This window comes from Hemitrygon akajei, chromosome 10, assembly GCF_048418815.1.
Source record: "Hemitrygon akajei chromosome 10, sHemAka1.3, whole genome shotgun sequence".
NCBI classification, from domain to species: Eukaryota; Metazoa; Chordata; class Chondrichthyes; order Myliobatiformes; family Dasyatidae; genus Hemitrygon; species Hemitrygon akajei.
This window is the reverse complement of record NC_133133.1, coordinates 19,458,758-19,671,088: the sequence shown is the minus strand read 5'-3', so window position 1 is coordinate 19,671,088 and position 212,331 is coordinate 19,458,758. Positions and strand designations below refer to the sequence as shown.

The 212,331-nt window shown below is 43.4% G+C and overlaps 2 protein-coding genes across 6 annotated transcripts; one reads left to right on the top strand and one right to left on the bottom strand.

The window, feature by feature from the left end:
* Window positions 1-9,547: 9,547 nt before the first annotated feature.
* Window positions 9,548-64,883, bottom strand: LOC140734205 (protein ATP1B4-like). Its single transcript, XM_073057875.1, has 9 exons — window positions 64,594-64,883; window positions 64,321-64,387; window positions 37,858-38,032; window positions 26,247-26,375; window positions 24,541-24,645; window positions 19,825-20,021; window positions 12,894-12,950; window positions 10,931-11,020; window positions 9,548-10,106 (listed from the first exon to the last, which is right to left on the bottom strand). The coding sequence occupies exons 2-9, from the start codon at window positions 64,381-64,383 to the stop codon at window positions 9,945-9,947; spliced, it is 978 nt and encodes a 325-aa protein (XP_072913976.1). The 5' UTR covers window positions 64,384-64,387; window positions 64,594-64,883; the 3' UTR covers window positions 9,548-9,944.
* A 12,226-nt stretch (window positions 64,884-77,109) lies between these two features.
* Window positions 77,110-181,959, top strand: tmem255a (transmembrane protein 255A). Of its 5 annotated transcripts, none has more exons than XM_073057869.1 (9): window positions 77,117-77,373; window positions 77,533-77,675; window positions 86,052-86,114; window positions 126,905-126,994; window positions 140,601-140,681; window positions 150,992-151,080; window positions 161,015-161,174; window positions 172,862-173,008; window positions 179,541-181,959. In XM_073057869.1, the coding sequence occupies exons 1-9, from the start codon at window positions 77,319-77,321 to the stop codon at window positions 179,691-179,693; spliced, it is 981 nt and encodes a 326-aa protein (XP_072913970.1). In that variant the 5' UTR covers window positions 77,117-77,318; the 3' UTR covers window positions 179,694-181,959. The 5 variants fall into 5 exon arrangements, with proteins under 5 accessions (XP_072913972.1, XP_072913971.1, XP_072913970.1 ...); XM_073057874.1 differs by lacking the exon at window positions 77,117-77,373 and adding an exon at window positions 77,380-77,396; XM_073057871.1 differs by lacking the exons at window positions 172,862-173,008; window positions 179,541-181,959 and adding an exon at window positions 172,534-172,835 and having other exon boundaries at window positions 77,110-77,373.
* Window positions 181,960-212,331: the final 30,372 nt, after the last annotated feature.

Sequence of the window (212,331 nt, the reverse complement as noted above, 5' to 3'; positions counted from 1 at the left end):
TTGGAGTGAGGCCAATTTTAGTGTTATAAAACAGAGAAGCTGGTGAAGTTAGACAGGGAGCATCTACCTGCGGGCGGGACTCCATTTGACACATGGGAGACATTCTGAAGCAAAGCAATGAGATTCCAGGGCCAAAGTGTCCCATTAAGGTGAAAGGTGAGGATGGCAAGTGTCGAGGGAATTTAAGAACTGGATAAAGAAAGGAAGCATACTGTGATGGTCTGGGGACGTGGTTGACAGCTTGCCCCAGCATTCCTAGTGGCCGGTGCTATTTATTGCTCTTGTTTTAAATGCGTTCGTGGACTTGTGATAAGATGTTCAAATTCATTTACTGTTATATTTTAGTTTATTAACTTCAAACTGTCTGCAGAATCACTCAAAGAGTTGAACTGCATGTGCATGTAACGAGAGCTGTATAACTCATCTCCTTCAGGCCACAAACATATCAATCACCCCTTGCTGTGGACACTTTCTGGAGGTTCAAGATCCGTATGCTCTATGACCGCTGGACTAAGTGTGTAAATGTAGGAGGGGACTATGTTGAAAAATAAATGTGCCAGGTTTTCTAAAATTGACTCCTCCTACCTTAGGCCACGAACTTATCAATCACCCCTTGTAGAGTTGTTCGCTTGTGTGTCTGTGGGTCACCCTGACTGTAATAATCACCTCCCCAGTCTGTATGTGACTGGGTTGGTTCTCACATAATGATGGTGCTCTGTCTGTTATTGTGTTTGTCGCAATAAAGCCCTCAGTTGAGGTAAACGAGCTGTTCTTGTCTATCATCACGGACCGAATGCTTGCCACATTGGTGTCAGGAGTGCGATTAGAAATTGACGACGAGATTGGAGAACTACAATGTCAGATCGAGTGCCTTAAGACCCAGGGAATAAACCGAGGAGCAAAATGTTTTGCCTCCCCCACACCCCCAGGCTGGGCTCCCGAAGACAGGGTGCCGACCTGGAGGGGGAAGCTGGGAGCTGAGGGTCGTGCCTTCCCAGGCAACTCTGATAGGGTGAGCGTACTCAGTGTGCACAGTGGAGTGTGTCACCCTCCTCCATCATGCCCGCACTGGGAACCCAAGGTGCCATAGCCATGGGAGGATGGGCAACTACTAATGCCACTGGAGAAGGGGTAGGACCAACAGTTCATGCCACCCTGAAGCTCCCCAGAGGCAATGGTACCAGCCATCTGGAGTCGTACCTGGTGCGAGTCAAACTTGCTGCATGGCGCGACGGGTGGAGTCGCACCGAGATGACGGTGCCCTTTGTCCCGGCCCTGGAAGGGGATGCCCAGCTGACCTTCCTCACCCTTGTGCCCGCTGAGCAGTGTGACTACAGGGCTCTCGAAGCGGTGCTGTGTGGGATTTCAGGCAGAGGCAACTGGAGGAAGAAATGAGGAAAGAACTGTGAGGCAGGCAGCGCCTTGTGGGAGAACGCCTGGGGGTGTTCACAGCAGATCTCCGGCACCGTGCTCGGCAAGGCTACGGCCAGTTCTCTCCCACGGCCCAGGAACAGCTTGCCCTCCACGTCTTAATACAGTGCTGATGCCGGAGGCATGTTCCCCTGACATCACCACCTTCACCGGTGGAGGCGGAGAGGGTACAGCAACTTTAGCCCCCCCAAGGCGTTCCAGCATCACCCCACGTGCCATGAGCCCGGGCTTGTGTCACCCAGGAGGAGCCCGTGATACAGGTCTGACCAGGGATGTGCAGCCTCGCCACGTGTCATGAAGCAAGCTCTGCTATCGACGTGACAAGGCCGACCATGTGGCCTGGGACTGTCCTGCACAGCCATTGGGAAAACCCCACACGGGCGTGCACTGCCCGAGACCTCCAGCAGAATCCCTCCATTGTCGCCTCTCCGGGTGGGCTGTTTGGGTGAAGATCAAGGCCTATATGTGGGCTGCATGGTGGAGGGCATCAGATGCCGTGCGTTGGTGGGCACAGATCACCCATAACCATCGTCCATCCAGGTGTCCTCCCCAGTACGGACCAGCCATCCCCACCTGGGTGGACAGCGACAATGACCCAGCTGGCTGCTGTCACCAGCGATTGTGCCGTGATGAGAGGGAGGAGGTGTCTGCACATCGCAGTGGGGCAAAACACAGAGGAGCACAAGCTGTGGCTCGCCGTCATCCGGGACTTCTGCATCACTGGGCTGGACTTGCTGTCCCGTTGGGGGCCCCGTGTGGATGTGCCGGGGGCAACACTACCTCAGGGCTGAAGCCATGGATAGCTGCAGAAAGCGGACCAGGCGGGCACAGCAACTGCGACCACTGGACTCGCAGACTGCCCCAGTGCAGCACACCCGCAGCGAGCGGCCCAGCTCAACACAGCAGAGTCAGGGGCAAGCGGTGGTGGGGGCTCTTCGGACAGGTCGACCTCCCTACCGCTGACCAGCAGCCGGGCAGTGAGCAGGAGGGCGATCCCGTGCCGACCGGGGTGAGGGGCAGGCTGAGCTCGGACCGGGCTCTCTGCCCTGGATCCGGAGTCCGAAGCCCTGTACTCTGTGGGGAATACTGGAGGTGTGCGGTGAGTTGCTGTCCCGATGGACTTCTGGCGGCAGCAGACATCTGGAGCTGGGTCTCCGCCCCATAATGCTGCAGTCAGGCCCTGGGCTTGCACATCCCAGAAGGGGCCGGGCCACCAGGCTAGGGCCCCAATGCAGCCATACCTGGTGAGGGCCCCAAGTATGGATCCACTGCTCCTCCCGGAAGAAAGGATTATCTTCCAAGCTTAGAAGCCACTGGAAGGGGCCGGGAGAGGTGCTCGACCGCATCTCCAATGTGGTAAACTGATGTGTTTGCCTGAGTGGCGGAGGGCAGTCGAACTGCACTGGGATCAGCTGGCACCATATTGGCCCTTGGCCACCACCATCTCAGCAGAGCTGAACGAATGAACTGACACTCAGGATGCCCTGCCTCTTGCCTCCCCTGGGGGGTGTTACAGGCAACCACCTGGTGCCCCAGGCAGTGGCGTCGACCACCATTGGGACTTTGCTGGGATGGCTCACCCTTCAGGTGGGGGCAGTGCGGCACCCTGGGGGTACGGCTGACCGCTCGTCCCAGCATTCCTAGCGGCCAGTACTACTTATTGTTCTTGTTTTAAAGTGCATCGTCGACACGATAAGATGTTCAAGTTAATTTATTGTTATATTTTAGCTGGGGACGTACAGTTGTTCACTTGCATGTTTGTGGGTCACCCTGATCTGTAACTGGGGTGTGTAATAATCACCTCCCCCCCCCCTCTGTACGTGACTAGGTTGGTTCCACCGAGCCATGGCAAGCTGTCTGTTGTTGTGCGTGTCGTAATAAAACCGACAGTTGAAATAAACGAGCTCTTCTCATCTGTAATCGTGGACCGAATGTTTGCCATAATATGACAGGCCAGAGGCGAGTCTTTTACAGAGTGGTGGTTGTGAGCAATGAGCTGTCAGAGGTCATGGTAGAGGCAGGTACATTAATGACGTTTTAAGAAACTCTTAAATAGGCATATGGATGAAAGATAAATGGAGAGCTACAGAACAGAAGGGTGAAATTGACCTTAGAGGAGGTTAAAAGGTCGGCACAACATTGTGGGCTGAAGGGCCGCACTGTGCTCTTATGTTCTGTACGTGCAGAAGTGATTACAGGGGCTGCCTTTCAGAAAACAGACAGAGTAAGGGCCGTCCTTTAAAGAAACCAGGAGGGAAAATAGGGGTGCAATATATCACTGATCAAGTTTAAGGGAAACCTCAAGCATTTTATGTGTATAATAAGGGGTGAGAGGGCAACTAGGGAAAAGTGGTCCCCATTAGGATTACGATGTCAGTTTGTGCATGGAGTCAGCGGTAAGCTCTTTCTTGAATGCTGTCTGTATTCACTAAAGAGAAGGCATTGTAATTTGGTGAATTTGGGAGAGGAGGCAGCAAGACTCTGAAATATTCTGCCATTACAAAGGTGGGGCTGGATGTTGCCCCACGGCCCCACGGCCCAGCAGGATGAATCCCAGGCTGTGTGCAGAGGAAACAGGAGATTGCTCTCTCCCTGGTAAATCTTTAGACCTTCCACAGTCACAGGCGACTGGAGGAGAGCCGAATGAGAACTTCTTACTCAAGAAGGGCGGAAGGAATAATTCAGGTGCTTACTGACTTTGAGTCTGATGTCAGCATGTGGTAGAAAAGATCTGAGGGACACAATGAATCGACACTTGGAAGGGTAGAGACTGATCAAAAATAATGGAAATTAGACCACTGTCTGACCACTTTTTTAGACGCTATAGCACAATATATACAATGCAGTTGAAGTCCACATGGACGTCATTAAGGTCCCATGTGGAAAAAGATACAAAATGAGCGAGCCCAATGAACCGGTAGAACGTGGTGAGGGGTTGGTTTTGTGAGCGGGAGCCTGTGACCAGAGGTGTACCACCGACTTATCCAAATCGTCCTTGTACTTGATAAATTCCATGACTGTAGGAGCTATGATTAGTAAATTTGCCACTGGTGTTTCTTGTGTATTTAATATTTCAGTAACACTTGAGTATCTTGTACATATATTGTTTGATTAAGCATTCTAGTTTGTTTCAATAATTCATTACAGGTTATATGTATAAATAGGTGAATTGAATACATCATTACGCTACCATGTGATATGAGCTTAAAGTAAACACAAAGTTAGACCTACTTTTTGGACTCCCATGTTGTCTTTTGAATTAATTTAATATTTTGAAGTCACAAGACATATACCGGTTTTGTCAGTGGTTACACTATGATATTTGGTTAAATGTGCAGAACCATATTGAATGAAGTTTAATCTTGATAAATGTGAGGTGATGCACTTTGGAGTCACTAACAGCAATAGACATATCCAGTAAGTATATCTGTATATGATAGAGTGCTAGAAAGTTTTAGGGACAGAGGAAACTTAATGAACAAGTCCAGAGATCCCTGAAGATAGCAGCTCAAATACATGAAAAGCACAAGGATGGAGAGGTTATGGTACAACTTCATAAAATACTGGTTATGTCACAGCTGTGAAGCATTGGTTACATGGAACAGTACAGCACAGGAATAAGCTCTTTGGCCCACAATGTTGTGCAGAACCAGCTAAAAAGTACATCAAACCCTCCCCCCCCAAAAAAAAAACTAATCCCTCCTACCTATAGCATGTTCCTTTATCCTCAATCGTCCTTACATCCACGTGCCTATCCACGACTCTTAAAAGCTTCTAGTGTATTTGTGTCTACCACCATACCAGGCAGGACATTCCAGGCATCCACCACTTACCCCTTTCAGCCACCTTGAACCTACCCCCCTCTCACCTTCAACACACACCCTCTGGTATTAGACATCTCAACCCTGAGGAAATGATACTCCCTGTCTACTCTATCTATGCCTCTCTATCACATCTCCCTTCAGCCTGGACCACTCCAGAGAAAACAACCCAAGTTTGTCCAGCCTCTCGTGACAGCTCATGCCCTCTAAACCAGGCAACATGCTGATAAACCTCTTCTGCACCCTCTCCAAAGCCCCAACACCCTTCCTACAGTGGGGTAACCAGAACTGTATGCAATACTAACCAGAGTTAGTGGTGGCCTAACGACTAACTTTTATAAAGTTTTATAAAGTTGCAACATAACCTCCTGACTTTTGAACTCAATGAAAGCAGGCATTCCATAAGCCTTCTTAACCACCCTATTGACCTGTGTAACTATTTCCTTTCTTTATCAATCCTTTTATTGAGTTTCAAATACATAAACATAACAATGATAGTGATACAAAGAGATTGGGATTACATTAATAACGGTTAACGTATACAGAAACAGACTCTGAGTAACATGTGTAACCTAAGCCTCCCAATCTCTTAGTAACTAAACATGAAAAAGATTCAAAGAAAAAAGATTTTTACCAAGAAAAAAAAATCCCTCTAAACTAACAAAAAGAAACAGAATAAAAACAAAACAGGAAGCTGGGCTGCCGTGTTTCATCAGTTAAAGTCATTATTTGTCATTAACTCCGCTCTCCTATACACAAGCAAAAAGTTATTGAGAAGGATTCGGAAAAGTTCAGCTTACATCATGTGAAAATGTTGAATAAATGGCCTCCGTTTCTTCAAATTTAACAGAAGGGTAGATAGTGCTACTCCTAATTTTTTCCAAGTTTAAGCATGTTATAGTTTGGGAAAACCATTGAAATGTAGTAGGGGGATTAGAATCTTTCCATTTAAATAAAATGGATCTTCTAGCTATTAATGTAACAAATGCAATCAAACGGCAAGCTGAAGGGGATAATTGACTAGAGTCCATCATTGGTAATCCAAAAATTGCAGAAATAGGATGAGCATGTAAATCAATATGCAAAACTTCTGAAATAATATCAAAAATACCTTTCCAATATTTTTCCAAAAGAGGGCAAGACCAGAACATATGTGTCAAAGACGCTACCTCAGACTTGCATCTGTCACAGACAGGATTTATATGGCAATAAAAATGAGCTAACTTATCCTTGGACATATGGGCCCTATGAACCACCTTAAATTGTATCAAGGCGTGTCAAGCAAATATTGAAGAAGTGTTGGCTAGTTGGAGAATTTTCTCCCACTTCTCTATAGGTAAAGATACCTGAAGTTCTCTTCCCCATTCATTCTTAATTTTATCAGATGTACCTAGACGTTTTTTCATAATCAGATCATAAACAATTGCTATTAAACTCTTCCGATAGGGGTGTAAACCTAAATTTTTTTCTGTAATTTCAGTTTGATGTGATACCGGAAAAGTAGGTAACATAATATTCAAAAAGTTTCTAATCCTTAAATATCTGAAAAAATGTGATCTAGGCAAACTATATTTATTACACAACTGTTCAAAAGACATGAGACAGTTATCCATGAATAAGTCACAACAACATGTTCTCCATAATAGAAAAACTTGATCAATTCTGGAAGGTTGGAAGAAAAAATTAGATATAATAGGACTTGATAGGATAAATTTATTCAATCCAAAAAATTGAGGAAATTGAAACTATATTCATATTGTATGTTTAATTATTGGATTAGTCATTTGTTTATTCAGTTTAGTAAGTGCAAAGGGAAGCGGGGCCACTAAAGTAGAAGCCAATGAGAACCCCTGTACAGACTCGTGCTCGAGGTTCACCCATCGTGGACAATGAATTTCATCCAGATCTTGTGTCCAAAACATTAAAAATCGAATATTAATTGTCCAATAATAGAATCTAAAATTCTGCATTGCCAAACTGCCCTCCTTCTTTGATTTCTGTAAATATTTCTTACTTAATCTAGGATTTTTATTCTGCCATACACATGAAGAAATTTTAGAGTCAATAATATTAAGAAAGGATTTAGAAATGAAAATTGGTGCCACCTGAAATAGATACAGAAGTTTAGATTAAAAAATCATCTTAATAGTATTAATTCTACCAATCAACAATAAAGACAATGGGGACCACTTAGTAAGCAGCTGTTTAACATGATCAATTAAGGGTAAAAAGTTAATTTTAAATAGATCCTTATGCTTCTTAGTAATTTTAACACCCAAATAAGTACCGTAATCAGTAACCAATCTGAATGGTGATTGTCCATAGATTGGAACTTGCATATTTAATGGAAAAAGTTCACTCTTATTAAGATTCAATTTATAACCAGAAAAAATACTAAACTGAGCAAGTAGTGATATTATTGCAGGGATAGATTTCTCTGGGTTAGAGATATCTAGTAACAGGTCATCTGCATATAGTGGTACCTTATGTATCCCATTCCCATGAATAATGCCAAATATATTGGATGAATCACGAACAGTGATTGCCAAGGGCTCCAAGGCTATATCAAATAGTAAGGGACTTAAAGGACAACCCTGTCTAGTACCTCGAAAAAGCCTGAAAAAGGGGGATCTCTGATTATTGGTAAGTACGGAAGCCAAAGGTGTATGATATATCAATTTAACCCAAGATATAAACTTTGGGCTAAAATTAAATTTCTCAAGCATATTAAATAAATATTCCCATTCAACTCGATCAAACGCCTTCTCGGCATCAAGCGAAATAACACATTCTGGGGTTTTAGATGGAGTATATACAAAATTCATTAACCTCCTAACATTAAAATACAAATAAAAATTTTTAATAAATCCTGCCTGGTCATCAGACAATTTGTGGCAAGTGTAACCACTTCCATGAGCTATGAACATCAACCCCAAGATCTCTCTGCTCAGCAACACTTGCCCTTGACAGTGTACGGTCTCCTTGCATTTGTCCTCACGAGGTTGCAACGCCTCACACTCATCTGAGTTAAACTCCATCTGCCATTTCTCTGCCCCTATCTGCAACTGATCTATATCTCGTTCCATTCTTTGCCTGTCTTCAATGCTATCCACGACACCAACAATCTTCATATCTTCTGCAAACTTACTAACCCACCCATCTACATTTCCATCCAGGCCAATTATTTCCATCACAAAACAGCAGAGGTCCCAGCGCAGATCCCCGCGCGTTTGTTGGTTTTGGTATGTACGGCTTTTCTGTGAATGCCTGCAAGGAAATGAATCTCAAGGTATCATATGGTGACTTTGATAATAAATTTACTGAGAACTTTGAAATATTTTAAAGGGGATGTGGGGGGGGGGGGGGGTTCTGCACCCAGGGGATGGTTGAGGTCTGGAACGCAGGCAGAGTCTTCCGCAACATTTAAGTATCTAGATGATATCTTGAATCACCAAGATGCGTAAGGTCACAGGTCAAGTGCCTGACAACCATGGTGCTAGTATAGATTAGGACCTGATGGGTAGCATGAAGGAGATGGGCTGAAGGTCATGCTTCAGTGCTGTGTGACTCTAATTTGATTTCACTTTAGAGTTACAGAAAATTCATCCACCTTTAAAAAGCCAGACGGCCCCTGAATGGTTTAACATCACGGACTGTGGAGAACCACTTGAACATTTTTTTGAAGTGCCGGAGGAATTTAACCAGATATTTCACACATTGTATTTGGCGTACAGGGTGTACCGGTGTCCAAGTCGGGGCAGGATCTCTGGTGCAGGAGTTTGTATCTGTCCTGGGTCAGCTCATTTGCCTCTGGTCCTCACCAAGCAGCTGTTTGCACGTGCCAGTGGCCACACTCCAGCACGCCGCTTCGACGGGCAGGCTAAACCAGGTGAGGGCAGCCAGTAGGCTGCATGCCTGAGTGAAAGAGTGACGAGCCTGGCCCAGCATGCGAAGTCAGCTCTAGCAGACTGGCCGATGAGATCCAGCAGCCGTGAAGGCAGCTCTACAATGCTCTGTGGAGAGCGAAGGGTGTGACAGAACACTGCGACCAAGGAAGATCCCAGACCTCATACCACCGCACTCAAGACTTCTGGGGTCGAGAGAGTGGAACTGCCCCAGTGCAACGGTTTCTCCACTTTAAAAACTCTCCCGCACAGGTTTCCTCATGCAGTTCACTGAAGAACGACCCAAACCCAAGTCATCGTCGGTCACTTGGAGTATGGGGTCTAACATGAGGCTGAAATCATTGGCAGTTCTCTGTGCCCAGTGTAGTACACAAGCACTTGTAAAATGACTAATTTCAATATAAAACATTTATTTCTGTCAGAAAATTGTGAGCCACTCTGTAGAAATTCCAACCAAATTCAAAACAAGTAATTATTGAATGAGAAATAGAGTAATTATCTCAGCCATAGTTTATGTAGTTTGACTGAAAGTAAACAATTATAATTTTAATATAGTGGAGACTGTACAGAGATATGTTTACCATTGGCATACCAAAACTAACACAGATTCAAATAAACCTTCTACCAATAAATTCAGGGGGGTTGGGATCAGTCTATTAAGTTTCTGTACCTTAGCAATAGAATAGTTATGCTATCAACACAAGTCTTCCAGATACTCGGCTAAGAAACCAAGTCATCGGCACAGAACCATTCTCTGTATCTTTCATACAGAAGCCCACATCTCATGTTATTCTTTGATGTTGAGAGTGAAGAAAATTCTGCCCGAATATCTGTCTTGAACGATGTCATTTTTGATGCCACGCCCATTTATTTTGCATTGAAGCCAGACTTCAGAGTTTTTCTCCTTCAGTTCGTATTGCATTGCCACCAGTGGGCTTGAGTAATTTACCTAAAAATTCAAATAGAATTAATGTTTCATTTCCTTTAAACAGGTAACGCATGTCCTTGCCACGACCATTGACACATTGAATGCAGATCCTCCCCATGTTACGAACACCCTAGTTGTGTACAACCCTTTATAGAACCAACGTTTGAGACACCAGCCAGATTCTCTGCCACATGTGAGTTCTGTTCATAGCTTTCATAGCTGCATTTCCACCTTGCAGGCTGTCCGGATTTACAAGCCATTCGCAAGAACGGAGCCCTGTTGTAACGTGGAGGGGGCTGGCATATTGGAAAATGTTATAACCAAAGCTAATAAACATGCAAAGTAACACACACACACACACACACACACACACACACACACACACACACACACACACACACACACACACACACACACACACACACACACACACACACACACACACACACACACACACACACACACACACACACACACACACACACAATGCTGGAGGAACTCAGCAGGCCAGGATGCATCTACGGAGAGGAACAAAGAGTCAACATTTCTGGCCAATCCTCCAAGAGGACCACACATGGGAAGGAGGCTTGCGTGCCTCAGTGACCCTGAGAGCTATGCTGGCAGGAGCTTTATTCTCGGGCACCTGGTAGGGTCACCATGGCTAACAGGTCAAAGGGTAGAGGCCAGACTAAGAGTGGTCCACCAGCCCTTCAGGTTCGAGGGTTCACTTCAGGGCTAACAACCCTGACTGGTTAAACTAAATTGTTACGGAAGCAGCAATGAAGAGTCCCCCTACATGAGGGCAATGGTATTTGAGTGAAATAGAAAAGAAATTAGCCACTTACATGTGTCAGTTTGCCGTAATAAGGAAAGTACAGAAGATCAAAGGCTCCCTCACGTGGATAGAAGTGAATTGTAACATTGTTGTTTCCTTTCTGAAAAGAGCAAGTGTATGTTTATATTGTATTAATGACGTTGTCAGAACTAACAAATTAACATAAGTTACAGTAAAATATATATAAATAAGTGTAAAAGACAATAGCGAGGAAGTGATCATGAAGTCATGGTCCGTTCAGAAATCTGGTCGCAATGGGGATGAAACTGTCCCTAAATCGTTGTCTCTCTCTCTTCCGGCTCCTCCCTGACTGCGATGAGATGAGAGCATGTCCCAGGAGGCGAGGGTCTTTAATGATGGATGCTGCCACCTCGTGGCATTGCCTTTTGAAGATCTTCTCACTGGTGGGGAGGTTAGTGTCCATGATGAGCTTACAACCCGCTACAGCTTCTCCTGACCCTGTGCATATGTGCCTCCAAAGCAGACAGTGATGCAACCAGTCAGAACACTTGCAGACATTTACTAGAGGCCTTAATGACATGCCTAATCAGCTCAACCTCTTAACATTGCCGCTGCCCTGCCTTCTTCGTAATTGCATCAATATGTTGCTCCCAGGATAAACCTTTGGAGATGTTGGCACCTAGGAACTTGGATCTACTCAACCTTTCCACTGTTGATCCCTCAGCCCAGAGCCAGCTCCTCTGGCATCTAAGCCAGTTTCCATTTGTGAACCAATTACTTTAAGTGTCAGGTTTTTCCATGAATGGACAATGTTGTACAAGTTCCAGAGTCAGAGAGAAATAAATTCTGTAAGCTCTGGTTGAATTAGTTGTACAACAACAATAATGTGCACTTCAATACACCTAAGATGAACCAGCCTTTATAAGTTGCCCATTGTATTAATTAAGTGACACCAGCATACATAGGTTAGTGCAACTCTTTACAGTGGCAGTGACCCAGGTACAATTCCCGCCGCTGTCTATAGGGAGTTTGTATGTTTTCCTCGTGACCACGTGGGTTTTCTCTGGGTACAGTTTAGGGTAAAAACACAAGAAATTCTGCAGATGCTGGAAATCCAAGCAACTCTCACAAAGTGCTGGAGGAATTCAGCAGGCCAGGCAGCATCTATGGAGGGGAATAAACGATCAACGTTTCGGGCTGAGTCCCTTCTTCAGGACTGAAATTGGAAGGGGGAAGATGCCAGAATAAAAAGATGGTGAGGGGGGCAAGAAGGAGAGCTGGAAGGTGATAGGTGAAGCCAAGTGGATGGGAAAGGAGGAATCTGATAGGAGAGGAGAGTGGACAAAAGGAGAAAGTAGAGGAGGAGGTGACCCAGGAGGAAGTTATAAGCAGGTGAGAAGAGATAAAAGGCCAGAGTGGAGAATAGAAGAAGAGGGGAGGGGGAGGGGGAAAAGTTTCCAGAAGGAGAGATTGATATTCATGCCATTGGGTTGGAAGCTACACGGATGGAGTATAAAGTGTTGCTCCTCCATCCTGAGGGTGGCCTCATCGGGGCACAAGAGGAGGCCGTGGACCGACATGTTGGAATGGGAATGGCGATCGGAATTAAAATGGCCACTGGGAAGTTGGGCTTTGGTGAATGGAGCAGAGGTATTCAGCAAAGCCACCAGGGAGTTCCACTTCTGGCGGATGGAGCAGTGGTGCTTGAGGGTTAGTACGTTGTGGGCACGCTATGCTGGCACTGGAATCATGGTAACACTTGCAGGCTGCCCCAGCACATCCTCGAACTGTGTTGGTCATTGACACAAGTGATGCATTTCGCTCTATGTTCCAATGTACATGTGACAAATAAAGCTAATCTTTAATATTTTTTTTAATACTCATGCATTCTGCTTAAACTCCACTGGGATACAACCACACTTTGGCATGTACTTGATTGGCCAATGGCCACCAGCGTTACTGCAATGACTCAATGCAAGCTTTAACATGGGCGTTTATGATATGTCACTCACCATCATTTCACAGCTCACATAGGGTTTGGCTCCTTTGCCAGGCAAGTACCCAATGATCTGAAAAAGAATTGAATTTCAACAAAACTGGAATTGGAATTGGTTTATCATTGTCAGATATACTGATTTACAGTGAAAAGCTTGTCTCGTATTCTGTTTTGATAGGGTCTGTGGATACGATAGGGTCTTTTAAGAGACTCCTGGAGAAGTACATGGAGCTCAGAAAAATAGAGGCTATGGGTAACCCTAATTTCTCAGGTAAGGACATGTTCAGTACAGATTTGTGGACCGAAGGGCCTGTATTGTGCTGTAGGTTTTCTGCCTTTCTAGATCAAATCATTGCACAATGTTACTGAGGCAGAACAAGCTAAAACAATAACAATGCGGAATAGATCACAGTGAGGTAGATGTGAGGTCAACAGTCCAACTTATTATAGTATGGATGACTGTGGAGGCCAAGTCTTTGGACATATTTAAAGCAGAAGTTGATAGGTTCTTAATTAGCAAGGGTGTGAAAGATTATAGGGAGAAGGTGGGAGAATGGGGTTGAGGGCGATCATAGATTAGCCATGATGAAATGGTGGAGCAGACTTGATGGGCCAAATGGCCTAATTCTTATGGAACTATTTTAACCAATCCAAACAACGAATTGAACCAATATAAATGCAAGCACTCATCAGGAACAACACTCAACTGCGCACAGATGGCGTCACTGCGACTGGTGATGAAACGTTTGTGACCTAACTGCCAGGCTCAGTGAACAACCCTACAAACTATTTTAATAGTTTTATAACAGCAGGGTTGAAGCTGTCCTTGATCCAGGGTGGTACATGCTCACAGGATTTTGTATCTTCTACCCAGTGGAAGGGCAGGAGAGGCGGGCAACAGTGGGATTTGTAGAGCACAATCAAGTCTCAAGCAGACAAAATTATGAGGGCATCTGAGAAGAAAATTTTCACACCGAGAGCAGTGGGACTCCTGTGTACAACCTGAGGAAGTGGGCAAGACAAATATTCTCATAATATCTGAGAAGCATCCAGACAAACACGAAACACAAGAGGTTCTGCAGATGCTGGAAACCGAGAGGTACACACACAGAATAACGGAGGCAGCTCGGGTAGCGTCTGTGGAGAGGAATGAACTGGTGAAGGGTCTTGGCCTGAAATGTCAACTGCTTATTCCCCTCCACAGATGCTGACGGACCTGCTCTTGAATTGTTATGGTATAGAAAACTATGAATCTAACGTGGGTGAACGGAATTAGCACAGGTAGGTAAAATAGTTGACGTGGGTGTTGTGATCAAAGGCCTCCATATATGTGGTACAACTCTATGAAAAGTAGGGTTATTTGGATAATACCCATCACCATGGCAGGGCAGGACTGAGAGATCTGGTGACGTACTCCTGCTCCTTGTGTTCTTATGACAGACCAAAATAGTAGTGAATAATCCAAAAATAATAACACAAAGTAAATAAAAGTGATGAATATTTTTAAAGATATCAAGTTTATAATGCAGTGGAATGCAAAACCTACAGAGAGTGTTTGATACAACCCAGTCCATCACGGGCAGAGCCCTTCCCATCATTCAGCACGTCCACAAAGAATGCTGACACAAGGAGGCAGCATCCATCATCGAGGACCCCACCATCCAGGCCGTGCTCTCATCTCGCTACTACCGTTAGGCAGGTGATATGGGAGCCTTAGGTCCCACACCACCGGGTTCATGAACATTTATGACCTGGCAACCATTAGGCTCTTGAACTGGCATGGATAACTTCACTCAACACAACCATGAACTAATTCTATGATCTACAGACTCACTTTCAAGGAATTTTTACAACTTAAGTTGCCAGTGTTATTTTTTAATTAGACAGTTTGTCTTTTTTTGAACATTGGTTGTTCACAGTCATTGTTTATGTATAGTCTTTTTGTAAATTCTATTGTATTTCTTTATTTTTCCTGTAAATGCCTGTAAGAAAATGGATCTTAAGGAAATATACAATAACTTATTCAGTACGTACTTTGATAATAAATTTGCTTTGAAGACCATTAGATATAGGAGCTGAATAGGCCATTTGGCCCATTGAGTCCACTCTGCTATTTCATCATGGCTGATCCATTTTTCCTCTGAGCTCCAATCTCTTGCCTTCGACCCGTATCCCTTCATGCCCTGACCAATCAAGAATCTATCACTCTCTGCCTTAAATATACACAAAGACTTGGCCTCCACAGCTGCCTGTGGCAAAGAATTCCACAGATTCACCACTCTCTGGCTAGAGACATTGCTCCTCATCGCCCCTCTATTCTGAGGCTCTGTCCTCAGGTCTTAGACTCTCCCACCATAGGAAACATCCACTCCACATCCACTCTATCAAGGCCTTTCAACATTTGATAGGTTTCAATGAGGTCACCCCTCATTCTTGTGAATTCTAGTGAACACAGGCCCAGAGCCATCATACGCTCTTCATATGACAAACCTCTCAATGCTGGAATCATTTTCGTGCACCTCCTTTGAACCGTCGCCAGTTTCAGCACATCCTTTCTACAATAAGGGGCCCAAAACTGCTCGCAATACTCCAAGTGAGGCCTCACGTGTGCTTTATAAAATCTCAATGTTACATGAAGTACACTTAGTAAATTCCAGGAATAGCTTGCTAATTGTTAAAGGATCTTTTAGCACACTGGAGCACTGATTGACAAGAAAGTTACCGGTTCCTCCCTCACCTCAGAACTCACTCTAGGCAGCTGCTTCAGTGTATTACAGAGGGAAATGTAACAAACACACATTGATCACTTAGGTGCCCTGTTGAATATATTTATCATCTTTGTCACAACCCAGCAACCCAAAGTATGATAGAACACCATCCATGTTCCCTTCAAGGTCTCACTACATACTAATTTGTATATACTAGTGATTATTCTTTGGTATAAGATCAAAAGCCAGGAATCCCTCAGCTAACCACGTGATGAGGACATCCTCCTGATGTGGACTATCATACTTCAAACAGGGAGCTCAACACCACCTACAGGAATACTTAGCCATGAATATTGACTTTGCCCATGATGCTCATATCTTGGAAAAGATTTGCTTTCAGACTAATATATCTAGAAACAATTAACTGATAACTTGTTCCTCTTTGCATCTGTAGGAACTTGATGTGAATAATTTGGTGGCACTTCGACTTGTATTGAAGGGCCCATATGGTCAGAATAACATTTCTGTCTGTAAGGCATTTTAGGAAATCCGAAGGACTTCATTCACTGGAGTGCAGGAGAATGAGAGGAGATTTGATAGAGGTATACAAAATTATGAGGGGTAAAGATAGGGTAAATGCAAAGCAGGCTTTTCCTACTGAGGATGGATGAGAGTACAACTAGTGGATATACCTTAAGTGTGAATGGAGAAATATTTAAGGGGAAGCAAAGGGGGAACTTCTTCACCTGGAGGGGCTGTCCGTGCGGAACAAGATGCCAATGGAAGTGGTGGATATGGGTTTGATTGCAACATTTAAGTTTGGATAGTTACATGGATGGGAGGATTATGGAGGGCTATGCTCCAACTCAATGGGGCTAGGCAGAATAACAGTTGGGCACAGACTAGATGGGCTGAAAGGCCTGTTTCTGTGCTGTAGTCCACTATGACTAAGGATATGAAAAGTCATACTTGTGCAATGTCTCGACTTAATCAATAAGTTCTGTATGTTGCAGGCATAAGACATCACCTTTTGCGACTTCATTCACAGATCCCAGCATTCACTAATGCTCCCAGACTAATTGGCACGTAAAGATAACAAAACCAGCCACGAAAACCCTGACCACAGAAGAAACACTTGAAAATTTCCATTGTGATGCACCTTCAAATATTACGCTGCTTTGTGGCAGTTAAGGGAAAACAACTTCCAAGCTGGAGTGATGCAAGGAATTTAGTGAGAGAATATAAATATGGGCCTGGGTTGTTGAAAGTATTTCTACCAATGGGCATGGAGACTTCAGAAAAGACGGAGGGGTTTAGAACAGAGATGAGGGGGGAGCTCAGTGAACCTGTGGAACTCATTGCCAGAGAGAACTGTAGGAGACAAGTCACTGGGTATACTTAAAGTAGAGTTTGATAGGTTATTGATTAGTAAGGTTATTGAAGATTATGGGGAGAAGGCTGGAGAATGTGGTTGAGAAGGAAAATAAATCAGCCATTTTGAATGGCAAAGCAGACTCGATGGGCCGAATGGCCTAATTCAGTGAGTATGTACGGAGATCAGAAATGTTGGTAAACAATATAACTCTAAAAGGACGGGCTGATGACTCAGCAGGACTTGCTTCAGAGTACAGATTGGTCCTTGGAGTGTAGGAGTAGATCCATATAGGTGCAGGTGGAATGAAGTTGGGCAAAAATGAGAGTAGGTAACCTCGAAGGATGGCGTGGCAGCATAGCGGCCAGCGAACACTTTACAGTGCCAGTGATCTCCGATGAGGGTTCAATTCCTCCTTCTGTCTGTAAGGATTTGGTATATTCTCCCCGTGTGACCGTGTGGGTTATATCCGGGTGCTCCGGTTTCCATCCCACATTCCAAAGGTGTACAGGTTAGGGGTGAAGCTAGCAAGTCGTGGGCATGCTACTTTGGCACTGAAAGCATGGCGATGCTTGCGAGCTGCCCCAGCACCTTCTCGGACTGTGTAGGTTGTTGATGCAAAATTACGCATTTCACTGTATGTTCCAATGTTTCGTGATACATGTGACAAATAAAGCTAATCTTTCTTTCTTCCTGCGTGCTACAGAACAAAGGGTCAGAAGCACAGTTTAAAATTAAACAGAATGCCGAAGGTCTTCTAGAGTGGCACTGAACTTTCGTGGTTCCACTAACATTAAGGTTCCCTGGAGCTCCCAGAGGATGCAGTACCACAGAGATAAAATTGGAGGTCGGGTAGTATTGTCATCTCTTGATTTCAGTTTCCTGCCCTGAAAATGCTACTTGGTTAACACTCATTGAGGTAAGGAGACTTCTCTGACAACCTGGAATATAGATGCGTAAAACTACAACACAGAACACTACAGTGCAGAAGCAGGCCTTTTGGTCCGTCTAGTCTATGACAAACTATTAATCTGCCTAGTCCCATCAACCTTCACTTAGATCATAGCCCCTCATACCCCTCCCATCTATGTACTTAACCAAATTCCTCTTAAATGTTGCAATCAAACCCACATCCACCACTTCTGTAGGCAGCTCGTTCCATACTCTCATCAGCCTCTGAGTGAAGAAGTTCCCCCTCATGTTCCCCTTAAACATTTCACCTTTCACCCTTAACCCATGACCTCTAGTTTTAGTCTCACCCATCATCAGTGGGAAGAGCTTGCTTGCATTTACCCTGTCTATCACTGTCGTAATTTTGTATACCTCTATCAAATTTCCCCTCATTCTCCAACACTCCAGGGTATAGTCCTAACCTATTCAACCTTTCACTATAACTCAGGTCCTCCAGTCATAGAACATTGAAATCTACAGCACATTCCAGGCCCTTCAGCCCACAATGTTGTGCCAACCATGTAACCTACTCTAGAAACTGCCTAGAATTTCCCTCGTGCATAGCCCTCTATTTTTCTAAACTCCATGTACCAATCTAAGAGTGTCTTAAAGACCCTGTTGTATCTGCTTCCACCACCACCGGCAGTGCATTCCACGCACCCACCACTCCCCGTGTGAAAAGCTTTACCCCTGACATCCCCTCTGTACCTCTTTCCAAGCACCTTAAACCATGCCCCCTTTTGCTAGCCATTTCAGACCTGGGAAAAAGCTTCTGGCTATCAATACAATCCATGCCTCTCATCATCTTATATACCTCTATCAGGTCATTTCTCATCCTCCGTCACTCCAAGGAGAAAAGGCCAAGTTCACTCAACCTATTCTCATATGGTACACCCTCCAATCCAGGCAACATCCTTGTAAATCTCCTCTGCACTCTGTCTGTAGTATCCACATCCTTCCTGCAGTGAGGTGACCAGATCTGAACACAGTACTCCAGTCCTGGAAGTATAAGTTTTCCGTATACTCTTTCAATTTATTGATACCTTTCCTGTGACTAGAACTGCACACAAGACTCCAAATCCGGCCTCACTACATCTTGTATAACTTCGACATCCCAACACCTGTACTCAGTACTCTTATTTACCAACGCCAAAGTGCCAAAAGCTCTCTTTATGATCCTATCTACGTACAATGCCCCTTCCAAGGAATTAATGATCTGTATTCCTGACATCGAGTCCTTACTTCCATAACTGGAACTTACTCTAGCAAGGTTAATTTGGTTTCAGAATCGTGTACCTCACAATCTCATCTTTGGTTGCCAGCATGAAATACGTACAAGAATATGGCCATGAGCTGAACTCCACCGAAGTAGAGACAAACTTCTCTGTAATATCTGCCACAGTGAACATCAGTCACACAAAACGGTGACTCAGATATTCTGTAAGATAAAGCTTGGATTAAATGGGGCGATTTTAACATCAGGCACAAAATGGGCAAACGGTTTGCAGAGAATCCCAAACACAAAGTACACTGCAGATGCTGTGGTCAAATTGAGTCGCACAAAAAAGCTGGATGAACTCAGCAGGTCGGGCAGCATCTGTTGAAAGAAGAGGTCAACGTTTCGGGTCGAAACTCTTCGTCAGGACTAAAGAAGGATCTTTCCTCTGATTGGTTTTCCACCCTCTCCCCACCTTCTTTATAAGGCCCCTGCCCCCTCCTTCTTTAGTCCTGACGAAGGGTTTTGACCCGAAACGTTGACTGCTCATTTCAATGGATGCTGTCCAACCTGTTGAGTTCATCCAGCTTTTTTGTACGTCTTCCAGAGAATCCCGTTTTGCATTGATACTGTTATCACTTGTTACCAGTTGGTAAGCAAGAATGGTAGCTCCCTGTATCTCTGAACAGCACCAACATACTTTGTTCATCTTTAGAAGAATGCAGGGCTTTCCACTGGAGTATCCAAAAGTTGCATCTTCAATTCCAGAACAGTTTTCCAGCATAGTTCGATTAAATTGACAAGCCCGTCTTTCTTCACTTTCATTACCGGTTTGCATGAAGTATCCCCCAGGGGCACATGGAATGTTGTTAATTGCCTGGATACTGTCATTATAAGCTGTGAAGAAAGAAAGTGAAGTCATGGAAACTGTAAACACACTATATAACAGATTAATTTCACTTGACATCCACACTTTAATTGTAAAAAAAATCATTTAGGGAGCACATGAAAGATACAAAGGTGATTAGAATTCTCTGCCAACAGAAGTCCATGAATGTGGATATAAAAGGAGGAACTGAAAATTGAAGTCTTAAATGTGAACTATTATTTCTAGTTCTCCTTCCACAGATGCTGCCTGACCATTCCCAGCACTTTCTGTTTATATTACAGTCAATGGTCACTATATTAGACTCAGGAGTGGAACCTAGCATGTTCTTCTGTTGCTTGTAGCCCATCCACTTCAAGGTTTGACGTGTCATGCATTCAGAGATGCTGTTCGGCACACCGCTGTCGCATGTTTACTTCAGTTACTGTCACCTTCCTGATGGCTTGAACCAGGCTGACCATTCTCTTCCGACCTCTCTCATTAACAAGACATTTTCGCCCACAGAACTGCCACTCACTGGATCTTTCTCTTTGTTGTTTTTCAAATCATTCTCTGTAAACTCTAGAGACTGTTGTGCGAGAAAATCCCAGGAGATCAGCAGTTTCTGAGATACTCAAACCACCCTGTTTGGCACCAACAGTCATTCACAGTTCAAAGTTCCAAGTACAAAGTAAATTTGCTATCAAAGTACATATACGTCACCATATACAACTGTGAGATTCATTCATTTTCTTGTGGGCATACTCAATATATTCATAATAGAATAATACAGATATTACATGCTGTAGTACATTTCATGGTCAAAGTCACTTAGGTCACATTTCTTCCCCATTCTAATGTTTGGTCTCAAGAACAACTGAATCTCTTGACCATGTCTGCATGCTTTTATGCATTGAGTTGCTGCCCCATGATTGGCTGAATAGACATTTGCATTAATGAGCAAACGTACCCAATAAAGTGGCCACTGAATGTAAATGGTAAAATGTTTCAGAAAGATAAAGGGCTGGTGAAAGAAATTATGCAAAAATAGGATACTTTGAACAGATGAGACAGCTTACTTACAGTGTATTAACCCAATAACCCATTTCTATTTTCTGATATTCTATGAATGTATTATTTTAATAATTGTTTTCCAGTTCCCATGAAGAATACAAGTCATATTTGCAAACAGACTGAGAAGTATTTTGACAGCCCTCACTGATTACTGATTGTGGTGGCATCTTGAGTTACTGGAATAGTGCACACCAATGTAATTTAAATTGGTGCCAAATATTGCTACAACATCATGCCAAAGTCAGGAAAACTGAAGAGCTGATTGCTGGCTTCAGAAAGAGGAAGGAGGGCCAACATGCACCAGGAAAGAGTTAGATAGAGCTCTTCAAGATAGTGGAGTCTAGGGATATGGGGAGAAGGCAGGAGCGGGGTACTGATTGTGGATGATCAGCCATGATCATATTGAATGGCGGTGCTGGCTTGAAGGGCCGAATGGCCTACTGCGGAACCTATTGTCTATTGTCTACATTGAGGGATTGAGGGTCAACAACTTTGAATTCATGGGCAGTAACGATTCAGATGACCCGTCCTGCGACCAGCATGGAGATGTAATTACAAGAAAAGTACACCTACCTTAGGTGGTTAAGGAAATTTAGCATGTTACCAAACCTTCTAACAATTGCCTAAGGAGGTACTGTTGAGAGTATCCTGATGGGTCACATCATGGTTTGGCACGGTAATACAAATGTGTAGGAACATAAAAAGCTGTGGAGAGTAGCGAACTCAGCCCAATACATCATTGGCGTATCCATCAGGAGCTCCCAATGTTTTTATGACATGGACCGATGCTATTGAGCAAGGGGTCAGTGGACCCCAGGTTGGGACCCCCTGATCCATAAGACAACATCTATCATGAAAGATACCCCACCATCTGGGCCATTCTGTCTTCTTGCAGCTACCATTAGATAAGAGGTATACAAGTCTGAAGTCCAACACTCAGAACGGCTATTTCCCTTCAACCATTCAGTGCTTGAAACAACCAGCTCAACCCTAATCACTACCAGAGTGTAGCAAAGCTATGAACATTTTGAACTGCTCTTCTCTTTTTTGTTGTTCTAATATTTTTTTCTCTTGTATAAGTTACGATTTTCTTGCGACCTGTGTGTCTGTGATGCTTCTGCAAGCGAGTTTTGCATTTACACCTGTGTGTGTGGCAATGAACTTGGCCGAGTTTAGACAGAATCAGAACCAGAATCCGGTTTCATTTCTCAGGCATTTGGCATGAAATGTGTTGTTTTGCAGTGGCAGTACATTGCAATACATAGAAATAAAACTTTCAATTATAATAAGTATATACAAAATTAAATTAAATAAATAGTGCACAAAGAGAGGAAAAAATACTAAGGTAGTTTTCATGGATTCATTGTCCATTCAGAAATCTGACGGCAGAGGAGAAGCTGCTGTTTCTGAATCATTGAGTGTGTGTCTTCAGGCTCCTATACCTCCTCCTTGATGGTAGCGATGAGAAGAGGGGAGGTCCTGGGTGATGGAGATCCTTAGTGATGGATGCTGCCTTTTGAGGCATCGCCTTCTGAAGGTGTCCTTGATGCTGGGACACTAGTGCCCACGATGGAGCTGGGCGAGTTTACAACTTTCTGCAGCTTTTTCTGATCCCGTGCAGTGGCCCCTCCGTACCAGGTGGGAGATGCGACAGTTAAAATGCTCCCCCATGGTACAGCTATAGAAATTTGCAAGTGTCTTTGGTGACATATCAATCTTCTCAAGGTACAGAAGCCCAGGTTTTGGAACTTTTTGATTAGAACTGAGGGTATGATTGTGTTTGGACACTGAGCTGTGGCAAATAAACAGGCATTGCCGTTGTCCAGGAGATGCAAAGCTGAGTGAAGAACCAATAGAAACATAGAAAATAGGTGCAGGAGTAGGCCATTCGGCCCTTCGAGCTCACCCTACTCTTCTTGGGCCCTGATGTGACTGTTGCCCTTTGAAGCAGGTGGGAACGTATGATTGTAGTAGTGAGAGATTGAAGATGTCCATGAACACTCGTGCCAGTTGGCAGGCACAGGCTTTTAAAGTCCCACCAGTGCACCATCAGGGCCTGATGCCTTGCAAAGGTCCACCCTCTTGAAAGGTGTTCTGACATTGGCCTCCGAGACAGAAGTCACAGGGTTACCAGATGATGCAGAGATTCGCGCAGGTGTAGTTTTATTTTTCCTTTCAAAGCATGCGTAAATGAAGTTGAGCTCATCTGGGAGTGACGCATCACAGCTATTCATGACATTAGGTTTCATTTTGTTGGAAGTAATGACCTGGAAACCTTGCCAGAGCTGCTGTTCATCCAATTCCATCTCTAAGTTCAATCAAAATTGATCCTTCACCCTCAAAATAGACTTCTGTAGGTTGTACCTGGACTTTTTGTATATTTCTGGGGTACAGTCTTGAATGCCACAGATCTAGCTCTCAGCAGACTACAAGTCTCCTGGTTCATCCATGACTTTTGCTTTAGGTATGTCTGGAATATTTTCAAAGGCACACACTCATCTACACAGACCTTAATAAAGTTGGTGACATATTCATTCAGACTCGAAGATGAATCCCTGAATATTGTCCAGTCCACTGACTCAGAACAATCCTGTAGGTGCTCCTTCACATCCCTTGACCATACCTTCTTAGTGCTGCAGGCTCTGCCTATACATAGAAGTACAGCCAGATGATCGGACTTTCCTAAGTGAGGGCGTGAGCCCACTTGATGGTGATAGAACAGCGTTCAAGTGTGTTGGCTCCTCTGGTTCCACAGGTGACATGTTGGTGGTAGTTGCTCAGAGACTCCTTCGAGCTGGCCTGGTTGAAATCCCCCTCAATGATAGGGAAAGCATTAGAGTGCACAGTTTCGTACCCGCTGATGACGGTGCTCAGCTCCCCCAGTGCCTGACTTGACGTTGTTCTGAGGTGGAACGTACATCACCACCAGGATGATGGCAGTAAACTAGTTAGGCAGATAAACTATGTATGGTGAGCAAAAAGTTTTGGATACAATGTGCTGTTCATTTAGAGAGCAGGTGGAATATAGGTAATAGACACAAGGGATTCTGCAGATGCTGCAAATTCAAAGCAACACACACAAGATGTTGGAGGAACTCAGCAGGTCAGGCAACATCTCTGGAGAGTAATGAACAGTTGACATTTTGGGCTGAGACCCTTCATCAGGACTGGAACTTCAGTGTGGAATGTGGTGTTTTATTGGTAGTTGAGAGAAAAGAGGGAAGCTCTAGGGAAAGACAAATATTAGGTGACAAAGGGGAAAGTATTGAAACAGAGGTTAGATAGTTACAGAGAATTTACCAAGATAATGACAGTGTAAGCAAAAGGATTACTATTCGGGATTAGAATTCTACAAACTTAGCATTATCTCCTGTTTTAAAATGATCCATTGACCACACCCATCATTATTATTGGCATTCTTAATTTCGAATGATAACCTACAACATTCCCTCCCAGAGAAGTAACAAAACAACTTACGTGCAAGGAACTGGTGCAAGTTCTGCACGTACTGCAACCACGTGCTCTCATCTGCTGGGTTGAACGCGATTGAAAATTCACCAACATCCGGTCGTATCATCACCCCTGTGGAAAATGGAAAGCTTATTGACAGCTCTAACCTTCAACAGCAGCGGTCACCCCATGCAGAGCAACACATACGAGATGCTGGAGGAGCTCAGCAGGTCAGGCAGCGTCGATGGAGAGGAATAAACAGTCCATGTTTCTGACAAAGACCCACATCAGGAAAGGAAAGGAAAGGGGTAAAAGCCAGAATAAGAAGCTTGGGGGTGGGGGGGTGGGGGGGAAGGAGTACAAGCTAGATGGTGATAGGTGAAACCATGTGAGGGGGAGGGGGATGCAATGAGAAACTGGGAGCTGATTGGTGGAAGTGGTAAAGGGCTGAAGAAGAAGGAATCTGATAGGATAAGAGAGTGGACCATGGGAGAAAGGAGGGAAGCAGGAGGGGCACCAGAGGGAGGTGATGAGCGGGTGAGGAGAGGAGAAGGAATAAGAGAGGAGCCAGAATGGGGAATGGAAAAAGAGAGAAGGGAGAGGGGGGAGAAACTACCGGAAGTTGGAGAAATCAATATTCATGCCATCAGTTTGGAGACTACCTAGACGGAATATGAGGCGTTTCTCCTCCAAACTGGGAGTAGCCTCACCGCAGCTGTAGAGCAACAGCCCATCTATCTCCTTTTCTGACATCACGTAATTGCAAACCAGCTGCACGCCCTACTCCTTCAGTGTCACCAAGAGAACGTGGCTACAATCATCATGGGGAAAACGTTAGAGATGGACTGGGCACATGGTGAGAAGAGAAGCTGATGGCATCATCAATACAGCACTTCGTTGGACCCCTGAAGGGTGGAGGAAACTCGGGAGACCAAAACAATTTGTTGCGTACTGTAGAGGCAGAAAGAAGGACCGTGAACCACAGCTGGGACCCAATAGAGAAGATGGCCAAGGGCGGAGTGGAGGACCTTCACTGCTGCCCTACACCAGTGGTGTAATGAGCTATAAGTTAGAAGTTGCTCTTAATTACTTATGGATTCCATTAAGATTCAGTCTGTACATGTAATTAAGGTTGTCTCAATACAGAGAAGGAAATAATTGCTTTTGAATAGTGAACTTGATCTGCCAATAATTGGATAATGAAGATAATGCTGTTTGCAATCTCCATCTTCTAAATTTAATCTCTTAGGCTCGGTGATTTAAGTGACAGGCCGAATCGGATAGTTTGGGTACAGTCCAAATCAAGGCAGCGGGGCCCAGGCCCCAAAGTGTATTGAAGCAACTGAAGTTGATGGTTGGATGACAAATGAAGCGCCAGCCCAGATTGAAAAGGTCAAGGAGTTGGGGCCCGCGGCGATGGTCAGGATGGTTCAGCTCGCTGCCCCGTTCTGCACTAAACTGAGAGTCAGTCAGTCTCTCTCTCCCTCTCTCTCCCCCTCACTCTTCCTCTCCCTCTCCCCCTCTCTCTCTCTCTGGACCAATTCAGAACATGATTTGCTTGTGTTTATTGTTTGTACCATTTGGTTTTTTTAATTGCACATTGGGTGTTTGACAGTTTTTTTTCTGTATTTCTTTGTTTTGTGGCTGCCTGTTAAGAGACAAATCTCAAGGTTGTATAACGTATACATAGTCTGATAATAAATGTACATTGAACTTAGAACATGTCTAAATACCTGGATTGTTGATAAGGTCACGATATTTTGGCGTATATGGACTCAATGTTGATAGCATCCCATAAAAGCAGAGAACAAACATCCCAGCCAGGAAGGAATATAAACAGACATAAAACAGTAGAATAAGAGCTGCAAAATAAGCATTAATAACTTTGTTAGAAACATATACACAGTTCCACAAAAACTCTATTGTTTGAAGATACAATGTCTTATTCCCCGATATTTCTCACTATATTTCTCTCTTTCCTCCTAGAATTTACCCTCTTGCTTTGCCCAACACACCCCATTACTTTTCCTGTGTTTTCCTATGTCTGTCATTTTATTGAATTAAATACTTAGTGTTCATTCTCTCTCAGGGTCTAGCATATTGCTGTGATCCTTTCCGCCAGGGTACCTAAGCTCCCCACGTGGGAACTAACCGGAAAAGAGGCGAGGGTTAATGGGGACGCCATTTTTAAATAGCAGAAACCGGTTTTAAGGGATTTCGACAAAGCCTGTGAATAATAAAAGACAACCCCCATGGAAGCCTACTTGTTGAGTTTGAAAGCAACATAAAGATTAGTATTTGCATGAACTGTTGTAGTATACCTGTAAGCTAAGATCACAACTCTTTAGTTTTGTTGGCTAAAGAAAAATATGAAAAATAAAAACAGGAGGTTATTGAGTTGGAGTCTGATGCTGCAAGAGTTCGCTATTAAGATACAGCATATTAAAAGAAGTGATAATGTGCTCGCGGACTGTTTATCTAGATGCTGAATTGAATGTATAACTGTATTACTCTGTAGTGAAAATAAAAGCTTTTGTATTGTGTTAGATCCTAAAATCCTGTAAGACTGTACAACTTCGTTTTCACCACTGGTGAAAACGCTTTGAAGAAAGGGTGTGTTACGAATGTGCCACAGCTCTGAGGGGCCGAAGGGTGCGGGGTAGCCCCCTCCTTTGTGAGAATCACAAGATCACTATTAAGTCAGTTCAGGGGACACAGGAAATGAGAGAAAGACATGCAGAATCCACAAAAGGGTTGGAATGTGTCCTGGCCTCCGAAAGGCGGACCCATTGATACCGGCTATTGTCTCTTGGAGACGGACTTGTGTATTGCATCCTGCACGATGCATCGAAGCCCCCCCCAGGCAATGAACTGAGGGGGAGATTGGTGGAGGGATTGCATCATCCCAACCTGATCGACATCTGCGACCCTGTGAGTCAGGATAAAAAGAGGGTCTGGGGAACAGCCCCTCAGACGCACCAGAAGAAACACTAGCGATCCTGTAATAGCGAAAGCCGGTGGAAGGCCACGTGCGTCCGCTTCCATTTGCCCGGAATCGGTGGCCTTTGCCACGGAAAAAACGGTTTTTAGCTAACAACGGGGAACTCAACTCCCAACGACTCTCGAAGGATTGACATCATAAAAGGAATGGGCAAGTTAAACCTCCGTCTTTCTCTCCAACCAAAGGCTGCAGCCTACAGCTTGACTGAACTAAAGTGACTTTTATATTTCCATCGGACAATACATTATCCCCTAGACAACGATAGAGCTACTTCTTATTGATTATTATTATACCCGCGCTTTTAGATTTAGTATTGATGACGTATATTATCTGTGTGTTTGCATTGATATTATTTTTGTGTATTTCTATCAATAAATACTGTTAAAAATAGTACCATCAGACTTCAACGACCTCTCTATCTTTGCTGGTAAGTGACCCAGTTACGGGGTACGTAACACTTAAAGTCTGGATTTTTAATTTTTTTCCAGAACATTTTGACGAAGATAAGTCACATTTTATAGCCGATTGGTGGTGTAGTGGCATCAGCACTGGACTTCGAGGCCAGTGGCCCTGGGTTCAAATCCAGCCGGCTCCTTGCAGACTTTCCATCCGTGCTGGGTTGAGCATCGAGCTAGCAACTCAGCCTCGTAAAAAGAGAAACAAGACAAAAATGCTAAAGAAACAGCAACGAACGCCACCTGACATGCCAGAAGGCAGAGAAAGGAACAACGAATCGCATCTTTTAAAAGCTCAGCATGTGAGCATCCTTACTAATGTTGACCATTCATTGCCCATCCTCGAACCACTATAATAGAGTGCTTTATATAACAGAGCGGTTTGCTGGGGCTACTAAGGGTCAACCAAACTGGCATGAGAGCAGCAGCACGGCAGTGCAATGCTTTACAGCGCCAGTGATCGGGGTTCAATTCCCACCTCTGTCTGTAAGGACTCTGTACGTTCACCTCGTGACCATGTGCATCTCCTCCCACATTCCAAAGACTAACGGGTTAGGGTTAGTGAGTTGTGGGCACGCTTTGTAGGCACCAGAAATCCAGCGACACTTGCAGGCTACCCAATGACTGTGTTGGTCATTGAGGCTAATGACACGTTCCACTGTATGTTTTGATGTACATGGGACAACTAACACTAATCTTAATCATCTTCACACTGCCTTCATATAAGGTGGCAAGGATGGAAGTTCCCTTTGCCCAGGTATATCAGTGTATCGATGTTTGCATTTATTACGTAAGAGTATTTATGGTGCCAGGCAAGGATTTTGGAGCAGTGTGAAATGTATGACCCATAGTGGTGTATGAACAACAAATATAGTTTATTTTCTTGACTGTCTATTTAATGGGCAAAGATAAAGAATTCACAGCATCTTCTTCCAATAAGTGCAGTTAGTGGAGGATAGTTAACCATAAACAATGCACAACAGCACTTTCTATTTTTGCTTCAACTTCGAGCATCTACAGCATTTTGCTTTTGCACAAAATCAATTTCTAGTCACACAGCAATGTGGTCATAAGGCTTAATTAACACCATAATTACTTAATCGTATCCACTCTGTCCGGCTTCGGTGTGATCAATAATTCACTGCCGTTTGGCAATCTGCTGGCTTTCACAGAGGCCATTCGTTCCTTTAGGTGGCCCTGCCAACATTCCTTCATCCGATGCCACCTTACACACTAGAACAGGGCTTCCAAACCTTTTTTTATGCCATAGACCAATACCATTAAGCAAGGAGCCATTAACCATGGGCCCCAGGTTGGGAACCCCTGCACTAGAAATACAGAAACACAAAATACAGGAGGAACTCAGCAAGTCAGGCAGTATCCATGGAGAGGAATAAATAGCTGATGTTTCAGACTGGGACCCTTCATCAACAACTTACCTTAATTTTGTTTTTCTCCTTGAGACTGATTGACATCTTAAATTTGCTAGAACCCCCCCCCCCAAAGGTATAAATGCCTGTCTAACCATCAAAAATTGACAATAAGGGGAAACAGATGATTATTAAACAAGTTAAATTAAATATAGTGCTCCTTGATCACATTTCAGTTAAAGACTTAAGAAAATAATGAAGGTAAATATTACTGATGCTGAAAATCAGAAATAATCTCCCATTCCTGCCCTTCTTATACCCTTTCCACACCCTATGTTATCTAAAACTTTTACATCGTTTCAGAGGCACCACAGACTGGAGATGCTGGAACCTTGATCAACTTAATAGAGGGCAGCATGGCACCGTAGTGTTAACGCATCGCTTTGCAGCACCAAGAATCAGCCATTGGGAATCAATTCTCCCCGTGACCACATGGGTTTCCTCTGGATGTCTCCTGTTTCCTCCCACATTCCAGAGATGTACAGTTGTGTGTAGTGAGTTGTGGACATGCTCTGTTAGTGTCGGAAGCGTGGTGACACACGCAAGCTACCCCCAGCACATCCTCGGACTGTCCTGCCCACCACGATCCTCGCTGATTTGATTTGACACAAATGACGTACTTCACTGTACGTTTCAATGTATATGTAACAAATAAAAGATAATCTAATCTTTTAATAGCTGGAGGAACTCGACAGGTCAGGTGGCATCTGTGAAAGGAAATGGACAGTTGGCATTTCGGGTCAAGATCTGGTCTGGTTCCTACTTTAGTCCAGTTCTGTGAGTGTGGGATTGATTCTGCTCATTAAATCAAATTCTCTCTCAAAAGCTCCCTCATAAGTGGTCTGACCAGTTGAGATTATCCATCCCTTCAGTTTTTATTTCAAAAATTGACACAGCGTTACAAATTCAAAACAATTCTTGAAAGTGCAAATAAAAAAAAACAATTGTTGTCTTTATTCTAGTGGGGTTTCTAATCATGGTGAAGAGTCAATGTTTTAAAAATAGCTGCAATCTACAGACAAAGCTTTTCTTTCTAATTGACATCAGCGTGTGCCAGCTACCATAATTGGACTTGATTGGGTTAAAGGACATGGAAGCCACAGTAGCAGAGCTGTTAGCGCAATGCCACGGCAGCTCGGGGTGTCGGAGTTCAGAGTCGAATTCTGACGTCATCTGTAAGCAGTTTATACATCCTCCCCATAGAATGCGTGGGTTTCCTCCGGGTGCTCGGGTTTCCTCCCACAGTCCAAAGACATACTGTTAGTACGTTAATTGCAAATTGTCCCGTGATCAGGCTAGTGTTAAATCAGGGGTAGCTTGAAAGCCAGGACAGCCTATTCAATGCTGTATCTCCAAGCAAATAAATAAACACAGATCACCTTCATCAAGGGAAACATTACGTTTTACATTAATTGATATCATTATAAACTACATTTCTTTCAATTCCACTAAGAAAATCTCAGGAGACCTATAATCCCAAATCTTTCTTAACTCTCCATAAAGCTCATATATCTGTATTCACACAGATACAAATCATTATATAGCTTCCTCTCATGTAGAATAATAGCCACCATTCTTCAAAACTTTAAAAAAAATCAAAGCTGCAGGCACTGGAAAGGAGACATTAATCCTATTTCACTTTGCAGAGATGCTGCCCAGCTTTCTGCGTAACTCCCATCAGGGAGGGGGCTACTTAGTGTCAATGCTGGGAGCAGCAGACTCAAAAATGGTTACTCGCCCCCAGCAGTAAGACTGATCAACAAACCCATCCACACACCCCCCCACCACCACTTTATCATTGTGCATTTGCCTTTCCTCTCTCCAGCTGATGAATTTAGAACTAGAGGGCGTAATTCCAGACTTGGGTATCAATCCTGTAAGAGTTGAGAAAAGTATGTTGGGTGTTAATGCAAACAATGCATTTCGCTGTATGCTTCGACAGACACAGGATAAATAAATCTGAGTCTTGAATCTTGCCAAGGGGATTCCTAAAAGTTATCAAGATAAAAACAGTTCCATAATAAAAATTAACTGAAAACAATGTGTTGTCTGGCTATTAAGATCTTGAAACAAAACTGGTCAAAGATTAATGGCTAAGAGTTAACATGAGTGTAGAAAAGATTTGGGTCTGTTATTTTTATGGTGACATTACCTTAATTTAATGTTCTCAGAGCAGAAGTCAAACCCCAAGACATTTCTGTAACTGACATGGCAACATTGTTTCTCAATAACGTTCTTGAAGCCCTTTGGAAATGTTAAAGTAAGAAGCTTAACCTCAGGTATTTGGCCCATGGATTTAGGAGGGTTAATTTCCACCCAGTTAATGAGATGCTCTTCCGCACACCACTGTTGTAACACGTGGTTATTTGAGTTACTGTCACCTTCCTGTCAGCTCAAAACAGGCTGGCCATTTTCCAGTAACCTCTCTCATTAAGAAGGCATTTTCACCAACAGAACTGCCTCTCACAACATGTTTTTTGCTTATTGCAACATTCTCTAAGCTCTAGAGACGTTTGTGCATGAAAATCCCAGAGAGATGAGCAGTTTCTAAGATTCTCGAGCCACCCCCTCTAACACCAACAGTCATTCCACAGTCAAAGTCACTAAGATCACATTTCCCCCCCATTCTAATTCAATTGAACCTCTTGACCACATCGGCATGCTTTTATATATCGAATTACTGCCACGATTGGCTGATTAGATGTTTGCATTAACGAGATGTACCTAATAAAGTAGCCACTGAGTGTGTCAACATTGTTAAAATAGAGCTAGAAGTTTAATATCCTCTGTTTAACTTTCCTCGGGAATATCCTTCTGTAAGGAACTCCTTAGAGCTGCTGCTCTCTCAGTGAGGTTTCTTCACTGGGAGTCAGTGACGATCCCATTGTCCTATCCAAAATGGAATTCCTGCTACACTGCAAAGACTTTAGTACAACAGGAACAGTTTCATGGGATTTTGTGAATGGAATGAATTAGATCCCAAGTTCTTTAGCCAGAGGGTGGTGACTCTGTGGAATTCATTGCTGTGGAGGCCAAGTCATTGGTCATACAGTGGATTCTGGTTAATTGAGCCTTTGGCTAGTCATGGCAGCCACTTATTTGAGATAACACTTAAAGAACAAAAACTAATGAAGAGAATAGCCGGGATTCCCTTTGTTTATTTGGGAGACCATGCCGTTTAACTGGGGCAGAAGATGGTCAGTCACATGCAGTTGTGTGGCCATTAGACTACACCATGCTTAGAGCGAACAGTTGTGTGCGCTTATGTTATGCCGATGGATCTGCATTGATAGACGCAGAGTCAAAAAGCAGACATATGTGAAAATGTTGTTTTTTTTAAATTTTCACTTTAAATTTTCTTGAGACCCTCAAGATATGAAGCGATATGAGTCAGCTGCACCTTTCCTCATTCCCTGTCACGCCCACTGTTGAACTTGAACGCGCGTGAGGTCATCAGTTGTCTAAACACAGTGATACCCTCGTGCCAGGGATCACTGGTTGGCCTCAGGTAATCGGCCACCTCGTGCGGCCAGCGAGAAGAACTGTTGCTATTGGCTTGGACTGCAGACAGATGGGCGCCGCCTCTAAACCTGTTTAGCACACCAAATGTTCATGGGGAACCCGGTGCTAAAATATTCGCAGACGACTTAATTCGGGCTCAGGGTTTCATAAGTAGCAGAGCAGCTACCTCGCTGCGATCTACTGAAAGTCATCCCTCGAGCCAAACTTTTGTCAGCCGATAGATTCTACCTACCTACAAGGGGGGCGGACACGCACCCTGTCGCACTCCTTGCTCAGTCGGTCGCTCTCTATGGACTGTGATTGCTGCGGCACCGGAACAGGGACCTCTGGCCCTTACCCTGTCCTCTCACTGGTGTGTTGCAATGATTTTATATGTTCATACGAGGAAAATACGCGCTGTGTGCTTAATACCAAACGTTACTTAAAATGTTATGATGCTATTGATTTCTAAGTCAGTTATAATTGACTTACCACTATGTTCATGCGAGGAAAATATGTGCTGTGTGTTTAATATTAAATCCGTTAGATAAACCCTTTTAGAAACGAAATTGAGTGTATTAGCCATTTATAAGTGACCTATAGTTGACTTATCACCCATATTCCAGTCATGATTAACACCCCCCACCATCGGCTGGTCCGCAAGAATATTGTCAATATTAGACCGGTCCGCGGTGTAAAAAAGGTTGGTGACCCCTGGTCTAACGCCCCTCATCATATGCTGACAGATAACTGGAGTGGCAAAATCTCCAATTGCACACATGACACATCAACAAGATAAACAGTGAGAAGAATGGGCATTATGCGAGGGACAACAGGGAACATCGCAAAAATGAAAGTGTGAAGTTATGGATCCAGATGAGATGCAGAAGAGGTCCTCAGTCAATGGTTTTCCATTGTAACTGGGCCAGGTGTACATATCAGTGGAACAATGTTAGAAAAAATACATCACAGGAGCTTTCTATGAAGCTGGGTCACGAAGGTTTTAAAGCAACAGATGGTTGATTGTCTCAATGGAAATGTCAGTACCACATTAAATTCAAGAAAGCAAGAAGGGCTTCAAGAAGTTGCTTAAGGCTAGAATTAACTCTTGCCTGCACAAGAACTTGGATCCACTGCAATTTGCCTAAGACCACCAGATGTCTACAGCAGATGCAATCTCATTGGCTCTCCACTCTACTTTGGAGCACCTAACAGCTGATAGTGTGAGTCCTGAGGCTCCTGTACCTTCTTCCTGAGAAGAGAGCATGACCTGGATAATGGATGCTGCTTTCCTGTGATAACGCTTCAGGTAGACGTGCTCCATGGTGCAGACAGCTTTACCCCTGAAGAACTTTTTTGTAGGATTTTCCATTCAAGGGCATAGAAACATAGAAAATAGGTGCAGGAGTAGGCCATTCGGCCCTTCGAGCCTGCACCGCCATTCAGTATGATCATGGCTGATCATCCAACTCAGAACCCTGTACCTGCTTTCTCTCCATACCCACTGATCCCTTTAGCCACAAGGGCCATATCTAACTTCCTCTTAAATATAGCCAATGAACCGGCCTCAACTGTTTCCTGTGGCAGAGAATTCCACAGATTCACCACTCTCTGTGTGGAGAAGTTTTCCCTCATCTCGGTCCTAAAAGGCTTCCCCTTTATCCTTAAACTGTGACCCCTCATTCTGGACTTCCCCAACATCGGAAACAATCTTCCTGCATCTAGTCTGTCCAATCCCTTTAGGATTTTATACGTTTCAATAAGATCCCCCCTCAATCTTCTAAATTCCAGTGAGTATAAGCCTAGTCGATCCAGTCTTTCTTCATATGAAAGTTCTGCCATCCCAGGAATCAATCTGGTGAACCTTCTCTGTACTCCCTCTATGGCAAGAATGTCTTTCCTCAGATTAGGGGACCAAAACTGCACACAATATTCTAGGTGCTAGGCATTGGTGTTTTCATTATAGCAGATGTGGATGCTACTAGTTGATAATTGTTGAGGCATTTCACCCTGCTCTTCTTGGGCACCAAGACGATTGCTATCCCTTTGAAGCAGCAATTGAAGATATTGAAGGTTTTCCTTGAACACTCCAGCCAATTGCTTGGCACAGGTTTTCAGTACAATGCCAAGTACACCATCAGGGCCTGACACCTTGTGAAGGTTCATCCTCCTGAAGGATGTTCTAACATCGGCCTCCAAGACAGGAGTCACAGGGTCACTAGAGTGCATCAAAAGCATTGAACTCACGAAGGAGTGAAGCTTCACTGCCATTTATGCTGTTAGATTTTGCCTTATAGGAAGTAATGGCATGCAAACTCTGCCACAGATGTTGTGCATCTGATAGTGTCTCAAATTTCACACAGAATTGCCTCTTTGTTCTTACTATGGCTTTCCATACGTTGTACCTGGACCTCTTGTAGGATTCTGGATCACCAATCTTGAACGCCACACATCTAGTCCTCAGCAGACTTCAAATCTCCTGGTTCATCCAGGGCCCCTGGTTTCTGGAAAACTCAGTATGTTCTCAGAGATGACACTCGCCCATGCAGGTTTTGATGAAGTTGGTGATGGCCATGGCATATTCAATCAGATCCAAAGATAAATCCCTGAATATGGTTCAATTCGAGAACAACTATGGAACAAGGGAACGTGAAGAAACATGTTTAGCTCACTTTGCTTAAATTGTTGGTAATACCAAAGGACATCAACACCCAGGTTTTGAGAGTCAGCACACAAATTCTTCACCACTCATTCTTCCAAATCCATTGGTGGACTGGAAATAGAACTGCTTCTTACAAATGACGACATTTCATGTTTGGCTTATTGATTCATTTCCCACCAACAGTTTGAATATGTATGATATTGATGGCAGACAATAACATTATTAAAGCCTCTGTTAGACTTTTTAAATAAATTTAAACTTTGCCAATCAAGTTGAAGTTCATAGTTATCTGACCGTACACATATATAAGCAAACAGTGCTCCTCTAACCCGCAGTGCACCACAAAACATCTATCACACACAGCACGTAAAACAAGATATCACCACAAATAAGTTAATAAAATGCAATCCTGGTTCTTTTTTAATACAAATATTGCAATTCTATGTTATTGGTAGGTCGATCCAAAACCTTACCACTATAAATGTCATCCTTGCTTCTGCCTAAGCTTTCTGCTAGTTCAAATATCAGTGAGATTATTCTATCATTTCAATGAATGCTGCTTGATACATTTTAAAATGTAAGTTCTGCTTTGGAATTTTGAAACAAACAACCCCTTTCTTACCAAGGGGATTTACATGGTGGAATGCATACAAATTTTCCAAACTAATTCCTCAACCACACACAAAAAGGACATTTATATAATGAAAATGCAGATTACTCTAAGCCTAATAACTGAAATGTTTATCAAATGTTATGAATTCAGCAAATGCTGAAGTTTTACAAGGTCACTGGTCAGACAATACTTGGGAGTATTGTGAGCAGTTCTGGGCCTCATCTAAGAAAGGATGTGTGGGGATTGGAGAGGGCCTGGGGCAAGTTCACAAGAATGATCCCAGGAATGAAAAGGTTAATGTATGAGGAGTGTTTGATGGTTCTGAACCTGTACTGGGGATTAGAAGAATGAGTGGGGATTTCATTGAAACTCATCGAATGTTCAAAAGTTGAGATAGAATGAATGTGGAGAGGATATTTCCTGTAGTGGGTGGATCTAGGACCAGAAGGCAGTGCCTCAGAATAGATGCATGTGCATTTAGAACAGAGATTAGGAGGAATTTCTCTAGCCAGAGGATGGTGAATCTGTGGAATTTATTACCACAGACAGCAATGGAGGCCATGTCATTGGGTATATTTAAAACAGACTTAATAGATTCTTGGTTAGTAAGGTGTCAAAGGTTACGCAGAGAAGGAAGAATAGGATTGAGAATGGTAATAAATCAACTATGATAGAATGATGGAGCAGACTCAATGGGCCAAATGGCCTAACTCTGCTCCTATGTCTTATGGTATTATAGTCTTAGACACAGTAAGAAAAGTACAAATTTCATTAAAGTTACAATCATTTCCTATACAAGCTTCTACCTGATATTTTTACCTGACGTTAGGGTTTAGAATTAATATTCTTGCTTTGTGATGATTACACAGAATTAGGAAAACAATTCTTTACACTAGTGCACGCACATGAAGACCCTTGACTGCACAGTCTTCATATTTTGGTGATCTGATCTGTATTATGTGCAGTCTTGTTAACAAAATGTTATTTTAAGCAGTGATTGCTCAAAAGGTCTTTCCTGCTCTCCTTGTTCTGTTGAAATTATTGAGACTGTTCATATTTACTTAAGTTTCATTATTGACATTTGTACATGTGACCATTCTGCTAATTATTAATTGTCATCATCTTACAAATTGTTGGATGCTATTGCATGTCTTTTACAGTACTGCCCTGTGTTTTATGCTTGTCACCAAACCACAATCAATTCTGGTACGTTTCACAGTAAAGTGACTCTGTTTCCGATTCTGACTGGTTTTGATTGTCCTGTTTTGTTGAGTTCTGTGTTGTTCTGCCAAGCATTGCGGGCATGCTAAGTTGGCACGACAAAGCGTGGATCCTTAGGTTGGGTTGGTTGTCAACACAAACGATGCATTTCACTACATGTTCCAACGTACGCATGATAAATAAAATCAATCCGAATCTGAAGAGAGCGGCAAGTCATTGAATGCTGGCACTTTTCTCGTAACTAATAATATCCTTTGCTATCTGCCCCTCATTTTACCTTTTCTTAACCAAATCAGTGTTGTCACCTTCGGAATCAAAATTCATGTGTTGTGAAGAGTGATCTAAAAATGCTAAGAATACATGACACAGAGTACAAGTTATGATTCAGTTCAACATTACATTGGCCACACCTTCTGTGAAACTCTCCAAATGAAAACCAGCACCAAACATGCATTACTCACTCCAACTCTTGGGTGTTCTTCCCATGAATTCTTTCCTGGCTGGGTTCCATAGAAATTCTTTAAACTCAAGCATTCTTTCATTCCAGTGTTTGCCCAGTGTGACACGTTTGCTAGCCACCAGGTTGGTTCCTGCCTTCTCTTCATTACTTTCCCCTTTACCTCCAGATGTGTTTATCTGAATCAGTGAGAGATGCAACACCAGTGGTTTAGTTTGAGTATACAATGGTAGAAAATTGTTATATTAATGCAGGAAGACTAAAGATGTGCTCAAACATAAGATCTTATCAAATAGGAGACACAGCCCTGGCTGATCTTGTCTTTGGCTTCAACCCAACTTCCCTATATTATCCCCATGATCTTCAACTCCCCAAAAACTTAAAAATTCAAGATTCAAGTACATTTATTATCAATGTATAAATTACACAACCTTGAGATTTCTTTGCTCACAGACAGCCATAAAGCAAGAAACCCGAATGAACCCAATTAAAAAAAATTAGAATACCAACATTTGATGCACCAGAAAAAGGAAAACAAACATAACAAACAATTGAATCGAACAACAGCATTCTGAACCAAAATTGAGTCCTTAGATCCAAAGCCCAGAGGAGGCCCAAAGCCTTGATTATCAGTACATCATATTAGCAGGCACACAGCCGCTGGGCAAAGCAAATGTACATTGCCTTGAAATTACTAACCACTCTTTCCATTGACCTCAATTCACATCTCTTGGGAAGATTGCTGGAAGCTCTGTTGTTTGTAATATACAATTATTTGGATGAAAATGTAGATGGTGTGCCATTTCTCCACCCAAATTTCCAACTGGTTCATGTCCTGCCTTCCTCAACAGCAGCAATTTCCCACTCTTCTGTTACCTTGCTAATAAGAACCACCCATATTTTCAACCAAATCATAGATGTAGAGTTTATCACAAACAACACAGCTCCCAGCAAATGGCGGAGTTATGGATAGGGAGGAAGGCAGGATGTGAATCAGATGGAAATTGGGCAGAGAGATGGCAGATGGAGTTTAATCTGGAGAAATGTGAGGCAATGTATTTCGGAAGGTCTAATGCAAGAGTATACAGTAAATGATAAGGTCCTTAGGAGTGTTGACTTACAGAATACAGATGGTCAGGGTGAAAACCCATGGCTCCCTGAGAGGATGGGGTGATAAAGAAAGCATATGGCATGTTTGCCTTCATCAGGCAGGGCATTAACTTTAAAAGTAGGGAAGTAGGGCAGCACAAATACATAACACTTAGGGTAACACAGAATAGCATCAAAGATTGGAGTTCAATTCCGGCACTTTTAATAACAAGCACTACATTAGAAAGTTGCAATAGTTGGGGACCTATAAAGTTTTAAAAAAATGATACAGAATGCACTTTTAATGCCAATAAATGAAAGATATGAAGTTTTTAGTCTTGGAATTCATGGCACTATGACCTGACTGTACCTCTTCAAGAAGAAAGCTTACCACCATTTTCTCAAGGACAATTAAGGACAAGTAATATGTGATACTCTTGCCAGCAACCCCCACATGTGGTGAAAGAAAAATACAATACAAAGTCTTGCTGCAAAAAAAAAAATGGAGAAACCACATCTTTCATCGTGCACAGTTTTAGGATCCTTCCCTCATGAAATATATACTGAGGGTGGCATTGTAGTGTTGCAGTTAGCGTAATCCCAGTTCAATTCTACTGCTGTCTAAGGAGTTTGTGCATTCTCCCAATGAACATATGGGTTTCCTGCAGATGCTCCAGTTTCTTCCCGTATTCCAGACGTACAGGTTAGGGTTAGGAAGTTCAATCTGTGTTGCTCATTGACGCAAATAATGTGTTTCACTGTATGCTTGGATGTACATGTGACACATAAAGCTAATCTTTAATCTTGAAGTCATTTGGCAGCTGTATAAACTTCAGTTAGACCACAGCTGGAGCAGTGTGTGTAATTGTGGTTGCCACCCTCTAGGTCGGATGTGGAGGCTTTGGACAGTGTGCAGAAAAAGGGTCACCAGGATGTCGCCTGGACTGGACAGTATCACCTATAAAGGAGAGATTGGACAGAGGTGGATTATTTTTGCCGGAGCAGAGGCTGAGGGGGTGACCTGATATAGAGTGTATAAAATTATGAAAGACATGAATAGGGTAGATCGTCAGAGTCTTCTTCCCAGGGTGGAAATGTGAGATACCAGAGAGCACAGGTGAGAACGGGAGGGATTAAAGGAAAACTGAAAAGGTAATTTTTATTTATTTATTTGTTTTCTCTCTCTCACACACACACAATTGTGTGGTTGTATTGGGAACAAATTCAATTGCAACACTCAAGAAGCATTTGGACAGACTCATAAAAAAGCAGGGAATCGAGGGATATGGACCATGTGTACACAAAAGGTGAAATTGGTGAAATTCAGTGAAATTGGTAAATTTAATAACATACACTCTGTGGCCACTTTATTAGGTACACAAGTACACCTGCTCATTAATGCAAATATCTAATCAGCCAATCATTGGCAGCAACTCAATGCATAAAAGCATGAAGACATGGTCTAGAGGTTCAGGGTTCTTGTTCAGACCAAACATCAGAATGGGGAAGAAATGTGATCTCAATGACTTTGACGTGGAATGGTTGTTGGTGCCAGAGCGGGTGGTTTGAGTATCTCAGAAACTGCTGTTCGCCTGGGATTTTTACATACAACAGTCTCTAGTGTTTACAAAGTGTCTGTAAACAAAAAAAAATCCAATGAGTGGCAGTTCTGTGAGCGACAAAGGCTTGTTAACGAGAGAGGTCAGGGGAGAATGGTCAGACTGGTTCGGGCTGACAGAAGGCGACAGTAGCTCAAATAACCAAGTGTTACAACAGCAGTGTGCAAAAGAGCATCTCCAAATGCACAACACATCAAACCCTGAAGCAGAACACCACACCAGGTTCCACTCCTGTACCTAATAAAGTGGCCACCAAGTGGATGCGCCAAAAATAGACCATTTTGGACATACTAAAATGCCGCAAAAACATTTTCTGTAACCTTCAGTGTTGAATAAAACCACAGTCGAGCAGTCTATAACAGCGGCAAGAATGAGGAATGGCCAAATCTTCTGCTGTGGCAGCAAAGTACATAATGGAGATTAAAAGTGTTGCACTGAGTAAGATTATCAGTTGGCTGTTTTAATTTTTCTCCAAATTGATTCTCTCAAAACTAATAGCTTTATATTCCAGACGAATTTTACTAAAAAAAAATTTGGAAAGTCATCATTATTATTATTATTTTGTAGTTTAAGGGACATTTTCCATCAGGTATCAGAACTGCAAATCTATTAAAGAATCCACTTAGAATGACAGATGATTGCTGTCATTTTGGAAGTCTATTGAACCAGAGAGTAGCCAGGAGATGCAGCAAGTAATCAGTCTAAGTTGATGCATTATGCTGATGTTATCCATATTAATCAAAACTCCCTATGAATAAATGTGCAAAAATAAGCTAATTTGTGTTTTTTGGCAAATGACAAAACTCTGGAGTTGTTATTTCATCCACAGATTAGGCAAATTGATGGGTTGAATGGTCTAATTCTACTCATAATATAAAACCATTTGCTCTGCCTCTCTACGACGCTAACATTTTCCCTCTTGACTCCATTCTCCCCCCTTCTCCCCGAACCCTTTGATGCCCTTGCTTATAAAGAATCTATTCTTTATAATAAATTGATCATTTATCATTTATTGATCACTTATCAATAAAGTGATCATTAATGGAGAATGTGTGGAGCAGGTTAAGACCTACAAGTATCTGGGAGTACAGTTAGATGAGAAGCTAGACTGGACTGCCAACACAGATGCCTTGTGCAGGAAGGCACAGAGTCGACTGTACTTCCTTAGAAGGTTGGCGTCATTCAATGTCTGTAGTGAGATGCTGAAGATGTTCTATAGGTCAGTTGTGGAGAGCGCCCTCTTCTTTGTGGTGGCGTGTTGGGGAGGAAGCATTAAGAAGAGGGACGCCTCACGTCTTAATAAGCTGGTAAGGAAGGCGGGCTCTGTCGTGGGCAAAGTACTGGAGAGTATAACATCGGTAGCAGAGCGAAGGGCGCTGAGTAGGCTACGGTCAATTATGGAAAACCCTGAACATCCTCTACATAGCACCATCCAGAGACAGAGAAGCAGTTTCAGCGACAGGTTGCTATCGATGCAATGCTCCTCAGACAGGATGAAGAGATCAATACTCCCCAATGCCATTCGGCTTTACAATTCAACCGCCAGGAGTAAGATATGTTAAAGTGCCGGGGTTAGGACTCAATGTATTTAAGTAAACTACTTAAGAACTTTTTAAAAGCTATTATTAATGCTTTTTGAGAGGGTGATTTTAGATGCATATCATATTTTTACTGAGTTAAGTATTGGTTGTAATTAGTTTTGCTACAATAAGTGTATGGGACATTGGAAAAAAAAATGTTGAATTTCCCCATGGGGATGAATAAAGTATCTATCAATCTCTATATTAAAAATATCCATATTGGACTTGGCCTCCAAAGCTGTCTGTGGTAACGAATTCCACAGATTCACCCTCCGCTGCCTAGAGAAATTCCTCTTCAGCTCTGTTCAAAGACTAGCTTTACTTGTTCCGTGAGGCGTGCAGTCTCGAGGCCAAGAAGCCTGGAGGTGGGGCGCCAGCACAAGATTGACTCCATTTCTTGCTGCCTAAAGCACCAAGGAATACCAAAATCACTGAGGCAAGTGCAGAAGAGTGGCATCGACCCTGTTGATGTTGGAGGAAGGTGTTGGCGTGCGATAGTCTCTCGTTCACTGCTCTTGGAGGAAGGTCCCTGCGTTCGAATGGTCTCTCTCCACCACACCCCCCCCCCCTCCATAATGCTGACGGAGTCCTGGGTCATGGGTAAGGTGCAACTGACGCAGTCTGTAGTTCACGTTACAATCTGTTACTGGTTGCTCCTTTTCTTTTGTTGATCTTTTGGGTGACTTTGAATCAGAGTGGCATGCCGATAACAAACAATGAACTGAAATTAATATTCGATTCTGTATTTTATACTCTGTGTTTTCACGCTCGTTTTATTGTTACTGTTTGCGCAATTTGTTTGTTTTTTTTGTGCGTGGGGTGGCGCCTGATGTTTTTTTATTTTGAATTGGGTTCCATGGTTTTCTTTGTTCCGTGGCTCTCTGTGGGGAAGACAAATCTCAGGGTTGTATACTGCATACATGCTTTGATAATAAATACACTTTGAATCTTGAATCTTTGAAATATACATTGAAACATAAAGCAAGATGCATCGTTTGCGTCAAATCAAAATCAGCGAGGGCCATGTTGGGAGCAGCCCACAGGCGTTGCCACTCCTCCGGCACCAACACAGCATGCCCACGACTCACCAACCCCAATCTAACATCTTTGTACGCACTGCGAAGGACAGTAATGATGATCACTTTACACTAGTAATAATGCGCAAATTCAACATTGTGAGTTGTGCAGATTTCAGAACACAACACTGTTTTTGTTATTAAATGTGCTTCGATTAACTTAATTATGCCAGCATGCAGTGTCAGCTGTAAACTCCACAAACTGCAACTTCAATTACTGAAATTAAGCCATGTATTGATTTTAATGCTTAACATCAATAATTAGTACTTGACACAACGGAAAAATCAATTATTCCTCTGGTCTACATACACCGGATGCTCAGTGGGGAATGTCCAATGAGGCCAATTGAAAATTAACATACTTTACTATAGATATTTACATTTCATGCATGAAAAATGAGTGAACAGGTTTAGGGAAATTAATTTTCCCGATCCCAAGACAAAGGAATTTCATGGCACTACTTAAATTTGTATGTACTTCCATGGAATAATTTTGATAGGTTCCTCTCCAATAAGACTCCCCAAAATACATACAATTCTTCCAGTTGAAGGAATACACAATTGGATTTGGTTGAACAGAAATACCTTCTACATTAAATTGGCAAAAATTGTATCTATTACAACAGCACTATAACCTATAAAACATCACCCAATAATCTATTATAACAAATTTCAAATCTGTTAAATTTGAAAAAAATACTAAAAGATTAGCTTTATTTAACACATATACATCGTAACAGTGGAACACGAGGTGAAATATATCATTTATGTCAACAGCCCATATAGTCCGAGGATGTGCTGGGGGCAGCCTACAAGTGTTGCCGTGCTTCCAGCATCAACGCAAATGCCCATATGTCTTTTTGGACTGTGGGAGGAAACTGGAGCGACTGGCAGAAACCCATGTGGTCACAAGAAGGAAGCATAAACTCCTTACAGACAGCAACGGGAATAGAACCCCTATCTTCCATTTGCTGGTGTTATGTTATCCAATGACCTGACCTCCACAGCCCTCTGTGTCAATAAATCCATAGATTCACCAACCTTTGGCTAAAGAAATTCCCCCTCATCTCTGTTCTAAATGGGCATCCTTCTATTCTGAGGCTGTGCCCTCTGGTCCTAGACAATTGGAAACATCTTCTCCACATCCATTCGATCCAGGCCTTTCAATATTCAATTGGTTTCAATGCAATTCCACGCCCCTCCCCCCCGCCATTCTTCTAAACTCCAGAAAATATTGGTCCAAAGTCTATAAACACCCCTCAAGCGTTAACCCTTTCATTCCTGGGATCATTTTCATGAATAAATTAGGTGTATAAAATGATGAGAGGCATTGATCATGTGGATAGTCAGAGGCTTTTTCCCAGGGCTGAAATGGCTGCCTCAAGAGGACACAGGTTTAAGGTCCTTGGGAGTAGGTACAGAGGAGATATCAGGGGTAAGTTGTTGTTGTTGTTTAGTTTTTGTTTTTTTAATTAAACGCAGAGAGTGATGAGTGCGTGGATTGGGCTGCCGGCAATGGTGGTGGAGGCGGATACGATAGGGTCATTTAAGAGACTTTTGGACAGGTACATGGAGCTTAGAAAAATAGAGGGCTATGGGTAACCCTAGAAATTTCTGAGGTAAGGACATGTTCGGCACAACTTTGAGGACCGAAGGACCTGTACTGTGCCGTAGGTTTTCTATGTTTCTATCAACCTACTTCGGACTCACTGCAAGGCCAGCACAAGCCCCTCAACTCTGGAATTCCCTCCCTCTTCCATCCTCACCTCTCATTTACCCCACTGAGCAGTCATATTGCCCCATTCTGGTGTCACTCTAAGTGGGTCGCCAATGTATTTTGACTTGAACTGCTTATAAAGATGTGAAGGTCATAGATTGGGTAAATAGTCACAATTTCTTTCCCATGGTAGGGGAGTTTAAAACTAGAGGGCATAGGTTTAGGGGAAAGCTCAAAGTGAAAGTATTATCAAAGTAAGGTTATGTTACCATGTACTACCCTGAGATTCATTCTCTTGCAGTCATTTACTGAAAAGGAAATACAACAGAATCTCACAAAAAGATTTACACAAAGACTGACAAACAACCAAACAGAAGACATACTTGGCAAATGAAAAAAATAACAGAACAAGAGTTGCAAAGTCTTGTAGGTTGTGGAACCAATCCAGAGTTGAGATGAGTGATGGTTCAGGAGGCTGGTGGTTGTTGTCAATCTCTGCACCTTGTGGCGCTGATGGCAACCTTGCCGTTTCTTCAGCATTTGCCGGTTTTGTTTTTATACGGGGCTGAGTTGCTGGCTCTGGACCACTCACCTCAAAGTCTGGTGCAGATGCCACCACACCAGCTAATCCTGGTGTTCATGGGCTAATAACTGCCCCTGAACCTGACTTAACAGAGATTTGCCCCTCCAAAGAGTACACGCTGTTGTGAAATCAGGGCAAGGGCTTTTTATAGCCACATACAAAGAACCCTTTTGTGGCTTCTCAGAAAAACAGGCCACTGGGATTAATCTTGGAGTATAATCATTGAGGTATCTCATGTCTTTAAAAAGAAACTGAGTTATTGTTGAGTTATACAAAGAGCAGAAGGACCTGACAAATGGAGAGCAATGGTGTGACCAATGGCAGAGACAGCTTTCTACAGTATTCTCACTTTGTACTGCAGCTCCAAATCACTGACACTATCAACACTTTTTCTACTTAGTTAACAGCCTCCAACTCTCTTTTCAAGTTTGCTTCAATGAATTCTTTTGTCTAACAGTATGGCTATTAGGCAGTAGCAAATAGGAGATTTGATCAATTCTTGGTAATCCTTGGATGGCATCTGATCAGATTAGGTGCTTAATGGTCAAAAATATTTTGTTAAGGGAACTGTGATATAGTTAAAGCTGAAGTAACTAAAAGAGCTTATAGCCGCTTAGTTAAAAATTGGGGAAGATTATTTTCTGTAGGATGTCTGCAATGAAACATTGCTTCACACCACGTGATCTTTGTGCAGCAGTTTCAGGATCCAAAAGGAAAATGCCTTCTATTTTCTCCGGAATGATAACAGAATTGAGGAAATTCAGAAGGTTGAGTTTATAAGCCACTTCTTTTTTTGTTCTCCTGCGTTGTAAGTCAGTTCGTCCATATATCAGGCCACTCCTGGCAAGCGGTTCCCACCACCTGAGGGGAGTGCTTTTTCAATTCAGATGCACGACACCCATTCACGCTTAACAAAACCGGAGAGTCAACAGCACAGTACGCAACAGCTACTATGTAGACAGCAAAAGCCAACCTAAACACGTTGTAAGAAGAGGGCTCCAGCATTCAGGCAAAGGTGGTGAGAGATGATACTGAGTTCTCCAGTGGGGCCCATGATTCACTTTGGAGTTCTTCCCCATTTCTCAAGGATGGGGGCACTTAAATTTTTTTAAGTCTCGATCCAAATATAGGGGCACAACGACAGAGCTTCCTAGTTAAACTTTAAAGTAAATTTATTCTCAAAGTATGTACATGACACCATACACTACCCCGAGGTTCATTTTCTTGCAGGCATTCACAGTAGAACAAAGAAATTCAATAGAATCTGTGAAAACTACACACAGAAACTGATAAACAACCAATGTGCAACAGAAGACAAACTGCAAATATGAAAATAAATAAATAGTACTGAGAACATGAGTTGTCGAGCCTATGTGTTGGCGCGTGGCCAAGTGGCTAAGGCATTGGTCTAGTAATCTGAAGGTCACTAGTTCGAGCCTCAGCTAAGGCAGCATGTTGTGTCCTTGAGCAGGGAACTTAACCACACATAGCTCTGCGACAACTCCGCCTCCAAGCTGTATCAGCCCTTGCCCTTCCCTTAGACAACATCGGTGGCGTGGAGAGGGGAGACTTGCAGCTTGGGCAACTGCCGGCCTCCCATACAACCCTGCCCAGGCCTGCACCCTGGAAGCTTTCCAAGGTGCAAATCCATGGTCTCTCGAGACTAACAGATGACCATATAACAATTACAGCACGGAAACAGGCCATCTCGACCCTTCTAGTCCTTGCCGAACGCTTACTCTAACTTAGTCCCACTGACCTGCACTCAGCCCATAACCCTCCATTCCTTTCCTGTCCATATACCTATCCAATTTTACTTTAAATGACAATACCAAACCTGCCTCTACCACTTCTACTGGAAGCTTGTTCCACACAGCTACCACTCTCTGAGTAAAGAAGTTCCCCCTCATGTTACCCCTAAACTTTTGCCCCTTAACTCTCAACTTGTGTCCTCTTGTTTGAATCTTCCCTACTCTCAATGGAAAAAGCCTATCCACGTCAACTCGATCTATTCCCCTCATAATTTGAAATACCTCTATCAAGTCCCCCCTCAACCTTCTACGCTCCAAAGAATAAAGACCTAACTTGTTCAACCTTTCTCTGTAACTTAGGTGCTGAAACCCAGGTAACATCCTAGTAAATCTTCTCTGTACTCTCTCTAATTTGTTGACATCTTTCCTATAATTCAGTGACCAGAACTGTACACAATACTCCAAATTTGGCTTCACCAATGCCTTGTACAATTTTAACATTACATCCCAACTCCTATACTCAATGCTCTGATTTATAAAGGCCAGCATACCAAAAGCTTTCTTCACCACCCTATCCACATGAGATTCCACCTTCAGGGAACTATGCACCATTATTCCTAGATCACTCTGTTCTACTGCATTCTTCAATGCCCTACTATTTACATAGAACATAGAATAGTACAGAACATTACAGGCCCTTCAGCTCACAATGTTGTGCCAACCCTCAAACCCTGCCTCCCATATAACTCCCCACCTTAAATTCCTCCATATACCTGTCTAGTAGTCTCTTAAATTTACTAGTGTATCTGCCTCCACCACTGACTCAGGCAGTGCATTCCATGCACCAACCACTTTCTGAGTGAAAAACCTTCCTCTAATATCCCCCTTGAACTTCCCTCCCCTTACCTTAAAGCCATTTGTATTGAGCAGTGGTGCCCTGGGGAAGAGGCAATGGCTGTCCACTCTGTATATTCCTCTTAATATCTTGTACACCTCTATCATGTCTCTTCTCATCCTCCTTCTCTCCAAAGAGTAAAGCCCTGGCTCCCTAAATTTACCATGTATGTCCTATTTTGATCAGTCCTACCAAAATATAGCACCTTACATTTATCAGCATTAAACTCCATCTGCCATCTTTCAGTCCACACTTCTAACTGGCCTAAATCTCTCTGCAAGCTTTGAAAACCTACTTCATTATCCACAGCACCACCTATCTTAGTATCATCTGCATATTTACTAATCCAATTTACCACCCCATCACCCAGATCATTAATGTATATGACAAACAACTCTGGACCCAGTACAGATCCCTGAGGCACACTATTATTGTTAGAGCCATTGAAAGTGAGTTTGTAGGTTGAGGAATCAGTGCAGTGTTGAGGTGAGTGAAGTTATCCGCACTGGACAAGTTCAAAATAAATTAATTATCCAAGTATATACAAGTCAGCATTTACAAGGACAGGTGTATAAAAAAGGTCCGTAGGATCACTGGGGACCAAAACCACCCCAACCACAACCTTTTCCAGCTGCTACCACCCGAGAAACAGTACCGCAGGGTAAAAGCCAGGACCACCAGGCTCCGGAACAGCTTCTTCCACCAGGCCATCAGACCGATAAACTCACGCTGACTTGAGTGTACTCTATATTACATTGACTATTCTATTCATTATAAATTACTATGATTGCACATTTAGGTAGAGACGTAACATAAAGATTTCTACTCCTCATGTATATTAAGGATGTAAGAAATAAAGTCAATTCAATACTACCCTGAGATTCATTTTCTTGCAGGAATTCACAGTAGAACAAAAAAATCCTGACTCTGAACTACACACCAAGACTGACAAACAACCAATGTGCAATATAAGAGATAGATAGATAGATAGATAAACTGAGAACATGATTGTATCATCCTTGAAAGTGAGTCCATAGATTGCGGAATCAGTTCACTGTTGAGGTGAGTGAAGTTACCCACACTGGTTCAGGAGCCTGATAGTTGAAAGATAATAACTGTTCCAAAGCCTAGCGGTGTGGGACCTAAGGCTCCAGTACCCCCCCCCCATCCCAATAGCAGCAGTGAGAAGAGAGCATGGCCTGGATGGTGGAGGGGTGGGGGTGGGGGGTTCCTTGATGCTGTATGTTGCTTTCTTGTAGATGTGCTCAATGGTGGGGAGGACGTTACCTGTGATGGACTGGGCTGTATCCACTACTTTTTGTAGGCTTTTCTGTTCTTAGACATTAGTGTTTCCCCACCAGGCTGCGACGTAACCAGTCTGGAAAGTCTCTATGTGCATTTTGAGGAGTTCGTCAAAATGTTATATGGCAAGACAAACCTGTGCAAACTTCTAAGGGCTAAGTAGCAGCAGCTGCAGAACGATTGCTGCCCCCTCTCCGTCAAAACCCGTAACTCACCCGAAGGAAGGTCACATCTTGGAAGAAGGTTATGCAATACAGAGGGCTCCAATTGGTTGGGACACATCGCAACCAGTAATTAAGTGGATGCCCCAATTGGCCGAATTTTCATGAAAATGGGTAAAAAAGTATAGAAAGGACAAACTATCATTTAACTGAGTAACAAATTATTGTGTGTATATGAAACACAGAACAAATTAGAACACCACCAGTAATCCGATAGTCCTATAAAACTGTATATTAGTTCTGATAGTTAGCAACAGAAGAACTCACTCAGTGCACACTGTCATGTTCTTTTGATTTGCTGTAAATGAACCAAGTCAACGTAGATGTCTTCTGTAGACAATGAATTGCCTTCATACAATTTTCAAGTATTGCATCCTTCAAACCTTCATTTTCATTGTGATATTCAAGGTGATGGTTGATACTTTCAAATTCTTTGTATTTCTGAACTTGTTGAAGTAATGAAATCATTTAATTTTCACTCCCAGCTGTTTCTGGCATCTCCGAGCCTGAATGCTCAAAACCGCAGTGAGAAAAACAGTTCTGAATTGTCATGCTGCTTATTTCTTGCCAATTATTGGTGACAAAAATCACTGCTCTTTGAACACAAGCACACACAACTGAAGCTATTTTAAAACTGTTCACTGTAACAGCCACACAAGTGCACACGTCTGACGCAAGTTAGAAACGGTTCGACGACAGTCTCCTACCCCAATTAGGCAGCAAAGTGCCCCAAATCAATGAAGGAAATAACAACTATTTTCTCAATTAACAGTTGCTCGTTAAGTGTTGTCCCAAATAAACAGCGGCCCTGATTAGCCAATGGCCCAATTAAATGGAATCCACTGTATTCCTACACAGTCTTGGGTCAGGGTATCCACTAAAATTCAATGATTATTTAGAACTTGCAGATGAATTCTCTCCACCTCTTCCGTGCAAAGTACAAATCAATGTTTTCTAAATGTTTTAATAAAACAAATGTGTCCCATAGATATTGTTCTCATTTCTCTGCTGCCAGGAGCTGTAAAAGGGACCTTGTGTTCTTTCAATGTCACACTTGGCCACAGGTAATGCAAATGACTCGATAAAACGCCTGTGGAAACAGTAAATCTGCGCTGAGGCCCAGGCCCCCAGGGCTGTTTAAACATTATGCCAATGAGGATTAATTGGGACCTTATGCATAAAAAAAACCTATTAGCATTCTTAACTTCATATTTTGTGTTTTCACTTTACATGTGTGTGTTCTCGTTATTTTATGTAATATCGAATACCAAAAAATTGAAGATTTGTTCATATGAATCTACATTAATTCCAGAACCAAACATTGTTTTGATTTCAAAAGAGTCTGAAATTGTTACACGAGCGAGGCAGTGGATGAACCCAAGTGCAGAACACAGGCGCGGAGGCAGAGTCGGGAGACGCTCTTGACGTAGCGAGTGTGGAATCGGTATCCAGGAGTGATGCTAGACTTAGAACTGTCAGTCCTAAGAACCATGAAACGAGATTACTCACACCGGAGTCAACCAACAAACTGGCAGCTCCTTGTTGTGATCACAGGGTTTTTGTACTGCATTTGCTGATGGAAAGCAGGTGTGTATAGTTAGTGGAACCTGGGAATGATTGGGAACTAAACGAGGGGATTGAGGCCCAATTCCTGAGGTAAATAGCCAGGTGGGGGGGATTGCCAGAAGGGACCATGACAGTACCCCTCCCTCAATGGGAGCCTCCCACCGATCCTCCAGGCCTGTCTAGATGGTCCCGATGAAAATCCTGGATGGGGGAAGCATCTAAGATGAATGAGTGGGGGACCCAGGAACACTCTTCTGGACCGTACCCTTCCCAATCTACCAGGTATTGGAAACCCCTGCCCCTACAGCGCACATCCAGTAGTCTTTGGATGGTGTATGCTGGATGGTTGTTGATGATACGGGCAGGTGGGGGAGTCTCAGCCGGGGGACACAAGGGGCTGACGGAAACTGGCTTTAACTGAGAAACATGAAAACTCGGGTGGATGTGCACAGATCTTGACAGTTTTAGGAGGACCACTGCGGGATTCATAACACTTTCGACTTTGAATGGTCCCAGGAAGCGAGGGATGAGTTTCCTATGCTCGTTCCTGAGCGGGATGTCCTTGGAGGAAAGCCACACCATCTGCCCCGGTTGGTACTCAGGCACCGGAGTCTGGTGTCGGTTGGCCGTCTTCTTATTGCCTTTTGCTGATCTGAGTAGGGCCGTGTGTGTCTCCTCCCAAACCTTAAGGCACTGATTGATATGGTCCTGAACCGATGGTACCGCAATCTCCTCTTCTTGCGCGGGGAACAGCGGGGGTTGGTACCCCAGTGAACACTCAAATGGAGACTTCCCAAAGCAGTTGGTCGTGGGCGCCTAGTAGGTAGCCCTGACTGGCGAGGGCCTGTTGTAGGGATCCGTGTCCGCTGGGTTCATTATGGCCAGTTTGTTCTGTTACACGAGCGAGGCAGTGGACGAACCCAAGAAAACCATGGAAAGTCATTCAAAGAGAAATAGCAACCCCAACCCTCCTCCCCCTCACAAAAAATAAACAGCAACACATCAACCCCAACCCTCCTCCCCCACACAAAAAATAAACAGCAACACATCAACCCCAACCCTCCTCCCCTCACAAAAAATAAACAGCAACACATCAACCCCAACCCTCCTCCCCCACACAAAAAACAGCAACACATCAACCCCAACCCTCCTCCCCCTCAAAAATAAACAGCAACACATCAACCCCAACCCTCCTCCCCCACAAAAATAAACAGCAACACATCAACCCCAACCCTCCTTCCCCTCACAAAAAATAAACAGCAACACATCAACCCCAACCCTCCTCCCCACACAAAAAACAGCAACACATCAACCCCAACCCTCCTCCCCCTCACAAAAAAATAAACAGCAACACATCAACCCCAACCCTCCTCCCCACACAAAAAACAGCAACACATCAACCCCAACCCTCCTCCCCCACACAAAAAACAGCAACACATCAACCCCAACCCTCCTCCCCCACACAAAAAACAGCAACACATCAACCCCAACCCTCCTCCCCCACACAAAAAACAGCAACACATCAACCCCAACCCTCCTCCCCTCACAAAAAATAAACAGCAGCACATCAACCCCAAATCTCCTCCCCTCAAAAATAAACAGCAACACATCAACCCCAACCCTCCTCCCCCACACAAAAAACAGCAACACATCAACCCCAACCCTCCTCCCCCTCACAAAAAATAAACAGCAACACATCAACCCCAACCCTCCTCCCCCACACAAAAAACAGCAACACATCAACCCCAACCCTCCTCCCCCACACAAAAAACAGCAACACATCAACCCCAACCCTCCTCCCCCTCAAAAATAAACAGCAACACATCAACCCCAACCCTCCTCCCCCACACAAAAAACAGCAACACATCAACCCCAACCCTCCTCCCCCACACAAAAAATAAACAGCAACACATCAACCCCAACCCTCCTCCCCCACACAAAAAACCTAACAAAACGCAACAAGAACATTGACCTACAAATCCCCCTCCTCCCACACAAAAGGACAAGAACAGGTGAAAACACAGAATATAAAAACCACAAGACTGAAAAAAGTCCATAGTTCAATCCTCCGACATCATCGAAAGAGAGAGACAACACTCAAATGCAAAGGTGTACCCTACGAGTACAGTGAGCACCCCATGTGATGGCTTCTAGTCAAGATGGCCCCCCCTCGGTTGATATTTTCTAGACAGTCCATGAAACAGCTCATTTCACTTCTTTTACATCTGAATGACACTTGCCCTGATATTAAGAAGAAAGCCGTTGCCCCCAGCTTCACTCAGTGCGTCTTTACAAACCTATCACATCCAAACCCATTAATAATGTGTAATCATTCAACTAAACCGATCAGAATAACCCAAACCTTTGATATTAAATTTACTTTGAACTTTATTGACACTGCCGAACGTCACTTGCTCTGATAGATATTCAGAAGGAAGCCACTGTTTTCAAACCAATTTCATCCAAACCCCTGCAGGATGGGAGACGTGCCAGTGCCACAGCTGAAATCAGGTAAGCCATGTTGGAAACGGTTCAGTGTTGCTTCTTCCAGTTCCTAGACTTGGATACATACTGAACAAAGATGTGACTACCCATTCATGCTGATGAAAAATAAAACCAACCCATAGTTGGTGTCAAGAGTAGAATTTGCGAAAGATCATCTTCTCCAATCTCTTTCGCAGTAAGTGACATCATCCCAGGCTCCTAAAGCTAAGTTGCTAACTCTATCATAGGGCACTACGGCAGTGTAGTGGTTAGCGCAAAGCTATTACAGATTGGAGTGTCAGAGTTCAATTCCCGAAGTGCCTGTAAGGAGTTCGTAGGTTTCTCCCCATGAATGTGTGGGTTCCCTCCCACAGTCCAAAGACTTACTGGTTAGTAGGTTAATTGGTTGTCAATTGTCCTGTGATTAGGTGAGGGTTAAGTAGGTGGGTTGCTGGGAAGTGCAGCGTGTTGGGCCGGAAGAGTCTGTTCTGTGCTGTACGTAGGAATCCAAATAAATAAAACAAATAAATAAAAATAAATCATAAAAAGGTTCACACTACAATGGACTTTTATTCTCCTCTCCTATCAGATTCCTCCTTCTTCAGCTTTTTACCTCTTCCATCTATCACCCCTCCCTCACCTGGTTTCACCAATCACCAGCCAGCCTTTACACCTTCTCCTACCCCCACCTTCTTATTCCTGCTCTTGCCCCCTTTCTCTCCAGTCCTGATGAAGGGTCTTCACCTGAAACATCAACTGTTCATTCCTCTCCATAGATGTTGCCTAACCTGCTGAGTTCCTCCAGCATTTTGTGTGTGTTACTCTGGATTTCCAGCATCTGCAGAATCTCTTGTGTTTGTGAATAATTTGGAGTATTGTGTTCAGCTCCAGTCACCTCATTATAGGAATGATGAGGAACGTTAGAGAGGGGGCAGAGGAGATTTGCCTGGATTGAAGAGCATATCTCATGAGGACAGGCTGAGTGAGTTAGGGCTTTTCCCTTTGGGGCGAAGGAAGATGAGAGGTGACATGATAGATTTGTACAAGATGATAAAAGGCATATTGTAGATTATATGGATAACCAAAGACTATTTCCCCCCAGGATAGAAATAGCTAATACAAGTGGGTATAATTTTAAGATGATTAGAAGGAAGTATACTGTACAGGAAATGTCAGAGGTAAGTTGTTTTATATATAGAGAATGGTGGGTGTGTAGAATGCCCTATGGTGGTAGAGGCAGATACGTCAGGGACATTTAAGTTCAAGTTTATTGTCATTCATCTGTACACAGCAAAACGAAACAATGTTCCTTAGGGACCAAGGTGCAAAACACATTACGTCACATACAACACATGAAATATTACCTCAATAATATTAACAGATAAAAAAAGTATTCTGCAGATGTACAAGTTGACAAAGTGTATATAGGACATATAGTTAAATATATAGTAGTTTGGTGCTGTCTTTAATAATGTGTACTGGGCGGTAGCAGGGAGTTCAGAACTTTTAAGTAGGCAAATGAATGACAGAAAAATGGAGGCTGTGTGGGAGAGAAGGGGTAGATTCATCTTAGAGTGGGTTAAAAGGTCGGCACAACAAGGGCTGAAGGGTCTGTGCTGTGCTGTGCTGTAATGTTCTGTAAATTCTGAATCTTTATGCCTTTAGATCAGGGGTTCCCAACCTTTTTATGCCATGGACCCCTAACATTAACCGAGGGGTCTGCGGACCCCTGCTTTAGACTCGCCTGCCTAATTTGTGCACGAGGGAAGGTTCACACTCAATAATGCTCTCTGCATCATAGAAAGCTCACTGTAGCTTTAATTAATTTTCTCTCCACTCTGTAGGATGCTGTGATTTTGAAGTACTATAGATAAGAAATCTGCCTACATGTCCCCAAATGCATCTGGATATCTAACGATAAAACTTACACTTGTGGTTTTTGTGACACCATGAATGTTCTATTCCTCAGTTGTGCTGTCTTCACAGTCCAGAAACCATTTGTCAGTTTAAGTTTACAAATATATTTTCCACTACTTCTACTTAGCCTGACAAAAGTGCACAGCAACCTGATTTCACAGCCAAACATCTGACTAAAGACCCATTCTGTCTGCACATGTGAAAAGGCGATGCCATAACTTGAAATGTGTATTTGCATTTGTTCTAAGTATTTAGCTATGCAACAAGAGCATGAAAACCTTCCCCTGACACATCAAACTGAAACTTCACCCCTTCACCACCAACTCCACCTCCGCCACCAATCCTAAATGTTCCTGTCCCGTTTTACAATCCCCAAACTTGACTGTTGTGAAATTTGTTTTCGTCACTGGTGCTGCTGCTATTTATTTTGTTGATTTACATGTAGTGAGAGTTCTTGCCTTCATAAGCCTTCAGGGCAGCGAGTTCCAGACATCCCACGCACTGCGCAAAATAATTTAGTTTGACTCCCCTCTGAACCTTGTACATGTAAATGATTGCACTTGGAGTCTCGACTCTATGGAACACAATGATCCTGAGTTATTGTTATTATTATTATTATTGAGATATAGCAGAGTAGCATCTTCTGGCTCTTCAAACCACGCCACATAGCAACCCAGCAGTTCAACCCCAGCCTCATCACAGCACAATTTACAATGACCAACTAAGCTACCAACTGGTAGGTCTTTGGACTTTGGGAAGAAACCAGAGCACCCAGAGGAAACACATGTGGTCATGGGGAGAACATACAAACTCCTTACAGGCAGTGGTGGGAATTGAACCCCAGTTGCCTGAACTGTAATGCATTCTGCTAACCACTGCACTAGCATGCCAACCATAAAGCCCAAGACGCATCGAGTAAAAAGTAGATAAGTTCTGATACAACAGTACAGGGTCCTGGTGTAACCTTGGTCTCAATATTTAAGGATGGAAGTGTTTACATTGGAGACAATACAAGGAAGGTTCCTGGGATGAAACAACACACACAAAATGCTGGAGGAACTCTGCGGGTCAGGTAGCATCCATGGAGAGGAATAAACAGTCAATTTTTCAGGCAGAGACCGTTTATCAGGATTCCCCTCCCTAGATGCTGCCTGACCTGCTGAGTTCCTCCTGTGTGTGTTGTTCAAGGTTTCCAGTATCTGCAGAATCTCATATCCCTGGGATGCAAGTGTTGATGTCTAAAGGAAAAGCTGAGCAGGACGAGCCTAATAGCGTATAGAAGATGTGGGGGGGGACTTTATTAAACCACAAGCTTCTGAGGGGGCCTGACAGAGTGGGTGTTGAGGAGATGTTTTCTCTAGGTGGAAGGGCCAACAATTAGGTGCACATGATAGCTGTTGTTCAGCCCATGTATTTTCTTCTCTCAGAAAGGCTGTGAAGTCTCTGCCACCGAGATGTGAAAGTTGAGTAACTTACACAGATTTATAAGATGTACCATGAAGAGCATTCTGACTGGTTGCATCACTGGTTGGTATGGAAGGGCCATTGCATAGGGTTGGGAAAAGCTACAGAGGGTTGTAAACACACCCAGTTCCGTCATGGGCAGTTGTCTCCCCACTGTCTTCATTAGGTGATGCCTCAAAATGGCAGCATCCATCATTAAGGACCTCACTATCTAAGACATACCCTCTTCTTATTGCTACCATCAGGGAGGAGGTACAAGAGCCCAATTTAATCCTAGCCTAATCACAGAACAATTTACATTGACCAATTAACTTACCAACCGGTACGTCTTTGGACTGTGGGAGGAAAATGAAGCTCCCTGAGGAACCTCACACAGTCACGGGGGGGAACGTACAAACTCCTTACAGGCAGCGGTGAGAATCGAATCTGGGTCATCTGTATTATAAAGTGTTGTGCTAACCACTACACTACCGTGCTGTCCCACCATCAAGGACAACTTCGAGAGGTGATGCCTCAAGAAGGTGGCATCCACCATTAAAGACCCTCACCATCCAGGATATACCCTCATCTCATTGCTACCATCAGGGAGGAGGTACAAGAGCCTGAACACCCACACTCAATGTTTTAGTAACAGCTTCTTCTCTGTCATCAAATTTCTGAACCGACCATGACCCCATGAACACATCCTCACTTTTTGCTCTCTTTTTAAAAATATATTTCTCATTGAACTTACAATAATTTTTTATGTATTGTACTGTACTGCTGCCATGAAATAGCAAATTTCACAATAATGTCACTGATAATAAACCCAACTCTGATTCTGATTCTGAATTAATTTGAGGCAGAGATTGACAGACATTTGAATTATAAGTGTGAAAGAGGGGAAAATTTATACAGAGGCCAAGAGTGGATTAGCATTGATCCTTACTGAATGATGAAACAGTACTGAGGACCAACTGGCCGACTCATGTTTCTATTTTGATGTTACTCATGCTGTTAATCCATAGTCCTCAAGAGCTCATCCAAGTCTTTTTTTAAAAGTGGAGAGGATTTCATTGCCCATACAGATAACATTTGCTACTCACAGCACCCAGCAAATGAAATAAATTGTCCTTGTCTCTCCCCGAATCCTTCAATAATTACATCTATACCCCTAGTTACTGATCCTTTTGCTAAGAAAGTATGTCTAGACCTCTCATAACTTTAGGCACCTTAATTAATCCAGAGAAAATCAACTCAGCTCGCAATTGTAAAAGTGTTTTTGTTAATCACTCTGTATTTACTCTCTTCCTTTCAACAGCCATTGATTACCAATATCAAGAATCAAAATGTTCTTTTTTAAAATATCTTATTGAAGGTTTGTTATCTCTAACAAACCTTTATTTCCACATTTCAGCCCTTTAATACGATAACAATAAAATATGAAAATGATGCCACAAAGCAATAAAAATCTATTTCTGAGAAGCTATTAAACAGCCTCTGGATATTTGACTGTGTTCTTACTGTCACTGGTTCCCACGTTTTTGCTTAAAGTTTGTCCCTACTATTACAGGCACTAGCCTCCCCAACCATCAAGGACACCACCAAAAGGTGGCCCCTCAAGGTGACATCAACCTTTAAGGACCCCCAGCATCCGGGACATGTCCTCTTCTCATTACTACCATCAGGGAAAAGTACGGGAGCCTGAACACCGACACATAATGTTTTAGGAACAGCTTCTTCCCCTCCGCCATCAAATTTCAGAATGACCCATGAACACTAACTTATTTCTCTTTTGCACTATTTATTATTGTAACTTATGGTATTTTTTTAAAATGTGTTGCACTGTACTGCTGCTGAAAAATAACAAATATAACAAAATCTGTCAGAGATAGTAAACCGGAATCAGATACTAAACTGGAATACTTCCCTCCTACTCTTTGACCCCAAATCCTGATCAGCTCAGAAAATTAACTTCCCAGTCCTGCAGTCTTTCTGTCCATGGTAGCATTTGATGGACATTTTTTAAACCCAGCTGATTCAAAGCGGGGTGCCTCACATTGTTCGAGCCATATTTGACCATGCAGTTTCACCTTTGACATGCCATTCCTACTATAAGACTGTGCACTGAAATTTGTAGAGGCGAGTTGTGTGAATATGGAGAGAAGAGGTTTTACTGGCCATATGCTCTAAGCATTTAATTCCAATCCTCCGGCTCCTTTTTGGAATCCAGATGAACAGGGAGTCTTTGGGAAAGGCCACAACAATGGGAGTGGGTAAGGAAACAGCTGCTTTAGCGTTCAAAGCTAATTTAGTATCAAAGTCACCATATACCTAAAACCCTGAGATTCATTTTCTTGCAGGCATACTCAATAAATCCAATAACCATAATTGAGTCAATGAAAGACTGCACCAACAGGACAGACAACCAGTGAGCAAAAGACAACACACTGTGCAAATATAAAAATAAATAAATAAGCAACAACTATCCAGAACTTGAGATGAAGAGCCCTTGAAAGTGAGTCCATAGGCTGTGGGAACAGTTCAGAGAAGTTCAGTTCAGGCTGTGGGGTGAGTGAAGTTGAATGAAGTTAACCTCCTCTGGTTCAACAGCCATTTGACGGATAATCAAGTGGGAACATGGAATTAGATCATGTGATTCTATAAGAGAGTTCAAACTCATGGAATCTGTTTCCCAATTTATTGAGATCACTTCCATAAACTGGGGGTTTAAGATTCCTGACATCTGGCATTGATTCCTAGACAGGATTAAATTGCAAGGTATTCTTGGAATGGGCAGGGACCTGATGTTGTGGAAGAAGGTACCAAGTAGATTGAAAGGAAGCACCTCTAATTCCTCCAAGTCATAAACAGTGGTGTAAGAAGTGTTTTGTCTTTGCCTGAGGTTTCCATTGCCTTCAGTGTGCTGCTGTGCCCAGTAAACCTCCAAGGTCAGGTCAAACAAGATTTAAATAACCAACCACCTTTGTGGAGAAAGTTACCTTTGGATCTTTTACTACTCTGACTTTGTTTCCTCTGATTCTTGACCCTTCAGCCAAAGAGTAAAGTTTATTACTAGCTAACCTGTTTGGACTCCTCATTATTATGAGCACCTTCATCTCATGTCCTTGCACAGAGTTGGTCCAACAGCCCATCATGTCCATACCAAACTTCACAGATCTACCTATCCTAATCCTATCTACCAGATCAGTACCAGATGCCAGAACTTACAATGGTTTAAAGACATCTGGATGGGTCCATGGATAGGAAAGGTTTAGAGCAGGGGTTTCCAATCTGGAGTCCACGGATTCCTTGGTTAATGGTAGGAGTCCATGGCATAAAAAAGGTTGGGAACCCCTGGTTTAAGGTATATGGGCAAATGAGACTAGATCAAGAAGGCACTTGGTTGGCATGGATGAGTTGGGATGAAGGGCTGTTTCCTTGCTATACAATGCTCTGACCCTGTGACTATACCACTTGGTCCATTATCTTATCTGTTTTTGTGCACTTTATGCAGTCCTGTGTAGGTCTGTAGTCTAGTGTAGCTTTCTCTGTGTTTTTTTATTACGTAGTTCAGTCTAGTTTTTGTACTGTGTCATGTAACAACATGGTCCTGAAAAACGTTGTCTCATTTTTACTATGCACTGTACCAGCCGTTATGGTCAAAATGACAATAAAAGTTGACTTGACTTATACGCATTCACCAATTAAGATGTTCTCCATGTTACATCAGCAGATTTCTACAGATGTATTGTGGAGAACATTCTAACTAGTTACATCTGCAAATGCACAGGGCCAGAAAAAGCTGTAGAGAGTGTACACTCAACCAGCTCCATCACGGGCATTTGCCTCCTCTCTGTCAAGGAAATCTTCAAAAGGTGATGCCTCAGAAAGGCAGCATCCATCAATAAGGACTTCCACCTCTCAGGACATACCCTCTTCTCATTGCTACCAGACAGGAGGAACAGGAACCCGCAGACACACACTCAATGATTGAGGAACAGCTCCTCTCCCTCGGCCATCAGATTTCAGAATGGGGTCCATGGATGCTACCTCACTACTTTGCCTTTTTGAACTAAGTATTTATTTTTATATATTTCTTATTGAAATGTATAGTAATGTATTATATATTGCACTCTACTGCTCCTGAGAAACAACAGATTTCACAACACACGTCAGTGATAACAAACCCAATTCTTATCCTGGGCTCATTTATTTTTACTGTGCCCATGGTCTGTTTTTTATCAATTATGCTATTGCTTGCACTGTTGTAACTACATGTTGTAATTATGTGGTTTTGTGCAGGTCTTGTTTGTCTGGTGGATTTGGAGCTCCTTTCCGGGTAACGCGCTAAGACGGTAGCACGATATTAATACGCAGCAGCCTCTCCGGACTCTGGATTGGGGATTGCCAAACATTATGTGGATTTTCTGGCATAGTCTGTTTTGTCATATGCTTTTGTGATATCATTCTGGAGGAACGTTGTCTCATTTTTTAACTGCATTGCATTTGTGGTTTCTAAATGACAATAAACTGAATCTGAATCTAGATACATGTTAAATACGAGTCTCTAACGCCAACAGTCCATTGAATTCTATATTCCAAACACCCTCCAGGTGAAAAAAATACTTCTTCCAAACCCTCTAGTCTCCTTTCTTTACCTTACATATATGCCCTCATTTTAAATACTCCTGCTTTGGAGAAAAAACTGATCCCTACCTTTTCAATTCTGTATACATCAGGTCACCACCAACCTCCTCCACTCCAAGAAGAGAAAATGCAGCCTATCCAGTCACTGCTCATTACGGGACCATTAAATCCTGCAACATCTGAATGTATCCTCTCCAGTGCAACGCATACCCCTCAGCATGTAGTGACCAGACCTACACGCTGGTCTCTGACTGGCCTAACCAATACTTTATAAAATTGTAGCATAACCTGCCTTTATATTCTATATCCTTACCAATGAAGGCAAGCGTTGTTCCCTTTAAACTGCACGGTAACTGAAATGTCCCCGCGCACATAGCTTTTGTTGCCGTGTGGTTATAATTTTCTTTTATAAAATGTTTTATTAAAGCGTTGTGCAATTTTCAGGCCATGTAAAAATTTCCTGCTTAGAGCAATGGTTGGTCCATGTAGCTGTAAAAAAATTTAGAGGGAAGGTTGAAGGCAAGTATCCCATATGTTTTCTTCACCACTGCATTCTCCCGTGTTGCAAACCTTCAGGGGTCATTGGACTTGTAAACCTACTACTACTAATAGTAGTAGTATTAGTATCTACTAATACTAATTATTACCCTTATTAATCTGCCCAAGATGCATTACCTCAGAATCAGGTTTATGATCACTGAGACATCCTGTGAAATTTGTTGTTCTGCAGCGGCAGTGATGCAATACTCTAAGGTTCAATAAGAATTATATTAAAAGAAAGCATAAGTGAGTTTGTGTTCATGGGCTATGGTCTGTTCTGATGACAGAGAGGAAGAGACTGCTCCTAAAGTGTTGAGTGTGGGTCTTCAAGCTCCTCTACCTCCTCCCTGATGGTAATAATGAAAAGAGAGTATGTCTGGGATGGTAAGGGTCCTTTGAAATGGACAAATAGCTTGCACTTATTAGGATTAAATTCCATCTGCCATTGGTCTGCTCAACCCATCACTGTCCATCTGTAGCCAGTGACTACATTATCCTCACAATCAACAGTAATTTTTGAGTCATCTGTAACCTTACTAGTCACTACTAACCATTAACTTCCAGTCACCAAAACAACCTCTTAACCAAACATTTTATGGATCACAGCACCTCTTCAATCTTCATTTATCCCCATAAAGAAGATCAGGTTATTTAAACATTTTCCCCATCAGTGCTGGTTTCCAGTTATTAATCCATTCTTATCCAATGACTTTGACCTAGATCATCACTTTCAAATACTTCCCAGCATTAAGGTTAAACTGACTGGCCATTTTCATTTGTTATTGTTTTATTTCTCTCTTAAATTTCTCTGCAGATTTACCGGTGAAGACCATGAAATTTAGGAGCAGATTTAGGCCATTTGGCCCATTGAGTCTGCTTTGCCATTTAATCATGGCTGATTTATTACCCCCTCAACCCCAGTCTCCTGCCTGCTCCCCATAACCTTTGGCTCTGTGACTTTTACATCCATCTTACTGACTGAAGTCCCTTAAACTGCACAGAGCAGTATAGTATTATCTCCAAGCTATCAGATCCTGTCCCTAAAACCTGCAGGACATCCACTTTCCAGTAGAGCCATCCTGGCCATAGTCAATATGATGACCACTCAGCTAATGCCTCCCCACCAAGTACCATGCACAACCAATGCCACTTCCCCTCTTTAGCTGAGGCGCAAGAGACTGCAGATGCTGAGAGTCCAGAGCAACAGGCAAAATGCCAGGGGAACTCAGCAGATCAGGCAGAACCCATGAAGGGAAATGAACAGTCATCGCTGACCACCTACTTCCCTGCATAGATGCTCCTGACCTACTGATTACCCCGAGCTCTTTGTGTGCTGCTCCCATCCCTCTCTTTCTCAATTGCTTTGGATCTGGGAATATTTTATGTCGACTCTGTCCTAGTTTAAGACAGACTCTTATCACCCTGATATCAAGATCCTAGATGACTATTTGGGTTTGTGCATCACTAATCTTATTTTTCATATGCCATGCCTTTAGACGCAGGCACTGTTAAGCTCTCATGAATCCTCTCAAATTTCCTTTTAATTCTTCTCCCATGTATCGCTGCAGTATTTCTCAATCTAGTGATGTCTATCTCTCCCAGTCCTCCAGCAAAGTAGGTTTCAGCCTTCGCCAACCTCTTCCTGGAAACCTCGCCCCCTTTCAGGATGGGATACAGAAGCGTTGTAAGAGAAGATGGAGGGTGGTGTGTAAATTAACCGAAAAGACTGATGGATGAAAGGAGTCTCTTTAATCCTAGTACCCGCTTCCTCAAACTTTCTTCAAAATATGTTAGTACAAACTAATCAATGTTTTCATTTTAAAAGCAACTGGTGTTTAAAATATTATTTATTTATAAAATAGTACGTGTTCTGAGGAAACTTGTATTTGTGTTTACAAGATCACTGAACCGTATCTTTCTTCATGATTTCTACTTCAAGCACGTTTAGTTATATGAAAATCAATCTTTCCCAAGCATAATGATGACAAAAAGATTGTACTGAAACGATTGTACTAAACACAACAGGTCACTTACCGGCGTTTTAACATCGTTCCTCAGGTGTTCCTCTCCGCCTCCAGTCACTGAATTCGTCGCCATGGCTCTTTAATAAGAATGTTTTTAAAAAATGACCAAAAGCAAACATATTGGCATTTTCTCAACCAAGTGTTCGGAAACATTGGCTGGGCAGAAAGAACTGAAAATGACTAAAACTCCACCCGCTCTCTCCAGAAAAATTGATTTTTTTTCTCTCCCTGGGCGAGAGGTGGGGTTCTGGAAGTAAATCTCGTTGAAAATCAAACCAAATACCTTAGTTTTCCTTGCGGCGGTGAAACGACAGTTCCGCGTCGTGGAGATGACCTTGTGAAGAGGGATTGAATTTAAGGGTCAGAAAATAACCAGCTCCCATCAGAAAGCTGACGTCGGAACAGGAACCCCTCTGGATCAAGATGGAGTCCCTTTACCCTTTAATTTTCTCCTGGTGTCTGGATTTATATAAACTTTCTCAAACTTTTTGACATTCGCTTTTTTTTTTCTGTGTGGGAAACGCTCTTCAATGTATTACTTAAAACACACACACACTCCTTTCTGAGTCCTGTGTAAGACCATTCTTTTTTAGTCAATGTGTCGCTGTCAATCAGTTCCTAAGAGCACTGGTAAATTCTAACTGGCTTGAGGATCTATATTTAACACACAGCTCCGGAGTTCTGTAAGATGGGGTCAGTTTCCTTGAAGTAGAATTCAGCAAAACTTATCCACAAAGATTAAGGGCCAAATGCATACAACGTAAACAATGACAGATGCCCCTAAATCGCCCATTTTCATGTTAAAAATTCAAATCAATGAACTGTTTTCAGAGAGGGAATGAAGCCAAGCAAAACGATTCTATTGATCAAGAAATCACGACCAAGTGTTGGAACAATAGAGAAAAAAGAACTGTTTCTCCAGTTTATTTGAAATCTATTGTCAACCACAGTGCTGGTGATATGTGCTATACGCATACAGCTGTTGTCGCCTGCTGTAATCTAACCTCTCTTGTTTGTGTGTTACTGTTCTTCAGCAAACCTGGAGTGTGCCCTACAGTTAATTGCTGAGTACTTGGAAAATCTCCGTATTGAAATCCTCACACACGTCCAGAAAAAAAACTCATCGTTCGGTTCGGTTACCATGTTTTTTTTTCCAGTAATCGATGTTTTAAAAAGTCAATTCGCGTCTGATTGTACAATTTAAGATTTTCCCCCCATATAAATGTAATATTAATGAAGACGGGTGCATTAATATCAATAAAGAGTACAGAGATAACTGTTCAGCGACGTGGCCCGGATTTGAGGACGTGAGTTATAGGGAAAGGTTGAATAGATTAGGACTTTAATCCCTGGAATGTAGAAGAATGAGGGGATTTTATAGAGGTAAACCAAAATAATGAGGGTGTATAGATAGGGTAAATGTACGCAGTCTTTTCCCACTGAGATTGGGTGAGAATAGAACTGGAGGTCATGCATGGGTTAATGGTGATAGGTGAAATGTTTAACGGGGAACTTCTTCACTCAGAGGGCGGTGAGCGTGTGGAACGAGTGATGTGTGTGGGTTCAATTTCATCGCTTAAGAAAAATTTGGTTAAGTACATGGATGGGGGGTGGGGGGTGTATGTTGGGCTATGGTCCAGATGCAGATCTATGGGACTGGGCAGATTAATAGATCAGCAGGAAGGATCTGCGTTTGCGCTGTAGTGCTCTATGAGTCCAAGGGCCTCTCTAATAAGAATGGAAGCATTTTAGTTAAGGCCATATTGTTCTGTTTAAATGAAGACCCGCACTCCCCATGCCCCAGGAGTGCGTCGGGAGAACAGAGATTCCATTGCTCCCGCTATTATTCATCACTTTTAGTGTTAATTAGTGATTAATTGTTTGAACTCTGAAAACGTGTGAAGTTACTGAGAAGGGAACCAGAGTACAACCTGAAGTACTTCAAATGCTGAAAGGCATGCCTTTAAGACGAAGAAGGAAAGTTTGAAGATGGTGCTGGACAGCTTTTTTTACACAGAGAGTGGTAGGTGTTTGGAACAGGCTGCCAGGAGTCCTGGTGGAAACAGATACAATATTTGAACGGAATCGAAGGATAGAGAAAAGAGATTAAGTTTAATTTGGTATTGTGTTCAGCACACAGACATCATTGCCCAAAGAGCTTGTCTGGGCTGACTCCTTCCGATAAACAAATCTCTATTCCCCACTTCCCCACCTTCCTCTGTTCCCCACTCTGACCTTTTACTTTTCATCTGCCTAATACTTCTCTCCGGGTCCTCCCTTTTCTCCTATGGTCCACTCTCCTTCCCTTCCCATCACATTCCTTCTTCTCCAGCCCTTGACCTTTCCCACACACCTGGCTTCACCTGTCACCTTCCAGCTGGCCTCCGACTCCTCGCCCCGCCTTTTTATTCTGGCACCTTCCCCCTTCCTTCTCGGTCTTGAAGAAGGTCTTGGCACAGAATGTTGACCATCAGTTCATTTCCGTCGATGCTGCCTGAGGCATTTTGTGTGTGTTGCTTTGGATTTCCAGCCTCTGCAGACCTTCTCGTGTTTGGGCTTACTTACTGCCTGTTTCACCGCTGGTGTTTGGGACAGCAGTGAAGGTCCTCCATCTCTGTCTGTCCTTGGCCAGTTTTGGTCTTGGTCTTGGCGGTGTTCAGGGCTTCCTTCGTCATGCCAATAGCTTCATCTCGGGTTTTTTTTGCACTGCTGTCAGCCTTGCAAGTCTGGAGTGGAGACTCAGGAATACCATCGCACCCAGGTGTAGAAGCCTTCTTTGTTGCTGTTTCTGTAACAGTGTTGTTTGACCAGTCAAGGTAGTTAGCCCTGTGCTGACCCCACGAACCTGGAGGACCGGTGGACCACTCTCAGTCTGGCCTCTACCCTTTGACCTGTTTGGCATGGGTGACCCTACCAAAAGCCAAAGCATAAAGCCCTGAATCCAGCCAACATAGCTCTCCGGGTCACTGAGGCACACAAGCCTCTAAACCACAACAAGGCTGTGGTTCCCTTGGAGGGTTCCTGTGCTGCACTGAATCAGAATTAGGTTTAATATCTCTGGCATATGTCATGAAATATGTTTGTTTTGTGGCAGCAGTGCATTGCAATATATTATAAAAGCTATAAATTACAATAAGAAATATATATGCCAAATATAAATTAAATTAGTAGTGCAGAAAGAGAGCAAAAAATAGTGAAGTGGTATGCATGGATTCATTTTCATTCAGAAATTTGATGGTAGTGGGGATGAAGCTGCTCCGGAAACATTGAGTGTGTGGCCTCAGTGCCTCATTTTGATTATAGTAATGAGAAGAGGGCTTATCCTGGGTGATGGGAGTCCTTAACGATGGTGGCTGCCTTTTTGAGGCATCGCCTTGTGTAGCTGCCCTCGATGCTGGGGAGGCTATATTCTATGTTGAGGAGGGAACAGATGATGGAGTGGAGATCAGTTCCAAAGGGATAGTGAGTGATGGTTTAGTGGGGCACAAGGCAGTGGTGCTCTCACACTGAATGGGATGAGTTTCCAAAAGTGGCATTGAAAGGATGCAGGTACACTTTGCACGATTTATATGATGGTGCAATTTTTCGGTATTTTTGAATAAGTTTGAAAAAGGCAAATTTGATATGCACAAACTGGGAGAATTGAAGGTTTAGGAGAACTTTGATCGTAGACTAAGTAACTGATACTTTGCAAATGGGACAGAGCTATATACCAAACTGAAGACTGAAACTTCTTGCCACTTATCATAGCATGATGATTATGTTGTGTCAAGCAGAGATAAATCAGGATAGTTGGTAGTTGGACAGCATAAAACACACATGAAGAACAATGAATGACGGAGAGCAAATGACATGAAGAGAATTCGAACCACATCATTATTTGGGATATGGCAGATGTGATTATGTAAACAAGAATATCTTTTCAATTCAAAGTGGCCGATCAATTAAACTTTGTCCAGCTATTAATGAATAATAATAAAATCCATACCTCCAAGAGAACCACAACCCTGTCATAGAGTTTGAAGGCTTGCATCCCTCAGTGACCCAGAGAACGTCATGCTTTGGGTAGGGTCAGCCTTGGCAAACAGGTCAAAGGGTAGAGGCCAGACTAAGAGTGGTCCACCGATCCTCCAGGTTCTGGGGTTCAGCTCAGGGCTAACAACCATGACTGGTAAAACAAAATTGTTACGGAAACAGCAATGAAGAATCCTTCTATATTTGAGTGTGATGGTATTCCTGAGTCTCCACCCGGGATGTTCATGACTGACAGTAGTGAAAACCTTGAGGAAGCTGCAGACATGATGAAGGAAGTCCTGAACACTGCCAGAGGCGGAGGACCTTCATCGCTGCCCTGAACACTGCCAGAGGCGGAGGACCTTCATCGCTGCCCTGAACACTGCCAGAGGCGGAGGACCTTCATCGCTGCCCTGAACACTGCCAGAGGCGGAGGACCTTCATCGCTGCCCTGAACACTGCCAGAGGCGGAGGACCTTCATCGCTGCCCTGAACACTGCCAGAGACGGAGGACCTTCATCGCTGCCCTGAACACTGCCAGAGGCGGAGGACCTTCATCGCTGCCCTGAACACTGCCAGAGGCGGAGGACCTTCATCGCTGCCCTGAACACTGCCAGAGGCGGAGGACCTTCATCGCTGTCCTGAACACTGCCAGAGGTGGAGGACCTTCATCGCTGCCCTGAACACTGCCAGAGGTGGAGGACCTTCATCGCTGCCCTGAACACTGCCAGAGGCGGAGGACCTTCATCGCTGCCCTGAACACTGCCAGAGGCGGAGGACCTTCATCGCTGCCCTGAACACTGCCAGAGGCGGAGGACCTTCATCGCTGCCCTGAACACTGCCAGAGGCGGAGGACCTTCATAGCTACCCTGAATGCCAGTGGTGTAACAGGCAGTAAACAAGTAAGTAAAAGAAACAAAAAGACTTATTTCATTCATCGTTTCCCCTGCTGTGGATAAGATGAAGCAGGGATTGCAGTGTACTTACAGTAGACTTCCAGAAAACAGTTGATAAAGTGCCATATGAAAGATCATACAAAAAATATGAGCTCACTTGTGTAGGAGTTAACATTAGTAGGGATTGGATACAGAGGAAATGCATCTGCCAAGGTAGCCTCCAACCTGATGGCATGAAAATCGAGTTCTCCAACTTGGCTCCTATCCCTTTTCTTCAGTTTCTCATCCTGGCCCACTAATAACTCTTCTTCACTGGCTTATCACCTCCCCTTGGTGTCCCTCCTCCTTCTCTTTCTCCCATGATCCACTCTCCCCTCCAATCAGATTCCCTCTTCTCCAGACCTTTGCTTTTTCCACCTATCAACTTCTTCTTATTTCATCCCGCACCCCTCCCCCTCTCCTGGCTTCACCAATCACCTTCTAACTTGTACTCCTTTGCCTTCGCCACCACCTTATTCTGGCATCTCCCCCTTCCTTTCCAGTCCTGTGAAGGGTCTCAGCCTGAAACTTTGACTCTAGTCATTTCCATAGAGGCTGCCTGACCTGCTGAGTTCCTTCAGCATTGTTTTTGTTGAGATACAGTGAGCAATAGCCCTTCCAGCCCTTCAAACCTTGTCACCCAACAATCTCCAATTTAATCCTAGCCTAATTACGAGATAATTTACAATGACCAATTAACCTACTACACTATGCTACTGTGTATGTATTGCTCTGGATTTCCAGCATCTGCAGAAACTCTTGTATAAAAGGATCTTTTACTGGTTGCCAAGGTGAGATGAGTGGTGTGCCACAAGGACTAGCTCTGAGGCCTCAATTATAATTAACATGAATGAAAGCAACAAAGGTGTGGCTGAGGAAGACACAAAGGTAGGTAAGAAGGCACATTGTGAAGAGCAATAAAAAAAACTACAAAAGAAGACCTCACTTGAATGGACAGAAAGATATAGTTTTTTTTAAAAAGAAAAGGTACTTTGGAAGGTGTTGGTATTCAAAGCGGCCTGAGAACCCAAGTTATCAGGGAAGTTTAGCGAGCAATTAGGAAAGAAAACAGGTTATTGATCTTAAGCAGTACACACAAAATGCTGGAGGAACTTGGCAGGTCAGGCAATATCTCTGTGAATGAATAAACAGTCGACGTTTTGGGCCTAGGCCCTTCTTCAGGACTGGAAAGGAAAAGGAAAGATGACGGAATAAAAAGGTGGGTGGGTGGGGGAAGGAGGATAGCTAGAAGGTGATAGGTGAAGCCTGTTGGGTGGGAAAGGTAAAGGGCTGGAGAAGAAGGAATCTGATAAGAGAGAAGAGTGGACCATAGGAGAAAGGGAAGGAGGAGGGGAACTAGGGTAGGTGATAGGCAGGTTAGAAGAGGTAAGGGGCCAGTGTGGGAATAGAAGAGGGGAAGGGGAGGGAATTTTTTTACCGAAAGGAAAAATCGATATTCATGCCATCAGGTTGGGGGCTACCCAGATGGAATATGCTCCTCCACCCCAAGGATAGCCTCATTGTGGCTCAAGAGGAGGCCATGGACTGACATATCAAAACAGGAATGGGAATTAAAATGTTTGGCCACCTGAAAGTTCTGCATTTGGCAGATGGAACAGAGGTGCTTGACGAAGCTGTCCCCCAATTTACAAGGAGTCTCACCAATATAGATGAGTTCACATTGAGATCACCGGACATAATAGACAACCCATCAGCTTTGCTGGTGAAGTGTTGCCCCATCTAGAGGGACAGCTTGGGGCCCTGAACGGAGGTGAATGGGCAGGTGTAACACTTTGACCACTTGCAGGTACAAGTGCCGGAGGGAGATTAGTGGGGAAGGACGAATGAACAAGGGAATCACGGAGGAAGCGTCTCTGCAGAAGGCAAAGTGTGGGGAAGAGGTAAAGATATGTGTTTGGTGGTAGGATCCTTTCAGAGTTGGTGGAGAATGTTGTACTGGATGTGGAGGCTCACGGGGTGGTAGGTAAGGATAAGAGGAACTCTATCGCTGTTGAGGCAGCAGGAAGATGGGGTGAGCACGGATGTTCAGGAAATGGAGGAGATGCAGTTGAGGCCAGCATCGGTGGTGGGGAAAGGGAAACCCTGTTCTTTGAAGTTTATTGATCTTTATTGCAAGGGGATTTGATTAAAAGTGTAGAGGTGTATTGCTCCAATTATATACAGTTCTGATGAAACTGCATCTGTATCTTCTATTGTGTGTAGGTCGGTACACCCATCCACAGAAAGATCAAGAACATCGAACAGTACATCACAGTACAGAGACTTTGGCCCATGATGTTGCACCAACCTTTAAACCTACTCCAAGATCAATCTAAACCTTCCCTCCCACACAGCCTCCATTTCTCTTTCATCCTTGGGCCAACCTAAGAGTCTCCTGAATGTCCCTAATGTTTCTGCCTCTACCACCACCCCTGGCTAACCGTGCTTCTTTTGTCTGTATTCACGTACGGTTGAATGACAATTAAACTTGAACTTGGCTGCCCGATCTACCTGTGCAAGAGAGAGTGCAGTGGAAGTTCACCAGCCTGATTCCTAGTGCAGAGGTTTTGTTGCATGAGGAAAGATTAAGCAGACTGGACCTATGCTCTCCAAGGTTTAGAAGAATGATATGATCTCTTTGAAACATTATTTTTATTGGTTTGGCAGCTTAGACACAGGAATGTGCTGTCCCTGGCTAGGATGTTTAAAACTAGTAGTCAGAGTCTCAAACTGAGAGGTTGAAAAATTGCGACATTGAGAAGAAAATTTTCTCTGGAGTTTCCCATCAGAACAGAAGAAACAATCAATCCGTTAAGCCTACTCTGTTATTGTTTTACCTTGCTCTACCTCAATGAACTCTGCAATGATCTGAATGAACAGTATGCAAAACAAGCATACTCTCTCTCTCTCACACACACACACACACACTCTCTCTCCTCCCCCTCCCTCCCTCCATGTGGCAATAATAAACCATAATTCATTAAGATCATGGCTGATCCAATCTTGGCCTCAAAGCTGCATTCTCACACTCTTCGGACCACTTGACTCCTTCTTGGTGCAACACCACGTTCTGCTCAGCATGCTCAGTAACTGCCTCCACACCCCCACAGGCTGCAGAATTCTAAATGTTCATGAGCACTGAAGAGAGGAAACTTCCTCAGTTCTGTCTGAAATGAGTAACGTCGTTATGGAGCCATGCAGCAAAGGAGCAGGGCCTAGGGCCCATATACAGCTCTCCATTTACACAAATCCTAACCTGACCCATTTTATTTTCTCCATTCCTCATCAACAATCCTCAGCCCTGCCCACCACCACCACCAAGGTTCTATCACATATCTACTGGCTGATTAACTTATCAACTTGAATCAGGTTTAATTAATATCGCTGAAATAAGTTTTGATATATGTTGTTTTGTGGCAGCACTATATTGCACTACTGTGCGTAATTTGTTTAAAAAAAACCTATACAGTACTTACTGTCCATTATGCCGCTGGCATTTAGGGCAACAACGAAGGCCCTCCATCTTTGGCGGTGTTCAAGGCTTCCTTCATCACGTCAATAACTCCCTTTCGGTTTTCACTAGTCAGTCATGCAAATCCCAGACGGAGACTCAGGAATACCATCACACTCAGACATAAAAGGATTCTTCATTGATGTTTCTGTAACAATATTGTTTTACCAGACAGGGTTGTGAGCCCAGATCTAAATCCCTGAACCTGGAGGACTGGTTGGCCACTCTAAGTCTGGCCTATATCCTTTCAGCTATTTGGCGTGGGTGACCTTACCAAGAGCCAAAGCACAAAGCCCTGACTCTGGTCAACATAGCTCTCTGGGTTACTGAGGCATGCAAGCCTCCAAACCACAAGTTTGGGGTCCTCTTGGAGGATAAATTACAATAAGAAATATATATAAATTAAATAAGTAGTGCAAAAAGTGAGCAAAAGAGAAAAAAAAATAAGGTAGTTAGTGTATATACATGGGTTTATTGTCCATTTAGAAATCTGATGGCAGAGGGGATGAAGCTATTCCTAAAACATTGAGTGTGTGTCCTCAGGCTCCTGTACCTCCTCTTTGATGGTAGCCATGAGAAGAGGGCAAGTCCTAGGTGATGGGATGCCGCCTTTGGAAGCTGGGGAGACTGGTGCCCATGATAAAGCTGGCTGAGTTTGCATCTTTTGTAGCTTCCCAGACCCTGTGTGGTGGCCCCTCCATACCAGATGGTGACGCAGCCAGTTCAAACGCTGTCCGCGGCACATTTGATCTGCACTGTTTTTTGGGATTCATTTCAAGAGGACTAGAATATAAAAGCAAGGATGTAACATTGAGATTTAATGAAACACTGGTGAGGCCTCACTTGGAGTATTGTGAGCAGGTTTGGGTTCCTTACCTTAAAAAGGATGAGCTGAAACTGGTGAGCATTCAAAGGAGATTCACGAAAATGATTCCGGGATTGAACAGCTCATCATATGAAGAGTGTTTGATGGCTCTGGGCCTGTATTCACTGGAATTCAGAAGAATGAGGAGTGACCTCATTGAAACCTATCGAATGGTGAAAGGCCTTGATAGAATGGTTGTGGAGCGGATATTTCCTGTGGTGGAAGAGTCTAAGACCAGAGGACACAGCCTCAGAATAGAGAGGTGTCCTTTTAGAATGGAGATGAGGAGTTTCTTTAGCCAGAGCAGTGAATCTGTGGAATTCTTTGCCAGATGCAGATATGGAGGCCAAGTCTTTACATATATTTAAGGCAGAAGTTGATAGAGTCTTGACTGGTCAGGGCATGAAGGGATACGGGGAGAAGGCAGGAGATTGGGGCTGAGAGGGAAAATGGATCAGCCATGATGAAATGGTGGAGTAGACTTGATGGGCCAAATGGCCTAATTCTGCTCCTATTTCTTATGGGATGTGGGAGGAAGCTCGAGCACCTGGAGGAAACCCATGTGATGAGGGAGAATGTACAAATTCCACACTGACAGAAGCAGAGATGAGGATTGAACCTGGTTCGCCAGAGGTGTGGGCTGCGCTGCTGTGCGTCCCTTGCAGTAGATACTAACTCAGTACTGGGCAACTGGTCCTAATGCTAATTTGTCGCACCCACAATAGTTCCACTGCAATGCCTGACGGAAGGTGCCCTCATTGTGGAGAATGTTTCGGCTTCTAAGAGTTAATTTTATTTTATTTTGAGATACAGCACGGAACAGGCTCTTTCAGTCCAAACCGCACTGCCCAGCAACACACCTGCTCTAACCCAGGCCTAATCACGGGACAATTTACAACGACCAATTAGCCTACTAAACGGTGCACCTTCGGACTGCGGGAGGAGCTGAAGCACATGGAGGAAACCCTCGCGTTCAGAGGAGGGTTGTACCTGCTCCTTACAAACTCTGAACTCGGAATCTCGAGCCGTATCAGCGTTGCGCTGACTCTGAATCATCGTCATTATCGTTATGTGCCGTGTCGGCTATGATTGTTCTTGGTAAGTTTTTCTGCAGAACTGGTTTGCCATTACCTTCTTCTGGGCAGTGTCTTTACAAGACGGGTGACCCCAGTCATCATCAAAACGGTTCAGAGATCGTCAGATATCAATGGTCGCATAACCAGCACTTGCGATACGTATCGGCCATCACCGTCTGCTCCCATGGCTTTACTTGACCCTGACCCGGGGAGGGGGTTGCTAAGCAGGAGCAACACCTTGCTCAAGGGTAACCTGCAGACTAGCAGGGGGAAGGAAACCTTACACCTCCTTTGGTAGAGACGTATCTCCACCCCGCCACTCGTAGGGCACAAATAATCAACAGCACATTAAAGTTTTATTTAAACGAAAAATCAATGTGGATTATAAATATAAGCTCAATTGTCATTGAACCATATACATGCATATAGCGAAACGGAACACATCCCTCCAGGGTTGAGGAGCAGAACACAGCGCATACAGTCACACACAGCACACAAGAGTTACGACAACATGTACGGCCACAGAATAATATTAGCATAAGTCCCTCAGTGGCAGAGCCTGAAGATGCGATGTTGTCCCGGAGCCACGTTTCTGTAAGAACAAGTTGGGAGCCACTGCATTGATGCATTGAGGTGTTAACGGGAAAAGGGCTGGTTAGGACGTGAGGGGTAGAGTGCGATTGGTTCAAAGTAAATTTATTATCGAAGTACGTATATGTCTCCATGCACTACCCTCAGATTTATGTTCTTGCAGTAGGTCAAAGAAATAGAATAGAATGAATGGAAAACTACAAACAAAGACCGACAAGCAACCAAAAGAAGACAAGTTGCGTAATATACAAAAAGCAAGAAATATATAAACAGATAAATAAATAAATAAACACTGAGAACATGAGTTGTAGATTCCTTGATAGCAGTCCATCGGTTGTGGAATCAGTTCGGTGTTGGTGTGTCTGAGGTTATCAGAACTGTTCCTGAACTTGGTGGCGTCGGAGCCCTGTAACACACGCAGAACGCCGGGGGAACTCGGCAGGTCAGGCAGCATCTGCGGAAAAGAGTGCACAGTCGACGTTTCGGACCGAGACTCCTCTTCAGGACTCTCTCCCTGTTTCGCGATGACAGCGGCGAGAAGAGGACATGGCCTGGATGGATGGTGGGTGCTACTTTCTTGTGGGACCGCTCCTTGTAATGTGTTCGGTGGAGGGGAGAGTTTTTCCTGTGACTGACTGGGCTGTATCCACCACTTTTTTTTTTAGGTCTTTCCGTTCTTGAGCTCTTCAGAACTTTTTGATTTTTATTTGAAATGTGACCATCGCTGTCACATGAGCCAGAGGGATCAAGAGGAAGTCTGCATCATTTGCTGACCCGTGACGGCACAGCCGAGCTCTTCGCGGTCAAACGTCCTGAAGGTTACCACGCCATCGGGCTTCGCAGCGAAGAGGCAAGAGGAGATTGGTTAACCTGCGAAAATTTGCTCAGCTCCTGAACAGCATCAACGTAGTTGGCCGAGAATACGGTGGAACACTCAACCCTGGTCCCGGGCGTGTGCAGTTGCGAATGACACTCGCAAAAGGACACAGTTAGACTGATGGACAATCGATTCACGCTCAGCATCACTCAGGTATTGGCATAGGGTTCAAGTGCATCGCATCAATCTCTAGTGGACTGACACGAGTAGTCATTGCAAGGTGATGTATCCCGAACACTGTTGCATCTAAAATGCTTTACTGCAGTGATGGGACACGCTGCAGCAACTCACCAAGGTTACGTCCAAAACACATCGCTGCGCCGTGACCGCTTCCACAGACAAGGTCCGGAGCAGCGATGCTGGTGGGGACACTGTAACCTCCAAGTTCCCCTCTAAGACTCGGACTTGGACGGAGGTCACGTTCCCTCAGCTCAGTTGGAATTCCCTTTGCTAGCACGTGGTGCGAGCATCATCAAGATGAAAGGATCAGGATGCGCCGGAAAAACAACGCCACGAGCTAAGAACAATATTTAAACCCCTTGGATGGCTGGATTCATTCCCTGCACTAAAAATACTTGGAATAAAGTTGCTTGAAGTAAACGCATTGTGGAATATTTGTACCATTCCTTTAATGAGTAGCAACCATTCTGCCAATCATTGCAATTCTCATTTAAGATTTTAATTTATAGAACATTCGGCAGCCCATTAGTTTGCTGAGTACTGTGTGCTAGAATGAACATATTTACAATTGCGAATATAGCATTTTGAAGCGGCCTGTCAAAGCGATAGGAAATTTCAATGAGCAAAGGCAATTGGGAGAAGGTTATTCTTGCCACTACAGGGACTCGGGAATGAGGAAGGGAAGGTGATGATGTCTCTTTGCATTCGCATTTTGCCTTAAAGTGGTCCCAAAGCGCTTCAGCCCCGGGAGCTGGCTGTGCCCCGGCGCATGCGCGCACGCCAGCGGCCAGCACGGCAGTGCGGGCGCGATAAACAGTAACCGGGGTGGAATCGGACCGTGCGGTGTGCCACCGCCATCGCCCGATGTGCTGACCCATCTGGGGCAACGTGCATGCCCGCTGCGCGCTCCCGGCGGCCTGAGGCACTGGGTGAGCCCTCAGGCTTCAGCGGGCTTCAGTATGCAGCACTCTCTGACTCAGCAAGCGAGTGGATTAACACTGCACGACTCAGTAGGTAGGTGAACGGCAGCCTGCAAGGTGAGATCTGCCCCGGCCACTGTGCACCCCTTCCACGGGAACAGACAAATGCCCCCCAGTGTAATCTGCATTCCACGCATATAACCACTGTCACTGCCGGCTGGCTTCTGCTCTAAAGAGTGCCGTCTCTTTGCAGGGCTGTTCAATAAAAGGAAGAGAGCCTCTCTGCTGGTGAGCGGCGCCCTTCTCATCGCCTCGGTGTTAATTCTGACCGTGGGCTTGGCAGCCACCACTCGGACCCTGAATGTTTCGGTCGGGGGATACTACCCAGGGGTTATTGTAAGTATCGGATCTGAGCGAAGGTGCGACTGGTATGGGGGGGCGGGGGGGGGGGAATTATCGGCGGCATTCGGCGTTCACTGTTATTATTGCGCGGGTTGTTTTCTCTCAGTCTGATGACCTGCGCAGCCACGACAGGTACAATCTTGCCGTTTTCCTTTAGAATCAGGTTTATTATCACTGACATGTGTGAAACTTGCTTCTACATAGAACGCAGCACAGTGCCGACCTCCTTCAGCCCATCTCTTTGTGGCGGCAGACATAATAACATAATTATAAGCCACAAACATAAATAGTGGAGAAGAGGGATGTTCACGGACCGTTCAGAAACCTGATGGCGGAGCGGAAGACGCGGTTACTAAAATGATGAGTGTGGGTTAACCATTAGAACGCCTTGAAAGTGCGGGGAAGTTTTACGACGTGCCTTGAACTCTTTATGTCCGCTGCAAGCGCACTAGGGTTGAATGAGGAATGAAGCTGGAAGGAGCGCGAAGAAGACACCCGAAAGTTGCCAGAACTCCAGGACCTGAGAGAAGTTGGGCAGGCTGCGACTTTACTGTGTGGAGCCCAGGAGGCCGAGGGGCCACCCCACGGAGATGATGAGGGATAGGTACGGTGAATGTGCAGATTTTTTAATCTGGGAAATAATTTTTTATTTTTTTTTTAGAAAAACTGCAGGACATCAGTTTAAGGTGTGAGAGGAAAGATTTATTCGGGGCTTGAGAGACAACGTCTTCACACAGGGTGGTGGTATATGGTATGAACTGCTAAAGGAAGTGGTTGAGGCAGGTAGAATTATGGCTTTTAAAAGACATTTGGACAGGCACACGGATTGGTGTTGGTTTATTACTGTCACATGTACCCAGTCTTTTGTGGTGCGTGCTATTGAGACCAGTCATGCTGTACGTAATTACATTTGAGGCAGTGATAAGCAAACAATGCAGAATATAAAGTAACACACGCACAAAATGCTGGAGGAGTTCAGCAGCTCTGGCAGCGTCTGTGGAAATGAACAAACAGCGGCGTTTCCGGCCGAGACCCTTCTTCAGAACTTCTCCCTCTCTGTGCAGAATGCAGGGCTGCAGTCACAGAGATCGTGCATTGCAGATAAGTAAAGTGGAAGGGTCACCACAAGGTGGACTGGGAGATCAAGAGGTCGTCTATTAGTGCATGAGAGTTATTTTCACAGCAGAATCGAGCTCTTGTATGTTCCACTTGATGGGAGAGGGGATATGAGAGAGTGGCAGGGGTAGGAGGGGGTTCGCAGGGCAGCAGAAACCAATATTTATTTGCCCAGTGTGGACAAATGCCCAGCTGAGATGGGTATCAGCACTTCAGGCAGTATCGGTGGAGTGGAATAAGCAGCCAGCATGAGTCCTGATGAAGGGTCTTGGCCCAAAATGTCGACTGTTTATTCCTCTCCATAGATGTTGCCTGACCTGCTGGGTTTGTCCAGCAGTTTTGTGTGTGTTGCTCTGGATTTCCAGCATCTGCAGGATCTCTTGTGTTTAGTTGGACTTCATGGTGGGCTGAAGGGCCTGTTTCTGTGCTACATTACTCTAAGTTTATGACATTCTAGGTGCTCCAGAAGAGGAGACGCACTCTCACTATCCATCCTACCAATCCAATCAGGACATTCTGTTTTAATAAGATCACCTTGATCAAGGGAATGAAAGGGTTAACATATGAGGAGTGGGCCTATATTCTCTGAAGTTTAGAAGAAGGAAGGGGATCTTATTGAAACCTATCGAATATTGAAAGGTCTAGATAGAGTGGATGTGGAGAGGATGTTTCCTAGAGTGAGAGTGTCTAGGGCTAATCTGCACAGCCTCAGAATAGAAGGCCATCCCTTTAGAATAGAGATGAAATTTCTTTAGCTAGAGGGTGGTGAATCTGTGGAATTCATTGCCACTGAAGGCTGTAGAGGCCGAGTCATTGAGTATATTTAAAGCAGAGACTGATAGATTAATAAATCAGCCATGATGGAATGGCAGAGCAGACTCAATGGACTGAATGGCTTAATTCTGCTGCTATGCCAAATGGTCTTATGATTTAAGTAATCTTATCTTAACAATTGGGTAAATGTCTAACTAATAAATAGTGTACTATTAATCCTTTAAGGAATTTAGGAGAAACTTGCTTTTCTGTGGTTAGAACATGGGATCTCCTACCACTGATGTTCAAAGGGAACCAGACCATGAGGAGAAGGAATGGAAGGGTTATTGGAAGATTTCATGATGCCTAGGCATCCTGTGGGCTGAATGAAATCAGTGATGTCCGCCAGAACACCATGTAATCAATTACAGTGCACTTGAGTTTACAGAAAGTGGGACAGGCTTGTACTGGTGGATGGGTAGACAACCAGCTCCTCTTAGCCAGCATTTTAATGGTGAAGAGACAATGGTTGAAGGTTGCTGTGGTGGATCTGATGCATGCAGAAGTAAGGTGCCTTTTTTCACCAAGCCTAACAAGGACACGGTTTGTGATCATCTAAGGAAGCAGCATTTGGAAAGGGGTGGAAGAAGGAGTTACAATAGGTGAGTAATTGGGAAGGTAAGCCAGCAATGATGTCAAAGATTGGAGGTGGCAGGCTAGGCTGCTCAGAATCCATAGGTATTGCACATTTCACGTTAATGTGATGAGGGAGGGCGGATGGAGGTGGCACAGCAGTCAGTTTACGAGAGGCAGGATTAGTTGGCAACTGTGACATTGAAAAGCAAAACAGCAGTGTGAAAAAAAAAGGAAGTGCTGGAAACTCAGCAGGGGAGGCAGCAACTGAGGAGAGCGAAAAGCAACACACACAAAATGCTGGTGGAACACAGCAGGCCAGGCAGCATCCATAGGGAGAAGCACTGTCGACGTTTCGGGCCGAGACCCTTCGTCAGGATCCTTCATCTCTCTTTCTTTGAGAGAGAAAAGCAGGTCAATTACTTTGCTCAAAACTAGGAAATCAAAACAGGACTTAGGTTGTGGAGGGGAGCAAATTAGAGAAACCAAGTGACGTAGGCCGAAACCCTTCACTGAAACGTCGTCACTACCTCCTCCCATAGATGCTGTCTGGCCTGCTGAGTTCTGCCAGCATTTTGTGTTATTTATTTCCAGCATCTGCAGATTCACTCGTGTAGTTTAGTTACACATTTAATCACTTATTTAGCATGTCACCAAAAACTTTGATAAACCTCTATAGGTGTACAGGGGAGAGTATCCTGACTGGTTGCATTGCAGCCTGGTATGGAATCACCAATGCCCAGGAACAGAAAATCCTACAGAAAATGGTGGATACAGCCCAGTCCATCACAGGCAAAGCACTCCCCACCACTGAGTACATTTACATGCAGTGCATCCACTGTTAAGGACCATCGGTATCCAGGCCATGCTCTGTTCTTGCTACTACCATCGAGCGGGAGATACAGAAGCCTTGGGTCCCACACCACCAGGTTCAGGAACAGTTATTGCTCCTCAACCATCAGGCTCCTGATAAGGCGTGATTTACTTAATTGACCACAACTCTGAACTAATTCTTCGACCCACAGACTCACTTTCATGGAGTCCTTACTGTGCAACTCAAGTATCCAGCATTATTTTTTATTTGCACAGTTTGTCTTCTTTTGCACATTGGTTGTTTGCCAGTCTCTTTTGTGTATTAACGTAAATTCCATTGTATTTCTGTATTTTTCCTGTAAGTGCTTGCAAGAAAATGAATCTCAAGGTTGTATATGGTAACATATATACACAGTGGATTCTGATTAATTGGGACACACTGGGATCAGTACAGTTCGGCCCAATTAAGCAGCTGCCCCAATTAACCAAAGTTTCATGGAAATAGTTAAAAAGAGATGAAGAAAGACAAACTACTGTTTAACTGAGCAACAAATTATGCATTTAAATAAAGTACAAAACAAATTAGAACACTACCAATACCTCTACAGTACTATAAAACTGTATATTATTTCCTAACAGTTATCACTGGAGGAATTAATTCAGTGTATGTCGCTGCATTCTTTTGATTGACTGTAAATGAACAATATCAGCCCAGACGCCTAGTGCAGAGAATGGACTACCTTCAAATAATCAATGATGCATCCTCCAAATCTTCATTTTCATTGTAACATTCCAGATGATTGTGGATACCTTCAAATCTTAGTAATTTCTAACTGATGAAGTAATGAATTTTTTTTTCATTTTCACTCCTGGCCATTTCTAATATCTCTAATCCTGAATACTGGAAACCACAGTGAGCAAAACAGTTCCAAATTGTTTTAATGCATATTTCTTGCCGCCTATCTGCTGGCAGCTCATTCCACACTCACCACATCCACTGTATCTAGACCTTTCAATATTCAATGGATTGGCAAAGAGACCCCACCCCCTCCCCATATTCTTCTAAAAAGGTCTAGAGCCATTAAAGTGCCTCATGTGTTAACCCATTCATTCCTGGGGTCAATCTTACTAACCTCTTGTGGATCGTCTCCAATTCCAGCACATCCTTCTGTTCAGATAAGAATAATCTAAAACTGTTTTTGTAGTCTTGTAGGGAAGCAAGACTTGCTCTGGAGGTTTGCCCTGGGGTCGGAAGCCTGTCTGTGTGTATGAGTGGGGTAGGGGAAAGAGTCTTGTTTTACTGTTGTTGTTTTCTTGCTGTTGTTCTCTTGCTGTTATTGTTGCTGTGGGTTGTGTTGTTCTGCTGAACACAGTGGGCACGCTATGTTGGTGCTGGAATGTGCGGCAGCCCCCCAGCACATCCTTGGTTGTGTTCGTTGTTAACACAAATGACGCATTTCACTGTATGTTAGGATGTTCATGTGACAAATAACTGAATTAGAATCTGAATCTAATAAGGGTTAAGATCCAGGACTTTCCTTCCATTATCTTTTTCCTTGTCAGGAAGCTGCTGGAAACATCCACTGATATGACAGATGTGGACTGAGACTGAAAAGTAAGGGGGGGGGGAGGTGTAGGATATTTTCTGACCCCATGCTGTTCCTGTTTGGCAGTACGTTGCGAAGGCTGGTGACAACTAGTAACATCTGATGTCCTGTGGGGAGGCAGAAATTGCACCCTTTGCTGCTTATGTGATATGTGATCTGAGCAAGGAAGTGGAGCACGCTGTGTCCATTCACTCCTATAATATCTCTCTTAATCTGTGATTAAAATTAGACAGTAAAGGCCTGGATAAAGTGTGTGTGGAGAAGAGGATGATTCCTATAGTTGGGGGTGGGGTGGTCTATGACCAGAGGGCACAACCTCAGAATAGAAGGATGCCCCTTTAGAACTGAGACGAGGAAGAATTCCTTTAGCCAGAAGGCAGTGAATTTGTGGAATTCAGTGCCACAGCTGGCTTTGGAGGCCAAGTAGTTGGGTATATTTAAAGTGGAGGTTGATAGATCCTTGATTAGAAAGGGTGTCAAAGGTTACTGGTAGAAGACAGGTGAATGGAATTGAGATGGGCAATAAATTGACTATGATGGAATAACAGTGGGCCGAATGGCCTAATTCTGCTCCTATGTCTGATGGTCCTTATGGTGTAAAGGTCAGTGATACCAATTATTGGCACAGATTTTAACCAATCTTTAAAAATTGCTGTCAACCTTTTTGAAAATGTATAAGTAGAGAACATCTAATCAGAAGTAGTTACACGTTTTATTATCATTAACGCTCACCTTTAGATGGAAGATAGGCGTATGTCATTGAAATGTATGACGTGATGTTGTGGAAGACATCGTTGCATTGTAAACATTTTTCTGAAGTGTAGCCCCTCTTTAGTTCTAGGTGACTGAGTGGAAGGTATTAACGTTAAACTGCCTTTGAGTCTCATTCAGGCCACAACGGAGACTGATTGGGGGTTAATTCTTTCCCTGGAGTAGCAGGTGGGAACGATATCTGAGGCACAGGAATTTTAAATGAAAAATTATGAAAATCTGTAATGTGAAGCAATCATGGAGTATAAGTAAAACCAGATATGAGGACGTCTCTTTTCATTTGCTTTAGAGAGCTGCAGGACATCAGAGTGCATTTAAGAGGAAAACATAATTTGCAGAAGGTTGTTAGACTATTCCATGTAGTTATTTAAAAAGATCCTTCATCTAATTAGTGGAGGTATTTTTCCGTTACCAGACGGGCTGACTGATTCAAAATAAAAATAGTTGGAAGAATTGCAGGGAGATGGGGTCATAAACAGAGCTTTTGGCACTGGTCTTCGTTAATCAGAGTACAGAAGTTGAGATGTTATGTTGAAGTTGTATAAAATGTTAGCAAAGCATCATTTGGAGTATTGTGTGCAGTTCTACAGGAGAGATAGCAATAAGATTGAAAGTGCGCAGAGAACATTTATAAGGATGTTGCCAGGGCTTGAGGACTTGAGTCGTAGGGAATGGTTGAATAGGTTAGGACTTAACTCCCTGGACCACAGGCAAATGAGAGGCGACCTTATGGAGGTATATAAAATTATGAGGGGTATAGATAGGGTTAATGCATGCAAGCTTTTTCACCTCAGGTTGCAGTGAGACGAGAAATAAAGGTCATACTTTTAGGGCGAAAGTTAAAATATCGAAGGAAAATCTGAGAGGGAACTTTGCTCAGAGAACGGACTCTGCTGCCAGAGGAAGTGATGGATACAAGTTCAATTGTAACATTTAAGGATGTTTGGACGGGTACTGTACATGGAAGAGAGGGGTATGGAGGACTGTGGTCTGAGTGTAGGTAGATGGGACAAGGCAAAGACAATTCCAGCACTGACTAGATGGGCAGAAAGGCCTATTTTTATGCTGTACTGCTCTATGGTTCTATGGTAGGAAGAGAGCTGATGATAAAAAAAATACCCAAGGCCTTGACAGGCTGGAACTTGGGCTGAAATGGCAATTGAAGCAGAAACCTTCATCACATTGAACAAGTACCAGGATGTCCTATGGTAGCCTGCGTGCCCACTGAGCAAGAACTGGGAAGAGGAACTGGTTTCAGTAGTTCTATTGTTGGCCAGCATGGATATGATGGGCCATGTAGTCTCCTCTTAGAACATAGAACAGTACAACACAGGATCAGACGCTTCAGCCAACAATGTCCAGCCCATCTTAAGCCAATCCCTTTGATCCATCTCCCTTGCCTCACAAGTCTGATTAAACTTTCCGTCTCTCAGCTTAAACCTAATCTGACGTAAGCAGAGAGATTCTGCAGATGCTGGAAATCTTGAGCCAGCACACACAAAATGCTGGGGGAGCTCAGGAGATTGGATAGCATCTAAGGATGGGAATAAACAGTCGACGTTTCAGGCTGAGGTGCCTCCGTCAGGACTGGAAAAGAAAATGGGTAGAAGCCAGAATGAGAAGGGTGTGGGAGAGAGGGGAAGGAGAACAAGCTGGCAGATGATAGGTGAAGTCAGGTGAGGGTGAAGGTGGGTGAGAGGGGGAGAGAGGAGGTGAAGTGAGAACTGGAAACTGATAGGTGGGAAAGAGAAAGGGCTGAAGAAGAAAGAATCTGATAGGACGGGAGAGTGACGTCCACCCTGAGAGAAAAACTATCTACTCTGTCTCCTATAACTGTACATGGGTTCACTGTCTCTTCAGAAATCTGATGGTGGAGAGGAAGAAGCTTTTCCTAAGCCATTGAACGTGTGTCTTCATGCTTCTGTACCTCCTCTCTAACGGTAGTAATAAAAATAGAACATTCCTTAAATGACGATGCTGTCTTTTGAAGATGTCCTCAGTGGTGCAGAGGCTAGTGGCCATAGTGAAGCTGGCTGAGTTTACAACCCTCTACAGTTTTTTCTGACCCTGTGCAGTGGCCAGGCAGTGATGCAATCAGTTAGAATGCTCTCCACGATTTATCTGTACAAGTTTGCTGGAATCTTTGGTAGCGTACCAAATCTCCTCAAACCCCTAATGAAATAGAGCTGTTGGTTGTGTTGGGCCCAGGATACAGAAGGTCTCCAGAGATGTTGACACACTAGAACTTGAAGCTGCTCACCCTTTCCAGTACTGACTCCTCACTGAGGACTCCTTCAGCTTCCCCTTCCTAAAGTCCACAATCAGTCCCCTGGTCTCCCTGATGCTGAGTGCAAGGTTGTTGTTGCGACACCACTCAACCAGCCGATCCGTCTCACTTCTGTATGCCACTTTGTCACCGTCTGCGGCTCTGCCGAAAGAGATGTATCACGTCACACTTGTTCAGATTGTCTTTGCACCATGAATGTCTCTAATCTTTCCACTAGGAATTGTGCTGAATCAGATTTTTATCTACTTGCTATTAGTTTTGTCATTGATTTGGAATGCAAACATGCATAGCAACAGGGCTTCTAGCCTGAAAGAATTATTGAAGCTGTAGTTTTGACTAATTTTTTCATATAGCATTCTTCTCATGGATTTTCTGTTAAATCACTTACAGCTTGGTTTTGGATCATTTCTGGGACTGATCGGGTCAAATCTACTTGAAAATAAACGACAGATGGTGAGTTTACAGTCTCCTGTTGAAATAGTGTTAGACACATTTGCTCCAGTACGTGTGTTTCTGACAACCACATTAAAGCACGGTAAAGTAAACGTGAGTGAATATTTATCAGGGGATTTGGCCCTTTAATGCACATTTCTTCAATTGCTGCCCCATGAGAATTGGTTACACATCTAAAAGGGGCAGAATTGAAAGGAGAGGAGCATAGTTCTGTTAAGATATCAATAAGATTGAAAGAGTACAGAGTAAAGACTGAAAGACACTCTCAGAGAGTCATGAGAGTATGGAACGAGCTGCCAGCACAAGTGGTTCACGTGAGCTTGATTTCAACATTTAAGCAAAGTTTGGATAGGAACATGGATGGTAGGGATATGGAGGGCTGTGGTCCCGGTCCAGGTCAATGGGAGTAGGCAGTTTAAATAGTTTCTGCATGGAATAGATGGGACGAAGGGCCTGTTTCTGTGCTGTTTGATCTAGTATTTCAATAGTTCCATTTAATATCGGGGAATGAAAACACTATAGAAGCTGAAATTCTTGTTCTTCACAGACATCCACAAAAACAGGAGAGTGTCCCAAAGAATGAGTGACAGTAAAAACATTAGAACCCCAAAGCCCCCCCAATCCTCCCTCCCAGCCACAAGTAGCAGCAAAGCAATGACCCCCTACTCCCTCCATTACTTCAGCAAAAAAAGCATAAGCACCCTTCACACACCAAGCAAGCAATATCAAAGCCCCAATAAAGACCATGATCTGTGGTACAACGAAAGTTAATCGTTCACCCAACAATTCGACATACCACAGGCTCTCTCTCTCTCCCCAATAAAGGGACAGGGAGGTGTCCCCTTTCGCAGCGAGAGGGGAGATCAACTCAGACAAACAACTCACTGATTATGGTGTCTGCCGCTTTGCTTTTTTCCCCTGAGTTCTTCAACTCGAGAGTTGGCAACAAACTGACCCCCACCAGTAAGAGAAAGAGAGAGAGTGCAGTTCGCCGAGGACAGAGACTCAGAGCTGACCTGCTGCTTGCGATGTTTTGTTCTCTCCCGCAACGCTTCAGTCAGTGGCACCAGCTTAGAATCCGCTCGTTCCCAGGACCCTGAAGCCTAGGAACTCCGAAAGCCCGCTCGTCTTCTACTCCGCTTCATTGCTTCATTGGGATATCAAAAAATGGCTGGCTGTGAGCCACGGGGTGGGGGGGGGGGGGCCGGCGGGTCCTAACGCCCTGAAGAACCAAAGTTTGCATGCAGCTCTAGGTCAGGGTCTTCGCCAGAACCCCATCCACCCGGAAAAGGAAAAAGAGAGACAGTAAAGGTAGAAATTAAGCTGTTTTCTGAAGGAGAAAAACTGAAGGAGTCATTGTCACTGAAGGAACTGGAAGGAGTCATTGTCAAGCGCCATTGTAGCCCTGCCCGTCTAGTACAGAGAAGATCGCCAAGGATGTTGCTGGGACTTGAGAAATGGAGTTACATGGATAGGTTAGGACTTTGTTCCCTGGAGAGTAGGATGATGAGTGGAGAATTGATAGTATACAAAATTGTAAGGGGTATACTTGGTTACTTAGGCCCTTAGCTCCCAGTGGAGCACAGCCGATCAATGAGCCCCCATCTCCGTCGTCCTCTGAAGTCAGTGGTATGGTTGGAGTTCATCAATGCTTCTGCAATCTGCTGTACAGGGGATTGGCGCTCTGTTGGCTGGCCTGACCCATTTCCATCTCTCACAACAGGGACATGGGGCTGGGCTTTGAGAGGCATAGGTGATATAGATAATGTAAAGTCAAACGGACTTTTTCCACTTGGGTGAGACTAGTACCAGAGGTCAAAGGTTAAATGTGAAATATTTAAAGGGAATCTGGGAGGACTTCACTCAAGAAGATGGTGAGCTGCAGGTGGTTTTGGTGGATATGGATTCGATTTCAACATTTAAGAGAAATTTGGATAAGTGTATGGCTGGCTATGATCAGGATGAGGGACAATAGGAACAGGCAGAATAACGGTTTGGCATGGACTAGATGGGCTGAAGGGCCTGTTTCTGTGTTGTGGTATTCTATGACTCTACCTAAGCTTTAAACTCAGCATAGATTGAGAAACTTTTAGCAATTCTTCTTTATTCCTCACCTGTATTTTTAAATCTTCACCTAGTTCACTAGAGCTGTAGTCACATATCTTCTAACCTGTGTTGCTGTTGAGTGAGAGAGCAGTTTGAGGGCTTCCTGTGTATGACTTTTTATTTCCTCCTGAGACAAACTGGCAATGTCACAAAGAAGGGGAGAACAACATTTGTCTCAGCAGTGTGCGAGGGTGCCAACAGCTGGTGTACTAATTACTGCAAATCTGGTCAGTGGAGGTGAATGTCAGGGAGCACAAAAGGTAGCTGATGCTCACACAAGTTTCAGTACAAGCGGTGGAGGACAAATTAGTTCCTCCAAAGGCTTTATGCTGCTGTAAGGGACAAAGCGCTGACGGTGGGTAAAACCTCTTCTTCAATAGGCTTTGGTATTCATTTTAGACCATAACACATAGGAGCAGAATTAGGCCATTCAGCCCATCGAGTCTGCTCAGCCATTCAATCATGCCTGATTTATTATCCTGCTCAACCCCATTCTCCTCTCTTTTTCCCATAATATTTGATGCTCTTACTAATGAAGAACCTTTCAATCTCCGTTTTAAATGTACCCAATGACTTGCCTCCACAGCTGCCTGTAGCAGTGAATCTTCATCCTCTATCTAAAGGAATTTCTCCTCATCTCTGGTCTATAGGTACATCCTTCTATTCTAAGGCTAGACTCACCCACGATTGGAAACATCCTCTCCATGCCCATTCTATAGAGGTTTTTCAATATTCGGTAGCTTTCAATGAGATTACCCACCTCATTCTTCTGAATTCCACTAAGTACAGGCCTAGAACCATTAACACGCCTCATAATTAACCCTTTCATTCCCAGAATCGTTTTTGTAAACCTCTTGTGGACCCTCTCCAAAGCCAGCACATCCGCTCCTAGATATGGGGCCCAAAACTGCTCACAGTACACCAAATGTGGTCTGACCAATGCCTCATAAAGTCTCAGCATTACATCCTTTTATATTCTACTCCTCTGGTAATGAATGCTAACATTCCATTTGCCTTCCTTACTACTGAATTGACCTACAAGTCCCTTTGCACCTCTGACTTCTGAATTTGCTCCTCATTTAGAAAATAGTCTGTGCCTTTACTCCTTTTGCTAAAGTGCATGACCAAATACTTCTTGACACAATATTCCATTTGCCACTCCTTTGCTCAATCACCTGATCTGTCCAATTTCTTCTGAAAGCTCCCTGCTTCCTCAACCCTACCTGACCCTCCACCCATCTTTGTATCATCTGCAAGCTTGTCTACAAAGTCTTCAGTTCAGTCATCTAGTCATTAACATATAGCGTGAAAAGTAGTGTATATTTATAGCATTAGGTGGGTAAATTGGAGCCAATTTCTCAATTCAGTATGAGTGTTTCTAGATCTAAGAACATAGAAGTGTAAGACACAGAAGCTATTTTGTCTGTAGCGCCTGCTCTGATATTCATCAAGGTCATTGCTAATCTTCCTCCTTGCACTACCTTCCTGCATTGTCCTCTACCACACAGCCCCAATCCCTTGATCTATTAATATCAAAAAACATCAACCTCTGTTTTGGATTGACCCAGTGACTAAGCCTCCAATTCCACCCAGGTTCAGAATTGTCATTCCAGATGACTTACCCCTTGTTATAAATCAGCCATGATGGAATGGCAGAGCAGACTCGATGGGCCAAATGGCCTAATTCTGCTCCTATGTCTTAAGGTCTTATTCTGATACTGTGACCCATGTTTCTTCACTCCTCACCCAGAAGAAACGTCCTCCTTGCAATGAGATCTCCTCTCATTCTTCTAAACCCATTTCCGGAGCCTTTAGTGGGGAGTACATCCTTTTTTAGGTAAGGAAGTGAACACCGTACATGCAGCTCCTGAATTCAGTTTCTCATGGACAATCTGACTTCACATTCTCTTTTGTATTTGGAAACGTGTTTAAAATCCATTCACGTAATCGTCACAAAGCAGAAAATGCTCACAAGTCAGTCAGAGGGAATAAAAGCGTTAACACTTTAGATCAGGGGTTCCCAACTTTTTTTATGCCCTGGACCCCTACCACTAACTGAGGACCCAAGACTGGGAATCCCTACTTTAGACAAATAACTTCCTGTATCACCACAGAATCACATAGCTTAGAAACAGGCTGTTTGGCCCAACTGGTCCAGGTCAGTCAAGGTTCCTATCTAAGATAATTCCCATTTGCCCCATACTCCTCTGTGCCCTTCCTATCTATGTCCCTGTCCAAGTACCTTTTAAATGTTTTTAATATACCTGGTTCAGCTAATTCCCCTAGCAGCTCGTTCCATACGCTGACCAATGTGGGGAATTTACACAATCGCTCCGTGACTGAATAGTTTTTGTCCAGATGTTGTTCCGCCATTGCTGGTGGGTTAATTGGTGACTATAAATTTCCTTCTTAACTCTAAAGCAAAAAGAATTAAAGTGGAGTTCATGGGCATGTCTGAGATACCATGGTTTCAGATGTTCAAGGGAATGGGACTGATGGGATTGCTCTTCTAGAAACCAACACGAATATGATGGGCCAAATGGCCTCCTTGTATCTCATCACAGTAGATGCGTGAGTTTACTGAAGTAATATCCTTTAATTTCCCACTCACAAGCTTTTAAAACTCTTAACAAATGTATGATGGAACAGTAAGCGTTAGCAATCGTTCTCTTAATACTTTCACCTCTCCCTTTAGAAATTCATTTAGTTTATTAATGGGGGTTAAATGTTATTTTACAAATTCCTTTTGGCACTAGTGCAGATATGAGTCCATAAGGTGGATTGATGGCGGATGAATTTTTAAACGAGGCTATTATGAAAGAAGATATAAGGGTAAGTTACTGTTATAGTGGAATACAATGATTATTCTGGTAAATGGCTGTTATTGAAGGGTTGGTATAAATTTTGTAAATGTCCTAGGAATGGTAAAATATCAGTCAGCTATGGTCCAGAAAGAGTTATTTTATTTTAATTTATCTTTTGTAACAATATTCCCATTTTGGAGTTGGAACACTGAGCCTCCATTTTGATTCAAACTTAGGCCTGCTGTCTGGACTTTGTATTCTAATGGGGGTAATCCTTTGAAGGAGGCAGTGAACACTCATCGTATTCTCTAGATCCTCCTGTGCAGTCTGTGCAACGTGTTGATCATTGTTCTGGAGAATGTCTAAGGCTCGCGGACGGACCTTGAGGTGCTGGGCGTTCATAACATAAAAAAGAAGAATCTTGGGCTCAATGTTCTCAAGGAGGCTGCTGGACAAGCAACGAGCCCATGTACTACAAGAAGGATTCTGGCATGGATAAAGCATTGGCTGATTGGTAGGAGGCAAAGAGTGGGAATAAAGAGGGCTTTTTCTGGTTGACTCCTGGTGACTAGTGGGGTTCCACAGGGGTCTGTGTTGGGACCAATTCTTTTTACGTTATTTGTTAACGACTTGGATGATAGAATTGAGCCCTTTGTGGCCAAGTTGTGGACAATACGAAGGTAGGCGGAACAGCAGGTAGTTTTGAGGAAGAAGAGAGACTATGGAAGTTCTTAGACAGTCTAGGAGAATGGGCAAAGAAGTGGCAGATGGAATAGACTGTTGGGAAGTGTGAGGTCATACACTTTGGTAGAAGAAATAAAATGGTTAACTATTTTCTGAATGGAGAGAAAATTTAAAAATCTGAGGTGCAAGGGGTCTTGGGAGTCCTCATACAGGAATCCCTACAGGTTAAAATGCAAGTTAAGTCAGTGGTGAGGAAGGCAAATGCAATGTTAGCATTAATTTCGAGAGGACTAGAATATAAACACAAGGATGTAATGTTGAGGCTTTATAAAGCACTGGTGATGCCTCATTTGAAGTATTGTGAGCAGTTTTGGGCCCCTTATGTTAGAAAGGATGTGCTGACACTGGGGAGGATTCAAAGGAGGTTCACTTGTCATACGAGGAGCGTTTGATGGCTCCAGACCTCTTACTCACTGAAATTCAGAAGAATGAGAGGTGACCTCATTGAAACCTATGAATGTTGAAAGGCCTCGACAGAGTAGATGTGGATAGGATGTTTCCTATAGTGGGGGAGTCTAAGACTAAAGAACACAGCCTGAGAATAGAGGGGTTTCCTTTTAGAACAGAGCTGAGGAGGAATTTCTTTAGCCAGAGAGTGGTGAATCAATGGAATTTGTTGCCACAGGCAGCTGTGGAGGCCAAGTCTTTGGGTATATTTAAGGCAGAACTTGATAGATTCTTAATTAGTCTGGGCATGAAGGGATATGGGGAGAAGGCAGGTCATTGGGGCTGAGAGGGAAAATAAAACAGACATGATTGAATGGCAGAGCAGACTAGATGGGTCAAGTGGCCTAATTCTGTGCCTATATCTTGATGGTTTTAATATAAAGATTAAGATTAGCTTTATCACATGTACACCGAAATCTCCAGTGAAATGTGTTGCTTGGGTCAACGGCCAACACAGAACAAGATGTGCTGGGGTCAGCGCATAAACTGTCACCTTGCTTCTGGTACCAACAAAGTATGCCCATAACTTACTATCCCTAATTCCTACGTCTTTGGAATGTGGGAGGAAGCCAGAGCGCCCAGAGGAAACCCACGCAGTCATGGGGAGAACATACTGTGATGGGAATATACTGCTGGCACCTTAAAGCATTACGCTAACCACTACGCTACGGTGCCACCCTAGGTAGTTATAATCTAGTGTATTGAAGAAGAATGTTACAGGACGAAGTGAATATGATTAAAATCTAGTCTGAAAATAATTAATTAAAAACACAGTAGGTGCTGGTAACATGAAATAAAAACAGGCTGGAAGCACTTGGCAGATGAGATGGCATTTATGGAAAGAGAAACAATGTCAACATTTGGGATCAAACTTCCACGCGATCTAAAGCAACACACGCAAAATGCTGGAGGAACTCAGTAAGGCAGGCAGCGTCACTGGAGTGGGAATGAACCGTTTCTGTCTGGCTGAGGAGTTTCTCCGGCACTTGCTCAAGATTTCCAGCATCTGCAGAATCTTGTGACTTCACGTGATCTAACGCTTGCTTCCTACCTGATCCTGTTTGCTTCATACAAAGACGGGCAAGGTTAAAACATCCCGGAAACATCAGTAGAAAAGTGGAGATGAGGTTAACAATGCTTTAATCGATGTCTTTGCAAGTTCGTTAACTTTGGAAGGAATTTCTTAGAATTCCAGGGACCCCAAGCATTTCCATCGTAAATATGTTCACTTGGGGAAGGTGGTGAGGATCAAAGTTGAGGGATTTATTTCAAGAGCTCTGAGTAATCTTGCAGCTCCATAAAACTATAGTTAGACCACTCTAGGAGTATTGTGTTCAGTTCTGGTCCCCTCATTATAGGAATGATGAAGAAGCTTTAGAGAGGTTGCAGATATTTACCTGGACACTGCCTGGTTTAGAGGATATCTTAGGTTGAGCGAGCTCAGGCTTTACTCTTTGGAGTGAAGGAGGAAGAGAGGTGACTTGATAAAGGTGTATAAAATGATAAGGGACATAGATAGAGTAGACAGGCAGACTTTTCCCCAGGGTGGAAATGACTAATACAAGAGGACATAATTTTAAGCTGATTGGAAGAAAATATGTGTCAGAGGTGAGTTTTTACACAGAGGATGGTCAGTGCATGGAACACACTGCCAGTGGTAGTGGTAGAGGCAGATACATTAGGGACATTTAAGAAACTCTTAGATAAACACATGGATGGTAGAAAAATGGAGGGTTGTGTGGGAGGAAGGGGGTAGAATGATCCTGGATTCGTTTAAAGGTCAGCTGAAGGGCCTGTTCTGTGCTGTGTTATTCTTTATTCAATGTTCTATCATACACACAGTTCTTTAGAAGAAAAAAACTCATTATTTTGAAACCTGATGAATTTTTGAAAGAAGGATGAATTACTAAAGAATGATCTGCAAAAGTTCCTGAAAGAATCATTGAGTGGTAAAGTATGGCAATAGATTCTTTTGCCCAACTTGCCCATGGCAACCAAACTGTAATCCATGTACCTGTCTAAATATCATTCCTACTTTGGTATTGTTCCCACCTCTACCACCTCGTCTGGCAGCTTATTCTATATACCAACTACACTCTATGTGGAAAAGTTTAACCCCTCAAGTTCCCTTTAAATTTTTCCCCTCTCATCTTAAACCCTCGCTCTTTGGTCTCATACTCCCCAACCTTTCGGGAAAAAGATAAAGATTAGCTTTATTTGTTGTGTGTACATCAAAACATGCAGTGAAATAAGGTGTTTGTGTCAAATCAGATCAATGAGGATTGTGCTAGGGGCAGCCCACAAGTGTCGCCACGTTTCCCACAACTTACTAACCCTAACCATACACTGTGGAATGTGGGAGGAAAGCAGAGAGGAAGCCCATGCAGTCACTGGGAGAATGTACAGACTCCTTATGGACAACAGTGGGAACCAAGCCCTAATCAGTGATTGCTGCCGCCTAAAATCGATTGCACTAACTACTTAGGCTATCGGTTTGCCTGTTTTATCTATGAACATGGGCTCTGACCATCCACTTATCAATGTCCCTCATGATTTTATAAGCCTCTATAAGTATAGTCATCCTTAGCTCCTATATTCCAGGAAAACAGTTCCAGCCTATCCAATCACTCCTTATAACTCAAACTCCTGGTCTTGGTAACAACTGAGCAAATTTTTTTTTTTGCGCCCTTTCTAGCTTAATGACAAGCTTCTTATAGAAGAGGGAGAGAGAGGTCATAAATAAACAATTTGGTGGAGTTCCTCATTCGACATTACTGATGTTAAAGGTGAGGAACTGCAGTTAATGCCCAAAATGGTTTCTGTGGGGGGGGGGGGGGGGGGTGAGAGGCAAAAGAGCAAACTATAGGAAATGGCTTTGGAAATAAGAAATGGAGCCATTACTGTCTGGTTCAGTGCAGCATCCTCTCACAATGTACAAAAACAACATCAAACTGTCAGGACAGCAGAAAAGGTTATTGACCGCAGTCGACTATTATGCATCCAGGACAAAAAAGCAGATAGGAAACATCATTCTGGACACGACCCATCCAGCAGACTGCCTTTTCCAAAATCTCCCTTCTGGAAAGCGTTATAGGGTATTAAAACAAAAACTTAACAACACCTTAAAAGTTTCTTCACCTAGGCAGTTAATCGTACCAACCATTCTAGATACCCTCTCCCTTGTACTGTATATGGTGAAAAAGTTGTTTCTTGATCCTTGGAAGCAAGCTATATGGAAAAATATTTATACATGGGATCTATAAGTAATTATTTTGATGTTTTAAAGTTTCTAACTCATGATGAACTGTCTCCACATTTGCCTTGGATACCAAAATGATAAAGTAGATTAAATAATCAAAAATATTATGCACACATTTTAAAACATTTGCATCTTTTAGAAAACTAGACAACAGAAGGTTGATGCAACTTATTATGTAAGATAATTGGTTTTGGAACAAAGAAGGAAAATGGGAATATGATATATTAAATGGAGCAATTTCCTGTGCTGATGAATAAGAAGACATATGGGATGAAATTGATTCCACTGAAAATAGAATTGTGCTAAAGTTTAAATTGATTTTTTCACTAAAATTATTATTAAAAGTTATTCCCATCCCACAGGGGTTTTGATGGATGAATGCATGAAGCTTCAGTATTATGTGTGACTGTTTCAAAAACTGGTACATCAAGTAATGGGTTACATTAGCAGAGGAATGGAGTGCACATCTAGAGAGACTGCTGCACTATTTATATTGTGTGCATTTCGGGAAACCTAATCTCTGGAAGGACACGGAGCTGATTAATTAGCCAACTCCTGGGAATACTGAGAACATAGTTCAGTGATCATCTTGCTGAACAAAAGTCACAATCACTGACCTAAAATTTCAAAATCTGCAGATTCTGTAATCCTGAAATAAAAATGGAAAGTGCTGGGGATCATTCAACACATGTAGAGAAAGAAGCAGAGTTAATATTTCAAGTCAGCGACCTTCGATTAGAACACAGAGCACCTTCCTGTAACTGTCCTCTGTTCAATGGAACATTGCAATTATGAGGGAAGATTGGATAGGCAGAGTTTCATTTCTCTGAGTAGAGGAAGATGTTGAGTGTGCGTCCTCAGGCTGCTGTCCCTCCTCCCTGATGGTAGTGATGAGAAGAGGGCATTTCCCAGGTGGTGAGGGTCATTTAATGTTCAGTGCCGCTTTCCTGAGGGCATTGCCTTTTGAAAATAAGTTTGATGGTAGGGTGGGAGGTGGCTCGTGCCCATGACAGGTTGGCTGAGTCTGCAAATCTCTGCAGGTTTTTCCGATCCTGTGCTTTGGAGCCTCCACGGCAGTTAGTGATGCTGCCAGTCAGAATCTGAAGGACCTGAGATGCCACTGCAGACTCTGTGTATGACTCAATGAATTATGTGCATCGTGCGTTTGAGATAAATCCAATAAAGTCACACCACTTTGGAGAGATGGGCTATTTCTGCAGGATGCTCCATAACTCTTTAGACAGATCCAACCCGTTTAGCGAATTTTACAATGTCCTGTACTGTGACAGTGAGGCTAACACCTTCACCAATTTTCATATCAACATGAGACACTGAATTCTGGTGACTGACACCACACACTGATTTTCATATCAACGTGAGACTCTGAATTCCGGTGAACATCACACACTGATATTCATATCAACGTGAGACTCTGAATTCTGGTGAACATCACACACCGATTTTCATATCAATGTGAGACTCTGAATTCCGGTGAACATCACACACTGATTTTCATATCAATGTGAGACTCTGAATTCCAGTGAACATCACACACCAATTTTCATATCAACGTGAGACTCTGAATTCCGGTGAACATCACACACTGATATTCCTATCAACATGAGACACTGAGTTCCGGTGAACATCACACACCGATTTTCATATCAACATGAGACACTGAATTCCGGTGAACATCACACACTGATATTCATATCAATGTGAGACTCTGAATTCCAGTGAACATCACACACTGATATTCATATCAACGTGAGACTCTGAATTCTGGTGAACATCACACACTGATATTCCTATCAACATGAGACACTGAATTCCGGTGAACATCACACACCGATTTTCATATCAACATGAGACACTGAATTCCGGTGACTAACACCACACACCGATAAGCAAGTTGAAAGTCTTAAGCAATAATTACAAAATAAAGGAATGAAACAATGTTTCCCTTCCCCTTTTTAAATTCCCCACTTTGCCCTCTTACATATTCTCCTCATCTGCCTACCACCTCCCTCTGGTGCCCCTTCTCCTTCCCTCTTTTCTATGGTCCACTCTCCTCTCAATTCAGAACCTTTCTTCTCCAGCCCTTTACTTTTACCACCTCTCACCTCCCAACTTCTTACCACATACCCCCTCCTTCACCCATCACCTTCATAGCTTGTCTTTCTACCCCTCCTCCCATCTTCTTATTCTGGTATCTACCCCCTTCCTTTCCAGTCCTGAAGAAGGGTCTTGGCCCAAAACGTTTATTCATTTCCATAGGTGCTGCCCGGCCTTCCACATTTCTTCAGCATTTGTGTGTATTGCTTAGTAATTAATTGCGGTCTGACTCACTATTCCAGTCTTGGAACAGCATCCTGTAATGTCATTACAGATGCCAAATAAACTCAGTAGAGAAAGTTTGAGCATATATAAACTTGACCTGTCTTAATTAGTGCCAAATAACCTCTCTGATAACAAAAAATGAATATTTTATAAATGTTAAACACAAGAGATTCTGCAGACATAAAATGCTGGAGAAACTCAGCATCTCAGGCAACATCTGTGGAAATGTGTAAACAGTTGATGTTTTGGGCCAAGACCCTTCTCCAGGACTGGATAGAAAGGGGGTAGATACCAGAATAAGAAGATGGGGGCAGGGGTAGAAAGACATGCTATAAACGTGACGGATGAAGTTTAGTGGGTGAAAGAGGGGGGGATGTGGTAAGAAGCTGGGAGGTGATAGGTGGTAAAAGTAAAGGGCTGGAGGAGAAGGGATCTGAATTGAGAGAGAGGGAAGGAGGAGGGGCACCAGTGGGAGGTGATATGCAGGTGAAGAGAATATGTAAGAGATCAAAGTGGGGAATTTAAGAAGGGGAAGGGATATGTCTCATTCCTTCATCTTGTAATTATTACTGAATCTCTGCATTTTTTTTAATGAACACTTCTTCAGTCCTGTTGGTTGAAAGGACAAACGGTGTGGCTTGTTCTACGTCTGATGTTCTGCAAAGCTGCTATGCTTTCTGAATGTTTGGCTGTCAATAAGCTGCCAGAGAGGCCATAAAAGACACAGGAGCTTAATTAGGCCATTCAGCCCATCGAGTTTGCTCCACCATTCCATCACGGCTGACTTATTTTCCCTCCCAACCCCATTCTCATGGCTTCTCCCTGAAACCATTGTTATCCTTACTAATCAAGAACCTATGAACCTCCGCTTTAAATACTCAATAACTTGGCCTCCATAGCATACGTGGCAATAAATTCCACAGATTCACTGTCCTCTGGCTAAAGAAATTATTCCTCATCTCTGTTCTAAAGGGGCATCCTTCTATTCTGAATCTGTGCTCTTTGATCCTAGACTCTTGCACTAATGGAAACATCCTTTCTCTATCTAACCTATCTCAGCCTTTCAGTATTTGGTAGGATTCCTGCAATTCACACACCCCCCCCCCCCCGCCCTTCTGAAATGTATCATTAAAAATATGCTGTCAAATAGAAGTCTGATGAGTGGACGTCACAGTTTGTTCTCTGCTTTGGAAAAGCCAGAGTAAAATGCCACAGTATTGTGTGGTTGAAGAATGCTGGTGCACGTGCCTCAGTTACAGTAGGAAGGCCAATCACAACTTGGATTGAAGTTCCTAATCAGGGAGTTTGATACACAGAGATGAATCATTCTTGTCATTTTTCCCTTTCTGAGTTCAGGAACCCTTTGGATCTAGTACCCAGTAGCAGTGCAAGGGGAACACAATAATTTGCTGTTCTTCTGATACTCCTTGATAATGTCTACATTGCCAACACAGGCTTGCTTCTCTGAGTGGAGGCCTGTGACTAGTGGTGTGCCACAGGGATCAGTGCTGGGTCCATTGTTATTTGCCGTCTATATCAATGAGCTGAATGATAATGCGGTAAATTGGATCAGCAAATTTGCTGATGATACAAAGATTGGAGGTGTACTGGACAGTGAGGAAGGTTTTCAAAGCTTGCAGAGGGATTTGGACCAACTGAAAAAATGGGCTGAAAAAAGGCAGATACAGACAAGTGTGAGGTATCGCACTTTGGAAGGAAAAACCAAGGTAGAACATACAAGGTAAATGGTAGGGCACTGAGGAGTACAGTAGAACAGAGGGATCTAGGAATATAGATACATAATTTCCTAGAAGTGGCATCACAGGTAGATAGGGTAGTAAAGAGAGCTTTTGGTACATTGGCCTTTATAATACTGTACAGGTTTCCCCCGCAATCCGAAGGTAGAGCATTCCTATGAAACCGTTTGTAAACTGAAATGTCATAAAGCGAAGAAGCAATTACCATTAATTTATATGGGGAAAAGTTTTTGAGTGTTCCCAGACCCAAAAAAATTACCTAACAAATCATACCAAATAAAACATAAAACCTAAAATAACACTAACGTATAGTAAAAGCAGGAATGATATGATAAATATAACCCTATATAAAGTAGAAATATTGTATGTACGGTGTAGCTTCACTTATCAAAATCGGGAAGACAGCGAATCAAAGTCAATTTGGAGAAAAAAATTCGGCACGTACAGGCATGCGCAAACAACTACCCGCACAAGGTTTCATGGTCATGGTAGTCTTTCTCGGGGTAAACACACATATAAAGCGGGCGTCTTTTTTTTGTAAAAGCGAAAATCCTCTTTGGTTAGCGAAAATAGGTACTAATGTAGGTCTTTCATAACAGCGAGTTGTCGTAAAGCAAACGTTCGAAAAACGGGGGACACCTGTAGTGGCCTTTATAAATCAAAGTATTGAGTGTAAGAGTTGGAATGTTATGGTGAGGTTGTATAAGGCATTGGTGAGGCAGAATTTGGAGTATTGTGTTCAGTTTTGGTCAACGAATTACAGGAAGGATATTAATAAGGTTGAAAGAGCGCACAGAAGGTGTACAAGGATGTTGCCGGGACTTGAGAAACTGAGTTACAGAGAAAGGTTGAATAGGTTAGGACTTTATTCCCTGGAGCGTAGAAGAATGAGAGGAGATTTGATAAAGGTATATAAAATTATGATGGATGTAGATAGAGTGAATGCAAGCAGGCTTTTTCCAGTGAGGCTAGGGGAGAAAAAAACCAGAGGACATGGGTTAAGGCTGAAGGGAGAAAAGTTTAGAGGGAACATTAGGGGGGGCTTCTTCACACAGAGTGTGGTGGGAATGTGGAATGAGCTGCCAGATGAAGTGGTAAATGCGGGCTCACTTTTAACATTTAAGAAAAACTTGGACAGCTAGATGGATGAGAGGTGTATGGAGGGATATGGTCCAGGTGCAGGTCAGTGGGACAAGGCAGAAAAATGGTTCGGCACAGACAAGAAGGGCCAAAAGGCCTGTTTCTGTGCTGTAATGTTCTATGGTTCTATGGAAACATCTTTGCCTTCCACGTACCATCATTAATATCGCTTGATCAGATTCTCATCAGTGGCTGTAGGAGGGGTTGTAGGGCTGTCTCTCTGTGTATGTGAGAGTGTGGTTGGAGGCCTGTCTGTCTGTGTATGTGAGAGTGTGGTTGGAGGCCTGTCTCTCTGTGTATGTGAGAGTGTGATTGGAGGCCTGTCTCTCTGTGTATGTGAGAGTGTGGTTGGAGGCCTGTCTCTCTGTGTATGTGAGAGTGTGATTGGAGGCCTGTCTCTCTGTGTATGTGAGAGTGTGGTTGGAGGCCTGTCTCTCTGTGTATGTGAGAGTGTGATTGGAGGCCTGTCTCTCTGTGTATGTGAGAGTGTGGTTGTAGGGCTGTCTGTCTGTGTATGTGAGAGTGTGGTTGTAGGGCTGTCTCTCTGTGTATGTGAGAGTGTGATTGGAGGCCTGTCTGTCTGTGTATGTGAGAGTGTGGTTGTAGGGCTGTCTCTCTGTGTATGTGAGAGTGTGATTGGAGGCCTGTCTGTCTGTGTATGTGAGAGTGTGGTTGTAGGCCTGTCTCTCTGTGTATGTGAGAGTGTGGTTGGAGGCCTGTCTCTCTGTGTATGTGAGAGTGTGGTTGTAGGCCTGTCTCTCTGTGTATGTGAGAGTGTGGTTGGAGGCCTGTCTCTCTGTGTATGTGAGAGTGTGGTTGGAGGCCTGTCTCTCTGTGTATGTGAGAGTGTGATTGGAGGCCTGTCTCTCTGTGTATGTGAGAGTGTGGTTGGAGGCCTGTCTCTCTGTGTATGTGAGAGTGTGATTGGAGGCCTGTCTCTCTGTGTATGTGAGAGTGTGGTTGGAGGCCTGTCTCTCTGTGTATGTGAGAGTGTGATTGGAGGCCTGTCTGTCTGTGTATGTGAGAGTGTGGTTGTAGGCCTGTCTGTCTGTGTATGTGAGAGTGTGGTTGTAGGGCTGTCTCTCTGTGTATGTGAGAGTGTGATTGGAGGCCTGTCTGTCTGTGTATGTGAGAGTGTGGTTGTAGGGCTGTCTCTCTGTGTATGTGAGAGTGTGATTGGAGGCCTGTCTGTCTGTGTATGTGAGAGTGTGGTTGTAGGCCTGTCTCTCTGTGTATGTGAGAGTGTGGTTGGAGGCCTGTCTCTCTGTGTATGTGAGAGTGTGGTTGTAGGCCTGTCTCTCTGTGTATGTGAGAGTGTGGTTGTAGGGCTGTCTCTCTGTGTATGTGAGAGTGTGATTGGAGGCCTGTCTCTCTGTGTATGTGAGAGTGTGGTTGTAGGGCTGTCTGTCTGTGTATGTGAGAGTGTGGTTGTAGGGCTGTCTCTCTGTGTATGTGAGAGTGTGATTGGAGGCCTGTCTGTCTGTGTATGTGAGAGTGTGGTTGTAGGGCTGTCTCTCTGTGTATGTGAGAGTGTGATTGGAGGCCTGTCTGTCTGTGTATGTGAGAGTGTGGTTGTAGGGCTGTCTGTCTGTGTATGTGAGAGTGTGATTGGAGGCCTGTCTCTCTGTGTATGTGAGAGTGTGATTGGAGGCCTGTCTCTCTGTGTATGTGAGAGTGTGATTGGAGGCCTGTCTGTCTGTGTATGTGAGAGTGTGGTTGTAGGCCTGTCTGTCTGTGTATGTGAGAGTGTGGTTGTAGGGCTGTCTCTCTGTGTATGTGAGAGTGTGATTGGAGGCCTGTCTGTCTGTGTATGTGAGAGTGTGGTTGTAGGGCTGTCTCTCTGTGTATGTGAGAGTGTGATTGGAGGCCTGTCTGTCTGTGTATGTGAGAGTGTGGTTGTAGGCCTGTCTCTCTGTGTATGTGAGAGTGTGGTTGGAGGCCTGTCTCTCTGTGTATGTGAGAGTGTGGTTGTAGGCTTGTCTCTCTGTGTATGTGAGAGTGTGGTTGTAGGGCTGTCTCTCTGTGTATGTGAGAGTGTGATTGGAGGCCTGTCTCTCTGTGTATGTGAGAGTGTGGTTGTAGGGCTGTCTGTCTGTGTATGTGAGAGTGTGGTTGTAGGGCTGTCTCTCTGTGTATGTGAGAGTGTGATTGGAGGCCTGTCTGTCTGTGTATGTGAGAGTGTGGTTGTAGGGCTGTCTCTCTGTGTATGTGAGAGTGTGATTGGAGGCCTGTCTGTCTGTGTATGTGAGAGTGTGGTTGTAGGGCTGTCTGTCTGTGTATGTGAGAGTGTGATTGGAGGCCTGTCTCTCTGTGTATGTGAGAGTGTGATTGGAGGCCTGTCTCTCTGTGTATGTGAGAGTGTGATTGGAGGCCTGTCTCTCTGTGTATGTGAGAGTGTGGTTGTAGGCCTGTCTCTCTGTGTATGTGAGAGTGTGGTTGGAGGCCTGTCTCTCTGTGTATGTGAGAGTGTGATTGGAGGCCTGTCTGTCTGTGTATGTGAGAGTGTGGTTGTAGGGCTGTCTGTCTGTGTATGTGAGAGTGTGGTTGTAGGCCTGTCTCTCTGTGTATGTGAGAGTGTGGTTGGAGGCCTGTCTCTCTGTGTATGTGAGAGTGTGGTGAACAGGAAGAAGGAAAGGGACTTGTTTTGCTGTCTTAGTTTTGTTGCTGTTGCTTGTGTTGTTCTGCCAAACATTGTGGGCATGCTGTGTTGGAGCCAGAGTATGTGGCAACACTTGTGACGCTGCCCCCAGTAAATCCTTGGGTAGTCATAGAGACTTAGAAAAGTACAGCACAGAATCAACCCCCTCAGACCATCTAGTCCATGCCCAACAGCCTACTACACCTGGGACCATAACCCTCCATACCCCTAAAATCCATGTACCAATGCACACTTCTCTTAAACACGGAAACTGAGCTTGCATGCACCATTTGCATTGGCAGCTCATTTCATACTCTCATAACCTTTTGAGTAAAGAAGTTTCTCACGTTCCCCTTTAACTTTTCACCTTTCAACCTTAAACCATGACCTCTGGTTGTAGTCCCACCCAACTACAGTGGAAAAAAGCCGGCTTGCAGTTACCCTGTCTATAACCCTCATAATTTTGTATACCTCTATCAAATCTCCCCTCAATTTTCTGCACTCCAAGGAATTAAGTCCTAACCTATTCAATCTTTCCTTATAACTCGTGTCCTCCAGTCCCAACAATATCCTTGTAAATTTTCTCTGCAAACTTTCAAAGTTATTTACTTCTTTCCTGTAGGTAGGTGACCAAAACTGCACACAACACTCCAAATTAAGCCTCACCAATGTCTCGTACAACTTCAACATAACATCCCATCTTCAGTACTTAATGCATTGATTTATGAAGGCCAATGTGCCAAAAGCTTTCTTTACGACCCTATCTCCCTGTGCTGCCACTTCCAAGGAATTATGGACCTGTAATCCCTTTGTTCTATTACTCTTCTCAGTGCCCTACCGTTCACTGTGTAAGTCCTACCCTGGTTGGTCCTACCTAAATGGAACACCTTGCCCTTCTCTACATTCAATTCCCATTTCAGCCCATTTTTCCAGCTGGTCTAGAGCCCACTGCAAGCTCTGATAGACTTCCTCGCTGTCCACTACACCCCCAATCTTGGTGTCATCTGTAAATCTGATGATCTAGTTAACCACATTATCATCCAGATCATTGATATAGATGACAAACAACAATGGACCCAGCACCAATCCCTGCGGCACTCCACTAGTCACTGGCCTCCAGTCAGAGAGGCAACCATCTTACACCACTCTCTGGCTTCTCCCACAAATCCAATTTACTACCTCATCTTGAATGCCGAGCGACTGAACCTTCTTGACCAGCCTCCCATGTGGAACCTTGTCAAATGCCTTGCTAAAGTCCATATAGACAAGATTCACTGTCTTGCCTTCATCAACTTTCCTGGTAACTTCCTTGAAAAACTCTTTAAGGTTGGTTAGATGCAACATACCACGGACAAAGCTATGCTGACTAATTAGTCCATGTCTATCCAACTACACATATATCCAGTCCCTTAGAGTACTTTCCCACTATTGATGTCAGGCTCACCAGCTTATAATTTTCTGGTTTATTTTTAGATCCTCTCTTAAACAGAGGAACAATATTAGCTATCCTCTAATCCTTCAGTACCTCACCTGTCGCTAAGGATGATTTAAATTTCTCTGCTTGGGCCCCTGCAAATCCTGCACTTGCCTCCCGCAGAGTCTGAGGGAAGACCTTGTCAGACCCTGGGGATGTATCCACCCTAATTTGCCTCAAGACAGCAAAGACATTCTCCTCTGTAATTTGTATCGGGTCCACATCTATAGACTCCGTGTCTGTCTCGTAAGTAAATACAGATGTAAAAAATCCATTTAAGATCTCCCCCATCTCTTTTGGCTCCATGCATAGATCACCATTCTGATCTTCCGGAGGGCCAGTTTTGTCCCTTGCAATCCTTTTGCTCTCCACATATCTGTAGAATCCATATAACCATGTAGCAATTACAGCACGGAAACAGGCCATCTCGGCCCTTCTAGTCCGTGCCGAACGCTTACTCTCACCTACTCCCACTGACCCGCACTCAGCCCATAACCCTCCATTCCTTTCCTGTCCATATACCTATCAGATTTTTTTAAAATGATAAAATCGAACCTGCCTCTACCACTTCTACTGGAAGCTCGTTCCACACAGCTACCACTCTCTGAGTAAAGAAGTTCCTAAACTTTTGCCCCCTAACTCTCAACTCATGTCCTCTTGTTTGAATCTCCCCTACTCTCAATGGAAAAAGCCTATCCACATCAACTCTATCTATCCCCCTCATAATTTTAAATACCTCTATCAAGTCCCCCCTCAACCTTCTACGCTCCAAAGAATAAAGTCCTAACTTGTTCAACCTTTCTCTGTAACTTAGGTGCTGAAACCCAGGTAACATTCTAGTAAATCTCCTCTGTACTCTCTCTAATTTGTTGACATCTTTCCTATAATTCAGTGACCAGAACTGTACACAATACTCCAAATTCGGCCTTACCAATGCCTTGTACAATTTATCATTACATCCCAACTCCTATACTCAATGCTCTGATTTATAAAGGCCAGCATACCAAAAGCTTTCTTCACCATCCTATCCACATGAGATTCTACCTTCAGGGAACTATGCACCATTATTCCTAGATCACTCTGTTCTACTGCATTCTTCAATGCTTTACCATTTACCATGTATGTCCTATTTGGATTATTCCTACCAAAATGTAGCACCTCACACTTCTCAGCATTAAACTCCATCTGCCATCTTTCAGCCCACTCTTCTAACTGGCCTAAATCTCTCTGAAAGCTTTGAAAACCTACTTCATTATCCACAACGCCACCTATCTTAGTATCATCTGCATACTTACTAATCCAATTTACCACCCCATCACCCAGATCATTAATGTATATGACAAACAACTCTGGACCCAGTACAGATCCCTGAGGCACACTATTATTGTTAGAGCCATTGAAAGTGAGTTTGTAGGTTTGTAGGTTGAGGTGAGTGAAGTTATCCGCACTAACGTCAAACTTATAATTGCTAGGTTTACTCTTAGAACCTTTTTAAAACAATGGAACCACATGAGCAATACGCCAATCCTCCGGCACCATCCCTGTTTCTAATCCCTTAGGATTCTCCTTCACCTTGTTCTGTTTTTATTTATTTATTGATGGAACAGACCTCTCTGGCCTTTCAAGCCGTGTTGCCAATGCCCCAATTTAATCACTGGACATTGTACAGTGAACAATTAATACAGAAGCTGGTATTTCTTTGGACCGTTGGGTGAAACCCATGTAGTCGCAGGGAGAATGTACAAACTCCTTACAGGCAGGAGGGGGAATTGAACCTGGGTCACTTTGCTGTAAAGTGTTTTGCTAACCACTATGCTACTGTGCCATCTTTGTCAATCTAATGCCTTCCTTTAGCCCTTCTGATTTCCTTCTTAAGTGTTCTCGTGCATTTCTCATACTCCATTGGCACCTCATTTGTTCCCACTTGCCTATACCTCCTATACACCTCTTTTTTTTCTTAACCAGGGTCTCAATATCTCTTGAAAACCAAGGTTCCTGTTATCTTTACCTTTTATTTTGACAGGCACATACAAGCTTTGAGCTCTCAAAATTTCACTTTTGGAAGGCTTCCAATTCCTTTGCCAGAAAGCAGCCTGTTCCGATCCACACTTGCCTTATCCTTTCTGATACCATCAAAATTGGGCTTTCTCCAATTTAGAATCTCAACCCGTGTGCCAGACCTTTCTTTTTGCATATTCGCTTTGAAACCAATGGCATTATGATAACCAGATGAAAGTGTTCCCCTACACATACTTCTGTCTCCTGCCCTGTCTTGTTCCCTAATAGCAGATCAAGTATCGGACTCGCTCTTGTTGGGACTTCTGTGTAGTGATTAAGGAGACATATTTGAACATATTTGACAAACTCTACCCCATCTATGTGAGTCCCAGTCAATATGTGGAAATCACCTACTATAACAGCCTTGTGTTTCTTGGAACAGTCTGCGATTTCTCTGCATTTTTGTTCCCCTAAATCTGACAGACTTTTGTGTGGTCCGTTATCTAGCCACACTAACGTGGTCACACCTTTCCTATTCCTCAGTTCCACCCATAAAGCCTCTCTGGATGAGTTCTCCTGTCTGTCCTGACTGAGCACTGCCATGACATTTTCCCTGACTAGTAATGCCGTCCACACACATTTAATCCCTAACGAGAGAACAATCTGCAGATGCTGGAAATCCAAGCAACACACACAAAATGTTGGAGGAACTCAGCAGGCCAGGTAGCATCTACAGAAAAGAGTACCGTCGACGTTTCTAGCTAACACAGTACTACAGTAGTGAACTGCAATAATGCCAGGCCTGGAAATAACACGATTTCCTCAGTCCAGATTTCTCATGATATGCCAAACACTGAAATGTCCTGTTGCTTTTCAACGTCTAAAGCGTGCTTCGAGCAAAGTCTAAGCGAACGATGAGATAACAAGAGATGAGTTGATTATGTGATCACTGAGGATCAAAAGCATTTCAGACGTAATTCATTTCTGAAATTAAACCTGTAATCCCTCAGCTGCACCCTTTGGTACCGAGCCCCTCCTGCCCTCTTTATCTTTATCACCCCTTAGAAACTCTCACCGCCCCCAGGAGGGTGATATCGCCCATTTTGGGAATCACTGGCCTGGACAGAGTGGATGTGGAGAGGATGTTTCCTGTAGTGAGACAGTCTAGGACCAGAGGGCACGGCCTCAGAATAGAAGGATGTGCCTTGAGAACAGAGATGAGGAGGAATTTCTTTAGCCATGGGGTGGTGAGTCTGTGGAATTCATTGCCACAGCCAGCTGTGGCGGCCAAGACATTGAGTATATTTAAAGTGGAGGTTGATAGATTCTTGATTAGTAAGGGCTTCAAAGGTTATGGGTGGAAGGTAGGGTTGAGAGGGAAAATAAATCAGCCATGATTGAATGGTGGAGCAGACATGATTGGCTGAATAGCCTGATTCTGCTGCTATGTCTTATGGCCCTATACATAATTCTATAAATAATTGGTTAATTTTATACAGGTTTAAAGTTGATTAGTTTACAAATTAATTTTTTTTCTCTTCCACCAGACGTTACTACTCAGCACGTCTGAAATGCCTACTTCAGACAATAATCATTTCCATAAATTGCTTCTTCATGTTGTTATGGTGTTTGTGTTAAGGGGTAGGTACTCTGTTCTATAATTGTTGCAGTAACACAATTATCTCCCTTGTTATCCCATTATACTACATGTTCTGGATCATCAAGTTTGTAGTGAGATCTTTACACAGTACACAGAGCACATACACCTGAATACAAACATCTTATAACTCTGGAAAGATAGAAGTCTACAGTTACTGGAATCCGGAGCAAAAAGCAAACTGCTGGGAGAACTTAGTAGCATCTCTAGAGGCAACGGGATGGTTGACATTCCAGGTTGAGATCCCGCATCAAAACTGTAACTCTAATTAGTAACTACAACAAATACTGTTTTACAATGTCACAAACAAGAGAGAATCTGCAGTTGCTGTGTATGTTTCAGTTATACAATGTGTTTGGTGCTGCGGAATATTATGAGCATGACGTCAAGAAATGGATGAAAGTTCTTGGATCAGACATTTTTCCAGCTGTAGTACTGAAACCTTGCACTCCTGAGTTAGCTACTGCTTTAGGCAACTGCAGCAATACAGTTACAACCCAACGATGTGGAAATTTGTCCAGGTATGTCATAGGCGTTGTGTTATTACAACGCCAGTGACTGCCGAATGGGGTTCAATTCCCACCGCTGACTGTAACGAGTTGGTATGCTTTCCCTGTGACCGTGTGGATTTCCTCCTGATGTTCTGATTTCCTCGCAGATTCCAAAGACGCACAGTTGGGATTAGTGACTTGTGGGCACACTTTGTTGGTGCTGGAAAGTGGTGTCACTTGTGACCTGCACCCAGCAGACTCTTCATTGATTTGATTTAAGCAAAATTACGCATTTCACTGTACGCTTCAATGTTCTGGTGTATGTTTGACAAATAAAGCTCTAGCCAATAATATTAAAGAAGGTACCAAGAGTTTTTTCAATGCATAAAGCATAAAAGAGAGGCGAGAGTAGATATCGGACTGCTGGAAAACAATGCTGGAGAAGTATTAATGGGGGACAATGAAATGGCGGATGAACTGAATAAATATTTTGCATCAGTCAACACAGTGGAAGACACTAACAGTTTGGTGGAAGTTCCAGGTGTTGGGTCATGAGGTGTGTGAAGTTACCATAGCTAGAGAGAAGGTTCTTGGGAAACTGAAAGGTCTGATGGTAGATAAGTCACCTGGACCAGATGGTTTACACTCCAGAGTTCTGAAAGAGGTGGATGAATAGATTATGGAGGCATTAGTAATGATCTTTCAAGAATCACTAGATTCTGGAATGGTTCTAGAAGACTGGAAATTTTCAAATGTCACTCCAGTCTTCAAGAAGGGAGAGAGGTGGAAGAAGGGAAACTATAGGCCAGTTAGTCTGACCTCAGTGGTTTGGAAGATGTTGGAGTTGATTATTATGGATGATTGCTCAGGGTACTTGGAGGCACACGGTAAAATAGGCTGTAGTTAGCATAGTTTCCTCAGGGGAAAATCTTGCCTGACAAATCTGTTGAAATTCTTTGAAGAAATAACAAGCAAGAAATAACAAACAATGGAGAATCAGTTGATGTGTATTTGGATTTTCAGAAGGCCTTTGACAAGGTGCCACATATGAGGATGCTTAACAAGCTATGAGCCCATGGTATTACAATGAAGATTCTAGCATGGATAAAGCAGTGGCTGATTGGCAGGAGGGAAAGAACGGAATAAAGGGAGCCTTTTCTGGCTAGCTGCCGGTGACAAGTGATGTTCCACAGAGGTCTGTGTTGGGACCGATTCTTTTTACATTATATGTCAATGATTTGGATGGTCGAATTGATGGCTTTGTTGCAAATTTTGCAAATGATATGAAGATAGCTGGAGGGGCAGGTAGTTCTGAGGAAGCAGAGAGGCTACAGAATGACTTAGACAGATTAGGAGAGTGGGCAAAGAAGTGGCAGATGGAATACAGTGTCAAGAAGCGTATGGTCATGTACTTTGGTAAAAGAAATGAAAGGGTTGACTATTTTCTCAATGGATAGAAAATACAAAAATCAGAGGTGCAGAGGGACTTGGGAGCACTTGTGCAGGATTCCCTACAGGTTAATTTACAGGTTCTGGCTGTGGTGAGGCAATCATTTCAAGAGGACTAGAATATAAAAACAAGCATGTAATGTAGAGACTTTATAATGCACTGGTGAGGCCTCACTTGGAGTATTATGAACAGTTTTGGGCTCATCTTAGAAAGGATGTGCTGAAACTAGAGAGGCTTCAAAGCAGGTTCACAAAATGGCCTTTCATATGAAGATTGTTTGGTGGCTCTGGGCCTGTGTTCACTGGAATTCACAAGAATGAGGGGTGACCTCATTGAAACCTATCAACTGTTGAAGGGCCTTGATAGAGTGGATATGGAAAGGATGTTTCCTCTAGTGAGAGAGTCTAAGACCAGAGGACACAGCCTCAGAATAAAGGGGCATCCTTTTAGAACGGAAATAAGGAGGAATTTCTTTAGCCAGGGAGTGGTGAATCTGTGGAATTATTTACTGCAGGCAGCTGTAGAGGCCAAGTCTTTATGTATATTTAAGGTAGAGATTGATAGATTCTGATTGGTCAGGGCATGAAGGGATATGGAGAGAAGGCAGGAGATTGGGGCTGAGGAAAATTGGATCAACCATGATGAAATGGTGGAGCAGACTTGATGGCCCTATGGCCTAATTCTGCTCCTATATTTTATGGTTTTTATTGGTTTTGGTTTATTATTGTCACACGTACCAAGATACAGTGAAAATCGCCTTGCATTCTGTTTATGCAGATCAAAGCATTACTAAGTGCATTGACCTGAATAAGGTAAAACAGTAACAATTTTGAATAAAGTGTAATCACTACAGAAAGAGTGCAGTGCAGATAAACAATAAAGTGCAAAATCATAATATGTTAGATTGTGAGGCCAAGAGTCCATTTTATCATATAAGAGGTCCGACAAGAGTCTGATAACGGTGGGAAAGAAGCTGCCCGTGATCCTGATGGCACACACTTTCAGGTGTTTGTATCTTCTGCCTGGTGGCAGAGGGTCTAATATAGTCCACCTTCCACTGGATCGGATATTGCCATCTTGGGTATACACTCAGAGGCTGCTTTATTAGATACCTCCTGTACCTAATCAAGTGGCCACTGAGTGTATGTTCGTAGTCTTTTGCTGCTGTAGCCCATCCACTTCAAGGTTCGACATGTTGTGTGTCCAGGATGCCATTCTGCACACCGCTGCTGTAACCTGTGGTTATTTGAGTTACTGTCACCTTCCTGTCAGCTTGAACCAGTCTGGCCGTTCTCCTCTGACTGCTCCCATTAACAAGGCGTTTTTGCCCACAGAATTGATTTGATTTTTTTTTCCCGCACCATTCTCAGTGAAACCTAGAGCCTGGTGTGCATGGAAATCCCTGGGGATCACCGATTTCTGAGATTCTCAGACCACCCCGTCAGGCACTAACAATCATTCCATAGTCAAAGTCATTTAGATCACATTTCTTCCCCATTCTGATGTTTGGTCTGAACGACAACTGAACATTTTGACCATGTCTGCACGCTTTTATGCATTGAGTTGCTGACACATGATTGGCTGATTAGATATTTGTGTTAGTGAGCCAGGTGTATAGGTGTACCTAATAAAGTGGCCACTGGTGCATTTGAATCTTTGTGTCATTCATGTTGAGTACTCCTCACAATAAAGTACTCTTTACTTCTGAACTTTGGCTCCATTCCAATACTGACACTGCTGCTGGCTATTATGAACATTAAGTACTGCAGGTCTACCCCATCAGCAAGTTGCTCGATAGCGGTGGAACTGGACTTGTTGCGTACCGTGTTAACTGCAGAGTGTGTTTTGCCTCTTGGCCCAGGAGGAACACTGTTTCGTTTGGCTGTCTTCATGTGTATGGCTGAATCACTGGCACATAGGGTCATAAAGAATGTTTTTGGCACATTGACCTCCATAAATCAATGTGTTGAGCACAGGAGAAGGGGCGTTATGTTGAGTTTGTAGAAGACTGTTGGTGAGCCCTAATTTGGAGTAGTGTGTGCGTTTTTGGTCACCTACCTACAGGAAAGATGTAAATAAGGTTGAAAGAGTATAGAGAAATTTTACAAGGATGTTGTCTGGAGGACCTGAGTTATAAGAAGAGATTGAATAGGTTAGGACTTTATCCCTTAGAGCATAGAAGATTGAGAGGAGATTTGATAGAGGTACCTGTATACAAAATTAGAAGGGGTATAAATAGGGGATATGCAAGCAGGCTTTTCCCACTGAGGTTAGGTGAGACTACAACTGGAGGTCATGGGTTAAGGGTGAAAGATGAGAAACTTAAGGATGGCATGATGGGAAATACAAACTCGGTTTCAATGTTTATGAGAACGTTAGGATAGGTACATGGACAGTAAGGGTATGGAGGGCAGTGGTCCCAGTGCAGGTCGATGGAATAGGCCTTTAAAATATTTTTTCATGGACTAGATGGGCTGAAAGGCCATCTATGAATATGACTCTATGACAATTAAACTTGAACTTGAACTATCTAATGCTCAAACAGGAAGATGCAGATGCTGGAAATATGAAATAAATGGTGGAAACAGCATTGGCGGCCGGAAAAACAGAGTTAACATTTCAGGTTGATGACCTGGAAGCCTAAATCCTGAGGAAAGGTCATTGACCTGAGACATTAACTCCGTTTCTGTCTCCACAGATGCTGCCTGGTCTTTAGAGTATTTCCAGCGTCTAGTGTTTTCACTTCCTTCACGAGTTCACTAAATGGACCATTCAAAGGCTCCAGACCAGATTGAGGTGGGAACTCTAATAACGATGACACCTTTGAAGATTTCCTTGAGGTGAGCAGCATCCTTTGTGTAGAAGATTGTTCACAACTAATGCTTTACAACCACACATAGAACGTAGAACGGTACCGCGCAGGAGAGATGGCACAACCCTCCCCACCATTGTTATTATCTATAAAAGGCACTGCCTTGGGAAGACAACATCCATCATCAAAGATCCATGCCGTCTCCTCACAGCTACCGTTGGATAGGAGGCACAGAAACCTGAAGTCCCACACCACCAGGCTCAAGAACAGCTACTTCCCTTAAATCATTTGGTTTTTGAACCTACCTGCAAAACTCTAATCACCACAGTTTAGCAACACCATGAACATTTTCCAGTAAAACTGATAGTATTTTGTTCTAATTGTGATTTTTTTTTGTAGAATTTGTGTATAATTTATGCTTTTCTGTGCATGTTGCTTAGAAGATGCTTTGTGCCGGAGAAGCTGCTGCAAGTAAGTTTTTCTTTGCAACAGTGCCTACTTGTACTTGTGCATATGACTATAAACTTGACTTAATCTTTGGCCCATAATGTCTCTGCTGACCTTGAGGTCAAATTAAACTGCCCCTTTCTGCCTGTACATGATCCATGCCCCACCAACCCTGCATATTCATGTGCCTAACTAAAAGCCTCTTAAACAATGCAATTGTCTCTGCTTCCAGCGCCAACCCGGGCAGCACGTCCCAAGCACCTAACACTCCCTTTTTAAAAATAAACCTGGCTTACACATCTTTAAACTTCCCCCCTCCCACTTTAAAGCTATGCCCTCTAGTATTTGACCCTGGGAGAAAAACTATCTACACTACCACACACAGAATGTTGGAGAAACTCAGCATGTCAGGCAGCATCTATGGAAAGGAGTAAACAGTCAATGTTTCAGGCCAAGACCCTTCATCAGGATCTTCTTCATACAGTCCACCTCCCAGCCTCTGATGACGCTCATGATAAAACAACCCAAGTTTGTCCAACCTCCACTTATTGCTAATATCCTCAAACCAAAAGCATAGGCGTGTGTCAAAGGAATTAAAGGAATGTTGAGCACGGGAGAGAATTAACTACTGGGTAAATAAACTGACATGGAAGGGAGAAATGGAGTCGTTCTGCTGGAAGTCAGCAGATCATTCCCTCCTCAAGACTCCTGAAGATGGGTCTCGGCCCAAAACGTCGACCGGTTATTCCTCTCCCTAGATGCAGCCTGACCTGCTGAGTTCGCCCAGCATTTTCTGTGTGTTACTCTGGATCTCCAGCATCTGCAGAATCCCTTGTGTTTAAAACAAGTAGAACTTCTCTCATCACACTTAGAGTTCTAGAGTCATAGAGCATTACAGTGCAGAAACAAGGCCTTCAGCCCATCTAGTCCATGCCAAGCTATTATTCTGCATAGTCCCATCGACCTGCACCTGAACCATTGCCTTCCATACCCCTCCCATCCCCCTCCCATCCATGTACTTATCCAAACTTCTCATAAATGTTGAAATTGAACCCGCTTCTACCTCTTCCACTGGTAGCTCATTCCACACTCCACCACCCTCTGAGTGAAGATCCCCCTCATGTTCCCCTTTAACATTTCACCTTTTACCCTTAACCCATGACCTCTTTCCAGTCTCACCCAACCTCAGTAGAAAAAGCTATCTTGCATTTACCCTATCTATACCCCTAATAACTTTGTAATACCTCTGTCAGATCTCCCCTCATTCTCCCACACTCCAGGGAATAAAATCTAAATCTGTTCAGTGTTTCCCTATAACTCAAGTCCTGCCAACATCCTTGTTTAATAACAGACTAATAGCGTTTGGAATGGATTAACAGAAGGTGCCAAATGAGATTAATTTATTTTTGCATTTATTTGATATTCATAGTGGTTGAAGCATTATAAATTTGGCTCACGAAGTGAACTGAATCACCCTGATAACCTCTAAATTCTCAACAATTTGTGTTCAAAGGTTTTCTTCCCTTTACGCCTTGATTAGTTTAGCTCTTGCCAAGTTGTGCTTCCCAGTCATAGGCGCATTGCAAGCACACTGTGAAACTCAACAACAGAAACCATTAATAATTTGGTGTCATCAACGCAGCAAAACATTCCGCACACACGTGACAAGTTTCTGCTGAACTAACACGCTAATTTGTGCAGAGCAGGTCATGTAATCAAGAACTGGAGTATGTCCAAGAGTACATTATAGCTTAATGGATAAAATAAAGTGAGCAAGGTATGGATTTGACTCAGTGTCTAGTAACCGAGGCAGTAGTTAAACCATTAAACTTCAGTTCGAGGTCAATTAATAATAGTATAGATTATGTAACATAATCTCAGTCTCTTTTTTGTACTAGGCTCATTTGACCCTTTGCATCTAGAAGTTCAGTGATCAGATTAGCATTACTTAAAGTGGCCACTTTATTCGATACACCTGTACCCCTGCTCTTTAATACAAATATCTAATCAGCCAATCATGGGGCAGCAACTCAGTGCATAAAAGCATGCAGACATGGTCACAATGTCCCCATGATCAATGGGAAAGAAATGTGAACTAAGTGACTTTGACCCGTGAATGATTGTTGGTGCCAGATGGGGTGGTTTGAGAAACTGCTGATCTCTTGGGATTTTCATGCACAACAGTCTCTAGAATTTGCAGACAGTGGTGTGGAAAATAAAAAAGAAACATCCAATGAGTGGCAGTTCTGTGGGTAAAAAAACACCTTGTTAATGAGAGAGATCAGAAGAGAATGGTTAGACTGGTTCGAGCTGACAAGAAGGCAACAGTAACTCAAATAACCACGCATTACAACAGTGGTGTGCAGAAGAGCATCTCTGAATGCACAACATGTCGAAGCTTGAAGAGGATGGGCTACAGCAGCAGAAGATCACGAACATAGACTTTATTAGGTACCTCTTGTTCCTAATAAAGTGGCCATTGATTGTACGTATTAATTGCTGAAAAACTGTGTTTTCACAACTGGTTTCTTGTTGCACATCATAACATCCCCAGATGTGGTAGTTAGGGAACTGATTTGACTCAGAACCCAGTAATTGCCTGGATTATTCAGGAATCCAGCAGTTTCCCTTGTGGGAAGCCATGAAGGATTGATTAGAAATTATTGTTCAATTCATATTGCGATTGTCCTTTTAAATGCAGATGGGAAAGTGCCCACAGGAGAACAAGGGACTGCAGAGGTTGAAGTCTGAACCAAAGAAATAATCTGCTGGAGGAACCCAGCAAGTCAGGCAGCATCTGGAGTGAAATGGATAGCTGATCTTATCCTGAAACCTTGTCTGTCTTATGGCTCCACAGATCCTGCTTGAACTCCTGAGTTCCTCCTGCATTTAATTTTAATTTCTTGTTACTTTATATAGAGATACAGCATGGTAACAGATCCTTCTTTCCCAACAAGACCCGCAGCCACCCAGTTATACCCACGTGATCAATTAACCTATTAACCCGTACGTCTTTGGAATTTGTGAAGAAACTGGAGCACCTAGAGGAAAACCACACAGTCATGGGAAGAACGTACAAACTCCTTACAGACAGTGGCAGAATTAAACCTGGGTCACTGGCACTGTAATATCATTATGCTAAACACCACACCACCATGCTGGCCCAGATAAACGTAATATAAATCATATTATATTTATAGTATAATAATATAAATTTGGGTGTTTTTGTTAGGAAAACACCCAAATTCATAACCATGGCTGTTAAATTTCAAAGTAAAATTATTATCAAAGTACATATATATCACCATATACAAAGCTGAGATTCATTTTATTGAGACCATATTCAATACATCCATAACAGAACAATGACCATAATAGAATCAGTGCAAGACCACACCAACTTGGGCTTTCCTCCAGTGTGCAATACAAAAATTGATGGTATCAGAAAGGGTCTGGCAAGTGTGGATTGGGATAGGCTGGTTTCTGGCAAAAGTACACTTGGTAAGTGGGAGGCTTTGAAAAGTGAAATTTTGAGAGTACAAAGCTTGTATGTGCCTGTCAGAATAAAGGGTAACGATAACAGGTGTAGGGACCCTTGGTTTTCAAGAAATCTCGAGGTCCTGGCTGAGGGGAAAAAAAGAGGTGCATTGCAAGTATAGGCAGTAGGAACAACTAGGGAGCTTATGGAGTATAAGAAATGCAAGAGAACACTTAAGAAAGAAATCAGGAGGGCTAAAAGAAGGCATGATGTTGCCCTAGCAGACAAGGTGAAGAAGAATCCTGAGGGATTCTACAGATATGTTAAGTGCAAAAGGATTGCAAGGAACAAAACTGGTCCTCTGGAAGATTAAAGTGGTAATCCATGTGTGAAGCCAAGAGAAATGGGAGAGACCTTAAATGGATTTTTTTGCATCTATGTTTACTCAGGACATGGATACAGAGACCATAGAAGTGGCAGAGTGGCATCAACTTCATGGATTTTATCCTGATGACAGAGTAGGAGGTGTTTGCTGTCCTGAGGCAAATTAGGGTGGATAAATCCCCAGGGCCTGACAAAGTGTTCCCTTGGACCCTGCGGAAGGAAAGCGCAGAAATTGCCGGGGCCCTAGCAGTGATATTTAAATCATCCTTAGTGACAGGAGAGGTATCAGAGGATTGGAGGATGGCCAATGTTATTCAGCAGTTCAAGAAAGGCTCTAAAAATAAACCAGGAAATAAGAGGCTGGTGAGCCTGACATCAGTAATGGGAGCGTTATTGGAAGGTACTCTGAAGGACCAGATGTATAAGCATTTGGGTAGACATGGACTGGATAGTCAACATGGTTGGTAAGGTTGGTTGGTGTTTAACCAAACTTTTTTCCCTTTCTTGAAGGGTTTTAATGAACAAAATGGGGTTTTACAACAATAGTTTCGCATTTTAAATTCAAGATTTAATTACTGGAAAGTTTTACCAACAGTAACAAGATTCAAACCCATCTTTGGATCAATTATCCAGAAATTTGGTTCTTGTCCATAATTTAACCAGATGACTACATGACATTAGTTTGTCCATCACAGTCATTCAGTGATTGCGTCAGACCGTCCTTGCTTCAGGATGACCATCACAGACAACATCTGGGTCGATTTCAAACCCAATCATGCAGCTTTTGTGTTTAACCAAACTTACAGAGTTTTTCAAGGAAGTCAAGGTTGGTGGTGTTGTAGATAGTGTAGAGGATTGTCGAAGATTGCAGAGAGACATTGATAGGATGCAGAAGTGGGCTGAGAAGTGGCAGATGGAGTTCAACCCGGAGAAGTGTGAGGTGGTACACTTTGGAAGGACAAACTCCAAGGCAGAGTACAAAGTAAATGGCAGGATACTTGGTAGTATGGAGGAGCAGAGGGATCTGGGGGTACATGTCCACAGATCCCTGAAAGTTGCCTCACAGCTAGATAGGGTAGTTAAGAAAGTTTATGGAGTGTTAGCTTTCATAAGTCGAGGGATAGAGTTTAAGAGACGCAATGTAATGATGCAGCTCTATAAAACTCTAGTTAGGCCACATTTGGAGTACTGTGTCCAGTTCTGGTCGCTTCACTATAGGAAGGATGTGGAAGCATTGGAAAGGGTACAGAGGAGATTTACCAGGATGCTGCCTGGTTTAGATAGTATGGATTATGATCAGAGATTAAGGGAGCTAGGGCTTTACTCTTTGGAGAGAAGGAGGATGAGAGGAGACATGATAGAGGTGTACAAGATATTAAGAGGAATAGACAGAGTGGACAGCCAGCGCCTCTTCCCCAGGGCACCACCGCTCAGTACAAGAGGACATGGCTTTAAGGTAAGGGGAGGGATGTTCAAGGGGGATATTAGAGGAAGGTTTCTCACTCAGAGAAGTGGTTGGTGCGTGGAATGCACTGCGTGAGTCAGTGGTGGAGGCAGATACACTAGTGAAATTTAAGAGACTACTAGACAGGTATTTGGAGGAATTTAAGGTGGGGGGGATATATGGGAGGCAGGGTTTGAGGGTCGGCACAACATTGTGGGCCGAAGGGCCTGTAATGTGCTGTACTGTTTTATGTTCTATGTTCAACCGGAAAGTTGACGTTGTCCACATGGACTTTAGCAAGGTATTTGACAAGGTCCCACATGGGAGATTGGTCAAGATGGTTCATTTGCTTGGCATTCAAGATGAGGTAGTAAATTGGATTAGACATTGGCTTGTGAAAGGAGCTGGAGAATGGTAGTAGATGGTTGTCTTTCTGAGTGGGGACCTGTGACTAGTGGAGTGCTGCAGAGATGAATGTTGGGTGCATTGTTGTTAGTCATCTGCATCAATGCTCTGGAAGATAATGTGGTTAACTGGATCAGCAAATTTGTGGAAGACACCCAGATTGAGGATGTCGTGGACAGAGGAAGGCTATCATGACTTGCAGTGGGATCTGGACCAGCTGGGAAAATGGGCTGAAAAATGGCAGATTGAATTTAATACAGACAACTGCAAGGTGGTAGAGGTATGCAAAATTGTGAGGGGTATCGATAGGGTAAATGCAAGCAGGCCTTTTCCACTGAGGTTGAGTGAGACTAGAACCAGAGGTCATGGGTTAAGGGTGAAAGGTAAAATGTTGAAGGGGAACAGGAGAGGGAACACCTTGACTCGGATGGTGGTGAGAGTGTGAAATGAGCTGCCAGCAGAAGTGATAGGTGTAATTTTGATTTTAATATTTAAGAAAAGTTTGGATAGGTATTTGGATAGGAGGGCTATGGAGGGCAATGATCCAGGTTCAGGTCGATGGGACTAAGCAGAATAACAGATCAGCATAGACTAGATGGGCTGAAAGATCTGTTTCTGTCTGTGCTATAGTTGTCTATGTCTCTTTGACTCTATTATGAATAAAGTTTATTTTGTTAATTAACAAAAAGAAGGAAATGGCATCTTAGAGCAGTTACCACAATCACTAGGGGTCCAGGTTTAATCCTGACCTTAGATACTGCCTGTGTGGAGTTTGCATGCTCCCACTGTGACTACGTGAGTTATTGCTGGGTGCTCTGCTTTCTTCCCACACCTCAAACATGCATATTAACATATTAACATACAAACATATTAACAGTGTGTTAATAAACTACTTAACTATTTAGTATTAAGTTTAAGTATTAAGTGTAAGTATTCAGGTATGTGGGAAAGCAACTAAGTTCCAGGCTCGAGGGAAATAAGGAGAGAGGGAATGTGACCAATGGGATCACTCAGCTGGGAGTCCACAAGAGCTGGATGACTTCCAATCCTGTCACAGTATGGAAGCATTTGACCAGGTAACTTGGGAAAGAACCAAAAATCTGATGAAGGTTGTTGTATTGGGCAGTGGATGATGATCCAGATTGCACAGCATGAAAGGGCATTGCAAGAAAATTCACCTTTGAAAGTGCAATTGGTCATGTGCTTTGTATCAGAACAGTAAATAACAGGGTATGTGATGATTTGAGTATCATCATAACAGCCAGCTGAGACGGAATTGGCAGAATAGCCACCTTCTGTACTACACAGCTCCTCTACATTGGTGAGACCCGATGTCAATTGAGGGGATTGCTTTGTCGAGCACCTTTATCCGCCACAACAGGTGGGATTTCCCATTGATCACAATTTTAGTTCTGCTTCCCATTCCCATTTCAACTTGTCGGTCCATGCCTATCTCAGGTTGGAGATCTCCTCGTTTTCAGTCTGGGTAGCCTCCAACCTGATGACATGAACATCAATTTCTCTAACTTCTGGTAATTTTTCCTCCCTCCTTCTTCTCTCTTTTTCCATCCTCCATTCTGGTTACCTTCTGTCCCCTTCTCTTCTCACCTTTTCAGCGGCTCCTGTGGTGCCCCTGCTCCTCCTCTTTCTCCTATGATCCATAAGAGCATAAGATATTGGAGCAGAAGTAGGCCATTTGGCCCATTGAGTCTGCTCCACCATTCCATCATTGGCTGATCCAATTCTTCCTGTCATCCCCACTCCCCTGCCTTCTCCCCATACCCTTTGATGCCCTGGCTAATCAAGAATCACCTATCTATTGCTACTTTAAATACACCCAATGACTTGGCCTCCAGAACTGTTCATGGCAACAAATTCCACAGATTTACCACCCTCTGACTAAAGAAATTTCTCCGCATCTCTGTTCTAAATGGACATCCTTCAATCCTGAAGTAGTGCCCTCTTGTCCTAAACTCCCCTACCATGGGAAATAACTTTTCCATATCTAATCTGTTCAGGCCTTTTAACATTTGGAATGTTTCTATGAGATCCCCCCTCATTCTCCTGAACTCCAGGGAATACAGCCCAAGAGCTGCCAGACGTTCCTCATACAGTAATACTTTCATTCCTGGAATCATTCTCGTGAATCTTCTCTGAGCCCTCTCTGAGCCAATGTCAGTATATCCTTTCTAAAATAAAGAGCCCAAAACTGCACACAATACTCCAAGAGTGGACTCACGAGTTCCTTATAGAGCCTCAACATCACATCCCTGCTCTTATATTCTATATCTCTAGAAATGAACGTCTGCATTGCATTCACTTTCTTCACAACCGACTCAACCTGGAGGTTAACCTTTAGGTATCTTGCACAAGGATTCTCAAGTCCCTTTGCATCTCTGCATTTTGAATTCTCTCCCCATCTAAATAATAGTCTTTCCGTTTATTTCTTCCACCAAAGTGCATGACCCTACACTTTCCTACATTGTATTTCATTTGCCATTTCTTTGCCCATTCCCCTAAACTATCTAAGTCTCTCTGCAGGCTCTCTGTTTCCTCAACACTACCCACTCCTCCACCTATCTTTGTATCATCAACAAATTTAGCCACAAATTCATTAATACCGTAGTCCAAATCATTGACATACATCGTAAAAAACCAGCAGTCCCAACAGTGAACTCCACTGGTAACCAGCAGCCAACCAGAATAAGATCCCTTTATTCGCACTCTCTGTTTTCTACTGACCAACCAATGCTCCTCCCTCGCTAGTAACTTCCCTGTAATTCCATGGGCTCTTATTTTGCTAAGCAGCCTCATGTGCGGCACCTTGTCAAAGGCCTTCTGAAAATCGAAGTACACCACGTCTACTGCATCTCTTTTGGCTACCCTGCTTGTAATTTCCTTAAAGAATTGCAGTAGGTTTGTCAGGCAGGATTTTCCTTTCAGGAAGCCATGCTGACTTTGGCCTATCTTGTCATGTGCTTCCAGGTACTCCATAATCTCATCCCTAATAATCAATTCCAACAACTTCCCAACCACTGATGTCAGGCCAACAGGTCTATAGTTTCTTATTTGGAATATATCTGTTTTGTACTTCCCTCATTTTTCGCAGAAACTCCAGCCATTGCTGCACTGCTGTCCTTCCTGCAAATGTCCCTTTCCAGTCAACTTCGGCCATTTCCCCTCTCATGCCATTGTAATTTCCTTTATTCCACTGAAATACTGACATATTGGATTTTATTTTTCCCTCTCAAATTTCAGTGTGAACTTGATCTATTGTGATCACTGTACCCGAAGGGTTCCTTAACTTTAAGCTCTCTTATCACCTCCAGATCATTGCACAACTCCCAATCCAGTACAGCCGATCCCCTAGTGGGCTCAACAACAAGCTGTTCTAAAAAGCCATCCTTTAGATATTCTACAAATTCTCTTTCTTGAGGTCCAGTACTGACCTGGTTTTCCCAATCCATTTTCATGTTAAAATCTCCATGACATTGCCTTTCTGACATGCCTTTACTATCTTCTGCTGTAATTTGTAATCCACATCTGGGCTGCTGTTTGGAGGCCTGTATACAACTGCCATTAGGGTCCTTTTACCCTTGTCATTTCTTAACTCAACCCATAGAGACTCTACACCTTGTCCTATGTCATCTCTTTCCAATGATTTAATATTTTTTATATACAGAGCCACACCACCCCCTCTGCCTACTAACCTATCTTTCCAATATACTGTATATCCTTGGACGTTCAGCTCCCAATGGCAGCCATCCTTTGGCCAAGTTTCAGAGATGGCCACAACATCATATTTGCCAATCTGTAACTGAATTTCAAGATCGTCCATTTTATTCCTTATGCTGTGTGCATTCAAATATAACACTTCCAGTCCAGTATTTGTTGCTTTCTGTTTTAACTGTACCACGCCTCTACTGCCTTGTAACTCATGGCACTGGCTTTGATAAAGCCTCATCTCCTGCCTGTTCTTTCTATAATCTCTGTTGTATGCTATCTTTGATTTATTTCTGTTTTCCCCTTCCTCAGCCCTATCACTCCGGTTCCCATCCCCCCTGCCAAATTAGTTTAAACCCTCCCTAACAGCTCTATTAAATGTGTCCACTATGATATTGGACCCCTTTGGGTTCAGGTGTAACCTGTCCTTTTTGTACAGGTCATACCTCCCCCAGAAGAGGCCCCAATGATCCAGGAATCTGAAGCCCTGCCCCATACACCAGTCTCTCAGCCACACATTAATATGCCTGATCATGCTATTCTTGTGCTTGTTAGCACGTGGCACAGGCAGCAATCCTGAGATTACTACCCTGAAGGTCCTGCTTTTCAGCTTCCTACCCATCTCCTGAATTCTCTCTTCAGGACCTCTCCCTTTTTCCAGAGGGTGACTTCTGACTGTTCACCCTCTCCCTTCAGAATACTCTGCACCTGATCTGAGACATCCCGTACCCTGGCACCTGGGAGGCAACACACAGTGTGGGTATCTCTATTAGGCTGACAGAACCTTCTGTCTGTTCCCCTCACTATGGAATCCCCTATGACTACTGCATTCCTCATCTTCTGTCCCTTCTACACCAAGGAACCAGGCTCGGTCCCAGAGACCAGATCACTGTGATCGTCCTCTGTCAGGTCATCCCCCTCAATGGCATCCAAAACGAGATAACAGTTACTGAGGGGGATGGCCACAGGAGTGCTCTCTACTATCTGAGCTCTTCCCAACCCTTCCCTGACCGTCAGCCACTTGTCTAACTCCTGCAGCCTCAGGGTGACTAACTCCCTGTAGCTCCTATCTATCTCTTGTTCACTCTCTCTAATAAGCTGTAGGTCGTCGAGCCTCAGCTGTCTCCTATCAGATTGCTTCTTCTTCAGCCCTTTACCTTTTCCACCAATCACCTTGCAGCTTCTCATTTCATCCACCCTGCCTTCACCAATCACCTGCCACCTTGTTATTCTGGCTTCTTCCTCCTTCCTTTCCATCCGAATGAAGGGTCTCGATCCAAAATATCTACTGTTTATTCCCCTCTATAAATGCCACCTGACTTGCTGAGTCTCTCCAGCATGTTGTGTGTGTTGCTCTGTAATTTATATTATGTTTACACCTATAATTATGTGTGCATGATTGATGTTTTACCATCTTAGAAAAACAGAAGCTGTCATCCGTTAGATGGGGGCATAGGAACACTGGGAAACCTGGATATTTTGAACGTTGAAGATACTCCCTTCGACTATTGCAAATGCACCGGTAAATCTGTTACCACCAGCACCAAATAGGCCAAGGTCAGCAGACAAACTGGAACCTGCACAGGACCCCTGCAAGTCCCACTCCCCGTCCTGATCTTTTAGAAAGAAGAAGATAAAGATTTCCTTTGATTGCCACATACATTAACATTCCAAAGTTAAAAGTAAATTTATTATCAAAGTACACAATCATTATCACTGTGTGCCGTGTCGTATGACGTGGGCGATCGTGGTCTCTCCGTGACCGTGATTGTTCTTGGCAAATTTTTCTTCTGGACAGTGTCTTTACAGGACAGGCGACTCCCAGCCATTATCAATACATTTCAGATTGTCTGCCTGGCGTCAGTGGCCGCATAACTAGGAGTTGTGATATGCACCGGCTGCTCATACGACCATCCACCACCTGTTCCCATAGCTTCATGTGACCCTAATAGGGGGGCTAATCAGGTGCTACATCTTGCCTAAGGGTGCCCTGCAGGCTAGCAGATGGAAGGAGTGCCTTACACCATCTTTGGTAGAGGCGTATTTCCACCCTACCACCCAAATCAAAGAACATACATGTCACTATATACAATGCTGAGATTCATTTTCTTGCGGGCAGTCACAATATATACAAGAAACTCAGTAGAATCAGTGAAAGACCACACATAACAGGACGGACAACAACCAATGTGCAAAAAAAAACCCCACGAATACAAGAAGTCGAAAGTACATTGCTTAAAGGGAAATCACAGGTTGCAGATTGCAGTGAGAGTAATTCTGAAGATGTATACTTAGAGGTTTTGTAGACAGCCTGCTACACATTGCTGTGGTTCACCAGCGCCATCTTTAACTTTGAGTCAGATCAAGTCAGCAAGGATTGCGCTGGGCAGCCTGCGAGTGTCAGCACGCTTCCGGCACCAATATGGCATGGCCACAACTCAGTATCCCTAATCCGTAGGTCTTCGGAATGTGTGAGGAAACCAGAGCGCTGGGTGGAAACCCACGTGGTCGTGGGGAGAAGGTACAAACACCTTACCGACAGTGGCAGGAATCGAACCCCGACCTTAAAGCTGGTGCTGTAAAGTGGTGCGGTGACATAAATAATCGAATCTTCGTTGCTGTTTACTCTACTGCCTAGAAATCCCCACCCAACATCACAGTGAAAGTACCTTCGAAAGACCAATTGCAACAGGTCAAGGAAGCTGCTCTCTTCCACCTTCTCAAGGGCAAGTAGGGGAGCAAATGATGGCTTTGCCAGTGATGTCCACAGCCTGTAATGTTAATAAGAAATTCCCATCCACTGAATGGATGGGAGATTGTTTGGGGCACTCGGGCCATTTTCCTGGTTTATACAATTCTAGTGTAACACCTTGGGAAAGGTTTCACTGCTAATATAATGGTCTTTCCATAGAAGCAGTGTTTGGGTTATGGTTAGAGATAATGGGTGCTTTGGAATGTGAGCTGGGTCCTTTGTTCAGCGGGAGATGAAGAGGACAGATGCTGGAGAGAACCAGTCATAGGATTTGACCCAGTGGGGCACTTTCGTTGCAGAAAGTGCCACGGTCGACTTAGGATTGGTGAATATTACTTTTGGAAAAGCTGAGCGCCACCTTGTGCACATTTGGCTTTAAATATACTGGACTCTTTATGTTTTTTTCTTTACTAACCCTTCAGTTAAGATTCATAAGTATAATTCCTTTAGTCATATGCAGTCTGCTGTTTGTTATTTCTTGGCACTGAGTGTAATGGTAGCAAATCACACAGCATCCACACAAAGTGGGGTTTGGGTGGGAGAGTCATCTCAATTCCCTAGACTTCCACAGCCCAGGGAACCAGCGGGCTTTCACTCGTCTGATGGCTCCACATGAAATAAAAATCTCACCTATGTTTTGTCCTTCTGTGCCCATAAACGTGCTTACAGTGAAATGCATTTTCCATCTTGAGCAGTCTGCCAGTCGTATCTTTGTCCTTAGCAACACACACAAACTGTTGAAGGAATTCAGCAGGTCAAGCAGCAACTTTGGAGAGAAATGAACAGTCGACGTTTTGGGCCAAGACCCTTCATTGGGACTGCCTTGCTTATTATGTCCTTGTACTGGCATACTATGTACTCCTCTGGATTAACTAACACCTGGTTAACATTGGTCTTTTCAAGCATCATTTGAATTATATCGTCAACCCATTTCATCATGTGTCTCTCAAGATAAAGGTAAAAATCGGAAGTTAATTTTGGTGACTGTATTCTCTGCTCTGCCTGTATTTTAGCATTGAATGTGTGTTCTGTTTCTTTAGCTGGTGGCATCGATCGTGTTCATCAGTTTTGGTGTAGTGGCGTCTTTCTGTTGTGCCATTGTTGATGGTGTATTTGCTGCCAGACATATTGTGAGTATAATTTTTTCTATTGATTGCTCTTTTGCCAAAGAGATTCAATGTTAATTAGCTTTGTCTGTTCTCATACAACCCAATGCATTAAGTGATTTCATAATTTGGTGACTTTTAAACACTTGGCTCTTAAGAATACTAACACACAGTGACAGAACAACTTGGAAAAATCAGTTTCTCATATACTTTATGATTTGCATGTTTTATGAAGCAGCCTGACTCCAAGAGCCTGTGGCCCATGTGGCAATATTCCTGCCAAGTGACTTGATGAAAAAGTTCTCAGTTTTGTGCATTGGTAACTCTAGTGTCTCTCTTTCCCTCTCTCTCTCCCCCCCCCCCTTCCCTTCCCCCTCTCTCGCTCTCCCCCTCTCTCCACCCCTCCCCCTCCCTCTCTCCCTCTCCATCTCTTTTTCACCCTCTCCTGCTATCACTCTCTCATTCTCTCTCCTGCTCTCCCCCTCTCTCCACCCCTCCCCATCCCTCTCTCCCTCCATCCCTCTGTCCCTCCCTCACTGTCGCGCTCTTTCTCCTTCCCTCCCTCTCTTCCTATCACCCTCTCATTCTGTCCCCTCTCTCTGTTTCTCTCATAATATTTTGTCCTTGTATACTGCATAGAGCCCTTTCTCGAGGCAAAACACTGTTTTCGTACATCTATTATGTGGACTTGTGATTTTTGTTATTTTACTTAAACTAATCTCAGTCGAAGGAATCATCTGATCTGTACTTGTTTACCTCTTTGACTTCCTATATGGTATGTCTTTTCATACACATCGCCCAATGATTGTTGATCTGCTTAAATGTGTTGATGTTATACAAGATATTTACGATTAAACAACAGTTGCAGGACGATCAGTTATTAAAATGTAGATTGGAGGGGTAGATGAGTTTATTAATCAACAACAGTTCAGCTGGCCTTAGATACACCAGCCTAAACTCATATTCCACCACAAGATCACGATAGCAGGTGATCTAGTTATGATTTTTCGTTAGTTATCTGGAAACTGGCTTTTCATCTCCCTACATTAAAACCATCTATACCTCAGAAGTTCGTTATTGGCTGTTAAATGCATTAAGGCATGCTGATATTGGAAAAGGGATTCTGAAATTCTAAAATCTTCTGCCACCTCCTACGGGATCCAACGTATAATCCTCCGTAACTTCTGCCACCTCCTACGGGATCCCACCACCAGCCACATCTTCCCCTCCCCCCACTCTCGGCTTTCCGCAGAGATCGCTCCCTACGCGACTCCCTTGACAATTCATCCCCCCCATCCCTCCCCACCGACCTCCCTCCGAATCCCTGCAAACGGAAGAAGTGCTACACCTGCCCCCACACATCTTCCCTCACCACCATCCCAGGCCCCAGACAGTCCTTTCAGGTGAGGCACCACTTCACCTGCGAGTCAACTGGGGTGATATACTGAATCCGGTGCTCCCGATGTGGCCATTTATACATTGGGAAGACCCGCCGCAGACTGGGAGACCGTTTCGCTGAACACCGGCGCTCGGTCCTCCAGCAGTGGCGGGATCTCCCTGTGACCACACACTTCAATTCCACAGACCACTCCCACTCCGACATGTCTGTCCGTGGCCTCCTCCACCGTCAAGATGAGGCCACACGCAGGTCGATGGAGCAATACCTTATCTCCCGCCTAGGTAGCCTCCTACCTGCCAGCATGAACATCCAACTCACTGACCTCCGTTGATACCCCTGCCCCCCCTTACCCCATCCCTATCTATAATTTTAGTCTGGTTCTCTTTCTCTCTCTTTTTCCCCCCTCATTATAATCTCCCCCCCCCCCCCCAGCCCTACCTTTCTTTCTCTTTTATTTCCCATAATTCTCCACCTTCCCCCGGCCCATTTCCCTCCAGCCTATCACTTCCCAGCTCTCTACTTCATCCCTCCCCACACTTCTTATCCCCCCTCGACCATCCCATGTTACTTCACTCCTGATGAAAGGTTTCAGCCCGAAACGTCGTCACTACCTCCTCCCATAGATGCTGTCTGGCCTGCTGAGTTCTGCCAGCATTTTGTGTTTTTATTTATTTCCAGCATCTGCAGATTCACTCGTGTTGCCTTTGGATTCTAAAATAGGTTTTGTTACCCAGAACCAGGTCAATCACTACTTTTTCCCCAGAGATGTTCGGATATATTGCTTGAAGAAAGCAAGTTACAAACTGATCCATTTTATTTTATCGAGATACAACATGGAATAGGCCCCCCTGGCCTGTCAAGCCCCAGCACCCAGCAACCCCCAATTTAACCCTAGCCTAATCACAGGACAATTTACAATTAACCCCTACTAACCATTACGTGTAGGAGGAAACCTTTGTGGTCATGGGGAAAATGAACAAACCCCTTATAGACATTGAACCCGAATCACTGAAACTCTAAAGCATTGTGCTAACCATTACACCACTGAGCCTCCCCTAGGATTAGGATTATGATTTTCATTTCTCTGTTTCCTCTATTCACATCCCAGTCAATGAGTGCATGATCCAAATCCCCTCAAACAATAGTTACTCATTCATATTTTACTCATTTTGCTTTCCTTTTCTCTCCCCATCTTTTCTAGCAATCCTTGCTAGCAACAGACTGTACTTGAGAATAATGCTGAAATACAAACTGAAAATGCTATCAATACTCAACATGTCAGGCAGCATCTATGGAGAGAGACAGAGTTACATTTCAGGCCGATTGCTCTTCATCATTACTGGGAGTGGTTCTGATGAAAGTTGAAGTATAGTATTACTGGAGTGACCTGCAGACTCTTGCTTCAGAGGCCTGGTTCAACTGTGTTGATGTTGCAGGATTTTGGTGCATTGAACTGTAGCCCCCTGGTAAGCCTCAGGCTCGCTCAGCTCGCTTCTGTCTAGGGCAGGGGTCGGCAACCTTTACCACTGAAAGAGCCATTTGGACCCGTTTCCCACAGAAAAGAAAACACTGGGAGCCACAAAACCCGTTTGACATTTAAAATGAAATAACACTGCGTACAACGTTTTTTTTTGCCTTTATGCTATGTATAAACAAACTATAATGTGTTGCATTTATGAAATCGATGAACTCCTGCAGAGAAAACGAAATTACATTTCTGCATGCAACAAAAACATTTTGAACTCTGAAAAAAAGACGTTGGGTTGAAGGTTACTTTTAAGTAAAATAACCAATGTCTATTTGACTCCTTCTTGTATTTATGAAAAACGCCGAACTTAAATTGTCCGCCAGCAGCAAACCAAAAATAACGTCAGCCAGCTGTCAACCTGAAAAATAAAAGGACTATTTCACTGAACAATGAAGAAATATGAATATACGTAAAATAATAGGCAACTAAAATATTTATCATACTTGGTTAATGGGATTTCTGCTCCTGGACCTCAGCGCACAGCGTCTGCACATCAGGGCTGTATGACGTCACCTTCATCTTTACACAGGATCGCAAGCTGTCATCTGTGAGGCGTGCGCGATGTTTGTTTTTAATAAAGTTCATGTTGGAGAACACCTGCTCACATACATATGTGGATCCAAAGATCGACAGGACTCCAAGCGCATACTTTTTAATGTTTACATAAATGTCGGGGATAGCATTCCATGTTTCGAACACAAGTTTGTCCGGTTTGGGGAGGTTTTCAATATCACTCCATTTGTGATTCTGAGCGAGAACGGCTTTCTGACGGGCAACATCTTCAAGGTCTGCTGTCAAGCGTCTAAACTTGGACACCCATAAGTCTTTGTCGGCTATGTCGGCCAGTTCCATCTCAAGATCAGGTTGACTCACACCTGCCAATGCAGTTGTATTCAGTAGGGATGGATCGATGCTTAGGGGAGTGACCGGGAAGGATAATGTGTTTTTATTCCTCTCTGAACTCACAGAAGCGTTTCCCAAACGATGTTTACATTGCGATGATTGCAGAATGCAAATACTCCGAATTTGTCATGTCGTGAGCTTGTTTGAAGTCTCTCAAATTGGGGAAGTGAGACAATGTGCCTTTCTGTAAATCTCTGGCAAGCACTGTCAACTTGCGCTCGAATGCCAAAACATCCTCCAACATGTGCAGGGTTGTGCGTCCTTTCCCCTGAAGAGCTGTGTTCAGCGTGTTCAGGTGCGCTGTCACGTCTACCATGAAGTGTAGCTTTTCCAGCCACTCTGGCTGTTCCAGCTCAGGAAAGGTGAGCACTTTGCTGCCCAGGAAAGTTTTCACTTCTTCCAGACACGCGACAAAGCGTTTCAGCACCTCCCCTCTGGACAGCCACCGGACTTTGTTGTGCAGCAGGAGATCAGAATATGCGGTTTCCAGCTCGTCCAGTAACAAACAGAATTGACGGTGATTTAAACTTTTTGCCATTATTTTATTGACAATCTGAATGACAACATCCATTACTTCTGTGCATTCCGGAGGAAATGTTTGAGCACACAGTGCCTCTTGGTGCAAGATGCAGTGAAAAGTCAGCAGCTTTCTGTCCAGCGACTTCTGCAGTAAAGCCACAAAGCCCTTGTGTGCTCCTGTCATACTTGGTGCCCCATCAGTAGCTACTGACACCAGGTGGGTGGTCTTTATTCCTTTGGCTCTTAAACAATTCAAGACAGCCTCACAGATGTCCTGCCCCCGTGTTTGGCCTTTTAGAGGTATCAACTCAATCATTTCTTCCTGTGGCCCGGCAGAGTTTACATACTGGCAGAACAGCGCTATTTGTTCAATATCACCTTTGTCTTTAGACTCGTCACAGGCAATCGAGTAGGCCACAGCTGAATTGATGTCTTTAATTTGCTGTCTTGTGATGTCTTCTGCCATTTTTATGGTTCTGTCTTTGACAGTCTTTGCAGAAAGGGGCATATCTCTGATTTTCTGCACAATTTCACACTTGTTTTTAAAGTCCGTGAATAGATGTTCTGAAATCTTAATGAAAGATACTTTTATATATTCATCATCTGTAAACTGCTTCCCGTGCCTGACTATTTCCTGAGCGGCAACAAAACTAGCATATGTAGTTGATTTTCCAGACTTCATCCACTTCTTGAAATGATTTTTGCTCAGATCAACCTTCCGCATCAGTTCCGAAACGGCTTTTTCTCTCTCATCTCCATCCGGATATTTTTGAGCAAAGGCTGCGTGTTTATTCTGGAAATGTCTTGCGACATTTGACTTTTTGTTGTTTGCTAGTTTCTCATTGCATATTAAGCATACCGGTAAACCAGTCTCGTTAGCAGTGAAAGCAAACGAATCTGCCCACGTATCATTAAATGTTCTGTTTTCTTCAGTCACTTTTCTTTTTTTAGAATTCTCCACAGTTAGCCTACCTTGGATCGAAAAATTAAAGAAATCGCGCACTGGCGGGTGTCAGGCATTGGCAGTGGTGACGTATATTAATAGCAACAAAAAACACGTTTTATTTAGATTGTACAAGATCACCATAATCTTCAAATTTAGAATTACATTTCAAAAACTAACAAACTAACATAAAATACATTTTAATTAAATACTCATCATTTATTTTCCAAAGCCACAGGGAGCCACATGCGGCTCCGGAGCCGCGGGTTGCCGACCTATGGTCTAGGGGGAGCAGCCTTCGGCCCCGCCAAACTGGGCAATCAGCTTGTGTGGATGCTGTGTGATGTCCCCACCACGCCCAATAACAGACAGTACACCATATGCGATTAAATGATTACACTTTATAGATCTTACTGGAGCTATGTACTTAATAGAGATACAATATAAAAGGAAAAGTAAAAGGCGCCAACTTATCAAAGTCCAACCACTTCGTGCACAACCATTGGAGCTCAGTTAACCAAGTCTTCTTGCCGCCATTCGATCCCCTCCAACCTCCTCGACCCGCCGCCTGGGTCCAACAACGGTGGTCGACCAGATGCTCCACACAAATCTGTCCCCGTCTCCTCTCCTCACCGAAAACCCTGGGCCTGGGACCCCCGCTTGGGGTCCGTTCCGTCACTCAGCTTGCAACATCGCGTCTTCTCCCCCTAACCCCCTCGCGTCGTCTCCCCCTAAGTCCACCCAGCACTAGCTTACAGACCCACAAGAAAGAATAACCTCTATCCCAATTTGTTAACAAACGAATACAATTCCCGCTATCAGTAATTATAACCCAAACAAACTGCGAGAGAAAGCACTCCCTCATCAGTTAGCATAACAAAGAAGCATTTTTACTTCTAACAAACAAAGAAGCCATTTTGATTAACACACGCAGTAACATAAAGGAAGAAGAAATCCCCTTACAGAACTATGAGAAGCCAATGTGTTAATGGTTAGTTGGGTATAATTGGGTGGTTCAGACTCAGTGGGCTGGAAGTGCTTGTTACCATGCTGAGTCTGCAAATAAAATTAAATATCACTATCAGTACTGCTGAATCAAGACTGGCCCCGAAACCTGAAAACATTTGGGGGACCGTTTATAGACGTGAATGCCGTTTTCTTTTGTTCATCAGAAGATCAGCCATTGCTGAGAAATTTGAGGACTCACCTGGACAGAGCTTGTTAAAAACTGATAAATTAATAAAGGAATTTCTGGAGAAGTCTTGGGTAGTGATGTCTCTTATCTAAAGAGGGAAAAAGTATAGAAAATTGTTGGTAAAGTTACTCCAGAATTGGATTAATGTTTGATAAAACTACAAAATTAAGTTTGGATGTATAACATTAAGTTCACTAGCTGAAGTTTTAAACATTTCCATTAGCATGTAATATATGTTCGGTTTAATGTTGTAAGCATTATTATTTTGGGATAAATGAAAGCAAAGTGGGAGAAGGTATAAATACCAGTCGGGCAGATTGGTGTGTTATGCTACAATTCTCTGACGTTCTGTACATCTGTTTCATAACCCTGTGATGAGGCAGCTGGCAAATTTATGCACTAATAACACGATTGTTTGCCTCTGCTCTGACTGGGGCAATCATTTATCCGTGCACTGTACTGAAACCGTTTCAAATAACAAGCCATATATTTATTATCATGCAGAATGTACATTGCTTCCAGCTTTCATATTTTCACATTTTCTGTTTGATTCAAAGTTCAAAGTCAGTTATTTTCAAAGTAACATAAACTGTATGTCACCGTTTCCTTGCGGGCATACTCAATAAATCCATAATAGAATAATAACTAAAATGGAATCAATGAAAGACCACTCCAACCTGGGCTTTCATCCAGTCTGCAAAAGACAATGAACTATGCAAGTACAAAAAGAAGGAAATAATAATAATAATAATAATAATAATAATAATAATAATAATAATAATAATAATAATAATAAATAATAAGCAATAAATATAGAGAGCATGAAATGAAGAGTCCTTGAAAGTGAGTCCATAGGTTGTGGGAAATTTCAATGATGGAGCAGGTGAAGTTGAGTGAAGTTCAATAGTTCCTTTAATATATGCAATATACAATCTGAAATTCGTGTTCTTTGCAGACATACACAAAAACAGTGCCCCAAAGAATGAGTGACAGTAAACACTTTAAAACCCCAAAGCCCCCCCTACTCCCCTCTCCAACGCACAAGCAGCAGCAATGACCCCCTCCTCCCCCGATTACTTCAGCAAAAGAATCAGCACCCTCCACCCACCAAACAATGGCAAAGTCCCCAAGAAAGAACATGGTCTGCAGAACAACATAAAATAATCATACACCCAACAATTCGACATGCCACAGGCTCTCTCTCTCCCTAATAAAGGGGCAGAGAGGTATCCCCTTTTACAGCGAGAGGGGAGACAAACAAAGACAAACAATTCGCTGATTCTGGTGTTAAAAATCTGCCATGTTGCTTTTTCTCTGAGTTCTCCGACTTGAGAATCGGCAACAAACTCTTCACCACCAACGAGAGAAAGAGAGAGCGCGATTCACTGAGTACAGAGCCCCCGACTGCTGATCCAATGTTCCCGATGTTTCGTTTTCTCCCGTGATGCTTCATTCGATGGCACCGGCGTAGAATCAACTCGACCCCAGGGCCACAAACCCCAAACGTGTTCTTGCCTTCTAGGCCGCGTCCTTGGGATATTGATAAACGGCCAGTCGATGAGCCCCGGGAAAAGGTCACACTGCCACAAAGAACCAAAGATTGAGTGTAACTCTAGGTCAGGGTCTTCGACAGAACCACTTCCACGTTGAAAAGGAAAAGAGACATAGAAAAGTTACCCCCTTTGGTTCAAGAGTCTGATGGTTGAGGGGTAATAACTGTTTCTGAACCTGGTGTTGTGAGTCCTAAAGCTCCTGTACCTTCCTCCTGATAGCAACAGTGAGAAGAGAGCATGACCAGGGTGGTGGGGGTCCCTAATGATGGATGCTGCTTTCACATAGAAACATAGAAAACCTACGGCACAATACAGGCCCTTTGGCCCACAGAGTTGTGCCGAACATGACCTTCCCTACCTTAGAAATTACTAGGCTTACCCGTAGCCCTCTATTTTTCTAAGCTCCATGTACCTATCCAAAAGTCTCTTAAAAGATCCTGTCGTATCCGCCTCCACCGCCTTTACCAACCTGCAGCTGCATTTCATTCTGAGCGACACGTGTTTGAAAATACATTGCTAGTTGATTTACTGGCACTTTTCTCATCCATACCTCGAATGCGTTCAGCTATGACACAACTCACAGTTGTTCTATTTTAAGATTAAGATTGAAGATTAGCTTTATTTGTCACATGTACAATGAAACATAACGTAGAGTAAAATGCATCCTTTGTGCAAAGACCAACACAGTCTGAGGATGTGCTGGGGACAGCACGGAAGTGCTGTCAATGTGTCATCCCCACATCTTACTAACACTAACCCAATCACAAACGAGAAAATCTGCAGGTGCTGGAAATCCAAGCAACACGCGCAAAATGCTGGAGAAACTCAGCAGGTCAGGCAGCATCTGTGGAAATGAGTACGGTCGACGCTTCGGGCCGACGTCCTTCAGCAGGACTGGAGAAAAAAAGATGAGTAGAGTTAAAAGGTGGGGGGAGGGGAGAGAGAAACACAAGGTGATAGGTGAAACTGGGAGGGGGAGGGGTGAAATAGGGAGCTGGGAAGTTGATGGGTGAAAGAGATACAGGGCTGGAGAATGGGGTCTGATAGAAGACGACAGAGGGCCACGGAAGAAAGGAAAGGGGGAGGAGCACCAGAGGAAGGAAATAAGGTGAGAGAGAGAAAGGGGATGGGGAATGGTGAGGTGGGGCAATACCAGAAGTTTGAGAAATCAATGTTCATGCCATCAGGTTGGAGGCTACCCAGATGGAATATAAGGTGTTGTTCCTCCAACCGGAGTGTGGCCTCATCACAACAGGAGAGGAGGCCATGGATCGACATTTTGGAATGGGAATACTACTCGTCATCTTTTTTTCTCCAGTCCTTCCGAAGAGATTCGGCCTAAAACGTTGACTGTACTTTTTTCCATAGACGCTGCCTGGCCTGCTGAGTTCCTCCAGCATTTTGTGAGTGTAGCACTAACCCATATGTCTTTGGAATGCAGAAGGAAACCAGACTACCCGGATGAAACCCACGAGGTCATGGGGGGAAGCGTTCAAACTCCCGACAGACAGGAGCAGGAATTGAACTCCAATCGGTGATCATTGCCATTGTCAAGCGTTACATTAACCGTTACAATGCCCAAAGTCTTGCATTATCTGAAAAGGTAGTGGGATGATCAGTGATTGGTTCAGTGGGTTTAAGAACAGCTGTCTACCTGCCAGACCCTTGAATCAGAACTGTCATTCAATTAGACTGTAGCTGATGTTTGTATAATTTATCTGCCGAGGTTCTATAATCCTTAACACCTCTTTCTCACAAATAATTTTCAATTAACACTCCGGCATCTCAGTTTGAGAGAGAGTGAGACTTGCAAAGAAATGCTTCCTGACTCCACTGAACAGCCTTCCTTCAATTTTAAGTTCATGACCCTAAATTGAATTGAACTGAGGAATCAATGTTAAACTACTCAATTTTAATACAGCACTGTGCAAAAGTCTTAGGCATATATATATATTTAGTTAGGATGCCGAAGACTTTTGCACAGTACGTTATGGTGGTTAAAATAGGAAGGTGGTTGGGAAACAGAAATAAGAGTACTTAACTTTGCATTAGCTCAGTAGTATTAAGTATTATTTGGTAACTGAGAAGACACAATATGCAGTACTGTGTAAAAGTCTTAGGAACTGGAACTATGTATATGTAACTATGACTTCTGTACAGTATTGTAGAGTCCTAAATCATACTAAATTAACATTCTGTCTGGAATAGATGTACTGATGCTGTTGGAAGGTTTGTCTGTGAAAGTGGTTTTGTAGAATAATAGACCATAAAATGCAGAACAGTACAGCACAGAGCAGGCCCTTCTGCCCATCATGTCTGTGTTGATCATGATGCCAAATTAAATTTAACCCATCTGCCTACGCATGATCCATATCCCTCCATCCCCGGCATATGTCCGAATTTCTGCCTACACGCTTCGTCATTTGTAAAATTTTATTTTCAAAGGTACAGCCCAGTAACAGGTCCTGTCAGCCCAACAAGCCCGTGACACCCAGATACAGCCATCCAATCGATTAACCTCCTAACTCATTGGACTGTGGGAGGAAACAGCAGCACCCAGAGGAAACCCACATGGTCACAGGGAGAACGTACAAACTCCTTACAGACACTGGTGGGAACTGAACCTGGGTTGCTGGTGGTGTAAGAACATTACGCTAACTGCCGCGCTACACTACCGTAAATATTTCTACCCGGCGTGTAATACAATGATAGCTGTACATAACGGCATGCTAACAAGGGATTGCTAGGTAGGAAAAATAGGAATTATAAATACCAACCTATAATTAACAAACCCAGCTGTGAAAGGAGGAGGATTGGTCATGGGGCTAGCAAACCCATGCCGTAAAAACCCAGAGCTACAGACTCACCAACAGAAGCTCCAAAGACCTCATCCCTGGGAGTGGAAGGAACTTCGGAGATGGGCTATATCCAGGGTCAACTTGAAAGACTGACCCAGGTCAGAGGACTCTGGTGAGCTGCTATCTGCAGCCTTTGCCCCAGTATGGGTAATGGGGTTAACTAGATAACAGCTATAAATAGCAAGCAGATGGTGTCAGCAAATTCAAGGTGACGGCTCGCTCAAAAACTGGTGCAAACATGAGAAAACTACTGATGAAAATAGTAAATAAGAGGAAATCTGCACTGCTGGAAATTCAAACAACAACACACACAAAATGCTGGTGGAACACAGCAGGCCAGGCAGCATCTATAGGGAGAAGCGCTGTTGATGTTTCGGGCCGAGACCCTTCGTCAGGACTCGGTTAGTCCTGATGAAAGGTTTCGGCCCGAAAGGTCAACAGCGCTTCTCCCTATAGATGCTGCCTGGCCTGCTGTGTTCCACCAGCATTTTGTGGATGAAAATAGTAGTTTTTCTATCAGCCCCTAAACCTGTAAAATAAATAACTCTGAAAACCCAAAGGAGATCCGAGCTTTCGAGCAGCTGGTTTATTTTCTAAGGAATTTTGAGGCATATTTCATTCTGAACTTCTCATTTTTTTTGTTTCGGCAGTCTGCTGTGCGTCTTAGTGTTCGAGTAGAATTTATAGTTTCAAGAATCAAAAATCTGCATCATTCAACATATATATTTACAGGTGTGAGGAATTTCCTGAGCTATGTTGGCGCGACTAGCAGGCAAAAACAATATTCAACAATTATAAAGAATTATATAAAATTAAAGTAAGAAGTTACAGTACAGAATAAAACGTGAATAAATACACAAATACCTTGCATGTATTTGCTAATATATATTAATATAGGTATTAGTAAAAGGGGATCATTGATTGATTGATCAATTAATTACTTTCGGTAACTATATTATAAACTCCTGTCACTCATTAAAAAAAAAGTTTGATTACAAATATTTTTGCACTTGGGGGTGGTTTGATGTTCTTGTTGCCATTTGGCCGATTTGAATTTTTTTGTATGTGAGAGGTTGATGTTTTTCTTTGAATGGCTTCCTTGGTTTTCTTTGTTTCGTGGCTGTCTGGAGAAGGTGAATCTCAGAGTTGTATACTGCATACATACTTTGTTAATAATCATACCTTGAAATAAAGCCAACGTTCCCTCTAATTTTTCTTTAGAGCTGTGCAAACCAACCGTTGCCCTGAGCAGGAAATTTTTACACAGCTTGAACACTGTGCAGCTCTTTAAAAATCTTTTTTTAAATAAGCATCCTATGAATATTTAGAATGAAAATTGAAGAATCACACACTTGTAATATTATATATTAATTGAAGGGTATAATGAAAGAGTGTAACAAAGAAAATCTTTCAAGTTTCAGAAACTCTTTTTAGTTGCGTCCATTTTCAGCTGCGTGGCAACAAAGGCTATGTGTGTAGCAACATTTCAGCTACTGCACGGTCGCACACCCATGCACCTTAGAGGGAACAGTGAATACAGCAGATGATTTGTAGCCTCTTGACACTGGACTGATAGCTAAATAGTGTTCCTACAATTCAGTTGTGACCATAGGTATAAGTTATAGAATGGTACTTGGTGTGCTCACACACGTGCCAAACCTTAGCCACTTTGAATGTTTATCATCAGTATGTGCTATGTCGTATGACGTAGGCGATCATGGTCTTTTGACTATGACTGTTCTTGGCAAATATTTCTATAGAAGTGGTTTGCCATTGCCTTCCTCTGGGTAGTGCCTTTACACGATGTGTGACCCCAGCCATTACCAATACTCTTCAGAGATTGTCTGCCTGGCATCTGTGGTCGCATAACCGGGACTTGTGATCTGCACCATCTGCTCATACGACCATCGACCACCTGCTCCCGTGGCTTCACGTGACCCTGATCAGTGGCGGGGGGGGGAGGGCTAAGCAGGTGCTAAACTTTGCCCAAGGGTAACCTGCAGATTAGCAGAGGGAAGGAGTGCCTTACACCTCCTTTGGTAGAGACGTATCTCCCCCCACCACCCAAAATGTTTATATGCTGCATAATTGCAGTCTTAATGAAAAGGGAAAGTAAAACAATTTTTATGCTTCCAACAGATGCATCACATGCATCCATCTAAAAGAGTAGTCTCAGTATTGATCTATTTCTCCTCCCTGTCTGTCAATGCGCAGAGGAAATCTCAGGTCTGACCATAAGACATAGGAGCAGAATTAGACCATTTGGCCCATCGAGTCTGCTATACCATTCCAACTTGGCTGCTTTATAGTTCCTCTCAACCCCTTTTTCCTGCCTTTTCTCCATAACCATTGACGCCCTTACTAATCAAACACCTATCAACCTCTGCTTTAACTATATCCAGTGACTTGGTCTCCACAGCCTTTTGTGGTAATGAATTCCACCAATTCACCACCCTCTGGTTAAAGAAATTCTGTACTGATCTGTATGTGCACAAACCACAAGTGCTCCAAAGTTCTGGGCACTTCTCCCAACTGCAAATGGTTGGCTTGAAGAGAGAAATCTCTTGTGGCCCAGTATAGACATGACACACCACAAAGTTCAGTGGAATATTTAAATTTAAGTATATTTGTTTTAAGAAATGGACTCAAATGTTATTGGGTACAAACTTGTCTGTTTTAAGTGCAGAGATGTGCTTCGAAGTTTGACATGGTAATGCTGTCTTCCACTGCAGGACATCAGACCTTTCCATGCCGGGAGATGCCAGTATTATTCCAGTGGAACTCCATACCCTTCCGACGATTATAATGCAGAGGTATGTCTTCCAGCACTGGCTCGGCAATATTACTGAGGGTTGTGATCATTTTGCATAGCTATGCTTGTCTCTTCCTGCAGTTCCCACACAGCAAACCCGGGCATTCACCATCATGCACCCGGACTGCTTTCATTTCGTTTTGTTTCCTCATATGTTTTTCAGCACACAGAGCGGTGGAGATGATTGTCCTCCATGAGGACTCTGCTGTCGGTGAAAAGAATTGTGTTGAGGCAGATAGTGAGGAAGGGAGACTCCAGGCTGATCATTGCATGCAGCTCTGGTCATCGCTTTGTCCTCCTGCTACCACTTTTGCTTCCACAGCGACTGACACACTGATGCAGTAACCATCACCTCCCCGATACTGAAAATGCTGGCATGGATAGAAGTCTGAAACCTTATCCAGACCAGTCCAGATGTGAGTACAGTCCCCTGAATGTAGGCAACTCTCAGCTACCTGCTGAGTTAGCAAGCAGTTCACCTCAGGAGCACAAAGGAATGGAGGAGGCACAAGAGACTGCAGATGCAATCTGGATCAGCACACAAAAAGCTGAAGGCACATGTCAAGTCAGGCAACATCTAATGAGGGAAATGGACAGTCAATGTTTCGGGTCGAGACCTGGGCGGTCTAAATCAGGGGTTTCCAACCTTTTTTATGCCATGGATCAATACCAATAAGCAAGAGGTCCCGTGGACCCCAGGTTAGGAACCCCTGGTCTTGAATGAAGAGCCTCAACCAAAATATTTTCTGTCCATTTCCCTCCATAGATGCTGATTGACCCACTGAGTTCCTCCAGGTACTTTTTGTGTTGCAGTAGATAATGTCCTTGAATTTATCTTTGACCTCTCCCTCTCCCTGACCTTTCCCTCCACATTCAACTTTCTATTTGTAGGTGCTTCATTGTTACTGTCATCTCCCCTCTACATTACTCTCTTGACAGAAAAACAATTCCATGATTTGATGATCTCACTATCCACATCTTCAGAACCCACCTTCCAACCCCATTTCCTGCTCCGTACTTACCAGGAAATTATTATTTTAATGATTCAGAGATACAGCACAATAACAAGTCCTTTTGGTCCAACAGGCTTGCCCTACACAATTACACCCATGTGACCAACAAGCCTACTAACACGTACGTTTATGGAATGTGGAAGGAACTCACATGGTCACAAAGAGAACATACAGACTCCTCACAGGACTGTGGCGGAATTGAACCCAGGTTACTGGCACTGTAATAGCGTTAATTAACTGCTGTGCTATCACATACCCGCAAAATATTTCAAGACACATCCCGTTCCCTAGAAGCTCCTCTGTTCACCACAATCCGAAGTCAAAGTAAATTTATTATCAACTTGCATATGTGTCACCATATACTACCCTGAGATTCATTTTCTTCTAGACGTTCACAGTAGAACAATCAAAGAGAAACAAAGGTCTGACATACAACCAATGTGTAAATGATGATCTGTGCAGAAACAATAATAATGATAAATAAATAAGGAAATAATTAATTTCTGAGAGTATGAGTTGCAGTGTCCTTGAAATTGAGCCTGTAGGTTGTGCAGTCAGTTTAGAGTTGAGGTGAGTGAAGTTATCCACGCTGGTTCAGGAGTCTGATGGCTGAAGGGTAATAGCTGTTCCTGATCCTGGTGGTGTGGGATGTAAATGCTCCTGTATCTCCTTCTCGATGGCAACAGCATGAAGAGAGCATGACCTGGATGGTGGAGTCCTTGATGATGAATGCTGCTCTTTGTAGATGTGTCCAGTGGTGTCCACCTGACTCTTTGATCCACACACACTTATGTCACGTTGTGATCCTGTTGGCATGTGGACAGACATTGTAGAAAGAGGTATGAAGAGTGGCAGTGATAGTCCTGTCAATCCAGCGAGGTAATCGGAAGTGGAAGGTGGTACTCGACCACCTCTTCATACTCGACTTGAGAAGAGTGTCATGTTCTCCTCAGGAGAGGTCTGTTGGTAGGTTCTGAAGAGGTTGTAGAGGCTGATCCGGGATCTACATATTCCAGTGCAGTGCAGGCAAGAGTAAGTGGTGACTGTGGCTGGTGGTTGAGTTTTTTGGCGGCTCAGTCCCTCCTTTCGCGGCTCCACATTCAGTGTGGCGCAATGGAGGTAGGCACTGGTATAGGCAGTGGTTTCTGAATGGGAAAAATGATGGCAGGAACCAGTGAGGCAGCTACGTTGCTGCTCACAGGGAGTGAAGGGTAACATGAATAGCTCTTCCGCAGAAGCTGAGAGATGCAGAAATGGAGTGGGAAGCATTACACACAAAATGCTGCAGGCCAGGCAGCATCTAAGTACAGTTGACATTTCAGACCGAGACCCTTTGGAAGGACTCAGTGGAGTGGGGAAAATGGATTTATCCAAAGCCAGACTTGTGACTGGACGATTGAAAAGGGGAGTAAAGTAGCTACGAGGAAGAGTTAAGAAGGGACACGATTCTTGATGGGAAAAGATGGGATAGGATAGACTGAACATGAAGATTTGAGAGAAAGAAAACAAACCACCAGTAATGTATTTGGATGCAGAGTAGCTTAAAAATTCGCATAGATTCAGCATGCTATGTAAAACTTTGGCAAAATTCTGTAGATGCACAGTGGGACTGGTTGCATCACAGCATGGCATGGGAACACCAACGCCCAGAAACAGAAGAGTCTACAGAAAATGGTGGATACAGCCCAGTCCATCACGAGCAAAGCTCTCCACCCAATGAGCACATCTACAAGGAGAGCTACTACAAGAAAGCAGCACCCATCATCAAGGACTCACACCATCCATGGCCATGCTCTCTTCTCACTGCTGTTATCGGGCAGGAGGTACAGGAGCCTCGGGACCCATACCACCAGGTCCAGGAACCTACAACCATCTGGCTCCTGATCCAGCGTGGATAACTTCACTCACCTCAGCTCTGAACTAATTCCACAATCTGTGGACCCACTTTCAAGGACTCTACAGCTCGTGTTCTCAGTATTTTTTTTATTTGCACAATTTGTCTTATTTGCTCATTGGCTGTTTGTCAGTCTTTGTTATTTATAGATTTTCATAAATTCTATTTTTCAGTTTATGCCTCAAGAAGTTGAATCACAAGGTACTATGTGCTAACATACTTTGATGTACTTTGGTAATAAATTTACTTTGACTTTTGACTTTGATTTTTGTAAATATCCACGTATTGCAAAAGGACTCGACACCCTCAGATGAACAGCGTGAAAGTGAAAGAACTTGCAGGATTTGAAATATAATATTTCAAATCCCCAAGTTTAGCACTCAGAGTCATAATGAATGTGCTGCTAAAGCTTTTTTGGTTTTGAAGAGGCATTGTTTCAATGTATTGATGTTTTCAGCCATCATAGGAAAAACTTAGCACATCACAGTACATCATAGGCAGGACAGCAGCGTAGCGATTAGCCCAAAGCTTTACCCCAAATGTCTGCTGTAAGGTCAGGGTTCGACTCACAACACCGTCTGTAAGGAGTTTGTACCTTCTCCCCGTGACTCCATGGATTTCCTTCAGGTGTTCCGGGTTCCTCCCACATTACCGTGAGGTTAACGAGTTGTGGACATGCTAGGGCTAGTTGTGGGCTGCCCAGCACAAGCCTCACTGATTTGATTTGAGGCAAATGACATATTTCACTCTACTGTGTCCAGTGCTCCCAGTGCGGCCTCCTCTACACTGGTGTGACCCATCGTAACTTGGGGGACAGCTCTGTCAAGCACCTCCACTCCATCTGCCAAAAGCAGAACTTTCCGGTGGCCAAATATTTTAATTCTGATTCCCATTCCCATTCCAACATGTCGGTCCACGGCCTCCTCTTGTGCTATGATGAGGCCACCCTCAGGGTGGAGGAGCAACACCTTATATTTTGTCTGGGTATCCTCAGACCTGATAGCATGAATATTGATTTCTCATCCAGTAAAAGAAATTCTCTCCCCCTTCCCCACTTCTTCTATTCCCCACCCTGGCCTCTTCCCTCTTCTCACTTGCCTATCACCTCCCCCGGTACATCTCCTCTTTCCCTTTCTCCTATGGCCCACCTTCCTCTCCTACTTGAATTAGGGGACATTGCCTCAAGATTCGGGGGAGTAGATTTAGGACGGAGATGAGAAGGAACTGCTTTTCCCAGGGGGTGGTGAATCTGGAATTCTCTGCCCAATGAAGCAGTGAAGGCTACCTCAGTAACTATATTGAAGACAAGGTTAGATAGATTTTTGCATAATTGGGGAATTAAGGGTTATGGGGAAAAGGCAGGTAGGTAGAGATGAGCCCATGGCCAGATCAGCCTTGATCTTATTGAATGGCAGAGCAGGCTCGACGAGCCAGATGGCCGATTCCTGCTCCTATTTCTTATGCTCTTATGTTCTATCAGATCCCGTCCTCTCCAGCCCTTTACCTTTCCCACCTGCCTGGCCTCACCGATCAGCGTCTAGCTGTCCTCTTTCCCTCTCCCCTCACCTTTTTATTCTGGTGTTTTCCCCCTGCCTTTCCAGTCCTAAACAAAGGCGTTGGCCTGAAATGTTAATTTATCTCCATTGATGCTGCCAGTCCTGCTGAGTTCCTGCTGTGTTGCTTTGCATTTCCAGCATCTGCAGCATTTCTTGTGTTTATGATTGAGAAGGTTCTTCTTGCAGAAAGAAGTCTGAGTAAATGTCTTTTACCAAACGTAGAAAGTTGCTTTTTTAAGAGATTGTCAGTTTGTTTCAGCCTCAGGCGAATCTCTCATCATCTGGATTATCGCCAGGGAAACAGAGTTTGAAATAGTGTGCCCTGCAAGTCATTGGAAAGGAATGATTTACCACAAGGGTCTGAGATGTTAGCTCAGCTGTGGCAGAAAAGGAAATCTGTTACACTTCAGATATTGTAGAGTGTATTATGAGATTTTAATATCACTTCAATGTGCACATGGTATGATAAGAGGTCATATCTCAGCAGTGGATGTGTTTCACCCAAGGGAAGAACAAAATTACAAGAGACATACATACGGTAGACAGTCAGAATCTTTTTCCCAGGGTAGGAATGTCAACTACCGTACTAGAGGACACGTATTTAAGGTGAGAGGGGTGGGGGGAGATTTAGAAGAGGAGTGCAGGGCTGTATAAAGAGTGGTAGATGTCTGAAACAGATTGCCAAGTGGTGGGACCAGATACAATAGTGGCATTTAAGAGTCTGTTAGACACATGAATATGCAGGAATGGATAACGAGGTTCATGGACTGCCAGAAGAATTTAATTTGGCATTGTGTTTGGCACAGACACTGTGAGCCGAAAGTCTTGCTCTTGTGCTGAGCTACAGGGAAAGGTTGAATAGGTTAGGACTTTATTCCCTGGATTTTAGGAGAATGAGGGAGGATTTTATAGAAGTACAGATAGGGTGAATGCATGCAGGCCTCTCCCCTGAAGCTGGGTGAGACTCGGCCTAATGGGTGAAAGGCGAATCGGGAGTGAGAGAGGAGGTGACTCACTGGTTCGTGAGTGACATTTAAAAAGGAATGTTTGCAGGCTTTTCCAGCAGCCCAATTAAATCATGATTCATTAACAAGGGCAAATAAAAATAGGTAGGGACGAGTGGAGGATCCATTGTTGGGGTGGGGAGGCTTTGGCTCAACAGCTTTAGTGAGGCATGTACCTGGTAAAGTTTCTTCTTCATTCGTTGTCCATTGCTACGTAGGTAGAGCAGTGAGAATGGCCCCAGGGGCTGTGTTGCGACCTTTGCGAGATGTGGGAATTCTGGGAGACCTGCAGCCTCCCGGAAAACCACATCTGGACCAGGTGCTCCGAGCTGCATCTCCTCAGTGTTACGGAGCTGTTGCTGCAGCTCAATGACCTTCGGCTCGTATGGGAAACTGTGGAGGTAGTCAGGAGCTGCAGGGAGGTACCTGGGTGACTGTCAGGAGGGGGAAAGGAAATGGGTAGGCAGTACAGAGTACTCTTTGGCCATTCCCTCAATAAAGTATACTCTTCTGGATACTGTTGGGGGGTGGGGGTATGACCCAGCGGGGGTGTGGGGGGGGGGAGCTACAGTGACCAGGTCTCTGGCACTGAGTCTGGTCATGTGGCTCAGAAGGGAAGGGAGGAGAAGTAGAGATGGGATTCTGTGGAAGTGATAGAGACACCCGGTTGCTATGTGGCCTCCTAGGTCCCAGGGTCAGGGACATCTCGGATTGGGTCCAGAACATTCGAAAGGGGGATGTGTGAGCTGCCAGAAGTCCTGACACATATTGGCACCAGTGACATCAGTAAGAAAAGGGAGGGGGTCCTGGAGAGATAATTTAGGGAGTTAGGTAGAAAACTGAAAAGCAGGACCTCCAGGGTAGTAACCTCAGGATTGCTGCCTGTGCCTTGTGCCAGTGAGGGTAAGAATAGGATGATTTGGCGGATGAATGAGTGGCTGAGGAAGTGGCACAAGGGGCAGAGTTGCAGATTCCTGGACAATTGGGATCTCTTCTGGGGAAGGTATGACCTGTGCAAAAGGGATGAGATACTCCTGAACCCAAAGGTGATCAATATCCTTGTGGGCAGGTTTGCTAGAACTGTTAGGGACAGTTTAAACTAACTTGGCAGGGGAATAGGAACTGGAGTGATAGAGCTGAGAATGGGGCAGTTGGTAAACAAGCGAAGGCAGTGTGTAATGAGACTGTCAGGAAGGACAGGGCTTCGAAGGATATGCCGAGAAGGCAAGTATATGGGGTTGAGTGAGATCTGGGATCAGCCATAATGGAATAGCAGAGCAGACTCGGGCTGAATGGCCTAATTCTGCTCCTATGTCTTATGGTCTTATGGACAGGCAAATAATAAGGCAAAATTTGAGTTAGTGGGATGAGTTGCAGTGTAACGGGACAAAATCAAAAAGGGTGTTGAATACAAAATCAAAAAGGACTGAATGTGTCATAATTCAATGCATGCTGTATGTGGAATAAGTAGATGATCTTGTAACGCAGTTAGAGATTGGCAGGTATGGTGTTGTGGATATCACTGATTCGTTGCTGAAAGAAGATCATAGTTGGGAGTTCACACATTGTATTGAAAGGACTGGTAAATAGGCAGAAGGGGGATGGAGTTGCTCTGTTCGTAAAAAATGAAATCAATTTCTTAGAAAGAGGTGATATAAGATTGGAAGATGTAGAATCATTGTGGGTAGAGTTAAGGAATTGCAAGCGTAAAAGATCTTGATGGTCCAGCTATTCTGGATTGAGTGTTGTGTAATGAACCGATTTGATTAGGGAACTTAAGGTAAAGGAACTCTTAGGAGGAGGCAGTGATATTAATATGATAGAGTTCGTCCTGCAATTTGAGAGGGAGAAGCTAAAGTCAAGTGTATCAGTATTACAGTGGAGCAAATGGAGTTACAGAGGCAAGAGAGAGGAGCTGGCCAAAATTGATTAGAAGGGGACACTAGCAGAGATGACTGTAGAGTAGCAGTGGCTGGAGCTTCTGGGAGCAATTCGGAAGGCGCAGGATAGATACACCCCAAAGAAGAATTCTAAACACAGGATGATGAAACCGTGGCTGACAAAAGAAACCAAAGCCAACGTAAAAGCAAAAGAGAGCAAAAATTAGCGGGAAGTTAGAGGATTGGGAAGCTTTTAAAAACCAACAGAAGGCAACTTAAAAAGTCATAAGGAGAGATAGGATGAAATATGAAGGTAAATTAGCCAATAGTATTAAAGAAGATTCCAAAAATTTTCATCAGATATATAAAGAGTAAAAGAGAAGCGAGAATACATATTGGACTGCTGGAAAATGACGCTGGGGAGGTATTAATGTGGGACAAGGAAATGGTGGATGAACTGAATAAATATTTTGCATCAGTCTTCTCTGTTGAAGACGCTGACAGTATGCCGGAGGTTCGAGAGTGTCAGGGAGCAGAAGTATGTGCAGTTGCTGTTATCAGGTAGAAGGTGCTTGGGAAGCTGAAAGATCTGAAGGTAGGTAAGGCACCTGCACCAGATGGACTACATCCTAGGCTTCTGAAAGAAGTGGTTGAAGAGACTGTGGAGGCATTAGTAATGATCTTTCAAGAATCAGTAGATTCTGGCATGGTTCTAGAAGACTGGAAAAATTCTTCACTCATTCTTCACAAAGGGAGGGATACAAAAGAAAGGAAATGATGGGCTGGTTAGCGTGACCTCAGTGGTTGGAAAAATGTTGGATGAGGTTTCAAGGTACTTGGAGGCACATGATAAAGGCCAAAGACAGCATGGTTTCCTCAAAGGAAAATCTTGCCTGACACATCTTTTGGAATTCTTAGAAGAAACTTTCTACAGGAGCACAATTGAGAGCATCCTGACTGGCTGCATCACTGCCTGGTATGGGAACTGTTCTTCCCTCAATCGCAGGACTCTGCAAAGAGTGGTGCGGACAGCCCAGCACATCTGTAGATGTGAACTTCCCACTATTCAGGACAATTACAAAGACAGGTGTGTAAAAAGATATTGAAGGATCATTGGGGACCTGAGTCATCCCAACCACAAACTGTTCCAGCTGCTATCATCCGGGAAACGGTACCGCAGCATAAAAGCCAGGACAAACAGGCTCCAGGACAGCTTCTTCCACCAGGCCATCAGACTGATTAATTCATACTGGCACGTTGTATTTCTATGTTATATAGACTGTCCTGTTGTACATTCTATTTATTATAAATTGCACATTGCACATTTAGACAGACGTAACGTAAAGATTTTTTCTTCTCATGTATATGAAAGTTGTAAGTAATAAAGTCAATTCAATTCAAAATAAAAACTGGATAGACAAAGAAGGATCAGTTGATGTGTATTTGGATTTTCGGAAAGCCTTTAACAAGGTGCCACACATGAGGCTGCTTAACAAGAGCCTATGGCATTACCAGCATGGTTAGAGCATTGGCTGATTGGCAGGAGGCAAAGAGTGGGAATAAAGGAAGGCTTTTCTGATTGTCTGCCAGTGACTAGTGGTGCTCCACCGGGGTCTGTGTTGGAACTGCTTTTTTTTATGTTGTATGTCAGTGATTTGGGTGATGGAATTGACGGCTTTGTTGTCGAGTTTGTGGACGATATGAAGATAGGTGGAGGGGCATGTAGTGTTGAGGAAACAGGGAGCCTGCAGAAGGACTTGGACTGATTAGGAGAATTGGTAAAAAAGTGACAGATGGAATACAATGTAAGCATATGCTCATGCATTTTGGTAGAAGGAATAAAAGCATTCTAAATGGGCAGAAAATTCAAAAATCTGAGGTGCAAAGAGAGTTGGCAGCCCCCATGCAGGATTCCCTAAAAGTTAACTAGCAGCTTGAGTCGGTGGTGAGGAAGGCAGATGCAATGTTACCATTCATTTTGAAAGGACTAGTATATAAAAACAAGTCTTTATCAGACATTGGTCAGACCACATGGAGTATTGTGAGCAGTTTTTGGCCCTTATCTAAGAAAAGATGCGCTGGTATTGGAGTGGGTCCAGAGGAGGTTCACTAGAATGATTCCAGGAATTAAATGGTTAATGTATGAAGAGCGTTTGGTGGCTCTGGGCCTGTGCTCACTGGAGTTTAGAAGAATAAGAGGAGATCTCATTGAAACCTATTGAATATTGAAAGAGCTAGACAGAGTGGATGTGGAGAGGATGTTTCCTGTAGTGGGAGAATCTATGATTGGAGGGCACAGCCTCAGAATAGAGGGAGGTCCACTTAGAATGAATTTCTTGAGTCAGACCGTGCTGAATTTGTTGCTGCAGGTGACTGTGGGGGGCCATGTCATTGGGTGTACTTAAGTTGGAATTCGACAATTTCTTGATTATTCAGGGCATGAAAGGTTATGGGGAGAAGGCAGGAGATTGGAGTTGAGAGGGAAATGGATCAGCCATGATGAAATAGCGGAGAGGTCTCGATGTGCCAAATACCATAATTCTGCTCGTTTATCCTATGGTTTAAGAGGAATCTGAGGGGAAACTTCTTCACTCAGAGGGTAGTGTGAGTCAAGTGTGCTGCCAGCAGAAGTGGTGGATGTGGGTTCGATTGTAACATTTCTGGGAAGTTTGGATAGGTACATAGATGTGAGGGGTTTGGAGGGATATGGTTTGGGTGCAGGCAGATGGGACTAGGCAGAAGACCAGTTTGGCATGCACTAAATGGGCCAAAGGGCCTGTTTCTGTGGTTTAGTACTCTGACTCTATATTCTAATTCTGTTCTGTCTTCTATATTCTAAATAATACTCACTTGTCATTTAATGCCTGATGTAAAAAGAAACCCAGAATAAGTAACAGAACCTTTCGGATTAAATATGGAACTGAAGAGCTATTGCCTAGTGACTGGATTTATTTTTTCCATTAGGTGACATGCCCGAATCAGTCACGCGCTCCCTGCATACTGAAAATAAAGAGCAATACCTGTTATTGTTGCGATCTTTATAAGTGTGGCAGGTGAGTTTCCCTTGAATTTCTACGTGTCTACATCTTGAAATAAAGTTTGTTTTAACGTAAGTTACCTGTTCACTGTTGAGCATGTTTTGTTTCCATTCTAAAATTATTATCAGTAAATTGTATTATGGTTATCTCAAATCCTGTTTGCCCACCAGTCCTATGCTCGTTGGCACCCAGCCTCCATTTTAACACTATCATCCTTATCGTCAGATCCTTCCGAGACCTCAGAATCAGGTCTATTATTACTGACATGAAATTTGATGTTTTGCAGCAGTACTGCGAAATACATAAAAATACTATAAAGTACAGTAAGAAATACAGTGGATTCCGGTTAATTGGGACACATTGGGACCAGTACATCTTGGCCCAGTTACGCGGCTGTCCCAATTTGCTGAAGTTTCATGGAACTGATTAAAAAGGTATAAATAAGACAAATTAGCATTTAACTGAATAACAAATTATGTATTTAAATGAAATACAAAACAAACTAGAATACTACCAATATTACTACAGTATGATAAAACTGTGCATTAGTTCGTAATAGTTATCGACAGAGAAATTCATCCAGTGTACACTGCCGTGTTCTTTTGATTGACTGTAAATAAACAAAATCAGTGCAGACATCTAGGGCAGATAATGGTTTGTCTTCATACCATGCTTTGGACAACTGCATCCTCCAAATCTTCATTTTCATTGTAACATTCAAGATGATTGTTGATGCCTTCAAATTCTTTGTAGTTCTGAACGTTGAATAGTACAGTGGTTTCATTTTCACTCCCTGCTGTTTCTGGCATCTCCAAGCCTGAATGCGTGAAACCACAGTGAGCAAAACCATTCTGAATTCTCATACTGATTATTTCTTGCCAACTATCTGTGACAAAAATGACTTTTCTGAACTCAAACACACGTAACTGATGCTATTTAAAAACTGTTTGCTCTAAGCACGTTGTAGTGTCTAATGGCCACACAAGTGCACGTGCCTGATGCTTTTTAGAAACGGTTTAGCAATAGTCTCCTGTCCCAAATAAATGAAAGAAATCCCAGCTATTTTCTCGGTAAGCTTTTGTTTTTAAGAGTTGTCCCAAATAAGCAGCCGCCCCAACTAACTGGAATCCACTGTAAGTATTTCAAAATTAACTGATTAAGTAGTGCAAAAAGAGAGCAAAATAGTGTGGTAGTGTCCATGAGTTGGTTCATTGTTCATTCAGAAATCTGATGGCAGAGGGGAAGAAGCTGTTCCTGAAGTGAGTACATTGTTTCAGTCTCCCTGCTGGTAGTAATAAGATGAAAAGAGCATATCCTGCCCCCAGGCACTGCTCTGCTATCTGTCCCACACCCCTCCCAGGGCACTCTACCCTCACCATTCCCAACATCCTTTGCTCCTGCCAGATTTACAAACTCGATTTCCGCTCCACATTGACAAGTACCGTACTGTGCAAAAGTCTTCGGCACCTTGGGTGTATATATATGTGCCTAAGACGTTTGCACAGTCCTGTACCTGCGTCCCTCTGTTCTACAACTCTCCCCACAGCCCTTCTGTGTAAGTCCTGCTCTGGTTTGTCTTACCGGAATGCAACGCCTTACATTTTTGGCAAATTAACCTCCATCTGCCATTCCTTAGCAGTTGATGAAGATTCCATCATAATCTTAGATGACCTTCCTCACTGTCCACTATACCATTTTTTTTTATTGAAAATGACCCTCACCCCACTCTCCTGTCCTATCCCTAAAGTCACAGTGCTATGGAGTTCCAGTGGGAGGCTCATGCCCCCACAGGATGAATCGACTCCTCCATCAGCTGAGATGTTCCGTCCTAGGATCTGAACGCTCTGCCTGCTGACATTGAGCATTCCTGGATAGGCTTGCATGAGAAGCCCGGGCTGCCAGTCTAGTGCAACGCACACGGAACGCTGGGGGGACTCAGCAGGTTTCAGGCAGCATCTGTGGAAATGAATAAACAGTCGATGCCTCGGGCCAAGACCCCACATCGGGACTGGTGAGGAAGGGGAGGGGAAACAGAATGAGCTGGCAGGTGAAGTCAGGTGATGGAGGAAAGTAAGTGGGTGGGGAGATGATGTGAGAAGCTGGGAGATGATAGATGGAAAAGGTAAAGGGCTCCAGAAGAAGGAATCTGTCAGTAAAGGAGAGTGATGTATAGTACACCGTGGAGGGAAAAGATTCTGACCATCTACCCTGTCTCTCAGAAATGTACTTACGCTTGCTGGTCGTCTCTCAACCTCCGACAGAGTAAACAATTCACGCTTACCTAATCTCTCCTTTTAGCCGATACACTCCAAAGCCCTCCCCCCCCCCATCATTTCCAGTCCCGATGGGGGGTCTCAGCCCAAAACGTCGGCTTTACCCCCCTCAATAAGTGCTGCCTAACCTGCTGAATTCCTCCTGCATTCCGTGGGTATGTTTCTGGAGTTCCAACATCTGCAGAATCTCTTGTGTTTATCAGTCTGGTGCAAACAGCTGGGAGGTGTTTCTTAGACAGGGACAAGCCCCAAAAAGCCCCCAAGGAGCTAAGATGCTGGATTGGGGCTGAGTGGGAACTTGGGAACAAACGGGCTCACTAGGGGAAAGGCAATTCTGGATTGAGCGTTATGTAATGAACCAGATTTGAATAGGGAGCTTAAGGTAAAGGAACCTTTAGGACAGGCATGGGCAAACTACGGCCCGCGGGCCATATGCGGCCCGTTAAGCTTTTTAATCCGGCCCGCAGAACTTGATGAAATTATATTAATAAACCTTGTTAACACCTCAGATCCATCCTGAGAATCGCCACAACAAAACTAAATCCAGACTTTGATGCGCTGGCTAAAAAGGGAGACCAACAACACTGTTCCCACTGAAGTTAAAAATAAGTTTCTTCATTGTGTTATGTAAAAAATGCATTTGAAAATATTTTTTTCAATAAGCCTTACATGTTACATGTCATTTCTGTTAAGTAATGGACATGAGTAGTGCGCAGGTGCACGTACGTTCTCAAAATAAAAAATGCGCTCCAGATCAAATAACGCGCTCCGCATACTGGCGCGCTGTCACTGTTCTGTCCTTCTGCTGGTCGTTGTTGAGTTTTGGCACAGGGGACAATTGAATAAGAAGGAGCAGGACAAGTAGACCTGCATCTCCTACCGTTTTTGAAATAAAGACAGTCAGGAGGAGAGTGATGATGATAATATCTTGAAGGATAACAGAATTTTCAGTGCTTTAAAATAATAACTGTTACTATTAAAAAAAGCTGTATTTTATTCATTTAATTTTCAGTGTTTTAAAAGTCATTTCAATAAATGGCTAAATACCATGGGACTTCAAAGACAGATATTTTGTTGTAATGCATTTGTTCATTTTCAATTGAAATTAAAGCACATGTTTTCTACATATCCCATGATATTTTATTTTCTCTTATGAGGTGTATTACCAAAACACTCCGTCCATCTGCTCCTGGTCCGGCCCCCCTGTCAAATTTTAGAACCCTTTGTGGCCCACAAGTCAAAAAGTTTGCCCACCCCTGCTTTAGGAGGCAGTGATCATGATAGAATTCACCCTGCAGTTTGAGAGGGAGAAGATAAAGTAAGATGAATCAGTATTACATTGGAGTAAAGGAGATTACAGAGGAATGCGAGAGGAGCTTGGAAGGTTGATTGGAAGGTGACACTATCAGCGATGACGGCGGAATAGCAGACACAGGAGTTTCTGGGGGCCAAATTGGAAAATGCAGGACAGATACATCCCAAAAAAGAAGCATTCTAAAAGGAGGATGATGCAACTGTGACTGACAAGGGAAGTCAAAGACAGCATAAAATCAAGAGTGTGCGGGTAATATAACAAAAATTACTGGGAAATTAGTGGATTTGGAGGCTTTTAAAAACCAACGGAAGACATCCAAAAGGAGAGAAAAGATGAAAAATGAAGGTAAACTAGGCAATAATATAAAAGAAGACACCGAAAAGTTTTTGTTGAATATATAAGAGTAAAAGAGTGGTTACAGTGGATATCGGACTGCTGGAAAATGTAGCTGGAGAGGTAGGAATGGGAGACAATGAAATGGCAGGTGAACTTAATAAATATTTTGCATAAGTCTTCACTGTGGAAGACACTAACAGTATGCCAGAAATTGGAGAGTGTCAGGGGCAAGTGTGAGTGTGGTTGTTATTATTAAGTAGAAGTTCTTGTGAAGACGAAAGGACTGAAGAAAAGTAGCATACATCATCAGGAAGAAGGTACAGGAGTCTCAGGACCCACACCACCAGGTTCAGGAATAGTTATTACCCCTCAACCATCAGACTCTTAAATCAGTGGGGATAACTTCACTCAGCCTATCACTGAAATGTTTCCACAATCTATGGACTCACTTTCAATGACTCTTCATCTCATGTTGTCAGTATTTATTGGTTATTTATTATTATTAATATTACTATTTCTTTTTCTTTCTTTTAATATTTGCACAGTTTTTTGTCTTTTGCACACTGGTTGTCTGCTCTGTTGGTGTGGTCTTTCACTGACTCTATTATAGTTATTAGATTTATTGAGTATGCCTGCAAGAAAATGTATCTGAGGTTTGTATGTGGTGACGTATATATACTTTGATAATAAATTTACTTTGAATTTTGGAACTGTGAAGTCACCTGGGCTAGATGGAATACATCTCAGAGTTCTGAAAGAGGTGGCTGAAGAGATTGTGGAGGCATTTCTAATGATCTTTCAAGAATCATTAATTTCCGGAATGTTTCTAGATGTCTGAAAAATTGCAAATGTCACTCCACTCTTTAAAAAGGGAGGGAGAAAGAAGAAAGGGAATTATAGGCTAGTCAGCCAGACATTAGTAGTTGGGAAGATGTTGGAGTTTGTTATTAAGGATAAGATTTCTGGGTCCTTGGAGGCACATGATGAAGTAGGCCAAAGTCAGTTTGTTTCCTTAAGGGGAAATCTTGCCTGACAATTCTGTTGCAATTTTTTGAGGAAAATAGAGAAAGGAGAGACAGTGGATGTTGTTTACATGGATTTTCAGAAGGCCTTTGACAAGGTGCTGCACATGAAGCTGCTTAACAAGATAAGAGCCCGTTGTATCACAGGAAATATACTAGCATTGGTAGAAGCTTGGCTGAATGGCGGGAGGTAGAGTGGGAATAAAGGGGCTCATTCTGTTAGATTGCCGGTGACTAGCGGTGTTCCACAGGGTCAGTATTGGGACCACTTCGGTTTGTACCATTTGCCAACAATATGAATGACGGAATTGATGGCTTTTTTTTGCCAGGTTTGCAGACAAAATGAAGGTAGGTGGAGGGGCTGATAGTGTTGAGGAAGCAGAGGGTCTGCAGAAGGATGGTCAAAGACATGATAAATGAAATGTAGTGTAGGGAAGTGTATGGTCATGCACTTTGGTAGAAGGAATAAAGGCATAGAATATTTTCTAAATGGGGAGAAAATTCAAAAATTGGAAGTGCAAAGGACTTAGGAGTTGAATTGAATTGAATTGAATGATCTTTGTTGTCATTATACATAGGTACAATGAAACTCTGTTCGGCTTCCTCTCAGGCAATCAAACAAAGCGGTAGATAAAAACAAGACAGTAATAGAAAAACAGTATTAAATAGATAAGTAGCAGAAAATAAGTTACAGCAGCACCAGAATATCACAGTAATGCACAAAGTGCCGTTAGTACAAGTATTCGAGTCCTTGTGTGTGCTCACAGTTTCAGTCATTGTTCTGTGGGAGTGGTGTGATGGAGGCCACAGCTCTGGGGTAGAAGCTGTTCCTCAGTCTATTTGTTCTGGCTTTTAGTGTCCTGAACCTTTTGCTGGACGGCAGCGGGTCAAACAGGGAGTGGCCGGGGTGTGTGGTGTCTCTGGTTATGCTGATTGCTTTCCTCCTGAGTCTGCTGGAATAGATGGTGTCCAGTCCTGGGAGCTCCATCCTGACAATTCGTTGGGCCGCCTTCACCACGCGATGCAGGTCTTGCCGCTCAGCAGCTGTGCAGCTGGCTTAGCACACTGTGGCGTTGTTCATCAGGATGGTTTCAATTGTGCTTCTGTAGAAGTTAAGCAACAGCTTTTGTGGGAGTTTGGCCTGTTTCAGCTTTCTGAGGAAGAGTCTTTGTTGTGCCTTTTTTACAAGCAGCGAGTTGTTGGTGGTCCATGTCAGCTGTTTTAACAACATAACTCCAAGGAACTTTAGGTTTTCCACACTTTCCACTACCTCTCCATGTATATGGAGGGGGGGGGGTTGTACTCTGTCCTTTGATCTCCTGAAGTCAAAGATCATCTCTTTTGTTTTAGAGGTGTTAAGGACCAGGTCGTTGTCTTTACACCACTCCATCAGATGATCCACCTCGAGCCTGTAGGCTGCTTCATCCTCGTCTGAGATCAGGCCAACCACTGTGGTATCGTCCACAAATTTAGTTATGGAGTTGGAGGTGTAGATGGGGGTGCAGTCATGTGCAGGAATCCCCAAAGGTAACTTGCAAGTTGAATCAGTGGTAAAGAAGGCAAATGTAATGTTACCACTCATTTTGAGAGGATTAGAATATAAGAGTAAGGATGTAATGGTGAGATTTTATAAGGCAATGGTCAGACAGCAGTTAGGGTGTGGTGAGCAGTTTCGAGCCCCTTAGCTAAGAAAAGATGTGCTGGCATTTGAGAGGTTCCATAGGAAGTTCACAAGAATGATTCTGGGAATGAAAGGGTTAACATGAGGTGCTCTGAGCTTGTACTTGCTGGAGTTAATGAGAATGATGGGGGAACTCATTAAAACCTATTGAATCTTGAAAGGCCTAGATAGAGTGGATGTTTCCTATAGTGGGTGAGTTTACAACCAGAGGGCACAGCCTAAGAATAGAAGGAATTCCCTTTTAGAACAGAGATGAGAAGGAATTTCTTTAGCCAGAGGGTGGTGAATCTGTGGAATTCATTGTCAAGGACAGCTCTGGAGGCCAAGTCATTGGATATATTTAAAGCATAGGTGGACAGGTTCTTGATTAGCCAGGGTGTCAAAGGTTACAGGGAGAAGGCAGAAGAATGAGGTTGAGAGGGAATGGTGAAGCAGATGCGGTCGGCCAAATGGCCCAATTCTGCTCCTATGTCTTTTGGTTTTATAGTCTTATCCCACCTGTACTGATTGTGATATTGGAAACTCTCATCTTCTTACATAGAGTTAAATTTTAAAAATAACACTTCCAAAGGACCTTGTGTTGATTGAACTGGACAATGGATAGTTTTAAAAGAAATTAAAATCTATGCTACAAGTTATGGTGAAGTAAACAGTAACAATTCCTACCACCAGAGAGTTTTTAAATCATATTTTATGTTGAGGCATCGGACACATGGGCTCCCCTGGATTTTTGCTAATTCCACTTGAACTTTGCAGCTTCTCATTGTAATTCCTCCCTCTGCTTTGCCCTTCCCAGGCAGTACAGTTTTTCCAGCCACCTTATCTCCTAGCAATCGTTTGTAGAATATGTGTTGTGTGTTCATGTCAAGTGGCTTGGTTGTTGTAATTCACTGGATTACACTTTTTATTGTGCTGATTTTTCATGATTTGAAATACAGAAAATGAGAACTTTCCATTTCCTTGAATAGTTTGGCAAAAGAATACTGATGCACGCAATTTCCTTGGAGAAAGAGCCAAATAGGAGGCAGACTGGAATGCTCAAACAAAAGGCCAACACACTTCAAAGTTCAAAATAAATTTATTATCAAAGTACGTATATGTCACCATCTACTACCCTGAGATTCATTTTCTTGTGGGCATTCACAGTAGAACAAAGAAATACAATAGAGTCGATAAAATACTGGCTGACAAACAACCAACATGCAAAGAAGACAAACTGCAAATAAAAATTAAAGGATGGATGGAAAGATAATAATTTTAATAATAATGACACTGAGAACATGATTTTTGGAGTTCTTGAAAGTTAGCCCGTAGATTGTGGAATTAGTTCAGTACTGTGGTGAGTGAAGTTATCCACACTGGTTCAGGAGCCTGATGGTTGTATGATAATAAATATTCCTGAACCTGGTGACGTGGGACCTCAGGCTCCTGTACCTCCTTCCCGAATGAGGGCAGCAAGAAGGGAATATGGCCTGGATGGTGGGGGGTCCCTGGATGATGGATACTGCTTTGTTGTGGCAGTGTTCTTGCTAGATGTGCTCAGGAAAGACAAATCATGCATAATACAAAACAAATAGTGACGATAATAATTAATAAATAAATAATATTGAGATCATGAGTTGTAGAGTCTTTGAAAGTGAGTCTGTGGGTTGTTGAATCAGCTCAGCGTTGAGGTGAGTGAAGTTATCCTCGCTGGTTCAGCAGCTTGATGGTTGAAGGTAATGACTGTTCCTGCGCCTGGTTCGGTTGGGGTTTGAGGGATAATGATTCTGTGATTTATAAATCTCTGTGGAAAATGAAAGTAGGAATTCAATTAATGTGAAATTGTTCTAATCCCCAGAAACGCTATAAATAAATGCAGTAGTATGTATGTCAAGGAATACCAAGTGGTTTAATTATGTTAACGACAAACAGCAGCCAGAACTGCAAATGTAAGATTGTTCACATTTTATATTGGTTAACCATTTGATCAATGAAATTCATGCATTTTATTCTAACACAAGTAGATTATTGAACATTCAGCTACTGCGCTATCAAATTTGCTTCATCTGCTTATTTTCCTGAATACATTTTCTTAAAAATTCCAGTTCTAATCAATGTTTCAGTGCAATGGCTCATTCAGAGCAAATAATCAAAACCAATGTCAGCTCCATCATGGGTACTGTCCTCTATAGTATCCAGGCCATCTTCTGGGACTAGTGCCTCAAAAAGGCAGCATCCATCATTAAGAACCCCCATCACCCAGGACATACCCTCTCCTCATTGCTACCATCAAGAAGGAGGTACAGAAGCCTGAAGACACACACTCAGTGATTCAGGAACTGCTTATTTCCCTCTGTCATGCCAAGCCAGCTGCCTGCGGTTAATGGGGAGGTAGAACATCATGCAGTGCTGTAGGGCGGAACGTTATCCCTGGGATTGTCCCTCATTTGGAACAGAGGTCTATCTGTGGCTTGAGGGCTGAAAGTAAAAATCCACAAGACCGTCAGATAAAGGAGCAGAATTAGGCCTATTGAGTCTGCTCTGCCATTTCAACATGGCTGATCCATTTTCCCTCTCAGCCCCAATATCTTGCTTTCTCTCCGTAACCCTTCATTTCCTGACTAATCAAAAACCTATAAACCTCTGCCTTAAGTATTCCCAATGACTTGGGCTCCACGGCTGCCTATGGCAATTAATTCTACAGATTTACCACTACCTGGCTAAAGCAATTCCTCCTCATCTTCATTCTAAATGGACATCCCTCTATTCTGAGGCTGTGTCCTCTGGTCTTAGACCCTCCCACCACAGGAAACATCCTCTTCACATCCACTCTATAAGCATTCAATAGGCTTCAATGAGATCCCCCCATAGTCTTATGAATTCCAGTAAGTAGAGACCTAGAACCATTAAACACCCCTCAGATGATAAGCCTTTCAATCCCAGAATCATTTTCACATCCTTTCTTAGATTAAGGAGCCCAAAGCTGCTCACAGTATTCTAAGTGAGGCCTCACCAGTGCCTTATAACATTACATCCTTGCTTTTATATTCCAGTCCCCTCAAAATGAATGCTAACACTGCATTTGCCTTCCTCACCACCAGCTCAACCTGCAAATTAACCTTCAGGGAATCCTGCACAAGGATTTCCAAGTCCTTTTGCACCTCAATTTTTTGGAGTTTTTCTCCATTTAGAAAATAGCCTCCTGTTTTGTTTCTCATACCAACATACTTGACCATATACACCCTGACGCCATATTCCATCTGCCACTTCTTTGCCCATTCCCCTGATGTACAAAACTCCAAAGTCTTTCTAATTTTTTTTCCCTATTCCTTCGTTGCAGTCGAGACACTCTGGGTGGCTATTATGAATACAATGATGTGGGAAGTTGCCAAGAAGTTATTCACCTGTATCACCTGCTGTGGTCATCGACAATCCTCAATATCGTGGGGTTGTTCCTTGGAATCATCACCGCAGCTGTCCTTGGTTCCTTCAAAGACATGGTATTAAACTTTCTCTGTTTTACTAAAGCAAATCTGAGGTGGTTGTCTGTTGTATCTGATGATGGCAGGAAACCTGTGCGGGAGAGTTTTTGAAGTGGAAGAGCCATTGCATTGGGGCAGTTCCACTCTCTCGCCCTCAGAGGTCCGCGTCCAGTCGTACGAGTAGTCGTCACATCTGGGGTCTTCTTTGGTTGCAGTGGATGACCATGCGGTGCCTTGTCATGGCCTTCGCTCTCCATTGGAGAGTGTTGCAGGCCATTGGATCTCATCCTCCCAGTCTGCTGGAGCTGACTTCACGTGCTGGGGCAGGCAGGTCCCTATCTCACTGGTGTATGAGGCCTGCCAGCTACACTCACCTGGTTTAGCCCGCCTTTGTACTGGGCTGTGGACGCTGTCGCACGCAAACAGCTAGTTGGAGCCACAGGTGAGAGCTGAGTGTCCGCTGGGGACCAAAGGTGAGTGAGCTGCCCCAGAATGGACTTGACAGGCCCCTTCACCAGAGGTGCTGTCCCTTCCTGGACACAGAGGCGAATTGTATTTGGATAATCTCAGGTGCCTCTTCTTCATGTGATGTAGGGATAAGAGAAGCTTTGCCTTCTTCCTTTTTGCTGAAGAGGTAAGAGAAATACAAGTTTCAATCTATGCGAGACACTGAGGGAATGGTGGAGCCCAAGTTCCTGTACAATGCTGACAGAGCACTACACTCTCAGAGGAGTTACCTTTCAGACGATATGTTATAGCAATACCTTAAGATCCCATAACAGTATTTCAAAATAAAAAGGACCAGGGAATTCTCCCAAGTGTTCTGACAAATGTGTATTCCTCAACCAGCGTCATTTACAGAGAATATCTGAGTGCTATCAAGTCCCACTTTACGGGAACTTGCTATTGCACAACTGGTTGCCCAGTTCCTTTTTAACTCATTGGTTGCTGGTTGCTTTGGTGTGTCCTTAGGTTGTGAAAGGCATTGTTTGAATGCAGCATTGTTCTATTAAGCAGAAGAGATTCTGCCGATGCTGGAAATCTTGAGCAAAACACACAAAATGCTGGAGGAACTCAGCAAGTCGGGCAGCATCTATTGAAGAGAACCCTATGGAGGGATTCCTGCACAAGGAGACCTGAGTACCTTTACACCTCCTATTTTTGACTTTGCTCCCCATTTAGAAAACAGTTTACATGTTTATTCCTTCTAACAAAGTGCATGACCGTACGCTGCCCTACATTGTAATCTATCTGTCATTTATTAACCCATTCCACAAATCTGTCCTTCTGCAGATTCCCAGCTTCCTCAATACTACCTGCCCCTCCACCTATGTTTGTATCTTCCACAGTCTTGGCCACAAAGCCATCAATTCCATCATCCAGATCATGGACATATAATGTGAATGTTCACAACACCGACTCCTTCATTACACTGCTAGTCACCAGAAAAGGATCCCTTTATTCCCACTCTCTACCTCCTGCCAATCAGCCAATCTTCTATCCATGCTCATATCTTTCCTGTAATACCATGGGCTTGTATCTTGTTTAGCAGCCTCATGTGTGACACTTTGTCAAAGGTCTTTTGAAAATTTTAAGTAAACAATATCCATTAATATCACCCTCACCCACATTCCCATGAGTTCACTCCAGATTCTATCACTCACAACAATCTGGATTATTTATTCTGGACAATTTGGTACATGGAGCTTAGAAAAATAGAGGGCTATGGGTAACCTGAGGTAATTTCTAAAGTAAGAACATGTTCAGCACAGCGTTGTGGGCCGAAGGGCCTGTATTGTGCTGTAGGTTTTCTATTTACTGACCAACCCAGATATTTTTCGGATGTGGGAGGGAAATGGCGCACCTGAAGGAAATCCACCCAGTGACTTGGAGAACGTGCGAGCTTCACGGACTGTGCCGGAGGTGAGGATTGGGCAATTGGACATGGGCGGCTGTAGCTATGAAGCCCCAGCTGTAAGTCTCTTGAGAAAACTCCTATGGGTGACTGAGAGGAGACCTACTGACGCTTAAACCAGCATTTACTCTGTGAGGAAACAAAACCCACATTGAATTTGCATTGTGTATATTCCAGAGCTGCCCAAATCAACCATTCTCCCCTCCCTGTCAATACTAGAGGAGCCCTTCAATCTGTGATCAAGCGAGTTTTGTTAGTTAGGGGTACTGCTGAAGTACAGATAGCCCATGATCTTATTGAAGGAGCAGCAACTGAAGGGAGAGAATGGCCTGTCCTTTTCTCCTATGCACTGAGTTACTGCAAAGCTGTTGTCACTGGTATTGCCACATCAGTGCCTCCCTGACACACCATGGACTTGATCCCTCATCGAGCCTTAACAGTCAGAGAATCTCTTACCTCCACAGATGCAACAAAAAGAACCTATTCCTTCATTCTCACCTCTGTATGGGTTAGTTTGATGGCAGCAATGAATAGGCGTGTTTAGGAATTACCTTCGGCCAGGGGTTCCTAACCTTTTTTATGCCAAGGACCGATACCGTTAAGCAAGGGATCCATGGACCTGGGGTTGGAAACTCCTGCTGGGAGCACAATTTAAAATAATTTAGTCATGGATAGAAGTCTGACCTGCCATTCAATCACGACCGATTTATTACCCCTTTCAACCCCGTTCTCCCGCCATCTCCCCATAACCTTTGACGCTTTGACTAATCAAGAAAATACAAACCTGTGAAGCCACCTGTGGCAATCAATTCCATAGATTCACTACACTCTGGCTAAAGAAAATCTTCCTCATCTGTGTTCTAAATGGACTTGTCTCCATTATGAGGCTGTGCCCACTGGCCCTGGACTCCCCACTATAGGAAACATCCTCTCTATCTCAGTAGGTTTTCCTGAGGTCCCTTCATTCTTCTAAACTCCAGTGAGTACAGGCCCAGAGCCATCAAATGTTCCTCGTGTGCTAACCTTTTCATACCTGGAATTATTCTTATGAACCTCCTCTGTGCCCTGCCCAAAGGCAGCACATCTTTTCTCAGATACAGGGCCCAAAACTGCTCACAATACCGGTACTCCAAGGGTGGTCTGACCAATGCCTTATAAAGCCTCAGCATTACGTCCTTGCTCTTGCTCGTGGTGGAGGGAGTACATTTGGATTGGAGGGTTGTGACTAGTGGTGTCCCACAAGGATCGGTTCTGGGACCTCTACTTTTCGTGATTTTTATTAACGACCTGGAAGTGGGGGCGGAAGGGTGGGTTGGCAAGTTTGCAGATGACACAAAGGTTGGTGGTGTTGTGGATAGTGTAGAGGATTGTCTAAGATTGCAGAGAGACATTGATAGGATGCAGAAGTGGGCTGAGAAGTGGCTGATGGAGTTCAACCCGGAGAAGTGTGAGATGGTACACTTTGGAAGGACAAACTCCAAGGCAGAGTACAAAGTAAATGGCAGGATACTTGGAAGTGTGGAGGAGCAGAGGGATCTGGGGGTACATGTCCACAGATCCCTGAAAGTTGCCTCACAGGTAGATAGGGTAGTTAAGAAAGCTTATGAAGTGTTAGCTTTTATAAGTCGAGGGATAGAGTTTAAGAGTCGCGGGGTAATGATGCAGCTCTATAAAACTCTGGTTAGGCCACACTTGGAGTACTGTGTCCAGTTCTGGTCGCCTCATTATAGGAAGGATGTGGAAGCATTGGAAAGGGTACAAAGGAGATTTACCAGGATGCTGCCTGGTTTGGAGAGTATGCATTTTGATCAGAGATTAAGGGAGCTAGCGCTTTACTCTCTGGAGAGAAGGAGGATGAGAGGAGACATGATAGAGGTATACAAGATATTAAGAGGAATAGATAGAGTGGACAGCCAGTGCCTCTTCCCCAGGGCACCACTGCTCAATACAAGAGGACATGGTTTTAAGGTAAGGGGAGGGAAGTTCAAGGGGGATATTAGAGGAAGGTTTTTTACTCAGAGAGTGGTTGGTGTGTGGAACGCACTGCCTGAGTCAGTGGTGGAGGCAGATACACTAGTGAAATTTAAGAGACTACCAGACAGGTATATGGAGAAATTTAAGGTGGAGGGTTATATGGGAGGCAGGGTTTAAGGGTCGGCACAATATTGTGGGCCGAAGGGCCTGTACTGTGCTGTATTGTTCTATGTTCTATATTCTAGTCCTCCCAAAATGAATGCTAACATTGCATTTGCCTTCCTGACCACCAACTCAACCTACAGAGTAACCTTTCAAGAATCCTGCAGAATAACTCCCAAGTCCCTTTGCACATCAGATTTTTAAATTTTCTACCCATTTCGAACATAGTCTACGCTTTATTCCTTCTACCAAAGTGGATGACCATACACTTCCCGACACTGTATTCCATCTGTAACTTCTTTGCCCATTCTCCCAATCTGCCTCAATCCTCTGCAGAATCTCTGCTTCCTCACCAATACCTGCCCCTCCATTAACTTCATATTGTTGGCAAACTTGGCCACAAGGCCATCAATTCCATCATCCAAAAGAAGCAATTCCTGCCACTTGATGCTGGCAGCCAACCAGAAAAGGCTGCCTTTATTCCCACTCTTTGCCTTCAATCAATCAACCAATTGATCTATGCTAAAATCTTTCCTGTAATCCCATGGGCTCTTAACTTGTTAAACAGCCTCATGTGTGGCACCTTGTCAAAGGCCTTCTGAAAATCCAAGGAAACAACATCCACTGACAATCCTTTGTCTATCCTGCTTATTATGGCCTCAAAGAATTCCAACAGATTTGTCTAACATGCTTTTCGCTTAAGGAAATCATTCTGACTTGGCCTATTTTATCATGTACCTCCAAGTATCCCAAAACCTCATCCTTACTCATCAACTCCAACATCTTCCCAACTTCTGAGGTCATGCTTACTAGCCTAAAATTTCCTTTCTTTTGCCTCCTTCCCTTCTTGAAGAGTGGAGTGAGATTTGCAATTTTTTGAATCTTGAAAGATCATTATTAATGCTCCCACAATCTCTTCAGCTTCTTCTTTCAGAACCTTGGGGTATACTCCATCTGTTGCAGGTGCCTTACCTACCTTCAGATATTTTAGCTTACCTTCAAAGGTTTCAAAGGTACAGTTTAATGTCAGAGAAATGTATACAATATACTTTTTTCTCACAACCATCCACGATAACAGAGGAGTGCCCCCAAAGAATGAATGAGTTAAATGTTAGAACCCGAAAGCCCCCCCCCCAGTTCACCCCTCCCATGCGTAAGCGGCAGCAAGCAACAATTCCCCTCCCCCCACCGGCTGAAGAAAGCAACAGCACCCACCACCGAGCACTCAAGCGTGCAGCAAATCATCAGCAAAGACACAGACTTGCAGTATCCCAATGACTACTTGTTCACCCGGTATTTGACACACCACAGGCTCTCCCTCTCTCTCTAATAAGGGAGAAAGAGGTGTCTCTGTTTCACAGCGAGAAGGGAGACATAACAAACAACTCGCTGATTTACGATGTTAAAAGTCTGTTGTGTCACTTTTTCCGAGCTCTGTGCCCAAAGAACTCAGGTCTCTGGGCACACAGCCAGCAGCCAGCTTGCTGCTTTCGATCTTCCATCTCCCATGACACACCGGATTCCTGCAGAGACACCGACCTTCGGTCCGCCTGTCTCCAGAGCCATGAGATCCTGGACCGGTGAAGACAAGCATAGCTCTTAGGCCACACACTTGGCATATTGAACAACGGCCGGTCGTGAAACCCCGAGAGCGGGTCCCATTCCCGCAAAGAACCCAAGTCAACGTGTAACTCCGGGTCAGGGTCTTCAAAAAAACCCTGAAAGGGAAAAACAGGAATATTTAAGATGGAAATAGAGTTGTTTCCGAAGATGCAAGCAAAGGAGTCACCATTAGGTGCCATGGTCTCCTCCTAAGCTCCTTCCCTTCTTGAAGAGTGGAGTGACATTTGCATTTTCATGATTTTTGAAAGATCATTGCTAAAGCTCCCACAATCTCTTCAGCTTCTTCTTTCAGAACCCTGGGGTATACTCCATCTGTTCCAGGTGCCTTACCTACCTTCAGACATTTTAGCTTCCCAATACCGTCTATCTAGTTTTAGCAACTGGACTTACTTCTGCCCTCGACCCTTGAATTTCTGACTTACTGCCAGAGTCTTCAACAGTGAAGAATGACGTAAAATTCTTAAGTTTGCCCACCGTTTATTTGTTCCCCATTACTCCCTCTCCAGCATCATTTTCCAGAGGTCCAATATCCACTCTCACCTCTCTTTTACTCTTTATATATCTGAAAAAAATGATATCTTCTGATATTATTGGCTAACTTACCTTCATATTTTATCTTTTCTTTCCTTATGGCTTTTTAGTTGCCTTCTGTTGGTTTTTAAAAGCTTCCCAATTCTCTAACTTCCCACTAATTTTCTGCTCTATTTACATAGAACATAGAAACATAGAAAACCTACAGCACAATACAGGCCCTTCAGCCCACAAAGCTGTGCCAAACATGTATTTACTTTAAAAATTACCTAGGGTTACCCATAGCCCTCCATTTTTCTAAGTTTCATGTACCTATCCAAGAATCTCTTAAAAGACCCTATTGTATCCACCTCCACCACTGTCGCTGGCAGCCCATTCCACACACTCACCACTCTCTGAGTAAAAAAACTTACCCCGACATCTCCTCTGTGCCTGCTTCCAAGCACCTTAAAACTGTGCCCTCTCATGTTAGTCATTTCAGCCCTGAGAAGAAAGCCTCTGACTATCCACACGATCAATGCCTCTCATCATCTTATATACCTCTATCAGGTCACTTCTCATCCTCCGTCGCTCCAAGGAGAAAAGGCCAAGTTCTCTCAGCCTACTCTCATGGCATGCTCCCCCAAATCCAGGCAACATCCTTGTAAATCTCCTCTGCACCCTTTCTATAGTTTCCACTTCCTTCCTGTAGTGAGGTGACCAGAACTGAGCACAGTACTCCAAGTGGGGTCTGACTGGGGGTCCTATAGAGCTGTAATATTACCTCTCAGCTCTTAAATTCAATCCCACGATTGATGAAGGTCAATACACCATACGTATGCCTTCTTAACCACAGAGTCAACCTGCACAGCAGCTTTGAGTGTCCTATGGACTCAGACCCCAAGATCCCTCTGATCCTCCACACTGCCAAGAGTCTTACCATTAATACTATATTCTGCCATCATATTTGACCTGCCAAAATGAACCACTTCACACTTATCTGGGTTGAACTCCATCTGTCACCTCTCAGCCCAGTTTTGCATTCTATGGATGTCCCGCTGTAACCCCTGACAGCACTCCATACTATCCACAACACCCCCAACCTTTGTGTCATCAAAGTGTCAGTTATCACCACTTGGGGTTCCATTCCTGACACTGTCTGTAAGGAGTTCATATGTTCTCCCCATGACCGTGTTGGTTTCCTCTGGGTGCTCTGGTTTAATCCAGACACAGGACTAGGGTTAGTGCATTGTGGGCGTGCTACATTTCTACCAGAATTGGGTTGTCCCCTGCATGATCCTCGCTGATTTGATTTGACACACAATGATGCATTTCATTGTGTATACATCTGACAAGAACAGCTAATCTCTTTATCTTTTATTTTGTTTCTTTCAAGATGCACAGCTTTTATAAAGCCATTTCCTTATTTGGCTGAGATGTTAATGGAAAGAAGAAGATAAAATCTAATGAAGGAATATACTTGACATGTGCCACTTAAAATTCTGAAATACATATGGCCTGATTGAAGAATCTGTAACAAAATGGCTCCATACATGCTCGTCATTACATGGAGAAAGTCATTACCACATTTTTGATGCTTTGAGTACTACGCAGAATTAAAGTTTTGAACATGAATAATTTGTGCAAAAATTGTCCCTGTTACTAGTGCTTCAAGTTTCTTGACCTGGGGGTGGGGAGGAATGAGGACCTTCCAGGGGTTTAGTCAGTAATAGTATTGACAAGTTTGAAAATGTGTCGGGTTTGCAGTCTGAAGATTTGTTTTTCTGGTCACTTTGATTTTATTCAAAATGAAGAACTTAAAATGCAATTTCACATGGCTGCATCTTCCAAGGGTTGGTTTTGCCAAAACCATTAGCCCCTTTCCAATTTACTTTTATTTTTGCTGTGTTTCTGCTTGAATATTAAAATTCCTTAGGAACAGAGAGAACTCTTTGCTGTGGAGCAAGTGATTTCAATGTGAAATGGGTTGTAACATGTAGAAAGCAGCCACAGTCCTGATCTTCAGTAACTAAATAACCATGGCAAAAATAATGCATCATTTATATTACCATCATTTACATAATTAAGTTTTATCAAAGCTGTGTCAAACAAATTTCCTTTTCATTACTCATTTGCGGCATCTGGACAAGAGTAGCATTTATTGCTCCTTTCTTTTTATTCATAGTTATAGAGGGTGACAGCACAGAACGAGGCCCTTCAGCCCATCTAGTCCACACTATTATTCTGGCTAGTTCCATCGACTAGCAATGTTTGTGGTGTAGACCGAAGAGGAGCTGGAATTACCTTGTGCTCCATCTTGGGGCTAGAGGTTGCAGGTTTGGAGGTGTTGTCAGAGAACTGTTGGTGAGCAGTGATTTTTTGTAGATGGGTCCATATGGCAGTGGTGGTGCACTGGTGGTGAAGGGAGTGACTGTTTACAGCGGAGGATTAAACTCCAATCAAGCAGGCTATACTTTTTTTGAGATACAGCACAGTAACAGGTCCTTCTGGCCCAACAAGCCATTGCGTCCATGTGACCAATGAACCTCCTAACCCGTACATCTTTGGAATGAGGGAGGAAACTGGAGCACCTGGAGGAAACCCAGGCCATCATGGGGGAGAACATAGAAACTCCTTATAGAAAGCAGCAGAACGGAACCCGGGTCACTGGCTCTGTAATAGTGTTCCGCTAACCGCCACACTACCAAACACCCCTGTTTACTGCTGAACAATGGTAACAGACAACCAAAGGTCAATCGAGGAGGGTTTAAGAAATGTTATAATGAAGGAAACAGTAGACTGGAGAGGAGGCGTTTGACACAATCGGTAGTGGTAGAATATCATATTTCGCAGATGTAAAGGTAGAGGAATCCAGATAAATTGGAAAGCTATGGAGACTGGAGAGTGTTACAGAAATAGTGGAGGGGTGAGACCATGAGGAATTTGAAAAGAAAATAGGCTACTCTTAAAGTGAGCTGTTACTGAACTGAGAATGAGTGGGTGAGCACACGCAGAATAATGAGATGGTTTATTATTGAATTGAACTGAATTGACTTTATTTCTTACATCCTTCACATACATGAGGAGTAAAAATCTTTACGTTATGTCTCTGTCTAAATGTGCAACCATAGTAATTTGTAATAAATAGAACAGTCAATGTAACATAGAAATACACTCTAATCATCAGTGAGTTAATCAGTCTGATGGCCTGGTGGAAGAAGCTGTCCTGGAGCCTGTTGGTCCTGGCTTTTATGCTGTGGTACCATTTCCCGGACGGTAGCAGCTGGAATAGATTGTGGTTGGGGTGACTCGGGTCCCCGATGATCCTACGGGCCCTTTTTACACACCTGTCTTTGTAAATGTCCTGAATCATGGGAAGTTCACAACTACAAAATGCACTGGGCTGTCCGCACCACTCTCTGTAGAATCTTGCGATTAAGGGAGGTACAATTTCCATATCAGGCAGTGATGCAGCCAGTCAGGATGCTCTTAATTATGCTTCTGTAGAAAGTTCTTAGGATTTGGGGGCCCATACCAAACTTCCTCAACCATCTGAGGTGAAAGAGGCGCTGTTGTGCCTTTTTCACCACACAGATGGTGTGTGCAGATCACGTGAGGTCCTCGGTGATGTAGATGCCCAGGAACTTAAAGCTGTTTACCCTCTCAACCCCAGATCCATTGATGTCAATAGGGGTTAGCCCATCTCCATTCTTCCTGTAACCCACAATCAGCTCCTTTGTTTTTGTGACATTGAGGGAGAGGTTGTTTTCTTGACACCGCCGTGTCAGAGAGATGATTTCTTCCTTGTAGGCCACCTCGTTATCATTTGAGATTCGGCCAATCAATGTAGTGTCGTGGGCAAATTTAATTAGCAGATTGGAGCTGTGGGTGGCGACACAGTCATAGGTATACAGGGAGTAAAGGAGGGGACTTAGTACAGAGCCCTGAGAGGCTCCTGTATTGAGAGTCAGAGGGGTGGAGGTGAGGGAGCCCACACTTACCACCTGCCGGTGATCTGACAGGAAGTCCAGAATCCAGCTGCACAAAGCAGGGTCCAGGCCGAGGTCTCTGAGCTTCCTGTTGAGCCTGGATGGAATAATGGTGTTGAATGCTGAACAGTCGTCCAAGAACAGCACTCTCAGATAAGCACGTACCAAGATACAATGAGAAGCTTGTCTTGCATACTGTTCATACAAATCAGATCATTACACAGTGCATTGAGCTAGAATAAAGTAAAACAATAACAGTGCAGAATGAAATGTAAAAATACACAAAAGTTGCAGAGCAGGTAAACGATAAAGTGGAAGATCATAATGAGGTAGATTTTGAGGTCAAGAGTCCATCTCATCGTACAGCAGGTCCGTTAAAGATAACAGTGGGATTGCAGCTTTCCTTGAGCCTGGTGGTACGTGCTTTCAGGCGTTTGTATCTTCTCACTGATGGGGTGGGGATGTCTGGGGTGGGTGGGGTTTTTGAATATGCTGGGTGCTTTATCGAGGCAGTGAGAAGTATAGACAGAGTCTCTAGGGGGGAGACTAGTTCCTGCAATGTGCTGAGCTGTGTCCACAACTCTCTGCAGTTTCTTGTGGTCATGGGCAGAGCAGTTGTCACACCAAGCAAAGGTTGAGCTAGTATTCCTGGTAGGAATTGGTCGGTTGAGTGAATTAGAGTTCTGGGAAGCTAGTCAGCTGAACTCATATTTCCTGGAATGCCAAAGGCCGGTTTAATTGAGAGTTTTGAAAGATAGAAAGGTCCTGTGTTTGGTGAATTAAGGATAAGGAGTCAAGATATTCAGAAGTTCAATAACACTGAAAAAATGATCCAGATGCCAGTTTTTAATCAGTAGATGTAGATCTCACTGAACTTCATGGTCTGTGGATGAAACATTTGCAGAAGAGCTCAACAGGCATTGCCTCAGAGAAGCTATGTGATAAGCAGAAGGGGATTTATTTTTGTATAAGTAGTTTGAAACTACAAGCACAAATGCAAATCTGTACTTCTTATTACCAAGTAAAGTGATTTCTGTCACTACCATGCCCCAAATTTAGTGGATGCTTCCAGCATTCTGTCCATCTCTGGTGAACAGTTAATTAGGCTCCCAGATGTAGCAACAGAAAATGCTGAAAATGCACAGCTGATCTGAACTGAACAAAGGTTTAATTTTTACTTAAAATGTTAATTCTCTCTCCACAGATGCTGCCTGACCTACTACGTCTCTCCAGCAATTTCCATTTCTTTTGTTTTGAGATCTCCAGCGGCTCCACTTTTCTTTGGATTTTCTGGTTCCAGATGCAATGCCTTTCTTTCAGCCAAGTTTCAAAACTGAAGTATTCAGGATGTTTTTAATTTTTTCTAATGCTTTTAATTTTGTTTTCAAATGCACTAGACTGTTGCCTCAACGTCAGTTTGGGGATTTTTTTAACTGAGGTTGTTTGCAGTCATTGAGAGGGATTAAAAGTGTGAGCTTGACCAAGTGTTGGCTCAAGTGTTTATGCCCCTTCTCCTTCTACTGTTACTCCAGCAGACACCGACTGCTTCTCGTATTACCTACGCTCCCGAACCTCCGCCTCCACCCATAATGTGCGATCCTGGACAACAGATGCTGGCCTACACAAACTTCTACCCTGGGCCACCGCATCTACCACCTTACAGCCCATACGATATACAGGTACTTAGATAATAAGACTGTTTTATCAACATCACCGGTGAACGCTACACTCAGCGGCCACTTTATTAGGTACCAGAGCGGAACCCAGTGTGATCTACTGCTGCAGTAGCCCATCCACTTCAAGGTTCGACGTGTTGTGCATTCAGAGATGCTCTTCTGTACACCACTGTTGTAACACGTGGTTATCTGAGTTACTGTCACCTTCCTGTCAGTTTGAACCAGTCTGGCCTTTCTCCTCTGACCTCTCTTGTTAACAAGGCGATTTCGCCCACGGAACTGCTGCTCACTGGGTGTTTCTTTTGTTTCTCGCGTCATTCACTGTAAACTCTAGAGACTGCTGTGCTTGAAAATCCCAGATCAGCAGTTTCTGAGATACTCAAGCCACCCCATCTGGCACCAACAATTATTCCACGGTCAAAATCAATTAGATCGCACTTCTTCCTCATTCCGATGTTTAGTCCAGACAATAACTGAACCTCTTGACCATGCCTGCATGCCTTTATGCATTGATTATTGCCACATAATTGGCTGATTAGATATTTGCATTAACAAGCAAGTGTACCTAATAAAGTGGCCACTGAGTGCGTTTGTTACTGTGGTGGCAGCTCTGTGTATTCTTTGCTACTCTGCTGATTTCTGCTGCCCGATAGCAGTAAGACCAGAGCAGTACAGACTGCTACAACAGGGCAAATAAGATCCTGGGCTACGCTGGATGTTGGCCGAACCAGGGTTTTGACCCAAAACTTCGACTCTACCCTTTTCCTAGACGGTGCCTGGCCTGCTGAGTTCCTCCAGCACATTGTGTGTGTTGCTCGGATTTCCAGCGTCTGCAGATTGTTTGTAAGTGGATGCTGACCCTGGCCCTGAGCAATAAACGTGCTAGAGCACCAGTGTACCACTAGAGGTGCATGGTCAGTGAAAATGAGGTCTTACCTGCACTCCAAGTGGACATAAAAGATCACTATGCAACTTCAACCTGCAGCAGGGAATATTCCCAGTGTCCTGACCTCCTTTATTATCAACATAACACAACCTTACTGAAAGGGACAGTTTGTGCTGGATGTGACGAATGGATGACTAGAAGGATGTAGAGAAAGAGTTCTAAAGAAAAGTGGGTGCTGAACCCCTCTCTAAATTGCGGACAAGACCGACCGAATTCTGAAAAAGTAATATATACGGTGAATTCTGGTTAATTAGGACACATCGGGACCAGTACATTTTGGCACAATGAAGCAGCTGTCCCAATTAGCTGAAGTTTTATGGAAATAGTTAAAAAGGTACAAAAAGACAAACTCCCATTAAATGCGTACAAGTTATGTATTTAAATGAAATACAGAACAAATTAGAACAACACCAGTGTTACTACAGTGCTATTAAACTGTGTATTAGTTCCTAAAAGTTATCAATTCAGCTCTCACCTGTGGCTCCAAGTTTGCATGCAAACAACTGCACACCACGGGACTCTGCTTCCACAGATGGACTAAACCAGGTGAGGGCGGGCCTTATACCCCGGTGAATTCGGGTCATGCCTGTCATAGCATGTGAAGCCAGTTCTGGAGGACTGTGTGGGGAAGACCAACAGTGAGATCCAACAACCAGGAAGGTGGTTCTGCAACGCTTCATGGAGGGTGAAGTACATGGCAAGGCACAGAAGAACTCAAGGTCGTCTATCACAACCAAGGAAGACCCCAGAATTCGATGACTGCTTGTAACACTGGACCTAGACTTCCAAGGTCAAGGGAATAGTATGACCTCAATGCAACATCTTTCCCCTTTAAAAACTCTCCTGCATAGGCTTTACCGGTACTGTTGGATACGATGGAGAACCAACCTCCAATTGACATTGGAATTCATCCAGTATGCGCTACCGTGCTCTTCTGATTGACTCTAAATGAACAAAATCTGCGCAGACACCTGGTGTATAATAATGGATACTGGACTGCCTTCAAAGTTTAAAGTAAAATTATTATCAAAGTACATTTACATCACCATATACAACCCTGAGATTTGTTTTCTTGCAGGCATACTCTGTAGGTCCAAGAATCATAAGAGAATTAATGAAAGGCCACACCCGACAGGACAAACAACCAATGTGCAAAAGACAACAAACTGTGCAAATACAAAAGGAAAAAAGAAATAATAACAACAAAAAAATAAGCAATAAATATCAAAAACATGAGATGAAGAGCCAGTGGGGATAATTCCACTCAAAAGGAATTTGAGTGACTTTATCGCCACTGGTCAAGAGCCTGATGGTTGAGGGGTAATAACTGTTCCTGAACCTGGTGGTGTGAGTTCTGAGGTTCCTATACCTTCTTCCAGATGGCAGCAGCGAGAAGAGAGCATGACCTGTATGGTGGGGGTTCCTGATGATGGATGCTGCTTCCCTGCGATAGCAAGCCGTCTAGATATGCTCAGTGGTGGGAAGGGCTTTACCCATAATAGACTGAGTCATATCCTCTGCTTTTTGTAGGATTTTGCATTCAAGGGGCATTGGTGTTTTCATACCAGACTGTGATGCAACCAGTCAGTATACTCTCCGCCACTCATCTATCAAAGTTTGTCTAAGTTTTAGAAGTCATGCTGAAGCTTCGCAAACTCCTAAGAAAGTAGAGGAGCTGCCATGCTTTCTTCGTAATTGCGGTTACGCACTAGGCCAGGCGCAGATCTTCTGAAAGTACAATACTGAGGAATTTAAAGTTGCTGTCCCTCTCCACTTCTGATCCCCTGATGAGTACAGGCTCATGGACCTCAGGTTTCCACCTCCTGAAGTTAATAATCAGCTCCTTGATCTTGCTGACATTGAGTAAGAGGTTGTTGTTGTGACACCACCCGGCCAGATTTTCAGTCTCCCTCCTATATGCTGATTCATCACCACATGTGATTTGGCCAACGACAATGGTGTCGTCAGCAAAATTAAATATAGCTTTGGAGCTGTGGTTAGCCACGCAGTTGTAAGTGAGTGGAGCAGGGACCGAAGCACCACAGCCTTATGCTGCACCTGTGTTGATGGAGATTGTTGCCAATCCAAATTGATTGGGGTCTGCAAGTGATGAAATTGAGGATCCAGGTGCACAAGGAAGTATAGAGGCTTAGGACTTGAAGCTTATGATAAGTTTTGAGGGGATGATGGTACTGAATGCAGAGCTGTAGTTGATAAAGAGCATCCTGATGTACGCATCTTTGCTGTCCAGATGTTCCAAGGTTGAGTGAAGAGCCACTGAAGTGGTATCTGCTGTGGACCTGCTGTACTGGTAGGCAAATTGGAGTGGATCCAAGTTATTTCTCAGGCAGGAGGTGATGTGTTTCATCACCAGCCTCTCAAAACACTTCATCACAGAGGATGTAAGTGCTACAGTACAATGACCTTTGAGGCATTCATACAATGCTTTCAACAATTGCATCCTCCAAGTCTTCATTTTCATTGTAACATTTAAGCTGGTTGTCGACACCTTCAAATTCTTCATAGGTCCTAACTTGTTGAAGTAGTGAAATAGTTTCATTTTCACTCCTGGCTGTCTCTGGTATCTCCAGCCTGAATGCTTGAAACCACAGTGAGCAAAACAGTTCCGAATTGTCTTACTGCTTATTTCTTGTCAGCTATCAGTGACCAAAATCACAGCATTTTGAACACAAACGCACGCAACTAACGCTATTTAAAAACTGTTCGCTCTAAGCTTGGTGTAGTGTCCGAAGGTCACACAGGTGCAAGCACAGACCCTATTTAGAAGCTGTTCAGCAACAGTCTTCTGTCTCAGTTAAGTCGAATAGTGTCCCAAATAAATGAAGGGAGTCCCGGCTTTTCTCAATGAGTTATTGTTTTTTAAGAGTTGTTCAAAATAAGTGACTGCCCTGATTAACCAATGACCCAATTAACTGGAATCCACTGTACTTGCTATTCTAATTGTGGTAATTTGCAAAGTGAGTAGAGGGATGTCTGAGCCACAAGAACAGCTAAAAGTGCAGCTGAATTAGAATCAAAATCAGGCTTACTATCACTGACATTAGTTGTGAAATGTGTTGTTTTGTGGGAGCTGTGCATTGCCAGCATAAAAAATAACTATTATAAGTTACATTAAAAATTAATTAACAGTGCAAACGAGGAATCGTGAGGTAGTAGAACATAGGAGAGTACAGTACAGGAATGGGCCATTCAGCTACAAAGCAAGCTGAATACACCCAAACACTAATCCCTCCTACCTGTACCATTCCATATCCCTCAGAATCAGAATCAGGTTTATTATCACCGGCATGTGACGTGAAATCTGTTAACTTAGCAGCACCTTCCTTACATCCATGTGCCTATCCAAACACCTCTTAAAAGCCTCTAATGTATTTGCCTCTACCACCAAACCAGACAGTGCATTCTAGGCATCCACCACTCTCTGAGTAAAAAACTTAACCCTCATACCCCCCTTGAACCCACCCACTCTCACCTTCAATGCGTGCCCTCTGGTATTAAGCATTTCCACCCTGGGAAACAGATACTCTCTGTCCACTCTATCTATGCCTCCTATAATCTTGTAAACCGCTATCAGATCTCCCCTCAGTTTCCGACGCTCCAGAGAAAACAACCCAAGTTTGTCCAGCCTCTCGTGAAAGATCATGCCCTCTAAACCAGGCAGCATGCTGGAAAACCTCTTCTGCATCCTCTCCAAAGCCTCAACGTCCTTCCTATAGTGGGGTAACCAGAACTGTATGCAATACTGTAAACGTGGTCTAACCAGAGTTTTATAAAGTTGCAACATAACCTCCTGACTTTTGAACTCAGTGCCTTGACTAACATAAGCAAGCATTCCATAAGCCTTCTTAACCACCTTGTCAACCTGTGTAGCCACCTTCAAGGAGCTAATAATTTTGATCATGGGATCTCTCTGCTCAGCAACACTGCCCTTAACACTGCACTGTGTTTTGCATTTGCCCTACCGAGGTGCAACACCTCACATTCATCTGGGTTCATAGACTGTTCAGAAGTCTGATGGCAGAGGGGGTGAAGCTGTTCCTGAAACTGTATTGCTACGTGTGGGTATGAATTTCAAAGGCTGCAACATACATTCAATAGGAGACCATGAGGGGAAGTTGTGAGGTCACTAGATAATCGCGTATGGGTGATGAACTGAGACCCTCTGTTGGCTGGGGTTGACCATGGATATTGCATCCTCGCTGATTACATGATACGCATACCAGGGCAGTATGATATGGAGAGCAAGTTACTGCCCACGCAGCAGGCTCCCCCTCTCCACGTAGCTGATAAATCCAAAGGAACGGCAGAGACCAACACAGTTTGGCACCAGCGGCACTGCAGGAGTTGTCAGCCTGTGTTGAACTCAACGTAGGATTGCCTTAGGGACACCAGATCCAGATTTTATCCTCGAGGTTTAATCCCGAAGCCTTCCCCATGAGTGGGTATAGCCGCAAAGCAGCGGAGGCTTGAGATCAGAGTTTTCCTTCGAGATGAGCTGCCAACCATGGCCGATGAGCCCCATATACCCAAAGCAACTGGTTTTCAGGCCCTTGCCCCTTCTCCTGTCCAGAGAAACAGTTCCACTAAGTGAAGGCCTATCGACTTGGTAGTCATAGGCTATTTAAGACATATGGCACTGGGAGCATCAGATAGATCATGTTTGGTGTTTAATGTCAACTAGGATGTATTTATAGGAGTTTTAAAATAATTTTTTAGAGCTGATAAGCTAGACTTCCGTGAGACATTCATGGCAGAAGAGATTCTGCAAATGCTGGTATTTGAGAGTAAGACATACAAAATGCTGGAGGAATTCAGCAGGTCAGGCACCCACGGAGAGGAATAAACACTCGATGTTTTGGGCTGAGACCTCTCATTGGGGCTGGGAAGGAAGGGAGAAGAAGCCAGAATAAGGTGGGTCGGTGGGGGTGGGGGGGGGTGCTGGGAAGTAATACAAGCTGGCTAGTGATAGGTGGAGCTAGATGCAGGGAAGGTAGGTGAAATAAAAAAGCTGGGCGGTGATAGGTGGAAAAGGTAAAGGGCTGAAGAAGGGATTTGACAGGAGAGGAGAGTGGACCATAAGAGAAAGGGAAGGAGCAGAACATGAGAGGGAGGTGAGGATAAGAGAATAGATGAGAGGAATGGGAAAAGAGAGAAAGGGGAGGGGGAGAAATTACTGGAAGTTAGAGAAATCGATGTTCATGCCTTTAGGTTAGAAGTTAACCAGCCAGAATATGAGGTGTTGCCTTTCTAAGTTGAGAGCAGTTCCATTAGAAATTGCTTTTGGTAGCAACAAATAGCTCCATTCTAGATTTCTCTTCATAAGATTTGCTATTGGGTTTTTTGTTAGGGTGACTGTTGTTATATGGCTTTAAGTATTTTTCAATTAATATGTCTCTATTCCTGTATAAACGAAAGGCACCATAATAACAGATGTTCATGTTTTGGCAACTGAAAAATCCCATCCATGATTTCTATATATTTGATGTTATTTATCATGTAAACAACAAATCATCATCCAGTAAGTGGGCTGCATTGAGTAATATTGATTGATTCCTTTCTCTGTAACAGCACCCCAGTATATTCTCGGCCTCGACACCGTCTGATGATTCACAGTCCATTTCACAGTCTGCTTCAAGTTACATGTGGCCACCAAACACTCCTCCTCGCTACTCCCCAGCATACTTCCCACCCGACGAAAAGCCGCCGCCTTACACGCCGTAGATCTGTGACCTTCCTCCCATGACCAGCACAGGCTTGGTCGAGCTGAAGACCTCTACGACAAGAGCAGCGGCCGCACGGATCACCACATGACTCTGTGCGATCCCTCTCACCACCCGCTCTCGCTGCAGTGAATTTTATGAGAGGAACTTACCTGTACAAAACAAAAACAAAACCATCAGCGTATCATCCTGCTACCTATTGTTAAGGGTATGTTAATCTTTATTTGTTGGAAAATAATTCACTTATTACTCAAGGTTACAGTGAATAAAAAGCAAAGAAACAATTTTGGAAATTCAAGGTCCATTGGCGGTGTCATTTAACCCTTGATCCAAAGAAGAAACGAGCTTAAGGAGTTAACTGCTCCATCCTATTTTCCTAGGTTGCTAATTTATTGATAAAGGCAGACATACTATATGTACTTTATAACTGATAGTCTATTTTTAGCTTTATGGTATTAACTTCCCCTGTGACTTTTTTTAACCCATTGAAATCCCTACTTTTTACTAATCTGCATTGCTGTTTACAAAGATATTGTGTATATTCTTGGTGTCTAGATAAATGATACAATGCTGCTGTTATCAAGTAGATGTGTACTAACAGAGGCTTATTTTCGTACTATGTACTGGTGGTACACCAGGTTGGTGTGCTGGAATATTAGTCCATTATCTTTCCTTCTTACCACAGCACAAGCCACGCAGACCGAGTTTGGTTGTTCTGTTGAGCTGATTTCCATGTTTCTCTCTCTCTCTCTCTCTCTCTCTCTCTCTCTCTCTCTCTCTCTCTCTCTCTCTCTCTCTCTCTCTCTCTCTCTCTCCCTCTCTCCCTCTCTCCCTCTCTCCCTCTCTCCCTCTCTCCCTCTCCCTCTTCCTCTTCCTCTCCTCTCCCCCCTCCCCCCTTGCACTAAGTGGAGAAAATCATCTGGGTTTCCAACTCTAACTCCTTGTGCGAAGGTAGCATTAGAAAACAGAGGATAAGGCTCAGATCTTCCATGGGTCAGTATTCACAGGAGGAATGCTCCTAATGTTCTTAGAAGAAAACAAAATGTCTGTGGTTAGGAGAGGAATTAAGAAAATTTAATTTCCTTTTCACAACTGAAACACCTTCCTTGAAACAAGGAGGTAAAGTCATAAAAAATAAAGTTATGTTATTAGTAGCTGAACTCTAGCAGTAACTCTTTTGTGGCATTATTAACATGGTAAACAACTACAGGACTATTATCAGACAAAATCTAATACCAAGCCACAGTAGGGTCGGTTGCTAAAAACTTGGTGAAAGAGGCAGGTTTTAGGTAGCTTGTTAAAGAAATAGAGGGAGATGGAGTAGGGGAGAGACCTTGCTTACATCCTTGGCAGCTGAAGACAGTGACAGAATTGAGCAAGTAGCCAAGATTAGTGGAAATCAGATTAACTGAGGCTGGAGAATTGGAATTGGAAATGGTTTATTATTGTCACATGCAGTGAAAAGTGTTTTGTGCATACTGTCATACAGATCAGATCATCACATGGTGCATTAAAGCAGAACAAGGTGAAACAATAACAATACCGAATAAAGCATAACGGCTACAGAGAAAGCGCAGTGCAGGTAAACAACAAGGTACATCATCATAACGAGGTAGATTGTGAGATCAAGAGTCCAATTTACCTTACTAGGGAACTACTTCATAGTTTTCTAACAGCGGGATAGAAGCTATCCTTGACCCTGGGGGTATGTGCTTTCAGGCTTTTGTATCTTCTACCCAGTGGAACAGGGGAGGAGAGATATGTTTGGGTTGAACGGGGTCTTTGATTACGCTGGCTGTGTTACTGAGGCAGCGAGAAGCATAGGCTGAGACATGAGATGCCGAGTCTGCAACTTCTTGTGATTTAAGGGACAGGAAGGCTTTAATAATACGTTCCTCAACCGAGAGAAGGCACGCCTGCAAGAGCAGAGGTGAGGAGCAAATGGGACTTGGTGGGAGTTTGGCCAGCTGTTTACTGAATACCACCTCCACAGAGATCCGATGACTCAATACTGTGCAAACCTTTTGTGGCAAAATCAGGGAACAGAAAATATTTTCTTTGATGACTGCTTAAGAGGTGACAACCGAAAAAAAATGTGTTTGTGCTGTAGAAGAAGACAAATACCTCTAATTGTGGTAGTTTTGAAAAATCACTCGGCATACTCCTTTCTCTGAGGACATTGATGGGAGTGGTAAAGCTACATAAACACTGATTATACTATTTAAAAGCATTCAAATCATGCCATTAAAACATGTCTGTGCAATGTTCTACTTCAGTAACTATCATTTTTTTACACTACACATCGTCTGTTACACTGCAGTTTATTGCCTCAATCCAAGGACACGATTGGTTTGGTTCACGGGGTCTGCCACAGAAACTGGTAAGTCTGGGGTCTGAGATTGGGTGGACACTCTCCAAGCCTGGGGAGTGGCTGAGAAGGAGACCGGAGAACCCCAAACTGGAAGAGAGTGAGGTAAATGGGCCATTCTGGTAAGGTCTGGACTCCAGGGAGTCATAAAGAACTACAGCCCAAAGGCAGGCTGAGGTCACCTACCTGCGCTCGGACCCTTCTTATCCATGTGCCTATCCAAACTTCTCTTAAGTGTTACAATTGTAGCCACATCCACCCCTTCTGCTGGCTGTTTGTTCCACACTCTCACTCCCCTCCGAGTGAAGATGTCCCACTTCAGCTTCCTCTGTAGCATTTTACCTTTCACCCTAAACCTATGCCCTCCTCTTCTGACCTCACACAACATGAGGGGAAAAAGCCTGTATACATTCACTCTCTCTATACCCCTCATAATTTTATATACTTCTATAAGAGTCCCCATCGTTCTTCAGAGAACAAAGTCCTAACCTATTCAACCTTTCCCTCTAACTCAGGTCAAATTCTTGCAATGTCTTTATAAGCTTTACCTGCATTATTTCAAGCTTCCAAAATAGGTAATTCCTCAGGCGTAGAATTGTTGCACCCTAGAGAGCAGGACAATACACTGATCTGAGTCTGAAGGGTATGGGCCGAGTGAGTTAGTGTGGGTGTGATGGGCTGAATGGCCCTTCTGTAACACCCCCGGTGACTCTGAAATGACAGCAACATCAGGGTCTCACAGTTGCCCAATTTAACTTGGACATCCTGGTTTCTAGTGGTCTTCCAATCCTTGTCCATGGGATGCCCTGTTTTGAAGCTTTCTCCTCTACACACAAGGAAAATCAATAAATTGAATCAGAATCAGGTTCGTTATCAGCTTAAGTTTATTATCTTAAGACCGTAAGGCATACAGTCAGAATTTGGCCATTTGGCCCCTCGAGTCTAAATCTGCCATTTCTTCATGGCTGATTTATTATCCTGCTCAACCCCATTCTCCTGCTTTCTCCTCGTTGCCTTTGATGCCTTTACTAATCAAGAATCTATCAACCTCCGCTTTAAATACACCCAATGACTTGACCTTCACAGCCGTCTGAATCAATGAATTCCACAGGCTTACCACCCTCTGGCTAAAGAAATTCCTCCTCATCTCTGTTCTAAATGGACGTCCCTCTGCTCTGATGCTGCGCCCTCTGGTCTGAGATTCGCACACCATAGGAAACATCCTCTCCACATCCGCTCTACCCAGGCATTTCTATATTCGATAGGTTTCAATGAGATCCCCCTCATTCTTCTAAACTCCAGCCAGTACCGACCCAGAGCCATCAAACACTGACATATATTGTGAAGTGTGTCATTTAGTGGCAGCAGTACATAAATTACAATAAGAAATGTAAAAAAATATCGTGCAAAAAGAGAGCAAAATAGTGAGGTGGAGTTTATGGGCCAATCAGAAATCTGTGTGTCTTCAGGCTTCTGTACCTCCTCCCTGATGAAAAATGGACATTTTTACGACATTTTCATATATTTATGTATTAGTCTTCTCATAAAATATTCTGAAAATGTTTGTGTAGTTAGTCATTCCGGATTGGTAACTCCTATTTAAGAAGCAGCAAGGCGGTGCAGCTATTAATGTAGTCTGCTCTCACAACTGGAGATGACTATCTAAGTAGTCATCTCCAGTAACGAGGCTTTGTTGCCCAAGATCTGGAAATCAGTATTTGGATGCCAACCATAATTACAGTGAAATGGACTGTCTGCTTTTAAAACAAATCAGATTTACTGTGGAGTATAATTGGCATCACAATAATATTTCACCATATAAAGAAATGTAGTTTCTCGAAGAGAAGATAAAGATTAACGTTCAAAGTAAATTTATTATCAGTGTGCATACATGTCACCATATAGAACCCTGAGATTCTTTTTCTTGCAGGCATACTCAGTAAGTCTATAGGACAATAACCACAACAGAATCAGTGAAAGAAAGCCCAGTGTGGGCGACCAGCCAGAGTGCAGACGACAACAAACTGTGCAAATACAAACTGTAGAAATAATAACAATAAACAAATACAGAATAAGTATCAAGAACACAAGATGAAGAGTCCTTGAAAGTGAGTCCATTGTTTGTGGGAACATTTCAGTGATGGGTCAAGTGAAGTTATCCCCTTTGGTTCAAGAGCCTGAGGGTTGAGGGGTATAACTTCCTGAACCTGGTGGTGTGAGTCCTGAGGCTCCTGTACCTTCTTCTACCTGCGAGGCAGCGGTGAGAAGAGAGCATGGCCTGGGTGGTGGGGGTCCCAGGACATTAGCTTTATTTGTCATATGTGCCGGCCCTTTGACCCAGTATATCAGTGCCTGACATAATGCAGAATTAAATCAATTTTCTTCAGCATATACACAATCCATATCCCTCCATTCCCTGCATTTTCATACTGCTTATTCCACAAATCTGAACAGCACCACCATCACCATGCTCTCCGGCTCCCTCCAATGCCACTAATGTGAGCACATTAGCCACAGAATATGGAGGGGTCAAGTCATAAGGGGCGAGTGCTTCAGTATGTGCTGGTGGGGAGGTCAACGTGGGCAACTCCAGGGGCTGATGCACGGCAGACTATTGGGGAACACTAACATCAGTATGGGATTCTGCAGGACAGTGGCACGTTTTGAATTCGAGCTGTGAGGTAATATTGCAGCTCGACAAAACTGGTTAAACCGCACTTGGAGTACTGTGTTCAGTTCTGGTCGCCCCATGTGGAAGCTTTAGGAAGGATGTGGAAGCATTAGTGAGAGTTCAGAGGAGATTTACGAGGATGCTGCCAGGATTAAAGAGCATGTCTTGTGAAGGAAGGTTGAGTGAGCTAAGGCTTTTCTCTTTCAAGTGAAGGATAGTGAAAGACAACTTGATAAAGGTCTACTAAAAGACATGGGAGCAGAATTCGGCTATTCAGTTCATCGAGCCTGCTCCATCATTCCATCATATCAGATTTATTATCCCTCACGACCCCATTCTCTTGCCTTCTCCCCATACATTTGACGTGCTGACCAATCAAACATCTGTCAACTCCACTTTAAATACACTCAATCAGTTGGCCTCCACAGCTGTCTGAGACAATGAATTCCACAGATTCGCCATCCTCCTCATCTCTGCTCTAAGCATTCATCCCTCTATTCCTAGGCTGTACTCTCTGGTTCTAGACTCACCTACTATGGGAAACACCCTCCTCACATCCACTTATCTGGGCCTTTCAATATTTGATAGGTTTTAATAAGATCCCCCGTCATTCTTCTAAACTTCAGCAAGTACAGGCCCAGAGCCATCAAACACTCCTCGTGTTAACCCTTTCATTCCTGGACTCATTCTCATGGACCTCCTCTGGACCCTCGCCAATGCCAGCACGTCTTTTCTTAGATAAGGGGCCCAAAACTGCTCACAATACTCTGTGTGGCCTGACCAATGCCTCAGCATTACATCCTTGCTGTTATGTTCTCATGCATTTGAAATGAATGCTAGCATTGCATTTGCCTTCCTTACTGACTCAACCTGCAAGTTAACCTTCAGGGAATTCTGCACAAGGACTCCCAGATCCCTTTGCACCTCTGATTTTTGATTTTTTTCCCCCATTTAGAAAATAGTCTATGCCTTTATTCCTTCTACCAAAGTGCATTTCCCTATTCATTACTCCATCAGCCATTTCTTTGCCCATTCTCCCAATCTGTCTAAAGCCTTCTGCAGACTCCCTGCTTCCTCAACACTACCTGCCCCTTCACCCATCTTCATTCCATCCGCAAACATGGCCACAAAGCCATGTCACCCAAATCATTGACATACAAAGTGATAAGGAGCAGCCCTAACACTGACCCCTGTGGAATATCAACCAGTAATGGTGCCCTTTACTCCCACGCCCACTCTTTGCCTCTTGTCAGTCAGCCAATCTTCTTTCCATGCTAGTATCTCTCCTGTAATACCATGGGCTCTTGTTACGCAGCTTGATGTGTGGCACCTTGTCAAAGGCCTTCTTGCCAGCCATGGTTGCCTCATCCTCCCTTTAGAATACTTCTTCATCTTTAGGATGTTTCTATTTCTGTGCCTCCCAAAATGCCCCAGAAACCCCAGCCATTGCTGTTCTGCCATCATCCCTGCCAGTGTCCCCTTCAATCAACTTTGGCCAGCTCTTCTCTCATTCCTCTGTAATTCCATTCACTCCACTGTAATACTGATACATCTGACTTTATCTCTTTTCTCTCAAACCACAGGGTAAATTGTGTCATATTATGATCACTGTCTCCTAAGGGCTCCTTTACCTTAAGCTCCCTAATTAAATCTGGTTCATTACACAATATCCAATCAAGAATTGCCTTTCCCCTAGTGGGCTCAATCACAAGCTGCTCTAAAAAGCCATCATAGGCATTCTACAAATGTCATCTCTTGGGATCCAGCACCAACCTGATTTTTCGAGTCTAACTGCATATTGAAATCCTCCATGACTATCATAACATTGCCTTTATAAGAGGGAGAGATAGAATTGACAACCAGGGACTTTTTTTTTCCCAGAGCAGAAATGGTTATCATGAGGGTGTAAACTTTAGTGTTTCAAACAAAGTATAGTGAGAACTTCAGAGGTAGGTTGTGTACACAGAGAGTGGAAGGTGTTACCTGGGGTGGTAGTAGAGGCTGATACATTAGGGACATTTAAGAGACTCTTATTCAGGCAAATGGATTAAAGAAAAATAATGAGCTATATTGGAGGGAGGCATTAGATTGATCTTGGAGTAGGCTAAAGAGTTGGCACAGCACAGTGGGCTGAAGGGCCTGTACTGTGCTGTAATGTTCTATGTATGTTCATAAATCAATCAGGAACAGCAGTGTGTCAGAGGGTCACAGAAACAGCCGTGACAGTTTGCTGCTAGTTAACACCGACGATGCATTTCACTGTATATTTCAATGGACTTGTGATAAATTAATCTGAATCTGAATTTGAGCTGGACACTTTTGGTGAGGAGAGGGAATAGAGCTGTATTAGAGGGTCTATACAGAGACATAGCTTGGTAGGTTGTCCATGCAGGCATTTGGCACTAATTAGGAAATCTTAAATGCAACTTACTGGAGCGTAGAAAGTCAAACACCTAATCCTGGAGGAGCCAGAAACGTACATATACTTGAACAGGTGAGACCGCCGCCTCTTCTGTTTTGTTTGAGGGGGTCAGAGGCCAATAAAAAGAGCAATGGATTTATCAAATTTTGGGGAATAATCATCCCAATAAGGAATTCAAGACCAGCACTAAGAGGTAGGTGTTACAGGTAAGACGGATCGGAAGTTAAAGATCTAATATCCATAATAACAATGTCCATTTATATATTCAAGAGATCTGCAGATGCTGGAAATCATGAACAACAAGACAGAAAATGCTGGAGGAACCCACCAAGTCAGACTGCATTTATAGAGGGGAATAACAGCTGATGTTTCAGGCTGTGACCCTTCATCGACTGGAAAGGAAGGGGACAGAAGCCAGAATAAGAAGGTAGGGACAGAGGGGAAGGGGTACCAGTTGGCAGGTGGTAGGTGAGATCAGATGAGAGGGAAGGTAGGTGGGTGGGGAGAGGGGATGAAGTAAGCAGGGAGGGGATAGGTGGAAGAGGTAGAGGGCTGAAGAAGGAGAGAACAGTGGACCATGGCAGGAAGGGAAGGAGGAAGAGAACTAGAGAGAGGTCATGGTTAGTGAAGTGGTGAGAGGGTATCAAGAATGGGGAATGGAAAAAGAGTGAAGGGGGCAGGAAATTACTGGCAGAGAAATCAATATTTATGCCATCAGGTTGGAAGTTATTTACTGTATATGGTGCTTTTAATGTTGTAAAATGGCTCTATGGCATTATGGCACACAGCTGCAGAAGGAGACATTAGGACTGATAACCGAAGGCTTGGTCAGAGAGCAAAGCTTTAAGGAACTTTAAAAGGAGGAAAGAGAAGCCTCAGAGCTGGGGACTGAGGTTACTAAAGAGATAGCTTCCCAGAGCTGGAGACTGAGGATCCCGAAGAGGCAGCCATGACTAAACCCAGGGCTTCACAAGCCAAGGCTCAGGATTGTATAACAGCACTTCCACAGGACAAAATGTATGAAATGTATTGAATGCATTCTGGTGAACTGTATTGGGGGTAGAAATACTGAAATAATAAAGCACTATAACGAGTTATTTTCATCTCTTGACAAATCTTTTAAGCTGATGCGATAATACATCAAGAACCCAAAGTTGGTATTTTTATGAGAAAAGACTGCTAATAAACTCATTTTTCTTTGGTCTTGATTTTAAAAATTTCAGTATGTTCCACATTCCTCATGTATAAAACCACATTTTTAAGAAACCTCAAAAGAAAAATCTAAAAATGTGTGGTTTATTGTCAAGAATCAAGTTTCAAATTTTGCAAACCTACAACATGATAAATTTCCACAGACGCAAGACCTTAAGACATAGAAACAGAATTAAACCATTTGGCCCATCGAGTCTGGTCTGCCATTTCATATTGGCTGATCCAATTTTCCTCAGCCCTATTCTCCTGCCTTCCTTCCCATGTCCCCTCATGCCCTGACCAATCACCAATCTATTAATCTCTGCCTTAAATATATAATAAAGACTTGGCCTTCACAGCTGCCTGTGGCACTGAATTCCACAGATGCACCACTCTGGCGAAAGAAATTCCTCCTCATTTCCATTGTAAAAGTACTCTTCTCTATCCTGAGACTGTGTCCTCTGGTCTTAGCCTCTCCCACCATGGGAATCATCCTCTCTACATCCACTCTATCAAGGCCTTTCACCATTCGATGAAAGGGCTTCAATGAGGTCACCCCTCATTCTTCTGAATTCTAGTGAATACAGGCCCAGAGCTATCAAACGCTCTTCATATGACAATTTTCATGAACCTCCTTTGAACCCTCTCCAATTTCAGCACGTCCTTACCAAGATAAGGGGCCCAACGCTGCTCACAATATCCCAAATGAGGCCTCACCAGTGCTTTATAAAGTTTCAACATTTTATATGTTTTATATTCTAGTCCTCTTGAAATGAATGCTAACATTGCATTTGCCTTCCTCACCACAGACTCAACCTGCAAATTAACCTCTAGGGAACCCCTTCACTCCACTGTAATACTGATACATCTGACTTTAGCTTCTCCTTCTCAAATTTCAGGTTGAATTTAATCATATTATGATCACTTACCCTTAAAGGGTCCTTTACCTTAAGGTCTCTAATCAATTCTCATACGTTGCACAACACCCAATCCAGAATAGTTAATCCTCCAGTGGGCTCAACCATGAGCTGCTCTAAAAAGCCATCTCATAGATAGATAGATAGATAGATACTTTATTCATCCCCATGGGGAAATTCAACTTTTTTTCCAATGTCCCATACACTTGTTGTAGCAAAACTAATTACATACAATACTTAACTCAGTAAAAAATATGATATGCATCTAAATCACTATCTCAAAAAGCATTAATAATAGCTTTTAAAAAGTTCTTAAGTCCTGGCGGTAGAATTGTAAAGCCTAATGGCATTGGGGAGTATTGACCTCTTCATCCTGTCTGAGGAGCATTGTATCGATAGTAACCTGTCGCTGAAACTGCTTCTCTGTCTCTGGATGGTGGTATGTAGAGGATGTTCAGAGTTATCCATAATTGACCGTAGCCTACTCAGCGCCCTTCGCTCAGCTACCAATGTTAAACTCTCCAGTACTTTGCCCACGACAGAGCCCGCCTTCCTTACCAGCTTATTAAGACGTGAGGCGTCCCTCTTCTTAATGCTTCCTCCCCAACACACCACCACAAAGAAGAGGGCGCTCTCCACAACTGACCTATAGAACATCTTCAGCATCTCACTACAGACATTGAATGATGCCAACCTTCTTAGGAAGTACAGTCGACTCTGTGCCTTCCTGCACAAGGCATCTGTGTTGGCAGTCCAGTCTAGCTTCTCGTCTAACTGTACTCCCAGATACTTGTAGGTCTTAACCTGCTCCACACATTCTCCATTAATGATCACTGGCTCCATATGAGGCCTAGATCTCCTAAAGTCCACCACCATCTCCTTGGTCTTGGTGATATTGAGACGCAGGTAGTTTGAGTTGCACCATATCACAAAGTCCTGTATCAGTTTCCTATACTCCTCCTCCTGTCCATTCCTGACACACCCCACTATGGCCGTGTCATCAGCGAACTTCTGCACATGGCAGGACTCCGAGTTATATTGGAAGTCTGATGTGTACAGGGTGAACAGGACCGGAGAGAGTACGGTTCCCTGCGGCGCTCCTGTGCTGCTGACCACCGTGTCAGACCTACAGTCTCCCAACCGCACATACTGAGGTCTATCTGTCAAGTAGTCCACTATCCAATCATAGGCATTCTAGAAACTCCCCCTCCTGGAATCCTGCACCAACCTGATTTCCCAATCTATTTGCATATTTAAATTCCCCATGAGTATTGTAACATTGACCTTCTGGTTTGCATTTTATATCTTTCGTTGCAACTTGTAGATCATATACTTACTGCTGTTTGGGGATCTCAATACAACTCGTTTCAGGGTTGTTTTTTCCCCTTGCATTTCCTTAGCTCTACCTGCAATGATCCAACACCTTCCGACCCTCTGTCACTTAGTTCCAATAATTGATTTCATTTTTTACCAACAGACCACCTACCTTCCTGCCTGTCCTTTGAATACAATCTGTATTCTTGTACATTAAGCTCCCAGCTGTAATCTTTCAGCCATGATTCAGTGATGCCTACAACATCATACCTGCCAATCTGCAACTGTGTTGCAAGTTCATCTACCTTATTCCATATACTGATATATATATATATATATATATATATATATATATATATATGTATATAGATATACATATACATATATCCTCTTCTTTGTGGTGGCGTGTTGGGGAGGAAGCATTAAGAAGAAGGACGCCTCACGTCTTAATAAGCTGATAAGGAAGGCGGGCTCTGTCGTGGGCAAAGTACTGGAGAGTTTAACATCAGTAGCTGAGCGAAGGGCGCTGAGTAGGCTACGGTTAATTATGGAAAACCCTGAACATCCTCTACATAGCACCATCCAGAGACAGAGAAGCAGTTTCAGCGACAGGTTACTGTCGATGCAATGCTCCTCAGACAGGATGAAGAGGTCAATACTCCCCAGTGCCATTAGGCTTTACAATTCAACTGCCAGGACCTAAGAACTTTTTTTTTTTTTTTTAAAGCTATTATTAATGCTTTTTGAGTTAGTGATTTAGATGCATATCATATTATTACTGAGTTAAGTATTGTATGTAATGAGTTTTTGCTACAACAAGTGTATGGGACATTGGAAAAAATGTTGAATTTCCCCATGGGGATGAATAAAGTATCTATCTATCTATCTATCTATCTATCTACTGTGCGTATTCAAATACAACTCCTTCAGTCCTGTATTTACCCTTTTTGATTTTGTCCTCTTTTTATGTTGCAATTCATCCTGTTGACTACAATTTTGCCCTATCAACAGCCCTTCCTCATTACAGATTGCCTCTGTTTGTAAACCAGCTACCTCATCTTCAGCACTATCATCCGCCTTTCCTACGATATTTCTTGCATTGAAATATAAGCAGCTCAGGACACTACTCGCATTATGCATAACCTTTTGATTAATAACTTTGAATGAGGTCTTTCCAACATCTGCCTCCACAACCTCACCACTAACTGTTCTGGCACTCTGGCTCCCATCCCCCTGCAACTCGAGTTTAAACCCCACCGTGCAGCATTAACAAACCTTCCCGCTAGGATATTAGTCCCCTCTGGTTCAGGTACAAACCATCCCTTCTGTACAGGTCCCATCTTCCTTGGAAGAGAACGGAATGATCCAAATATATCATCCCCTCCCTCCTACATCAACTGCTTAGCCATGTATTAAACTGTATAATCTTCCTAATTCTAGCCTCACTAGCATGTGGCACAGATAGCAATCCTGAGATCACAACCCTAGAGGTCATGTCCTTTAATTTAGCATCTAACTCCCTATGCAGAATTTCATCACTCGTCCTACCCATGTCATTGGTACCTACATGGTACCAATGTTCACCCATGTTCACCCTTCCATGTAAGAATGGTGGGGATTTGATCTGAGATATCCCGGACCCTGGCACCCAGGAGGCAACATACCATCTGGAAATCTCATAGTTGACCACATACCCCTTACCCTAATGAATCCCCTATCACCACAGCATGTCTCTTCTTCCCCCTTCCTTTCTGAGTCACAGAGGCAGACTCAGTACCAGAGACCTGACAACTGTGACTTTCCTCCGTTAGGTCAAACCCCCGACAGTATTGAAAATGATATACCCGTTGTTGAGGGGGATGGCCACAGGGGTACTCTGCACTGGCTCCTTAACCCCTTTCCCCTTCCTGACTACCACCCAGTTTCCAGTGTCTTGCACCTTGGATGTAACTATCTCTCTGTATGTCCTGTCTATTACCCCCTCAGCTTTCCAAAAGATCTGGAGTTCATCCAGTTCCAGCTCCAACTCCTTAATGTGGTTTGTTAGAAGCTGCCGCTGGATACACTTCTCACATCACCAGAGAAATTTAGTACCAGAAATAGATTGGAGTTACGGGAAAGGTTAAATAAGAAAATGAATCTCAGGGTTGTATATGATGTCATATAAGTACTTTGACAATAAATTTACTTTGAACTTTGAGGTTAGGGGTTTAATCTCTAAAGCATAGCAGAATAAGGGCAGATATGTTAGATTTACTGTATATAAAATTATGAGGGGTAAATGCAAGCAGGCTTTTTCCACTGAGGTTGGGTGAGACTGCAACTGGAGGTCATGGGTTAAGGGTGAAAGGTGAAATATTCAAGGGGAAACTGAAGGGGAACTTCTTCACTCAGAGGGTGGTGAGAGTGTGGAACGAGCTGCCAGTGGAAGTAGTGGATGTGGGTTTGTTGCACAGTTAAGTTTGGATAAGGACAGGATGGGAGGGGAATGGAGAGCTGTAGCCCTGGTGCAGTCACTGGTACTAGGCAGAATAACAGTTTGGCAGCTCTAGATGGGCCAAAGGGCCTGTTTCAGTGCTCTATGACCCCAACCATAATGACAACTTCAGGAAAGGGTGAGTGAGAACTGGTTTATTAAGAACGCTGCATTTATTAAGCATTTCCATCTTATGTGTTGCTGAAAATAAGATGATGCCACATAAGTTATACATTACCTCTGATTAATTCTGTTAGTTTCACATGGTAACCATCTTATTCAGCCTTTCCAATAATTCAGGTTTTATTAACAGTTATTCGTGATTTTATTAATATGAAGCAGCAACTCTCATGGTTCTCACCCACATGGCCGTTCTTCATCATTAGTCACAGAGAGATATTGCTATCCCACTGTACTTAACATCATACTCAGATCCAGGCCTGCACTCTCCTGATATCGAAATAAGGTCCATTACATGCACAAATGCAATGAAAAAATTTACTTGCAGCAGTATCACAGGCATTTATAACACCAGATACACAATATTCACAAGACAAACATCAAGTTACACAATCACACAAGTTACATAAAGTTACGATTCAAAAGGAGCTGAAAAAGGCATGTAATAAGTGTAATACACAATTGTAATGGGGGACTTCAATATCCAAGGGGGTTGGGAAAATCAGGATAGAGTTGGATCGCAAGAGAGGGAATTTGTTGAATGCCTACGAGTTGGCTTTTTAGAGCAGCTTGTGCTTGGGCCTATTCAGGGAAAGGTTATCTTAGATTGGGTGTTGTGTAATAAACTAGATTTTATTAGGGAGCTTATGTAAAGGAACCCTTAGGAGGCAGTGATCATAATATGACTGAATTCATAATGTAATTTGAGAGGAAGAAGCAGAACTCACACATTTATCAATATCACAGTGGAATAAAGAGAATTACAGAGGCATGAGAGACGAGCTTGCCCAGGTGGATTGGAGGAGGATACTGGCGGGGTTGACGCCAAAGCAGAGATGGCTGAAGTTTCTGGGAGTAGTTCACAAGGTGCAGGATAGATATGTTTCATAAAGGAAGAAAATTTCAAGTGGCAGGGGTAGGCAACCTTGGCTAACAAGGAAAGTTAAGGACTGCACTAAAGCCTGGGAAAGGGGCATATAAGGTAGCAAAAGTGAGTGGGAAGTTAGATAGCAAACACGAGGAAATCTGCAGATGCTGGAAATTCAAACAACAACACACAAACTGCTGGTGGAACACGAGACCCTTCGTCAGGAAACGTCGACAGCGCTTCTCCCTCTAGATGCTGCCTGGCCTGCTGTGTTCCACCAGCATTTTGTGTGTGTGTTGTTGTGGGAAGTTAGATGATTGGGAAGCTTTTAAAATCCAATAAAAGGCAACTAAAAAAGCGATAAGAAAGGAAAAGATGAAATATGAGGGCAAACTAGCCAATAATATAAAGTAGGATACTAAAAGTTTTTTTCAGTTATATAAAGAGTAAAAGGGAGGTGAGAGTTGATATTGGACCACTGGAAAATGATGCTGGTGAGGTAGTAATGGAGGACAAAGAAATGGCAGATGAATTTAATGAGTACTTTACATCTGTATTCACTGTGGAAGACACTAGCAGTGTGCCAGGGGTCTGTGAGTGACAGGGAGCAGGAGTGAGTGTCATTGCTATTACAAAGGAAGTGCTACGCAGACTCAAAGGTCTTAAGGTGGATAAGTCACCTGGACCAGATGGACTACATCCCAGAGTCCTGAGAGAGGTTGCTGAAGAGATAACGGATGCATTGTTCATGATCTTTCAAGAATCACTTGATTCTGGCATAGACCCAGAGGACTGGAAGATTCCAAATGTCACTCCACTCTTTAAGAAGGAAGGAAGGCAAAAGAAAGGAAATTAGCCTAACCTCAGTGGTTGGGAAAACGTTGTAGTCTATTATTAAAGATGAGGTTTTGGGGTACTTGGAGACAAATAATAAAAGAAGTCAAAGACAGCATGGTTTCTGTAATGGGAAATCTTGTCTGACAAACCTGTTACAGTTCTTCGAGGAAGTAACAAGCTGGTTGGGCAAAGGAGAGGCAGTGGATGTCATTTACTTAGATTTTCAGAAGGCATTTGATAAGGTGCTACACATGAGGCTGGTGTACAAAATTAAATCCTTTGGCGCTACAGGAAAGTTACTGGCATGGATGACAAAATTCATGACAGGCAGGAGGCAGTGAGTGGGAGTAAAAGGGGCCTTTTCTGTTTGGCTGCCGGTGACTAGTGGTGTTCCTCAGGGGTCAGTATTGGGACGGCTACTTTTCATATCGTTTGTCAATGATTTGGATAATGGAATTGATGGCTTTGTGGCAAAGTTTGCAGATAGGTGAAGGGCTAGGTAGTGCTGAAGAAGCAACACCATTAAAGCAGGGCTTAGGCAAATTGGAAGAATGGGCAAAAAAGTGGCAGATGGAATACAGTGTTTGGAAATGTATAATACATTTTGGTAAAAGGAACAATAGTGCAGACTATTACCTAAATGAGCAGAAGGTTCAAACATCAGAGGTGCAGAGGGACATAGGAGTCCTCCTGCAAGACTCCTAGAAGGTTTGTTCACATGTTGAGTATGTGGTAAAGAAGGCAAATGCAATATTGGCATTTATTTCAGGAGAAATAGAATATAAAAACGAGATAATGCTGAGCCTTTATAAGACACTAGTTAGGCTGAACTTGGAGTATTGTGAACAGTTTTGCATGTCGCAGAAAGGATATCACAAACAAGAGAAAATTGTTCCTTAGAAAGGATGTGTTGTCGTTGGAGAGAGTCCAGAGGAAGTTCACGAGGATGATTCTGGGAATGAAGGGGTTAACATATGAGGAGTGTTTGGCAGCTTTGGGCCTGTACTCATTGGACTTCAGAAGAATGTGGGGGGTATCTCATTGAAACTTACCGAATGTTTAAGGGACTAGATAAGGTGGATGTGGAGAGGATGTTTCCTATAGTGAAGGTATCCAGAACTAGAGGCACAGCCTCAAAATTTAGGGTGACCTTTTAGAACAGTGGTAAGGAAGAATTTTTTTAGCCAGAGTGTAGTGAATCTGTGGAATGCTCTGCCACAGACTGAGGTGAAGGCCAAGTACATGGCAGAAGGTGATTGTTACCTGATTGGTCAGGGCATCAAAAGATATGGCGAGAAGGCAGGTGTATAGGGTTGAGTGGGATATAGGATCAGCCATGATGGAATGAATGGTGGAGCAGACTCGATGGGCTGAATGGCCTAATTCTGTTCCTATGTCTTATAAGACCATAAGACATTTCAAGTTGAACACAATCATATTGTGATCACTGGTTCCTAAGGGTTCTTTTTACCTTAAGCTCCCTAATCGCTTCCAGTTCATTACATAACACCCAATCCAGTATAGCTGATCCCCTAGTGGGCTCAACGACAAACTGCTCTAAAAAGCCATCTTGTAGGCATTCAACAAACTCACTTTCTTGAGATCCATTACCAACCTGATTTTCCCAATCGACCTGCATGTTGAAATCTCCCATGACTACCTTAATATTGCCCTTTTGACTCACCTTTTTTATTTCCTGTTATAACCTGTGGTCCACCTCCCAGCCACTGTTGGGAGGCCTATCTATAACTGCCATCAATGTCCTTTTACCCTTACAGTTTCTTAACTCAACCCACAAGGATTCAACATCTTCTGATCCTATGTCACATCTTTCTACTGATTTGATGCCATTCTTTACCAGCAGAGCCACACTACCCCCTCTGCCTACCTTCCTATCCCTCCAATACAATGTGTAACCTTGGACATTCAGCTCCCAACTACAATCATCCTAAAGCCACGATTCAGTGATGGCCACACTATCATACTGGGCAATCTGTAATATTGCACGAAGATCATCCACCTTATTTCTTATACTACATGCATTTAGATACAACACCTTGAGTACCGCATTTGCTATTCCTTCTGATTCTACATCCCTAATGATTTGATACTCAGCCTGTTGGCTGCAACTCAGTCCCATCACCTGCCTGCCCTTCCTGACAGTCTGACTGCACGCTATCTTTACTTTTTTACCATCTGTCCTATCCTGATTCCCTTCACTCCAGTTCCCACCCCCCTGCCAAGTTAGTTTAAACCCTCCCCAACAGCTCTAACAAACCTGCCCGAGAGAATATCGGTCCCCCTTGGGTTCAGGTGCAACCCGTCACTTTTGAACAGGTCATACCTCCCCCAGAGAGATCCCAATTATCCAAGAACCTGAAGCCCTGCCCCCCCCCCCGCACCAGCTTCTCAGTCACGCATTTATCTGCCAAATCATCCTGTTCTAAAGTACATTTATTATCAAAGTACATACGCAGTATACAACCCTGAGATTCGTCTTCCTGCAGGCAGCCACAAGAAAGAACACAGAACAAAAATAAGGTTCAGCTGTAGTGCAAATGGTCATGGTGATGCTATATTGAAGTGGTGATTAGGGTTGTGCAGATTGGTTCAAGAACCAAATGATTAAAGGGAAGTAGCTGTTCTTGAACTTAGTGGTGTCTCAAGTCAAGTTTACAGTCATTTAAATATATACATGTATATAACGTGTATAACCAGACAATGTTTATAGAAATGACGAACCGTTTCTCAAACCAGGGTGTAAAGCACTGTAGTACACATAACACACATTACACATTATATCTTAAGAAGGTAAGGATAAAATTTACAAATGAATCACACATAAATAACAAACTGAAGTGTATTGATATTAAATGTTGTAAGGTACGAGACAGGTTAACCAGTGAAGCTTCAAATACAATGAGGCAAGGAGTTCAGAAGCTTAATGGCCTGTTGAAATAACTGTTTCCCATCCTGACCACTCTTGTTTTTATGCATTGATAATGTGTATAAGATGATGAGAGGCATTGATCGTGTGGATAGTCAGAGGCTTTTTCCCAGGGCTGAAATGGCTACCATGAGAGGGACAGTTTTAATGTGCTTAGAAGTAGGTACAGAGGAGATGCCAGGGATAAGTTTTTTACACAGAGAGTGGTGAGAGCGTGTAATGGGCTGCTGGCGACAGTGGTGGAGGCGGATATAATAGGGTCTTTTAAGAGACTCCTGGATAGGTACATGGAGCTTAGAAAAATAGAGGGCTGTGGGTAACCCTAGGTAATTTCTAAGGTAGGGACATGTTCAGCTCAACTTTGTGTGCCAAAGGGCCTCTATTGTGATGTAGGCTTTCTATGTTTCTATCTTTCTATTGGAGTCTCCTGCCTGATGGTAGAAAGTCAAAGAGGATGCTGGATGAATGGGTGGGATCCTTAATAATATTAAGGGCCCTATGGGGTCTCAGGTTTCTGTACCTCCTGCCCAGTGATAGTTGCGAGGAGGTGGCATGGCATGGATGGTGTGGATCTTTGACAATAGACGATACCTTCTAGAAGCAGTGCATCATGTACATACTACCAATGGTAGAGAGCACTTTATAATTGAAGATCACTGGATTTGATTTAAGCTGATGAAGTTATTGAGTTATGAGCTGTTGGGAAAGAGTTGTGAACCTAAAGGGACTGCTGGCAAATGACAGTTACATCAGAGGCAAAGCAATGATGGTTGGGCTATGATCAGTTTGTAATGTCCAGTGAGCAGCGCGTATGTAAGATAAAATAAACATCTTAGCCAGAACACATCGCTTCCTCATGGTAAAAGATAAATGAATGTAACATTATGTTAATAAATGTTATTAATAAATGTCATTCAGCAAATAAACCTGAAATAACCACAGAATATGGAGATTATTCAATGGAATGTGAATGATGATCTCTGTAACATTACAGGATGTATTAATGGTACCAGCATAGCGAAGCAGGTCACAGCATGGCCAACCTTCAGTGGTTAGTACGCTGGCTGGAATAAACTGCCATCGATGAAAAGAACATACAGCAAGAATACCCAGAGCAGAGATGGGATGGGTTGTGCATAGGGAAGTGCACTATCATCCAGAGTGCACTCAGTCTGCCTACTTATCCAAACTGGTGTACGAGTCTCCAATGGGTCTTTCATACTGCATTTGTCTTGTCTTGTCCATACTGCACCAGCCGCCGCCACTGGGCTATAAACGTGCAGGAGCAGTGTGTGGTTAAGTGCCTTGCTCAAGGACATGCGCTGCCTCAGCTGAGGCTCGAACTAACGACCTTCAGAACCCCAGCCCAAAGCCTTAACCACCTGGCCACGCGCCAACACCTGCCAATTTCGGACTCAGCATACACTGGGTAATTTGATTCTTTAACAATTCCTTATAAGAATTTTTAATTATCATATGTATGACCTGTAATTTTGGCCTCCCCTTTACATTGACACATTTTTATCTATTTGGAGATACAACAAAGTAATAGGCCCTTCCAGCCCAATAAGCCTGTCCCGTCCAATTAACCTAGTAACCTGTACGTCCTTGGACTGTGGGAGGAAACCGGAGCACTCAGAGGAAACACAAACAGTCTCAGGGAGAACATACAAAATCCTTACAGACAGCAGTGGAAATTGAATCTGGGTGTCTGGTGCTGTAGTAACGTTACATTTATCTCTATGCTACTGTGCCATCCACTGTGTCTGACTTACCAAAATCACATTGAAGGTGTTCTGAAGAAGTTGCTTCAACCTGGAACTTAACTGGTTTCTCTTTCAATAAATGCAGCTTGAGTAGTCGAGTTCCTCTGGCACTTCAAGGCTAAGTATTTGCAGCTTTGTTTGCATTACATTGGAAAACGTGACAGATGTTTAGAACATGGAGAGCAGGCACTGAGAGACATGTTTGATTGCACAATTTATCTGCAAAGCAGATGGACAATTTTATTGCACCAGGACCCAACAGCAAGCTGATGGCTCTTGGACTTAATGCTATGAAATAAAAACTTATATTTAGCATTTTATTTTAAAATCTTAACTTAAAAGGTGCATTAAATTTTGTCTTCTAAGTTATCCTTTCTGCTGGCCAAAGGTTCACGGGCGCAGCAACCACGGCAGTTTACTCTGGTCAACATCATCCCTTTCTTCATTGATCTGACACAGGGAGAGCTTTGTGCTATTGCACAGTGACAAACATCATACCCCAGCTCATTGATTCCTTCCCCAAGATCCAAACATTGTTTACTGGTGACCAGTATACGTAGGTTCACAAGAGAAATGCAACCCGTTGAAAACTTGTGATAGAATATAGAACATCCAGCATAGTGCAGGCCCTTTGGCCAATGATGTTGTGCTGACCCTTCCCTCACACAGCCCTGCATTTATCTTTCATCCAAGGGATGTCCATAATGAATCTGCCTCTACCACCACCCCAAGCAGCACATCCAACGCATCCACTGTAAGACGCAGGAGTAGAATTAGGCCATTCAGCCCATTAAGTACAGTATTCCATCATGACTGATTTATTATCTCCCTCAATCTAATTCTCCTGCCTTCACCCTGTAACCTTTAAGGCCCTTACTAATCCAAAACCTGTCAATCTCTGCTTTAAATATACCTATTAATTTGGCCTCTACAGCCAGTTGTGGCAATGAATTCCACAGATTCAATACCCCATGGCTAAAGAAATTCCTTCTCATCTTTGTTCTAAAGAGGCACCCTTGTATTCTAAGACTGTGCCCTCTGGTCCTGGACTCCCCCACTATAGAAAACGTCCCCTCTACATCCACTCTATATAGACCTTCCAGTAGTCAAAAGGTTTCAACAAGATTCCCTCCACCCCATTCTTCTAAACTCCAGCAAGCACAGGCCCAGAGCCATCAAATGTTCCTCACCACTCTCCATGTAAAAACCTACCTCTGACATCCCTCGATATACTTTCCTCCAATTACCTTAAAATGATGCCCTCTTGTTTAGCCATTTCTGCCGAGGAAAAATGTGTGAGGAGATTTTATTTGTCACCAAAGACTCTTGCAAATTTCTATAGGTGTATGGTGATCAACATTCTGACTGGTAAGTTAACAAGAGGAATACAACCTGGTGTAAGTTTGTGATCTGAAAAGCTCACTGACAATTACCATAACAAAACAGCAGAGTAGCAAATGAGTTGAATAGACTGTGGTGGATCCCTACCGTCTGGTACTGGACCAATTCCAGCAGATGGGCTGAATAGACTGTGGTAGATCCCTGTGGTATTGGACCGATTCCAGCAGATGGGCTGAATAGACTGTGGTAGATCCCTGTGGTATTGGACCGATTCCAGCAGATGGGCTGAATAGACTGTGGTAGATCCCTGTGGTATTGGACAGATTCCAGCAGATGGGCTGAATAGACTGTGGTAGATCCCTGTGGTATTGGACCGATTCCAGCAGATGGGCTGAATAGACTGTGGTAGATCCCTGTGGTATTGGACCGATTCCAGCAGATGGGCTGAATAGACTGTGGTAGATCCCTGTGGTATTGGACCGATTCCAGCAGATGGGCTGAATAGACTGTGGTAGATCCCTGTGGTATTGGACCGATTCCAGCAGATGAAGCGTGGCTAAACGGCTTGTGAGGCTATGACAGTTTGGCCCAAGGTGTTTGTCCTTTGACAACAAAATCAACATGACAACCGGCTACTGACTTTCCCACCTGAAACTAGGTTGCCCAAAATACGTGAAAAGAAAAAGATTGGTCAAGACAAATGTAGGTCCTTTACAGTCAGAAACAGGTGAATTGATCATAGGGAACAAAGACATGGCAGACCAATTGAATAACTACTTTGGTTCTGTCTTCACTAAGGAGGACATAAATAATCTTCCGGAAATAGTAAGGGACCGAGGGTCTAGTGAGATGGAGGAACTGAGGGAAATACATGTTAGTAGGGAAGTGGTGTTAGGTAAATTGAAGGGATTAAAAGCAGATAAATCCCCAGGGCCAGATGGTCTGCATCCCAGAGTGCTTAAGGAAGTAGCCCAAGAAATAGTGGATGCATTAGTGATAATTTTTCAAAACTCCTTAGATTCTGGACTAGTTCCTGAGGATTGGAGGGTGGCTAATGTAACCCCACTTTTTAAAAAAGGAGGGAGAGAGAAACTGGGGAATTATAGACCGGTTAGTCTGACATCGGTGGTGGGGAAAATGCTAGAGTCGGTTATCAAAGATGTGAAAACAGCACATTTGGAAAGAGGTGAAATCATTGGGCAAAGTCAGCATGGATTTGTGAAAGGAAAATCATGTCTGACGAATCTTATAGAATTTTTTGAAGATGTAACTAGTAGAGTGGATGGGGAGAGCCAGTGGATGTAGTACATTTAGATTTTCAAAAGGCTTTTGACAAGATCCCACACAGGAGATTAGTGTGCAAACTTAAAGCACACAGTATTGGGGGTATGGTATTGATGTGGATAGAGAATTGGTTGGCAGACAGGAAGCAAAGAGTGGGAGAAAACGGGACCTTTTCAGAATGGCAGGCAGTGACTAGTGGGGTACCGCAAGTTGCTGGGACCCCAGTTGTTTACAATATATATTAATGATTTAGACGAGGGAATTAAATGCAGCATCTCCAAGTTTGTGGATGACACGAAGCTGGGCGGTGGTGTTAGCTGTGAGGAGGATGCTAAGAGGATGCAGGGTGACTTGGATAGGTTAGGTGAGTGGGCAAATTCATGGCAGATGCAATTTAATGTGGATAAATGTGAGGTTATCCACTTTGGCTGCAAGCACACGAAAACAGATTATTATCTGAACGGTGGCCAATTAGGAAAAGGGGAGATGCAATGAGACCTGGGTGTCATGGTACACCAGTCATTGAAGGTGGGCATGCAGGTACAGCAGGCGGTGAAAAAGGCAAATGGTATGTTGGCATTCATAGCAAAAGGATTTGAGTACAGGAGCAGGGAGGTTCTACTGCAGTTGTACAAGGCCTTGGTGAGACCGCACCTAGAATATTGTGTGCAGTTTTGGTCCCCGAATCTGAGGAAAGATATTCTTGCCATAGAGGGAGTACAGAGAAGGTTCACCAGATTGATTCCTGGGATGGCAGGACTTTCATATGAAGAAAGACTGGATCAACTAGGCTTATATTCACTGGAATTTAGAAGATTGAGGGGGAATCTTATTGAAAAGTATAAAATTCTAAAGGGATTGGACAGGTTAGATGCAGGAAGATTGTTTCCGATGTTGGGGAAGTCCAGAATGAGGGGTCACAGTTTAAGGATAAAGGGGAAGCCTTTTAGGACCGAGATGAGGAAAAACTTCTTCACACAGAGAGTGGTGAATCTGTGGAATTCTCTGCCACAAACAGTTGAGGCTGGTTCATTGGCTATATTTAAGAGGAAGTTAGATATGGCCCTTGTGGCTAAAGGGATCAGGGGGTATGGAGAGAAAGCAGGTACAGGGTTCTGAGTTGGATGATCAGCCATGATCATACTGAATGGCAGTGCAGGCTCGAAGGGCTGAATGGCCTACTCCTGCACCTATTTTCAATGTTTCTATGTTTCTATAACAAGGTTGCAGCTCTACAAGCCCCTGTTCAGACGACACTTGAAATATTGCATCATTACAATATGAGTTCAAAAACCGAGGTAATCTTGCAGCTCTATAAAACTCTGGGTAGACAAAGCTGTAGTTGCCTCATTATAGGAAGGATGTCAGAGTCAAAATCAGGTTTGTTATCACCGGCATGTGATGTGAAATTTGTTAACTTAGCAGCAGCAGTTCAATTCAATACATAATATGAGAGAGAAAGAGAGAGAGAGAATAAATAGATAGATTATGGTATACGTATATTGAATAGATTTTTAAAACTTGCGAAAAACAGAAATACTGTATATTAAAAAAGTGAGGTAGTGTCCAAGGGTTCAATGTCCATTTAGGAATTGGATGGCAGAGGGGAAGAAGCTGTTCCTGAAACGCTGAGTGTGTGCCTTCAGGCTTCTGTACCTCCTACCTGATGGTAACAGTGAGAAGAGGGCATGTCCTGGGTACTGGAGGTCCTTAATAACGGACGCTGCCTTTCTGAGACACCACTCCCTGAAGATGTCCTGGGTACTCAGCAGGCTAGTACCCAAGATGGAGCTGACCAGATTTACAACCCTCTGCAGCTTCTTTCAGTTCTGTGCAGTAGCCCCCACCCACCCCATATGGAAGCTTTAGAGAGGGTGCTGAGGGATCATACCAGGATGCTACATGGATTAGAGAGCATTTCTTATGAGGAAAGGCTGAGCGATCTAGGGCTTTTCTCTTTGGAGCGAAAGGATGAGAGGTGACTTGAAAAGTGTACAAAATGGTAAAAGGCATAGATCAAGTAGCTCTTTCCCATGGCAGAAATGTTTAATAGGAGGGGCATAACCTTAAGGTGATTGGAGGAAAGTGTGGGCGTGTGACTTACACAGGTAGGTTTTTTTTAACAGAGTGGTAAGTACGTGGAACATGCAGCTAGGGGTGGTGGTGGAGACAGATACATTAGGGGCATTTAAGAGACTCTTGGATAGGGACATGGATGAAAGAAAAGTGGAGGGCTATGTGAGAAATACAGGTTAGATTGATCCCAGAGTAGCTTAAAGGGTTGGCACAACGCCATGGGCCAAAGGGCCTGTGCTATGCTGTATTCTGTGAAACACATCTGGGATAAGCAAGTCCTTGACAAATCGTACAACAGTCATGATAAATGCTACAGCGATCAGTAGAAATAATGGAATCACTGAGAGACACAGAACATAAAGAGACCCTTTGACCCACTGAGTCTACCCAGCAACCATTCACACTATTCGTCACATAATCCGTTTTTATTCTCCCTTCATTCCGATCAACAACCCCTCCTTCAAATCCTGCCACTTGTCTGCATGCAAGGAGCTTCTTACAGTGGCCAATTACCCTACCAACCTGCAGGCTTTTGGGATTAGGGAGCAACCCAGAGTACCTGGAATGATACACAGCTTTTGCAAAACTAGCACAACTATGAGGTATGAGATTAGCTCTATTTGTCACATGTGCATCAAAACATTGAAACGTACAGTGAAATGCTTCATTTATATCAAATCAACTCGGCAAGAACGTGCTGGGGCTACCCTACAAATGTCGCCATATTTCCGGCACCATCACGGCATGCCCACAACTTACCCAGTACGTCTTTGAAATGTGGGAGGAAACCAGAGCACCCGGAGGAAACTGACATGGTCACACAGTCCTTACAGACAGTGGTGAAGCAATTGCACTAACTGTGGAGGATCTGTAATATGCAAATACGAGTACTGTTTGCTGGTAGCAAAGTTAATTACTGAGAGCTAGAGTTCAACTGATAGGACTGAAGGGAGAGATAAAATTAATCAGAATCATGAGAAACAATTCTCATTCTGCACTAATGATTTGGTTAATAACCTTACATCAAGATGCAGTGTTTTATGGTGATGATAGCAAGGCATTTTTGTTCTACATCACCTCCTTTAGCTCAGTCACAGTATGTGCAAAGCTAAACAGCAAACTGCGGGCTGGATTCCGGAATTAACAATAAAATGCTTACAATACTCAGCATGTCAGGTAGCATCTGTGAAAGATAACTTTTCAGGTCAGTGGCTTTCCATCCATCTTCAGGGACCACCCAGCTCATGCTCTCTTCCCACTGCTGCCTTCAGGTGCAAGTACAGGAGCCTTAGATCCCACACCAAGAGGTTCAGGAACAGTTATTAGCCCTCAACCATCAGGCTCTTGAACCAGCGTGGATAACTTCACTCACCTCAACTCTGAACTGATTCCACAACCTATGGACTCATTTTCAAAGACTCTACAACTCATTTTCTCGGTATTATTTATCTATCTGTTTATTTATTTTTACAGTTTGTCTTCTTTTGCACATTGTCGATCTTTGTGTGTAATTTTTAATTGATTCAGTTGTATTTCTTAGTTTGACTGTGAATGCCTGTGAGAAGAATCTCACATTGCGTCTATTGCATCCGGTGCTCCCGGTGCAGCCTCCTCTACATCGGCGAGACCCGACGCAGATTGGGAGACCGCTTCGTCGAGCACCTCCGCTCCATCCGCCACAATAGACAGGACCTCCCGGTTGCCACTCACTTCAACTCTGCCTCTCATTCCCATCTAGATATGTCCATACATGGCCTCCTCTACTGCCATGATAAGGCCAAACTCAGGTTGGAGGAGCAACACCTCATCTATCATCTGGGTAGCCTCCAGCCTGGTGGTATGAACATTGAATTCTCCAATTTCTGGTAATTCCCTCCCCCTCCCCCTTCCCCTATCCCAGGTCCCTCTCTGCCTCTCTCCCCTTTCAACTCTCTGCTTCTTTATCTCTACAGTTCTTTCATGCTTATCCCCTCCCCCTCCCCCCTTTATCTTTTCTCTGATTGGTTTTCCACCTGGCGCCTCTAGGCCCTACCACCTCCCCTATCTCTATTACTGGGCTTTGGTCCTCTCTTCCCCCCCATCCCTGATGAAGGGTCTCAGCCTGAAACATTGGCTACTCTTTTCTCACGGATGCTGCCTGACCTGCTGAGTTCTTCCAGCGTTGTGTACGTATTTTCAGAAGAATCTCAAGGTAGTATATAGAGGCATATAGGTACAGGTCTCCCCCCCCCCCTTTACAAAGGTAGAGCGTTCCTATGAAAACCTTTCTTAAGCTGAAATGGTGTAAAGCGAAGAACCATTAATTTATATGGGAAAAATTTTTGTAAAAGCCAAGTGGCATAAAGCGAACATTTGTAAAGCGGGGGACACTTGTACTTTGATAATAAATGTACTTTGAACTTTTGAGCTGTCAAAAATTAGAGATGGCAAGTTTTAATATGTGGAGAAAGGGTATGAGAGAACAAAGGAGTGGAATACCATAAGGCAGATTAAAGTCACAGAGTCATACAGCATCAAAACAGGCCCTTCAGCTCATTGGCCCATGCCAATCAAGATTCCCATCGAAGCTAGTTCTGTTTGCTTACATTTGCCCCACACTCCTCTTTGCTGTTCGTGTGCATGATAACTGCATTAAGTAGTTTGCAGGAGAGTTTAAAAGCTAAAAGGGAAGGGGACTTGTTCTATGTTCTAAAAGCGATTAGTTGACCATTTGATTACTAATTTAATTGTTTTGGCACAACGCTGTGGGCAGAAGAGTCTGTTTCTGTGCTGAATTATTTTGTTCTTTAGTATAGGGATGAGGAACAAAACTGCAGCCTGCACCTGGCGTAAATGAGAGAAGTAGGACCGGGAACTGAAATTACCATGGACCCCGTGGGCTAGTACAAACAGAAAATGTTGATTCTGTGAAACCGTTGAACTTATGTAGAAGACTCTAACAAGCCTGGTTGATAGATGGGGTCCTATTCTCCTATGTAAGGATCTGGGGGAAAAAATTCAGCTGTAGGAATTCTGTTCAGCTCAAACTTAATTTTGAGGCAGAGAAATTCCTCAAAAAAGCTGCCATTCATTGTGAAGATGGCTTCTACTGCACAGGTTGTAAGACACCCAATTCTGGGACAATGTGAAATGCAGGAACCAGACCTATATATTGGGAACAAAAAAGACTCAGCGTTAATAGCATTTCAAGAACTGAACCCCAATGTGTACTGAAGCAAAGTGGCTCCATTGAGAACACTAGAACCCACATGTTTCATACTGATTCTGAGGAACAACATCAGCTATCTTTGGAACTATCATATTTAGCAAGAAGTTTTCTCTATTTCTGTCTCCATAATACTAAGTCTTAGCATGTGCCTTATCTTTTCAGCTGGTCCAAACAGCTGCAAAGATAAATCATATGCAAAGGCTTGGGAAGAGAAGTTGCCTTAATTTCCAAAGTGCAGGGCAAAACAAACAAATAATAAGAAAGGTCACCGAGTTTTGGGGAAGGTCCAGCTAAGAATTTCTGAAAATAATCGCAGGATTGATAAGGAAATGATGAAATCAGAAACATGTGCTCTGCTCCGCTGACTGGCACTGAGGCAGCTGGCCTGGGGTTTTGGGATTGGCAGTACAATCATCCTCACTATCTCCAGGCAGTTTCAGGAGAGGGGGAAGGGACATGATCCAGAGTTTGCATCCCAGCTCGTTGCCGCAGAATACCTACACCTGCACATGAGACGAGAGCAGACCCAGACTGGCACAACCCACAGCTGAAAAGCTTACTGACATTGCTTAGGGTCACACAAGTAACTCTTGGCAAACTGACTTTGTTATTTTCAGAATAATACATCATTTTATCCATAATGACACTGTATACTCATAACTTTTCTCAGATCAGAGGATTAGCACTTAACTTTGCAACAGGCCAAAGGAAAGACAACCAGGTTCAGGAAGAGTTATTACCCTACAACCATCAGGCTCCTGAACTAGAGTGGATACCTCTACACTAAACTGATTCCACAACCTATGGACTCACTTTCAAGAACTCTACAACTCATATTCTCAGTATTATTATTTTTTTCCCCTCTGCACCTTGGTTCTGTGACAGTCTCTTTTTAACAGGTTCTTTTGTGTTTCTTTGTTTCATGGCTGCCTGTAAGGAGACGAACCTCAAGGTTGTATAATGTATGCATATTTTGATAATAAATGGATGTTGAACTCTTATTTATGCACAGTTTGTCTTCTTTTGCACAATAGCTGTTTTTAAGTATTTGAGTGTAGGTTTTCATTGATTCTGTTGTATTTCTTTGTTCTACTGTGAATGCCTGCAAGGAAATGAATCTCAGGGTAGTTTATGGTGACGTGTATGTACTTTGATAACAAATTTACTTCGAACTTTGAGATCACACCTTCAACTGATATAACTAGTCAGACTGATGATGCATAATACTAAAAAAACTGAATAATTCATTGTGTACAAAAAATATTAGAAGTAAATTTCATACAAATTTGTTATGAAGGCAGCAACAGTGGTTGAGAAGGAAACAAATGTTTGGTAGTGTGTTGGAGCTGTCCAACGCAACTGTGGTGTCATACAGCCTTCAGGAATTAGGCAGCCATCTCTGAACTAGAATAATGTAATCCATGGGACAGTTCATCCTGAGTTGACTTCCCCTCTGCCTTCAGATTTCTGAACGGCAATGATCCATCCCATGAACAGTACCTCACTATGCACTACTTATTGAATTGAATTGAATTTATATATTTCTTATTGTAATGTAGTATTTTATGTATTGCTCTGTACTGCTGCTGCAGAACATTACATGCCACGACATGTATCAGTGATATTAAACCTGATTCAGATTCTGAAATAACTGAACACTTGAAAAGCATTGTCCAGCAATATTAATTGCCACAACATCTCGCATTACCTTATAATGCGACCCTTACTGAGACCCTTATAGATATAAGATCCAAAATATACCAATGATGGAGTAAACTACCTCTGAGAAATCTTATTTGCACAGACTGCACAAAAACTGAGCAGAACTGGCAGTGTAGGAAATCAATTTTCTGCTGTTCTGTTTTTTTTTGTTCGCTCCATCTGCTTGCCAGCCATCCCTGAAGGTCTCGCCCTTTTCCAGCCCTGCTAGCCTTCAGCGCACAATCCCGGCCCGGTTCTCCATCCTCCCATCTGCTCAGCTGTCTGGTTCATTTACAGTCTGGTTGCAGAGGACCGGAGGGGGTGGGGGGGGGGGGTCACGTGGGGCGATGGAAGTTGGAAATGAAAGCAGAACCAAAACTGAGACTGGAAACGTAACGTAGCAAGCCAGAGAAATGATTGCAAATGTGCTTGATGCAGGGTGACATGGTAACGTAACGGTTAGCACAATCACCGGACAGTAATCATCAGTCGGGGCTTGATTTCCACTGCCGCCTCTAATGAGTTTGTACATTGTCCCCGTGGCTGCGTGGGATTTCTCCAGTTGCCCCAGTTTCCTCCCACGTTTCCAAGATGTATGAGGAAGGGATGGTAAGTTGTGGGCATGCTATATTGCCCAAAGTATGGCTGCCTCCAGCACAACCCTCGCAGATTTGATGTGACACAAACAGTGCACTTCGCTGTGTTTTGATATATCAAGGGTGATTGATAAGTTCATGGCCTAAGGTAGAAGGAGTCAATTTTAGAAAACCTAGCTCATTTATTTTTCAACATATTCCCTTCCTAGATTTACACACTTAGTCCAGCGGTCGTGGAGCACACAGATCCCTTCTTTGTAGAAGTGGTCCACAGCAGACGTGATTGATAAGTTTGTGGCCTAAGGCAGAAGGAGATGAGTTATTAACTTCAAACTTTCTGCATAATCACTCAAAGAGCTGAACTGCACGTGCATGTAACGAGAGTGTCTTGAACCTCCAGGAAGTGTCCACAGCAGGGGTGATTGATAAGTTTGTGGCCTAAGGTAGAAGGAGATGAGTTATACAGCTCTCGTTACATGCACGTGCAGTTCAACTCTTTGAGTGAAAATACAGAAAGTTTGAAGTTAATAGTCAAGTCAATTTTTATTGTCATTTCGACCATAACTGCTGGTACAGTACATTGTAAAAATGAGACAACGTTTTTCGGGACCATGGTGTTACATGACACAGTACAAAAACTAGACTGAACTACCCAATAAAAAAAAACAAAGCTACACTAGACTACAGACCTACACTGGACTGAACAGAGTGCACAAAAACAGTGCAGGCATTACAATAAATAATAAACAGGACAATAGGGCAAGGTGTCAGTCCAGGCTTCGGGTATTGAGGAGTCTGATAGGTTGGGGGAAGAAACTGTTACATAGTTTGGTCGTGAGAGCCCGAATGCTTCAGAGCCTTTTCCCAGACAGCAGGAAGGAGAAGAGATTGTATGAGGGGTGCATGGGGTCCTTCATAATGCTGTTTCCTTTGCGGATGCAGCGTGTAGTGTAAATGTCTATGATGGCGGGAAGAGAGACCCTGATGATTTTCTCAGCTGACCTCACTATCTGCTGCAGGGTCTTGCGATCCGAGATGGTGCAATTTTGGAACCAGGCAGTGATGCAGCTGCTCAGGATGCTCTCAATACAACCCCTGTAGAATGTGATGAGGATGGGTGGATAATAACTCATCTCCTTTTACCTTAGGCCACAAACTTATCAATCACCCCTCGTACATATGACAAGCTAATCTTATTATGTTAAGGCACTGTATGCTTAATTCAATGTATGTTTTTTTTTGCTAAGCAAATCACACTTAGTTGAAACTATATTAAGGGACACATCCAAGTTTATAATGCACCAAAGATGAAAGCAAGGAGACCACATTGTAGGTGTTAGGGTGGCATGATAGCATTGGTCACTGCAGTACCAATGACCCAGGTTCAATTCCTGCTACTGTCTGTAAGGAGTTTGTACATTCTCCCCAGGACCATGCAGGTTTCCTCTGGGTCCAAAGATGTAGTGGTTGGTAGGTTAATTGTTCATTGTAAACTGTCCTGTGATTAGGCTAGGGTTTGCTGGGCAACATGGCTCATAGGGCCTGTTCCACAATGTATCTCAATAAATAGATAAAAGAAATCTCAATCAATGCCCAATTGGAGGTTCTTCTGTAAAACTGTATTACATGGGGAATTATTTACAAACCCTCTTTCGATCCTGCACATTGGAGCCTCCACACTAGGTGGTGATGCAACCAGTCAGAATGTTCTCCATGGTACATCGATAGAAATTTGCCAATTTTGTTTGGCGACATACGAATCTCCTCAAACTCCTAATGAAGTACACTTCATGTGGTGACTCTCAAGCAATCAGGAGGGAAGAACATTACTGCTAAAGATGACATTCGAAGGTATAGGAAAATAAAAAATGCATTTTTAATAAAGAAATAACCTATTTTCTAAAGTTTTATAAATCCATCTGGAGATTAAACTGAGAAGGGGGAGGTCAGGTGGACCAATATATACACAAGCACTTCCTAGCTCTTCTCCCTAAACTCTAGAATCAAAATCTGAATTAGGTTTATTATCACTGACATGTCATGAAATTAGTTTTCAGCAACAGTACAATGTAATACATAAAACATTACAATAAGAAACATTTAAATAAATAAATAGTGCAAAAAGAGAGCAAAATAGCAAGGTAATGTTCATGGGCCATTCCCAAATCCAATGGTGGAGGGGGAGAAGCAGTTCCTAAAAAATTATGTGTCTTCAGGCTCTTGTACCTCCTCCCTGCTGGTAGTAATAAGAGGGCATATTATTTTATGCTGTGCATTAGAATTGATGATGCTTCTGCTCTGGTATTGTGGGTTCTGACGCAAATGATAAGGCCACCAAGAAATCTTCGTTTACCAGTTGAAGAAGGTGACAGATCTGCTTACCATTTGAACTGGGCTTCTGTCTACTTCTCATCCATGAAGGTGCAATCCTGAAAGCTGCAACTTCATAACAACATAATAACTAGGAGCAGGAGTG

What these genes read in the sequence shown, in the direction of transcription:
- LOC140734205 (XM_073057875.1), bottom strand. Translation starts at nt 64,383, where the DNA reads ATGGCGACGAATTCAGTGACTGGAGGCGGAGAGGAACACCTGAGGAAC. An exon ending in GGAACGATGTTAAAACGCCG is followed by an intron (nt 38,033 to 64,320) that starts GTAAGTGACCTG and finishes TCACTGATTCAG; the next exon opens with ATAAACACATCTGGAGGTAA. An exon ending in CTTGCACCAGTTCCTTGCAC is followed by an intron (nt 20,022 to 24,540) that starts GTAAGTTGTTTT and finishes CTTTCTTCACAG; the next exon opens with CTTATAATGACAGTATCCAG.
- tmem255a (XM_073057869.1), top strand. Translation starts at nt 77,319, where the DNA reads ATGCAGCACTCTCTGACTCAGCAAGCGAGTGGATTAACACTGCACGAC. An exon ending in GATCTTTATAAGTGTGGCAG is followed by an intron (nt 151,081 to 161,014) that starts GTGAGTTTCCCT and finishes CCTTCGTTGCAG; the next exon opens with TCGAGACACTCTGGGTGGCT. An exon ending in TTGGTTCCTTCAAAGACATG is followed by an intron (nt 161,175 to 172,861) that starts GTATTAAACTTT and finishes CTGTTACTCCAG; the next exon opens with CAGACACCGACTGCTTCTCG.